The sequence below is a fragment of the Mytilus californianus genome, unplaced genomic scaffold (assembly GCF_021869535.1).
Source record: "Mytilus californianus isolate M0D057914Y unplaced genomic scaffold, xbMytCali1.0.p SCAF_9, whole genome shotgun sequence".
Taxonomy (NCBI): domain Eukaryota; kingdom Metazoa; phylum Mollusca; class Bivalvia; order Mytilida; family Mytilidae; genus Mytilus; species Mytilus californianus.
In genome coordinates this window covers 4,422,637-4,710,994 of record NW_026262745.1, presented here as the reverse complement: position 1 = coordinate 4,710,994, position 288,358 = coordinate 4,422,637, and the positions used below count along the sequence as shown (strand labels likewise).

General features: G+C 34.1%; 3 protein-coding genes and 1 long non-coding RNA gene across 6 annotated transcripts; 2 read left to right on the top strand and 2 right to left on the bottom strand.

Moving 5' to 3' along the window:
* Positions 1 to 15,282: 15,282 nt before the first annotated feature.
* Positions 15,283 to 23,143, bottom strand: LOC127714454 (uncharacterized). Its single transcript, XR_007987738.1, has 3 exons — positions 23,105 to 23,143; positions 17,003 to 17,089; positions 15,283 to 15,830 (listed from the first exon to the last, which is right to left on the bottom strand). It is a non-coding gene; the product is annotated as an uncharacterized LOC127714454 (long non-coding RNA).
* Positions 23,144 to 66,136: 42,993 nt separating this feature from the next.
* Positions 66,137 to 283,084, bottom strand: LOC127714726 (uncharacterized). Of its 2 annotated transcripts, XM_052220780.1 has the most exons (6): positions 80,304 to 80,419; positions 76,215 to 76,297; positions 75,225 to 75,330; positions 72,653 to 72,705; positions 68,510 to 68,554; positions 66,137 to 68,260 (listed from the first exon to the last, which is right to left on the bottom strand). In XM_052220780.1, the coding sequence occupies exons 1-6, from the start codon at positions 80,387 to 80,389 to the stop codon at positions 67,965 to 67,967; spliced, it is 669 nt and encodes a 222-aa protein (XP_052076740.1). In that variant the 5' UTR covers positions 80,390 to 80,419; the 3' UTR covers positions 66,137 to 67,964. The 2 variants fall into 2 exon arrangements, 1 of the variants encoding a protein (XP_052076740.1); XR_007987907.1 differs by lacking the exons at positions 76,215 to 76,297; positions 80,304 to 80,419 and adding an exon at positions 283,057 to 283,084.
* LOC127714719 (uncharacterized) lies at positions 159,620 to 211,748 on the top strand. Of its 2 annotated transcripts, none has more exons than XM_052220772.1 (10): positions 159,620 to 159,812; positions 162,328 to 162,388; positions 171,256 to 171,433; positions 177,898 to 178,200; positions 180,587 to 180,653; positions 200,545 to 200,606; positions 201,081 to 201,152; positions 203,467 to 203,508; positions 205,604 to 205,699; positions 208,811 to 211,748. In XM_052220772.1, exons 2-10 carry the CDS (start codon positions 162,338 to 162,340, stop codon positions 211,687 to 211,689), a joined length of 3,750 nt encoding a protein of 1,249 aa, XP_052076732.1. In that variant the 5' UTR covers positions 159,620 to 159,812; positions 162,328 to 162,337; the 3' UTR covers positions 211,690 to 211,748. The 2 variants fall into 2 exon arrangements, with proteins under 2 accessions (XP_052076732.1, XP_052076731.1); XM_052220771.1 differs by having other exon boundaries at positions 159,620 to 159,894.
* LOC127714721 (ankyrin-1-like) lies at positions 242,297 to 247,474 on the top strand. Its single transcript, XM_052220774.1, has 2 exons — positions 242,297 to 242,390; positions 243,537 to 247,474. Exons 1-2 carry the CDS (start codon positions 242,330 to 242,332, stop codon positions 246,434 to 246,436), a joined length of 2,961 nt encoding a protein of 986 aa, XP_052076734.1. The 5' UTR covers positions 242,297 to 242,329; the 3' UTR covers positions 246,437 to 247,474.
* Positions 283,085 to 288,358: the final 5,274 nt, after the last annotated feature.

The following is a 288,358-nucleotide window of genomic DNA, read 5'->3' as shown; positions in this document are numbered from 1 at the left end:
AAAGTAAACTTGTAAGATTTCCGCAGTTATTTTTGTTGAATAGGTGCAAATTGGGTACTCGGTGCAATTTGGGAACTGTGACGTTATAGCCATAAGTGTTTATTGCTTTAATAGGTTGAAATGTGTACCTGATAAAAATATTCAGTAGAGGGAAAATGTTTTGATCAGGTTTACACTGACGCATGAAATATACAGGTGACTGCGGGAGGCAATTATTTGTATTGCATCCAAATAATGTGTCGGCAGCTTGAATTTCAAAGTATGTAGCCCACATACTTCCCTATACCTATCAAAAGTCATGGTATTATCATGGGTTAATATCATAACTCCATCTTCCCATAAAATCCTATTTTGGATAATATGGGTGCATACAATATATATGTACCTATAAATGTATCACTCAGACTCAAGTCTTCTTTTACAGCTGTTTTATGATTAAACTTAGAGAGTGAAAAAAAACCAGTCTCCATCTCCTGGGACTGTTTAAGGTAGATATGTGTCATAATTAATGACAAGATTTGTTGAGAGTTTGTCAAAGGAAATACAGGATATTTTTTTTTGTTGAAAACTTTTGTTAAGTTTTGAATTTCACCTGCATTTGTCCGTGAGCTACATGAATAACCGTGATCACATTCAACAGTAACTGTATAACCAACTTCATTATCACTGTAACTTGATATGGAAATTCTGTAGCAGATGAATAATAGTAGTCGTGGTCAACCAGAGGCAGTGCCAGAGCACCGGTCTTTACTACCTCCCGAAATGTATTGCTTGCAGAGGGGTTTTCTGTATTCCGATGGCTGGACGGAACTTTTACACTACAAATGTTATCATCAATTATGATATTGTAACTTTTAAATGAAGTACCTGTGGTTATTTAGGAAATTTGTCACTGATAATGGGAAGATGAAGCAGACGATGAAACATGCATGGCGTAAGATGTTGTTTTTCCAAACTTCAGTTATTTCCGTGGTACAATAAAATTTAAATAAACTACACAAGTTACTAAAATTTCTAAATTCTTGTTTTTGTAAACAAATAAAAATTCATGTCGTATTTAAATTGAATTTATTCCGTTTTGTCCCGTTTTTTTCAAGATCGCGATTAAACGAGAATCTGGCAGCCATTAAAAATATAAGGGTTAAACTAATGTCCTGACAATGTCCTGACGGATATTCCAATGCTAATTTAGTTTTCATTATTTGAAGAATTGACTTTATACTTGGAGCCAAGCAAGAATACAATATTTATTTAATAAATATAAGGAAAAAAAAGAAAAAAAAAATTTTTTAAGAGTTAGATAACTTGACTTGATCAACTTCGAAATTTTTTTTTTAAAAATCGTACGAGATTTAACGAGAGTGACGAAACTTTTTAGATTGGTCATGTAGAGAGAGTTATCGTTCTTTATTCCAATTCGATGCTTCTACCATAAGTGCCAGCTAAAGCTGGCATAAAAATGAACCAAAACATATAATACAAGACTAAAAAAGACCAGAATTTCCCGACTTTGGACAGGGTGAGGCGCAAACAATATTTCAGCGAGCTTAAACATGTTTTGTCAGATGTTAACCCTCCACTATACCTCTACCCAATGTGGAATAAGCAAACAAACAGCAATACCCACACTAAAATGAGTGATGCTCATTATACAATGTACTTGTGATAAATGTTATGACACATTATTTACAGACCACTTAGGGTCCAGGAGTTGTTTTCACATTAAACTTAGAACTAAGATCGATAGTACAATGTAAGTCCTAAACAATTCATACATGAAAACGATCAATGTTAGTTGTGAGTTTTTTTTTAAATCGACTCCTGGGGCCTGTTTATCGAAACTGTCCTAAGATCGGTCCTAAGAATTTCTTAGAACTTACACCCCAGTTCTATTGTTATACTTCATAGTTTCTATTTCTGAAACAAGTGTAAATTGAATAGATCTATTGTTACGAATAAAAATGGACTTTGACCACAGGGTGTGACGAGCGGGGTTTCTGGAAACCCCTGCTTCTACATCCCGCAAACAAAGTCCATTGTTATTCGTAACAATAGAAATTGATTATTCTTTAAATAGCATGAACATAAGAAATTTCTAAAATTGTTCACTACAAATTGTTTCATGATATTAAAAAAACACATTTTAGGAAATTCCAATAAGCATCTATATGGAATAACAAAATAATCCTTTAAATACTCCTTTGCTTGAAGGTAATTTTTTTTTATCCCAGTCATATTTCTCTTATCTCCCGACCCCCCAAAGAGAGGTTACTAGTGGGGTTTCATGTGAGAAAAAAATATTCTTATAAATCATGGTTTGAAATTGTCAATAAATATGCTATCGTTTTTTTTTTCATTTAATAATCAATGTTAACAAATATAGGGTTTAGAATGGGGTGTAAGTTAGTTATACACCTCGGGATACGGCGTGTCTGGATAAGAAACCCCTCCGGCATCCGGCCGTCGGGGTTTCTTATCCAGACACACTTATCCCTCGGTGTATAACTATTACAGAAATTAGGATAAAGTTAGGACCGACTTACGACATGTCTCAGCATGCACATCGAAGCTATCTTAGGATTATCTTAGCTAGGATGTCCTAACCGCTGTCATAAGTATTGGCGTTAAAGAAAATAACAAATTAAAAATGAAAAAATGAAAATTTTGTATCAAATTTAACCAATAACTATAATTTAAAAAAAAGATTAATAATTAGAAAATAATTATTAGTTTTAAATTAAAGGTGATAAATACTTTTTATATCAGAATTGTACATTTAAACTCATAAAACAAAACATAAGACAAAATCTATAACTACGTTTTATATAAGAATTGAAACAAACGAATTGTAAATAGTTAAAATAAAATATATAATCGGTAAAATCATTATATCACCAGAGTGAGCTGAATTCGAAGTGTCACGGTTTCATACTTAAAAGTTCAAAGACAAATCTCGTGCATCTTTCATATAAATACTGAGTACTTCAACTATTTTATTACTGCAAATAACATGCGATGATACGTGTGAATATAAGAGACGAAATTCGAATTCTACTGATGCAAAACTACAGACTCTCCTGGACGACGTGGACAAGAGTAACACTTTTCTTTTTGGTAAATTGTCAAATGTTGCCACAAATGGTGCTGAAAAGAGGGATAGGATTTAATATGCATTAAGGGAACTACCATTTGATTTTTAGGGGGCGGCGCTAGGTTTACATTTGAAAAAAAGGCAGGACAGGAGTTTGGAGTAAAAAAAAAAGCTGGGATGAGCAACTTTGCAAAAAAAAGCAAGATGACAATGTATGTAAAAAAAAGTCAGGATAAAAAAAAAAAAAAAAAAGGCAGGACAGGATTTGAAAGTAAAAAAAAATGCAGGATGAGGAACTTTGCCAAAAAAAAAAAGTCAGGATGACAATTTACATGTATGTAAAAAAAAGTCAGGATAAACTAATAAAAAAGGCAGGACCGAATAGAGTGAAAAATAAAAAGGAAGGACAGAGATTACAACAACAAAAAAGCAGAACAACATTTTTCATCCTAGGTACCCCCTACCCCCCACCCCCTCATAAAAATCAAATGGTAGTTCCCTAAAGTAAATGCAACCAATACAGGCCATATTTGTTTATAAAGCAACAATCCTAAATATTTATAAAGTTAGGACCATCCTAAGACCATCTTAAGAGACCTAAATTGGTATCCTAAAGTAAGGACAATTCCTAGGATTTTCCAAAGTTACGAAAGGTTTGATAAACCCACTTAGGATTAAGATATGTCCTAAGTTGGTCTTAGGACATGTCCTAATCCTAAGACTGCTTCGATAAACAGGCCCCTGGTGTGTTGACTAAATCACCATTTATTTGCGGCTTGGCAGTTGTGTTATCTATAAAAAAGAAGATGTTGTATGAATCCCAATGAGACAACTCTCCACAAGAGACCAAATGACACAGAAATTAACAACTATAGGTCACTGTACGACCTTCAACAATGAGCAAAGCCCATACCACATAGTCAGCTATAAAAGGCCCCGAAATGAAAAATGTAAAACAATTCAAACGAGAAAACTAACTGCCTAACTTATGTACCAAAAATGAACTAAAAACAAATATGTGACACATCAACAAACGACAACCACTGAATTACAGGCTCCTGACTTGGGACAGGGACATACATACAGAATGTTGTCTACATCAGACACTATAAGTAAATTAATACTAATGACCATTTGATTTTTCGATAAAAGGCAGGAGTTTTTCTCTTTTGCAAACAGAATTTTCATTTACTCTGTTGTTAGTTTAGATTATTAGTCCCCTACCGACGAAGTCGAAGGGCACTTTAGGTTTGCACTCCGTCCGTCTGTCTGTCCATCCGTCAGTTCGGCAAATCAGTTTTCCACACTTTTTTCTTCATGCTTAAAGATATTGATTTGATATTTGGTGTATTGTTTTATCATGACAAGTTACTGATCAAGTTTGAATTATGTTCCGGTCTGGTGTTTTTATGCAAGAGTTATGGTCCTTTGACTTCGAAAATTTCGCTCAAATAATCAGTTTTCTGCACTTTTTTGTCATGCTTGAAGATATTGATTTGAAAATTGGAACATAGTTTTATCATGACAAGTAACATATCAAGTTTGAATTTTGTTCTGGTCTGATGATTTTGTGCAAAGTTATGGTCCTTTGACTTAGAAAATTCACTTAAATAATCAGTTTTCAACACTTTTTTTTCGTCATGCTTGGATTTCCTGATTGTACTGTGCATGCTTCTACTAAGTTATCTGGCTTGAATTTTTAAAGAAATTGATAAAAAATACAAAACAAATATGAACTCTTTAAACATTTTATGTACATTTTTTGGTTGTGCACTGTTTCACGGGGAAAACTTTGGTTTCCAATCCCCCAAAAAACTAACAGTTTTTTCTCAGCTGTATATATGTTGAATATTTAAATATTGGGGAGCAACCTCACCACCCTCTTTTTCAAAAATTCTGGGTCCATTCCTGTAGATTGTTCATGTAAAACTTGGCACATATCAAACTGTGTTGATTATTTAATTATAACATGGATAAGGTGAGGTGCATATTAAACTATTATATATTTTAAACAATTTACTGTTGTATTAAAATTTTGTTCTCTTTACAAAATTTCATGTCAAATGTCTTAATTAATAAAGTTATATCAGTATGTGTTTTGCTAGAACAGTACACTTTTCATGGACAGAATTAAAAAGTTAGATTAATTCAAATCCGGCTATGCTTATAAACTAGTTGGAATTGAAAAAGGGGGGTACATGTAATAGTTCTTATAATTACTATCACAGTGATAAAATGTAAAAGGTTATTCGTGTTATTTCATTGATTCGATACTTTTATAATTTCTTTATTACATACAAATGAATGTATTTTTTTGTACATTTTAAAATATGGGAAGTGAACCTCCATATTTTGAGTTATAGCTGGTAGATATTCTATGATTTTAATATATATTTTTGCCTAAAAGTAGAACATTATATATAAAAAAATTAAGATGTGGTATGATATCCAATAAAGAACAAATGACACAGAAATTAACAACAATAAGTCACTGTACCACAACGTGCTCAACAATGAGCAAAGCCCATACCACATAGTCAGCTATAAAAGGCCTGTAAAAATCTTATTGAGAAAGTGCAAGTCTAGTGTGTTTTTTTATATTTTCATTTACTGGGTATTGTCTAAAAGAAATGCAGTTAACAAAATGCTTTACAAATGTGTATCCATGATTTTCGAAAAAAGGGGCAAAAGGCTTCCCAAACAAGGCAACATTTAAAGTGGGACATGTGAAAAGGCTATGAATTAACCATATATGTACCTCCCCTAAATCCACCTTTGTGAAATAATGAAATAATTTTATTTTCAAACTGAATAGACATTTTTTAAAGACTATGCATGACCTTAGACCTTAGATTAGGGAATTATAAAAGAGTTGATATAAATTAATACTGCAAAAATGTGCTTTTTAAATGCCCTAATATATTATGTAGCATGTATTAAAGGCAATTGAAGAATCATTCAATGTATCAAGGATTCAAGATTTATTACAATTATTCAAAATTTAAATTAATATGTGCCTGAAAAATAAAAGATTATCAAAAGAAGGTGGCTTTACATGCATGACATAAAAATGTATTTTTTCTACCAATTTAAAATTTTTAAGGTTTTTTAATTCTTCCACATGAGTATAAAATGTTCTTGGCCATGTATAATTGAATTAAAGAAAAAGTTATTTGGTCAATTTAGGCAATAACGCATATTTACACATAAAAATTAATACAGAAGCTATAGGAAATAAATTCTTTTTGCATATGTTAAGAAGTACAATGTATGCTGATGCAATATATTTTTCAATTTTTACTTTTTAGTGGAAAACTTGCATGTAATTTTAGTCCCAATTGGGGGATGGGGGAGGGGGGTGGGGTGGGTTGGTGACAGGTATTTGCATAACCTGATTATACAGAACAGGATTTAAAAAAATTGGCACACTGAGAAAAGAAAGTCATACGGTTATATGAATAGAATAAACCTGTAAAGTTGGCATGCTACTAATCAAACCATGCTTTTCTACACTTTTAAACTAGTTAATTTTTTTTTGGAATTTATTGAATCTGAATAAGTAATTTTTTGGAACTGAAATATGATCATAAATGAGTACTTTTGTCACAATACTGCATGTTGTTATTTATATTTATTCAAAAAGTTGCCAAGATTGGATTTTATTATGCCCTGACACAAATGTGGATGGATTATATAGATATACATGAACTAATATACCCTTGTCAGTCCATAAGTATGTACATGTACATCCCTTTCCAGTTAAGTTTTGCATTTAGCTCCATTTCTCAGAAACTAATGGTAATATATCAATGATATTTCTTCTCCACAAAAATCTTGTATACTAGTAGTACAATACATTACTTGAGTCACTATGACCTACATTTATTGCTTTTGTGTCTTTGGTTAAGTCTTGTGTTTAGGTTCATTTCACAGAAACCTATTGTGATATATCACCACTACAGTATTCTTTTATGGTACCACTCAGGTCATCAACAATTTGATTACTGTGACCTACATTTAATGGCAGGACATCCTGTGTCTTCTGGACACATTTTCTACTTTATACAAATCTAATAACTCACTATCTAACCTGAAATTTTTTATGTTATGTAATTTCAAAAGCATAAAACGGATAAATTGACAGATATAAAAAAGGATTAGATGGCGGGTGTATCAGGTTCAACTATATCATTTATTAATTTTTATACATAAACAAGTACTAGGAAATGAAAGAAGAATTTGTCTATGTCAAACTTAGATATAAATGGATCCTCTAATAATTCCATTATACAACAAACATAGAAGTTTTCCTGTGTGTTATATTTGTCAGCATTGTGTATAAAATTTCAAATGTATATAAAAAGATGGGATATACGGGGAATGATTGCCACTGAGAAAACTTGCCACCAGAGACCAATAGAGATAGAAGTTAAGAACTATATGTCCCATATGGCCTTCAACTATGAGCCAACTCCATACCGTTTAGCAAGCTATAAAACCAAATGACAAATGTAAGGCAATTCAAACATGTCAAAAAATACCTTCTTGCAAAGTTTCATCAAAATTGGAATACTAATGGTGGAGATCCCTGGGGTGGGATATTTATTGCAGATGAGGGATTGTCTTGTAAACTGAAAAATCAGTGTAAGTCTGGTGTCTGAGTGAGTCTAGGTTTCATAAAAAAGGCAGAGTCTCCAAGTTTTATTACAATCAAGCAAGAGATACTTAAATTATCAAATGAAACCAGTGGTATTAAGCAAGAGAACGGACAGACAAACTAAGAACTATTTGCCCCAGGGATTCCACAGTTCATATAAATATGCAGGTTTTAAAAACAAACACACCCTATTATAATAGATACTGCCTGCTCATTTTTTAAATTGTATGGTCTTGAATTTGAACTGAAAATTTTAAAAAATCCCAAAAATGAGTGATTTCCCATTTTGACTGCTGGTTGCCATGGCAACCAATATGCAAATCAACTGCACTTGTTTGGAAATGATATATATATTATATATGGTCTTACATGTATAGAAGTTATAACAAGTTTTTAAAACCAGGTCTGTTTATATATCACGGATCCCAAAATTAGAAAAGTGTGTCAAAGACAGAGTTATCTCCCTTTTTGAAAAAAATCCCATTATCTTTAATGATGTAAATTTTTTGTCTTAACTAGACGGTGACTTGTTGATTTTATTTTTGATTAATTAAAAAGACTTTTGAAGCAACAACAAACAAAAACACAAATATAGAAAAATCTAAATATATTAGGTTTCATGAGAGATTCTTCAATAAAACTAGCTTTGCATTCATTTCCCTATCATTTCTATAGTAATCTTGAACGAAAACCAATAAACTTTAACCCTTCAAAAATTCTTAACAAGACGGTTAACCCATTTTTTTATTTTACTTTTCCACTAAGCACATGATAAGGTTCATTTATAAAAAAATTTAGCAAAATCCTATATTACATATTTATACCACCCAGCCACCTTAAAGTTGATTTTAAAACGATCCATAAATAATTAAATAATTTCCTTGTCTTTTTACGCGTTAACCTTCTTTTATCGCGTTAAACCCTCTTTTAACGCGTTAAACCTCCATTTAACGCGTTAATTGTTATTTTAACGCGATAAGTAATTAATGACAATAATATATAAATGTGCAGAAAATCTTTAAACTACGTTAATTGACAAAGATATGATACATGCGGCCATTTCATTTAGTAAGTTTCGAGTAAAATCTGACGCCTTTTAAAAAACGTTGTTAAGGCGAAAGTAGAAAGTTTTTTTCGGTCATTTTTTGTAGTTGAGTGCTTAACGCGTTAAATAATTAAATAACGTTAAATTATTTTAACGCGTTAAAACTGTATTTCTCTAATTCTTCGTCAATTTATCCCTTTCTGCACCCATTGTATAAAAAAAATTAATCAACGTGTGTTTCGTTTGATCTCAGTTCTTCATTGGTAAAAATCCGATTATGACGTCGAATTTTCTTGCTTTCCTCTGAATTTCCTATTGTGACGGCATGAAAAAAGGCGACCATGCCTGATGACGTCACATAGAAAGAACACATCTTTTTGCAGATCATTCGAAAAGAAGGAATAAATTTGCCTGCGTATTGTTTGAAAATCATAAGAGAAACAGATTCCACCACCAAATCTCGTGTAATACGATATTTATCTACTCTCGACAGTTAAATTTTAAATATTTAAAACGCTCGGCGAGCCTCGCGTTTTAAATTTGAAAATTTAACTGTCTCGAGTGGATAAATATCGTATCACACTCGATGCAGTGGTAGAATCTATATTTATCGCGTTAAATGTTAATGCGTTACTTTATCGGGTTTTAAGTACGGCTTTCAACACGGAGCCTTGTCATTTATTTCTAATGTGTTGTTCAGGCTATAACCGGATGAATATGTAAGAACTAAGGCCCGGAAACACATTAACGTGTCCAAGAAAATAAATCAGCTCAACGTGTTTGTCTAGTAAGAAGCAGGGCAAATTCATTTAAAAAAGGAGACGTAGTATGATTGCCAATGAGACAACAATCCACCAAAGTTCAAATGAAGTGGATGTAAGTAATTATAGACAACCGTACGGTCTTCAACAATGAGAAAAACCCATACCGTATAGTTGGCTTTAAAAGGTTTGAAAAATTTGAAACAATTCAATTGAGAAAACTAACGGCATAATTTATAACAAAACTATTAACGAAAAACAAATATGACAGAAATGAACCATCGACAACCACTGAACTACATGCTCTTTACTTTGGAAAGGCACATAAAGAATGTGGCGGTGTTAAATATGTTTGAAGGCGTCAACCTTCTCCTAACTTGGGACAGTGGTGTAAAGGCATTACACAAGAGGTGTAATACCACCAAATCATAGTACGTCACATCCGGTTGCATACGAAAAAGGGTCGAAAAAAATATTCCCTTGAATTTGACAGTTTTCTACATTTCATTGCAGTAAAACATATCTGAGTCATGAACATTTTTTATTTGGTGTTTCTATAAAATATTTTGGAAACTTGAGGTTAAATGATTACTAAAGCTTGTACAAAAAAAAAAAGGATTGAAAATTTGATTGGTTAACATTCTAGTGATGGTTATTTTTTTATTTGCAATAAAATGTTATGTGAAATTTTATTATAGTACTGGAGTAGTTCTGTATTTGAATCAAAGATAAATTCTGCACAACTTTTTGAAAAGTGCAAATTTGACAAAGACTAATAGGGGAAAATCAATGGTGGTATTACACCAAGAGCAAACTACAAAACAATAACCGACAACCACTCATTACAGGCTCCCGATTTTGGACAAACATGTTTGATGTGTCATTAGTTTTGGATCTGTTTGAATATCCCTTTAAGAGCGTTCGAAAGTATTCAACCATACCAAAAACCATTACAACACTTATAAAAATCTTTGAAAAGTCCACTTTACTTTTAAAATTTAGCATATGTTGATATGATAAACTATGTACATTATTATGTTTATTGTTTTTTTTTTACCGGTACCGGAGAAGGGGGTGTACTATCTATACCAATGGAAAGATATTTTAGAGATGATTCAAATTATTAAGTGGAAAAAATGTATATAAAAAAGATCGAATATCTAATTGTATATCAAATTAATGCTAACTTCCACATGTTATTGTTACTTTGTCGACATTACTTAATGTGAACCTATAGTCAGAGAGTAATGTATTTTAAGAAAAGGACTTTTGTATCGTTTCTGCATGTACTGAATTTCTAGAAAAGTACAGAAAGTATAGCATTATTAGGAAGTCAAAAATGTACTCAGAACATTTTTATCCTAACCAGTATTAATAGTATAAAAAATTAAAGCAAAGTCAACCATTATGTGATTAGGCTTTGTTTTGTATCTTGTATATAATGTTTCTATGTCTTGTTAGAATAACATACGATTGTTTAGTTTCATTCATTAATTTTTCTTTAATGTTTTTGATATTTGATTGGCTTCTTGGTTTTGTTTTTTACCCCAAACCGCACTTCCTCGAAAAAAATTTCAACAAAGTATATCAAAAACAGAATATTATCCTTCCTATAGTTCTCTTTTTGTTTGCATTCCATGCTGGTGGTGATTCGTTGATAGATTTGTTTACTGATGTTAAGGTAGATCATAGCACTTCAAACCACTTGTCAGAGTTTGTCTGTTTGTGTTGCTGTCATATTGAAACCATGCCCTATGCCAATTAAAATTGAATAAAAATCATGTTTTCATTGAGAAGCAGTTAGTGTGTTAAAATATACAAAAATATCCAAACCGGAAGAAGTTATTTTGTTTGAATTTTCAGGTCAATCTTGCAGTTACTCCTACATACTTGGTTCCTTCACCTGGACAGAAGGACGTGATCAATGTATAAATGATGGGATGGATATAGCTGTTATAAAAGATCAAGAAACACAGACCGAAGTGAATTTTTACATAAACACAAATGGATGGTAACAAGTCATAAAGCAAATTCTTTGTTCTAAAAAGTTTAAACTGAAACGCTCATTCACTTTAATACCACTAAATGCTATCGGGAAACATAATAATTCCGTTGTTGTAGTAAAAAGGTCGAAAATTAGTTTTTACAACTTTTCAGCTCAACGAAGTTACAAATGACACCAGTCAAACTGAAATTAACACCCTTCTCCTAACAGTAAACCAAAATAAATATTAATTATTATTTTTTGTTTAAAAGAACACACACACACACATATATATATATTATACAAATATATATCAGTTAATGTCAAACTCATCAAAATAAGTAGTTTATGGTTCATGATAGAAAATATTAATTTAGAATTTAATAAAAACAGAGGTTTCCGTCATGGCGTGCTAGAGTTATCACCCACAAAAACAACAAATCCCAATTTTTCAGATAAGGGTCATAACTCTTGAATATTAAATGCCAAAACCGTCATAATCGAACTTGATCTGTATTTTAAGGATCAGGGCAATCTGTTCAAATCTTTAAAAAGACATGGCAAGTGGTACTTAAGTTATTATCCGGACACAAAAAACAAATCTCAATTTCAAAATAATATAGAAAGGCCCTCTATAGAGGTAAAGACTTTTATGTTGAATAAACTGAATGTGATTTTTTTCCTTTGTAATACTGGTTATTTCAAGCATTACTGTCAAGTTTTGTCATAATCAGTTCAATAGTTTGAGAAAAATCTAGTATAATGTAAGACAACATCTTCAGCGATTTAAGCAAAATTCTTGGAAAAATCCAAATCAAGCCGCATCATGATAGAGTATAGTTTGGACCAATAAATGATCAAATATTTATCTCATCTGCATAAAAACAGTAGAATATGATAGAAAAGATGACTCTAGGATGATAAATACCACTAATGGACCTCTTTGTCTTCATAATAAGGTCCCTTTTGGTCCATTTATACCTCTCATTTCCTCAAAATTTCAACTTTTTAGGCCAATAAATAAAAATTTTGGGGTAAGTTTCTCTCATTTATGAAAGAAATATGATGATAAATGAGTAATTGAAGTATTCAAGCTGAATGAACTATCAATATAAAAGTTTACTGACTCAATGGAAGTTTCAATAAATCCTTACGTAAAACTTAAATTCACGCCATGTTCCAGAGAGGGACATAAAAAGCTTCCTTTTTAGTGAATAATTTGTTGTTACAGCTTTAAAAAATTATTTCATTTACTAATAGCTATATATTTATTAAAGTAATACTAAGGAAAAAGTTTTCCATTATAGCAAAATATAAGAAATAAGGAGAAAAAGTTCGAAAAAGCTCCCCAGATCACTTCAGTATGGCTTGCTCTTTCTACTAATATTCATGCTAGAGTCCTATTTCGGGGCAATTTTCTCATAAAATGTGTTTTTGAGACTCAATCCACTCAAAATATTTTAGTTTTGTAGTATTTCACTTAAATAGCATGAAATTTTAACAAATGAGAGTACACACAAGGTCAAAGGTGCATGTGCAACTTCCCATATAAGGTGTAATACTACCATTGATTTTCCCCTATTAGTCTTTGTTAAATTTGCACTTTTCAAAACATTGTGCAGAATTTATATTTGTTTCAAATAAAGAAATACTTGCAATGAGTAAAGTTTTATCCTATCCAGTACTACAGACAAAATTTCACATAACATGTCATTGCATACGATAAAATAACCATCACTGGAAGTTAACAAATACAATTGTCACCTCTTTTTTCCTGTGTACAAGCTTTAGTAACCAGTTAACCTCAAGTTTCCAAAATATTCTATAGAAACACCAAATAAAAAAGTAATTGTGCTTTGACATGTTTGAAACACCCAATATATATGTTTATAACTTACAATTTTTTTACTGCAATGAAATGTAGGATTATTTCCTTAAAACTGTGAAATTCAAGGGAATATTTTTTCTACCCTTTTTCGTATGCAACCGGATGTGACGTACAATGATTTGGTGGTATTACACCTTGAACGGTAAATGACATTGGCGTTTAAATTCAACTTGACTTGTAATTTATGGCTCATGACATTAGATTAACACCTAAAACAAGTTTTGAAGCACACTTTAATTATCATAATTGTCATATGGAAACAAAAACAAATCCCAGATTTAAACATAACTAATGGTCATTACTCTTGAACAGATAATGCCAAAACCGTGAAAATCTAACTACATTTCAATTGAACTTAAGTGCATAGTTGTCTCATTAGCAATCATGCCACATCTCCTTATTTTTATATTGCATTTCATGGTCCATAACATTCTATTCTAATTTTAACATCCGGGAACTAACATTTTGACTAATTGACGGACGAACAAGTGCATCACTATATACCCTCCCCGGCCTTCTTTATGGTGGGGGTATAAACAAATGTCATGGTATAATTTGAAATGATATGTTGATAACACCATAGCAGAAGAAGAAAAATAACGTAAAAAAGTTACATACATACATTTGTAACTGAAGCAACGCACTCCTACCAAAACCCGGGTGTACACTCAGAAGTTCCGGAACAGTGAAGTAAATCCTGCTCCTTACAAGGAAATAAATTGAATGTTTCAATTGTTATATTTGAATCAGAAATGTCGTACCCACCATGAAAACTAATACCCACGTCCAGATGTATGAAAAAAATTCTACAGCAAACAGAAAACTAAACATGAGATATTGCTAGAAAAATAAAACATAGCAAGACTAAATGCCATTAAAAGCAAGAGAATAATAAATAATACAATAATTATAAATCAGTAACGCTAGACTTATATTGTATACAGAATCGCTCTGTACATACATGTACAGTATATATTACATGAAACAGTAAATCTATTAACTATTTAAACCAATAACTACATTACTGTTAATTTTTCACATGCACTATTTAATAATTTTTAACTTTTAATTTGCAAAACACTCATTTGCAAATCCGCCGCCGCCTCTCCTTAGACCTACAGTGTCATGTAAATAACCAAAATGTGCGGAATTACATGGGATTCAATAATTTCATTGCTTTTCTGCTGTTTTTATTATACATATTTTGTAATTTGATTTAGAAAAACATGGGATTTTCAATATCCCATGGGATAAGGCAAATCCCATGGGATTGACCATTATCCCATGGGATTTTGGTTAAATCCCATGGGATTTTTTTGGGTCCCATGGGATATTTGTTGTCCCATGGGACAAAAAAAATCCCATGGGACTATAATTATCCCATGGGATTTTTAATATCCCATGGGACAAAATAAAATCCTATGGAATTCAAATTATAAATATACAGTAATGTGTATGTTACAATGAATTCTGTTTGGTAGTAAAAAGTTTATAATATATATATGAGTGTATTTTGTTTTTTTTCATTTTGTCACAAACATGTTTTTAATTTGTTTATATGACAATAAAGATTATTATTATTTTGGAAATATAATAATATTTAAAGTCAAAAAAATAGAATCCTTTAACTGAAATAAAATGATGACATCTTAATAAAAGAAAAAAATATTGATGTGAAATCTTTGTCTTCTTTGTTTTATTATGAAAAATAGAACTGAAAAAAATATTTCATATTCTGACTGAATAAATTGACAAAGCACAGTTAATAGTTTACTCTTTTCATGAGGTAAAGTTTTCTTTGTTATAGTTCCATTGCAATACATGAATATGCAAACGATTTGAATCTTATTCCTTTGACGTGTTCATAATATGACATTTATATTTGTAAATTTATAAAATAAACACTTTTCCTGTTAAGTTTTAGTTTTCTTGTTTCAGCTTGCTATGAACAATTATTCAGTCCACTATATAAGAGTCAAGTAAATAAATTATTTCATTCATTAGAATATTCCTACAATTCTTAGACAAAACATTTTTGCAATCTGTTCTTCAAAAATCTTCCTCAGTACATCTTTATTGGAAGGAGCGATTTAAATGAGTGGACAAAGCAAGTTCATTTGGACAACAAAATACTAATATATTTTTTCATTCCTCCCTTCTTTCAATTGATAATTACGTTCTTGCATTTACATGATTAAGTTCTTGAGCATCTATGATCATGATGATATGACTCCTTTTTGTTTATAGTCATTATGTTGAAATTTCCTCTTTCTTATGTAGGAAAAAAAACACATTCCATTTCAAATTAATAAAAAAGTCACACTATGTAGAAAAATATCAACTTTAAGTTTGCTGTTCAGTATTGACCTGTTGAATGATGATCATGAAAACCAAGATGTCTGACCTACAAATACACAAAACTCAAAAATTATAAATGAAGAGAAATACAGCAATAAAATAACTATTTTATCATGTTTATGTACATTTTGATAAAAATTTCATTTGAATATTTAAAATTCTTACAACTCTTATTTCAGTGCTTTGTGTCTATGGTTTTCATATTAGTTGTTTTTTGTGCCTTGTTGCAGTCTTTTGAGTTAAGCCAATTGCAACAAATGTTTACAGTTTGTTCAAATGTTGTGCTGTTATTAAAACCACTGTCCCAGGTTAGGGGTGGGTTGGGTGCTCACTAAATGTTTATTTTATTAGTTGATATTTGCTTTGAATTAGCTGTCAGTAACTGTGAGTACTAATAGATCTGTATGTTGAGTCTTTTTTGTTAAAGGGAAAGAATAAATTTCCAGCCACATCCGGTCTGTGTTTTTGGTAGCTGTTTTTCTGCTTTGTTGCATTCTAATGAGTTAATAAAATTGAGAATGAAAACGGGAATGTATCAAAATAACCTGACCCAAGAGCAGAAAAAAACCCTTTTCAACTGATTTTATAGTTTTTATATTGAACTGACACTGACACCACTGTCCTTAATTAGAGGAGGATTTGGCGCCAGCAAACATGTTAAACCATGCCACATTTTGTAAGTGTCTGTCCTAAGTCAGGTGCCTATTATTCAGTGGTTGTCAATTGTTGCTATATATCATATTTGTTTTTTGTTTATTGTTTTGTGCAAAAATCAGGCACTTAGCTTTCACCTTTGTGGTGTTTCCCCAAGCATGTTTAGCATGGATAGACACCATGCCCTTTTTAAATGACGCCATGCCCTTATTGAATTGTTCTACATTTGTTATTTCATGGCCTTTTATGGATTACTATGCAGTATAGGGTTTGCTCATTGTCGAAGGCTGTACAGTGAACTAATTTAGTTAAATTTAATGTCATTTGATCTCTATTGGAGAAAAGTCTCATTGGCAATCGTACCGCTTCTTATTTTTATATCAACCCTGCCATATTTTGCCTGTCATTATTTACAGGTCATCATTGGCCTCTAATAAGTAATTGCATTGCTTACATCCACTTAATTGAACTCTGGTGGATATAGTTTTCTCATTTATCATACCACATCTTATTTTCAAAATAATCATTATTCAAGGGCAATAACTTTTATAGAAGTGGACTTACCATTTAGGCTTTGTTGACGTCTGTAAATCTATTTTTGTTGAAAATTTCTTTTGTTTATAGTTTCCCTTTATCTTTAATGTTCTTGCCCTACACATAAAAGAGTAAACATTATCATTTAATGACAATAACTACTATTACATAATGAGTAGGCAACTGACAATTTTGGATCATTTGTATCTTGTCTTGCTCATCATTTTTGCTTGATATTATCAATATTCTATGAAAATGAGGTCACAGTTATATTAAAATTGGCAGACAGACATCTTCTTATTTTTATATGACACCTTGCAGTCATTCCATACACCAACAAGTAGACATATGCTTATAATATCTGATAAAATGAATAAAATGCTCCGCTGGGCTCAGCTTGATACGACCGCAGAGGTCGAACCCTGAACAGTTGGGGCAAGTATGGACACAACATTCAAGCTTGATACAGCACTGAATTTGGATTGTGATTAAATATTTGACACAGCATAGGTTTCTGACACAGAATGAATGTGGTCTAAGAACTAAAAAATTTTTAATTTACCTATTCAAACCATATCATTATTATTTGCTTTTATATATGTAACACTCAGAAACGTGTCCTTCCCCCCAAACGTGTCCGATTCCCCCAAACGTGTCTACATCGACGTCACTGAACTGCAAAACATGTCTAGTTGAAAAACAGCGCCAAAGCTTGTCATTTGTATAAACGCCCAAACGTGTCCATTTAAAAAAAAACACCCAAACGTGTCCAATCCCCCAAATATTTCCATATTTTTTTACTGGAATTATCATTCATGTCAATATCATAAATACGTAGAGATAATAAATCAGACACCTCGTGAAGGGAGAATGTCCCATTGTCTGCGCGTTTCTTACTGAAGTCATAAAAAATCGTTTTTACTCGCTCTTGAATTTTTTAAATTAAAATCCCAACTAGTATTAATCCCGAATAACCGTTAGAATTTAGGTCTTATTTTAAATTTCCGGTATGATAAAAGAACCTTACCGCATATTCAGCTATAAAAGGCCCCGAAATGACAAATGTATTTTATTGCTAACATGATATCTTTCAAATAATGCATTAAATATTTGGCACTGGACGTTATGTCTCTTGTTCGTGTGTCTTTAGTGATGTTCGAAACCTAAAATTTATTGAAAAACCTGATTCCCAGTTTATGATTTTAAGAGCTTTTAAAATATCAGAACTGTTGAAAGAAAGGAAGTCAATTCTGCTGAAAAAAAGTGCAATATTTGGAGTAATATAAAATGCATCAACGGAGTTTACTAGTACAAAATAATTTACATATTAAACGATTAATTCAACAGTACAAGAATTATATGTATGTTCGCTCTAAATGAGCATGAAATACTTGCAACTGGACAATAATCAATTTCAGTCAAAAGTCAATTCATATGTTACAAATTGAATTTGCAATATTTTTTTTATGCTAATCATTAACAACTGGCATTGAACAAACTAATGCTAATAAATGCCCTCTTCATCAACTTTGTCCCCCATCATAGAAGTGCCGTAAACGTTATTGATTTGGGACATGCATGTATTAGCGGTAAAAGACGTAAGACGTTCTGGCGTGTAATAATGGACACGTTTTGGCGAATAACAATTATCGGACACGTTTGGGGGTGATGAAATCGGACACGTTTGGGGAATATTGAATATTACGGACACGTTTGGGGAGAATAGACACGTTTGGGGGAATCGGACACGTTTGGGGGGAAGGACACGTTTGGGAGTGTTACATATATAAATCAGAAAAAAACGATTTAAAATGGAAAATTTTAAAGAAAAAAAAAGGAAAAAAAGGGGGAAAAAAATCCCCCCCCCAAATTTTTTGAACCCTCTTATGATTCATCACCCCAAACTCAATCCCAGCCTTCCCTTTGTGGTATGGTACCTTGCAGTACAATTTCAGAGAGATCCATACACTTATACACAAGTTATTGTCTGGAAACTAGAAAATGCTTGTTTTTTTGCCTCTTTTTGGCCCCAAATTCCTAAACGTTTAGTGCAATTACCCCCAAACTCAAACCCAGCTTTCCCTTTGTGATATGGAACCTTGTAGTACAATTTCATAAAGATCCATACACTTACACACAAGTTATTGTCCTGAAACTAGAAAAATGCTTTTTTTTGCCTTTTGCACCCTTATTCCTAAGATTTTGAGGCAATTACCCCCAAAATCAATCCCAGCCTTCCCTTTGTGGTATGGTACCTTGAAGTACAATTTCAGAGAGATCCATACACTTGAACACAAGTTATTGTCTGGAAACTAGAAAAATGCTTATTTTTGGCTCCTTTTTTACCCCTTTTTCCTAAACTTTTTGGGCAATTACCCCCAAACTCAATTCCAGCTTTCCCTTTGTGATATGGAACCTTGTAGTACAATTTCATAAAGATCCATACACTTACACACAAGTTATTGTCATGAAACTAGAAAAATGCTTGTTTTTTGCCCCTTTTTTGCCCCTAATTCCTAAAATTTGGAGGAAATTACCCCCAAAATCAATCCCAGCCTTCCCTTAGTGGTATGGTACCTTGCAGTACAATTTCAGAGAGATCCTTACACTTGAACACAAGTTATTGTCTGGAAACTACAAAAATGCTTATTTTTGGCCCCTTTTTGGCCCCTTATTCCTAAACGTTTTGGGCAATTACCCCCAAACTCAATTCCAGCTTTCCCTTTGTGATATGAAACTTGTAGTACAATTTCAGAAAGATCCATACACTAATTCACAAGTTATTGTCATGAAACTAGAAAAATGCTTGTTTTTTGCCCCTTTTTTGGCCCCTAATTCCTAATATTTTGAGGCAATTACCCCCAAAATCAATCCCAGCATTCCCTGTGTGATATGGAACCTTGTGGTACAATGTCAGAGAGATCCATACACTAACACACAAGTGATGTCTGGAAGTTACAAAAATGCTTATTTTTGGCCCCTAATTCCTTAACTGTTGGTACCATAACCCCCAAAATCAATCCTTATGGTAAAATTTCATAGAGATCCATTCACTTAAACAAAAGTTAGAGTGCGAAAACCAATGCGTCTTCGGACGACGACAAAGCCAACGTCATACCAATATATGACCGCAAATTTTTGCGGTCGTATAAAAAACCAAGAAAACTTAGCATTGACCAAAGAACCATAAAATATGATCATGGTTATATGAATCTGCCAGACAGACATGCACATCTTACAATCGTTACATCCGCCAAATATAATTTACCTGTTGCTTAAAGCATATGATAAACTGCCAAAACAATGCAAACTTTTCATTGACCAATGAACCATGAAAATGACGTCAAGGTCATATAAAACATGCCAGACAGACATGTGCATCTCACAATCATTCCATTCACCAAATATAGGGGCCTTATTCATGTTATTGCTTACAGTATCCGAAAAAAACCACAAAAACTAAACATTTTCCAATGTACTATGAAAATAAAGTCAAGGTAAGATGAAACTTCTCAGTCAGACATATGCACCTTACAATCATTCCATTCACCAAATATAGTTGAGCTAATTTGAAAATAAGAAAATAGAAAAACTGACCAAAAAACAAAATAATAACATTGAGCAATGAACCATAAAAATGAGGTCAAGGTCGAATAAAACATGCCAGACTTACATGTACATCCTTAAAAATTTTCATACACCAAATATACTTGACATGTTGCATACAGTATTAGAAAAACTGGACATTTTTACCTAGGAATAGTGATGTCATGGACTAGGAAAATTAGTCTGGGGACATAAATTACTGACATCGGACTAAATATACTAGTAAATTCTGTATCCATGGACTTTTTATACTAGTTATATTTGTCTGACCAGACAATTTATCTCTTACACTAGTTCTCAGAGAGACATGTCACCTTACCTTGACACATTATTCTGACTCTGAACAAACCAGTATTTGCTCTTACTCCTTAATAATACTGCGTGCTTAGGGGAGAAGCAGCAAATACCAACTTTAAAGTCTTTGGTTTTACCCGATTGGGTTCAAAATAAACAACCTTCTCAGGCTTCTGCACGTTAGGTGAACACGCTACCACGAGACCAGGCAGTATAATATAAGGAGTTTACCCAAGATTTAAAGTTTCCAAGTTTTTGCAAAAACTGGATCAAAATCATCATTGAAAAGCAATAACTTTTTAATAAGATTTAAGTTTCTCTTTAATTATTACAGTTTTCGAGATAAAAAGGCAAATTCAAGAAATATGAAGAAAAAAAAATGGTTAAAATCTGTATTTAAGGCAACAACTCCTATGAGTCAGCTGCCAGTTTTGATGCAAATGGACAGTAGATTTTTTTTTCAACATTCTGAACATTTCTACCCTTGTCAGATATTGTCTATCTATTTTAGCCTTTTGTAGCTTATTACGCAGTTTGGCTTTTTAACCCATTGTTGAAATCTGTACAGTGACCTATATAGTTGTTAACTTCTACGTTTTTAGTTTCTGTTGAAGAGCCGTCACATTGGCAATGATACCATATTTGTATATGTTTTTGTCATGAAGGTGTAAGGAGACAACCTTTTGATTTTCTGGTGGGATAAAAAGGGGAGACAGATTTTTTATCACCTGGCCTGGTAAGTTTTTCAGGGTTCGTAAGGATAGAAAACCCGGCAAATTGTAACAAACCCCTGTGGTACGACCATATTTGCCAAAAGATTAGTCCAAATAATTATGACGTCTTGCAAGGCTATTTTAACTTTTTTCTGGGCACGTAATAGTCAAAGTTGTGACTGAGTGCGGAAATATGAAGATAGATAGATAGAAAAATTATAAAGGGACATAACTGAAGAACGGTAAAAGTGACGCTACCCAAATTTGAACTTGATCTGAGTTTTGTGGTAATAAGCATAATGTGTGTAAGTCTCATAACATTTGGTTGAGGCTAACTTAAGTAAAGAACAGAAACTATTTGTAAACACGCATAACTCTAGAATGGTTGTGTATAAGTTTTATAACATTTGGTTGAGACAAACTAAAGTTAGAGAACGGAAACGAAAAATTCAGCAATTTTTATGTTTATAAAGGGACATTACTCAAAAATGGTAAAAGTGTCGCCACCAAATTTCGTACTTAATCTGTATTATGTAGTAATCAGCATTGTGTATAAGTTTTATAACATTTGGTTGAGGCAAACTAAAGTTAGAAAACGGAAACAAAAAATTTGTACTTGATCTTAGTTTTGTGGTAATGAATATTGGGTATAGGTTTCATAATGTTTGGTTGGGGCAAACTTAAGTTACATAATGGAAACTAAAAATTTGCAATCTTTCAATTTATAAAGGGGCATAACTCAATAATGGTTAAAGTGACACTACCCAAATTCAACTTGATCTGTGTTTTATCAGTGGAAGTCAAAATTAAACATTGCATTGTATAAAGCATTGATTGTAGTTGATTCAACTATAATAATGGACAAAGGAAGATAATTCCAATTTTAAAAATTACTTGATATTTAGAAGAAAATAAAAATTTTGTAATTTTTCCATTTATAAAAGGAGATAACTCTAGAACGGTTAAAGTGACGCCACCAAAATTCACACCTGATTTGTGTTTTTTGGGAATAAGCATTGTGTATAAGTTTTATAACATTTGGTTGAGGCAAACTTAAGTTAGAGAACTGAAACTAAAAATTTTGCAATTTTTCCATTTATAAAGGGGCATAACTCTAGAACGGTTAAAGTGACGCCACCAAAATTCAAACTTGATCTGTGTTTTGTGGTAATAAGCATTGTGTATAAGTTTTTACTATAACATTTGGTTAAGGCAAACTCAAGTTAGAGAACGGAAACCAATTTTGGGATTTACGGACGTATGTACGTACAGACGGACAAGGGTAAAACTTAATGCCCCCACCGCTACGGCGGGGGCATAAAAAAAATAAAATAGCCTTGCTAGACGTCATAATTATTTTGACTACCAAAAGATGTAACCTATATTCTTACTTGTTTGGGGAAGAGGGGATTAACCGAACCACTATTCAATCTAAATCAGTGAACTGAATTATTGTCTTTTGCAGTAGTCCGAGTTGACATCTGTAACTAATCATGCAAATTGATAGTCAACAGTATACCTTTTTCAGAATGTCAGTTCACAAAGAATCACTGGTGATAGGGGAATGTAACCGATAAATTGATCCTGAATCAGATAAGATTTTCCAAGGACGTATAACTAACACAATACGTCCTTGGATTTTCCCAGTAACGGAGAACCCCTTTCTTTGAGTGAATATAAATAGTGACGGGGGTCTCACAAATAAATTTAAATCTGAATTACAGGAACATCGATTAGCAAAGTAAACTTACATATTAATCTCGAAGTTATTTACGGTAAAGACAGACTGTGCTCCTGAATTAAGGTATTATACATTTGTGTATTTTACTCGGGGGGTGGGGGGCACTTCCTATATACAAGGTGATAGGACGTGCCGCTGGAATAGGTCACTTTTTCCAGCTTGAAAATATGGGAATAGGTGGGGAAAACTATCAGAAATATATGATAAGGTCGATAAAGTTCCAACTACTTGTATATGAAAAGCCCTGTCATTTTTTCCCAGCCGAAAGTCTCGCCGTAAGTAAACATTACACATACAGAATCTTAGCCTTAAATATTCCACTTTTCCAACACACCCCACGAAAACCAACCAATATGGGAAAAGGTTACAATTTTACCCACGCAATATATGAAAAGGTATACATTTTAAAGATCTAAATTATATGAATAGGGTGGGGTATCAGAACCCCAGCGACACCCCCTATCAATTAAGTATTGAAGTGCCCCCCCCCCCCCCCCCCCCCCCCCCCCCCGGAGGTATTTTACTGCTACAAGATATTTGATTTGCTAATCACGCACCCGTTGATGAGCAGAGAACCATACTTTCAAGCCAGGGGCAGTCTATACTAACAGTTAGTATAGAAACTCCCTGTAAAAAGGCAGCTGGCAAATCCTAACAGTACTGTAACTTAATGATACATGTATATCAAGTTACAGCACCTCACCCAGCACAGTTAGCACACTGCATGGTGTGTGTCAGTCTTATAATATAAAACTGCGTAGGTTCATATCGTTTGATTCAACGTTTCTTCGGATATTTTTTAGGACCGTTGTCAACTTGACATTGTCAAATCCGACCTGCCACTTTGCAACCTGACCTGCAAAAACATAATTCGACTAAAAACAATGCCAGTCAAAATTGCTTTTTGAGACTGGGCGACTGAAAAAGTTTTAAAATGTGACCTTGTGACCCTACTTGGAATTCTTCATTCATCGGCGTGTGTCGGTTTGGCTAAAAAGGGGGCATTGGTTTTTTTTCTTGGGACAAAAAATTGTTTCTATCTTTATTAAAAAAAAAATTAAGACCAATCATAAATTTTTTTTTTAAAACTCAGTGTCGTATTTTATTGTTTTCCCAACAATTTTTAATAAAAGCTTAAAATGTTTGTTTCACTTCCCTCTGACTTCCCTCCTGATTTTTTTTCTCAAGAAATTATAGAATCAGTAAATGGATATATATATATGTCTGTGGTCACCGTCATGCAGTTAGATAAGAAATTCAAGCATGCATCATCAAATAATTCATGTGTATTTGTGACATCAACATAACTGAAACATTATATTATTTCCCAGTAATTATATAAATCATTTTGATATACAATTATATATGTCTGGGACTTATGCATGTATATATCTCACAGGTACTTGTCTCAGAAAAAAAAATCCTATATACTTTAATAAAAGTATAAAGGAAAAAAATTCTGAGACAAGTGCCTGTGATATATCTGTCAGTCCCAGAATAATAAATGTAATTGTATCTTAATCTTTGGAAAAATCCGATTATTAAATTGTTAAATTCTTTTACGCCAAATTACGTCATAATTATATCAAAGTATACTTTTTAAAGTTTTAAATTTTAAAGTTAAAATGATTATTCCGTTTTGATCTGAGGAAAAACTTTTTAAACTGTAATGACATGGTCAGTCAACTGATTTGTTGCATGGCTGATTACAGGTAATTAAAGCATGCAGTAATTTTCCATTACGACAGTGCGTGTACCCTGGGGTGTGTATAACGTATTAGAAATATCATAGTTTTCTAGAGAACATCCTGTCTATGTGTAATACAGATTGATGACATTACACAAATTTTTTTTCGTTAAATGTAGTTAAGTATCTGTGTCCATTCCCTATTGCAACACTACAATTCTTTCGAAGAAAAAAATGTTAAAATTTAAAAAAAAAATCATTTATATAAAATAAAGAAGAAAAAAGTAGCAAATAAACTTATGTAACTACGCATTGAGTAAACACTATTTCACTTTACATGTACAAACCCTTGAGAAAACGTATATATAGATGTGTTTAAAAAGGCCAATTCCCAGTGGATTTATTTCACACTAGGACCACAGGCACTTGTCTCAGAATTTTGTTTCCTATATACCTTAATACAGGGACTTTCTATACTAACTTAATATAGAAAGTCCCTGCTTAATATTACATTAAAAGTATATAGGAAATTTTTTTTCTGAGACAAGTGCCTGTGACTAGGAACTAAGATAACTAGAACTAAGTTCATTGGAAAGTCTTTTTGTCTGATACATGTATACCTATAGATAATGTACATAATTAAGAACAGCTTCAAATATATGCCTATAAATTAACGGTACGTCTAAAAACCGCTCAGGACCTCCTGAGTGCAGACAGGACATAAAAAGTCACTCAGGACATGTATATATGTTTTAGTGAGCGTTGAGGGTATACATTCGATAGATAATTTAATATTTGATCTTATAATATTGGTTTTGATAAAATCAAACCAACATTAAAGAAGTTATTTGGGATACGTCATGCATGACCGATGATCATATTCAATACCAATCATCATTTTGATTACGACGTTTGATCTTTAATAATTAGGACTGATTGGTGATGGTTATAAACACATACAAGTAAACTTTGCAAACAAACAAAAAAAAAAACCGTTTCCTTGGAAAAATTATAAAAATACATGAATATTGTTTTTACAAAAAAAGTTAAATAAATTTTTCGTTTTGTATGTAATAATTGAAGCCATTTAGAAATATAAGAAATCTTCACATAGTCGGGAAATTTTCAATTCAAGTTATTTCATTTGAAAACGTTAACAAATATAGATCTTATTCGATGTAAAATGTGGCGTCCTTGGAGATCAAAACCCCGTTTACATAGGGTTTGTCTACTTTCGTCTATTGCCGAACATTCTATAATCAAGGATTTTTACAAATCCTTGCTATAATATAATGAACGCGTCGCCAATATCACCACAATTACATAAAGTACAAATACAATCTTCTCCTAAATATTTGGCATCTAACAATTACAATAGGAAATTTTGAGTCGAAACTGAAGTACAAAATCTACAAAAAGAAACACTATTTTTTGTAGTAGTAGGCTTTGAAAACTAAACTGTTTATAATCTTTTTTTTTTCCTAAATTAATTGAAAATCCTGAAATAATTTAACATTATCTATAGACAGCTTACATATGCAAATCTTTTTAGAAGTATGTGAGTGTATAGTAATAATTTGTTCATTAACCCCCCTTTTTCCTTCTATAAAATTACATTGTAATCGATTTTATTTCCAAATTTGTGTTTGCTAGGATAGACACTTAGAACGTACAGCAAAAAGTAACAAGTAAAAAGTCACGATTCAGTTTTGGGATATTTTTTTCTTTGAATAAACTTAATTTTAAAAACGTTTCAGTATTTTTCTGAAACATTTTTAAAAGGAAACGGACTTGTAAACAAAATTTATTTTTGAATATTAATATGAACAATGATTGTTAAGAAAACAATCTGCCAAAGTGGTTTGGTAATTAACTGAAGTCATGCTGTCAAAAATGTCTCCTTTTTATAAGTTATTGATAAAAAAAACTATTTGAAGGCGAATTAATCATTTCCTAAACTAAATACATTTATCTATAAATAAAGTCAATTCGTCAAGAACTTTCTCTCATATATTTAAACAATTGTAAAATAATTAATTTAAACCTTTGTCCTGCGACTTTCTGTCCGTTTACCAATACTTATTCCTTGTTAAGTTTTTTCATATCCATTTACGAATACTTATAACGTGATAATTAATTTTTCCGGATGCTTTTTATCCTATTTTCATATCAAACAACCATGTTACCCGTAGAACGGAGTTAAGTACAAATTTAGGAATTTAGTACTTAAAATTTTCAACAACAAAATTTTACACTTTCGTTTACCTGGATTTTTTTCTACGCTTCAAAGCCGCCACCCTGTATCAAACTTATCCAACACCTCGCATGGCGTATTCACGATGTGGAGGGATTGACAATATACAATCAAAGTTAGCAATATACAGCAAGTAAGTAATTGGGTGTTGAATGCCAGTAGATCTGAATTTGTAAATTTTTAGATTGAATTTAACCTGTTAAGAACGTGTATTGTTGAATTGTTCAATAAAATTACACACATAATCTGGGCTGATATGCATAAAACCACTTTAAGTTCAAGGTATCAATAAAACTGGGTCTGCATGAAAAAATGACTTATCACATAATACCAGAACCTATGTTTAGCCTACTGTTACACGATAAGAAAATATAGCTGTAGGCCTAGTTGAAAATCTTTACAAATTAGTTATTCTTTTAATTTCTGTTTGACTGTCTGGGTGCTTCTTATGTGTTTTAAATGCTATAGTCAAGTTTTATAGACTGTTGTACGTCATTTGGTCGTTTTTTATACGACCGCAAAAAAATTTTGAGGTCGTATATTGGTATGACGTTGGCGTCGTCGTCGTCGTCGGCGTCGTCGTCCGGCGTCGTCGTCCGAATACACAATGGTTTTCGCACTCTAACTTTAGTTTAAGTGAATGGATCTCTATGAAATTTTACCATAAGGTTCAATACCACAATAGGAAGGTGGGGATTGATTTTGGGGGTTATGGTACCAACAGTTAAGGAATTAGGGGCCAAAAAGGGGCCGAAAATAAGCATTTTTGTAACTTCCAGACATAACTTGTGTGTTAGCATATGGATCTCTTTGACATTGTACCACAAGATTCCATATCACAAAGGGTCAATGCTGGGATTGATTTTGGGGTTAATTGCCTCAAAATTTTAGGAATAAGGGGCCAAAAGGGGGCAAAATCAAGCATTTTTCTAGTTTCATGACAATAACTTGTGTGTAAGTGTATGGATCTTTCTGAAATTTTACTACAAGGTTCCATTTCACAAAGGGAAAGCTGGAATTGAGTGTTGTGGTAATTGCCCAAAACGTTTAGTAATAAGGGGCCTAAAAAGGGGTTTAAAATAAGCATTTTTTAGTTTCTAGACAATAACTTGTGTTCAAGTGTATGGATCTCTCTAAAATTGTATTACAAGGTACCATACCACAAAGGCAAGGCTGTTATTGAGCTTGGTTTGGGGGGAAAGGGGGGTGGGGGTGATGAATCATAAGGGGGGCGGGGGTAAAAAAAGGGGTAATATTTTTTTTTCCTTTTTTTTTTGTTTAAAATTTACATTTTAAGTTAGTTATTTTTTATCACGAAGAGAAAGTAGGAATTGAGTTTGGGGGTTAATTGCTCAAACATTTATGAATAAGGGGCCAAATATTGGTCAAAAATAAGGATTTTTTTAGTTTGCAACAAAAACTTGTGTTCAAGTGTATGGATCTCTGTGAAATTGTATTGCAATGTACCATACCACAAATTGAAGGTTGTGATTGAGGTGGGGGATGATGAATCAAAAGGGGGTTGAAAAAATGTGTGGGAGGTAGGATTTTTTTTTTTCTTTTTTTTTCTTTAAAATTTTCCATTTAAAGATTTATATATGAAAGAAAATAATAATGATACGGTTATATATCATGAGGAATTGAAATTTAAAATTATGTATATTGGAAATTTAGGTTACATTGGAAAGTAATAATTGGCTTTGGGGGGGGGGGGGGGGGGGGGGGGGGGGGGGGGGGGGGGTGGTGGTGGTTATGGCTCTAATGTTTAAGGAATAAGGGGAAAAAAGGTTAAAAAACAAGGGTTTCCATTTTAATAGACAAATAATTGAGTAAAGAACATTATTTAAAAGCAGTGTAAGGTTGGTAATTCAAACTCATTTAAATATCTCATCTACACTGCTTTTAAATTATGTAAATTGGAAATTTGCCAATAACTTTATTGTTAATAAATGCATTGGAAATTTGCCAATATAAAATTTTGCTGACGAAGGTTTTTTGTTTACCTTTAGCCTTGACTATGAAGTCATTTTCTATTTTTATAGCCTTATGATGTAGTTGAATTATTTAATACTTTTATGATGTGTTTAAATGGGGTTTTATCATGTTTATGGTTGCAAATTTATTGTTTTAGTATAATAAACTCCATTTAAAATTTGCCAATAAAAAAATTTTTGTTTATTTTTAGCTATGATTATGATGTCATTTTCTATTTTACTTTTATGGTTGCAAAGAAATTTTTATTTTTAGATATTACTGTTAAATGATGGTGATTAAGGTTTTTGCTATGTTTAGCCATGACTATGATGTCATTTTCTATTTTAATATCTGTTATGATGTATTAAAATGGGCTTTTATGGCTACAAAGGAATTTTATTTTTAGATATTACTATAAAATGTTGCTGATGCTGATTAAGGATTTTGTTTATTTTTAGCCATGACTATGATGTCATTTTCTATTTTAATACCTTTATGATGTAATTTCCATTTTTAGATATTACTGTTAAATGATGCTGATTAAGGGTTTTTTGCTATGTTTAGCCATGACTATGATGTCATTTTCTATTTTAATATCTTTATGATGTATTTAAATGGGCTTTTATGGTTACAAAGGAATTTTATTTTTAGATATTACTTTAAATGTTGCTGATTAAGGATTTTTGTTTATTTTTAGCCATGACTATGATGTCACTTTCTATTTTAATACCTTTATGATGTATTTAAATGGGCTCCCATGTATTTAGATTTTTGATTATTTATACATGTTACCAAATTGGTCCACATTGAACAAAAACGGTCCAAATTTCAACTTTATTACATTACATCAAACATTGAATTCTACATATTCTTTGATATATTGAAATTAACAAACAATTTAGTTTATGGATATTCCACCATAATAGGTAAATTAAATTTTTTCCAGTTCTTACACCACATTCATCCTGTGTCAGAAACCTATGCTGTGTCAAATATTTAATGACAATCCAAAGTCATAGCTGTATCAAGCTTGAATTTTGTGTCCATACTTGCCCCAACGTTCAGGGTTCGACCTCTGCGGTCGTATCAAGCTGCGCCCCAGCGAAGCATTTTATTAAGTTTTTGCCATGGCGTTTGTCAGTATGTCTTCGACTTATAAGTTTTATCAAGGATTTGTATAGTGAGATTGGTTTTATATAATCTGCATCTCTTGTGCTGTATTTTAAAATGTATTACAATTGCTGCATCTTTACACATTCACCAATACACCAAAAAATATGAATAAACCTTTCGTATATATATAAATAAGGAGATGTGGTACGATTGGTAATGAAACAACTATCCGCCAGTTCAATTCAAAAACCTGATATAAGCAAATGTGACTTACTTACTTACTTCCGTCAGAGAGATCTTGAATCTGAATTCAAGGATACGAAGTGGGAAGGGTTTAGAGGGGGATTAAGGTGAGGGCATGGGGGCCCGCCCCTTTTTTGGAAAAAAATTGGTTGATTGTTTAGAGAATCACTGAAGCGGGCCCCCTCTTTATGCATGACAGTTAGTGCCTCCTTATGACATTTTTTGGATCCGCAACTGGTGAGGACTTCATAAATAAATATCATGGGGAGTTTAGTAATTTTTTGTTTTGTGATAAATAATGTATTTAGACAGAAATAGGATAAAATAAACTACCGAAAGCTTAAGTCCACATAACAGGGTATGGATGGGGGTTAACAGAATAGAGAATAACGGGCAAACAATAAAGATTAAAGAATAATGAAATGCTAAAATATGAGGAAAGAGAGTAATGAGCAAAAAGTGTAAGTTTGTAGAAATATAGCAAAAAAAAAATAAAGAACACAGAAAAAGAAGACCCCCCCCCCAAGATCCTGACTTCAACTTTAACGCTGCCGGGATATTTTTTAGACAAAGTGCACGTATTAATTTAGTAGTCAGCCGAAACCACTAAGCGTTTTGCATCCATACGTTTCTTTTCCGGGATACTGACTGCATAGTAAACTATCAATGTACTAGTTAATGTTTTCGAGGGATGACCCTATTACAGAGACATATATACACATATGTGTAAATATGTCTCTGCCCTATTACGTGTCAGTAACCTCCTCGACACGGTTCATTTTTACGGGGGCTCAGTTTTGTCTTAAGAATAAACATAATTGATAAGTTTCTTTCCCCTGCATTTCTCGATCGCACTTGTAAATAGCACATAATTTAGCCTGGGGTCCTGGCTAATCTGCGCAGCTAGTTCGGGCCGGGATGCCAGGCTTCACATAATTGGTCTCAAGACATTGGTTACAACACTTGCCGTCAGTACTCAAAATTGGAAAAATAATAAAATAAGAAGGTATAGAAAATTAAATTAATGCACACACACTATTATCAACCACAGACATGATGTTTTTCTCAATTTGCCTAAATCGTTATTCCGCAATACAACGAGGGTGAAAACCCGACACTTTGAACACAGTCACAGGCACCGGCATGCTGTGAACTTGTCACAGTAAGTTTCCCAAATGAGTAACTATCCATTACTTTTCTAGTGTAAAGTATTATTTAATACACACTTGATTTGAAATGGCATATCAGATATATCATAGGCTGATCCGGGTGGGTGGGTGGGGGGGGGGGGCTTTCTTGGGAAAAATTTTGTTGATTATATAAGGATCGCTGAAGCATGATTGGAGCCGGTCCTCCCTTATGGAAAGTTCTGGATCTGCCACTGTATATTCATAAAATAAACCAACAAATTATCCAAAAGATGAATAATACTTAATACTCACGACTAAGATTGATTATAAGTATACTTGAGTCAGTTTTACAAAAAAAAAACTTACAATTTATCGTAAGTATACTGTATTGTACATGACTTAATTACTATCAATATTATTTGTAAGTTTTTTTGTGAAACTGACTGCTGAATTGTTTTTCCATGCTTATGGTACATCTAAGTCGTATGCTTTTTTTAAAACCACCTCCAGGGTATGATGTCTGCTCGCCCATAAAATCTGTTTGTAGATATAGGAAGATGTGGTATGAGTGCCAATGAGACAACTCTTCATCCAAGTCACACAATTTATAAAAGTAAACCATTATAGGTCAAGGTATGGTCTTCGGCTGTTGTCTGCTCTATGGTCGGGTTGTTGTCTCTTTGACACATTCCCCATTTCCATTCTCAATTTTATTCAACACAGAGCCTAGTTTAATATCAAAAATGAAATATATTGATATTAATAGTATACAGGTTAAATAATTTATTCATACATTTTTAATTGACTGACTAGAATTATCATGATTATTGAGGAATTTAAACCATTCCTATTTTTAAAAAGGGACAAAAATAAAATTTATATATAATAACAGGGTGATACATAATGAGAAAAACTCAAGAAATTGTTTTCAATTAAGATAAATACATGGTTTTCAGTTGTTTTTTTTAAAGCAGAGGCAGATTTAGTTTAAAGTTGGAAAAAATTGTTTGTACCAACAAAAATAAATACACAAAGGTAATCCAGAATTATGTGTTTATCATTTTTTTTTATGTTTAGGTTGCCAGCAAGATGAAAAGAACAATGCAGTTCAAAAGTCAAAATGTGGATAAGCTGCGGTACAAGGTCCTACTTTTGCAGATTTTCATATTTTGCATGAATGAATTTGAAGTTTATATCATGGAGGGCAGGGAAAGAAAAGAAACACTTCAGTTTTCCTGCTTCTGAAGGATAAATGTAAAACATATTGTTTGGTAAGTTTTATGCTCTGTAATGATAGTGTTTGTGCATCCATCTGTCTTTCTCTAAATTGTATTCACTTAAAGTTTTTGGTTACAGTTCACCATGAACTTCAGTTAGTAACTTGTGGTTTTACATGTATATACTCAAAATTTAGTACTTTAAAATGTTCATGTTTTTTTGTCGAGCCTGCAACTTTTGTCGCAGAAAGCTCGACATACGGACAGTGATCCGGTGGCGGCTACGGCGGTGGCATTAGCACGGGGGGTCTCTTCCTATATTAAGGTATATACATATGTGCCGCTGGAATGGGTCCCTTTTTTGATGCATCAAATATATCAATGGGGTGCAATTTTACCGAGGAAATATATCAATGGGTCATCATTTTTCAGTTTGTTGTGCAACGATATTCACTTAATGGGTTATGATTTCGCTGTGAAATATATGTATAGGTATAAGGTAGGGATTTCACAATTATTCAATATATGAATGGGGGTGTTTTTTTAAAATCCAGCTGCACAACTGTACCCAAAATCCCATGTTCAGACCCCCCCTGTGGGCGTTAGCTAACTTCCTAAAAGCTTTATATTTTAGAAGGTGGAAGACCTGGATGCTTCATACTTTGTATATAGATGCCTCATGATACGAATTCTGTCTGAAACATGTCCATTGTCCTTCACCTCATTTTCATGGTTCAGTGACTACTTGAAAAAGAAGTTCAGATTTTTTGTAATGTTAATTTCTCTCATATTATGAGTAATAGGATAACTATATTTGGTATGTGCGTACCTTGCAAGGTCCTCATGCTCGTCAGAGAGTTTTCACTTGACCTAGACCTCATTTCATGGATCAGTGAACAAGAACTAATCTTAGATGCATGATTTTTTTTATTAGTTGTTAGTGGCTTTGTACTAGCTGTCAGTAACTGCGAGTACTCTCGGATCTGTACTTAGTGTCTTTTTGTTGTTTGGATGTACAAGTACCCAGCTACGTCCACTTGTATTTGTATTTTTATCCATCTGATGAGTTAAGCCTCTTTCAACTGATTTTTATACGACCGCAAAAATATTTTTTTGCGGTCGTATATTGGTATGACGTTGGCGTCGTCGTCCGAAGACACATTGATTTTAGCACTCTAACTTTAGTTTAAGTGAATGGATCTCTATGAAATTTTACCATAAGGTTCAATACCACAAAAGAAAGGTTGGGATTGATTTTGGGGGTTATGGTACCAACAGTTAAGGAATTAGGGGCCAAAAAGGGGCCAAAAATAAGCATTTTTGTAACTTCCAGACATAACTTGTGTGTTAGTGTATGGATCTCTCTGACATTGTACCACAAGGTTCCATATCACAAAGAGAAAGCTGGAATTGAGTTTGGGGGTAATTGCCCAAAACGTTTAGGAAAAAGGGGCCAAAAATAAGCATTTTTCTAGTTTCCAGACAATAACTTGTGTTCAAGTGTATGGATCTCTCTGAAATTGTACTGCAAGGTACCATATCACTAAGGAAAGGCTGGGATTGATTTTGGGGGTAATTGCCTCAAAGTTTTAGGATTGAGGGGCCAAAAAGGGGCAAAAAAACAAGCATTTTTCTAGTTTCAGGACAATTACTTGTGTGTAAGTGTATGGATCTTTATGAAATTGTACTACAAGGTTCCATATCACAAAGGGAAAGCTGGGTTTGAGTTTGGGGGTAATTGCCGTAAATGTTTAGGAATTTGGGGCCAAAAAGGGACCAAAAAACAAGCATTTTTCTAGTTTCCAGACAATAACTTGTGTTCAAGTGTATGAATCTCTCTGAAATTGTACTGCAAGGTACCATACCACAAAGGGAAGGCTGTTATTGAGTTTTGGGGTGATGAATCATAAGGGGGTTCAAAAAATTTGGGGGGGGGGAATTTTTTTTTCCTTTTTTTTTCTTTAAAATTTTCCATTTTAAATTGGTTATTTCTGATTTATATATAAAAGCAAATAATAATGATATGGTTTGAATAGGTAAATTAAAATTTTTTAAGTTCTTAGACCACATTCATTCTTTGTCAGAAACCTATGCTGTGTCAAATATTTAATCACAATCCAAATTCAGAGCTGTATCAAGCTTGAATGTTGTATCCATACTTGCCCCAACTGTTCAGGGTTCGACCTCTGCGGTCGTATCAAGCTGCGCCCCAGCAGAGCATTTTATTATTGTTCGTTCTTATGTTGTACTGTTACACCACTGTCCCAGGTTAGGGGGAGGGTTTGGATCCCGCTAACATGTTTAACCCCGCCACATTCTGTATGTATGTGCCTGTCCCAAGTCAGGAGCCTGTAATTCAGTGGTTGTCGTTTGTTTATGTGTTACATATTTGTTTTTCGTTCATTTTTTGTACATAAATTAGGCCGTTAGTTTTTCGTTTGAATTGTTTTATATTGTCATTTCGGGGCCTTTTATAGCTGACTGTACGGTATGGGCTTTGCTCATTGTTGAAGGCAGTATGGTGACCTATAGTTGTTAATTTCTGTGTCATTTGGTCTCTTGTGGAGAGTTGTTGTCTCATTGGCAATCATACCACATCTTCTTTTTTATATTTAAGGTTAAGTTTTGGTGGTCAAGTCCATATCTCAGATACTATAAGCAATAGGTCTAGTATATTCGGTGTATGGAAGGACTGTAAGGTGTACATGACCAACTGGCAGGTGTCATCTGACCTTGACCTCATTTTCACGGTTCAGTGATTATAGTTAAGTTTTTGTGTTTTGGTCTGTTTTTCTTATACTGTATGCAATAGGTCTACTATATTTGGTGTATGGAATGATTGTAAGGTGTACATGTCTAGCTGGCAGGTGTCATCTGACCATGACCTCATTTTCATGGTTCAGTAGTCAAAGTTAAATTTTTGAGTTTTGGTCTTTTTTTCTAATACTAAATGCAATAGGTCAACTATATTTGGTGTATGGAAACATTTTATGATGCACATGTGAGTCCCGCAGGTTTAATTTGACCTTGACCTTATTTTCACGATTCATGGTTCAGTGATTATAGTTAAGTTTTTGTGTTTTGGTCTGTTTTTATTAATCTATAAGCAATAGGTCAACTATATGTGTTGTATGGAAGGATTGTAAGCTGTACATGTCTGCCTGGCATGGTTCATATGATCTTCACCTCATTTCCATGGTTCATTGGTCAATGTTTAGTTTTCTTGGTTAAGTCTGCTTCTTAGAAACTATAAGCAATACCGGTAGGTCAACTGTATTTAGTAATTTGAATGATTGTAAGGTGTACATATATTTCTTGTCAGGTTTATATGACCTTGAATTCATTTTCTTGGATCATGTTGAGTTTATGTGATAGTTGTAGTAAAGCTTTATATTTAGGACTATCAACATGATATCAATGATTAGTAAAGAAGGCGCAACATTTCAGCGTGTGCACTCTTGTGTATATATTAAACACCACATTTACTGTTTTTACCCTTATTTTATGGATCACTGAACATAGAAATGTCATAATGTGAAATTATAGTACATTCTTAGGTTAAAGTTTTAGGTTAAGGTACATAGCTTACCATGAAGTTGAATTTCATACACATGTTCATTATGTGGTGAATTTTTAAATTCAGTGCCAAACTAAGATTTTGAGCCTGATTACATGATCGACTAGACATTGACACATGCTAGTGTTTGCCAGGCATTGTGTCCTGTACTAGGAATTTGTCCTGTACTAAGAACTTTAATAGTACTCGCTGAGTATGGAGTTTTTGTGAAAGTTTAATATTAGTGAGATTTTTGCATGACATCCTGTCAACTGCTTGTTGATCATGTTTATACATGTCTTAAAATTAATATCTGACACATTGGTGTTTTGTGAACTTGGAAATAAGTTATTTGATAGAATAATAATGTTTTGAGATTATCAAAATAAAAAATATCCCATTTTTACTACATTGTGTATTCATGATTAAGTATATACAAAAGAAGATTTAGGATATATGTATAACCATATATAAAAATGAGACAGCAACCGAACAACACAAAAAAAAAACAATATAATTTTTTGTATCAATGTTATAATTTCCAACATGTCCAAAGAGTTCAATGTATTTTCTAATTGAAATAAAACACAAGTGGAACTCTTTCAGAACTTCTGAAGCTTAAAGAATTGCTGTTTCTATTGTTGGCTTTCTGTATAATATATTGCAAATTCTTGTGAAAAATGGAATTTTATTGTAATTGCCTAAAGTTTTAACATTGATCTATATATATATAACTGGGGAAAATACCCAAATGTTATAAAGAAGAATACATAAATTGATTGTTATATAATATTAGAATAGGAAGATGTGGTATATTGCTAATTTGACAACTCTCCATCAGAGACCAAAGGATGTAGGAGGTTAGCAACTGATGACACTGGACAACCTTCAACAATCAGTAAAATCCATACTGCATAGCTATTTTTATTGAAAATCGTATGTTCTTGCTACATGTTTGCAAACAATTTTTTATTATCCATAACTTCGGATTTTATTGGTTCTTTTTCAGAAGGATTGAAATTCATCACTGAGAATAAAAGGAGAAAACACAGAAACAAGACCAAAATAAATTCAAAGACAAAAGTCAGATCAGTTATTATTTTCATCACTCAGCCAATGAATTGAAGTTCTATTAAATATCTAAAGATATTAAAACCACAATAATGACAATGTTCTGTGCTGAATGGCAAAAAAGTGGACTATACATTGCGATCACACAATGCTGGATGATAAGAAACTATTAATTTTTTGGGTGGAGGGATATCCTGAAAAAAAAATAGATTTATGTAAAAAGCTACTAGTATGTTAAGCCTATTAATAGAGTTTTCATTGATTTCAAATGGGAAAAAATTGTGTTTCAAAAAAGTATTCTAGAATTCACAAATAAACATATATTGATACTTACATTATCTGCTTTGTTGTTTAAAAGTTTAGTTTTGAACAGTTATAGAACAATATAATTGCATTAACATTTCCAAGGAAAAAAAAGATATTCAACTAAAAAGATTCATCTTAAAACAATTTACTACCAAACAGAATTCGTTGTAACATACACATTTATTTACTGTATATTTATAATTTGAATCATAGGATTTTATTTTGTCCCATGGGATATTAAAAATCCCATGGGATAATTATAGTCCCATGGGATTTTTTTTGTCCCATGGGACAACAAATATCCCATGGGACTACAATTATCCCATGGGACCCAAAAAAATCCTATGGGATTTAACCAAAATCCCATGGGATAATGGTCAATCCCATGGGATTTGCCGTATCCCATGGGATATTGAAAATCCCATGTTTTTCTAAATCAAATTACAAAATAGATATAATAATAACAGCAGAAAAGCAATGAATTTATTGAATCCCATGTAATTCCGCACATTTTGGTTATAAACACGACACTGTAGCTCTAAGGAGAGGCGGCGGCGGATTTGCAAATGAGTGTTTTGCAAATTAAAAGTGTCCAGTGTTTATTCATAATTTACAAATAAAGTCTATACAAAAAAGTAAAATAACAAAAATACCGAACTCCGAGGAAAATTTTAAACGGAAATCCCTAAGCAAATGGTAAAATCAAAAGCTCAAACACATCAAACGAATGGATAACAACTGTCATATTCCTGACTTGGTAAAGACATTTTCTTATGTAGAAAATGGTGGATTACAACATATACATTAATTGAAGGGCAAACATTTTCATAGATACACACATTATCAAGTTAAATAATAACAGTTTGACGATTCCGGATAAACTCTGTTGTAGGAGAATTCCCCCATAAATAATTTAAAGGACAAACCATAAAGAAGACACAAACAAAAGCAAGAAATAATGTGTACAAGCAAACAAGTACATATAACAATAAATAAGGCTTTAAACAAAAGCTACTCCCTCGAAATAAAAAGATTAACATCATATCATGGTAAAAACAAGTTGATTTCTTTAAAAAAAGAAAAGCAACACGTGAACCCAAAACTGCTGACTGGTCACCAAGAATTTTTGGCTTTTGATTTGAAATTATTAACTGCGAAATAGATGATGATGAGCTTAGTTAGAACACCATTATTGAAAATATGTATTTGTGTGTTGATTCTTGCACAAGTGAATAAAAAGTATTGTTGAAATTTACTTATTAATAAAAAAGTATAAACTCTTTGAATTTACCTTATAAAGCTGGACTACTTTGTTCATTACTTTGGATTGTAGATCATTTTTACTTTGTGTTTAATATACAAATTCATAATCCTGTTGCAATTCCCAGTTTCTGCAAAATCTAAAGCTTCTAAGGCAAATTGCATTAACACTGCAACATAAATTTCAGTCCTCAATTTGCTTTTATTATCTGGCTGCATTTATTTTAACTCTCAAAATTCATATCTACATAGTTTGTTTACTTGATGCTTTAAATTATTCCCCACTCATTTTAGAAGCTGTCTGTGACAACCATACATACTTTATTTGTCAATGTAAGCAATGAGGACATACATGTATAAGATAAATGGACAGTGTTAGTGTTAAAGTCTGCACAAGTTGGACATTTAAATGTGGTTTTGACATTACTTATCTAAAAACAACACCAGTAAGACATTTATACATGACTTTGAAGCACGGTTTTCAAAATAGGAGTGCGTTGCTTCAGTTACAAATGTATATATCAAACTCTAGTGTTTTATCTTTTTGTTGTTGTGTTAATTTTTTATTCACTTATAATTTGGTTATTTAGGGAACAGAATCTGGTATTCATGATAATTGCTAGTATATAAGATGTCTGTTGTGATATACCATCAAGAATAAAAGAAACCAAATAAATATATGCTTGCAAATAAATAAAGATAACTCTATACAAATATTATTATGTTGCCAATGAGACAAATATCCACCAAAGATCAAAGGAATGTCCGCTTGCAAAAAAATAAAGACCACTCTGTTTACAAATAAGATTAAAAGGTTGCCAACAAGACGACTATCCACTAGAAAACAAATGTATGTTAACAATTGAGAATGGAAATGGAGAATGTGTCAAAGAGACAACAACCCGACCAAAGAGCAGAAAACAGCCGAAGGCCACCAATGGGTCTTCAATACAGCGAGAATATCCCGCACCCGGAGGCGTGCTTCAGCTGGCCCCTAAACAAAAATATGTACTAGTTCAGTTATAATTGACGTCATACTGAACTCCGAGATATATAAAAGAAACTAAAATTAAAAACCATACAAGACTAACAAAGGCCAGAGGCTCCTGACTTGGGACAGGCGCAAAAATGCGGCGGGGTTAAACATGTATTTTGAGATCTCAACCCTCCCCCTATACCTCTAGCCAATGTAGAAAAAACAAACAAACAGCAATACGTACAGTAAAACTCAGTTGAAAAAGAAGCCCGAGTCCGATGTATGAATAGATAACAAAAGAAACTAAAAAAAATGATAATAATACATAAATTAACAAAGGACCACTAGCAGTTACTGACATGCCAGCTCCAGACCTCAATTAAACTGATTGAAAGATTATGTCTACACCATATGAATTTCAAGCACAATCCCTCCCGTTAGGGATTTAGTATCATACCATCATAAAATATATGAGAAGAACATAACCCGTATCATGCCAACAACTGGTTTTAGAATAAATGTGTTTATTTCCGATGTAAAGACCCTATACGTGAATCAATATTAAAGCCAAAATATGCCATCTTTAATGACCTGACAACAGTATCGTAACTATATCCCTTTTTAATAAATCTGTTTAAAGGTTTTGTTAGCTTTAGAGGTGAATGCCGACATTTTTGTGCTTTGTAAAGAATATTACCATAAAAGATTGGATATGAAATACCCGAACGTATAAGATGTCTGCATGTTGATTTATATTTACGAATGATGTCCCTGTACCGATGATAAAATTTAGTAAATGTTTTGACTAGTTAATGATATCGAAAACCCTGGTGTAATAATTTTTCAGTAATACATAGATTTCTTTCGCTAAAATCTAATACGTTGTTACATACACGAGCGAATCGAACAAGTTGAGATATATAAACACCATAATATGGTGAGAAGGGAACGTCACCATCTAAAAATGGATAATTCACAATAGGAAATGAAAAATCATCTCTTTTATCATAAATTTTGGTATTAAGCTTCTCGTTAATGATATAGATATCAAGATCCAGGTAAGGGCAGTGTTCATTGTTAGTATTAGCTTTATTTAAAGTTAGTTCAACTGTACTGAAGTCGTCATTATTGAGAGCCAATATATCATCCGTATGCTTGCAAAGAAATAAACATGTACGGGATGCTATCTTGTTGATTTGTAAATCCAAGGATTTGTATACACTATACAAATCCTTGAATCTACCTCTTGTCAAATACTTGCATTGCTTGTGCTTCCTGGGAACATTTTCATACTCCATAACCAGCTGGATCAGTTCCAATGTATATTACAAAAACAAAATATAGATGAATGGAAAATGGTTTTATTTTTATTAATGCATACTTATGATACATAAAAAACATATAGTATGAAATTCAATTCTAAAATACTCCAAAAAGCAAAATCATATTTCAATTTAATAATGTTGCACATATTTTTTATCATTCTTTCAAAAAACCTGTAAAACTTTTAACTAAACAATGTCATTTATACTATACTCTGAAAACAAAGATTAATATAAAAAAAAAAAAAAAATATTTATGTTTGTATTAATTTTCATTTCATCCAAATACAGAAAATCTGATTTTGAAAAATTCTTAAACATGAGCCTCATTTATTTATTCTACTCTTACAAAGAAATATCTAATCAAAATACATTTTATTACTTGTAAATTATCATGACAACTGAGAAAAAGTTTAGTTAATAATAAAATATATACATATATACAATACATAACTCTACTAAGACTATATAAAACAGAAAGGACCTTTATACAGGGAGTTATATCTCGAATCACTGAAGTACATCAATGATGAAATACATCTATGACTAATCAATTAATTATTTTTAAATTTATTTGAAATTTTTGATGTTTCAGAAAAATCTATAGAACTCAATTTTTAGATGGAAACACGAGATTCATTTCATCACTTACCATGATATTTAATATTAAGAAAGTATCTATGAACTAAAAAACTAAAATAGTTTATTAGATCACGTGGTTAAACATTCAGATATAATCAGTTTATTGTGACAATGCACAATGGCACGTGGTATTAAAAAAATGAACTAGTACTATACACACAAAGCGTACAGGGGTCATCCCAAAACAAATATAATTGCGTTGTCATTATACTTCTTAAGAAACTTTAACATCAAAGCGCTTATTTCTGTCAAAAAACAAATACTACTGGAAAATAATAACATTATCATGATTATTGCGTCTCTAACTTTTTACTTTCCGATCTACAAATGAACATTGACAGAAGAAAAATACTATGTCACTTGGTTATCTTCTAGTAGATAGACCGTATCAAAGACACAGGTAACTACTTGTATAAATGATCGAAAATTTTCGAGACGTTCCGAGAATGTTGATTCCGAGGATATCGAATGGCCCATAGATATTTCCGAAACTCACCAATATATAGGCTTGAACCCCTCAGGGGGTTCTATAAATCATATTTGATTAGTACAAACAAGTAAAAGAGCATGAAATAGTCAGTTTGACGGTTAGCTTATCGATCATTTTGTAGTAGCAATTTAAAATCTGAGGATAACTATCATAATGCTTTTGAAGTGTTTTGATTGATAAATCTTCATCGAAATAATTCGTGATTATAGTTATTCAAAAGCCACAGGTAAGACTACTGAATTGAACTGGGTGTTTTAAAAAGGATTAACCTATGGATACCACTACTGTATTGAGAATATAATGTACTAATTGCGGTAAAACGTGTCACATTAAGAAACTGAAATTTAATTCACTGTTATAATTACTTGCATGCGAAGCTGATACTGTTTGTATGCATGGAAAAAAGATATATTAATAAAACTTTGCAATTGTTACAGGACAAATGATATTTGGATGGGGTTGTTATGGCATAAGATATATTATTCATTTGAATGGATTGATAATGAACAACTAGGACCATGGACAAACTGGGACCCCAGTGAACCTGACTGTATGGAATCAACAGAGGCGGAACCATTATTATGTCGTTCTTCATATAACCAAAACTGTGTTCGCATTCAAAGATTAACCGCGTCCTGGGTATGGAAGACACATGCTTGTCACAACTTCCATTCTGTGCTTTGCCAAAGCTGTACAGGTAGTTATTTAAATAAAACACTGACATTTCACTACGAATCCACTTAGAAATGCGATCAGTTTTTTTTTCCTTATTAGAAACAGAAAAAAAATGTTGACTTATGAGTTTGGATATCCCTTTGGTATTAATTGCCTCTCTTTTGAAAGATATGTTATTCTCACCATGCTTGAAAAACTATTACCAATATATTGTTAATCATATATAATATTATAAAGATTATCTGGTTCGTCATGAAGGTATTGTTTTACATTTGTCTGAGTCATTAAAGATTTACAATGCGGTACCTGCGTAGCATTGTCGCATAGATACCTAAGATGGTACTTTTATGCCTACTTTAAAAGTCATTTAGTGTAAATAAGAGGAATTAGAAACCAAGGGGACAATAAGTCGATGTATAACAGACAACACCATTGCCAAAAGAAACATTACGAAAAGACTAAGCAACACAAACCCGACAAAAAAACCGGGCATGCTATCAAGTGCACTGAATGGCATTAATGGACATTCGGTGGTACAACGCATTTGGTGCTGTTATAATCGAGGAAATAGATACGGGAACGTCAATTAAAACATATTACTAATCATAATTGACAACTAATTTATTATGAGGCAGCAGAAACTTTTTAAATATGCTACTAAAGTTTACATTTTTCTGTTTCAATTATACGTTGTTTTTCGAGCAATTACCAGTTATATTGGAAAACAATATTGTTAACAGTCAATTTGAATGAAACGTATTTTAAGTGAATAGTGGAGTTGTTCTTAGTCTGTCGGCTTTTAATATTATTGAATTACTCCTTAAACAACAACGGATACAGAGAAACAATAACAATCTATTAATAAACAAGCAAATCGAGATCTAAAAAAATCCTTACATTGATCAATCCGCCATATACTTGTGGTTTGAAATAGAATGTAGGGAAACTTGAGTTTTTTATGAAATATTTAAGAAATAAGTACTAATTATATTCATCAAACAAGCAGTACTCTAGAAAAGGAATTTTGATCTCAACATTATCTGGAATATCTGAACAATATTTATTCAGGCATGTTCAGTCTTTTAGTCAATTTATGGACTTAGATACTGCGCTATCCCAGTACTGTTCAGACAACTTGCTTTCAGTCAACTCAGTATTTTGTTGTGTACAAGTATAAATAACAACTACTGCATGACAAGTCTCAACATCAACTGAACAGATTTTAATAAACTACAAGCATATTGTCTGAACTTATTCACCTTGTATCCTTAATGTATTCCAGTTAGTTCAGTTGGTGGCCATTTCATCATCTCACCACTTAAAAAAAAATACATTCATAAAATAATAATAATTTGAACAAAGTCCAAGAGAGTGTATTTCTGCTAACTATATACATTTTTTTTTGCATTTTTCAGATACAACAATTGCCTCTTCTATATCCTCAAAAACGGTTGAATCAGCGACAGCTCTTATCCCTTACTCCCTAAATACGCCATCAAACAAACTGTCTACTGATGGTCACACGGCAACAACAGCGGAAACATTAATTGAACATGATAATCTTACTACTGAAGGATATACAGATAATTCAAAGAACGAACTAACAGATTATAATAAAAAATCACAAACCGGACATCATGTAAGTTCATTCGAAACAACAACACCTACTCTGAATACTTCAACTATGGGTAAAGATAATTGTAAAAGTAAGTCTAATAGCTGTCACTGTCAAAGAAAAATGTCTAATACAACAGAAAGCGTAAAAATATCAGATTACATTTGGCTGAGGAAATGCGAAGTACAACCATTGATTGAATCTGGAGTATTAAAGGTAATTGATTGTCCGTTTACCTGTAGCTGTTCTCCCCGAGATACAGCTGAAACAAATTCAGCGACACATGAAATGTTTGCATGTATTAAAAGATGTTAAAATAGAATAAGAAACTAATGTCAAAACTTTCAACAACGAAAATCGGTTCATTTTTCGCAGCAACAATTTACGTTAAAACCTAAGCAACAGTTTTGGGCCCGGTCAGAATCAATATACAAGAATATGTTTGAGTGGATTTGGTATCAAATAAATCTTATAGAACCCATGTTGAAAGTTTATCTTCAACATTATACAAATTAAAATAGAAGGACATATTTTTTTTTCTGTTTCGATGATCAGAAGTTCCAGTTTTTTTGGAACCGATGCACTTATTTAAGATTTGTTGAATTTTTCAACACAAATCATTATAATGTATAGTTTTGACATGAATGACTTCTATATTTGAGCTTAAACCAAAATAGATATGCATGCTTGAAATTGCAGATTTTACAGAGAAAGTAATAGGACAATGAATAAGAAGTTGGATCCTATAACTGAAAAAGAAATAATGTTCAAATTTTATAAATTATGCCCTTTCAAATGAAAGTTGGTCACGTACATTGTAGGTTATCATGTTAAATCAACAGTTTTTAAAAATGACCAATTCTTTTTGTGTTAAATCTTATTCAGCTTTCAGTAAAGACTACATCTGAAATTACTTTTTCTGTAATATTGTGATTTTCAATCAATAAAGTATGTAATGATTTAATTGTAGTACAAACTTTAAGATAGTTTTAGGTCGAATTATTTTGTGATTTCACATGATAATTTTATGGTTTTCATATTGTTTCATTTGATGATTTACAATTTACAGGACCAGTTCTTACTTCTCTGAAATTCTTCCTGGAACTTTCAGTGGAAAGGAAACTGTTTTAGAACAATCTGTAAAAAAGTTATCCTGAAACCATAGAACGGTTTTTGACAGAAACGGTTCTACCCTAGAACAGTTTTGGATAATTCTAACCCTAAAATTTTTGGACAGTTAATTTTGAATAATGAAAACAATACATTAAATTAAAAAAAGAAGGTCCTATTTTGTCTGTTTCTCGATTCAAAAGTACCTCTAACATGAATGTTTCAATACTTGTAAGGATAAGGTTTAGTTTTGACATGAAATGACTGTTACTTTATATTAACTTAAGACTAATTAGCAATGAATGCTTTAAATCACTGGATTTAACATAGAAAGCAATGGAACAATAAACTATTTATTTTTTCTTTAACAGTATATACTGCAAGTTGTATTGACTTTCCTCAGTTTACAATTTTACAAGTGCATGAATTACATATGCTATTCTAAATATCAGTTGTAATTCATCGCAAAATAACAAAAATCTAAGAATAATTTAGAAAGATTGTCGATTAAACCAAACATTCGATATCAAAACCAACTATAAAAAAATATCAAATTATTAAAACTCTAATTAATTCTTGTGTTTCATTTTTGAATTTCAGAGATTAAATGTGGAACGTTCTTGATATACTGAATATAAACAGACATAAAATGTTTAATAAGAGGCTTCGTGAAACCTAAACCATTCTTCTTACAACAACCCAAATACTAATGTCGAATTATCTTAATGCATTTTTGAACTTTAAAGGTTTCCATCAAACTTGTCCTGTTCACCAAATGTTACTTCTGATAAAGGAATATATAACTTAGAAAACTATATCGGATACTCGAAATGTTGTAACTATCCTTTTCAAACTTCAATTAGACTTTCATCAGGATAAATTTTCCAAATTATAATAACCCACGTAAAAGTTGTATATTAATTATTACCAAATTTTTATACAAGCCCACACGAATATGACTAGTGATGTATTTCACATAAACCAAAGACGTGAAGCGGACGGACACAAATTGGATGTATTTGGCATGCCATAAACACATTGCCTGCACCAACTTAAACCTCTATTATCCAACACTGATACACCTTCTTCTAATAAAAATGTATTATTTCGAAAGGTCTCTTAATACTGATCGTATACATGTATTGCTATCTAATATCTTATAAATGTTTATTTTGTTTCATTCCTTAGTTATTTAGTCAAAATCCATGTCAATGACGGGGGTCTGTTCGGCTGCGTGAAATGTTTAAATACGCAGAGATGTTAAAGAGATGCTTGTTTAGGTTTGTTCCATATGAACTTACGTCCGTAAAATTAAGAATACGTTTCAATATTAATTCATGTTCAAGTCCAATTATGCATTGTTTTGTTAGTAATCCACATTTAATTTACAAAATCTTGAAAACGGGAGTTTTATGGCTTTAGAACTAAGCATTCTGAGGGGCTGCAACATACAAAATGACCAATTTGCGTCCTTTTCATATCTTAGTTACTCGAAAACTTTTTCATTTTGCTTGTATGCATATTTATTTTTATTTCAAAGACTTGTTAGTACTAGAATATAACTAAAAGGTACAATGAGAGGTAATGTCTCCTTCCAGTTGACAACATTCCGATGAATTAATGGCCCTTGGACTTATTGAATGTGTACGTTCCAACTGTATTTAGAATTAAAAAAGATGTGGGTGAAAAGCTCTTCGAAGATATCAGGCGTATTATAGTGTTTCGTCCACATTAGACTCATCAGTGACAGTGACGCTTGAGAGCAGTTGAAGTTTGTCGGAACTAAAACACAAAATATCTCAAAGGACCTTTATAAAAGTCCCTGGTCTACATTCCCCTAGAGTGACCTAAAGCTGCAGTGACTTATTTACCAGAAATTGTTAAAGGTCATAACGATCCAAATGTTCAAAATGAGTGTTTCCATTGGTAATAATTTTTTTTTAATTTAAAGCAGACATTTTTATCACATTTTGTATAACTTGCAGATATATTGTGTTGTATATTGAATAATTTGTTTCTACTACATCTAAATATTGATTATACGCAGAAAACTATATAGTAAAATCCGTTTCATAGTCCGATTGTCAATAAATAAAAAAAATGAAAAATGGCTTTGAAATTTAGTTTTAATACCAATTTTTTTAAAACCAACATGGCCAAGGTTTTCAGTAAATGTAATTGAATTGAGTTAGTTGTGTTATCTATATCACACTATATATCTCTCTTACATGTCTTAAGAAACATAAAATTTTAGCTTGATAGTTCATGATGAAGGTAAATCAAGCTAACTGATTCTGAAGTACCACTATTTATTTAGTTTACCTCAATGTTCATGCCATGTCACTCCAGTTATTCGGCCTTTTTCAAATGGTATATACAGTGGTCAAGATTCGAGCATATATACATAATTTGTATTTTACTACAGTGATACTCGCTGGAGAACAGTTATCTTTAATTCAAAAATCATAATTTTTCATAATTCAAAAAAACTTTATTGTAACATAGGTCGGATTAACATGGTATCACACCGTCCAAGAAACAATTAAAACAATCTGTTTCTTCTCAAGATGTAGTTGATACTTCACATCTCTCATTCTCTTGATTGTTTGTGATTTTTATCTTTTCTTTTTCGACAAACCTATGCTTGTAAATGTATTTGTGTAATTATTGTATTGATACTTTGTTGTAATTGATAGTAGATAACGAACACCTTATCGGTAAGACTTTCGGTGTTGTTTCAATAAAGATATGTTTCTTCATCTACATGTGTATTTGTTTTTTCACCATACAAAATTTTCTATTTTTCGTTATGATTTCTCAAACCATAAACGAATGGACCCAAGTATATACGGACCTCCCTTGTTTTAAAGTAAAAGCCTTTTCGTCAAACGTTGAAACGAACACCATCACAATTTAGTTGACGGTTTTAGTATATGTGTTTCATGGTTGACCATGGATATGTTCCAATTGTTGTAGCCACAAATACGTCTTTTATCCTGGATTTTGACATCACGTACTGCCACTGATCACAGTTTCTTTACTGGCAATGACAAAACATGACCAGTGTTACTTATGAAGTAAAAAAACGAATTAACCTTCCCGATCGACCAGAGCACCTGAGTTTTTTTCCCAGTAACGTGCAGGTCAAACATGTATGATGTATGATGTTTCAGATTGACCAATTTTGTTGATTAAATCATGTACACTTATTATAAAAAATATGGATGCAGTCATTTTTAGCTTAGTTTTCAAACATAATTATTACAATTTTAAATTATCAAAAAGTAAAATATCAAAAATACCGAACTCCAAGGAAAATTCAAATTTGAAAATCCCTTATCAAATGGAAAAATCAAAAGCTCAAAGACATCAAACGAATGAAAAACATACTCCTGACTTGGTACAGGCATTTCCTTATGTAGAAAATATTGGATTAAACCTGGTTTTATAGCTAGCTAAATCTATCACTTGTATGACAGTCGCATAAAATTCCAGTTTGTATTAAGTATGGCTCCATGTTAAGATTAGTACAATGAATGATACATGGGGGTCAACTGAATACGATCAAAGTTTTAATGTTAACATGCATAAAAAAGTATCATCTTAAATGTTATGTATGGAAGATTAAATGGAAAAGAGTTACTAGTATACTGATATATTTATTTTATCACACATCCAATCTTAACGAAATAAAATACATGTGTATATGAAGTAAAGTTCCAAATTATAAATGTCAACTCCATCGTATAAAAAAAAATCAACAGTTATATCTAACTCATGGAGTATTAATGATAAAATAAATTACAGAACACCAAACAAAAACCATGATACACATATAAAAAATATAAATATCCTTAAAAACACAGATATAGAATATAAATATTGTTAAAAAACAGATATAATAAAATCTGTTTGTGCAAACTCAAAACATTTTCATAACAAGGGAGAGAGTGTTAATCATCAGTTTCTGGAAATAATTAAATAATAAGCTCAACATCGTATTTGATTTAGTCTTTAAACTGTTCTAATTCTAGCGCCACTGACTGAATATTAATTGGATAACAATTGCATTGTGATATAAAAGCAGATTTTGTTCCTTGTGTTTAATTAACGTGGTAAATAGATAAAATATAGAGGGAAGGCATTTAAGCCTTTTTTTAAACCTAAATTTGAAGCTGATGCGAAGACAAACCATAAGTTATCGCACCTCGGACTTTTGGGCCAATAGACCCGAAACATTTAACTATCATTTGCACCTAGAAAAGTATTGTCGTAGGGAATTTTTGACAGACTTTAAAAAATACAGGGGTAGGCATCTATACTCTTTAGACTTAAGTTTGGACCTATGGTGAAGACAAACCATAAGTTGTCCCACCTGGACCTTTTGGACCGATGGACCTGAGACCTTTACCTATCATTTGCACCTAGTGTGTAAAAAAAATGCCTTAGGGCTGTTTTAATAGACATTGAAAAATAGGCGGTAGGCATTTAATGCTTTTTTATTTTAAACCCAACTTTGAACCTATGGTGAAGACAAACCATCAGTTGTCCTATATGGATCTTTTGCCCCATTGGACCTTATACCTTTACCTATCATTTGAATCTAACGTGTAATGAAGTATTGCCGTAGGGAATTTTTGACAGACTATAAAAGATAGAGGGTAGGCTTTTTAGACTTTTTTATACCCAACTTTGGACTTATGGTGAAGACAAACCATGAGTTATCCCACCTGGGCTTTTTGGTCCAATGGACCTTATAATTTTACCTATCATTTCATCTAAGTGTGTAAAAAAGTTTTTCTGTATGGACTTTTTGACAGACTTAAAAAAAATACGGGGTAGGCATCTAAGACTCTTAAGACCTAAGATTGGACCTATGCCTTTTGGGCCAACAGACTTAAATCATTTACCTATTATATGCATCTAGTGTGTAAAAAATTATCATTTGCACCAAATTTGTAAAATAGTATTGCCATAGGGAATTATTGATAGTATTGTAAAAAGGCCGATTATAAATCCCTATGAATTTTATAGTAGAAAAACAGCATCTCACTTGAAAAATGAAACATGAATGGTAAACGGAAAAGTTACTACGTAAAATACAGGGTTAAGTTTTTTAAACCTAACTTTGGACCTATGGTGAAGACAAACCGTGAGTTGTCCCACTTTGACGTTTTGGCAAAATGGATCTTAGATCTTAACCTATCATTTGCACCTAATGTGTAAAAAATTCATCCGTATGAAATTTGAACTTTAAAAGATAAGGGTTCGGCATTTAAGACTTTTTGTTTTCAACCTAACTTTGGACCTATGGTGACGAAAAACTTTGATTTGTCCTACCTCGGCCTTTTGGTCCAATGAATCTTAGACCTTTAACTATCATTTGCACCTAATGTGTAAAAAAGTCTTGCCGTAGGGTATTTTTGACAGACTTTGAAAGATAGGGGTAGGCTTTTAAGACTTTTTGTTTTCAACCTAAGTTTGGACCTATAGTAAAGACAAACCATGAGTTGTCACACCTGGGCCCTTTGACACATAAAATCTTAGACCTTTACCTATCATTTGCACCTAAATTTAAAAAAAGTCTTGCCGTAGGGTATTTTTGACAGACTTTGAAAGATAGGGGTAGGCATTTGAGACTTTTTGTTTTCAACCTAACTTTGGACCTAGGGTGAAGAAAAACCTTGAGTTGTCCTACCTCGGCCTTTTGGTCCAATGAATCTTAGACCTTTACCTATCATTTGCATCTAGTGCGTAATTTTGACAGACTTTAAAAAATAGGGGTAAGGTATCTTAGAATCTTTAGACCGAAGTTTGGACCTATGATGAAAACAAACCATGAGTTGTCCCATCTGGGCCTTTTAACCCAATATACCTTAATCCTTTACCTGTCAATTGCTCAATGAACCTTACATCTTTACCTATCATCTGCACCTAATGTGTAAAAACGTCTTGCCGTAGTGTTTTTTGACAGACTTTGAAAGATAGGGGTAGGCATTTAAGTCTTTTTTGTTTTCAACCTAAGTTTGGACCTATAGTGAAGACAAACCATGAGTTGTCCAACCTGGGCCTTTTTGCGCAATGAATCTTAGACCTTTACCTATCATTTGCACCTAATGTGTAAAAAACGTCATTTTTAACAGACTTTGAAAAAAAGGCGGTAGGCATTTAATGTTTTTTTTTTTTTTAATTTTAATTTTGGCCCTTTGGCGGAGAGAAACCATTAGTTGTCCGACCTGGGCCTTTTAGCCCAATGGACCTTTGACCTTTAACTATCATTTGCACCTAGTGTGTAAAAAAGTATGACCGTATGGAATTTTTGACAGACTTTAAAAAATTCGGGGGTATGCATCTAAGACTGTTAAGACATAAGAATGGACATATGGGGAAGACAAACAATGGGTTGTCCTATATAGATCTCTTACCCCAATGGACCTTAGACCTTTACCTATCATTTGCACCTAGTGTGCAAAAAAGTTTTGCCGTAGGGGATTTTTGACAGACTTTTAAAAATATAGGGGTAGGCATCTATACTCTTTAGACCTAAGTTTGGACCTATGGTGAAGACAAACCATTAGTTGTCCGACCTAGACCTTTTGGACCGATGGATCTGAGACCTTTACCTATCATTTGCACCTAGTGTGTAAAAAAAATGCCTTAAGGCTGTTTTAATAGACATTGAAAAATAGGCGGTAGGCATTTAATGCTTTTTTATTTTAAACCCAACTTTGAACCTATGGTGAAGACAAACCATCAGTTGTCCTATATGGATCTTTTGCCTCATTGGACCTTATACCTTTACCTATCATTTGAATCTAACGTGTAATGAAGTATTGCCGTAGGGAATTTTTGACAGACTATAAAAGATAGAGGGTAGGCTTTTTAGACTTTTTTATACCCAACTTTGGACTTATGGTGAAGACAAACCATGAGTTATCCCACCTGGGCTTTTTGGTCCAATGGACCTTATAACTTTACCTATCATTTCATCTAAGTGTGTAAAAAAGTTTTTCTGTATGGACTTTTTGACAGACTTAAAAAAAATACGGGGTAGGCATCTAAGACTCTTAAGACCTAAGATTGGACCTATGCCTTTTGGGCCAACAGACTTAAATCATTTACCTATCATATGCATCTAGTGTGTAAAAAATTATCATTTGCACCAAATTTGTAAAATAGTATTGCCATAGGGAATTATTGATAGTATTGTAAAAAGGCCGATTATAAATCCCTATGAATTTTATAGTAGAAAAACAGCATCTCACTTGAAAAATGAAACATGAATGGTAAACGGAAAAGTTACTACGTAAAATACAGGGTTAAGTTTTTTAAACCTAACTTTGGACCTATGGTGAAGACAAACCGTGAGTTGTCCCACTTTGACGTTTTGGCAAAATGGATCTTAGATCTTAACCTATCATTTGCACCTAATGTGTAAAAAAATCATCCGTATGAAATTTTTGACAGACTTTAAAAGATAAGGGTTCGGCATTTAAGACTTTTTGTTTTCAACCTAACTTTGGACCTATGGTGATGAAAAACCTTGATTTGTCCTACCTCGGCCTTTTGGTCCAATGAATTTTAGACCTTTAACTATCATTTGCACCTAAAGTTTAAAAAAGTCTTGCCGTAGGGTATTTTTGACAGACTTTGAAAGATAGGGGTAGGCATTTGAGACTTTTTGTTTTCAACCTAACTTTGGACCTAGGGTGAAGAAAAACCTTGAGTTGTCCTACCTCGGCCTTTTGGTCCAATGAATCTTAGACCTTTACCTATCATTTGCATCTAGTGCGTAATTTTGTCAGACTTTAAAAAATAGGGGTAAGGTATCTTAGAATCTTTAGACCGAAGTTTGGACCTATGATGAAAACAAACCATGAGTTGTCCCATCTGGGCCTTTTAACCCAATATACCTTAATCCTTTACCTGTCAATTGCTCAATGAACCTTACATCTTTACCTATCATCTGCACCTAATGTGTAAAAACGTCTTGCCGTAGTGTTTTTTTGACAGACTTTGAAAGATAGGGGTAGGCATTTAAGTCTTTTTTGTTTTCAACCTAAGTTTGGACCTATAGTGAAGACAAACCATGAGTTGTCCAACCTGGGCCTTTTTGCGCAATGAATCTTAGACCTTTACCTATCATTTGCACCTAATGTGTAAAAAAAGTCATTTTTAACAGACTTTGAAAAAAAGGCGGTAGGCATTTAATGTTTTGTTTTTTTTTTTTTTAATTTTAATTTTGGCCCTTTGGTGGAGAGAAACCATTAGTTGTCCGACCTGGGCCTTTTAGCCCAATGGACCTTTGACCTTTAACTATCATTTGCACCTAGTGTGTAAAAAAGTATGACCGTATGGAATTTTTGCCAGACTTTAAAAAATTCGGGGGTATGCATCTAAGACTGTTAAGACATAAGAATGGACATATGGGGAAGACAAACAATGGGTTGTCCTATATAGATCTTTTACCCCAATGGACCTTAGACCTTTACCTATCATTTGCACCTAGTGTGCAAAAAAGTTTTGCCGTAGGGGATTTTTGACAGACTTTTAAAAATATAGGGGTAGGCATCTATACTCTTTAGACCTAAGTTTGGACCTATGGTGAAGACAAACCATTAGTTGTCCGACCTAGACCTTTTGGACCGATGGACCTGAGACCTTTACCTATCATTTGCACCTAGTGTGTAAAAAAAATGCCTTAAGGCTGTTTTAATAGACATTGAAAAATAGGCGGTAGGCATTTAATGCTTTTTTTATTTTAAACCCAACTTTGAACCTATGGTGAAGACAAACCATCAGTTGTCCTATATGGATCTTTTGCCTCATTGGACCTTATACCTTTACCTATCATTTGAATCTAACGTGTAATGAAGTATTGCCGTAGGGAATTTTTGACAGACTATAAAAGATAGAGGGTAGGCTTTTTAGACTTTTTTATACCCAACTTTGGACTTATGTTGAAGACAAACCATGAGTTATCCCACCTGGGCTTTTTGGTCCAATGGACCTTATAACTTTACCTCTCATTTCATCTAAGTGTGTAAAAAAGTTTTTCTGTAGGGACTTTTTGACAGACTTAAAAAAAATACGGGGTAGGCATCTAAGACTCTTAAGACCTAAGATTGGACCTATGCCTTTTGGGCCAACAGACTTAAATCATTTACCTATCATATGCATCTAGTGTGTAAAAAATTATCATTTGCACCAAATTTGTAAAATAGTATTGCCATAGGGAATTATTGATAGTATTGTAAAAAGGCCGATTATAAATCCCTATGAATTTTATAGTAGAAAAACAGCATCTCACTTGAAAAATGAAACATGAATGGTAAACGGAAAAGTTACTACGTAAAATACAGGGTTAAGTTTTTTAAACCTAACTTTGGACCTATGGTGAAGACAAACCGTGAGTTGTCCCACTTTGACGTTTTGGCAAAATGGATCTTAGATCTTAACCTATCATTTGCACCTAATGTGTAAAAAAATCATCCGTATGAAATTTTTGACAGACTTTAAAAGATAAGGGTTCGGCATTTAAGACTTTTTGTTTTCAACCTAACTTTGGACCTATGGTGACGAAAAACCTTGATTTGTCCTACCTCGGCCTTTTGGTCCAATGAATCTTAGACCTTTAACTATCATTTGCACCTAAAGTTTAAAAAAGTCTTGCCGTAGGGTATTTTTGACAGACTTTGAAAGATAGGGGTAGGCATTTGAGACTTTTTGTTTTCAACCTAACTTTGGACCTAGGGTGAAGAAAAACCTTGAGTTGTCCTACCTCGGCCTTTTGGTCCAATGAATCTTAGACCTTTACCTATCATTTGCATCTAGTGCGTAATTTTGACAGACTTTAAAAAATAGGGGTAAGGTATCTTAGAATCTTTAGACCGAAGTTTGGACCTATGATGAAAACAAACCATGAGTTGTCCCATCTGGGCCTTTTAACCCAATATACCTTAATCCTTTACCTGTCAATTGCTCAATGAACCTTACATCTTTACCTATCATCTGCACCTAATGTGTAAAAACGTCTTGCCGTAGTGTTTTTTTGACAGACTTTGAAAGATAGGGGTAGGCATTTAAGTCTTTTTTGTTTTCAACCTAAGTTTGGACCTATAGTGAAGACAAACCATGAGTTGTCCAACCTGGGCCTTTTTGCGCAATGAATCTTAGACCTTTACCTATCATTTGCACCTAATGTGTAAAAAAAGTCATTTTTAACAGACTTTGAAAAAAAGGCGGTAGGCATTTAATGTTTTGTTTTTTTTTTTTAATTTTAATTTTGGCCCTTTGGTGGAGAGAAACCATTAGTTGTCCGACCTGGGCCTTTTAGCCCAATGGACCTTTGACCTTTAACTATCATTTGCACCTAGTGTGTAAAAAAGTATGACCGTATGGAATTTTTGCCAGACTTTAAAAAATTCGGGGGTATGCATCTAAGACTGTTAAGACATAAGAATGGACATATGGGGAAGACAAACAATGGGTTGTCCTATATAGATCTTTTACCCCAATGGACCTTAGACCTTTACCTATCATTTGCACCTAGTGTGCAAAAAAGTTTTGCCGTAGGGGATTTTTGACAGACTTTTAAAAATATAGGGGTAGGCATCTATACTCTTTAGACCTAAGTTTGGACCTATGGTGAAGACAAACCATTAGTTGTCCGACCTGGACCTTTTGGACCGATGGACCTGAGACCTTTACCTATCATTTGCACCTAGTGTGTAAAAAAAATGCCTTAAGGCTGTTTTAATAGACATTGAAAAATAGGCGGTAGGCATTTAATGCTTTTTTTATTTTAAACCCAACTTTGAACCTATGGTGAAGACAAACCATCAGTTGTCCTATATGGATCTTTTGCCTCATTGGACCTTATACTTTTACCTATCATTTGAATCTAACGTGTAATGAAGTATTGCCGTAGGGAATTTTTGACAGACTATAAAAGATAGAGGGTAGGCTTTTTAGACTTTTTTATACCCAACTTTGGACTTATGTTGAAGACAAACCATGAGTTATCCCACCTGGGCTTTTTGGTCCAATGGACCTTATAACTTTACCTCTCATTTCATCTAAGTGTGTAAAAAAGTTTTTCTGTAGGGACTTTTTGACAGACTTAAAAAAAATACGGGGTAGGCATCTAAGACTCTTAAGACCTAAGATTGGACCTATGCCTTTTGGGCCAACAGACTTAAATCATTTACCTATCATATGCATCTAGTGTGTAAAAAATTATCATTTGCACCAAATTTGTAAAATAGTATTGCCATAGGGAATTATTGATAGTATTGTAAAAAGGCCGATTATAAATCCCTATTAATTTTATAGTAGAAAAACAGCATCTCACTTGAAAAATGAAACATGAATGGTAAACGGAAAAGTTACTACGTAAAATACAGGGTTAAGTTTTTTAAACCTAACTTTGGACCTATGGTGAAGACAAACCGTGAGTTGTCCCACTTTGACGTTTTGGCAAAATGGATCTTAGATCTTAACCTATCATTTGCACCTAATGTGTAAAAAATTCATCCGTATGAAATTTTTGACAGACTTTAAAAGATAAGGGTTCGGCATTTAAGACTTTTTGTTTTCAACCTAACTTTGGACCTATGGTGACGAAAAACCTTGATTTGTCCTACCTCGGCCTTTTGGTCCAATGAATCTTAGACCTTTAACTATCATTTGCACCTAATGTGTAAAAAAGTCTTGCCGTAGGGTATTTTTGACAGACTTTGAAAGATAGGGGTAGGCTTTTAAGACTTTTTGTTTTCAACCTAAGTTTGGACCTATAGTAAAGACAAACCATGAGTTGTCACACCTGGGCCCTTTGACACATAAAATCTTAGACCTTTACCTATCATTTGCACCTAAAGTTTAAAAAAGTCTTGCCGTAGGGTATTTTTGACAGACTTTGAAAGATAGGGATAGGCATTTGAGACTTTTTGTTTTCAACCTAACTTTGGACCTAGGGTGAAGAAAAACCTTGAGTTGTCCTACCTCGGCCTTTTGGTCCAATGAATCTTAGACCTTTACCTATCATTTGCATCTAGTGCGTAATTTTGACAGACTTTAAAAATTAGGGGTAAGGTATCTTAGAATCTTTAGACCGAAGTTTGGACCAATGATGAAAACAAAAATTGAGTTGTCCCATCTGGGCCTTTTAACCCAATATACCTTAATCCTTTACCTGTCAATTGCTCAATGAACCTTACATCTTTACCTATCATCTGCACCTAATGTGTAAAAACGTCTTGCCGTAGTGTTTTTTTGACAGACTTTGAAAGATAGGGGTAGGCATTTAAGTCTTTTTTGTTTTCAACCTAAGTAGTGAAGACAAACCATGAGTTGTCCAACCTGGGCCTTTTTGCGCAATGAATCTTAGACCTTTACCTATCATTTGCACCTAATGTGTAAAAAAAGTCATTTTTAACAGACTTTGAAAAAAAGGCGGTAGGCATATAATGTTTTGTTTTTTTTTTTTATTTTAATTTTGGCCCTTTGGTGGAGAGAAACCATTAGTTGTCCGACCTGGGCCTTTTAGCCCAATGGACCTTTGACCTTTAACTATCATTTGCACCTAGTGTGTAAAAAAGTATGACCGTATGGAATTTTTGACAGACTTTAAAAAATTCGGGGGTATGCATCTAAGACTGTTAAGACATAAGAATGGACATATGGGGAAGACAAAGAATGGGTTGTCCTATATAGATCTTTTACCCCAATGGACCTTAGACCTTTACCTATCATTTGCACCTAGTGTGCAAAAAAGTTTTGCCGTAGGGGATTTTTGACAGACTTTTAAAAATATAGGGGTAGGCATCTATACTCTTTAGACCTAAGTTTGGACCTATGGTGAAGACAAACCATTAGTTGTCCGACCTGGGCCTTTTGGCCCGATGGACCTGAGACATTTACGTTTTATTTGCACCTAGTGTGTAAAACGTTTTACCGTAGGAATGTTTAAATAGACTTTGAAAAATAGGCGGTAGGCATTTAATGCTTTTTTTTTATTTTAAACCTAACTTTGGACCTATGGTGAAGACAAATCATGAATTGTCCTATATGGATCTTTTATCCTATTAGACCTTAGACCTTTACCTATCATTTGAACCTAGTGTGTAAAAAAGTATTGCCGTAGGGAATTTTTTTACAGACTATAAAGTGTAGAGGGTAGGCATTTAAGTCTTTTTATACCTAACTTTTGACCTATGGTGAAGACAAACCATGAGTTATCCCACCTGGGCCTTTTGGTCCAATGGACCCTATGACTTTACCTATCATTTCATTTAGTGTGTAAAAAAGTTTTTCTGTCGGAATTTTTGACACTCTTTAACAAAGTACAGGGGTAGGCATCTAAGACTCTTTAGACCTAAGTTTGTAAATATGCTGAAGACAAACCATGAGTTGTCCTATATGGATCTTTCAGCCCTTTGGACCTTATACCTTTACTTATCATCAGCACCTAGTGTGTGAAAGAGATTTGCCGTAGAAAATTTTTGACAGACTTTTGAAAATACGCGGATAGGCATCTAAGACTCTTAACGCATAAGTTCGGATCTATGGTGAAGACAAACCATGGACTGTCCTATGTAGATATTTAACCCCAATGGAACTTAGACCATTACCTATCATTTGCAGCTAGTGTGTAAAAAAGTATTTTTTATGAAAAAGTATTGCCGTACAATAGTGTAAAAAGGCTGATTGTAATTAATCCCTTTGAATTTTATAGTAGAAAAAACAGCATCTCACTTGAAAAATGGAACATGAATGGTAAACGGAAAAGTTACAACGTAAAATATGGTTTAGGTTTTTTAAAACTTAACTTTGGACCTATGGTGAAGACAAACCAGGAGTAGTCCTACATAGATCTTTTCGTCTAATGGACCTTAGACCTTTACCTATCATTTGCACCTAGTGTGTACAAAAGTATTGCTGTAGGGAATTTTTGACAGACTTTTAAAGATAAGGGGCTAGGCATTTAATGTTTTTTTTAAACCCAACTTTGAACCTATGGTGACGAAAAAACATTAGTTATCCCACCTAGGCCGTTTAGCCCAATGGACCTTAGACCTTTACCTATCATTTGCACCTAGTGTGTAAAAAAGTACAGCCGTATGAAATTTTTGACATACTTTGAAAGATAAGGGTTAGGCATTTAAGACTTTTTGTTTTCAACCTAACTTTGGACCTATGGTTAAGAAAAGAAATTAGATGTCCCACCTGGGCCTTTTGGTCCAATGGAGCTTCGACTTTTACCTATCATTTGCATCTAGTGTGTTAAATTGTTTTGCCGTAGGTAATTTTTGACAGACTTTGAAAGATAGGGGGTAGGCATTTAAGACTTTTTTTTTTAAAACCTAACTTTGGACCTATGGTGAAGACAAACCATGAGTTGTCCCACCAATGCCTTTTTACACCTAGTGTATTTAAAAGTATCATTTGCACTAATTTGTAAAATAGTATTGCCGTAAGGAATTATTTACAAAAGTGTAAAAGGGCTGATTGCAAATTCCTTTTATAGTAGAAAAACAGCATCTCACTTGAAAAATGGAACATGAATGGTGAATGGAAAAGTTACAAGTTAAAATATGGTTTAGTTTTTTTTAAACTTAATTTTGGACCTATGGTGAAGACAAACCATGGGTTTTCCTACATGGATCTTATAGCCTAATGGACAGTAGACCTTTACCTATCATTTGCAGCTAGTGTGTAAAAAAGTATTGCCGTAGGGAATTTTGGACAGACTATAAAAGATAGGGGTAGGCATTTAAGACTTTTTTTAAACCTAACTTTGGACCTATGGTGAAGACAAAACATAAGTTATCCCATCTGGGCAGTTTGGCCAATAGACCTGAAACATTTACCTATCATTTGCACCTAGTGTGTAAAAAAGAATTGCCATAGGTAATTTTTGACAGATTTTTAAAAAATACGGGGGGAAGGCATCTATACTCTTTAGGCCTAAGTTTGGACCTAAGTTGTCAACACAGTTAAATAGTAACTTATTTAGTGAAGTACATTGTTAACAGCAGAAAGTGCAATTAGTTGTTGTTGAATAAAAAAAAAAAAAAAAAAAAAAAACTTATTTACAGGGATACCCGACTGAATGCTGTGAGGCGTGAAAGTTATAAAAACAGTAGAGAAATGTGCAATAAAAGATTTATTTTAATAAAAAAAAAAGTAGTCAACACCTGGGCCTTTTGGCCCAATAAACCTTAATCCTTAACCTGCCAATTGCTTCTAGTGGGGGGGAAAAGTACTTCCGTTGGGAATTTTAAACAAATTTTGAAAGATAGGAAGAAGGCATTTAAGACTTTTTGTTTTAAACCTAACTTGGGACATTAGTGAAGACAAACCATTAGTTGTACCACCTGGGTCTTATGGCTTAATGGACCTTAGACCTTTACCTATCATTTGCACCCAGTGGGTAAAAAAATATTGCCGTAGGGAATTTTAGACAGACTTTGAAAGATAAGGGGCTAGGCATTTAATGCTTTTTGTTTTCAACCTATCTTTGGACCTATGGTGAAGGAAACAATGAGTTGTTCCACCTGGGCCTTTTGGTCCAATGGAGCTTAGACATTTACCTATCATTTGCATTTAGTGTATAAAAATGTTTTGCCGTAGGGAATTTTTGACAGGCTTTGAAAGATTGGGGATAGGCATTTAAGACTTTTTTTAAACCTAACTTAGGACCTATGGTGAAGACAAATCATGAGTTGTCCCGCCTGAGCATTTTGGCCAGATGAACCTTAGACCTTTACCTATTATTTGAACCTGATGTGTAAAAAAGTACTGCCGTAGGGAATTTTTGACAGACTTTTAAAAAATACGGGGGTAGGCATCTTAACTCTTTAGACCTAAGTTTGGACCTATGCTGAAGACAAACCATGAGTTGTCCAACATGGGTTTTTTGGATCAATGGACCTTAGACCTGTACTTACCTTTTGCACCTAGTGTGTAAAAAAGTATTGCCGTAATCCCAACTTTGGATCTTTTGTAAAGACAAGCCATGAGTTGTCTAACCTGGGCTTTTTGGTACAATTGATCTTAAACCTTTACCTATCATTTACACCTAATTTATAAGATAGTATTGCCGTAAGAAATTATTGACAGTAGTGTAAAAAGGCCGATTGTAAATCCCGTTGAATTTTATAGTAGAAAAACAGTATGACTTGAAAAATGGAACATGAATGGTACAAGGAAAAGTTACTACGTAAAATAGGGGTTAGGGGTTAGTAATTTACAAAATAGGAGTAAGAGATGAAATATGTGAATGTTTAATGTTGGATATTGTTTTAATAAAACCGCTTTCAAAAATTGAAATGAAAATCAAGTGGTGTCATAAGTAAATAAAGGCAACAGTAGCATAAGTAAAATACATAATTATGGGAAGAATTCAACATGCATATTTAGAACATAGTGATAATAATGAGTTTACTTTTGGAATACGTAACAGTCCTCCTAGTTTTCCTTAAAGTTTAATTATTTAGACGAAGAGTCTATTTATGACAGCAACACTTAAAAAGAAAGTGATGGTAAAAGAAATAATAATAATGCTTTCTTACAAGATGATTTTATAAATGACAACGTATTTGACGAAAAGGTACAGTAGCAAAATCAAGAAAACTTAAATTGGAAAAAACACCCCACCGGAGTAATTTACCAAATTTTAGAGGTGATAGAAGTAGATGGTAAGTTTGGTAAAAGTAAATTACTTTCTTTGAAAATAAGGAAGGGAAAATGATTAGGATATTAGCTTGTAGTGAGAAGTACAGGTTTTGAAATGGGTAAAAAGACCAAATAGTAGTATTTCTCATACGATCTTGTTAGAAAGTAAAAACAAAAGGATTAATTTCTAATCTGGTGTTTTGCTGGATTAGAAATTATTTTGATAGTGGTGTTTTGTATAAATGTTTCATCATTTTACGAAGCATAATCACCTCAGTGTACTGTGATTAGCACCGATGTGGATTTTGGTGAGGTGTTTGTAGAGTTGTTATTTTCTTTGTAACACGTCGTTGATGTTTTCGATAGAGTAGGAACAGTATTCAGTGCAATATTAAACCAGGTACTACCATTATCATTAAAATTACGAAAAGTGTTGTTTCCTGCATGAATATTTGGGAAAGAGTAGTAAGTCTCCAGGTTTACCAGAGCCATGTCATAACTCTTTCCATTTTTTAAGTGAATGGGTGGATTGAACCGGGTATCGATTTTACTGTTATTAGCAGATACAATAAAAGAGAACGCATGCTTAGGTGCTGTATTTTCAACAATTTGTTTTAATAATTTATTTTCCATTTTGTTCATATACTTTAAAACAATACGTTCATCGTTTTCCATCAGACTTGGATTGTAGGACTCTATATCTGAGATCAGCAATTCAAAGGCTACGGTGTTCGCTGGAACATTGTACCCGAATTTTGCTCTGATTTTAATGTCAACCACAGACTCTTTCAACTTCTCAGACTGGCGACTCACATCGATGACGAACAAAGGGTATAGGTCTTTAAAGTAAGAAGGGTTGATATTACTATTGATTACGAGATGGTCCATGTTGAAAAACTTTTTACGAAAGTCGGTGGCTTCTTTGTTCACCATAGATACTTAACACTAGGTGAAGAGGGCGTTGAAGTCTAAGGCTGGATAACGTTGAACATTCAGGCTGATATGAATATTTTGTAATCGACAGTGATAAAACACGGCTGCGTTATGAGTTTGATCGTCACTTTTATCGGTTTGGAAGTTAACGATGATGTATCTAGGCTTCTCCCGTCCACTCCTGGCAGATAATCGCCAAGTGAATTCTCTACTTTAGGGGACAGATATGGAATCGCACTGCCTCATGGGTAAACCACAGTTGAGTTTAGTTTTGCTTTGGATTGTTTTGTATAGTTTGATCTTATTTACATCGGAGGGGACCACATGAGGAACGAACCAGTATAGTTTATTAATACTTTCTTTGATTGATTTGCTGCTGCTGCTCTTAACACTGCGTTTGCATCAGAGTCTCGTAAGAGTGTGAGTTCGTGTTTGAATCCATACACGATCTTGTCATAATCCTCTGCGAAACCAAAGATGTGTTTTAAAGGTATGGCGAATGAAAACATTCCTTTGGTTGTAGGCTTTGTGGTAATGTAACCATGTCTAGCTGCAAAACCAGTGTTATCAGCCTCGACGCCAGTCGTAGAATCTTTATACCACAATTGGTTGAGACCTCGCGATTTGCTGAAGTCGTCGGGATACATCAACAATCCCAAGATATTAGTCGCTATACCTGGATCATTGAGGTATTCAATCTGCTGACCGGACAGTTTATAACCGATGCTTTTGAAGAGATACATGATACCATTGTTGACAAGGGATACCAGATATGCATCGGCATACGCTGTGTCGTCGTTTTTCAGAAGTCGTCCTTGCACCAAAAGATAACTCTCAGCCGGAAGAACAAACAGATCTTGGGTTTCGATGTTGATTTTTAATTCAGCACCTGAACTATTTAAGGATGTTCCAGTTTGGGGTTCGTATTCATGGACTTGATGAGCTGACCAGAACACCTGCGTAAATTTGTCTCCATTTGAAATTTCTCTAGATTAAAGCCAACATTCGTTCTAAAATGGATCTTAATTATTAATTTGATACCAAACAGAAAACAATAAACTTGCGGAAAAGATGGTACTAGTATACCGCAAACATGAGGTGCAAAAATTGGTACACTATAACCGGATTCCTAACATCACTGAAGGGACATTAATTGTCGAAATCCGGATATGGTGTACCAATTTTTGCACCTCATGTTTGCGGTATACCATCTTTTCCGCAAGATTATTGTTTTCTGTGGCAGTCAGCAGGGTTTAAGAACATCCGTTGTTCGAACTGCTAGTCAAATGCGTTTTGTTAAAATATACTTTTTTCCTTTTTTGGTCTTTTGGAAAATGTTGTTTGTGCTGTATTTAGACCCCTCTACCAAGAAATTTGTTTTGCATGCACACGTATAAAAATAGCGGTTTTTATCCAACGCAATCATAGGTTTGAACGTTGTTTTCAATTGAGACTTGTTTATATTTTTTCGTTTGGGCTTGTATTATATTTGCCTTCGGGTTTATATAATCCGTTCATCCTATTTCGACTCTTCAAAATTAAAGAGTTTATCCTAAATTGAGGTAAATTATATGGCCTTCCAAATACCGTTTCGATTCCTTACATCACTGAAGATACATTAATTGTCGAAATCCGGATATGGTGAACCAATTTTTGCACCTCATGTTTGCGGTATACCATCTTTTCCGCAAGTTTATTGTTTTTTGTTTGGTATTAAATTGATAATTAAGATTCATTTTGTTACATCTGGTGATCCGTTTATTTGACAATCGCCATGGCAGTCAGAAGGATTTAAGAACATCCGTTGTTCGACCAGCTAGTCGAATGCGTTTTGTTAAAATATACTTTTTCACTTTTTTGGTCTTTTAGATGTTGTTTGTGCTGTATTTAGACCCCTCAACCAAGAAATTTGTTTTGCATGCACACATATAAAAATTGCGGTTTTTATCAAACGCAATCATAGGTTTGAACGTTGTTTTCAATTTAGACTTATATATATATATATATATATATATATATATATATATATACTGTATTATACTGTATTATAAGTATATAGTAGGTACTTTTTTTTTCTGTGGTAAACAAATTGCATATGATGGTATTTATCACCAATATCGCCGGGCATCTTCGCATAAAGGGCAGGTCTGATTCTCTCTTGGGGTATTAGACCACCTCCCACAATCCATTGGAGGTTTATGATTAACCATTCTCAACTTATAGAATATAATCATATCTTTGTCGCTTAGTACATCGAAATACTTTTCAGTTGTAAATAATTATTTAAAAAATCGGTAATTCAAATTTTTTGCAGAGGTTTCTACACTTGAGACCCAAGTTTGAGTAAATTGGTCTTCTAAAATAGTTTTAACAGCACACTTAAGCGTAATAACATGATAAAAAGTTTGATGTCCATATTAAGGAACGTCCACATTCGCTGAGGATGTTTTTTTTTTTAGCCAAGTTAATCGGAAGTTTATTTCAAGTGCAATTTGAGTCATTGATTAATAAATAATTGAACACAATTTGGTCTCTTTCCGGTTTGACAATTTCTTCCAATAAAATACCATTCTTATTTTAATATCAATATGTAATGGATATTACAAGGGGATAACAATATAATACAACACTCTTTAAAGATATATATCGAAAAGCATATACATTTGTAAGACAAAACCAGTAATATGCATTTCATTGGTGTACAAAAAGAACAGCGATAATGAACCTAGCACTTCGATCATATATACAATCATATAATTATCTTTATATATCTATCTATATGTATACCAAGGATACTTCAGTTATGTACACATGTCAGGTTTAATAAGGAACCGGTTGGGGCATTCTTATTCTCAGTTAATCTTACATATTAGAACGGATAAAATGTCTGATTTGATTTAATTTTGATTAGAAAAAAATGGTTTCTCTTTGAGCAAATTAAGATATATAAATACCTACTTGAATGGTTCAAAACAATACTTATATATTTTTAAAGATAAATATCTAAAGTTTGCTCTAACTTTTATATTAAACATTATTTTTCAAACTTTATTCCTTCCTTTTTTCTATTGCATTTCATCGTACAAAACAATGCTCCAGGGGGGCTAGGATGAAAAATGTTGTCCTGCATTTTTTTTTAGTTGTAATCTCTGTCCTGCCTTTTTATTTTTCACTCTATTCGGTCCTGCCTTTTTTTTTTAAAGTTTATCCTGACTTTTTTTTACCTAAATTGTCATCCTGAATTTTTTTTTTTTTTGCAAGTGTCTCATCCTGCCCTTTTTTTTTACTCAAAACTCCTGTCCTGCCTATTTTTTTTAAATTTCATCCTAGCCCCCCCCCCCCATAAAAATCAAATGGTAGCTCCCTAATACACTGTCAAAATTTCATGTTTGATTAAATTTCTTCAAAATACCGGTCTGGTCATCTGTTTTGTATATCGCCCTTTCATACTATTTTTAAACTGCTAGGTTTTCTTACGTATATTTCGATGTGCCCGTGCTGTCTATCATTTGTTTTTTAGTTTAATATGTATTGTCTATCATTTGTTGTTTTGAAATTATTGGTCTTTTGTTAGGCAATGTATGACAAATATATGTTGAAAAAACCTCGCCCGTAATTATAAGTTATGTAATTCATTGACCGCTCCCGACATGTGTAACTTCATGGCATATTTTAGCGGCGATCGATGTCAAAATTACTGCACTTTTCTTGTATCCCTGGTGCTTTTGACTGGAGAACCGTCGTACACAAGTATCGCACAAATTGGCACTCCGAGGCGGGTTGGGAGCAAGAAGGTGAACTGTGGTTTATTTTTATCAATAGTACCGCTTAAGTCGATGCTAGGGGCCGTTTTGACCTTGTTGTAGGGTATGAATGATACGTTCATTGATGAAGACCCTACATCAACTGTCAAGATGAAGAACAGGAATAAAAGCCCTGTTCATTGATAATTTTCTATTTTTTCTATGTATTGTGTGCGATTTTGTCCCTTGTACATTTACTCCATATCCTTTCATTTTCTAAAAATAGATATTCACACAGAAGATCGATATATAAGTCGAACTTTGAACAGGTGAAAATGAAAATTCTGTCCGAAAAATTAAACCTCCTGCTTTAGCCCCCGAAATTCAAAGGCGCATTACATTTGCGCGCATTTGGGAATTAAAATTTTGACCCCTTATTGTGTAGAAAAATATTAATTAATAAATCTTTAATTTGAAAAATCCTTTGATCTTGATTTGTTTTACATTCATTTAGAATTAAATTTATACTGTTGAACATGTCTTATTTAAACATGTTAAATATTGTCTTTAAATTAAAGGAATTTTAGTTAATGCGAAAAAAAAGGAATAATAAAAAGTACAAGTCCTTCTTCATCAAATTGAATTCATTTTACATAGATGATTTCATGTTGAATAAAATCAAGTTTTTCAAAATCCTTGAGCATGTATCTTTCATTGATGTCGTCATATACGTTTTCGCTTTTCCTGAAAAATGCCACTTCTTTCAGTTTTTCTTCAGCACTAGACTTTTCTTGTAACCTTGGAAATCGCAGAGTCCGACCGTTTAATCTCTTCTTTATCCAGTCCTTCTGTCTCCACAGTGCTATTGCAATGATTACAGTTGAGCCAATAGTGGCAATAGAAGACATGTATAGCACTACGTAATTGCTTGACGACGTACCTTAAGTAGAAAATAATCGTGTTAGTATTATGTATATATCATTAAACTGTTTTCAGTCAAACTGTTGAAATACTACTTGCATTACGTGAAGATATTGCACTTAGCTCTATGGTAACAGTTAGGCACAGTGATACCCTACAAGTATCAACCCTATCCGTTTCTTAGCCTTAGTTATTCCAAAGTCAAATTGAAGAAAATGGTGGATCTTGTCAGGAAATCTTTAATTCGAATGACAAATTGTTAACTTACTTTTTGAGGAATCTCTCTCTTTTATTGGTGCAATGGTTGGCTTTGCTGTAAAATATGAACTAATAAAAGCAAACCTTTCTACCAACATATATTTGTATAACATGTGTGTTTAAATCATACAAATTAAAACGAATTCAATGATTTTCTAGAAAAGAAATATCCATTTTCCCGGTTTGAGTAGACAAACAAAGTGTTCAAACATTCAAATTATAGTCATGTTAACGGAAAATAAACTGTCGTTTCATATAAAGTTTTTAAGAATCAAAAAGGGTAACATCGTCTATATCGTCTTTATTATATATATATATGAGCAAAGATCTATCATAAAAGATATGTTGTAGAATGATGTCTTATAAGATTATGTTTATATGGGTAAAAGATATTTTTGTTTTGTTTAAGCAACGACTCGTGTATTGCTAGAAACTATCTGCAAAATTATAATTTAATATAAATTTTGTCCGTTTTAACGTGTTTTCACAGTGATACTTCATCTTATATGTCTGAACTAAAGTGACCATAATATGTTTTTGCAAAGATTAGATATTTTTTGATCAATTTCGAGGCCTGTAAATGTCTCTTATCGATCCTCTTGATTACCAAACCATCATTGATGACACATACATGTATATCTAAAGTGTTACTAGAGAAAGAATCAGACATGTTTAACTGATGACACATATATCTAAAGTGTTACTAGAGAAAGAATCAGACATGTTTAACTGATGACACATATATCTAAAGTGTTACTAGAGAAAGAATCAAACATGTTTAACTGATGACACATATATCTAAAGTGTTACTAGAGAAAGAATCAAACATGTTTAACTGATGACACATATATCTAAAGTGTTACTAGAGAAAGAATCAAACATGTTTAACTGATGACACATATATCTAAAGTGTTACTAGAGAAAGAATCAAACATCTTTCAATCAGTTTAATTGAGGTCTGGAGCTGGCATGTCAGTAACTGCTAGTAGTCTGTTGTTATTTATGTATTATTGTCATTTTGTTTATTTTCTTTTGTTTCCTATTCTGACATCGGACTCGGACTTCTCTTGAACTGAGTTTTACTGTGCGTACTGTTGTACTTTTGTTTTTTCTACATTGGCTAGAGGTATAGGGGAGGGTTGAGATCTCAAAAAACATGTTTAACCCCGCCGCATTTTTGCGCCTGTCCCAAGCAGGAGCCTCTGGCCTTTGTTAGTCTTGTATCATTTTTAATTTTAGTTTCTTGTGTATAATTTGGAGTTTAGTATGACGTCCATTATCACTGAACTAGTATACATATTTGTTTAGGGGCCAGCTGAGTACCACCTCCGGGTGCGGGAGTTTCTCGCTGCGTTGAAGACCCATTGGTGGCCTTCGGCTGTTGTCTGCTCTATAGTCGGGTTGTTGTCTCTTTGACACATTCCCCATTTCCATTCTCAATTTTATGTTTAACTATATTCAAACGGTACATATATATATATTAAATATAATCTTCTGGAAACGTTTTGATTTTCCCGATATTTATAGAGAAAGTGTGTTCAAAACGTTTGCTATAACTTCTCAATGTTTGTGAAAAAATACAGAAAAATTGAACAAAGTAACATATACAAAAAAGAAGCACCAAAAAAAAAAACAACAACAAAGAAACACACGAAACAAATAAAAAAAGAAATATGGAAACTTTAATAACACTATCATATAACCTTTAATCTTTAACCCCGACCAAATGGAGAACGAGACAATGCACTTGTAATCACTTCCCAGTCCTCGACATACACTTGTTTCCAAAGTAGTTTGAAGAGGATGTCACGTTAATATTTGTCTCGTTATTTTCATAAACCGGAACAAACAATAGGGTTTTCAGACATTTAGTAAAATTTAAATGCATCCTATCTGTCGTAATTGTGTCAGTGGACTAAGCGAAATACATATGCAATATAAATCTATAAATATGCATATGTGTAATAAGACCGGTGTTTCTAATGGAATAGGGACCACTTAGCATTCCAGATTACTTAATCAGTTTAACAAACATTTTGAAGCGGGAACTAAAGTTTGTTTGGTTTTTTTTTGGAAAGGGGGGGGGGGGGGGAGTATCTACAGTTGATAAAAATTAGGAATTATGGTGAAAAATTAGGTTTAAACTCAATTTTGCAAAGTTGGCCTTAGGTATATTTTGCTATTTTCTTTATTTTCCTTTAGGTATTTCAGCTCATTAAGTATTCAACTATCTAAACAGCCACGGCTTTCAGATTCCTAATGGAAAAAAAAAACAGAAAAGCGATTCAAATGTGCCAAAGGAGTACGTTCGATAATGCACTAATATGGCCCTTATCAGTTCAGTTTAGTACTTCTAGTAAACAAAATCCATGTATTTACCACCAGTTTTCGTTAGAATGTGTATTATATATATATATCTGTCTTTATACGGCTGTTTGTTATGATTGAACTCGTCACAGTAGATTTTCTATTTTTTAAAACAAAGTACAATGTAAATTGGTTGATTGCAAAACTGTCAATATTCAAACATGTTTATAATAGTTTCAAAATAACTCAATCAGTAATAAATTATGCATTTGATATGGAATTGAAAAATACTTTTAAAAATTAAGGTCGACGTGGTGGAAAGTTGTGCTTTTATATGATTAAAGAGATTCGACAATGCATGTAGGATATATAGTAACAATTAAATTTTTAATGGAAACAGTGTTTTTGATATATGAAGATGATGATGGAAGGCTGCTTAACGTCCAGCGGCAAATTAATATGCATATTCAGAACGAGAACATAATTATGTATCATGAATATTAACCATGTTTTGTACTAAACCGACACGCTGAGCCCGATGTTTACCGTGCTAGTTCACAAGGTAACAGTTTGCAGAAAGACATGTCACCTTACCCGGACACATTATTTTGACTCCGGGTCGACCAGTCTTTGCTCTTACTTATTAATGTCGCGTGCTTAGCGGAGAAGCAGCAAATACCAATTTTAAAGTCTTTGGTTGGACCCGGCCGGGGTTCGAACCCAATAACTCCCGCACTCTAGGCGAACACGCTACCACGACATCACCGAGGCGGGTTTTTGATATATGTGTTTTGTTTTAATTGTAATGATGTACACATTATAATTGATAGAGTAACGAAGTTTTGTACAAGATATCAGTATTCTATGAACCTCTTAAACAAGCACACCGTCTTTAGTCTGCTTAACACTGTCATAATTCCATGACTACATGCACAGTACTTATGCAAAGTTTACATAAAAACACTACAAGATATTTTGAGTGAGTGAAAAAAAGAAGTAGAATCTAAACTAATCAGGTATCCTCATTTGCAGTTTTATGACAAGTAGTGCAGTGTTAAATGTAACTTAAAGGATAAAGGTTATATATAACTTTGAGAGCAAAATCTCAACATGCAAAATTATAGCTGTAGATAATAGAAAAGAAAGGATATGGGATATCCATCCATGACACAAAATCAGTACATGCAGAAAACCCCACAAAAAACAAACGAACAGCGTTTTAATTATCTAACGTCATATCAAAGTCATAGTGCGGCCTTCAAAACGGAGCCAAAAATCTCTAAACTCACTGGAAGTTTAAGACCGTACCTAGAACCGGTTTGAGTGGGATACTTTGCAAACTGACGATCACACCATAACTGTGAATTGAAAGCTATCTCAACTGGTGAAAGAAGGTGTGTGTTCGAATACTGCTAACTTGCACAAAACCCCTGTACACATTATTATGATTCCGTAATTTTGATTATTCGAGACATAATTCCAAAATTTGAATTTCATTTACGTATAAATAAAGTGCGACATATACGACTGCACGTACGATCTGTGACAACATTAAACTGGTGCTTAGAAGAAGAAAAATAAGCGAAAGGCATGATTAAATTTGTATTTATATGATTGTAGTATAAAAATGTAATTTTACGCATTGTATGTTTCTCTTTGTAATTGTAAAGGAGTGTAAACGCGTTGAACGTGCACATTTTTAGAATGAAGCGCGGAAATCCAATTCTTAAATATAAAAAAACAAATCACTAGGTCTTCAAGTTCATTTCACATCTTTGTCAAAATAAGTTTTTTAATGTAGTAGTTCTTTTATTTATAAACAAGCTGTCCAACAAGAAGTACTTACAAGACTGTTGAGTACTGGTTGTGGAATTAATACAGCCATATACATGGTCACAGCTACATAAGAAAAGAATATAACATTTAAACTTTTTTAATGTTGGGCAATAGATTGTATGTGTTGGCAGATGTGTGTATTGTGTCTGTATTAATATTTCTGCTTTTGTAATCTTACTACTTTGATAAATATTTATGGATTAGTTAAAGTGCAAGAATTAAATCTGTTACATTTGTGTAAATAAGCAATAACATAAGATGGTTACTGGTACTGATGTTTTATGACCAATAATGTTTTATCTTCGGGTTGATGGATGTCACTTGGGGAACAGTCTGAAAAGCTGAGTTCGCTGTGTCCCATTTATAGACGAATAACCGGAGATGTAACCAATTGAACATCAACACAAAAACAAAAATAAATTAAAGACTTCTAGTCGTAGGCAATATAAATCATTCAAAATTATACAAGTCAAAAGTCTTGAATAATAGACAGGTCAAGAGTTTATCAAATTTTCTCGAGTCATTCTCATAGAAACATCAAACATCTACAATTAAACCTAAGTGTTCCAATTATGTTCAAAGCACTTTTCCTGCTTATTAGAAATCGTGCTTTGGACAATGTCATAAAAATTACAAGAAGATATGGTCTTTTGCAATGCTCAAAACAAGCTATGCAACAACAAAAAACAAACAAAAGAACCATTTAAGTATTGCTCAAAACTATAAATTAGCTAAACTTATTCAAAAACAAAATTATGATAACGCCGATTTGGCGAGTTAATTGTACACTTATAACGTTTATCAATGAGTCTACCGAGACAAGGAGACAGATATGAAGGCCAACTGTTAAATGTGTTAGTTCCATAACCGTTAAAAGCTGGATGTAATATACCGTTTGTTATTGAACTTTTGAAATAGGAATCATACTTCCCTAAATCTTAAAAGTTTTCATCCAATTCTGATATTTATATATATACTGCCATTGTTGTTTAGTAGTTTAGATAATACTTTCATTACAGACACGGGTATACAGAACCAACTGAAAACATATACATCCCATAAGAAGAAGCCAACAGAATATCATCATCAAGGGAAGGAAACTAAACAATCGGCAGGGAAAAATCGCCCGGTTATCATAAATAGTGGTATATCCATATGAAATTATAAAACCAAGGTTTAGAAAAAATACCTGTTTACCTTCAACTGATATATGCCAATTCACGTAACTATGTGGAAATATGCAAAGAAGGGACCTGCTTCATATTTGGCACCGGTCGTGTTGCTCATGTTAGTACAAACCCGGTAATAAGTCTAATTCGATAGGTCATATTCGAGAAAAGGGGACGGGATTGTAGTTACGACATAAGGAACATATCCGCTATCATCTGAATACTAGTTATGTACACTTTTGGCATTTTACCGGACAGTAACTAAAAATCATCAATACGCTTTTGCTTGTTAACGCGTTTAGAATACCGATAATTTGCAGACAATAGAAATTTGATTGGTGGATAGATGGATGGCTGTTTAACGTCCAGAGGCTAATCAAATGCATATTCAGGACAAGAAGATGACAATGTGGTATGAGTTTAAACTCTACTTTGTACTTGACCTACACGCTGAGTCGGATTTTTAACTTGCTAGTTCAAAAGGTAACAGTCCACAGGAAGACATGTCACACCACCTAGACACACTATTCTGAGTCCGAGCCAGCCAGTTTTTTTTTCTCTTACCCCTTAAGGGAAAGCGGTAGTACTCATTCTTCCATAGGCGACAATACTAACATTTTCTAAATTTACCACTTTTTATGATAAAAATCTGGACAAAACAGTTATGTGTGATATAAGTACTTTATTATTCTATTTTTAGAAATTAAAGTCAAATGGTATCATGACCATCTTCGAACGGAGCTTGTTTATGGTATCCATGCCAAACGTCATTTTACATCAAATTTATGAAAATTTGGAAGCCTTTTCGAATAATTCTCAAGAAAACATTTCAATGTGTTTCAAAATTTATATTGTAAATATACATCCTGCAGTTGTTCATAAAAAAATAAAAAAATATATTGTACTCTTACGTAAATCCAATCACAGCGCTCCTAGGTTGACTTCCTTCACATGCCTTGGGTACACAAATTGCCAACCTAAAGCCTGGAAAATGGAATATTACTTTTTTCCCTTAATGCCGCGTGCTTATCGGAGAAGAAGCAAATACCAATTTTCAAGTCTTGGGTTCGAAGCCACGACCTCTCGCACTCGAAGCTACCACGCTACGACCAGACCACCAAGGCGGTGTAATATGATTGACGTACACTCTACGGTCCAGTCAGATTATTAGCCTCACTGAAATAATATCATCCAGTAAGTATAATAGAAAAGAAAGGATATGGGGTATCCATTCATGGCAAAATCAGTATGTGCACAGCAACAAACACAAAAAGCAAAGGAACAGCACTTTTATTGCGGTTCTTCATCTCATACTCATGAAAAATATATCGAAACGTTACAATGGTCATTTTTATATGTATTAGAGATGAGCAAAGGTGACTCATAAGATTATCTTAGACATATTAACCTTACCTTTCGTTTGCCTCACAGAAACAGTCAAATGCACACCTTTCTCCATAAAAATCTTCTTTACACTGTTGGCAATGATTGTTCTCACTAGCGTAACCTATTGGACATGCTATAATCAAGAATATACAATTTCATTCATCAGTTTACATTTTGGTGCATGCATTGGGTTTGAGCTGCAGAGCCTTTTTTCATGTCGTTGAACAACGGAAACAACTTATTTTTTAACCATTTATTAGGTACAGGAGGCTAGCTATATTTTTTCTTTGAACATTGACGGACATTGTAATAATAAAAATATCTCTTTTTGTCCATAGAATAATTATGACATTTTAAAAGAATCATGAAATGAAGTCCTCGGCTATTGAATGAACAGCAACGATACGATATTATGTGAACCCTTTTCGACTTTGATTCTTAACCCCAAATGAGATTATCATTCGAGGACCAAAATATTATAACATATAGGGTTTTGTATTTCATTATATTGTAGAAAGACTAATTATTTTCATTCAAATTGTTCGTAATTTAGTCCATAGTAAAATATAAATTCTGAAATAGAAACAAACCCTTGTGCACATTCTCAATAAAGGAATTATAACACAATATAAAAAGCAAAATAAAATAGAAGAAAATAACCAAACGCCAAATCTGTATAAAAGACTAATGGGCGCCACTCCTCGAGTGACCCTATTAGCGTAGACTGCACTACCGGATGGGTTCGTCAAGGTGACGTATTTCATACCCAGTCAATCTTTGCGCCTATTATTAACGCAAATCATAATTAACTTACGATGTAAATTCTTAACAAAATTTTCAGAAATGTATTGCAAATATTTTGTTACATGTAGGAGGCTTTGTATTCCTATAACGTACATGACCTCGGGGTAATATTTTCTATTTCTGTTTCCGGTTTTCAATTATTTGCTATTTATTTGCTGTTTTTACTTCAATATTCTGTTGGAGCAATCCAAGGTATTATAATAGTATACATACTTTCACATCTTCCATTCTTTTCAATGGCATTAGCGCAACAATAGTATTTGATTGAATAAGCTGTTGTTCTTCCAGACACAAAACTACAAATATTGAAAATACATAAAAAGATGACGTGTTTAAAAAGAGTTTTTCTAGGGATTTGGCTCTGTTCCACTTGGCCTCTTAAACACACATCTGACTTTGCAAATCTTAAAGTAAAAAGCTACTGTCATAATATGATTATGTTTAAATCTCATTACACTATTAGTAAGTTTTATAAATATTCGTAATTTCATGAAATATGTATATTTCATTTTCTCATTATAGAATTAGTATGATTGATATGATAAAGTCTTACAAAATCTGAATTAAGTTACATATGGGATTCGGTAGGCCAGCATCTTACTCTTTTAATTTATACTAACTACATGTATGTTATTGATGTTATATGATTATTTATTGAAATAAATACATACTGGACAATAATATAAGTCATTCTTTTACGCTGGATTCGTTTAAATATGATTATGCTGGAGTCAACTAACTGCACTTAATACAAGACTATCTAGAGGAACACTATCGAAAATCAACACTGAAATAAAAGTACACACTCGCCCGCCTGTGACAATACAATACTAAATTAGACCTGTTTAAATGGGAAAAACGATGACGCGAGAACAATAGAAAAGTGACTCTTCTTATGAAAGAGGCGACAAAGCTAATAGATTGTTGAACCATACCGGTTAAAAGTTATTTTTAAACCATATTCGTACATTTTAAAGAAATTATCTGTTTAAGTTTGTTATTTGAAATATACATTAAAATGAGTAATGTCATATTTTCATTATATATCGAGATAATAGCATTACAAGCTTCCTACACTGATTTTTTTTTTTAAAATTTAATCTTTGATGCATATGATTATAAAAAAAATGTAGCAGATCATGTATTTACAAAAGGTAATAAAAGTGTTTTCCAGTCATGAATTTTTGAAGTGTTTCACATAGTGCTTAGATGATAAAATTTCCCTAAGATAGCTTTTCCACAACTAAGTCTTCGAGCAAAATTTTACAGTTTTGAAAATAGGTTGTCTCAAATATTTTACATGTATGTGCAGTTTTCTCGATTTATCACATTAAATGTCTACATCGGAATAAGGTCTGTTTGAATTTGCCTAGTAACTTAATTTCAAAAGTGTTAATCTCTGCTGCATATCAACCGATTTTATTGGTATTTTTTTTGTGGAATTTTTCTCATCTATCTGTATACATAGTCTCTGGTAATTGGTATGTTCCTGTGACACGCCTGGTAAACCATCATATCTCAACCAAATTGTTAAGCTAGAAAAAAGTTTACTGTCACTTCCTGAAGAGCTTTTCTGGTACAAAATATCAAAAATACAGATAGGGTAAGTCGACTTTTCATCGATTTATTGTCAATTTGTAAATATTTTGTTAAATAGGAGAATGTCATGCCATAGATAACTAAATGAGAGCTTGTCTTGTTCATTACTCGGACCAATGTAATTTAAAATGACATCGGAATGACTTTTCTCCCGCAGGTAAGTACGGCAAGCTCAGTGAGTTTTTGACAAAATGACAATGAGTTCATCAATACGTATCGTATATATCAGTATTATAAGCGTTCTTTTTCGTCATAATAAACGTATAATATTATAATAGATTTTGTTTCTATCTCTGTACGAATATAATTTTATTAAGCTGAATATGTTATAAAGTATATCAGGTTGAGATTGTCTGGTATCGGTTGTGATATTCTGAAACAAAGTTGAGATCTTCTGTCAAAGAAAACTTCCAACTAGCTAATTGTCCAAATTCGTGAACCCTCTGTATAGTAGTTGTAATTGTAACTTGTTTCTTGTTTTGACATAAGTTTTGTATGATCGAGTTCTGTAGGTCTATTAATACAGATAATAAAGAGTAGTGTGTTTTAAAGCCTTGAAAATGAGATGTAAAGTCTAGCGCTGAAGAGCTGAAGATGTTACGTAAACGCTGGAGAAGTAAAGTCTAGCGCTCAAGATGTAAGGTCTAGCGCTGTAGATGTAAAGTCGAGCGCTGTAGGTATTATGTAGCAATACACAGCTAGGAGTTTGGTTTTGCAATTCAGCCCTGGTGAATTTGTCAAAGAAGAAAATTGGTGTGCACTAACATTTATTCTTATAGATGAAGAATAATATAACTGTCAAAAGGGGTTAATATGAACTTCAAGATTGTTTTTCGCATGTTTTTAGTGAATTTTCTGTTAGACAGTCCTTGTATCACATCCGTATCGACATTAGGTCCAGCAATTATTGAAACATGTTTTTTTTTTACATTTTTTATCCGCTTAAACTTCAATTTTATCGAAAAATTATGTTAAATGCATATGATTTTTATTTGACATCTAGATAGATAAATGCCAATAGTTTCAGAAAAGATGTCACTCAAATGGATTGAATTTCTACTTCAGACCATATTTTGGGGACATTTGTGACATTCTTATCCCCCTTTTTGCAATATTTTGTTTCAAACAAATGCAAATTGTTTCCTTTGTAACACCTAAAAGAAATAATATGTTATCTATTGTAAATCAAATCTATGGAAGATGCTGTTTCCATACATATGCACATACATGACAGAACAGTAAGCCTAATTTCTTAGGAAGAAAGGCAGGACTTTTCGTCTACAGCTCTGAAAATTAAGATCTACAGCGCTGGACTTTGCATCTACTGCGCCGAACTTTATACGTACAACGCTTTACTTTAAATCTGCAGCGCTAGACTTTCTATCTCGTTAGCTAGACTTTAAAAACACAACTCTTTAGTATCCGTATTAGACCAACAGGACTCCATATAAAATAATGTCAAAACAAGAAACAAGTTAAAATGACAACCACTATACAGAAAGTTCATGAATTTTGACGGTTATATCCGATTGATACGTAGCTATAGATGAAAATTTTATTCGACAGTAGATCTCAACATTGTTCCAGAATATCACAACCAATACCAGACAATCTCAACCTGACATACTTTATAACATATTCAGATTAATAAAATCAAGTTCGTAAGAAACAGAAAAAAAACAAACTGTTTATTTATACGTTTATATTGATTAAGAATAACACTTATATACTGATATATACGTTACGTATTGAAGAACTCACTGAGCTTACCGCACTTAACTGCGGGAGAAAAGTCATTCCGAGTAATGAGTGAGACAAGCTCTCATTTAGTTATCCACGGCATGGCAATCTCCTATTTAACAAAATATTTACAGATTGACAATAAATTGATGAAAAGTCGACTTACCCTATCTATATTTTTGATATTTTGTACCAGAAAAGCTCAACAGGAAGTGCCAGTAAACTTGTTTCTCGCTGATCCATTTGGTTAAGATATGATGGTTTACCAGGCGTGTGTGAGGTATACTGTCAATAGAAAACTAAATTGATGTCGGACCGGGTACTCGAGGAATTTATTCGCATAGCAACATTTTAATCCAATTTTACACAAAACTCAAATAGCCTGCTTATCTCATCGTTTGCTATATTATTGGGAAAATAAAACATTGTATGGTAATTTTGTTTTTATTTCAATTTATTTTTATTCGTACTTATAGTCTACTAGAACGCCAGTTTTCTTGAGAATTTATGATCAATATCGTCCTTGCGAAAACCGGACAAACTTTGAAAAGATAAAAAAAAATTCAGGGTTTGCAGGGGAAGTGCGAGATTCACCACTGCTTTTGGGTCACATCAACAGCTTAACGATAAGATTAATCAATATGAATATGTGTCCCGATGCTAGCATGCACCGTGTAGTTTGTAATCGTCACTTTTCGTTACTAGTTTGAATTATCCGGAACTAAAAGTTTGGAAAAGAAATTGATTTTTGAATGATTTATGCCAATACTCCCAATTCCAATGAAATCCCAATTTCCGTTTCCAAAGTAAATCGCGTTGTCCGGAAATTTATAATAAATATTCCAGAAACATTTTTTTTTTTTGCACATTGGAATGATCAAAGTTTTTGATTTACCCCTATTACAATACGTAAATATTTTAAAAACAACATCAAATGATGTGTGAAAAATTTGAAAGACATACCTTTCAATTTTGCTGCAAGTCTGTGAATGAATGTTATTGGTGAGTAGAAATTGCACAGAGACAAACATAATCCATTGCGAAGCCATTGTACTTAAAACAATAAGGAAATATTAACATGACATATATATTGAAAACGTATATCAAGGAAGTCATATTTAAATAAACTGAGGCTGTTAATATATATATAATTAATCAATGTTCATGTTTTTATTGTCGATGCTATGTAAAAAATAGTAAAATTAGGAGCTCAAATTTTATCTATATCCGTGAGTGATTTTGCCCAAATATAAATCTAAGGCCGCATAAGTTGTACGGTTAATAGTAGATTTTCTGAAATGATTGAAATGTTTCTCGAAAAAAAAAGAACTGCACATATATATTGTATTGACTAAAAACAAAATGATGAAAAATGAAGGCCGCTATTTTATATAAACAAAATTAAAAGTGAAATAAATATTATCGACATTCTTAATTTAAGAGTTTAAATCTATTCCGTTTCTAATTATCTAAAATGAAATATTTGCTTAAATAACCAAGATTTTTACAATTAAAAACCAATTTGTTCCTATGCCCAGAACTGACTTTGAATGAAATGTAAGTAAACAGCTCCTTTAATCATTCTTTTCATGATTTGAATATAACTGCTTTACTTGACTAACATTTTCGAAAACAGGCGATTGTATTCCCTATAATTGTTAATTTCTCTTCGGTATCGTGCGAGGTATTTCTCGCGGTGTATATATTTCAAAACTCGTTCAATATACAAGTTCCTGTAGTGATGTTTTATATTTCTATCAGCCCATTTATGTTTAACTGGTCAATCGTAAAGGCTATTATGATATTTTTGTGCGTTTGGCTTGTTAATTTGAAATTTTTGGAAGAGGGAGAGTCGGATATTGGGAAATGTCTATACATAACAACAATAGCTATCACATTAGATTTGTAGTTACTGTAAGAGAAATTTAATTACCGAAGACCACACAACATCTTGAAGTGACTTGTTACTTCTGGTTTGATTTACTCTTGTACCCGAATAAAAACAATGCATAATTATCTTAACATGACAAAAGTATTTTTAAGGATCATGGAATGAGTTGAAATGTGTTTCGTTTTATGTGTATCAAATGTTTAACTATATTTAATTGAAAAATAGTAAATAACACGCTCACTATAAATTAGAATTATGAAAATGTTTTTTTTTGCCAAAGAGACAACTATTCACCAGACGAAAATAACTACAGATTATAGTACGACCTTCATCAAAGATCAAAATTCTCCTTTTTCGATCTGCTCTAGCCTTTAACATCTGATGTGATGCTACGTATACCTTGGTTCAATATGATATATTTCCGGAAAATTTTTTGTAGATTTAAAGAAAATTTATTGATAACGGAAAGAGAGCTTGCTAACTTTCCTTGATTTTTATATATAGATTATAACATGGCATTTTTCATATCAGACCCCTTATCAGCCCTAGGTCATAATATCAGCCCGAGAGCTGACAGGCTCGAGGGATGATTTTGACCATGGGCTGATAAGGGGTCTGATATGAAAAATGACATGTTATGTTCTTTTTATCATATACTTCAGCAGAAGACATACAGACAAATACTATTTTTAAAACTTTGAAAAAGTGTATTTGTTGTAATATTTGTTTTGCATTTTTTAATATTTTTTTTTTCTTGATTCCTAATATTTTTTCATCCAACTTTGTTATGTTTTACACAAAATACGTAGGCCTACCATTGAGGTGTATTTTTCGGAATTTGCCGAATGAAGTCGAATTGTTATGCGATAACGTTACAGAAAAGCATGCGCTAATAACCGGAAGCAGTTGATATAAAACGGAAGCAGTTCATACACAAGAATTGCGGACAGCTCAGCTGGATGGCTTTATCAGCTACCACACAGAGAACCGTAATCATTGAATTTTTTTTAACGTTATTGTCTATGGGGAATTATGACCACTAGCTAAATAAACGAATACTATGTCTATTTTATAAATCTCATATAAAATTAATAAATTATACAGATCTCACCATTTTTTTAGCTTTGAAATGGTGTAATAAAATCCACTTTATCTTGATATTTACTGGTGTCCCTATCATGTTGAACGTCGGGTTCTCTTTTGGTTGAGATATGTTAAATTACGAGGTATACATATTTTATAAAAATTCATATTAAATTCATCTTTTATTGTAAATCAAATTAACAAATTATACAGCATTGGAAAATAATTTTCCTATCAAATGGTATAAGAATCGTCATTTTAAAATAATGTTTACTGTTGTCCCTAAGCATTTGAAAGTGAAACTTCATTATTTATGAATACGATGTATATTCGTTGATTGACTAAGATTGACCGTATTCAAAGACTAATTGGTCTTGTTATTTAGTCGAATTCTCATTTTTATGATGTGAACTTCTTTTCTAATTACATCCATCATTTTAAATATCTAGTTAGGTTTTAAACAATATATTAATTTCTATTATACCAAAGAGTTCTTTAAACATCAAAATTTTAAAAGTAGTGTGGTTTTGTTGACATCTTGAAGAAAAATATGCAAAAAGTGTTGGTTTTTTTTTCGATTTTTTTAAAGGCTCTGTCTAATTAATCTTATTTTGATTTGAGTAATTATATTATTATTATCAAATATTTGAATACACAATTGCATGATTGTATTATTGAAAAAAAATGTCTACGAAATCTGAAAAACTAAATTGAAATAGAAAAGATGACAACGTGTAATTTTTAATGTTATTCAAAACATACACAAAATTTTATACAAGTTTTGTATAATGAAAAGGTATAGGGAATATTATTCTTATCATTATAAGAAATGATCAGAGAAGTAAATGCAAGTATTTTGAATGTATACAGTAAGATATCATAGCATCAAAATCATTGTTAGGATATGCTATCTTTATGTTCTCCTTCATACATTAATCTTATTGTTTAGTACAAGGATTTGTATAGTACTATATAAATCCTTGTTTAGTATATTCATAAAATGTCGTTTAATAATACAAATGACGAAAAACATCGAGGTCCTTTTTAAGAAAAGCTCCATAATTATCGATCTCAGCTAACATATAAACACGAATGTGTCAATATTTACATAGTATATTGTTTAAGCGTCCCATGGTGCCACGGCAAATCCTTTCCGGTGCGGTATCACTATTCAATACCATATGTTACTATTTTATCTTATCATTGAAGTATTATATTGAAAATATAGTAGTCCATGCAAAAGAAATTGTTGGGAGACCCCCTTTTTTATTTTTTGCAGTTAATTTATAATTTGAAAATAGTCTTTTCACATCAACTTTTTTACCTTGTCTTAAGTGTTCAAACTCTTATCAATGCGATTTAACATTAATAATTTATGTATGTTGCCCTCTTTTTTTATGTTTAAATGTTTAAGAGTATTCTACACATAAGAATATAGGGTAACACATATAAAATAATTTTATAAAGTAAAAAAAAAATTGAGATACGGCTGAAACAGAGACATACATACACAATGTGTATATATGTCTCTGGCTGAAATATGAACGAATATTTTCAAATAAGATTAATTACAACAAAAAATAATTATAAAATTAACTAGACAAAGTGATGCCCCGCACTTCACTCTGAAGTAACTGTATCATAACAAAGATAATGTAGAACTTTATCTGAGATTTAAATGTGTCTGGGAGAAACAAATGATGCCCCCGCAGATGCAAAGTGTTATTTTAAAATAACTTCAACTATCTCCCAAAAGAGCAAATATTAAACCCTGACCACATGCACACCTTCAATATATGTATAAACCACTAAACTTTAAGGAGAAAGTCTGCGGTTTTATTTACTGATATCTATGTCTAATTAAGGGTAGTGAATTATGTAAGTTTTATGTTCCTAGAGGACAGGAAAATATTACAATTTAATCAACTGTTGTTAATGAGTTTACGTGTTACATAGATCAAATATAATTCAGCATGGAGTATACACCTGGCTTATACAATGTCAATGTCGAATACATGTGACCTACCCATATCAAATAAAATCTAAAATTGACAGTAAAAAAATGTACATCTTGTCATATTTATGATATTGCCTTCTGTAGCTTTTATTTATATGTTTATGAGATTTCAACCCTCCCTCTATACCTCTAGCCTATGTAGAATAAACAAAACAAGGCAATACGCACAGTAAAACTCAGTTTCAAAGAAGTCCAAGTCCGATGTCAGAATAGATAACAAAAGTCTTTTAAGACACTAAGCAAAATGGCAATGATACATGATAAATTAACTAAAGGACTACTACAGCAATAACTGACATGCCAGGTCCACACTTCAATTAAACTGATTGAAAGATTATGTATTCGTCATATTCATAAATTGTCTATCCTTTTCCAGAATCACGTTGAAGAGTTAAATGCTATTTTTTTTATATCAAACATAATCTAGATAATACTCAAGCCTGCTTGATGTTGAAAGGATTTGTATATTGGATTTTCATCTAACCCAATTAAAAAGAAATTTACAAGGATAGATCAGTTTGCCTGCGGCTTTTATTGAACTTGTTAAAATCAGAAACACCGATGATAAATTATTTGGACTATCTTAAAGCTTCCGAAAAGGTCGTGTGTAGTATAAACAGGGTTACAAATTTCATACAATAAAAAAAAAAGTATTGATCAAGAGATATACATATATTATAAATATAGGAAATATAATAACATGTAAACGTATCTCTTTTGAACCATCGTTAACAGAAAATATTCTTTCTACATCATAGGGCATGCAAAACTTTTCTTTTTTTAATTATTTATTTCCTATCGGCAATTTCTTCATCATTCATCTGTGTATAGTGTACGCGGGGTTTCTTTCTTAAATCCAACTGCGTTCGGAATTATCGTATAACAGCTAATTTCATAAATTACCCTATAGACATAACGTCAAAGTGACATCTATTGGCGGGGTGTTCGTTTAGGGGAGTTATCTATTCTTATCTTCTGGTAACCAGACGATGAGAACAAGATGGGAACCAGAATAGAAAAGTAACACGAGTTATCTCGCCTTGAAATGTCCGTAATTCTTGTACATGGATATAAACCGGAAGCAGTTGATAACAAAAGTCATATCACACGGCTAAAGCAATTCTTCAAATTTAATGAATAAATATATGTACAAATTAGTTTTATCATGGGGTACAATTATACCATTATTTTCTAATATGGGGCAGGTGTAACCTGTGAATGGGGACGTAGCTATAGTCAGGAAACCAGTTGGCAGTTACGTACACCTGTATGGCTATAGAATACCTTATAAATATCCGTCTCAACACATTTATATATATAACATATATTGAATATTGTAATGTAACTTACAGTTGTAAATGATCCAAACTGTCACCAAGTTCTATAATTCAGGTATAATCAGATAATTTCAGCATTCCAACGACTCTGTGTAACTTGGTTCCCTGTTGATACACACAAAATGGGAAAGTTATTTTTTGAAATTGAAATATGTATGTATGTATGTATGAACTGGTAAATGCCTCCGTTTTCCGAAGAACCCCTCGAAAGCTGCGAGGGTACAGTGGCATCCATGTACACTCCCTATCGGGATTATGTTTAAAAAGGAATGTCTCCTAATAATAATAGTAATTGTAAATACAGTCAAACAGGTCAGTGACTTAAGAATACCTATGACACATTTATTTAACTGAAAATTAATAATATATAACCCTGTTAATTTTATTGATAATGTTTAACAGTTGCGAAATAATCATGGTAAACAGTTAAAGAACAAACAATTTTAACTGTTAAATTAGGCAAAAAATAAATTCTGTTTGGAAAATATGAAAAACTTAAGTTATACATGTATATGTTTTGGCATTCTAAGTATTTAACTTTCTGTTACCTGCTCAGGATGAGACATATGTACTGTTGTACATGCACATGCAGAAAAGAATAGAACTTCAAAGAAGAACAATTGTAAAGATTTCAGAACAAACATACATTTCTCAATACAACAATCAACGGTCAACAAATTGTGTCTTACTCGGAGTTGACTGTAATTTCTTCGTTATACATGTACATGAACTTGATCTGACATGGTTCATGATATTGTCACTGGTTGTACTGTCAATATCTTTTGGAAACCCTTGGGCCTTATTTAACAAGGGGATTTACTTGATATATTTTATAGTTTACAAAATAAACACAAATTGTTGGCATACTTAAAAAAAACTTTAAAGAGGTGCAGTTACACATGCTACATTGTTGTATATTTATATATATATATAGATATGTCTGGAAATCAATCTGCATACATATATATATAGGCAGCATTATGATTAATGATTATCGCATGAAAGTAAAAAAAAAAGGAAATCATATAAATTTAACTTTATATATGATACTTTGGTAAAGTTGGGTTGGTTATGTTAAGTTTGATTGTTAACAGTGGATAGTTGTTTAATTGGCAATCATACCACATCTCCTTATTTTTATAATGATAAGGCCACTTCTTTTTAATCTTCCAATGGTACAGAGTAATCCTACTATAAAATAAAAATGTATCATTGAAGTCAATAATTGATTTAAATTTAATGTGTTTAGTATTGATGAAACAAGTCATGTGAAAAGTACTAATTAACTTATAAAAATTACAGCTTTCCATTTCTAATGCAAGTCATAAATAATTTTACTGTATGTATTTATTTGAGAAAAAGTAATTTAAGGGGTAAGTTTCATTGTATACTTGTAAATTAACATTAATAAATATGACATATGAAATAGATGTGTCCCTTTGTTCACTGAATAAAGTTCATGGTATGTTCACTCAATGATACAGATCTGTTTTACAGTAAGATTTTGCAACCAGCTAGAGACTAGTATGTCCCCTGCAGGGTTACAATAGATATTTAAAGAGAACAGCCAATAACTGTATAAATTATACAATAAAGGTACCAGCTAGAGATTGGTTTATCCCCTGCATGGCGACTGGGAGTGATCGATACTGAAAATAATATGAATAAAAAAATAAAGTAAAACTTTAAGCAATAAATATGTATTTCCTCCTAGTTGTAATTAATTTATTATGATACAAATTTTACTTTTGTTTAACTTTTTACTTGAAAGAAACATTAAATTGGGTTTATAGGCATTAATTTTTTTGTAAATAAATATCGTATTAATTTTGTATAACAAACATCACGCTATTTTTATGCACATGATTCATGTAGGGAAAAAAACATTTAAATTTAGTTATACATACATTGTTTTAACATGCAGACCTTTCATGTTTTTGTCATTCTCAATCCATACAGCATGAACTTATACAAAATAAGGTAATTTCAAGCAGTCAAATATAAATAATCATGTAAATGTTTGATATTTTATAAAATAAGCCTTATGAAAATATAATACGTTACAGACTTAAAGGTTCATATTAGGAATAAGCAGTTTTCATCATGCATACATGTGATTTGTATATATTTAGAAATTGCATCAGTGATTTTCCTAGTGTTTATATAATTAGAGGAAGGGGCCCAGGGCCCATGCAATTGGGAATAAAAGTTCGTGAAATGTTGGATTTGGGGAAAATATATTAGTTCATTTATACCGATGGCTCACAGCATCAGTTGTGTGCAACTTTGAAGTGGGGTTTGGGGAAAATTTTGAAAAAATAGGTGCAAAACCCTGCATTCTGAGAAAAAAATAAGTTATAATTGCATGAATTGCCAACAAGATTCAAACAAAATACCACATGACGACACCAACAAAATTTTACAACAATGTCTATATACAATTGGGAATTTTAGAGCTGAAAATTGGGAAAAAGAGCATATTTCTCTTTGGGACAGGGGCCCAAATTTGGACCCAAATATGAGGGTTGGAAAATCCCTGTGCATTGACAACCACCATTATCCGTTTAAAAATCTTTTGAGGAGAAGAAGTTTTTATCTGTTCACACAAAAATGTCATATGCTGTTATTAATACAGATATTTATTAGAAATGCTAATTAAGATTAGGTATATTGTAATTTAAACTGGGCAAATACAATTACATGTATATATATATTATATGTCTATTAAATGTATTGTAGACAATAAAGTAATTAGTTTTAAGAACAGTCAGCTTACAGTTCAATTTTTCACCAATGTATTTTTTTACAATTGCACATCTACTACATTGAACTATCATAACTATTTACAACAATAAGCATAAAAAAAGTTTTAAAGTAGATCTGGTGTCTTTCTAAGCACCCTTCTGGCATGTCTGGGCATGTTGCATAAATACCCTTTTTTGTTTATTTTTTTTACCATTTATCATTTAATATACATGATATACCACAGAAACCGCTTTAACTTAAAATTTTAAGATAATACTATCATAATTTAATTGTATTTTAAAATTTCAGAAAGAATCCTTTAAAAATCAAGGGCAGATAATTATATAGAATTTGATCATGTTGATAGGACAATTTGTGTTGTTTTGGATTTTAGACAGGTGACGCCCTATTTTAATTTGGTAATTCAAAAGTATTTATTAAAAGTCATTTTCTCATTGATCCCCAGTTTTTATATTAGATTTAAAAGAACATTTACCTAGAACATGCTGAAGTTTTTAACAGAAGTTTAAGAAAAATCTATTTCTGAAAATTTAGACACCCAAGCTACCTTAAATTCCAATGAAAAATTATTGTTTTAAAATATCATGCTGTATGGAGGTACACATATTTGTGTACCACTCTTCACATAAATCCTCTGTAGGATGTACTCCATCATACAGATTTTGGTAGTTAAAACGGTAATATTTCTTGTTTCTTCTAATTTTCATATTTAAAATTGTTTTGTCCCATCTGATGTTTGAAACCCCCCCCCCCCCCCATCTTTATTTAAATCCATGATTTCCTGGTTGATGTAATCAATGTCAAATTCCAGCTCTCTTTGCATTTGGTCAATTTCAACATCTGAAAATATGCTGTGCCTCAGCCTATACTGCTGTTTTTTGAATTGATATCTATTTAGGTTGAAATCCCTGAATTTTTTTATACAGGCTGGGACAATTGACACAAATTGAACAGGTATATTATTCTCTGATAAATCTGATTGAATATTTTTTAACTCAGAGACAATATTAACAACATTGCTGTTGTCTCTTAAATACCTCAACTCTATACCATTTTCATGACTGACCTTTTCTGTAAGGTTGCAAAGTCCAGCTGCTAATACAACCCTAATATTATTATGCTTAATGGATAAAATTTCATCTTTTATGTCTTCATAAATTTGGCCTATTTTCCCCCCTGGTCTCACAAGTACATGGGTATTAAAATGTGCCCCAAAGCACATGTTGTGATCTATATAATCACATAAACGGCCCCCCCTAGACGTACAACCAAAAACTATGTGTCCAAGTTCAGACATGATATGAAACCTGTAAGAAATTATAATAAATCATAACTCATACTGAAATTAAATAATGGTTACAATATATAAACATTACTGTGTGATCATAAGCCATCTCAAGCTACTAAGCTGAGGTGATTTATCTTAGTTGAGTAGATTCAGAACATTGGTGTGAGCCAAGGCTACATGTTGAAGGCTACATACTTTGACCTATAATGGTTAACTTTTAACAAATTGTGACTTGGATGAAGAGTTGTGTCATGGGCACTCATACCACATCTTATATTTATAAAGGATGATGCCTAGTGACAAACAAATATGAGAATGGTATGTCCCCTACCACAGGCATGTTGGATGATCAAAAATGTAGTTTTTGGTAAGAGACTATTATGTCCATTACCACTGGTATATTGGATGAGCAAATATATTGTTTTTTGTAAGAGACTGGTATGTCCCCAACCACTGGAATATTGGATGAGCAAATATATTGTTTTCGGTTAGAGACTGGTATGTCCCCTACCACTGGCATATTGGATTAGAAAATATGTTGTTATTGGATAGAAACTGGTATGTCTCCTACCACAGGCATGTTAGATGAGCAAAAATGTTGAATTTGGTTAGAGACTGGTATGTCCCCTACCATTGGCATGTTGGATGAGCAAAAATATTGTTATTAGTTAGAGACGGGTATGTCGTCTACCACTGGTATGTTGGATGAGCAAATATATTGTTATTGGTTAGAGACTGGTATGTCCCCTACCACTGGCATGTTGGATGAGCAAAAATGTTGTTATTGGTTGGAGACTGGTATGTCCCCTACCACTGGCATGTTGGATGAGCAAAAATGTTGTTATTGGTTGGAGACTGGTATGTCCCCTACCACTGGCATGTTGGATGAGCATTAATGTTGTTATTGGTTAGAGACTGGTATGTCACCTACCACAGGCATGTTGGATGAGCAAAAATGTTGTTATTGGTTAGAGACTGGTATGTCCCCTACCACTGGCATGTTGGATAAGCAAAAATGTTGTTATTGGTTAGAGACTATTATGTCCCCTACCACCGGCATGTTGAATGAGCAAATATATTGATTTTGGTTAGAGACTGGTATGTCCCCTACCATTGTCATGTTGGATGAGCAAAAATGTTGATTTTGGTTAGAGACTGGTATGTCCCCTACCACTAGGATGTTGGATGAGCAAATATATTGATTTTGGTTAGAGACTGGTATGTCCCCTACCATTGGTATGTTGGATGAGCAAGATGGGTGTTATTGGTTAGAGACTGGTATGTCCCCTACCACTGGTATGTTGGATGAGCAAAAAAAGTGTTATTGGTTAGAGACTTGTATGTCCCCTACCACTGGTATGTTGGATGAGCACATATATTGATTTTGGTAAGAGACTTGTATGTCCCCTACCACAGGCATGTTGGATGAGCAAAAATGTTGTTATTGGTTAGAGACTGGTATGTCCCCTACCACTGGTATGTTGGATGAGCCAAAAAAGTGTTATTGGTTAGAGACTGGTATGTCCCCTAGATGAGCAAATATATTGATTTTGGTTAGAGACTGGTATGTGCCCTACCACAGGCATGTTGGATGAGCAAAACTGTTGTTATTGGTTTGAGACTGGTATGTCCCCTACCACTGGCACGTTGGATGAGCAAAACTGTTGTTATTGGTTAGAGACTGGTATTTCCCCTACCACTAGCATGTTTGAAGAGTTAAAATGTTGTTATTGGTTAGAGACTGGTATGTTGTGTGAGCAAATATGTTGTTATTGGTTAGAGACTGGTATGTCCCCTACCACAGGCATGTTGGATGATGGAATATATTGATTTTTGTTAGAGACTGGTATGTCCCCTACCACTGGGATGTTGGATGAGCAAATATATTGATTTTGGTTAGAGACTGGTATGTCCCCTACCACTGGTATATTGGATGAGCAAATATATTGATTTTGGTTAGAGACTGGTATGTCCCCTACCACAGGTATGTTGGATGAGCAAAAATGCTGTTATTGGTTAGAGACTTGTATGTCCCCTACCACTGGTATGTTGGATGAGCAAAAAAAATGTTATTGGTTAGAGACTGGTATGTCCCCTACCACTGGTATGTTGGATGAGCAAATATATTGATTCTGGTTAGAGACTGGTATGTCCCCTACCACTGGCATGTTGGATGAGCAAAAATGTTGTTATTGGTTTGAGACTGGTATGTCCCCTACCACTGGCATGTTGGATGAGCAAAACTGTTGTTATTGGTTAGAGACTGGTATGTCCCCTACCACTAGCATGTTTGAAGAGTAAAAATGTTGTTATTGGTTAGAGACTGGTATGTTAGATGAGCAAAAATGTTGTTATTGGTTAGAGACTGGTATGTCCCCTACCACAGGCATGTTGGATGATGGAATATATTGTTTTTTGTTAGAGACTGGTATGTCCCCTACCACTGGGATGTTGAATGAGCAAATATATTGATTTTGGCTAGAGACTTTATGTCCCCTACCACTGGTATGTTGGATGAGCAAATATATTGATTTTGGTTAGAGACTGGTATGTCCCCTACCACAGGCATGTTGGATGAGCAAAAATGGTGTTATTGGTTAGAGACTAGTATGTCCCCTACCACTGGTATGTTGGATGAGCAAATATATTGATTTTGGTTAGAGACTTGTATGTCCCCTACCACAGGCATGTTGAATGAGCAAAAATTTTGTTATTGGTTAGAGACTGGTATGTCCCCTACCACTTGCATGATGGATGAGCAAAAATATTGTTATTGGTTAGAGACTGGTATGTCCCCTACCACAGGCATGTTAGATGAGCAAATATATTGATTTTTGTTAGAGACTTTATGTCCCCTACCACTGGTATGTTGGATGAGCAAATATATTGATTTTGGTTAGAGACTGGTATGTCCCCTACCACAGGCATGTTGGATGAGCAAAAATGGTGTTATTGGTTAGAGACTAGTATGTCCCCTACCACTGGTATGTTGGATGAGCAAATATATTGATTTTGGTTAGAGACTTGTATGTCCCCTACCACAGGCATGTTGAATGAGCAATAATATTGTTATTGGTTAGACACTGGTATGTCCCCTACCACTGGCATGTTGGATGAGCAAATATATTGATTTTGGTTAGAGACTGGTATGTCCCCTACCACAGGCATGTTGGATGAGCAAAATGTTGTTATTGGTTAGAGACTGGTATGTCCCCTAGGCCTACCACTGATATGTTGGATGAGCAAAAATGGTGTTATTGGTTAGAGACTGGTATGTCCCCTACCACTGGTATGTTGGATTAGCAAAAATGGTGTTATTGGTTAGAGACTGGTGTGTCCCCTACCACTGGTAAGTTGGATGAGAAAATATATTGATTTTGGTTAGAGACTGGTATGTCCCCTACCACTGGTATGTTGGATGAAGGAAAATATTGTTATTGGTTAGAGACTGGTATGTCTCTTACCATTGGTATGTTGGATGAGGGAAAATGTTGTTATTGGAAAGAGACTGGTATGTCACCTACCATTGGCATGTTTGATGAGCAAAAATGTTGTTATTGGTTAAAGACTGGTATGTCCCCTACCATTGGCATGTTGGAAGAGAGAAAATGTTGATTTTGATTAGACTGGTATGTCCCCTACCACTGGCATGTTGGATGAGCAAAAATGTTGTTATTGGTTAGAGACTGGTATGTCCCCTAGCATTGGCATGATAGATGAGCAAATATATTGATTTTGGTTAGAGACTGGTATGTCCCCTATCATTGGCATGTTGGATGAGCAAAAATGTTGATTTTGGTTAGAGACTGGTATGTCCCTACCACTAGGATGTTGGATGAGCAAATATATTGATTTTGGTTAGAGACTGGTATGTCCCCTACCACTGGTATGTTGGATGAGCAAAAATTGTGTTATTGGTTAGAGACTGGTATGTGAACTACCACTGGTATGTTGGATGAGCAAAAAAAGTGTTATTGGTTAGAGACTGGTATGTCCCCTACCACTGGTATGTTGGATGAGCAAAAATGTTGTTATTGGTTAGAGACTGGTATGTCCCCTACCACTGGCATGTTGGATGAGCAAACATATTGATTTTGGTTAGAGACTGGTATGTCCCCTACCACAGGCATGTTGGATGAGCAAAATGTTGTTATTGGTTAGAGACTGGTATGTCCCCTAGGCCTACCACTGGTATGTTGGATGAGCAAAAATGGTGTTATTGGTTAGAGACTGGTATGTCCCCTACCACTGGTATGTTGGATTAGCAAAAATGGTGTTATTGGTTAGAGACTGGTATGTCCCCTACCACTGGTAAGTTGGATGAGAAAATATATTGATTTTGGTTAGAGACTGGTATGTCCCCTACCACTGGTATGTTGGATGAGGGAAAATGTTGTTATTGGCTAGAGACTGGTATGTCCCCTACCACTGGTATGTTGGATGAGGGAAAATGTTGTTATTGGATAGAGACTGGTATGTCCCCTACCATTGGCATGTTGGATGAGTAAAAATGTTTTTATTGGTTAAAGACTGGTATGTCCCCTACCATTGGCATGTTGGATGAGCGTAAATGTTGATTTTGATTAGACTGGTATGTCCCCTACCACTGGCATGTTGGATGAGCAAAAATGTTGTTATTGGTTAGAGACTGGTATGTCCCCTAGCATTGGCATGATAGATGAGCAAATATATTGATTTTGGTTAGAGACTGGTATGTCCCCTACCATTGGCATGTTGGATGAGCAAAAATGTTGATTTTGGTTAGAGACTGGTATGTCCCTACCACTAGGATGTTGGATGAGCAAATATATTGATTTTGGTTAGAGACTGGTATGTCCCCTACCACTGGGATGTTGGATGAGCAAAAATTGTGTTATTGGTTAGAGACTGGTATGTCCCCTACCACTGGTATGTTGGATGAGCAAAAATGTTGTTTTTGGTTAGAGACTGGTATGTACCCTACCACTGGCATGTTGGATGAGCAAACATATTGATTTTGGTTAGAGACTGGTATGTCCCCTACCACAGGCATGTTGGATGAGCAAAATGTTGTTATTGGTTAGAGACTGGTATGTCCCCTACCACTGGCATGTTGAATGAGCAAATATATTGATTTTGGTTAGAGACTGGTATGTCCCCTACCACAGGCATGTTGGATGAGCAAAATGTTGTTATCTGTTAGAGACTGGTGTGTCCCCTACCACTGGGATGTTGAATGAGCAAATATATTGATTTTGGTTAGAGACTGGTATGTCCCCTACCACAGGTATGTTGGATGAGCAAAAATGGTGTTATTGGTTAGAGACTAGTATGTCCCCTACCACTGGTATGTTGGATGAGCAAATATATTAATTTTGGTTAGAGACTTGTATGTCCCTTACCACAGGCATGTTGAATGAGCAAAAATGTTGTTATTGGTTAGAGACTGGTATGTCCCCTACCACTTGCATGATGGATGAGCAAAAATATTGCTATTGGTTAGAGACTGGTATGTCCCCTACCACTGGCATGTTGGATGAGCAAATATATTGATCTTTGTTAGAGACTGCTATGTCCCCTACCATTGGCATGTTGGATGAGCAAAATGTTGATTTTGGTTAGAGACTGGTATGTCCCCTACCACTGGTATGTTGGATGAGCAAAAATGTTGTTATTGGTTAGAGACTGGTATGTCCCCTACCACTGGCATGTTGGATGAGCAAATATATTGATTTTGGTTAGAGACTGGTATGTCCCCTACCACTGGGATGTTGGATGAGCAAAAATTGTGTTATTGGTTAGAGACTGGTATGTCCCCTACCACTGGTATGTTGGATGAGCAAAAAACGTGTTATTGGTTAGAGACTGGTATGTCCCCTACCACTGGTATGTTGGATGAGCAAAAATGTTGTTATTGGTTAGAGACTGGTATGTCCCCTACCACTGGCATGTTGAATGAGAAAATATATTGATTTTGGTTAGAGACTGGTATGTCCCCTACCACAGGCATGTTGGATGAGCAAAATGTTGTTATTGGTTAGAGACTGGTATGTCCCTTACCACTGGCATGGGATGTTGAATGAGCAAATATATTGCTTTTGGTTAGAGACTGGTATGTCCCCTACCACTGGTATGTTGGATGAGCAAAATGTTGTTATCTGTTAGAGACTGGTATGTCTCCTACCACTGGGATGTTGAATGAGCAAATATATTGATTTTGGTTAGAGACTGGTATGTCCCCTACCACAGGCATGTTGGATGAGCAAACATGGTGTTATTGGTTAGAGACTAGTATGTCCCCTACCACTGGTATGTTGGATGAGCAAATATATATATTGATTTTGGTTAGAGACTTGTATATCCCCTACCACAGGCATGTTGAATGAGCAAAAATGTTGTTATTGGTTAGAGACTGGTATATCCCCTACCACTTGCATGATGGATGAGCAAAAATATTGTTATTGGTTAGAGACTAGTATGTCCCCTACCACTGGCATGTTGAATGAGCAAATATATTGATTTTGGTTAGAGACTGGTATGTCCCCTACCACTGGTATGTTGGATGAGGGAAAATGTTGTTATTGGTTAGAGACTGGTATGTCCCCTACCACTGGTATATTGGATGATGGAAAATGTTGTTATTGGATAGAGACTGGTATGTCCCCTACCATTGGCATGTTGGATGAGCAAAAATGTTGTTATTGGTTAAAGACTGGTATGTCCCCTACCATTGGCATGTTGGATGAGAGAAAATGTTGATTTTGATTAGACTGGTATGTCCCCTACCACTGGTATGTTGGATGAGCAAAAATGTTGTTATTGGTTAGAGACTGGTATGTCCCCTAGCATTGTCATGATAGATGAGCAAATATATTGATTTTGGTTAGAGACTGGTATGTCCCCTACCACTGGTATGTTGGATGAGGGAAAATGTTGTTATTGGCTAGAGACTGGTATGTCCCCTACCACTGGTATGTTGGATGAGGGAAAATGTTGTTATTGGATAGAGACTGGTATGTCCCCTACCATTGGCATGTTGGATGAGTAAAAATGTTTTTATTGGTTAAAGACTGGTATGTCCCCTACCATTGGCATGTTGGATGAGCGTAAATGTTGATTTTGATTAGACTGGTATGTCCCCATACCACTGGCATGTTGGATGAGCAAAAATGTTGTTATTGGTTAGAGACTGGTATGTCCCATAGCATTGGCATGATAGATGAGCAAATATATTAATTTTGGTTAGAGACTGGTATGTACCCTACCATTGGCATGTTGGATGAGCAAAAATGTTGATTTTGGTTAGAGACTGGTATGTCCCTACCACTAGGATGTTGGATGAGCAAATATATTGATTTTGGTTAGAGACTGGTATGTCCCCTACCACTGGGATGTTGGATGAGCAAAAATTGTGTTATTGGTTAGAGACTGGTATGTCCCCTACCACTGGTATGTTGGATGAGCAAAAAAAGTGTTATTGGTTAGAGACTGGTATGTCCCCTACCACTGGTATGTTGGATGAGCAAAAATGTTGTTATTGGTTAGAGACTGGTATGTACCCTACCACTGGCATGTTGGATGAGCAAACATATTGATTTTGGTTAGAGACTGGTATGTCCCCTACCACAGGCATGTTGGATGAGCAAAATGTTGTTATTGGTTAGAGACTGGTATGTCCCCTACCACTGGCATGGGATGTTGAATGAGCAAATATATTGCTTTTGGTTAGAGACTGGTATGTCCCCTACCACTGGTATGTTGGATGAGCAAAATGTTGTTATCTATTAGAGACTGGTATGTCTCCTACCACTGGGAAGTTGAATGAGCAAAAATGTTGTTATTGGTTAGAGACTGGTATGTACCCTACCACTGGCATGTTGGATGAGCAAACATATTGATTTTGGTTAGAGACTGGTATGTCCCCTACCACAGGCATGTTGGATGAGCAAAATGTTGTTATTGGTTAGAGACTGGTATGTCCCCTACCACTGGCATGTTGAATGAGCAAATATATTGATTTTGGTTAGAGACTGGTATGTCGCCTACCACAGGCATGTTGGATGAGCAAAATGTTGTTATCTGTTAGAGACTGGTATGTCCCCTACCACTGGGATGTTGAATGAGCAAATATATTGATTTTGGTTAGAGACTGGTATGTCCCCTACCACAGGCATGTTGGATGAGCAAAAATGGTGTTATTGGTTAGAGACTAGTATGTCCCCTACCACTGGTATGTTGGATGAGCAAATATATTAATTTTGGTTAGAGAATTGTATGTCCCCTACCACAGGCATGTTGAATGAGCAAAAATGTTGTTATTGGTTAGAGACTGGTATGTCCCCTACCACTTGCATGATGGATGAGCAAAATATTGTTATTGGTTAGAGACTGGTATGTCCCCTACCACAGGCATGTTGGATGAGCAAATATATTGATCTTTGTTAGAGACTGGTATGTCCCCTACCATTGGCATGTTGGATGAGCAAAATGTTGATTTTGGTTAGAGACTGGTATGTCCCCTACCACTGGTATGTTGGATGAGCAAAAATGTTGATATTGGTTAGAGACTGGTATGTCCCCTACAACTGGCATGTTGGATGAGCAAATATATTGATTTTGGTTAGAGACTGGTATGTCCCCTACCACTGGGATGTTGGATGAGCAAAAATGTTGTTATTGGTTAGAGACTGGTATGTCCCATAGCATTGGCATGATAGATGAGCAAATATATTGATTTTGGTTAGAGACTGGTATGTACCCTACCATTGGCATGTTGGATGAGCAAAAATGTTGATTTTGGTTAGAGACTGGTATGTCCCTACCACTAGGATGTTGGATGAGCAAATATATTGATTTTGGTTAGAGACTGGTATGTCCCCTACCACTGGGATGTTGGATGAGCAAAAATTGTGTTATTGGTTAGAGACTGGTATGTCCCCTACCACTGGTATGTTGGATGAGCAAAAAAAGTGTTATTGGTTAGAGACTGGTATGTCCCCTACCACTGGTATGTTGGATGAGCAAAAATGTTGTTATTGGTTAGAGACTGGTATGTACCCTACCACTGGCATGTTGGATGAGCAAACATATTGATTTTGGTTAGAGACTGGTATGTCCCCTACCACAGGCATGTTGGATGAGCAAAATGTTGTTATTGGTTAGAGACTGGTATGTCCCCTACCACTGGCATGTTGAATGAGCAAATATATTGATTTTGGTTAGAGACTGGTATGTCGCCTACCACAGGCATGTTGGATGAGCAAAATGTTGTTATCTGTTAGAGACTGGTATGTCCCCTACCACTGGGATGTTGAATGAGCAAATATATTGATTTTGGTTAGAGACTTGTATGTCCCCTACCACAGGCATGTTGAATGAGCAAAAATGTTGTTATTGGTTAGAGACTGGTATGTCCCCTACCACTTGCATGATGGATGAGCAAAAATATTGTTATTGGTTAGAGACTGGTATGTCCCCTACCACAGGCATGTTAGATGAGCAAATATATTGATCTTTGTTAGAGACTGGTATGTCCCCTACCATTGGCATGTTGGATGAGCAAAATGTTGATTTTGGTTAGACTGGTATGTCCCCTACCACTGGTATGTTGGATGAGCAAAAATGTTGTTATTGGTTAGAGACTGGTATGTCCCCTACAACTGGCATGTTGGATGAGCAAATATATTGATTTTGGTTAGAGACTGGTATGTCCCCTACCACTGGGATGTTGGATGAGCAAAAATTGTGTTATTGGTTAGAGACTGGTATGTCCCCTACCACTGGTATGTTGGATGAGCAAAAAAAGTGTTATTGGTTAGAGACTGGTATGTCCCCTACCACTGGTATGTTGGATGAGCAAAAATGTTGTTATTGGTTAGAGACTGGTATGTCCCCTACCACTGGCATGTTGAATGAGAAAATATATTGATTTTGGTTAGAGACTGGTATGTCCCCTACCACAGGCATGTTGGATGAGCAAAATGTTGTTATTGGTTAGAGACTGGTATGTCCCCTACCACTGGCATGGGATGTTGAATGAGCAAATATATTGCTTTTGGTTAGAGACTGGTATGTCCCCTACCACTGGTATGTTGGATGAGCAAAATGTTGTTATCTGTTAGAGACTGGTATGTCTCCTACCACTGGGATGTTGAATGAGCAAAAATGTTGTTATTGGTTAGAGACTGGTATGTACCCTACCACTGGCATGTTGGATGAGCAAACATATTGATTTTGGTTAGAGACTGGTATGTCCCCTACCACAGGCATGTTGGATGAGCAAAATGTTGTTATTGGTTAGAGACTGGTATGTCCCCTACCACTGGCATGTTGAATGAGCAAATATATTGATTTTGGTTAGAGATTGGTATGTCGCCTACCACAGGCATGTTGGATGAGCAAAATGTTGTTATTGGTTAGAGACTGGTATGTCCCCTACCACTGGGATGTTGAATGAGCAAATATATTGATTTTGGTTAGAGACTGGTATGTCCCCTACCACTGGGATGTTGGATGAGCAAAAATTGTGTTATTGGTTAGAGACTGGTATGTCCCCTACCACTGGTATGTTGGATGAGCAAAAAAAGTGTTATTGGTTAGAGACTGGTATGTCCCCTACCACTGGTATGTTGGATGAGCAAAAATGTTTTTATTGGTTAGAGACTAGTATGTCCCCTACCACTGGCATGTTGAATGAGAAAATATATTGATTTTGGTTAGAGACTGGAATGTCCCCTACCACAGGCATGTTGGATGAGCAAAATGTTGTTATTGGTTAGAGACTGGTATGTCCCCTACCACTGGCATGGGATGTTGAATGAGCAAATATATTGATTTTGGTTAGAGACTGGTATGTCCCCTACCACTGGTATGTTGGATGAGCAAAATGTTGTTATCTGTTAGAGACTGGTATGTCTCCTAAAACTGGGATGTTGAATGAGCAAATATATTGATTTTGGTTAGAGACTGGTATGTCCCCTACCACAGGCATGTTGGATGAGCAAAAATGGTGTTATTGGTTAGAGACTAGTATGTCCCCTACCACTGGTATGTTGGATGAGCAAATATATTGATTTTGGTTAGAGACTTGTATGTCCCCTACCACAGGCATGTTGAATGAGCAAAAATGTTGTTATTGGTTAGAGACTGGTATATCCCCTACCACTTGCATGATGGATGAGCAAAAATATTGTTATTGGTTAGAGACTGGTATGTCCCCTACCACTGGCATGTTGAATGAGCAAATATATTGATTTTGGTTAGAGACTGGTATGTCCCCTACCACTGGTATGTTGGATGAGCAAAAATGTTGTTATTGGTTAGAGACTGGTATGTCCACTAGCATTGTCATGATAGATGAGCAAATATATTGATTTTGGATAGAGACTGGTATGTCCCCTACCACTGGTATGTTGGATGAGGGAAAATGTTGTTATTGGCTAGAGACTGGTATGTCCCCTACCACTGGTATGTTGGATGAGGGAAAATGTTGTTATTGGATAGAGACTGGTATGTCCCCTACCATTGGCATGTTGGATGAGTAAAAATGTTTTTATTGGTTAAAGACTGGTATGTCCCCTACCATTGGCATGTTGGATGAGCGTAAATGTTGATTTTGATTAGACTGGTATGTCCCCATACCACTGGCATGTTGGATGAGCAAAAATGTTGTTATTGGTTAGAGACTGGTATGTCCCATAGCATTGGCATGATAGATGAGCAAATATATTAATTTTGGTTAGAGACTGGTATGTACCCTACCATTGGCATGTTGGATGAGCAAAAATGTTGATTTTGGTTAGAGACTGGTATGTCCCTACCACTAGGATGTTGGATGAGCAAATATATTGATTTTGGTTAGAGACTGGTATGTCCCCTACCACTGGGATGTTGGATGAGCAAAAATTGTGTTATTGGTTAGAGACTGGTATGTCCCCTACCACTGGTATGTTGGATGAGCAAAAAAAGTGTTATTGGTTAGAGACTGGTATGTCCCCTACCACTGGTATGTTGGATGAGCAAAAATGTTGTTATTGGTTAGAGACTGGTATGTACCCTACCACTGGCATGTTGGATGAGCAAACATATTGATTTTGGTTAGAGACTGGTATGTCCCCTACCACAGGCATGTTGGATGAGCAAAATGTTGCTATTGGTTAGAGACTGGTATGTCCCCTACCACTGGCATGTTGAATGAGCAAATATATTGATTTTGGTTAGAGACTGGTATGTCGCCTACCACAGGCATGTTGGATGAGCAAAATGTTGTTATCTGTTAGAGACTGGTATGTCCCCTACCACTGGGATGTTGAATGAGCAAATATATTGATTTTGGTTAGAGACTGGTATGTCCCCTACCACAGGCATGTTGGATGAGCAAAAATGGCGTTATTGGTTAGAGACTAGTATGTCCCCTACCACTGTTATGTTGGATGAGCAAATATATTAATTTTGGTTAGAGACTTGTATGTCCCCTACCACAGGCATGTTGAATGAGCAAAAATGTTGTTATTGGTTAGAGACTGGTATGTCCCCTACCACTTGCATGATGGATGAGCAAAAATATTGTTATTGGTTAGAGACTGGTATGTCCCCTATCACAGGCATGTTAGATGAGCAAATATATTGATCTTTGTTAGAGACTGGTATGTCCCCTACCATTGGCGTGTTGGATGAGCAAAATGTTGATTTTGGTTAGAGACTGGTATGTCCCCTACCACTGGTATGTTGGATGAGCAAAAATGTTGTTATTGGTTAGAGACTGGTATGTCCCCTACAACTGGCATGTTGGATGAGCAAATATATTGATTTTGGTTAGAGACTGGTATGTCCCCTACCACTGGGATGTTGGATGAGCAAAAATTGTGTTATTGGTTAGAGACTGGTATGTCCCCTACCACTGGTATGTTGGATGAGCAAAAAAAGTGTTATTGGTTAGAGACTGGTATGTCCCCTACCACTGGTATGTTGGATGAGCAAAAATGTTGTTATTGGTTAGAGACTGGTATGTCCCCTACCACTGGCATGTTGAATGAGAAAATATATTGATTTTGATTAGAGACTGGTATGTCCCCTACCACAGGCATGTTGGATGAGCAAAATGTTGTTATTGGTTAGAGACTGGTATGTCCCCTACCACTGGCATGGGATGTTGAATGAGCAAATATATTGCTTTTGGTTAGAGACTGGTATGTCCCCTACCACTGGTATGTTGGATGAGCAAAATGTTGTTATCTGTTAGAGACTGGTATGTCTCCTACCACTGGGAAGTTGAATGAGCAAAAATGTTGTTATTGGTTAGAGACTGGTATGTACCCTACCACTGGCATGTTGGATGAGCAAACATATTGATTTTGGTTAGAGACTGGTATGTCCCCTACCACAGGCATGTTGGATGAGCAAAATGTTGTTATTGGTTAGAGACTGGTATGTCCCCTACCACTGGCATGTTGAATGAGCAAATATATTGATTTTGGTTAGAGACTGGTATGTCGCCTACCACAGGCATGTTGGATGAGCAAAATGTTGTTATCTGTTAGAGACTGGTATGTCCCCTACCACTGGGATGTTGAATGAGCAAATATATTGATTTTGGTTAGAGACTGGTATGTCCCCTACCACAGGCATGTTGGATGAGCAAAAATGGTGTTATTGGTTAGAGACTAGTATGTCCCCTACCACTGGTATGTTGGATGAGCAAATATATTAATTTTGGTTAGAGAATTGTATGTCCCCTACCACAGGCATGTTGAATGAGCAAAAATGTTGTTATTGGTTAGAGACTGGTATGTCCCCTACCACTTGCATGATGGATGAGCAAAATATTGTTATTGGTTAGAGACTGGTATGTCCCCTACCACAGGCATGTTGGATGAGCAAATATATTGATCTTTGTTAGAGACTGGTATGTCCCCTACCATTGGCATGTTGGATGAGCAAAATGTTGATTTTGGTTAGAGACTGGTATGTCCCCTACCACTGGTATGTTGGATGAGCAAAAATGTTGTTATTGGTTAGAGACTGGTATGTCCCCTACAACTGGCATGTTGGATGAGCAAATATATTGATTTTGGTTAGAGACTGGTATGTCCCCTACCACTGGGATGTTGGATGAGCAAAAATGTTGTTATTGGTTAGAGACTGGTATGTCCCATAGCATTGGCATGATAGATGAGCAAATATATTGATTTTGGTTAGAGACTGGTATGTACCCTACCATTGGCATGTTGGATGAGCAAAAATGTTGATTTTGGTTAGAGACTGGTATGTCCCTACCACTAGGATGTTGGATGAGCAAATATATTGATTTTGGTTAGAGACTGGTATGTCCCCTACCACTGGGATGTTGGATGAGCAAAAATTGTGTTATTGGTTAGAGACTGGTATGTCCCCTACCACTGGTATGTTGGATGAGCAAAAAAAGTGTTATTGGTTAGAGACTGGTATGTCCCCTACCACTGGTATGTTGGATGAGCAAAAATGTTGTTATTGGTTAGAGACTGGTATGTACCCTACCACTGGCATGTTGGATGAGCAAACATATTGATTTTGGTTAGAGACTGGTATGTCCCCTACCACAGGCATGTTGGATGAGCAAAATGTTGTTATTGGTTAGAGACTGGTATGTCCCCTACCACTGGCATGTTGAATGAGCAAATATATTGATTTTGGTTAGAGACTGGTATGTCGCCTACCACAGGCATGTTGGATGAGCAAAATGTTGTTATCTGTTAGAGACTGGTATGTCCCCTACCACTGGGATGTTGAATGAGCAAATATATTGATTTTGATTAGAGACTTGTATGTCCCCTACCACAGGCATGTTGAATGAGCAAAAATGTTGTTATTGGTTAGAGACTGGTATGTCCCCTACCACTTGCATGATGGATGAGCAAAAATATTGTTATTGGTTAGAGACTGGTATGTCCCCTACCACAGGCATGTTAGATGAGCAAATATATTGATCTTTATTAGAGATTGGTATGTCCCCTACCATTGCAATGTTGGATGAGCAAAATGTTGATTTTGGTTAGACTGGTATGTCCCCTACCACTTGTATGTTGGATGAGCAAAAATGTTGTTATTGGTTAGAGACTGGTATGTCCCCTACAACTGGCATGTTGGATGAGCAAATATATTGATTTTGGTTAGAGACTGGTATGTCCCCTACCACTGGGATGTTGGATGAGCAAAAATTGTGTTATTGGTTAGAGACTGGTATGTCCCCTACCACTGGTATGTTGGATGAGCAAAAAAAGTGTTATTGGTTAGAGACTGGTATGTCCCCTACCACTGGTATGTTGGATGAGCAAAAATGTTGTTATTGGTTAGAGACTGGTATGTCCCCTACCACTGGCATGTTGAATGAGAAAATATATTGATTTTGGTTAGAGACTGGTATGTCCCCTACCACAGGCATGTTGGATGAGCAAAATGTTGTTATTGGTTAGAGACTGGTATGTCCCCTACCACTGGCATGGGATGTTGAATGAGCAAATATATTGCTTTTGGTTAGAGACTGGTATGTCCCCTACCACTGGTATGTTGGATGAGCAAAATGTTGTTATCTGTTAGAGACTGGTATGTCTCCTACCACTGGGATGTTGAATGAGCAAAAATGTTGTTATTGGTTAGAGACTGGTATGTACCCTACCACTGGCATGTTGGATGAGCAAACATATTGATTTTGGTTAGAGACTGGTATGTCCCCTACCACAGGCATGTTGGATGAGCAAAATGTTGTTATTGGTTAGAGACTGGTATGTCCCCTACCACTGGCATGTTGAATGAGCAAATATATTGATTTTGGTTAGAGATTGGTATGTCGCCTACCACAGGCATGTTGGATGAGCAAAATGTTGTTATCTGTTAGAGACTGGTATGTCCCCTACCACTGGGATGTTGAATGAGCAAATATATTGATTTTGGTTAGAGACTGGTATGTCCCCTACCACTGGTATGTTGGATGAGCAAAATGTTGTTATCTGTTAGAGACTGGTATGTCTCCTACCACTGGGATGTTGAATGAGCAAATATATTGATTTTGGTTAGAGACTGGTATGTCCCCTACCACAGGCATGTTGGATGAGCAAAAATGGTGTTATTGGTTAGAGACTAGTATGTCCCCTACCACTGGTATGTTGGATGAGCAAATATATTGATTTTGGTTAGAGACTTGTATGTCCCCTACCACAGGCATGTTGAATGAGCAAAAATGTTGTTATTGGTTAGAGACTGGTATATCCCCTACCACTTGCATGATGGATGAGCAAAAATATTGTTATTGGTTAGAGACTGGTATGTCCCCTACCACTGGCATGTTGAATGAGCAAATATATTGATTTTGGTTAGAGACTGGTATGTCCCCTACCACTGGTATGTTGGATGAGGGAAAATGTTGTTATTGGTTAGAGACTGGTATGTCCCCTACCACTGGTATATTGGATGATGGAAAATGTTGTTATTGGTTAGAGACTGGTATGTCCCCTACAACTGGCATGTTGGATGAGCAAATATATTGATTTTGGTTAGAGACTGGTATGTCCCCTACCACTGGGATGTTGGATGAGCAAAAATTGTGTTATTGGTTAGAGACTGGTATGTCCCCTACCACTGGTATGTTGGATGAGCAAAAAAAGTGTTATTGGTTAGAGACTTCAATGTCCCCTACCACTGGTATGTTGGATGAGCAAAAATGTTGTTATTGGTTAGAGACTGGTATGTCCCCTAACACTGGCATGTTGAATGAGAAAATATATTGATTTTGGTTAGAGACTGGTATGTCCCCTACCACAGGCATGTTGGATGAGCAAAATGTTGTTATTGGTTAGAGACTGGTATGTCCCCTACCACTGGCATGGGATGTTGAATGAGCAAATATATTGATTTTGGTTAGAGACTGGTATGTCCCCTACCACTGGTATGTTGGATGAGCAAAATGTTGTTATCTGTTAGAGACTGGTATGTCTCCTACCACTGGGATGTTGAATGAGCAAATATATTGATTTTGGTTAGAGACTGGTATGTCCCCTACCACAGGCATGTTGGATGAGCAAAAATGGTGTTATTGGTTAGAGACTAGTATGTCCCCTACCACTGGTATGTTGGATGACCAAATATATTGATTTTGGTTAGAGACTTGTATGTCCCCTACCACAGGCATGTTGAATGAGCAAAAATGTTGTTATTGGTTAGAGACTGGTATATCCCCTACCACTTGCATGATGGATGAGCAAAAATATTGTTATTGGTTAGAGACTGGTATGTCCCCTACCACTGGCATGTTGAATGAGCAAATATATTGATTTTGGTTAGAGACTGGTATGTCCCCTACCACTGGTATGTTGGATGAGGGAAAATGTTGTTATTGGTTAGAGACTGGTATGTCCCCTACCACTGGTATATTGGATGATGGAAAATGTTGTTATTGGATAGAGACTGGTATGTCCCCTACCATTGGCATGTTGGATGAGCAAAAATGTTGTTATTGGTTAAAGACTGGTATGTCCCCTACCATTGGCATGTTGGATGAGAGAAAATGTTGATTTTGATTAGACTGGTATGTCCCCTACCACTGGCATGTTGGATTAGCAAAAATGTTGTTATTGGTTAGAGACTGGTATGTCCCCTAGCATTGTCATGATAGATGAGCAAATATATTGATTTTGGTTAGAGACTGGTATGTCCCCTACCATTGGCATGTTGGATGAGCAAAAATGTTGATTTTGGTTAGAGACTGGTATGTCCCTACCACTAGGATGTTGGATGAGCAAATATATTGATTTTGGTTAGAGACTGGTATGTCCCCTACCACAGGTATGTTGGATGAGCAAAAATTGTGTTATTGGTTAGAGACTGGTATGTCCCCTACCACTGGTATGTTGGATGAGCAAAAAAAGTGTTATTTGTTAGAGACTGGTATGTCCCCTACCACTGGTATGTTGGATGAGCAAAAATGTTGTTATTGGTTAGAGACTGGTATGTCCCCTACCACTGGCATGTTGGATGAGCAAATATATTGATTTTGGTTAGAGACTGGTATGTCCCCTACCACAGGCATGTTGGATGAGCAAAATGTTGTTATTGGTTAGAGACTGGTATGTCCCCTAGGCCTACCACTGGTATGTTGGATGAGCAAAAATGTTGTTATTGGTTAGAGACTGGTATGTCCCCTACAACTGGCATGTTGGATGAGCAAATATATTGATTTTGGTTAGAGACTGGTATGTCCCCTACCACTGGGATGTTGGATGAGCAAAAATTGTGTTATTGGTTAGAGACTGGTATGTCCCCTACCACTGGTATGTTGGATGAGCAAAAAAAGTGTTATTGGTTAGAGACTGGTATGTCCCCTACCACTGGTATGTTGGATAAGCAAAAATGTTTTTATTGGTTAGAGACTGGTATGTCCCCTACCACTGGCATGTTGAATGAGAAAATATATTGATTTTGGTTAGAGACTGGTATGTCCCCTACCACAGGCATGTTGGATGAGCAAAATGTTGTTATTGGTTAGAGACTGGTATGTCCCCTACCACTGGCATGGGATGTTGAATGAGCAAATATATTGATTTTGGTTAGAGACTGGTATGTCCCCTACCACTGGTATGTTGGATGAGCAAAATGTTGTTATCTGTTAGAGACTGGTATGTCTCCTACCACTGGGATGTTGAATGAGCAAATATATTGATTTTGGTTAGAGACTGGTATGTCCCCTACCACAGGCATGTTGGATGAGCAAAAATGGTGTTATTGGTTAGAGACTAGTATGTCCCCTACCACTGGTATGTTGGATGAGCAAATATATTGATTTTGGTTAGAGACTTGTATGTCCCCTACCACAGGCATGTTGAATGAGCAAAAATGTTGTTATTGGTTAGAGACTGGTATATCCCCTACCACTTGCATGATGGATGAGCAAAAATATTGTTATTGGTTAGAGACTGGTATGTCCCCTACCACTGGCATGTTGAATGAGCAAATATATTGATTTTGGTAAGAGACTGGTATGTCCCCTACCACTGGTATGTTTGATGAGGGAAAATGTTGTTATTGGTTAGAGACTGGTATGTCCCCTACCACTGGTATATTGGATGATGGAAAATGTTGTTATTGGTTAGAGACTGGTATGTCCCGTACAACTGGCATGTTGGATGAGCAAATATATTGATTTTGGTTAGAGACTGGTATGTCCCCTACCACTGGGATGTTGGATGAGCAAAAATTGTGTTATTGGTTAGAGACTGGTATGTCCCCTACCACTGGTATGTTGGATGAGCAAAAAAAGTGTTATTGGTTAGAGACTTCAATGTCCCCTACCACTGGTATGTTGGATGAGCAAAAATGTTGTTATTGGTTAGAGACTGGTATGTCCCCTACCACTGGCATGTTGAATGAGAAAATATATTGATTTTGGTTAGAGACTGGTATGTCCCCTACCACAGGCATGTTGGATGAGCAAAATGTTGTTATTGGTTAGAGACTGGTATGTCCCCTACCACTGGCATGGGATGTTGAATGAGCAAATATATTGATTTTGGTTAGAGACTGGTATGTCCCCTACCACTGGTATGTTGGATGAGCAAAATGTTGTTATCTGTTAGAGACTGGTATGTCTCCTACCACTGGGATGTTGAATGAGCAAATATATTGATTTTGGTTAGAGACTGGTATGTCCCCTACCACAGGCATGTTGGATGAGCAAAAATGGTGTTATTGGTTAGAGACTAGTATGTCCCCTACCACTGGTATGTTGGATGACCAAATATATTGATTTTGGTTAGAGACTTGTATGTCCCCTACCACAGGCATGTTGAATGAGCAAAAATGTTGTTATTGGTTAGAGACTGGTATATCCCCTACCACTTGCATGATGGATGAGCAAAAATATTGTTATTGGTTAGAGACTGGTATGTCCCCTACCACTGGCATGTTGAATGAGCAAATATATTGATTTTGGTAAGAGACTGGTATGTCCCCTACCACTGGTATGTTGGATGAGGGAAAATGTTGTTATTGGTTAGAGACTGGTATGTCCCCTACCACTGGTATATTGGATGATGGAAAATGTTGTTATTGGATAGAGACTGGTATGTCCCCTACCATTGGCATGTTGGATGAGCAAAAATGTTGTTATTGGTTAAAGACTGGTATGTCCCCTACCATTGGCATGTTGGATGAGAGAAAATGTTGATTTTGACTAGACTGGTATGTCCCCTACCACTGGCATGTTGGATTAGCAAAAATGTTGTTATTGGTTAGAGACTGGTATGTCCCCTAGCATTGTCATGATAAATGAGCAAATATATTGATTTTGGTTAGAGACTGGTATGTCCCCTACCATTGGCATGTTGGATGAGCAAAAATGTTGATTTTGGTTAGAGACTGGTATGTCCCTACCACTAGGATGTTGGATGAGCAAATATATTGATTTTGGTTAGAGACTGGTATGTCCCCTACCACAGGTATGTTGGATGAGCAAAAATTGTGTTATTGGTTAGAGACTGGTATGTCCCCTACCACTGGTATGTTGGATGAGCAAAAAAAGTGTTATTTGTTAGAGACTGGTATGTCCCTTACCACTGGTATGTTGGATGAGCAAAAATGTTGTTATTGGTTAGAGACTGGTATGTCCCCTACCACTGGCATGTTGGATGAGCAAACATATTGATTTTGGTTAGAGACTGGTATGTCCCCTACCACAGGCATGTTGGATGAGCAAAATGTTGTTATTGGTTAGAGACTGGTATGTCCCCTAGGCCTACCACTGGTATGTTGGATGAGCAAAAATGGTGTTATTGGTTAGAGACTGGTATGTCCCCTACCACTGGTATGTTGGATAAGCAAAAATGGTGTTATTGGTTAGAGACTGGTATGTCCCCTACCACTGGTAAGTTGGATGAGAAAATATATTGATTTTGGTTAGAGACTGGTATGTCCCCTACCACTGGTATGTTGGATGAGGGAAAATGTTGTTATTGGTTAGAGACTGGTATGTCCCCTACCACTGGTATGTTGGATGAGGAAAAATGTTGTTATTGGATAGAGACTGGTATGTCCCCTACCATTGGCATGTTGGATGAGTAAAAATTATTTTTATTGGTTAAAGACTGGTATGTCCCCTACCATTGGCATGTTGGATGAGAGAAAATGTTGATTTTGATTAGACTGGTATGTCCCCTACCACTGGCATGTTGGATGAGCAAAATTGTTGTTATTGGTTAGAGACTGGTATGTCCCCTAGCATTGGCATGATAGATGAGCAAATATATTGATTTTGGTTAGAGACTGGTATGTCCCCTACCATTGGCATGTTGGATGAGCAAAAATGTTGATTTTGGTTAGAGACTGGTATTCCCCCACCACTAGGATGTTGGATGAGCAAATATATTGATTTTGGTTAGAGACTGGTATGTCCCCTACCACTGGTATGTTGGATGAGCAAAAATTGTGTTATTGGTTAGAGACTGGTATGTCCCCTACCACTGGTATGTTGGATGAGCAAAAATGTTGTTATTGGTTAGAGACTGGTATGTCCCCTACCACTGGCATGTTGGATGATCAAACATATTGATTTTGGTTAGAGACTGGTATGTCCCCTACCACAGGCATGTTGGATGAGCAAAATGTTGTTATTGGTTAGAGACTGGTATGTCGGCTAGGCCTACCACTGGTATGTTGGATGAGCAAAAATGGTGTTATTGGTTAGAGACTGGTATGTCCCCTACCACTGGTATGTTGTATTAGCAAAAATGGTGTTATTGGTTAGAGACTGGTATGTCCCCTACCACTGGTCAGTTGGATGAGAAAATATATTGATTTTGGTTAGAGACTGGTATGTCCCCTACCACTGGTATGTTGGATGAGGGAAAATGTTGTTATTGGTTAGAGACTGGTATGTCCCCTACCACTGGTATGTTGGATAAGGGAAAATGTTGTTATTGGATAGAGACTGGTATATCCCCTACCACTGGCATGTTGGATGAGCAAAAATGTTGTTATTGGTTAGAGACTGGTATGTCCCCTAGCATTGGCATGATAGATGAGCAAATATATTGATTTTGGTTAGAGACTGGTATGTGTCCTACCATTGGCATGTTGGATGAGCAAAAATGTTGATTTTGGTTAGAGACTGGTATGTCCCTATCACTAGGATGTTGGATGAGCAAATATATTGATTTTGGTTAGAGACTGGTATGTCCCTTACCACTGGTATGTTGGATGAGCAAAAATTGTGTTATTGGTTAGAGACTGGTATGTCGCCTACCACTGGTATGTTGGATGAGCAAAAAAAGTGTTATTGGTTAGAGACTGGTATGTCCCCTACCTCTGGTATGCTGGATGAACAAAAATGTTGTTATTGGTTAGAGACTGGTATGTCCCCTACCACTGGCATGTTGGATGAGCAAACATATTGATTTTGGTTAGAGACTGGTATGTCCCCTACCACAGGCATGTTGGATGAGCAAAATGTTGTTATTGGTTAGAGACTGGTATGTCCCCTACCACTGGGATGTTGAATGAGCAAATATATTGATTTTGGTTAGAGACTGGTATGTCCCCTACCACAGGCATGTTGGATGAGCAAAATGTTGATATTGGTTAGAGACTGGTATGTCCCCTACCACTGGGATGTTGAATGAGCAAATATATTGATTTTGGTTAGAGACTGGTATGTCCCCTACCACTGGTATGTTGGATGAACAAAAATGGTGTTCTTGGTAAGAGACTGGTATGTCCCATTGCACTGGTATGTTGGATGAGCAAAAAAAGTGTTATTGGTTAGAGACTGGTATGTCCCCTACCACTGGTATGTTGGATGAGCAAATATATTGATTTTGGTTAGAGACTGGTATGTCCCCTACCACAGGCATGTTGGATGAGCAAAAATGTTGTTATTGGTTAAAGACTAGGATGTCCCCTACCACTGGTATGTTGGATGAGCAAAAATGTTGTTATTGGTTAGAGATTGGTATGTCCCCTACCACTCGCATGTTGGATGAGCAAATATATTGATTTTGGTTAGAGACTGGTATGTACCCTACCACAGGCATGTTGGATGAGCAAAAACGTTGTTATTGGTTAGAGACTGGTATGTCCCCTACCACTGGTATGTTGGATGAGCAAAACTGTTGTTATTGGTTAGAGACTGGTATATCCCCTACCACTGGCATGTTGGATGAGCAATTATATTGATTCTGGTTAGAGACTGGTATGTCCCCTACCACAGGCATGTTGGATGAGCAAAAACGTTGTTATTGGTTAGAGACTGGTATGTCCCCTACCACTTGTATGTTGGATGAGCAAAATGGTGTTATTGGTTAGAGACTGGTATGTCCCCTACCACTGGTATGTTGGATTAGCAAAAATGGTGTTATTGGTTAGAGACTGGTATGTCCCCTACCACTGGTATGTTGGATGAGCAAAAATGTTGTTATTGGTTAGAGACTGGTATGTCCCCTACCACTGGTATGTTGGATGAGCAAATATATTGATTTTGGTTAGAGACTGGTATGTCCCCCACCACTGGTATGTTGGATTAGGGAAAATGTTGTTATTGGTTAGATATTGGTATTTCCCCTACCATTGGCATGTTGGATGAGCAAAAATGTTGTTATTGGTTAGATATTGGTATGTCCCCTAGCATTGTCATGATAGATGAGCAAATATATTGATTTTGGTTAGAGACTGGTATGTCCCCTACCACTGGTATGTTGGATGAGGGAAAATGTTGTTATTGGCTAGAGACTGGTATGTCCCCTACCACTGGTATGTTGGATGAGGGAAAATGTTGTTATTGGATAGAGACTGGTATGTCCCCTACCATTGGCATGTTGGATGAGTAAAAATGTTTTTATTGGTTAAAGACTGGTATGTCCCCTACCATTGGCATGTTGGATGAGCGTAAATGTTGATTTTGATTAGACTGGTATGTCCCCATACCACTGGCATGTTGGATGAGCAAAAATGTTGTTATTGGTTAGAGACTGGTATGTCCCATAGCATTGGCATGATAGATGAGCAAATATATTAATTTTGGTTAGAGACTGGTATGTACCCTACCATTGGCATGTTGGATGAGCAAAAATGTTGATTTTGGTTAGAGACTGGTATGTCCCTACCACTAGGATGTTGGATGAGCAAATATATTGATTTTGGTTAGAGACTGGCATGTCCCCTACCACTGGGATGTTGGATGAGCAAAAATTGTGTTATTGGTTAGAGACTGGTATGTCCCCTACCACTGGTATGTTGGATGAGCAAAAAAAGTGTTATTGGTTAGAGACTGGTATGTCCCCTACCACTGGTATGTTGGATGAGCAAAAATGTTGTTATTGGTTAGAGACTGGTATGTACCCTACCACTGGCATGTTGGATGAGCAAACATATTGATTTTGGTTAGAGACTGGTATGTCCCCTACCACAGGCATGTTGGATGAGCAAAATGTTGTTATTGGTTAGAGACTGGTATGTCCCCTACCACTGGCATGTTGAATGAGCAAATATATTGATTTTGGTTAGAGACTGGTATGTCGCCTACCACAGGCATGTTGGATGAGCAAAATGTTGTTATCTGTTAGAGACTGGTATGTCCCCTACCACTGGGATGTTGAATGAGCAAATATATTGATTTTGGTTAGAGACTGGTATGTCCCCTACCACAGGCATGTTGGATGAGCAAAAATGGCGTTATTGGTTAGAGACTAGTATGTCCCCTACCACTGGTATGTTGGATGAGCAAATATATTAATTTTGGTTAGAGACTTGTATGTCCCCTACCACAGGCATGTTGAATGAGCAAAAATGTTGTTATTGGTTAGAGACTGGTATGTCCCCTACCACTTGCATGATGGATGAGCAAAAATATTGTTATTGGTTAGAGACTGGTATGTCCCCTATCACAGGCATGTTAGATGAGCAAATATATTGATCTTTGTTAGAGACTGGTATGTCCCCTACCATTGGCGTGTTGGATGAGCAAAATGTTGATTTTGGTTAGAGACTGGTATGTCCCCTACCACTGGTATGTTGGATGAGCAAAAATGTTGTTATTGGTTAGAGACTGGTATGTCCCCTACAACTGGCATGTTGGATGAGCAAATATATTGATTTTGGTTAGAGACTGGTATGTCCCCTACCACTGGGATGTTGGATGAGCAAAAATTGTGTTATTGGTTAGAGACTGGTATGTCCCCTACCACTGGTATGTTGGATGAGCAAAAAAAGTGTTATTGGTTAGAGACTGGTATGTCCCCTACCACTGGTATGTTGGATGAGCAAAAATGTTGTTATTGGTTAGAGACTGGTATGTCCCCTACCACTGGCATGTTGAATGAGAAAATATATTGATTTTGATTAGAGACTGGTATGTCCCCTACCACAGGCATGTTGGATGAGCAAAATGTTGTTATTGGTTAGAGACTGGTATGTCCCCTACCACTGGCATGGGATGTTGAATGAGCAAATATATTGCTTTTGGTTAGAGACTGGTATGTCCCCTACCACTGGTATGTTGGATGAGCAAAATGTTGTTATCTGTTAGAGACTGGTATGTCTCCTACCACTGGGAAGTTGAATGAGCAAAAATGTTGTTATTGGTTAGAGACTGGTATGTACCCTACCACTGGCATGTTGGATGAGCAAACATATTGATTTTGGTTAGAGACTGGTATGTCCCCTACCACAGGCATGTTGGATGAGCAAAATGTTGTTATTGGTTAGAGACTGGTATGTCCCCTACCACTGGCATGTTGAATGAGCAAATATATTGATTTTGGTTAGAGACTGGTATGTCGCCTACCACAGGCATGTTGGATGAGCAAAATGTTGTTATCTGTTAGAGACTGGTATGTCCCCTACCACTGGGATGTTGAATGAGCAAATATATTGATTTTGGTTAGAGACTGGTATGTCCCCTACCACAGGCATGTTGGATGAGCAAAAATGGTGTTATTGGTTAGAGACTAGTATGTCCCCTACCACTGGTATGTTGGATGAGCAAATATATTAATTTTGGTTAGAGAATTGTATGTCCCCTACCACAGGCATGTTGAATGAGCAAAAATGTTGTTATTGGTTAGAGACTGGTATGTCCCCTACCACTTGCATGATGGATGAGCAAAATATTGTTATTGGTTGGAGACTGGTATGTCCCCTACCACAGGCATGTTGGATGAGCAAATATATTGATCTTTGTTAGAGACTGGTATGTCCCCTACCATTGGCATGTTGGATGAGCAAAATGTTGATTTTGGTTAGAGACTGGTATGTCCCCTACCACTGGTATGTTGGATGAGCAAAAATGTTGTTATTGGTTAGAGACTGGTATGTCCCCTACAACTGGCATGTTGGATGAGCAAATATATTGATTTTGGTTAGAGACTGGTATGTCCCCTACCACTGGGATGTTGGATGAGCAAAAATGTTGTTATTGGTTAGAGACTGGTATGTCCCATAGCATTGGCATGATAGATGAGCAAATATATTGATTTTGGTTAGAGACTGGTATGTACCCTACCATTGGCATGTTGGATGAGCAAAAATGGCGTTATTGGTTAGAGACTAGTATGTCCCCTACCACTGGTATGTTGGATGAGCAAATATATTAATTTTGGTTAGAGACTTGTATGTCCCCTACCACAGGCATGTTGAATGAGCAAAAATGTTGTTATTGGTTAGAGACTGGTATGTCCCCTACCACTTGCATGATGGATGAGCAAAAATATTGTTATTGGTTAGAGACTGGTATGTCCCCTATCACAGGCATGTTAGATGAGCAAATATATTGATCTTTGTTAGAGACTGGTATGTCCCCTACCATTGGCGTGTTGGATGAGCAAAATGTTGATTTTGGTTAGAGACTGGTATGTCCCCTACCACTGGTATGTTGGATGAGCAAAAATGTTGTTATTGGTTAGAGACTGGTATGTCCCCTACAACTGGCATGTTGGATGAGCAAATATATTGATTTTGGTTAGAGACTGGTATGTCCCCTACCACTGGGATGTTGGATGAGCAAAAATTGTGTTATTGGTTAGAGACTGGTATGTCCCCTACCACTGGTATGTTGGATGAGCAAAAAAAGTGTTATTGGTTAGAGACTGGTATGTCCCCTACCACTGGTATGTTGGATGAGCAAAAATGTTGTTATTGGTTAGAGACTGGTATGTCCCCTACCACTGGCATGTTGAATGAGAAAATATATTGATTTTGATTAGAGACTGGTATGTCCCCTACCACAGGCATGTTGGATGAGCAAAATGTTGTTATTGGTTAGAGACTGGTATGTCCCCTACCACTGGCATGGGATGTTGAATGAGCAAATATATTGCTTTTGGTTAGAGACTGGTATGTCCCCTACCACTGGTATGTTGGATGAGCAAAATGTTGTTATCTGTTAGAGACTGGTATGTCTCCTACCACTGGGAAGTTGAATGAGCAAAAATGTTGTTATTGGTTAGAGACTGGTATGTACCCTACCACTGGCATGTTGGATGAGCAAACATATTGATTTTGGTTAGAGACTGGTATGTCCCCTACCACAGGCATGTTGGATGAGCAAAATGTTGTTATTGGTTAGAGACTGGTATGTCCCCTACCACTGGCATGTTGAATGAGCAAATATATTGATTTTGGTTAGAGACTGGTATGTCGCCTACCACAGGCATGTTGGATGAGCAAAATGTTGTTATCTGTTAGAGACTGGTATGTCCCCTACCACTGGGATGTTGAATGAGCAAATATATTGATTTTGGTTAGAGACTGGTATGTCCCCTACCACAGGCATGTTGGATGAGCAAAAATGGTGTTATTGGTTAGAGACTAGTATGTCCCCTACCACTGGTATGTTGGATGAGCAAATATATTAATTTTGGTTAGAGAATTGTATGTCCCCTACCACAGGCATGTTGAATGAGCAAAAATGTTGTTATTGGTTAGAGACTGGTATGTCCCCTACCACTTGCATGATGGATGAGCAAAATATTGTTATTGGTTGGAGACTGGTATGTCCCCTACCACAGGCATGTTGGATGAGCAAATATATTGATCTTTGTTAGAGACTGGTATGTCCCCTACCATTGGCATGTTGGATGAGCAAAATGTTGATTTTGGTTAGAGACTGGTATGTCCCCTACCACTGGTATGTTGGATGAGCAAAAATGTTGTTATTGGTTAGAGACTGGTATGTCCCCTACAACTGGCATGTTGGATGAGCAAATATATTGATTTTGGTTAGAGACTGGTATGTCCCCTACCACTGGGATGTTGGATGAGCAAAAATGTTGTTATTGGTTAGAGACTGGTATGTCCCATAGCATTGGCATGATAGATGAGCAAATATATTGATTTTGGTTAGAGACTGGTATGTACCCTACCATTGGCATGTTGGATGAGCAAAAATGTTGATTTTGGTTAGAGACTGGTATGTCCCTACCACTAGGATGTTGGATGAGCAAATATATTGATTTTGGTTAGAGACTGGTATGTCCCCTACCACTGGGATGTTGGATGAGCAAAAATTGTGTTATTGGTTAGAGACTGGTATGTCCCCTACCACTGGTATGTTGGATGAGCAAAAAAAGTGTTATTGGTTAGAGACTGGTATGTCCCCTACCACTGGTATGTTGGATGAGCAAAAATGTTGTTATTGGTTAGAGACTGGTATGTACCCTACCACTGGCATGTTGAATGAGCAAAAATGTTGTTATTGGTTAGAGACTGGTATGTCCCCTACTACTTGCATGATGGATGAGCAAAAATATTGTTATTGGTTAGAGACTGGTATGTCCCCTACCACAGGCATGTTAGATGAGCAAATATATTGATCTTTATTAGAGATTGGTATGTCCCCTACCATTGCAATGTTGGATGAGCAAAATGTTGATTTTGGTTAGACTGGTATGTCCCCTACCACTGGTATGTTGGATGAGCAAAAATGTTGTTATTGGTTAGAGACTGGTATGTCCCCTACAACTGGCATGTTGGATGAGCAAATATATTGATTTTGGTTAGAGACTGGTATGTCCCCTACCACTGGGATGTTGGATGAGCAAAAATTGTGTTATTGGTTAGAGACTGGTATGTCCCCTACCACTGGTATGTTGGATGAGCAAAAAAAGTGTTATTGGTTAGAGACTGGTATGTCCCTTACCACTGGTATGTTGGATGAGCAAAAATGTTGTTATTGGTTAGAGACTGGTATGTCCCCTACCACTGGCATGTTGAATGAGAAAATATATTGATTTTGGTTAGAGACTGGTATGTCCCCTACCACAGGCATGTTGGATGAGCAAAATGTTGTTATTGGTTAGAGACTGGTATGTCCCCTACCACTGGCATGGGATGTTGAATGAGCAAATATATTGCTTTTGGTTAGAGACTGGTATGTCCCCTACCACTGGTATGTTGGATGAGCAAAATGTTGATCTGTTAGAGACTGGTATGTCTCCTACCACTGGGATGTTGAATGAGCAAAAATGTTGTTATTGGTTAGAGACTGGTATGTACCCTACCACTGGCATGTTGGATGAGCAAACATATTGATTTTGGTTAGAGACTGGTATGTCCCCTACCACAGGCATGTTGGATGAGCAAAATGTTGTTATTGGTTAGAGACTGGTATGTCCCCTACCACTGGCATGTTGAATGAGCAAATATATTGATTTTGGTTAGAGATTGGTATGTCGCCTACCACAGGCATGTTGGATGAGCAAAATGTTGTTATCTGTTAGAGACTGGTATGTCCCCTACCACTGGGATGTTGAATGAGCAAATATATTGATTTTGGTTAGAGACTGGTATGTCCCCTACCACTGGTATGTTGGATGAGCAAAATGTTGTTATCTGTTAGAGACTGGTATGTCTCCTACCACTGGGATGTTGAATGAGCAAATATATTGATTTTGGTTAGAGACTGGTATGTCCCCTACCACTGGCATGTTGGATTAGCAAAAATGTTGTTATTGGTTAGAGACTGGTATGTCCCCTAGCATTGTCATGATAGATGAGCAAATATATTGATTTTGGTTAGAGACTGGTATGTCCCCTACCATTGGCATGTTGGATGAGCAAAAATGTTGATTTTGGTTAGAGACTGGTATGTCCCTACCACTAGGATGTTGGATGAGCAAATATATTGATTTTGGTTAGAGACTGGTATGTCCCCTACCACAGGTATGTTGGATGAGCAAAAATTGTGTTATTGGTTAGAGACTGGTATGTCCCCTACCACTGGTATGTTGGATGAGCAAAAAAAGTGTTATTTGTTAGAGACTGGTATGTCCCCTACCACTGGTATGTTGGATGAGCAAAAATGTTGTTATTGGTTAGAGACTGGTATGTCCCCTACCACTGGCATGTTGGATGAGCAAACATATTGATTTTGGTTAGAGACTGGTATGTCCCCTACCACAGGCATGTTGGATGAGCAAAATGTTGTTATTGGTTAGAGACTGGTATGTCCCCTAGGCCTACCACTGGTATGTTGGATGAGCAAAAATGTTGTTATTGGTTAGAGACTGGTATGTCCCCTACAACTGGCATGTTGGATGAGCAAATATATTGATTTTGGTTAGAGACTGGTATGTCCCCTACCACTGGGATGTTGGATGAGCAAAAATTGTGTTATTGGTTAGAGACTGGTATGTCCCCTACCACTGGTATGTTGGATGAGCAAAAAAAGTGTTATTGGTTAGAGACTGGTATGTCCCCTACCACTGGTATGTTGGATAAGCAAAAATGTTTTTATTGGTTAGAGACTGGTATGTCCCCTACCACTGGCATGTTGAATGAGAAAATATATTGATTTTGGTTAGAGACTGGTATGTCCCCTACCACAGGCATGTTGGATGAGCAAAATGTTGTTATTGGTTAGAGACTGGTATGTCCCCTACCACTGGCATGGGATGTTGAATGAGCAAATATATTGATTTTGGTTAGAGACTGGTATGTCCCCTACCACTGGTATGTTGGATGAGCAAAATGTTGTTATCTGTTAGAGACTGGTATGTCTCCTACCACTGGGATGTTGAATGAGCAAATATATTGATTTTGGTTAGAGACTGGTATGTCCCCTACCACAGGCATGTTGGATGAGCAAAAATGGTGTTATTGGTTAGAGACTAGTATGTCCCCTACCACTGGTATGTTGGATGAGCAAATATATTGATTTTGGTTAGAGACTTGTATGTCCCCTACCACAGGCATGTTGAATGAGCAAAAATGTTGTTATTGGTTAGAGACTGGTATATCCCCTACCACTTGCATGATGGATGAGCAAAAATATTGTTATTGGTTAGAGACTGGTATGTCCCCTACCACTGGCATGTTGAATGAGCAAATATATTGATTTTGGTTAGAGACTGGTATGTCCCCTACCACTGGTATGTTGGATGAGGGAAAATGTTGTTATTGGTTAGAGACTGGTATGTCCCCTACCACTGGTATATTGGATGATGGAAAATGTTGTTATTGGTTAGAGACTGGTATGTCCCGTACAACTGGCATGTTGGATGAGCAAATATATTGATTTTGGTTAGAGACTGGTATGTCCCCTACCACTGGGATGTTGGATGAGCAAAAATTGTGTTATTGGTTAGAGACTGGTATGTCCCCTACCACTGGTATGTTGGATGAGCAAAAAAAGTGTTATTGGTTAGAGACTTCAATGTCCCCTACCACTGGTATGTTGGATGAGCAAAAATGTTGTTATTGGTTAGAGACTGGTATGTCCCCTACCACTGGCATGTTGAATGAGAAAATATATTGATTTTGGTTAGAGACTGGTATGTCCCCTACCACAGGCATGTTGGATGAGCAAAATGTTGTTATTGGTTAGAGACTGGTATGTCCCCTACCACTGGCATGGGATGTTGAATGAGCAAATATATTGATTTTGGTTAGAGACTGGTATGTCCCCTACCACTGGTATGTTGGATGAGCAAAATGTTGTTATCTGTTAGAGACTGGTATGTCTCCTACCACTGGGATGTTGAATGAGCAAATATATTGATTTTGGTTAGAGACTGGTATGTCCCCTACCACAGGCATGTTGGATGAGCAAAAATGGTGTTATTGGTTAGAGACTAGTATGTCCCGTACCACTGGTATGTTGGATGACCAAATATATTGATTTTGGTTAGAGACTTGTATGTCCCCTACCACAGGCATGTTGAATGAGCAAAAATGTTGTTATTGGTTAGAGACTGGTATATCCCCTACCACTTGCATGATGGATGAGCAAAAATATTGTTATTGGTTAGAGACTGGTATGTCCCCTACCACTGGCATGTTGAATGAGCAAATATATTGATTTTGGTTAGAGACTGGTATGTCCCCTACCACTGGTATGTTGGATGAGGGAAAATGTTGTTATTGGTTAGAGACTGGTATGTCCCCTACCACTGGTATATTGGATGATGGAAAATGTTGTTATTGGATAGAGACTGGTATGTCCCCTACCATTGGCATGTTGGATGAGCAAAAATGTTGTTATTGGTTAAAGACTGGTATGTCCCCTACCATTGGCATGTTGGATGAGAGAAAATGTTGATTTTGATTAGACTGGTATGTCCCCTACCACTGGCATGTTGGATTAGCAAAAATGTTGTTATTGGTTAGAGACTGGTATGTCCCCTACCACTGGCATGTTGAATGAGAAAATATATTGATTTTGATTAGAGACTGGTATGTCCCCTACCACAGGCATGTTGGATGAGCAAAATGTTGTTATTGGTTAGAGACTGGTATGTCCCCTACCACTGGCATGGGATGTTGAATGAGCAAATATATTGCTTTTGGTTAGAGACTGGTATGTCCCCTACCACTGGTATGTTGGATGAGCAAAATGTTGTTATCTGTTAGAGACTGGTATGTCTCCTACCACTGGGAAGTTGAATGAGCAAAAATGTTGTTATTGGTTAGAGACTGGTATGTACCCTACCACTGGCATGTTGGATGAGCAAACATATTGATTTTGGTTAGAGACTGGTATGTCCCCTACCACAGGCATGTTGGATGAGCAAAATGTTGTTATTGGTTAGAGACTGGTATGTCCCCTACCACTGGCATGTTGAATGAGCAAATATATTGATTTTGGTTAGAGACTGGTATGTCGCCTACCACAGGCATGTTGGATGAGCAAAATGTTGTTATCTGTTAGAGACTGGTATGTCCCCTACCACTGGGATGTTGAATGAGCAAATATATTGATTTTGGTTAGAGACTGGTATGTCCCCTACCACAGGCATGTTGGATGAGCAAAAATGGTGTTATTGGTTAGAGACTAGTATGTCCCCTACCACTGGTATGTTGGATGAGCAAATATATTAATTTTGGTTAGAGAATTGTATGTCCCCTACCACAGGCATGTTGAATGAGCAAAAATGTTGTTATTGGTTAGAGACTGGTATGTCCCCTACCACTTGCATGATGGATGAGCAAAATATTGTTATTGGTTGGAGACTGGTATGTCCCCTACCACAGGCATGTTGGATGAGCAAATATATTGATCTTTGTTAGAGACTGGTATGTCCCCTACCATTGGCATGTTGGATGAGCAAAATGTTGATTTTGGTTAGAGACTGGTATGTCCCCTACCACTGGTATGTTGGATGAGCAAAAATGTTGTTATTGGTTAGAGACTGGTATGTCCCCTACAACTGGCATGTTGGATGAGCAAATATATTGATTTTGGTTAGAGACTGGTATGTCCCCTACCACTGGGATGTTGGATGAGCAAAAATGTTGTTATTGGTTAGAGACTGGTATGTCCCATAGCATTGGCATGATAGATGAGCAAATATATTGATTTTGGTTAGAGACTGGTATGTACCCTACCATTGGCATGTTGGATGAGCAAAAATGTTGATTTTGGTTAGAGACTGGTATGTCCCTACCACTAGGATGTTGGATGAGCAAATATATTGATTTTGGTTAGAGACTGGTATGTCCCCTACCACTGGGATGTTGGATGAGCAAAAATTGTGTTATTGGTTAGAGACTGGTATGTCCCCTACCACTGGTATGTTGGATGAGCAAAAAAAGTGTTATTGGTTAGAGACTGGTATGTCCCCTACCACTGGTATGTTGGATGAGCAAAAATGTTGTTATTGGTTAGAGACTGGTATGTACCCTACCACTGGCATGTTGAATGAGCAAAAATGTTGTTATTGGTTAGAGACTGGTATGTCCCCTACTACTTGCATGATGGATGAGCAAAAATATTGTTATTGGTTAGAGACTGGTATGTCCCCTACCACAGGCATGTTAGATGAGCAAATATATTGATCTTTATTAGAGATTGGTATGTCCCCTACCATTGCAATGTTGGATGAGCAAAATGTTGATTTTGGTTAGACTGGTATGTCCCCTACCACTGGTATGTTGGATGAGCAAAAATGTTGTTATTGGTTAGAGACTGGTATGTCCCCTACAACTGGCATGTTGGATGAGCAAATATATTGATTTTGGTTAGAGACTGGTATGTCCCCTACCACTGGGATGTTGGATGAGCAAAAATTGTGTTATTGGTTAGAGACTGGTATGTCCCCTACCACTGGTATGTTGGATGAGCAAAAAAAGTGTTATTGGTTAGAGACTGGTATGTCCCTTACCACTGGTATGTTGGATGAGCAAAAATGTTGTTATTGGTTAGAGACTGGTATGTCCCCTACCACTGGCATGTTGAATGAGAAAATATATTGATTTTGGTTAGAGACTGGTATGTCCCCTACCACAGGCATGTTGGATGAGCAAAATGTTGTTATTGGTTAGAGACTGGTATGTCCCCTACCACTGGCATGGGATGTTGAATGAGCAAATATATTGCTTTTGGTTAGAGACTGGTATGTCCCCTACCACTGGTATGTTGGATGAGCAAAATGTTGATCTGTTAGAGACTGGTATGTCTCCTACCACTGGGATGTTGAATGAGCAAAAATGTTGTTATTGGTTAGAGACTGGTATGTACCCTACCACTGGCATGTTGGATGAGCAAACATATTGATTTTGGTTAGAGACTGGTATGTCCCCTACCACAGGCATGTTGGATGAGCAAAATGTTGTTATTGGTTAGAGACTGGTATGTCCCCTACCACTGGCATGTTGAATGAGCAAATATATTGATTTTGGTTAGAGATTGGTATGTCGCCTACCACAGGCATGTTGGATGAGCAAAATGTTGTTATCTGTTAGAGACTGGTATGTCCCCTACCACTGGGATGTTGAATGAGCAAATATATTGATTTTGGTTAGAGACTGGTATGTCCCCTACCACTGGTATGTTGGATGAGCAAAATGTTGTTATCTGTTAGAGACTGGTATGTCTCCTACCACTGGGATGTTGAATGAGCAAATATATTGATTTTGGTTAGAGACTGGTATGTCCCCTACCACTGGCATGTTGGATTAGCAAAAATGTTGTTATTGGTTAGAGACTGGTATGTCCCCTAGCATTGTCATGATAGATGAGCAAATATATTGATTTTGGTTAGAGACTGGTATGTCCCCTACCATTGGCATGTTGGATGAGCAAAAATGTTGATTTTGGTTAGAGACTGGTATGTCCCTACCACTAGGATGTTGGATGAGCAAATATATTGATTTTGGTTAGAGACTGGTATGTCCCCTACCACAGGTATGTTGGATGAGCAAAAATTGTGTTATTGGTTAGAGACTGGTATGTCCCCTACCACTGGTATGTTGGATGAGCAAAAAAAGTGTTATTTGTTAGAGACTGGTATGTCCCCTACCACTGGTATGTTGGATGAGCAAAAATGTTGTTATTGGTTAGAGACTGGTATGTCCCCTACCACTGGCATGTTGGATGAGCAAACATATTGATTTTGGTTAGAGACTGGTATGTCCCCTACCACAGGCATGTTGGATGAGCAAAATGTTGTTATTGGTTAGAGACTGGTATGTCCCCTAGGCCTACCACTGGTATGTTGGATGAGCAAAAATGTTGTTATTGGTTAGAGACTGGTATGTCCCCTACAACTGGCATGTTGGATGAGCAAATATATTGATTTTGGTTAGAGACTGGTATGTCCCCTACCACTGGGATGTTGGATGAGCAAAAATTGTGTTATTGGTTAGAGACTGGTATGTCCCCTACCACTGGTATGTTGGATGAGCAAAAAAAGTGTTATTGGTTAGAGACTGGTATGTCCCCTACCACTGGTATGTTGGATAAGCAAAAATGTTTTTATTGGTTAGAGACTGGTATGTCCCCTACCACTGGCATGTTGAATGAGAAAATATATTGATTTTGGTTAGAGACTGGTATGTCCCCTACCACAGGCATGTTGGATGAGCAAAATGTTGTTATTGGTTAGAGACTGGTATGTCCCCTACCACTGGCATGGGATGTTGAATGAGCAAATATATTGATTTTGGTTAGAGACTGGTATGTCCCCTACCACTGGTATGTTGGATGAGCAAAATGTTGTTATCTGTTAGAGACTGGTATGTCTCCTACCACTGGGATGTTGAATGAGCAAATATATTGATTTTGGTTAGAGACTGGTATGTCCCCTACCACAGGCATGTTGGATGAGCAAAAATGGTGTTATTGGTTAGAGACTAGTATGTCCCCTACCACTGGTATGTTGGATGAGCAAATATATTGATTTTGGTTAGAGACTTGTATGTCCCCTACCACAGGCATGTTGAATGAGCAAAAATGTTGTTATTGGTTAGAGACTGGTATATCCCCTACCACTTGCATGATGGATGAGCAAAAATATTGTTATTGGTTAGAGACTGGTATGTCCCCTACCACTGGCATGTTGAATGAGCAAATATATTGATTTTGGTTAGAGACTGGTATGTCCCCTACCACTGGTATGTTGGATGAGGGAAAATGTTGTTATTGGTTAGAGACTGGTATGTCCCCTACCACTGGTATATTGGATGATGGAAAATGTTGTTATTGGTTAGAGACTGGTATGTCCCGTACAACTGGCATGTTGGATGAGCAAATATATTGATTTTGGTTAGAGACTGGTATGTCCCCTACCACTGGGATGTTGGATGAGCAAAAATTGTGTTATTGGTTAGAGACTGGTATGTCCCCTACCACTGGTATGTTGGATGAGCAAAAAAAGTGTTATTGGTTAGAGACTTCAATGTCCCCTACCACTGGTATGTTGGATGAGCAAAAATGTTGTTATTGGTTAGAGACTGGTATGTCCCCTACCACTGGCATGTTGAATGAGAAAATATATTGATTTTGGTTAGAGACTGGTATGTCCCCTACCACAGGCATGTTGGATGAGCAAAATGTTGTTATTGGTTAGAGACTGGTATGTCCCCTACCACTGGCATGGGATGTTGAATGAGCAAATATATTGATTTTGGTTAGAGACTGGTATGTCCCCTACCACTGGTATGTTGGATGAGCAAAATGTTGTTATCTGTTAGAGACTGGTATGTCTCCTACCACTGGGATGTTGAATGAGCAAATATATTGATTTTGGTTAGAGACTGGTATGTCCCCTACCACAGGCATGTTGGATGAGCAAAAATGGTGTTATTGGTTAGAGACTAGTATGTCCCGTACCACTGGTATGTTGGATGACCAAATATATTGATTTTGGTTAGAGACTTGTATGTCCCCTACCACAGGCATGTTGAATGAGCAAAAATGTTGTTATTGGTTAGAGACTGGTATATCCCCTACCACTTGCATGATGGATGAGCAAAAATATTGTTATTGGTTAGAGACTGGTATGTCCCCTACCACTGGCATGTTGAATGAGCAAATATATTGATTTTGGTTAGAGACTGGTATGTCCCCTACCACTGGTATGTTGGATGAGGGAAAATGTTGTTATTGGTTAGAGACTGGTATGTCCCCTACCACTGGTATATTGGATGATGGAAAATGTTGTTATTGGATAGAGACTGGTATGTCCCCTACCATTGGCATGTTGGATGAGCAAAAATGTTGTTATTGGTTAAAGACTGGTATGTCCCCTACCATTGGCATGTTGGATGAGAGAAAATGTTGATTTTGATTAGACTGGTATGTCCCCTACCACTGGCATGTTGGATTAGCAAAAATGTTGTTATTGGTTAGAGACTGGTATGTCCCCTAGCATTGTCATGATAGATGAGCAAATATATTGATTTTGGTTAGAGACTGGTATGTCCCCTACCATTGGCATGTTGGATGAGCAAAAATGTTGATTTTGGTTAGAGACTGGTATGTCCCTACCACTAGGATGTTGGATGAGCAAATATATTGATTTTGGTTAGAGACTGGTATGTCCCCTACCACAGGTATGTTGGATGAGCAAAAATTGTGTTATTGGTTAGAGACTGGTATGTCCCCTACCACTGGTATGTTGGATGAGCAAAAAAAGTGTTATTTGTTAGAGACTGGTATGTCCCTTACCACTGGTATGTTGGATGAGCAAAAATGTTGTTATTGGTTAGAGACTGGTATGTCCCCTACCACTGGCATGTTGGATGAGCAAACATATTGATTTTGGTTAGAGACTGGTATGTCCCCTACCACAGGCATGTTGGATGAGCAAAATGTTGTTATTGGTTAGAGACTGGTATGTCCCCTAGGCCTACCACTGGTATGTTGGATGAGCAAAAATGGTGTTATTGGTTAGAGACTGGTATGTCCCCTACCACTGGTATGTTGGATAAGCAAAAATGGTGTTATTGGTTAGAGACTGGTATGTCCCCTACCACTGGTAAGTTGGATGAGAAAATATATTGATTTTGGTTAGAGACTGGTATGTCCCCTACCACTGGTATGTTGGATGAGGGAAAATGTTGTTATTGGTTAGAGACTGGTATGTCCCCTACCACTGGTATGTTGGATGAGGAAAAATGTTGTTATTGGATAGAGACTGGTATGTCCCCTACCATTGGCATGTTGGATGAGTAAAAATTATTTTTATTGGTTAAAGACTGGTATGTCCCCTACCATTGGCATGTTGGATGAGAGAAAATGTTGATTTTGATTAGACTGGTATGTCCCCTACCACTGGCATGTTGGATGAGCAAAATTGTTGTTATTGGTTAGAGACTGGTATGTCCCCTAGCATTGGCATGATAGATGAGCAAATATATTGATTTTGGTTAGAGACTGGTATGTCCCCTACCATTGGCATGTTGGATGAGCAAAAATGTTGATTTTGGTTAGAGACTGGTATTCCCCCACCACTAGGATGTTGGATGAGCAAATATATTGATTTTGGTTAGAGACTGGTATGTCCCCTACCACTGGTATGTTGGATGAGCAAAAATTGTGTTATTGGTTAGAGACTGGTATGTCCCCTACCACTGGTATGTTGGATGAGCAAAAATGTTGTTATTGGTTAGAGACTGGTATGTCCCCTACCACTGGCATGTTGGATGATCAAACATATTGATTTTGGTTAGAGACTGGTATGTCCCCTACCACAGGCATGTTGGATGAGCAAAATGTTGTTATTGGTTAGAGACTGGTATGTCGGCTAGGCCTACCACTGGTATGTTGGATGAGCAAAAATGGTGTTATTGGTTAGAGACTGGTATGTCCCCTACCACTGGTATGTTGTATTAGCAAAAATGGTGTTATTGGTTAGAGACTGGTATGTCCCCTACCACTGGTAAGTTGGATGAGAAAATATATTGATTTTGGTTAGAGACTGGTATGTCCCCTACCACTGGTATGTTGGATGAGGGAAAATGTTGTTATTGGTTAGAGACTGGTATGTCCCCTACCACTGGTATGTTGGATGAGGGAAAATGTTGTTATTGGATAGAGACTGGTATATCCCCTACCACTGGCATGTTGGATGAGCAAAAATGTTGTTATTGGTTAGAGACTGGTATGTCCCCTAGCATTGGCATGATAGATGAGCAAATATATTGATTTTGGTTAGAGACTGGTATGTGTCCTACCATTGGCATGTTGGATGAGCAAAAATGTTGATTTTGGTTAGAGACTGGTATGTCCCTATCACTAGGATGTTGGATGAGCAAATATATTGATTTTGGTTAGAGACTGGTATGTCCCTTACCACTGGTATGTTGGATGAGCAAAAATTGTGTTATTGGTTAGAGACTGGTATGTCGCCTACCACTGGTATGTTGGATGAGCAAAAAAAGTGTTATTGGTTAGAGACTGGTATGTCCCCTACCTCTGGTATGCTGGATGAACAAAAATGTTGTTATTGGTTAGAGACTGGTATGTCCCCTACCACTGGCATGTTGGATGAGCAAACATATTGATTTTGGTTAGAGACTGGTATGTCCCCTACCACAGGCATGTTGGATGAGCAAAATGTTGTTATTGGTTAGAGACTGGTATGTCCCCTACCACAGGCATGTTGGATGAGCAAAATGTTGATATTGGTTAGAGACTGGTATGTCCCCTACCACTGGGATGTTGAATGAGCAAATATATTGATTTTGGTTAGAGACTGGTATGTCCCCTACCACTGGTATGTTGGATGAGCAAAAATGGTGTTCTTGGTAAGAGACTGGTATGTCCCATTGCACTGGTATGTTGGATGAGCAAAAAAAGTGTTATTGGTTAGAGACTGGTATGTCCCCTACCACTGGTATGTTGGATGAGCAAATATATTGATTTTGGTTAGAGACTGGTATGTCCCCTACCACAGGCATGTTGGATGAGCAAAAATGTTGTTATTGGTTAAAGACTAGGATGTCCCCTACCACTGGTATGTTGGATGAGCAAAAATGTTGTTATTGGTTAGAGATTGGTATGTCCCCTACCACTCGCATGTTGGATGAGCAAATATATTGATTTTGGTTAGAGACTGGTATGTACCCTACCACAGGCATGTTGGATGAGCAAAAACGTTGTTATTGGTTAGAGACTGGTATGTCCCCTACCACTGGTATGTTGGATGAGCAAAACTGTTGTTATTGGTTAGAGACTGGTATATCCCCTACCACTGGCATGTTGGATGAGCAATTATATTGATTCTGGTTAGAGACTGGTATGTCCCCTACCACAGGCATGTTGGATGAGCAAAAACGTTGTTATTGGTTAGAGACTGGTATGTCCCCTACCACTTGTATGTTGGATGAGCAAAATGGTGTTATTGGTTAGAGACTGGTATGTCCCCTACCACTGGTATGTTGGATTAGCAAAAATGGTGTTATTGGTTAGAGACTGGTATGTCCCCTACCACTGGTATGTTGGATGAGCAAAAATGTTGTTATTGGTTAGAGACTGGTATGTCCCCTACCACTGGTATGTTGGATGAGCAAATATATTGATTTTGGTTAGAGACTGGTATGTCCCCCACCACTGGTATGTTGGATTAGGGAAAATGTTGTTATTGGTTAGATATTGGTATTTCCCCTACCATTGGCATGTTGGATGAGCAAAAATGTTGTTATTGGTTAAAGACTGGTATGTCCCCTACCATTGGCATGTTGGATGAGAGAAAATGTTGATTTTGATTAGACTGGTATGTCCCCTACCACTGGCATGTTGGATGAGCAAAAATGTTGTTATTGGTTAGAGAATGGTATGTCCCCTAGCATTGGCATGATAGATGAGCAAATACATTGATTTTGGTTAGAGACTGGTATGTCCCCTACCATTGGCATGTTGGATGAGCAAAAATGTTGATTTTGAAATGTTTATTTTGAAATGTTGATTTTGGTTAGAGACTGGTATGTCCCTACCACTAGGATGTTGGATGAGCAAATATATTGATTTTGGTTAGAGACTGGTATGTCCCCTACCGCTGGTATGTTGGATGAGCAAAAATTGTGTTATTGGTTAGAGACTGGTATGTCCCCTACCACTGGTTTGTTGGATGAGCAAAAATTGTGTTATTGGTTAGAGACTGGTATGTCCCCTACCACTGGTATGTTGGATGAGCAAAAAAAGTGTTATTGGTAAGAGACTGGTATGTCCCCTACCACTGGTATGTTGGATGAGCAAATATATTGATTTGGTAAGAGACTGGTATGTTCCCTACCACAGGCATGTTGGATGAGCAAAAATGTTGTTATTGGTTAGAGACTGGTATGTCCCCTACCACTGGTATGTTGGATGAGCAAAAATGTTGTTATTGGTTAGAGACTGGTATGTCCCCTCCCACTGGTATGTTGGATGAGCAAACATATTGATTTTGGTTAGAGACTGGTATGTCCCCTACCACAGGCATGTTATATGAGGAAAAATGTTGTTATTGGTTAGAGACTGGTATGTCCCCTACCAATCGTGTGTTGGATGAGCAAAAATGGTGATATTGGTTAGAGACTGGTGTGTCCCCTACCACTGGTATGTTGGATTAGCAAAAATGGTGTTATTGGTTAGATACTGGTATGTCCCCTACCACTGGTATGTTGGATGAGAAAATATATTGATTTTGGTTAGAGACTGGTATGTCCCCTACCACTGGTATGTTGGATGAGGGAAAATGTTGTTATTTGTTAGAGACTGGTATGTCCCCTACCATTGGCATGATGGATGAGCAAATATATTGATTTTGGTAAGAGACTGGTATGTTCCTTACTATTGGCATGTTGGATGAGCAAAAATGTTGATTTTGGTTAGAGACTGGTATGTCCCCTACCACTGGTATGTTGGATGAGCAAAAATGGTGTTATTGGTTAGAGACTGGTATGTCCCCTACCACTGGTATGTTGGATGAGCAAAAAAAGTGTTATTGGTTAGAGACTGGTATGTCCCCTACCACTGGTATGTTGGATGAGCAAATATATTGATTTTGGTTAGAGACTGGTATGTCCCCTACCACAGGCATGTTGGATGAGCAAAAATGTTGTTATTGGTTAGAGACTGGTATGTCCCCTACCACTGGTATGTTGGATGAACAAAAATGTTGTTATTGGTTAGAGACTGCTATGTCCCCTACCACTGGCATGTTGGATGAGCAAATATATTGATTTTGGTTAGTGACTGGTATGTCCCCTACCACAGGCATGTTGGATGAGCAAAAATGTTGTTATTGGTTAGAGACTGGTATGTCTCCTACCACTGGTATGTTGGATGAGCAAAAATTTTGTTATTGGTTAGAGACTGGTATGTCCCCTACCACTGGCATGTTGGATGAGCAATTATATTGATTTTGGTTAGAGACTGGTGTGTCCCCTACCACAGGCATGTTGGATGAGCAAAAACGTTGTTATTGGTAAGAGACTGGTATGTCCCCTACCACTGGTATGTTGGATGAGCAAAAATGTTGTTATTGGTTAGAGACTGGTATGTCCCCTACCACTGGCATGTTGGATGAGCAAATATATTGATTTTGGTTAGAGACTGGTATGTCCCCTACCACAGGCATGTTGGATGAGCAAAAATGTTGTTATTGGTTAGAGACTGGTATGTCCCCTACCACTGGTATGTTCGATGAGCAAAAATGTTGTTATTGGTTAGAGACTGGTATGTCCCCTACCACTGGCATGTTCGATGAGCAATTATATTGATTTTGGTTAGAGACTGGTATGTCTCCTACCACAGGCATGTTGGATGAGCAAAAACGTTGTTATTGGTTAGAGACTGGTATGTCCCCTACCACTGGTATGTTGGATTAGCAAAAATGGTGTTATTGGTTAGAGACTGGTATGTCCCCTACCACTGGTATGTTGGATGAGCAAAAATGTTGTTATTGGTTAGAGACTGGTATGTCCCCTACCACTGGTATGTTGGATGAGGAAATATATTGATTTTGGTTAGAGACTGGTATGTCCCCTACCACTGGTATGTTGGATGAGGGAAAATGTTGTTATTGGTTAGAGATTGGTATTTCCCCTACCATTGGCATGTTGGATGAGCAAAAATGTTGTTATTGGTTAAAAACTGGTATGTCCCCTACCATTGGCATGTTGGATGAGAGAAAATGTTGATTTTGATTAGACTGGTATGTCCCCTACCACTTGCATGTTGGATGAGCAAAAATGTTGTTATTGGTTAGAGAATGGTATGTCCCCTAGCATTGGCATGATAGATGAGCAAATATATTGATTTTGGTTAGAGACTGGTATGTCCCCTACCATTGGCATGTTGGATGAGCAAAAATGTTGATTTTGGTTAGAGACTGGTATGTCCCTACCACTAGGATGTTGGATGAGCAAATATATTGATTTTGGTTAGAGACTGGTATGTCCCCTACCACTGGTATGTTGGATGAGCAAAAATTGTGTTATTGGTTAGAGACTGGTATGTCCCCTACCACTGGTATGTTGGATTAGCAAAAATGGTGTTATTGGTTAGAGACTGGTATGTCCCCTACCACTGGTATGTTGGATGAGCAAAAATGTTGTAATTGGTTACAGACTGGTATGTCCCCTACCACTGGTATGTTGGATGAGGAAATATATTGATTTTGGTTAGAGACTGGTATGTCCCCTACCACTGGTATATTGGATGAGGGAAAATGTTGTTATTGGTTAGAGATTGGTATGTCCCCTACCACTGGTATATTGGATGAGGGAAAATGTTGTTATTGGTTAGAGATTGGTATGTCCCCTACCACTGGTATGTTGGATGAGGAAAAATGTTGGATAAGCAATAAATAAAAAAGTTTCATACTGTATTTATTCTTCATGTTGAAGATCAGTTGTTTCCCTGAATTATAGTAAAATTTTGCTGTTACTTATATATGAGTATTTTGAAAAAGTTTCACTGGATAAATTTTGAATCTTTTAATTTCCATGTTTCTAGCTCTGGTTGTAGGAGTGTCAACTTTGTGACATAATCTGTCTTGATTGACTAAGACTGCAGGGTGCCATGCAAAGTCTAGTGGTGTTCTATCATCACCTGCAGTCTTAGCGCGCGACAGTGCTACAAATAAAGCTCCAGGGGTAAGTGATTCAAACTTTCTTGTGCCCGGATTAATAACAATATATCTGCTTGATTCTCCCTCTCCAATAGTCATACCTTGGCATATGTGTATTGTAGTGCCCCAGCCAAGCCTGAGAGGTATTTGGGTTATAGAACATGAAGAGCAAAAACAATCAACTTTTCGTTTAATAGGTGTAATAGGTACAATTTTTACATCATGGTTTACAAAAGGTGGTCCAGTATATTTTTGAAATTTTACCATGACACAAACCGGTTGACAATCTTTTGGAGTTTTGCCTTCTGGGTAAATAATTTCGACAACCGTCCCAGTTGAACCATTGAACAGGCCAAATTTCACATTTAAGTTTGTTGTCAACATAACTTTACAACCTATGCATATATAAACAGTCGGAAGTAAGCCTTTAGCATTTTCACTGGATACACCCTTTGCATGTAAACCATGAGAAATGGCATCTACTTTTGCTATTGGATTTCTTTCATTTGCTTTTAAAATTTTTGTTTTATTATGAAGCCATTCTTCGTTATGGGTAGGAAAAACAAAAAGGCTATTTTCATCCATGTCATCTATAAATGATTGACCATGTGACTTAAGAAGGTCTCCCCATTGAAATTTTTGGAGCCAGGTTGCATGGTCTTGAGTTAGTTTATATTCTCTCAAAGCACCAAGGACATTTTTGAAATAAGTTTGATCCTCTGCTTGACGGACTACAGTTTTTAATAAAACTGCATCTTTCAAGTTAGCACTGTTTCCAGTAGGACAGAGAACTTGTACACATTTATTTGATTTAAAAAAACATTTCACTGCTTTTACCAAGCACTTAATTAAATATGCTTTGCCACATCCTGCACTGCCACCTACAATCAGTCTTAATGGAGTAAAATTAACTAGGTTATTTTGAAAATCAAATAAAGTTTTTATAACTAAATTGAAGGCAAACATTTGGTCTTCATTTAAAGATGAAATATTTATATCTGTATTAAATGACAGTTTATCAACAGAATTGCTTTCCTCAATTTTCAAGTTCTCTATAAATTTAACTCCCAAGTCTGCAGGGTATTTGTACTTTGTGACAGACCAGTTATAATCTGGTCCCCCATCATCAAACTTAAATTCTGAATTGTCTGTGAATTCTGCATTTGGTTTAACAACTTGGATCCAATCTGGCTGAGACATGTTTTCAAATTCAGAATTATCATCGTCTGACTCGTCTTCCATGGGTCTATTATGTGCTGCATTATTTGCTCGTTCAACGTCTGCCTTAACAAAGTTGGGACAATAGTCAGTTAATAAAAAATACATGAATAAGTCATTCCAACTTACATTATCATCTTTAATGTCTGAAAATTTTCTCCAGTCATGCCAATGAAGAATAAGGGTATTTTTACAATAGTCTTCTGTCAGGGGACATGTTGCTCTGAGACTTCCACCTGATATAACAGGGACTTTGACACTTTTGCAAATAAAATTGTACCACGAACAGTGATCAGTTTCTGGACGGGATAAATATTTATCTAATGGTGTCTGTTTTGTAGCAGTGGATCCATTTTTTTCTAGTATCCGTGCACCAGTTAAACTTATATTTTGAAATGCATGACTTGATCTATAGAGAGGTAAAGCCGAAAGTTCAAAAGAGGTTTCAACAGCTGAAATATCTCTTTTAACAGTTCCCATTAACAATTTTGTACATAGAGATTTGGTAGTAGAACCTGTTGTTTCATCAGCACTATTTACCATATCATTAAATAAATCTGCTACAGCCCCTGTAGGTTCATTGCCTTTACATGCATAACCACTGACATATTTTTCGACTGCAATAATTTCATTAACAGAGGGATTATCAGGTCCACTCTTTGAAAGAATCAGAGATATATCCCCATTTGCTCTCCATGCCTGTGTATGTATTTGAGAATGTTGGACCAGATTAGGGTGGTCCCTTTCCATCTCTAAACGTAAGGATCCATTTCTGTCTTTTACAATTGCTGGACAATCTCTAAGGGGTTTACCTGGGTTTAATGATGTGCCGAACTCCATACGACACTGTTTTACAGGATTAGATGGGTTATTTCTAGGGGCACGAAGACAATAATCAGAGCACCTATGTAGATTTATTCTGTTACATAGAAGTAAATGATCTTCCAAGATATTTTCTTTTGATTCACTTACATCCATGCACAATTTTATTAGTGGATTTTTTTCATCAGGAGGGGCTGGGGCAGTGCCTTCTGGTGGAGGCCAAAGATTTTTTTTTGGCTTTCTATTTTCAGCTACCCCTGCAGGATGGTTTGCAGTCATTTTATATTCTAGTTAAGCCCAGTCAGAGAGAAGTTTCGCACATTCGTCATCTGTTTTTCCATCAATAAAAGCCTGGTGCATAAGGTTGTGAGGTTCTTTGTCAAATCGCCAACATAAACCATGCCAGTGTATCATACCCCTTGACTTTGAAAATTCTTGCCTATACCAATAACTATCAACCCCAAATATAGGTCCCATAATCTCTTTAAAATAGCTTTGAGTTCTTTTATCAAAATAATCACCAACAATGTGTGTATTATCTTGTACAGCTTTAAACATGTTGTTGTGGTCATTTAAATCAATTTCATTGCCAGTTGTGTCTTTTATATAAAGGGAAAGTATTCGTTTTAGCGGTTTAAAGTAAAATTCTGCACAACTTCCAGTGGTAAAAAAAGATGGTAATCCCTGACCTTCATTAATTTTATACTGAATAAGGGCTCTTAATTCTTTTGATCTTTGATTCCAATACTGCGAAGTGCCTCTAAGGTTTGCACTGAAATAAAGAATTTTTTCAGCTACAGATCTATCTCCATTTTGCAATTTAGCTTTCAGATCTGAAAGTGTTAACATATTTTCACCTACTTTTTGTTGAACTATAAATGTACTATTATCTAGCACACGTTTTCTGTTTATTATATTGTGAACGATGAATTTAAAAAATTTATGCTTTGCAAAGCGGCCATCCTGATACCAGTTTAATGGTTTGCCCAGTCTGACATTGAAGAACATGTTAATGGGCGATTCATATGAAAGTCTGCACAAGCATGTGGAAATAAGCATGGAAAGGCTAGCGTGAAAAAATGTCTTGTAGTGAACTCAGAAAGTGGTATCTTACCACGAGTTGGCCAAGGAATTGATATCTGACCTTTTTTATTAATGGAAATATCAGTATTTTCTTCTTTAGCAATTTCCCCAACAGCATCTTGTATTTTTTGTTTAATATCAACACATGGTTCTGGAAGCAAAACACTTGAGATAGTTTCTCCTTCAACATTACCTGGATCAATTTGCTTTGGTGCTGGAAATTGATCATTTAAATGTCCGACATCAGAGTTATACTCTAATGTACTGATGTTTTGTATTTGCCCTAACACTGGTAATAAATTTAAGCGCTCTTCGCTAATTTCAATGTCAAAATAAGCACGATTATTTTTTTTTAACCATACAAGGGCTATTTGTACTTTTTGCCGCCTGACATTGAATTCTTTTGATGTATCATTTTTCCCTATTTTCCTAACTCTGATTATATTAACTTCTGAAGGAAGTTTAGGTAAAATTTTGCCAGGTTCATTTACCTCCTGCGGAAATACCACACAGTGGCCATTTGCAGCAATACCCCCATGTTTTAACATGTGAATATTTATGCAAGGTGAAATTCGGGAAATTAATTGCTCTTCAACAACAGATAAATTTGCTAGTTCAAGGGGTACTTCTCCAGGATTCATATTATTTTCAGCTGAAAACATTTTGATTATACCTTTATCTTTAAAACACCTTTCACATACACCCTTTTTTTGTTTTAAATTTATTTTTCTTTCAAAACAAACTAAACAAACATCAATTGTATATGATATTTCTTGTAATTCGAAAGAACGAATGCAGTTAACTGCCTTGTTAAAATGCTCATCATCAGCAAATGGAGGTGGATCTGGTATTGTCTCAAAATTTATATTGAGTTTGTTTAGTTTGTATTTAATTTTATTGTAATTTTTCAAGCATCTTTTTTTATACTGATCTGGAGTTTCATTTTCAACCGGTGGGTCATATGTTAAACCCAGTTTTCTGCATTTAGTGTGCAGATCTTTATCTTTTTCTGTTTGAATCTCATTCAAATTTGTTTTATTACAGGTTTCAATTGCTTGATTATCAGAAATTTTATGAGTTAACAAAGAGTTTTGGCTATTTTGAGAAACTCCAGTGCTTAAATGCTCATTGTTATCAGGTGTATAAGGTTTTTGAATAATTTTTTTATTTAGCGTGTATCCGATCCTATTTTGAATTTTCTTGTATCTTTTTTTATATTCTTCTGCAGTCTCATTTACAATTTGTGGCTCATATAAATTGATACCTAGCTCCATACTTATAACTTGCAGTTGTTGATCTCGATTAATATTTTCTAGCGACTTATCATTCAACTTTGTAATTGGAATTTCTTTGAATTGTTCAAAAATTGAATTTTCTAAACAAATATTTGGTAGGAAATCAATTTTTTGTTTTTTTTTCAGGGAAAGTTAACTGCTTAAAATCAACTTTCCTCTTACTGGCTTATTATCTATATTTGATATTGCAGATTTATTTTGGTTAAATTGTGGAATTCCTCTCAGTAGTTGAAAATGGTTATGGCTAAGTAAAAGGTCTATTGTTCTACTCTGAGGAGAGTGGATATATTGCTCTTTTGTAAAAACTGTTTCATTTGCCAGGTTTGTCCCTTGTATCCAAATATTAATATTACTTTGAGTAATGTTTGATGCCATTGATATCTCGCAAGAAGTTGCCCAGCCTTTTCCATTGACCATTGTCTGTAAATAAATATCCCTAGTGATATTGTTATAATGTGATAGTCTTAACGTATCCTCATATATATAAAAATTGTTGTAAATTTCTGAGCATGATAATGAACGATAAATCTGTTTTTGGGAGAAATCCCCATTTATTGCTAAACTGAGGGATGAGAAAAAACAGTTCCCATCTCCAGGAACATCATATATTAAAAAATTATGATTTTCAGTAGCTATCACTCCATTGTGGGGCACATTTAAAAAAGATTGTTTCTGCAAAGGTTCTAATTGCACTAAATGTTGTGTGTCTTTTTTGTTATGGAATTCTGTAAAACACTCTTCAGCTTCAGATTTTAAACCAGTAACTAATTTAGAACAAATGTCTTCAGTTTTTGTGTTTTTGGACGTGACAACATCTGCATATGTTTGCTTACTATTTTGTGGAGACATTGAAGCATAAACCTGTGTAGAAGTTGGAGTTAGATTTAAGACAGATATAATTTCATTCTTTTCTGTGGTTTTCTTGGGGACAGATTTAACAACATCAGCAAAAGATAAATGAGGAACTAAATATGAAACATCATCATTTTTGCAATAATGATGATCTGAATGCATTATATTAAAAGAATGGCCATTGGCCAGTGCATCATTCATATTAGCATATGAATGGTCACTGGATCTGGTAATTTTCTGCCTTTTATCTAAAGAATGACCATTGACCGATTCATCACTCATACAAGCATATGAATGGTCACTGGATCTGGTTATTTTCTGCATTTTATCAACAGAATGACCATTGACCGATTCATCGCTCATACAAGCATATGAATGGTCACTGGAACTTGTAATTTTCTGCATTTAAGATTTGTTTTCTTTCTTAAAATAGTAGATAATTATTATTTCAACTATCAGTTCAATTCACACTTACAAGTAGTTCTTTGTAAATAAAATATACGGGTTTTGTGGGTCTTGAAATTTCAAGTGGTGTCAGCGAGCCGATAGTCGTCTGCTAACGAACGTGCAGACGGTTTTTTTGTGACAATGAGAAAGGATTTATGGCAATCCTCTAAGTTTAATGGCAGTTACTAAGCGGTCATGTACTTGTAGAAACTGTATTAAAAAAAAAATGTACATTTAAATGGTAAAAAAAGACAGAAAACTCTGTTATTTAATGTAAACAAGAAGACGTGTTGCTATGAAGCCATCGGCCATCTTTCGAGTAGTTAAGGAGCGGATCTGGATCATAACCGACAAGTGTAAAAATGATCATTAATCATGGCGATGACCAATTGACAATTGTTATATGACTTGATACAACTTTAAATCATCGTGTCATTTTGTTGAATGTTAAAGAAAAACAAAATAACATTAAACAAAGTCTACTATGAATTGAAAAAATGGCATGAATAGGATACAAATTTAATTGTTATTGTGTTGTTGTTCATATTCTTTTTGGTGATGGAGATGACTCACATGGCATCGTCCGTCAACAGAACCGGAATAGGTGACTCGCATAGCATAGTCCGTCATCAGAACCGGAGCAGTGCAAATACAACTGTTGGAAATAAAAACTTTTACGATTATGATTTTCTTAGTATATTGATTTTTAGTAGTTTTATTGATTTGCTTACTGTTATAAGGTACGTCCCCATAAAATGTTCCTCAAATCCAGAGCCTAAACGATACCGGAAAAGATTTCTGCGCAGATGCGGGGAAATAAAAAAAGTCTGAAAAAAAAAGTTAACGATTTTGAGTTCATTAGTACAATGAAAATTTCGGGAAATTTTCCGGGATTTTTTTTTTTTTTTTATTGATTTTTCTACCGTAATTGGGAACTTCGTCCCCATATAAGTATATGATAAATATACTTATCGCAACTCGGGTAAATAATGACGTTATGATTAGTTTAACGCCGTCACGTGGTGTTCCCTATCGATCCGTAGGGGTTCAGTAGATTTCGTATGGAGTTCATGACGTCACGTTTACTATTAATGGTGACGTCATCGATTATTTTTTTTGTATTTCATTGCATATTTTTATATATAACTTAGCAGGAAAAGTCCCGTGTGCGATAAATTCGTGATACGGTTCACATCTGACCCCCTACGGATCCATAGAGGGTTAGTGAAATCTATAGGAGATTCGGCCTTCGGCCTCACCCCCTATGAATTTTAATAACTCTCTATGGATCCGTACGGGGTCAGTAGCAAACCATATAACTTGTAATATATATATACATGATATCTATAGGTTTAAACGTTGTTTTCAATTTGGACTCTTCAGGTTTATATGATCCGTTCATCCTATTTTGACTCCTCAAAATTCAAGAGTCTATCCCAAATTGAGGTAAATTGTATGGCTTTCCAAATACCGTTTCGATTCCTAACATCACTGAAGAGACATTAATTGTCGAAATCCGGATATGGTGTACAAAAAACTTTGCACCTTTATTTTGCGGTATACCATCTTTTCCGCAAGTTTATTGTTTTCTGTTTAGTATTAAATTTATAATTAAGATCCATTTATTACATCGGTGATCCGTTTATTTGGCAATCGCCAATGGCAATCAGCAGGGTTTAAGAACATTTGTTGTTCGACCTGTTAGTCAAATGCGTTTTGTTAAAATATACTTTTTCACTTTTTTGGTCTTTTGGAAAATGTTGTTTGTGCTGTATTTAGACCCCTCCAACAAGAAATTTGTTTTGCATACACACGTATAAAAATTGCGGTTTTTATCCAACGCAATCATAGGTTTGAACGTTGTTTTCAATTTAGACTTGTTTAGATATATGTTTAAATATACTTTTTCACTTTTTTTGGTCTTTTGGAAAATGTTGTTTGTGCTATATTTAGACCCCTCTACCAAGAAATTTATTTTGCATGCACACGTATTATAAAAATTGCAGTTTTTATCCAACGCAATCATAGGTTTGAACGTTGTTTTCAATTTAGACTCGTTTATATTTTTTCGTTTGGGCTTGTATTATATTTTCCTTCGGGTTTATACGATCCGTTCATCCTATTTCGACTCTTTCAAATTCAAAAGTCTATCCTAAATTGAGGTAAATTATATGGCCTTCCAAATACCGTTTCGATCCCTAACATCACTTTAAGAGACATTAATTGTCGAAATCCGGATATGGTGTACAAATTTTTGCACCTCATGTTTGCGGTATACCATCTTCTCCGCAAGTTTATTGTTTTCTGTTTGGTATTAAATTAAATATAAGATCCATGTTACATCTGGTGATCAATTTATTTTGCAATCGTCAATGGCAGACAGCAGGGTTTAAGAACATCAGTTGTTCGACCTGTTAGTCAAATGCGTTTTGTTAAAATATACTTTTCACTTTTTAGGTCTTTTGGAAAATGTTGTTTGTGCTGTATTTAGACCCCTCTACCAAGAAATGTGTTTTACAAGCACACGTATAAAAATTGCGGTTTTTGTCCAAAGCAATCATAGGTTTGAACGTTGTTTTCAATTTAGACTCGTTGATATTTTTTCGTTTTGGCTTGTATTATATTTCCCCTCGGGTTTATATGATCTGTTCATCCTATTTCGACTCTTTAAAATTCAAGAGTCTATCTTAAATTGAGGTAAATTATATGGCCTTCCAAATACCGTTTCGATTCCTAACATCACTGAAGAGACATTAATTGTCGAAATCCGGATATGGTGTACAAATTTTTGCACCTCATGTTTGCGGTATACCATCTTCTCCGCAAGTTTATTGTTTTCTGCTTGGTATTAAACTAAATATAAGACCCATGTTACATCTGGTGATCAATTTATTTGGCAATCGTCAATGGCAGACAGCAGGGTTTAAGAACATCAGTTGTTCGACCTGTTAGTCAAATGCGTTTTGTTAAAATATACTTTTCACTTTTTAGGTCTTTTGGAAAATGTTGTTTGTGCTGTATTTAGACCCCTCTACCAAGAAATTTGTTTTACAAGCACACGTATAAAAATTGCGGTTTTATTCCAAAGCAATCATAGGTTTGAACGTTGTTTTCAATTTAGACTCGTTGATATTTTTTCGTTTTGGCTTGTATTATATTTCCCCTCGGGTTTATATGATCTGTTCATCCTATTTCGACTCTTTAAAATTCAAGAGTCTATCTTAAATTGAGGTAAATTATATGGCCTTCCAAATACCGTTTCGATTCCTAACATCACTGAAGAGACATTAATTGTCGAAATCCGGATATGGTGTACAAATTTTTGCACCTCATGTTTGCGGTATACCATCTTCTCCGCAAGTTTATTGTTTTCTGCTTGGTATTAAACTAAATATAAGACCCATGTTACATCTGGTGATCAATTTATTTGGCAATCGTCAATGGCAGACAGCAGGGTTTAAGAACATCAGTTGTTCGACCTGTTAGTCAAATGCGTTTTGTTAAAATATACTTTTCACTTTTTAGGTCTTTTGGAAAATGTTGTTTGTGCTGTATTTAGACCCCTCTACCAAGAAATTTGTTTTACAAGCACACGTATAAAAATTGCGGTTTTTATCCAAAGCAATCATAGGTTTGAACGTTGTTTTCAATTTAGACACGTTGATATTTTTTCGTTTTGGCTTGTATTATATTTCCCCTCGGGTTTATATGATCCGTTCATCCTATTTCGACTCTTTAAAATTCAAGAGTCTATCTTAACTTGAGGTAAATTATATGGCCTTCCAAATACCGTTTTGATCCCTAACATCACTGAAGAGACATTAAATTGATTAATTGTCGAAATCCGGATATGGTGTACAAATTATTGCACCTCATGTTTGCGGTATACCATCTTCTCCGCAAGTTTATTGTTTTCTGTTTGGTATTAAATTAGATATAAGACTCATGTTACATCTGGTGATCAATTTATGTGGCAATCGTCAATGGCAGTCAGCAGGGTTTAAGAACATCAGTTGTTCGACCTGTTAGTCAAATGCGGTTTGTTAAAATATACTTTTCACTTTTTTGGTCTTTTGGAAAATGTTGTTTGTGCTGTATTTAGACCCCTCTACCAAGAAATTTGTTTTACAAGCACACGTATAAAAATTGCGGTTTTTATCCAACGCAATCATAGGTTTGAACGTTGTTTTCAATTTAGACTCGTTTACATGATATATATATATATATATGTTTAAATATACTTTTTCACTTTTTTTGGTCTTTTGGAAAATGGTGTTTGTGCTGTATTTAGACCCCTCCAATAAGAAATTTGTTTTGCATGCACACGTATAAAGATTGCGGTTTTTATCCAACGCAATCATAGGTTTGAACGTTGTTTTTGATTTAGACTTGTTTATATTTTTTCGTTTAGACTTGTATTATATTTGCCTTCGGATTTATATGATCCGTTCATCCTATTTTGACTCCTCAAAATTCAAGAGTCTATCCCAAATTGGGGTAAATTGTATGGCTTTCCAAATACCGTTATGATTCCTAATATCACTAAAGGGACATTAATTGTCGAAATCCGGATATGGTGTACAAAAACCTTTGCACCTTTATTTTGCGATATACCATCTTTTCCGCAAGTTTATTGTTTTCTGTTTAGTATAAAATTGATAATTAAGATCCATTTATTACATCGGTGATCCGTTTATTTTGCAATCGCCAATGGCAGTCAGCAGGGTTTAAGAACATTTGTTGTTCGACCTGTTAGTCAAATGCGTTTTGTTAAAATATACTTTTTCACTTTTTTGGTCTTTTGGAAAATGTTGTTTGTGCTTTATTTAGACCACTCCAACAAGAAATTTGTTTTGCATGCACACGTATAAAAATTGCGGTTTTTATACAACGCAATCATAGGTTTGAACGTTGTTTTCAATTTAGACTTGTTTATATATATGTTTAAATATACTTTTTCACTTTTTTTTGTCTTTTGGAAAATGTTGTTTGTGCTGTATTTAGACCCCTCTACCAAGAAATTTGTTTTGCATGCACACGTATTATAAAAATTGCGGTTTTTATCCAACGCAATCATAGGTTTGAATGTTGTTTTCAATTTAGACTCGTTTATATTTTTTCGTTTGGTCTTGTATTATATTTTCCTTCGGGTTTGTATGATCCGTTCATCCTATTTAGACTCTTAAAAATTCAAAAGTCTATCCTAAATTGAGGTAAATTATATGGCCTTCAAAATACCGTTTCGATCCATAACATCACTGAAGAGACACTAATTGTCGAAATCCGGATATGGTGTACAAATTTTTGAACCTCATGTTTGCGGTATACCATTTTCTCCGCAAGTTTATTAATTTCTATTTGGTATTAAATTTAATATAAGATCCATGTTTCATCTGGTGATCAACTTATTTGGCAATCGTCAATGGCAGTCAGCAGGGTTTAAGAACATCAGTTGTTCGACATGTTAGTCAAATGTGATTTGCTAAAATATACTTTTCACTTTTTTGGTCTTTTGGAAAATGTTGTTTGTGCTGTATTTAGACACCTCTACCAAGAAATTTGTTTTGAATTGCACACGTTTTATAAAAATTGCAGTTTTTATCCAACGCAATCATAGGTTTGAATGTTGTTTTCAATTTAGACTCGTTTACATGATTTATATATATATATATATATATATATATTATTGTTAAAATAATTGACACCGAAGAAGGCTATTTGTTAAGCCGAAATATTTGTCAACACGATTTATTAACAACATCTTCGTATAATACCATCTTATATTAGTATCGTTGTGCAAATCTCTAGACTTATATATTTTTTTTCCTTATCTGCACAGTATCGTCTATTCTAGACGATCCGGTACATAGTAAATTTGCTGGTTGGTCCTTTTTATAGACTTCTATATATATATATATATATATATACTTTTTCACTTTTTATGGTCTTTTGGAAAATGTTGTTTGTGCTGTATTTAGACCCCTCTACCAAGAAATTTGTTTTGCATGCACACGTATTATAAAAATTGCGGTTTTTATCCAACAGAATCATAGGTTTGAACGTTGTTTTCAATTTAGACTTGTTTATATTTTTTCGTTTGGGCTTGTATTATATTTGCCTTCAGGTTAATATGATCCAATCATCCTATTTTGACTCCTCAAAATTCAAGAGTCTATCCCAAATTGAGGTAAATTGTATGGCTTTCCAAATACCGTTTCGATTCCTAACATCACTGAAGAGACATTAATTGTCGAAATCCGGATATGGTGTACAAAAAACTTTGCACCTTTATTTTGCGGTATACCATCTTTTCCGCAAGTTTATTGTTTTCTGTTTAGTATTAAATTTATAATTAAGATCCATTTATTACATCGGTGATCCGTTTATTTGGCAATCGCCAATGGCAATCAGCAGGGTTTAAGAACATTTGTTGTTCGACCTGTTAGTCAAATGCGTTTTGTTAAAATATACTTTTTCACTTTTTTGGTCTTTTGGAAAATGTTGTTTGTGCTGTATTTAGACCCCTCCAACAAGAAATTTGTTTTGCATGCACACGTATAAAAATTGCGGTTTTTATCCAACGCAATCATAGGTTTGAACGTTGTTTTCAATTTAGACTTGTTTAGATATATGTTTAAATATACTTTTTCACTTTTTTTGGTCTTTTGGAAAATGTTGTTTGTGCTATATTTAGACCCCTCTACCAAGAAATTTATTTTGCATGCACACGTATTATAAAAATTGCAGTTTTTATCCAACGCAATCATAGGTTTGAACGTTGTTTTCAATTTAGACTCGTTTATATTTTTTCGTTTGGGCTTGTATTATATTTTCCTTCGGATTCATATGATCCGTTCATCCTATTTAGACTCTTTAAAATTCAAAAGTCTATCCTAAATTGAGGTAAATTATATGGCCTTCAAAATACCGTTTTGATCCCTAACATCACTGAAGAGACACTAATTGTCGAAATCCTGATATGGTGTACAATTTTTTGCACCTCATGTTTGCGGTATACCATTTTCTCCGCAAGTTTATTGTTTTCTGTTTAGTATTAAATTAAATATAAGATCCATGTTTCATCTGGTGATCAATTTATTTGGCAATCGTCAATGGCAGTCAGCAGGGTTTTAGAACATCAGTTGTTCGACCTGTTAGTCAAATGCGATTTGTTCAAATATACTTTTCACTTTTTTGGTCTTTTGGAAAATGTTGTTTTTGCTGTATTTAGACCCCTCTACCAAGAAATTTGTTTTGCATGCACACGTATTATAAAAATTGCGGTTTTTATCCATCGCAATCATAGGTTTGAACGTTGTTTTCAATTTAGACTCGTTTACATGATATATATATATATATATATATATATATATATAGGGGGGAAAAGTAAGGCTGAAAATGCACCAAATATTTATATTCAATATGAATATTCACATTTTGTCTATTACAACAACAAATTGTTCAAAAATGTTCTCCATAGTATCCTACAGGTTTCACTGTTTAACAGATCTTCAAGGATATGGTTGCTGGCGACGTCGTCAGGGGTAACGTCCATCAGCGACATTATTATTTAGTCCTGAACGTTAAAATATAGCACAACGTAGGTACTTAAAACGAAAGTGAAAGTACATAATTATAAAGAAATGCCTTCCAGATTCTCATTTCATCTATTTAATTTAGGACGGTATTTCTTAATAAAATAATTTTCTTTATTAATTCTCATTGGTCCCGTTGTATTATCTGAACACTGATAAAATGGAAAAATGAAGAAATTTGGATGATTTGATCCAGCGCATCTATCAATATGTTCGCTAAGTGGGATTTTTCTAGTGCTAGGGACTCGAATTTGCTGTCTATGTACTGTCATTCGTTTTCTAATGGTATTGCCGGTTTGTCCAATATAATTTTCTTGACAACCACTGCAAGTGATGATGTATAGAAGATTTTCCGATGCACATGTAAAACTGTTCTTGATTTTGAAAATGTTTCCGGATTTAAAAACGAATTCTGTTCCTTCGGATAAGAATAAACAAGATTCACAGTTTGGTCGTCCACATTTTTGTACCTTTGGTTGACTATTTTCAGTTTGGAATGTTGCGCGGGTCAATAATTTTTTTAATGATTTCGGTTGCCGTTTGCTTTTAATTACTTTGTGTGAATTAAATAATTTCAACATCCTCTGGTCGCTCTGTAAAAATGGTAAATTGTTATATATAGTGTTGAAAGCTTCATTATTTCTGGGGTTGTGAGTAGAAATGTATGGTAAAACGTTTTCTTTTGAATGTAATTTAGTTTTCCGTAATTCCTGTAAGCTAAAAGATTTGGCTCTAGTTATTCCGTCATCAATTATTCTCTTCGGATATTTTCGGTCCAAGAGCATGTATCTTAATTCATTCAATCTTGTACCCCTTAATTCTGGATTTGAAATGATAGTACATATGCGTTTAGCTAGGTTATATGGTATATTGACTCTAGTATGTTTTGGATGACATGATGTAAAAAGTAGATATTGTTTTTAATCAGTCGGTTTATAAAAAATATCGGTTTCTATGTTGGTTCCGTTCTTTAAGATAAGAATGTCTAAAAAAGGTAATTGGTTACTATTGTATTCCATAGTAAATTGAATGTTCTCGCTTATTTCATTCAGTAAGTCTTTGAATTCCATTAACATATCTATGCTGTTATTCCATAAAATAAAACAGTCATCTAAGTATCTTTTCCAATTTTCCATCAAAAATTTATAAAATAAATGTCTTATCTTATCAGCCGGAAGATTCTATATGTTGCCTAAAATACATAAAACGGGCATTCCAGGTCGACCAATTGTTTCAGCAAATAGTCATCCAACTGAAAAGATATCAGAATTTGTAGACCATCATCTAAGACCTCATGTGAAAGAACTACCCTCTTACATTCAAGATACATCTGATTATCTAAAGAAAATGGAAAGCCTCAATCATCTACCAAGCAATACTATACTTGCATCTATGGACGTGTCTTCTTTATATACCAACATTCCACAAGACGAAGGAATAGCAGTGTATGAAGAGGTATGGAACACTCGTAGTGAAAAAAAATCCTCCAACTGAGTGCCTTGTTACACTTCTGAAACTAGTGCTAGAGAACAACAACTTCTCTTTCAATGAAAAACATTATCTCCAGATAGACGGTACTAGTATGGGCACAAAAATGGACCCGTCATATGCCAACATATTTATGGGCCAACCTGAAAAACGCCTCTTGGCTAGTGTTCCATACCAGCCCTTATCATGGTTCCGATTCATTGACGATATTGATTTCAAATGGACAGATTCACAAGAAAATCTTAATGAATTTCTAGGACACTGTAACTCTTTCCACCATTCAATAAAATTTACATATGAATCATCTATGGAGAAAATAAACTTCCTCGACACTACGAGTTACATCAAGAACAGAACCATTATAACGGACCTTCATACCAAACAAACGTACAAACACCAATTCCTTTCTCCTAAAAGTTGCCATCCTAAACACTGCTCCCGTGGCATCCCATTCAGCCAGGCATTGCGAATCAAGAGAATATGCTCTACTGAAAATACGCAAAATGCTAGACTTGGACAACTACGTAAACATCTAGTTGTTCGAGGATACAATAACAACATCATTGATAGCGCTTTCGAAAGAGCAAACAAAACTAGTCGCCAAGAACTTCTAGAGTACATAGATAAGAATAAAGCAGCTAACAGAACACCCCTTGTACTCATTTACCATCCTGATTTTAAAAAAGTGTCTTCCATTGTTCAGAAGCATTGGAAAATTATGGAAAATGATTCAAATCTTAAAAAAGTATTTTCCTCACCACCAGTCATGGCCTTCAGAAGACCTAAAAACATCCGTGACAAATTAGTGACATCTGTATTAGCAAAGCAGCCTACTCCATCTCCCGGTTGCTACAAACAATGTGGTCGAAGGAACTGTTTGTGTTGTAAAGCTGCCAATACAAGCAGTTCTTTCATCAGCTCCGTTACTAAACAAAATTATACCATCTACTCAAATTCCAACTGTAAAACGGAGAACTCAATTTATATATTAACATGTGAAACTTGTGGCATTCAGTATGTGGGAGAAACAATGGACAAATTTAATATTCGGCTCAATAACCATCGTTCATGGTACAAAACCAACAAAAACTGTCCTCTCACAAGACATCTTCGTTCAACGAAACATTCTTTTGATAATGTTTCTTTCCAAATCATAGAAGTCCACACCGAGTGGGACACCACGGCGAGAAGGAGAAGAGAAAAATTTTGGATCCACCAACTCCACACTTTAGAACCTGATGGTCTTAACGAAAAAGATGAGAAAAGATACAGGAAAGATAAAGAATAATTTAGTACACAGCATCGTCCTTTTTATCCTGTAATATTGGCCAATGGACGTTGCTAACTTCAACTACCAATTTTGTAAAAATCTTGAACTTCATCCAAATTATGTATTATTTTCAAGGCAGCTAAATTCAAGTGCAACATATACATTGAGCTGCAAAAGTTTCTTATCATCTACATCCGATTTCACCTGGATAGATGCACGCTTGATAAAGCTAGTTAGTCTAGCGAAATATTGCGTTTATTTTCATCATTTTGTAAATATTTTAAACATTCTTATATTTACATACTAAATAGTGTGTTAAAATTACATTGTTAGACAATCTATAATTTTATTTGTGTAATTGAATTAATCTCTGTACTGATTAATCCACACTCCCATAGATTTGTATGTCATGTGCTGCTATTTATAGGCACTTCTATATATATATATATATATATATATATTGGCGATTGCCAAATAAACGGATCACAAGATGTTACAAAATGGATCTTTTAAAATTTATAAATTTAATACCAAACAACAGAAAACAATAAACTTGCGGAAAAGATAGTATACCGCAAACAAAAGGTGCAAACATTAGTACACCATATCCGGATTTCGACAATTAATGTCTCTTCAGTGATGTTTGGGATCGAAACGGTATTTGGAAGGCCATATAATTTACCTCAATTTAGGATAGACTCTTGAATTTTGAAACAGTCAAAATAGGATGAACGGATCATATAAACCCGAAGGCAAATATAATACAAGCCCAAACGAAAAAATATAAACAAGTCTAAATTGAAAACAACGTTCAAACCTATGATTGCGTTGGATAAAAACCGCAATTTTTATACGTGTGCATGCAAAACAAATTTCTTGGTAGAGGGGTCTAAATACAGCACAAACAACATTTTCCAAAAGACCAAAATGAGTGAAAAAGTATATTTTAACAAAACGCATTTGACTAGCAGGTCGAACAACTGATATTCTTAAACCCTGCTGACTGCCATTGGCGATTGCCAAATAAACGGATCACAAGATGTAACAAAACAGATCTTATAAAATTATTACCAAACAGAAAACAATAAACTTGCGGAAAAGATGGTATACCGCAAACATGAGGTGCAAAAATTTGTACACCATATCCGGATTTCGACAATTAATGTCTCTTCAGTTATGTTAGGAATCGAAACGGTATTTGGAAGGCAATATAATTTACCTCAATTTAGGATAGACTCTTGAATTTTGAAAGAGTCAAAATAGGATGAACGGATCATATAAACCCGAAGGCAAATATAATACAAGCCCAAACGAAAAAATATAAACAAGTCTAAATTGAAAACAACGTTCAAACCTATGATTGCGTTGGATAAAAACCGCAATTTTTATACGTGTGCATGCAAAACAAATTTCTTGGTAGAGGGGTCTAAATACAGCACAAACAACATTTTCCAAAAGACCAAAATGAGTGAAAAAGTATATTTTAACAAAACGCATTTGACTAGCAGGTCGAACAACTGATATATATATATATATATGTCTGCCTATGTTAGGTTGATTTTCTAGGCACTTTATATATATATATATATTCCTTCGGGTTTATGTGATCCGTTCATCCTATTTGGACTCTTTAAAATTCAAGAGTCTTTCCTAAATTGAGGTGAATTATATGGCCTTCCAAATACCGTTCCGATCCCTAACATCACTGAAGAGACATTAATTGTCGAAATCCGGATATGGTGTACAAATTTTTGCACCTCATGTTTGTGGTATACCATCTTTTCCACGCGTTTATTGTTTTCTGTTTGGTATTAAATAAATATTAAGATCCATTTTGTTAGATCTGGTGATCAATTTAATTGGCAATCGCCAATGGCAGTCAGCAGGGTTTAAGAACATCAGTTGTTCGACCTGTTAGTCAAATGCGTTTTGTTAAAATAGACTTTTTCACTTTTTTTGGTCTTTTGGAAATTGTTGTTTGTGCTGTATTTAGACCCCTCTACCAAGCAATTTGTTTTACATGCACACGTATAAAAATTGCGGTTTTTATCCAACGCAATCATAGGTTTGAACGTTGTTTTCAATTTAGACTTTTATATATTTTTTCGTTTGGGCTTGTATTATATTTTCCTTCGGGTTTATATGATCCGTTCATCCTATTTGGACTCTTTAAAATTCAAGAGTCTTTCCTAAATTGAGGTGAATTATATGGCCTTCCAAATACCGTTTCGATCCCTAACATCACTGAAGAGACATTAATTGTTGAAATCCGGATATGGTGTACAAATTTTTGCACCTCATGTTTGTGGTATACCATCTTTTCCACGCGTTTATTGTTTTCTGTTTGGTATTAAATTAATATTAAGATCCATTTTGTTAGATCTGGTGATCAATTTATTTGGCAATCGCCAATGGCAGTCAGCAGGGTTTAAGAACATCAGTTGTTCGACCTGTTAGTCAAATGCGTTTTGTTAAAATAGACTTTTTCACTTTTTTTGGTCTTTTGGAAATAGTTGTTTGTGCTGTTTTTAGACCCCTCTACCAAGCAATTTGTTTTACATGCACACGTATAAAAATTGCGGTTTTTATCCAACGCAATCATAGGTTTGAACGTTGTTTTCAATTTAGACTTTTATATATTTTTTCGTTTGTGCTTGTATTATATTTTCCTTCGGGTTTATATAATCCGTTCATCCTATTTGGACTCTTTAAAATTCAAGAGTCTTTCCTAAATTGAGGTGAATTATATGGCCTTCCAAATACCGTTTCGATCCCTAACATCACTGAAGAGACATTAATTGTTGAAATCCGGATATGGTGTACAAATTTTTGCACCTCATGTTTGTGGTATACCATCTTTTCCACGCGTTTATTGTTTTCTGTTTGGTATTAAATTAATATTAAGATCCATTTTGTTAGATCTGGTGATCAATTTATTTGGCAATCGCCAATGGCAGTCAGCAGGGTTTAAGAACATCAGTTGTTCGACCTGTTAGTCAAATGCGTTTTGTTAAAATAGACTTTATCACTTTTTTTGGTCTTTTGGAAATTGTTGTTTGTGCTGTATTTAGACCCCTCTACCAAGCAATTTGTTTTACATGCACACGTATAAAAATTGCGGTTTTTATCCAACGCAATCATAGGTTTGAACGTTTTTTTCAATTTAGACTTTTATATATTTTTTCGTTTGGGCTTGTATTATATTTTCCTTCGGGTTTATATGATCCGTTCATCCTATTTGGACTCTTTAAAATTCAAGAGTCTTTCCTAAATTGAGGTGAATTATATGGCCTTCCAAATACCGTTTCGATCCCTAACATCACTGAAGAGACATTAATTGTCGAAATCCGGATATGGTGTACAAATTTTTGCACCTCATGTTTGTGGTATACCATCTTTTCCACGCGTTTATTGTTTTCTGTTTGGTATTAAATTAATATTAAGATCCATTTTGTTAGATCTGGTGATCAATTTATTTGGCAATCGCCAATGGCAGTCAGCAGGGTTTAAGAACATCAGTTGTTCGACCTGTTAGTCAAATGCGTTTTGTTAAAATAGACTTTTTCACTTTTTTTGGTCTTTTGGAAATAGTTGTTTGTGCTGTTTTTAGACCCCTCTACCAAGCAATTTGTTTTACATGCACACGTATAAAAATTGCGGTTTTTATCCAACGCAATCATAGGTTTGAACGTTGTTTTCAATTTAGACTTTTATATATTTTTTCGTTTGTGCTTGTATTATATTTTCCTTCGGGTTTATATAATCCGTTCATCCTATTTGGACTCTTTAAAATTCAAGAGTCTTTCCTAAATTGAGGTGAATTATATGGCCTTCCAAATACCGTTTCGATCCCTAACATCACTGAAGAGACATTAATTGTTGAAATCCGGATATGGTGTACAAATTTTTGCACCTCATGTTTGTGGTATACCATCTTTTCCACGCGTTTATTGTTTTCTGTTTGGTATTAAATTAATATTAAGATCCATTTTGTTAGATCTGGTGATCAATTTATTTGGCAATCGCCAATGGCAGTCAGCAGGGTTTAAGAACATCAGTTGTTCGACCTGTTAGTCAAATGCGTTTTGTTAAAATAGACTTTATCACTTTTTTTGGTCTTTTGGAAATTGTTGTTTGTGCTGTATTTAGACCCCTCTACCAAGCAATTTGTTTTACATGCACACGTATAAAAATTGCGGTTTTTATCCAACGCAATCATAGGTTTGAACGTTTTTTTCAATTTAGACTTTTATATATTTTTTCGTTTGGGCTTGTATTATATTTTCCTTCGGGTTTATATGATCCGTTCATCCTATTTGGACTCTTTAAAATTCAAGAGTCTTTCCTAAATTGAGGTGAATTATATGGCCTTCCAAATACCGTTTCGATCCCTAACATCACTGAAGAGACATTAATTGTCGAAATCCGGATATGGTGTACAAATTTTTGCACCTCATGTTTGTGGTATACCATCTTTTCCACGCGTTTATTGTTTTCTGTTTGGTATTAAATTAATATTAAGATCCATTTTGTTAGATCTGGTGATCAATTTATTTGGCAATCGCCAATGGCAGTCAGCAGGGTTTAAGAACATCAGTTGTTCGACCTGTTAGTCAAATGCGTTTTGTTAAAATAGACTTTTTCACTTTTTTTGGTCTTTTGGAAATTGTTGTTTGTGCTGTATTTAGACCCCTCTACCAAGCAATTTGTTTTACATGCACACGTATAAAAATTGCGGTTTTTATCCAACGCAATCATAGGTTTGAACGTTGTTTCCAATTTAGACTTTTATATATTTTTTCGTTTGGGCTTGTATTATATTTTCCTTCGGGTTTATATGATCCGTTCATCCTATTTGGACTCTTTAAAATTCAAGAGTCTTTCCTAAATTGAGGTGAATTATATGGCCTTCCAAATACCGTTTCGATCCCTAACATCACTGAAGAGACATTAATTGTCGAAATCCGGATATGGTGTACAAATTTTTGCACCTCATGTTTGTGGTATACCATCTTTTCCACGCGTTTATTGTTTTCTGTTTGGTATTAAATTAATATTAAGATCCATTTTGTTAGATCTGGTGATCAATTTATTTGGCAATCGCCAATGGCAGTCAGCAGGGTTTAAGAACATCAGTTGTTCGACCTGTTAGTCAAATGCGTTTTGTTAAAATAGACTTTTTCACTTTTTTTGGTCTTTTGGAAATTGTTGTTTGTGCTGTATTTAGACCCCTCTACCAAGCAATTTGTTTTACATGCACACGTATATGAATTGCGGTTTTTATCCAATGCAATCATAGGTTTGAACGTTGTTTTCAATTTAGACTTTTATATATTTTTTCGTTTGGGCTTGTATTATATTTTCCTTCGGGTTTATATGATCCGTTCATCCTATTTGGACTCTTTAAAATTCAAGAGTCTTTCCTAAATTGAGGTGAATTATATGGCCTTCCAAATACCGTTTCGATCCCTAACATCACTGAAGAGACATTAATTGTCGAAATCCGGATATGGTGTACAAATTTTTGCACCTCATGTTTGTGGTATACCATCTTTTCCACGCGTTTATTGTTTTCTGTTTGGTATTAAATTAATATTAAGATCCATTTTGTTAGATCTGGTGATCAATTTATTTGGCAATCGCCAATGGCAGTCAGCAGGGTTTAAGAACATCAGTTGTTCGACCTGTTAGTCAAATGCGTTTTGTTAAAATAGACTTTTTCACTTTTTTTGGTCTTTTGGAAATTGTTGTTTGTGCTGTATTTAGACCCTTCTACCAAGCAATTTGTTTTACATGCACACGTATAAAAATTGCGGTTTTTATCCAACGCAATCATAGGTTTGAACGTTGTTTTCAATTTAGACTTTTATATATTTTTTCGTTTGGGCTTGTATTATATTTTCCTTTGGGTTTATATGATCCGTTCATCCTATTTGGACTCTTTAAAATTCAAGAGTCTTTCCTAAATTGAGGTGAATTATATGGCCTTCCAAATACCGTTTCGATCCCTAACATCACTGAAGAGACATTAATTGTCGAAATCCGGATATGGTGTACAAATTTTTGCACCTCATGTTTGTGGTATACCATCTTTTCCACGCGTTTATTGTTTTCTGTTTGGTATTAAATTAATATTAAGATCCATTTTGTTAGATCTGGTGATCAATTTATTTGGCAATCGCCAATGGCAGTCAGCAGGGTTTAAGAACATCAGTTGTTCGACCTGTTAGTCAAATGCGTTTTGTTAAAATAGACTTTTTCACTTTTTTTGGTCTTTTGGAAATTGTTGTTTGTGCTGTATTTAGACCCCTCTACCAAGCAATTTGTTTTACATGCACACGTATAAAAATTGCGGTTTTTATCCAACGCAATCATAGGTTTGAACGTTGTTTTCAATTTAGACTTTTATATATTTTTTCGTTTGGGCTTGTATTATATTTTCCTTCGGGTTTATATGATCCGTTCATCCTATTTGGACTCTTTAAAATTCAAGAGTCTTTCCTAAATTGAGGTGAATTATATGGCCTTCCAAATACCGTTTCGATCCCTAACATCACTGAAGAGACATTAATTGTCGAAATCCGGATATGGTGTACAAATTTTTGCACCTCATGTTTGTGGTATACCATCTTTTCCACGCGTTTATTGTTTTCTGTTTGGTATTAAATTAATATTAAGATCCATTTTGTTAGATCTGGTGTCTGATCAATTTATTTGGCAATCGCCAATGGCAGTCAGCAGGGTTTAAGAACATCAGTTGTTCGACCTGTTAGTCAAATGCGTTTTGTTAAAATAGACTTTTTCACTTTTTTTGGTCTTTTGGAAATTGTTGTTTGTGCTGTATTTAGACCCCTCTACCAAGCAATTTGTTTTACATGCACACGTATAAAAATTGCGGTTTTTATCCAACGCAATTATAGGTTTGAACGTTGTTTTCAATTTAGACTTTTATATATTTTTTCGTTTGGGCTTGTATTATATTTTCCTTCGGGTTTATATGATCCGTTCATCCTATTTGGACTCTTTAAAATTCAAGAGTCTTTCCTAAATTGAGGTGAATTATATGGCCTTCCAAATACCGTTTCGATCCCTAACATCACTGAAGAGACATTAATTGTCGAAATCCGGATATGGTGTACAAATTTTTGCACCTCATGTTTGTGGTATACCATCTTTTCCACGCGTTTATTGTTTTCTGTTTGGTATTAAATTAATATTAAGATCCATTTTGTTAGATCTGGTGATCAATTTATTTGGCAATCGCCAATGGCAGTCAGCAGGGTTTAAGAACATCAGTTGTTCGACCTGTTAGTCAAATGCGTTTTGTTAAAATAGACTTTTTCACTTTTTTTGGTCTTTTGGAAATTGTTGTTTGTGCTGTATTTAGACCCCTCTACCAAGCAATTTGTTTTACATGCACACGTATAAAAATTGCGGTTTTTATCCAACGCAATCATAGGTTTGAACGTTGTTTTCAATTTAGACTTTTATATATTTTTTCGTTTGGGCTTGTATTATATTTTCCTTCGGGTTTATATGATTCGTTCATCCTATTTGGACTCTTTAAAATTCAAGAGTCTTTCCTAAATTGAGGTGAATTATATGGCCTTCCAAATACCGTTTCGATCCCTAACATCACTGAAGAGACATTAATTGTCGAAATCCGGATATGGTGTACAAATTTTTGCACCTCATGTTTGTGGTATACCATCTTTTCCACGCGTTTATTGTTTTCTGTTTGGTATTAAATTAATATTAAGATCCATTTTGTTAGATCTGGTGATCAATTTATTTGGCAATCGCCAATGGCAGTCAGCAGGGTTTAAGAACATCAGTTGTTCGACCTGTTAGTCAAATGCGTTTTGTTAAAATAGACTTTATCACTTTTTTTGGTCTTTTGGAAATTGTTGTTTGTGCTGTATTTAGACCCCTCTCCAAAGAAATTTGTTTTACATGCACACGTATAAAAATTGCAGTTTTTATCCAACGCAATCATAGGTTTGAACGTTGTTTTCAATTTAGACTTTTATATATTTTTTCGTTTGGGCTTGTATTATATTTTCCTTCGGGTTTATATGATCCGTTCATCCTATTTGGACTCTTTAAAATTCAAGAGTCTTTCCTAAATTGAGGTGAATTATATGGCCTTCCAAATACCGTTTCGATCCCTAACATCACTGAAGAGACATTAATTGTCGAAATCCGGATATGGTGTACAAATTTTTGCACCTCATGTTCGTGGTATACCATCTTTTCCACGCGTTTATTGTTTTCTGTTTGGTATTAAATTAATATTAAGATCCATTTTGTTAGATCTGGTGATCAATTTATTTGGCAATCGCCAATGGCAGTCAGCAGGGTTTAAGAACATCAGTTGTTCGACCTGTTAGTCAAATGCGTTTTGTTAAAATAGACTTTTTCACTTTTTTGGGTCTTTTGGAAATTGTTGTTTGTGCTGTATTTAGACCCCTATACCAAGCAATTTGTTTTACATGCCAAGTATAAAAATTGCGGTTTTTATCCAACGCAATCATAGGTTTGAACGTTGTTTTCAATTTAGACTTTTATATATATATATATATATATGTGTGTGTTTGTGTGTGTGTGTGTGAGCTGAACTACAAATTTCAAATAGAGGGAAAGAAAAACTATGAGATGTGTGATATAGGGGTAAAACAAGTGGGTTCCGGGATATACTATGGGAGAAAAAAAGTGGGGATGTTGGAAATAGAGGATACAAAATGTGTCAGCCCCTCTCAAATAGTAACCTACATTTTTTAAACAGTTGTTGCGATCATTTTCTTTTTATTTTATCGGAAATTATTTACATAAAAGAGTCAATAAGTTCTAATCGTTCTGTAACATTCTTCTGTTCATAAAACGATCGTGTGTACAATTGACTTGTTAATATCAATTTTCTAGAAATGCAGTAAAATGCAAGTACATATTATTCATTTCTAAAAATAGTTTGATGTACACCTCTCACGTTATTTACTTATAATGTTCTCTTTTAGATTTAATGAAGCGTTGTTTTTACTAACTTTCTAACGTTATTAATTGTCAACGCTGTCACAAACAAAAACAAATTTCATGCATCCGAAGCGCTTTTCTGGTTTATCTGCACCAGGAACGCTAAAAGTCGAATAATTTGAAGTCACCCAGTTATTACGGAAAAATCCTGTTTTAAAATTAGAAACAGATATGGTACGACTTGACAAACCGGCAGTGTGCACGGCGATAATATTCATACGTTTAGTTAGTATTATAGTATGACTTTTAATATTTGGATATTTAAAAACATTTGATGCTCCATAAACGGTATAACATCTTAAAATTGGTAAGTATGATTTAATTATTATAATTTTGACGTGATAAATATGGTACATCAAATTCAAGATCACCCCATCAGTAGGCACGCGGCAAATGAGTGCGTAGTTAAAACGTAATACTATAATTGGGTTGGAAATGGGCGCGATACGGAGCTACGAAAACCAATATCCCTAGTGATAAGTAATATGAAGAGAATGTATAGGTTATTACCTTAACACTTTACAGACAAATAAATAGCACTGATTATTATATATATCTATTATATATTATCATAAATGACTAGTTGTTTACATTCTACAAGGCTTGTGTAACATGTGTAAAGGTTGTTTAAATGTTCACAGGTGTGTAGTTAAAAGTGTTACGAAAAGATATATAATTATCATGATAATATTAATAAATAATGAATTCAAATAACAAATAAGCTTAATAATATTTAGAGTCGGCATATTATACAAACAAGTACATAACACATGCTCTATTGAGCTTTTAACCGTTATATATATAAACGTCGACGTGTCAACGTTTAGTTTTTCCATTATAACACATGTCATCGTTGAAACATTATCATAAACAATATTGTAAATATTCCTTATGGAAAGAATATTCCATGAGATTTATTTCGTGAGGATGAATATTATAAATTCCATAATATGTGTCGGCCGCTTGGAACACTGAAAGGAGGCAAGATGATTCCAGAAAAGAAATGGATCCTCAAGAAAGGATAGAAGGGGAGCCGAGAGAAAGGAGTCGGGGATGGGAGAAACAAAATCCCTGTCCACCTTTGTAAATTTAAACTACAATAAATACTTGGTATTTGTAATTTTTGCGTTTTCCAAATCAATTTCGTCGGACCTTTAATTTAAGAGGGGTGAACTCGAGGTCAAAACTGTTTGACGGGTTGTACTCAATGCAAAACTGTATATAAGATGATGAAAGTCGAGCTTGCGGGTGGGCCGATCGATGGACATTCAGGCGAGCGTGAAAATAGGGTACCCATTTTGTGCAAGGAACTCCTCCCACAGTTTTTAACCTTAGAGCTTTCAAACTTTGGACAATGCATTCACTATATTCATAGAACATGTGCCCCTCCTTTATTTGATTCATTTAGGATATACTCTACATATTTTAAAGAGGTTAAAACTTTTTCGGCAAAAATGGACATGTGACCAATATGACAATTATAAGGCCCAGCTAGTCCTTATTAGACATTGCAAATGATCTATATAGTATAATAACCTGTTGTATACCTACTATATATCTGCAATGTATGTTTCCATTAACTACATAATGTTATGGTAGACAAGAAAGAATTGATTATTACTAGGACTGGTTTAATGACCTTCTATCCATATTTATTTTCCAGTTTAAACTTGAAATATGCTGCATTGTAGTTCTATTTCCCGTTTTACGGGATCTCAATATGGTGCATTGTAGATTCAGAATATCTGAGAATTTCTGTTCCAGTTTTTCCTGGGTCCGTGTTTCTCATATGTCTCATATGCATAGGTATACAGATCCTGTGTGTCCAAGATTTGTTTGAGTTAATATAGCAGGGCAAAAAAACTACTGGTTATAGAGATACGTCAATGAGACAGCAACCCAGTAATACATAATAATAACCATTCATATGTTATGGCTTCTTACTGAAAATATTACCTTACTAGCAGACACGTTATAAAATCAATGTATTTACTGTTTATATAATGAAACAATAATCATGGTTGTACACGTTTATAGTAATTTTTTGTGTGAATGCTTTGGTACACATTTTCTTATTGTAATGATGGTCTACTTACACCAACAAAAATGTATGACAGACAAATACAATATAATACGTTTCCTTGAGTGTTCATCAGAAATGTTCTCAAGTCTTGTCTGTATACACATGATACACTCAACACTGTAATATAATAATTTACACCTAAATACAATATGCCCGCTTTATCACACTATATAACGTTGACTTTAGGCGTTGTTGTGGTTCAGACAGTGTGACCTAATAGTTAAGCGATTCATAATGTCATACAAAAGCAGCAATAATGTATTAATTTCATTCCAAATTCATAACTATTAAATATCTTCGAAAAGTATACTGCATCTGGTACATTTGAGATATTCCTGTTTAATTAAATCTAGTTGCCCTTTTTAGAATAAGAGTCGTAGGAGAAAAGGCAAAAATAATTATTTATTACGGTTTCATAAATAAGATATTGTCGTCTCATAACTTACACCTATATATCTGATCATATATCTGATATTGTCGTCTCATAACTTACACATATATCTAATCATACAAGACCTCATGAGATTTGATTGTTATATTTTATCATAGGTTATAAATTGATGTTTTATATTGTAGTTTAGTTGAAATATTATCTATGTTCCATGACACGATGTAAAATTATAATTTATGGAATCAGAATTTAATTTTGTCTTTCAGTTTTACAATTATGGGTGAAAAATACAACATGTATAGCTTAAAATGGTTTCGTCTACTCTTTGTAAGTATGTTAACGTCTGCTTTGGAGATATTAGACGACCTTTGACATGTACAAGATATACACCACTGTGTATCATCACCACTGGATATAGGTATCCTTGGCCTGGTTCTCTGTTCAATATCTAAGAAAAACTACATTACTGTACATATACCAACATATAGGTATCCAGGTAGTTATCAGAATTGTATTCTGGATCTTAAGGGACTCCGACAGTTATCAGTATTGGGTTTCTGGGTTGTATGGTCTGTTGTTTGTCTGTTATGGTTGGACTTAACCAACAGCACACCTTGCGGACTTAGGGGGATGAGCAAGGGCCTGAAAACAGTTATAACAAACACAGTGAAGTAGGTTTTAGAACTTGTATCTTTAAAAGCGCATGAGAAAGTCATATAATTAATAACAATATAATAGTATATAATGCAAATAATAGAAACATATAATTCATATGATTTTACAATATAATTGATCAATTAATATCTTTGGTATACAAACTTTACGCTAATGCATGAGCATATGCATTTTAACTGACGAACACGGATGCTTATAATATTTCTTATAAATAAAAGCTTATTTATCATTCAAATATATGAGCAAGATGCGGACTAAATCTTAAATGTATGAGCATAATGCGAGACCTAATATTTGTACCTAACGGAGCTTAAAGCATGTGCTGAACAGCATAAAGTATTGAATGCATAATATCTTAACAATGGACATGAATAAACATGTTGAATTCTTTTATCTTTCGAATTATAATCATGGTAGAGCATATATTGCGCTAGTAAAAACTTAAACTATATAAAAACCTATTAACCCAAAAATAATCAATTCCGACGATGAGCATTGGTTGAGAAATATTCGAAATCGAGACAAACTTAGCATTACGAAAATAATCGTGAATATTCAAATAATATAAATATTAAACAATATAATATGAAATGGGGAAACTAGCTTTAAAAATATATATGCTTGCTTTGTATCAAAAATTCATGACTCGTAATAATATAGGGCTAAACAACAAGAATAGTTTACGATAAATAATTTCTTATTAAATTAGCCTACACATGTGGAAATTACGCATAAAGCGTTTATTAAAATAATTGAAATCTTACCCTTGCAGAACTGACCTTAATTCTTATTAAGTATAAACAAGCGATAAGTTAAAATTATCATTTCCAACATGCGAGCGTAAAACTAAATTCTATAATGCGTTTAAAAATACCCTTGAGTACAGAAAGTTTGTGAAGAATAAACCAACCTTTTTTTGAACATATATACATCTATTTACACTGATCGAGAAACAACAATTTGATCTTAACTTCTTTACTTGCAGAACTCATAGATATTTAACTTCAACTTTACTAAATGAAATGGAAACGAAACTTTACAAAGTTTCATGATTCAATTGAATAAAATAATGAAAGAAACATATTAACTTTGAATAATTAAAATACTTGACTCACCTGAAAACAGTTATAACAAACACAGTGATATAGGTTTTAGAACTTGTATCTTCAAAAGCGCATGAGAAAGTGCCACTTTTGAGACCGAAATTCACTTGTTCGATTTTGCGTTACTGTTTCAGGTTCGACCAATCAGATTCGTTAAACACCCGAGCCACTTAGTTACCCTGATAATTTGGGGTAAAAAGGGGCGTGGAAAGGTCTTTGCTGGACAGAACAAAGAACCCTAATTGACCAGGTTACCTAGACATATGTTGTTTACACAACAACTTGTTTGTGTTTAAAGGACAAAAGACTTAGTAAAAAACATGTCTAATTGTGTCCACTTAGCTTGTCGCTAAACATCTTAAATTGATAAAAAATAATGCCTAACAAAGAGAAAATCTAAAGTGACAAATGCCAAAGTAAATATCTATTAAATTAGAACTTTTTATCTTAAATATATCGAGAATATAAAAATGATTTCCTTCAACAATAATGAACGAATATAAAACAAAAATACTTTTAATCAATACTGCAGCTTCGAAATGGACTTTAAATAAATAAAATATCTTAAACTTATTCTTTTTTGCTGAAAACTAAATTTTCACAAAAATATAAAATGAGGTCTAAAATGACTCTATGACAACTCCCCTCTACTTCAGCTGATTTCGTCCCGAAATCTTGAACGAAATTTTTTTTCTGGAAAAATAGTAATAATACATTTTAGAAATCAATAAACATATTTAAATAAACACAATAAAAAAAAAACAAATCACACAATATATACTGTAGACAGTGAACACTTGCACGGTAAATGAATAACACAGAACTTGCAACCAGGTAAAGTGGTTTGTTTACCTGGGCAATTAAGTGCAAGTGAATCACTTTGATACACCAATACTGACGTGGAAGTCAATTCAATGATATCATGGGTCAAATGGTTTTTCAAAAAACGGAAATCACAGAATTGTGAAACCTGGTTGATGTCGTTATTGAACAATCCAATAGTGCATTGTGGAACATGCGTTGGTATGTGTGCCTTGTTAAAATTGCACGTGATTATTGATTCATGCTTGCAGTTACTTAGTTCGTTAGCTGAGATATGTAAATAATAGTCATGCTGGTGGGTTATAGCAAAGAAATCAGGTAGATCTAGTAACTTAGTTGCATGCTTGAGAGAATTATTTACAGGAACAGGAAGTGACAATATCTTGTAAAGACGAAGAGGGTGAGTGAGTGAAGATATAGGAAAACGAAGGGTAATGAAAAGTTTAGAGTGGTTACGCATAAACATGAAATTTGAATTAGTATAGTAATAGGATGGGTGAGGTTGTGTTAAGTAGAATCCTGAGTATGAATTTGTTAAGATAGTTTGGATTTTGTGCAGAGCTTGTGTTAAAGTATGTTTTGGCAATAAGAATGGTGAGATCCGCCCTTCGACCAAACTTTGGACTGCTGCCTGAAACTGGTCCACTTTGCTTCTGAGCATGTTGCCTGTGTTAGTGAGATCTGTTAGTAATGTGGTCCCATACAACCCAGAAACCCAATACTGATAACTGCCCGGGTCCTCCACCAGTTATCAGAATTGTATTCTGGATCTTAAGGGACTCCGACAGTTATCAGTATTGGGTTTCTGTGTTGTATGGTCTGTTGTTTGTCTGTTATGGTTGGACTTAACCAACAGCACACCTTGCGGACTTAGGGGGATGAGCAAGGGCCTGAAAACAGTTATAACAAACACAGTGAAGTAGGTTTTAGAACTTGTATCTTCAAAAGCGCATGAGAAAGTCATATAATTAATAACAATATAATAGTATATAATGCAAATAATAGAAACATATAATTCATATGATTTTACAATATAATTGATCAATTAATATCTTTGGTATACAAACTTTACGCTAATGCATGAGCATATACATTTTAACTGACGAACACGGATGCTTATAATATTTCTTATAAATAAAAGCTTATTTAGCATTCAAATATATGAGCAAGATGCGGACTAAATCTTAAATGTATGAGCATAATGCGAGACCTAATATTTGAACCTAACGGAGCTTAAAGCATGTGCTGAACAGCATAAAGTATTGAATGCATAATATCTTAACAATGGACATGAATAAACATGTTGAATTCTTTTATCTTTCGAATTATAATCATGGTAGAGCATATATTGCGCTAGTAAAAACTTAAACTATATAAAAACCTATTAACCCAAAAATAATCAATTCCGACGATGAGCATTGGTTGAGAAATATTCGAAATCGAGACAAACTTAGCATTACGAAAATAATCGTGAATATTCAAATAATATAAATATTAAACAATATAATATGAAATGGGGAAACTAGCTTTAAAAATATATATGCTTGCTTTGTATCAAAAATTCATGACTCGTAATAATATAGGGCTAAACAACAAGAATAGTTTACGATAAATAATTTCTTATTAAATTAGCCTACACATGTGGAAATTACGCATAAAGCGTTTATTAAAATAATTGAAATCTTACCCTTGCAGAACTGACCTTAATTCTTATTAAGTATAAACAAGCGATAAGTTAAAATTATCATTTCCAACATGCGAGCGTAAAACTAAATTCTATAATGCGTTTAAAAATACCCTTGAGTACAGAAAGTTTGTGAAGAATAAACCAACCTTTTTTTGAACATATATACATCTATTTACACTGATCGAGAAACAACAATTTGATCTTAACTTCTTTACTTGCAGAACTCATAGATATTTAACTTCAACTTTACTAAATGAAATGGAAACGAAACTTTACAAAGTTTCATGATTCAATTGAATAAAATAATGAAAGAAACATATTAACTTTGAATAATTAAAATACTTGACTCACCTGAAAACAGTTATAACAAACACAGTGATATAGGTTTTAGAACTTGTATCTTCAAAAGCGCATGAGAAAGTGCCACTTTTGAGACCGAAATTCACTTGTTCGATTTTGCGTTACTGTTTCAGGTTCGACCAATCAGATTCGTTAAACACCCGAGCCACTTAGTTACCCTGATAATTTGGGGTAAAAAGGGGCGTGGAAAGGTCTTTGCTGGACAGAACAAAGAACCCTAATTGACCAGGTTACCTAGACATATGTTGTTTACACAACAACTTGTTTGTGTTTAAAGGACAAAAGACTTAGTAAAAAACATGTCTAATTGTGTCCACTTAGCTTGTCGCTAAACATCTTAAATTGATAAAAAATAATGCCTAACAAAGAGAAAATCTAAAGTGACAAATGCCAAAGTAAATATCTATTAAATTAGAACTTTTTATCTTAAATATATCGAGAATATAAAAATGATTTCCTTCAACAATAATGAACGAATATAAAACAAAAATACTTTTAATCAATACTGCAGCTTCGAAATGGACTTTAAATAAATAAAATATCTTAAACTTATTCTTTTTTGCTGAAAACTAAATTTTCACAAAAATATAAAATGAGGTCTAAAATGACTCTATGACAACTCCCCTCTACTTCAGCTGATTTCGTCCCGAAATCTTGAACGAAATTTTTTTTCTGGAAAAATAGTAATAATACATTTTAGAAATCAATAAACATATTTAAATAAACACAATAAAAAAAAAACAAATCACACAATATATACTGTAGACAGTGAACACTTGCACGGTAAATGAATAACACAGAACTTGCAACCAGGTAAAGTGGTTTGTTTACCTGGGCAATTAAGTGCAAGTGAATCACTTTGATACACCAATACTGACGTGGAAGTCAATTCAATGATATCATGGGTCAAATGGTTTTTCAAAAAAACGGAAATCACAGAATTGTGAAACCTGGTTGATGTCGTTATTGAACAATCCAATAGTGCATTGTGGAACATGCGTTGGTATGTGTGCCTTGTTAAAATTGCACGTGATTATTGATTCATGCTTGCAGTTACTTAGTTCGTTAGCTGAGATATGTAAATAATAGTCATGCTGGTGGGTTATAGCAAAGAAATCAGGTAGATCTAGTAACTTAGTTGCATGCTTGAGAGAATTATTTACAGGAACAGGAAGTGACAATATCTTGTAAAGACGAAGAGGGTGAGTGAGTGAAGATATAGGAAAACGAAGGGTAATGAAAAGTTTAGAGTGGTTACGCATAAACATGAAATTTGAATTAGTATAGTAATAGGATGGGTGAGGTTGTGTTAAGTAGAATCCTGAGTATGAATTTGTTAAGATAGTTTGGATTTTGTGCAGAGCTTGTGTTAAAGTATGTTTTGGCAATAAGAATGGTGAGATCCGCCCTTCGACCAAACTTTGGACTGCTGCCTGAAACTGGTCCACTTTGCTTCTGAGCATGTTGCCTATGTTAGTGAGATCTGTTAGTAATGTGGTCCCATACAACCCAGAAACCCAATACTGATAACTGCCCGGGTCCTCCACCAGTTATCAGAATTGTATTCTGGATCTTAAGGGACTCCGACAGTTATCAGTATTGGGTTTCTGGGTTGTATGGTCTGTTGTTTGTCTGTTATGGTTGGACTTAACCAACAGCACACCTTGCGGACTTAGGGGGATGAGCAAGGGCCTGAAAACAGTTATAACAAACACAGTGAAGTAGGTTTTAGAACTTGTATCTTCAAAAGCGCATGAGAAAGTCATATAATTAATAACAATATAATAGTATATAATGCAAATAATAGAAACATATAATTCATATGATTTTACAATATAATTGATCAATTAATATCTTTGGTATACAAACTTTACGCTAATGCATGAGCATATACATTTTAACTGACGAACACGGATGCTTATAATATTTCTTATAAATAAAAGCTTATTTAGCATTCAAATATATGAGCAAGATGCGGACTAAATCTTAAATGTATGAGCATAATGCGAGACCTAATATTTGAACCTAACGGAGCTTAAAGCATGTGCTGAACAGCATAAAGTATTGAATGCATAATATCTTAACAATGGACATGAATAAACATGTTGAATTCTTTTATCTTTCGAATTATAATCATGGTAGAGCATATATTGCGCTAGTAAAAACTTAAACTATATAAAAACCTATTAACCCAAAAATAATCAATTCCGACGATGAGCATTGGTTGAGAAATATTCGAAATCGAGACAAACTTAGCATTACGAAAATAATCGTGAATATTCAAATAATATAAATATTAAACAATATAATATGAAATGGGGAAACTAGCTTTAAAAATATATATGCTTGCTTTGTATCAAAAATTCATGACTCGTAATAATATAGGGCTAAACAACAAGAATAGTTTACGATAAATAATTTCTTATTAAATTAGCCTACACATGTGGAAATTACGCATAAAGCGTTTATTAAAATAATTGAAATCTTACCCTTGCAGAACTGACCTTAATTCTTATTAAGTATAAACAAGCGATAAGTTAAAATTATCATTTCCAACATGCGAGCGTAAAACTAAATTCTATAATGCGTTTAAAAATACCCTTGAGTACAGAAAGTTTGTGAAGAATAAACCAACCTTTTTTTGAACATATATACATCTATTTACACTGATCGAGAAACAACAATTTGATCTTAACTTCTTTACTTGCAGAACTCATAGATATTTAACTTCAACTTTACTAAATGAAATGGAAACGAAACTTTACAAAGTTTCATGATTCAATTGAATAAAATAATGAAAGAAACATATTAACTTTGAATAATTAAAATACTTGACTCACCTGAAAACAGTTATAACAAACACAGTGATATAGGTTTTAGAACTTGTATCTTCAAAAGCGAATGAGAAAGTGCCACTTTTGAGACCGAAATTCACTTGTTCGATTTTGCGTTACTGTTTCAGGTTCGACCAATCAGGTTCGTTAAACACCCGAGCCACTTAGTTACCCTGATAATTTGGGGTAAAAAGGGGCGTGGAAAGGTCTTTGCTGCACAGAACAAAGAACCCTAATTGACCAGGTTACCTAGACATATGTTGTTTACACAACAACTTGTTTGTGTTTAAAGGACAAAAGACTTAGTAAAAAACATGTCTAATTGTGTCCACTTAGCTTGTCGCTAAACATCTTAAATTGATAAAAAATAATGCCTAACAAAGAGAAAATCTAAAGTGACAAATGCCAAAGTAAATATCTATTAAATTAGAACTTTTTATCTTAAATATATCGAGAATATAAAAATGATTTCCTTCAACAATAATGAACGAATATAAAACAAAAATACTTTTAATCAATACTGCAGATTCGAAATGGACTTTAAATAAATAAAATATCTTAAACTTATTCTTTTTTGCTGAAAACTAAATTTTCACAAAAATATAAAATGAGGTCTAAAATGACTCTATGACATAGTTATACGCTGGTATGTGTACAGTAATGTTGTTTTTCTTAGACAATGAACTGAGAACCAGGCCACGGGTACCTATATCCGGTGGTGGTGATACACAGTGTACACACTTCTAGTGTATAATTGTCCACTACATTTAACTCTTGCAATTTCTCAAATTGATTCGCATTTTTACTTTGAATCACTCTCAGGAACTACAAATAATAGTTTACTAAAATTTCATTTCAGGCTTCATTTCAGCATGCTATACCTTGTGGTGCAGTTTCAGATTTATCGCTCATCAAACTTCCTGTTAACCATAAATTATATACTTATATATTCTAAGCATAATGACCATGTATGACATTTTCGTCGCAATTTTGTAGGGATTCTAGGGAAATTTGTGAACATGCTAAAGCTTGACATGCTAAAGCGTGTTGTTTGTTTTCATATTCAGTTTCTATAACTCCCTGTTTACCATATACTTATTGCGGAGTATCAAGCTCTTCCTGTTTTACATTTGTCATTTCGGGGCCTTTTATAGCTTGATATGCAGTATGGGTTTTGCTCATAGTTGAAGACCGTACGGTGACCTATTATTGTTAATTTCTATACTTCATTTAGTTTCTGGTGGAGAGTTGTCTCATTGGAAATGATACCACATCTTCTTAGTTTATAAAGGAAGTTTGCACATCACAAACATAGTTGCAAATATTTCAAAAAATGTGAATTTTAGGAATCATGTTTATTTTAAACTGTGAATAAATGATAAAATTATCCTCTAGGATTCATGTTTGATCTCAATCGACAACAGAAAATGCTCTGCTAGTTTTTTAAGATAGAAATTCGATAACTTTTGAAACGACCGTCTGCGACATAACTTTTAAGATCAAACTTGGCTGCAACTTTAACATTTAATTTGAAATGAAAATGTTAAATCCTGCATATCTGCGACTCATCACGTTTTAGATGAACATTGATGTACATTTAGATAATCATACCGCGTCTCCATATTTTCATATTGAATTTATTTAACTTTTATTTATTTTTAATCAATGCAGTTTGGAGTATTTGTAATTTTATTTCAGTTTTTCTATTTGTAGATATTTGTAACAACACCAGTTTTAAGCTACCGTAAGCTTGAATGTCCAGCCCGTACTGAATGGAAATTCAGAGCTGTCAGTAATTGTAACATTTCTGAGGGTTATCACTGTTTATTTAATGAAAATACTGACGAGTTTGAAGAATTTTGCGACACGAGATCGTATAATGATCCAGCAGGTTTGTTACCTACAACTATGGCATGGTATTGGTTGCAAAAATTTGATATTTTTCATTTAAATGCAATATTTCTTATTTAATTGGTATATTTCTTCATTTAAATGCAATACTTTTTTATTTGAATGGTATATTTTTTCATTTAAATACAATATTTTTTATTCAAATGGTATAATTTTTCATTCAAATGGTATAATTTTTCATTCAAATGGTATAATTTTCATTCAAATGCAATAGTTTTTATTCAATTGGTATAAAATATCATTTGAATGCAATATTTTTTATTCAATTGGTATAGTAGTTTTTTTATTTATATGCAATAATTGCATTATGGGCAATTCTTTGACGTCATAAGGTCAAATTTGCAACAACGTTTGTGATTGGTCGGAAATTGTTTGGATTTCTCCCCTTTCTTTCTAAATATGGGTGACCAAGAATTAAAAAACGCGTCAGAATATCGCCCCTCTAACTAAATCTAACGTTCGTGCGAGTCCTGCACTGGCTGTTAAAATCTTGTGGTCATAACTAGTATTTCTATTTCAAAATTTCGATGGTCAAAACGTTCGGTCCACTTTTCAAAAACCGTTTCATTGTATATGGATTTATATGCAAGTATATCGTTTTTTTTTAAATAGATTAGACACCGTTGGTTTTCCCGTTTGAATGGTTTTATACTACAAATTTTTGGGGCCCCTTTATAGCTTGCTGTTCGGTTTGAGCCAAGGCTCCGTGTTGAAGACCGTACGTTGACCTTTAATGGTTTACATTTACAAATTATGACTTGGATGGAGAGGTGTCTCATCGGCACTCATACCACATCTTCTTATATCTATATACAACGTAAACCAGACGTTTCTCAGACTGTTTTCTTTTTTTTATAAATCCTTTGCCGCGCGTTGTGTACTGATTGATAACTCAGTCTGGGAGAACAAGATTTATTTCAGTACCAGTTGTAATTAGGTTTGAGCAAACTTCCAGTAATTGCAAATACTCTTATGTCGGTGCTTTGTGTCTATTGTCTTAATGTTAGTTTTTTTGTGTGTCTCGTACCGATCTTTTGAGTTAATTTGCTGATTTGTGCAGGTTGATATTTTATTGTACTGTTACACCACTGTCCCAGGTTCGGGATGGGTTGCTCACAAACATTTTGTTGTACTGTTACACCGCTGTCCCAGATTAGGGGGAGGATTGGGATCCCGCTTACATGTTTAACCCCGCCACATTCTGTATGTATGTGCTTGTCCCAAGTCAGGAGCCTGTAATTCAGTGATTGCCGTTTGTTGCTTTGTTATACATATTTGTGTTTCGTTCATTTTTTTGTACATTAATTCGGCCGTCAGTTTTCTCGATTGAATTGTTTTACATTTTTGATTTCGGGGCCTTTTATAGCTGACTATGCGGTGTAGGCTTTGCTTATTGTAGAAGGCCGTACGGTGACTTATAGCTGTTGATTTCTGTGTCATTTGATCTCTTGTGGAGAGCTGTCTCATTTGCAATCATACCACATCTTCGTTTTTATATCCACCCTGCCATATTCTTTATTTGCCTGTCCCAGGGATGGAGCCTGTAGTTAAGTGGTTGTCGTTGGTTCCTGTCTCGACTCATATTTGATATTTTGTAAATTGTTTTGTTATGTATAATTAGGCTCTTAGTTTTTTCGTTTGAATTCTTCACACTTTTAATGTCGGGCCTTTTATAGACGACTTTACAGTATCAGGTTTTTGTCATTGTTGAAGGCCTTACGATTGTCTACAAAAAGCATGACGGCAAAAAGCTCTACAGAGCTTATGTTTGTAGTATTTCATGTAACCCGACTTAAAATAAAAAAAAAATTTTCTTATCTTATCTTATCTTATCTATAATTGCTTACATCCACTTCATATTTGAACTCCAGAGGATAGTTGCCTTATTAGCAATCATATTCCATCTCTTCATTTTTATATTATATACGTGACTTCTAAACTCGTGTTTTCCTGAACAAGCATGAAATAATTTTCACTGGGCGTTAAAATTAGCAACAAACAATCAATCAATTTAAACTTGTGTTAAATAAGAGGAAAACCATTTGATATTTATTTATTTGTTGGGGTGGGGGACAGAAGGATTTCATATATGAATATGGTTGCCTGGTAAGAGCTGAAAAATAGGCATGATTAGCGACAGATTGAAATGAATAATAATGCCCTCTCTTCCCTTCCCCATCCTTCATCTATAAATTTAAACTGACCACCACGGAATAGCCCAATAGTGTTGAAAGTAGCGTTAAACACCAATCAATCAAAATCCCTTCCCTAGAATATTTAATAATCGTCCCTTAACTGTTATTGTCCGTGTAGTTCTTATATTTATCCAGCTTATCGTCCTACAGGGATGTCCTACTAAGGCTGTCATACCATAAAAACGTTTATAAAACAGCTCACATTCTAATATATCTACATTCATAAATTTATTAATTTCATTTAGACGCCATGTTTGTTATGTGCCTCTGCCGTCAACCTATCAAAAAAGAAGAGGTGGAAGAGAGCCAGAAAATCTTCCCAATGCAAAAAAAAAAAAAAAAACAGAATTGCATTAATAAATATATAAACATATATATAATCATCAAAATTAAAATGCTATTGTATTTTTATAAGACCTACTTTATTACATGACCTGGGACTAATGACATCTATCTATAAGTCCTAGCATACATTAATTATTATAATATGAATATGTTTCTTGTTTTAATAACCACATATGATGCTATACATGAGTCACCATTTATCAGGACATGAATTGGGTTTACATAGAGAGGATAAGGGACGACATCAGAAAATCAATGAAGGATAACAAACTGAATTCAAATAGTTTTTTTTTTTTGGGGGGGGGGGGGGGGTCAAAATTGCTGCAAGTTTTGTTTAATTAACATCGATTTTATATATATCCTTATTGGTCAATCAATTTTTTCCAAATTAAGTTAAGAGGGGGGGGGGGGGGGGGGGGGGGGGGGGGGTCAGTGAAAAAAACTATATGAATTAAGTTTTTTTTATCCTACATTGAACTTTTGATGTCGTCCCTAATGTGCAAAAAAATAGATAAGGGGCGGGACCAAACCTATAGATAACATAATAAAGAAATGATGAAATATACAGAATACGTTGATTGACTTTTGGTTGCCTTATGTCCAGTGGCAAATATGTCACGCATGTTTAGGACAAATATAATAGAGATCAGAGGATAAATAATAGAGTGAAATGGTAAAAACTAAAAGATATAGAATTATAGAAACGATCTTTGATCTGAAACCCCTACCCTCACACACACACCATAACCATTACTGCCAATACTCGCATATGTACATCTCTATACAAATATCTAAATTTGAACCTATTCCCCCCCCCTCCCTCTAGACACCGAGGTTTTGGATCCGCCCCGGTTAAATGTGTCTAATTATATACATTTTGTACGGGTCTAGATAATAGCTAAACGTACAATCATATAATTTGTTGGATACCTAATTATATTATATAATGTGTCACAAAATAAACTTGTATACCCCCTTCCCAATGCAGTATTGAAAAGTAAATCATTTAAAAGTCCTGAAGATAAAATATGTTTTGAAATATGCCCTGCATACTTATTTATGCAAAGACAAATAGTAATTATTGAACAACTGTGGGGCTTGAAAAAAATCTATTTAATGGATTCGGAGACGAGAACAGTAAAAAAAAGCTCAGCAACGAATCCTAAATGTAAAATGATTTGCAGCATAAGACATGAGAGCACATATTGTAGATAGTATTAAATATGAAGTTCACGCCTCATATAGTGAAGTCCTATGTCATAGGACTATTGTTGTAACATGGGTTAGTAACTGGTTCCAATTTATCCTGAATTGTCTTTATTAAAGAATTAGTTCCGGAGTATAACAGCTTATGTCTCTACTTGTGGGTTTCTGGTTCTGCTGTCGTAATTAGGTGATTTTTTTCTACATGTAGTAAAAAAGAGGGGCCTTAGTCCAAATAATTGTAACGTCCTGGATGCTTTTTATTCTTTTTTCATGTGTGCCTTCCTGCAACGTCTCTGAGGATCAAGAAAAGTAAAAAATGATATAGCACTAAAGAACGTTATGATTACATGTATCTGGACTTAGAAGGGGGAGTGGGGCTAGCTATGTATTTTTTTTTTATTTCAATGTGTAGACTGTAGGAGAGTTTCTTCAGAAAAGGTTTTCATTGGAGGTGTTTTTGCCATGCACGCAGGCATCTGTTTCTATCCATGAACAAGTTGTGTGTCAAATTAATTATTATTACTTGTCACTCGCATTTTTTGCTCGTCCTGGCCATTATTGGCATTAACAGCCAGTGCACGAACTCGCACGAACGCCAAATTTAGTTAGAGGGGCGATATTCTGACGCGTTTTTAAATCTTGGTCACTCAAGTTTAGAAAGAAAGGGGAGAAATCCAAACAATTACCGACCAATCACAAACGTTGTTGCAAATTTGACCTTATGACGTCAAAGAATTTCCCATAATGCAATTATTGCATATAAATAATAAAAACTACTATACCAATTGCATTCAAATGACATTTTATACCAATTGAATAAAAAATATTGCATTTGAACGAAAATTATACCATTTGAATGAAAAATTATACCATTTGAATGAAAAATTATACCATCTGAATGAAAAATTATACCATTTGAATGAAAAATTATACCATCTGAATAAAAAATATTTCATTTGAACGAAAATTATACCATCTGAATGAAAAATTATACCATTTGAATGAAAAATTATACCATCTGAATGAAAAATTATACCATCTGAATGAAAAATTATACCATTTGAATGAAAAATTATACCATCTGAATAAAAAATATTGCATTTGAACGAAAATTATACCATTTGAATGAAAAATTATACCATTTGAATGAAAAATTATACCATCTGAATAAAAAATATTGCATTTAAATGAAAAAATATACCATTCAAATAAAAAAATATTGCATTTAAATGAAGATATATACCAATTAAATAAGAAATATTGCATTTAAATGAAAAATATCAAATTTTTGCAACCAATACCATGCCATATACAACTATGAGTTTTGATTACAAAAACTGAAATATTATCAGTCACACTTTATATATGTTAATTTATTGTATATAAATTAGATACTTTACGATGTTCGCAACGTATTAATACACTACTATACTAACAAAAACAATACATCAAAACGATATAACCAGTGTATGTTTTCTTGAAAGGAAACTAGTGCAATTTCGTCCATCATTTTTTTTATTCGAATATACCTATTGCGAATACGTAATTTAAGTTTATGTAGCTTTTATTTGTTTTTAAACATGTCTATATGCGAATTATGCATCGAACGAACAATGCAGGGGGTGTTTTTTTGTTCCATAATATTCCATGTCGTACACAAAAAGATAAATTGCACACACAATATCTTTATAAAATACACCTTGAAGCAACATATCTTTTATGTAAAACCTTGACGTAGATGTAAATATTAATTGGTAGCGTCTTTGCCTCGAGTGAGGGAGTTCGCACCCCGGTCGTGTCAACCAAAGACTGCTTCTCTGCTAAGCACACGGCAATAAGGATTTAAAACAAGGACTGTTCAGCTCGGAATAATGTGTACATATAGGATGACATGTCTTCCTGTGAACTGTTAACTTGTGAACTAGCACGTGAAAAATCCAGCTCAGTTGGTCGGTCTAGTACAAAGAAGGGTTAATATTCATATTACATAAACATGTTCTAGTCCTGAATATGGGTTTGATTTGCATATATCTCAAATTGAGGCTATTTTACATTTTTTTTTTTATTTTCAATTTGTAATTATGTAAAACATGATTCAAAAACGTAAACACTGATGTCCGTCAGACTAAAGTCTTATGCACATGCAGAAGTAGGATATTTGTAATTTTGATCAACATAATGTATGTTTATCTTAGGATTCAAGGCACCAAAAAAGTTACTTGACGAACCTTCTTCTCTTTGGTTTATAAATCATTAAGCTATACTCGATCTCTAAAGAGTTTTAATATAAGGTTTTTCGAATGTCTAATATAGCAAACACGTTTTTACGTTTTGAAAGCAGGAGGTGTTATGATAGCTCTTATATGGCCACTAAAACTGCGAAATTATTCAAGCCTTCCAAAAGAATGTTAATTCTACTGATGAACCAGTTTATATAATCTGGAAACTTAGTGTAGAAAGGTAATGTGTGATTCCACTATGATGTATAATTTCTTTATTGTTCATAAAATCAAGCCACTTTAAGATTAGGGTTCCTTCATCTTATAACAAAAAAGTTAACGTTCGAAACGTCAACTGCGAAGTGCCCCAATGACACAAACCTCATATAAACGGGGGAAAATATAAATAAATTTAGAAAATAGACCATGAAAAATGTTACAAGTATTAGATTAAATTTATTTTTGTTTCTTTATGATAGGACACAAACTAGTTTTGGTTGGCGATCTTGATCGAAGGGATTGTGAAGGTACCAGATATCAACCATTTTCCTTTTCTACGAATGGAATGTCATCTTGTATCTTTGAAAAGACATATTGTAGAGAAGAGGGACAAGTTATCCATACTGATGGAACAGCTGATTCTGACAGACAGTGTCGCTGTGACTATACAAGGAGTTATGCCTTTATAATAATGCCAAAACAAAGTTGTTACTGTGTACCTTCAAAGGAAGACTGTTCGTGTTACAAAAAACCATGTCCTCTTGATTTTATCATGACGCCTGGTAATTATGATCGGTCATTTGTGTCTTTTAGATAAAGATTGCATTCATGCAATTAGAACCCTGATTGAGCTGGTTAGATAGTTATTAATGTTCCAGACTTGATCATTACTTTTTGGATAAACAAAAGTGCATTGAACCGAATATTCAATACCTCCTATCCATGAACATTTCGAGAAATTTATCAATGAAATATAATTTTTATGGTGATTGTTGAGATAAAAATATAATGTGTATGCTTACAACTATTACCTTTTAATGAAACTACATATATTGTGCATGGTACTAGTATATGAAACTAATATCTATTTTAAAAATATCATTTGTTAATAGATATAAGAAGATGTGGTATGAGTGCCAATGAGACAACTCTCCATCCAAGTCAAAATTTATAAAAGTAAACCATTATAGGTCAATGTACGGTCTTCAACACGGAGCCTTCAAGTTGGCTCACACCGAACAGCAAACTATAAAGGGCCCCAAAAATTACTAGTGTAAAACCATTCAAACGGGAAAACCAACGGTCTTATCTATATAAAAAACGAGAAACGAGAAACACTTATGAACCACATCAACAAACGACAACTACTGAACATCAGATTTCTGACTTAGGACAGGTGCAAACAATTGCAGCGGGTTTAAACGTTTTAATGGTACCAAACCTTCACCCTTATCTGAAACAATAGTGTAATATCACAACATAGAAAGACACTCTATAAAATATCAATTGAAATGGCTTAACTCAATCAAAAGACATATTAACACCAGTGATCATACACTGAACAAATAAATTTGATCTATGATACAATGTAAATACAAAATAAATAAACTAAGGGAACTTCAAGAATAATTTAAGTAACATGTTATACCGCTGTGAAATGTTAGGGACGACATCAAAAGATCAATGTAGGAACAAAAACTTAAATCAAATAGTTTGGGGGTGGGGGGTTAGAATTGGTGCAAGTTTTGTTCATCCAAAATCGATTTTACATAGGGGTCCGTGAAAAAAATATGTGAATTAAGTTTTTTTATCCTACATTGAACTTTTGATGTCGTCCCTTAAACAATGTAAGAAAAACAATATGCTTGAACAAAAACATCAGCCATTTGCAATTACTTTAAACACTGGTAAATGGAAATAATTTTGTTGTTAGGTATACGTGAACAGTCGTATTTAAAATTTGAGTTATCTTCCTTTGTCAATAATTCTAGTTGCACAACTAAATTATTGACAAAGGACATATCTCCATTTTCTCGTATTGCCTTTCAATGCTTAATATCATGCAATATTTAGTTCTCACTGCAAAATGAATGCAATTTTTACCCTTCGGTCTTCTGTTATGTTTTGCTTTTAAGATGAGCTTAGTAAATGTGATTTAAAATTTGGTAATATGTATTTTGTTCAGGAAATTTATCGTTTTCAGTTTTTCACATGCTCAAACTTTTATTAATTATGTAAGCTTGTTTTCAAGTCAGTAAATGTCTTGTGAATCTTTTATGAATACTGCAGATGTTATGTACATGCATGTTGATTATATTGGAAAAGTAAAATATAAATGAAGATGTACATGAAATAATAAGGCGTTCGTCATAAAATCACAATCTGTTGATAATTGATACACTATTACATAATTATGTCCCGCCGCTAGGCGAAGGGGGCATTAAGTGTTACCGTTTTCCGTCCCGTCCGTTCGTCGCGTATGTGCCCAAAATTGGTTTCCGTTCTCTAACTTAAATTTGCCTCAAATAAATGTTATAAAACTTATACACAATGCTTATTACCACAAAACACAAATCAAGTTCGAAATTGGGTGGCGTCACTTTTACCGTTCATGAGTGATGCCCCTTTATAAACATAAAAATTGCTGAATTTTCGTTTCCGTTTTCTAACTGTAGTTTGCCTCAATCAAATGTTATAAAACTTATACACAATGCTTATTACAAAAAAAAACACAGATCAAGATCGAAGTTGGGTGGCTTCACTTTTACCGTTCAAGAATTATGCCCCTTTATAAGCATAACAGTTGCTGAATTTTTCGTTTTCGTTTTCTAACTTAAGTTTGCCATAACCTAATGTTATGAAACTTATATACTATGCTTATTACCACAAAACACAAATCAAGTTTGAAATTGGTTTGTGTCACTTTTACCGTACTTGTTATGCCCCTTTATAAAGGGAAACATTGCTTAATATGTCGTTTCCGTTCGCTTATTTTAGTTTGCCTCAACCAAATGTTATAAAATTTATACACAATGTTAAAGACCACAAAACACAAATCAAGCTCGAAATTGGGAGGCGTCACTTTAGTACATTGACTCATGCATATTTACAAGCGGGGGCATCTGTGGCCCATAGACAAATTCTCCATTTATTCTATATATATTTCAGATTACGAATGTGTAAATAAAACCGTGTGGACAGGAAAGTTTACTTGTGCTTTGATACATTATAACAAGTGAGTAACGGCTAGTCATAATGCATATCGCTATACGGTTTGCACATTTATGTTTACTTAATTAACATTATGTTAAGGAAGTATGGGAGTCTCTGCCATCTTGGATTGTAAAATAGAACACAAAAGGTCTAGATTTTATAATTATAGCTCTCTTCTCTTATTTTATTTTATTATTTAGTTTATCGTCTATTCAAATAATGATGCTTTTTCTTTGTATAATCCATACAAAATGTTTCATTTTTTACAACCCGTAGCATGTGTCACCAATACGAAAAGACCCCTGTATTCGACACAACATGTACTAGAAAATGAACCAAAGACTAAGCTTGTAATATATAACAGGCATATTTTACTTTGAACAGTGGAATATCGAAAATGGTATGGATGAAAACAAACTATTTATTTAACAAACAAATCTAAACTTATATATTATATTCTTTATTCCGATAGCTATACAGCTGATAGGTATCAAGTACAATAAATATAATGTTATATTAGATATAACCAAGATTAAAGTAGACTTTCATATACATGTATGTATTTGTAAAACTGACATTTAGGAGAATCCTCAATAAATGCCATTGCTTCAGCTACAAATCTACCAGTAACACGCTATAATACATCTTTATTAAAAACATCTTGTGTCGACAATACATTACTTAAGCCATAATTACATAAGAAATCTCTTTAGTCTTACTTTTTACATAGGTAGTCTCCAGTATTTCTGCTTAACAGTTTAATGAAGTTTTAATGTCAATTACCTTATGATATCCCTTCACTTTACTATGCTTGAAACATATGTATCAAATAAAGACAGTAGTGTCTTTGTATTAAAGTAGTCGTCTTGAATTTTACTAAATAAACCGAAAACAGTCAGTTTTGTTTATCTTTATTTGATAGCATTTTTGGAGTATTAGTATAAGTTCCATTATAATTTAACAACATACAAAAATATACACATTCACCACATAATTCAATATACATGTACTATCCATTAATAAAACAGTTTTCTTCTCGTTTGATAACACCTCTGTTTCTAAATATAACATTCTTAGTGTTCAACATATTTATATGCAAATTATTCCCTTATATGAACAACGTCTATCATTAATATTTTCGCTGAAAATAACAGTATCGTCAGAATACACTAATAAATAAAGATTGCGCATTCTCATGTATTGTGATTGACAACCCTGTTTTATTAATTTCATTTCAATGTTATTGACCATCATAGTATATAAAAAAGGAGTTTTTAAGGATTCTTTGCATTATACCAATGTCACATATAATCAACACATAATTTCAACTTAGAAACATTGATTTTATTAGATTAATCAATTTCCCATTTATAGCACATTTAGCATTTACATTGCTTAGCCCTGTCAAAAACCTTTTCATAATGAAAATTAACATTACAACCTCTTTTTTGTTTCGCAAAGAGTTTGATATGATGATATGAAGAGCAAAAATTGCATCATGGGTTTCGTAGCCAGATCTTAATCCGAACTGTGCGTCTGAGATAAAAGTTTTTCTCGCTCCAGTTCAACAGTCTAGTGTTGAGGGAAGCCGTATTATTTTTCTATATGGGCACTAATGATAGACCTCGATAATTTCCATGGTCATTTACGGAACCCTTTTTTCAATAACGGCACCATTATACTTTTTAACGAGAGCCCCGAAAAGAATCCTGTACATAATATTACATTTTGAAAAAGATTAAACATAAGATAGTAATACTGGCTTGCTTTCAATAATATATTCGTTAATGTTATTGTCCACTCCTGGAGATTTATTCTTGATTCCTTTTCTTAGACTGTCTGCAAGTTCCTTTTCGGAAAAAAAGGTCTGTCTAAAGAAATAAAGACAACACTTCATAAATGTTATGCGTCCGAAGCGTTTTTATGCCCCCGCAACTGAAAGTTGGGGGCATATTGTTTTATTCCTGTCCGTCCGTCCGTCCGTCCGTCTGTCCTTCCATCCGTCCGTCCCATTATGGGTATATAGATATTCCAGATAACTCCTCCTACAGTTTGAATGCTTGGAAGTTTTCACTTTGCTATTTGTTCATATATTGAAGGTGTGCATGTGGTCTGGATTTTGATTTTTATTAATATTTGGTCTTTTTGGAGATAGTTGAAATTTGTCATTTTTTGGAGTATTTACTTGCATAAGAGGTGCATAGCGTTTCCGGATAACTACTCCTACAGTTTGAATACTAAGAAGTTTTCACTTTGCTGGCTGTTTGTATATATATTGAAGGTGTGCATGTGGTCAGGGTTTTGATTTTTATAGATAGTTGCTCTTTTGGGAGATAGTTGAACTTTGTAATTTTTGGAGTATATACTTGCATAAGAGGTGCATAGCGTTTCTGGATAACTCCTCCTACAGTGAACCATAGATAGACCTATGTGATCTCATGCTCAACTTTGTGTATTTTTAAATAACATTTTGTATCTGCGGGGGCATAATTTATGTGAGTCTCCCAGACACAATAATATCTCAAAGAAAGTCCTACATTGACTTTGTTATAATACAGTTACTTCAGAGTGGAGTACGAGGACATTACTTTGTCTAGTTTCTTTTTTTTTTACCTTCGTAACGAACGCTAAAAGTCTAATAATTGAAAGCCGAGGATGTATAAGAAACGAAATATATGAAGAGCTATTTGTCCAAAAAAGACGTAAAATGAATATCCAATCATCTTTGCATGAGAGAGCTGAAAGCTAAATAATCAATTTAAGAAAGGTATATTATTAATCATGTTAGTACCGAATTACTGACTACTGAGCTGATAATACCTCGGGGACTGATAGTCCACCAGCAAGTATATACACGTGTTATCGCCTTGCCCTTAGACATCAGATTTTTTAAATGATCTGTGACGGGATTGCTTCCCTTCATTAGTAGATACTTAGTCAGCCGTAAGCGGTTGATCTAAGGAAGTACTTCTTTAGCTCAGTTGGTATACGCGCTGCCTTGTAACACAGAGGTCCAGGGTTCGAGTCCCGGTGGGGACAATGTGATTTTCTCATTAGAATCATGCTCTCCGGTTACAGATCGAAACACAACGTATAATTGTTTTATCGACCTATTAATGAAAAAAGATTGTTTTGCGGTTATTTATTTTTCGGTTAATTTGTTTCCATCGGTTTCCATTCCGATTCCATACCAGTATTAACTTGGCAAGAATTAATAGATTTTGTCTTGAACTTTGCATTTCTCATGACACCGGCAAGTCTATCTTTCACGTCATTATTTACCGATTTTGTTTCAATTGTTTTCGATAGCTTGTGAACATATATTTGTTTCGCATAATACTTGTTCCCCCTGGAACAAAACTATGGATAATAAAAGTTCTTGGGAACAAACATTACATAATACTTTTTCCACCTTCATGAGATATTTTCCTGGAACTAAAACGTCATATGGTTTCATAATATTTGTTCCTTTAAAAAAAGAGTGTCATTTGATTTTTTACACCTGATTACATCTTACATATAATTAATGTTCACCTCACATGACATTTACCTGTACATGTAGTACATACAAAGAATGGAGTCTGAGGAATACAACAAACATTGTACATATTTAAACGATGGCTCTTATTCTAAACAAGGTATTATGCGGAACAAATATATGTTCACAAGCTTACCAAGTTAACTGTTTAATGCCTTGTGCTCGTTTAAGAAAAAACTATGCACTTTGTTCTATGACCACAATTCAATCTTTACTATATGCAACTTCTACAACAACAGTTTTTAAGCAATTAAGCTGCTTTATGCGAGCACCCTAGATTTGTGTTCTACCCAATAAATGCTGAAATATGTGCCATTGTTATTATCTGGCTGGCTATTATGTTATTTATAACTAATTGAACACTTTTTTCATACTTTTTATTCTGGAATACAAAAAATATGACCAGAAAAACCTTAAATGATCGTCGAACCACCCAAAAGTTTTGAAGTTGCACATAGAAAGTAGTGCTCGCTTGAAATCCTTATGTAGATTATTATCCCCTGTGCTTTTGGCTAAGATGTCAAAGAACAATTGTATGAAATATTTAATCGCCGAAAATCTCTAATTACAAGTCGTTTACATTTGCCAAATGGCAAAAAGCGCAGGAATATTGTATAACGGCTGTGGCTTATATGACACGGTGTTAAGTCTCAGTTGGCGGTAATTTTAACTTCATCGACAAAACGTAAATCAAGGACGTTCTAAATTTGGTGGATTCAGATAATATGAAGGTAATTAATATTAATCATTTTATTCGTTTTTGTCTGAGATGATTGTGATTATTTAAATCATCTTAATTAAATGTATGCTCATTTGTTTTCTTGTTAACACTATTCCGTTTATCTCGTAAATGAGCTTCATGTTTGTCAAATCAAGTTGTTGTTATTGTTATTGAATGAAATAAAACTAGAGATCTGATTGGTCGATGTCAAGGTCATTTCAAGATGGCTTCCTTTGTGTTTTTAGTTCAGGCTTTGGTGTTATAGACTGCTACACGTGCTTTGATTTAGCACAATGTGCTTCAAATAATATTGAGATTAAAACTTTCACAATTATTTTCTAAAGGAACTTCCAAAGTCGCATATTTATGTAAAATATTAAGTCCGAATTTGTGACGCGTCTCACACCGTAATTGTTTTTGATTTACAAGGACTTTTCGATTTCCTGTATTGAAAAATACAACTTTTTCGATGTTTCTTATTATGAATTTTTCATATTTAAACACTCATGAAGTGTTCTAGAATCACTTCTATGCGACTTTTCCATGAAAATACTGCAAAAAGAAATAGCATGATAAGAACAGAAGGTAACGTTAACGTTGTCAACAAGTTGAAGTTACAAACAGTTTTTTTTCTTAATTCCTATTACAGTTATTTAAATGTAAAGTAAATGTTTTTTTTTATAATGATATTAATAATGGAAGACAGTGAAACCGTAATCAAGATATTTTAATTCACTTATAATTTTAAATAAAATTTAGAATGGAAATAGGGAATGTGTCAAAGAGACAACAACCCGATCACAGAGCAGACAACAGCCGAAGGTTACCAATGGATCTTCAATGCAGCGAGAAACTCCCACACCCGGAGGCTTGCTTCAGTTGGCCCCTTAACAAACATGTATACTAGTTCAGTGATAATGGACTTCATATTAAAATCAGAAATATACACAAGAAATTAAAATTAAAAATCATACAACACTAACAAAGGCCAGGGGCTCCTGACTTGGGACCCCAGAGAATATAAACATTAATTATCACAGCATCAATGAAAATGGACGAAGCTAATACGTAAAGATTTTAAACATGAATTTTTTTGCTACATTGTATTTGTCAAAATAAGCAATATTATACCTATTTGTATTTGTTTCTGTTTCTGTTTCAGCTTGATTCCAACCTTTGGCAATGGCTAATACTAGAAGAGGCAAGGCATACATGTACATGTACAATACATGATTCTCTGTAGCACCTGGATTATCTACAATATATAATTCCATAACAGCAATGAAACTCTAGACTACTATGATGTTATGTACATGTATATCTACATATATGATCAATGTTGAAGACAGTTTATGCCAGGTCTCATCATGTCGACTAGTCCGACAAGTTTTGGTTCAGCTTTCTGACAGGAATAATTATAAACTTGCCAGCAGTAACAACACATGAATATTAGTTATTATACCCCACGCAACGAGTTGCGGAGGTTATAATGTTTTTGACCCGTCCGTCCGTCCGTCCGTCAGTCCGTCAGTCCTGTTTCTTGTCATCGCAACTCCTCTCAAACCACAAAACAGAAATTCACGAAACCGTTTTAGATAATAAGGACATACTACTAGTATGTAGTTGTGCATATCGACAGGAAATTACGATTCAATTATTTTTCTAGGAGTTACGCCCCTTTGAACTTATTTACTTTAATGTACTACTGCAACAGTTTATCATCGCAACTCCTCTCAAACCACACAACAGAATTTCACGAAACCTTTTCAGATAATAAGGACATACTACGTAGATGTGCATATCGACAGGAAATTACGATTCAATTTTTTTTCCAGGAGTTACGCCCCTTTGAACTTATTTGCCCTATATACTACTGCAACCTTTTGTCATCGCAACTCCTCTCAAACCACACAACAGAATTTCATGAAACCTTTTCAGATAATAAGGACATACTACGTAGATGTGCATATCGACAGGAAATTACGATTCATTTTTTTTCCCAGGAGTTACGCCCCCTTGAACTTATTTACTTTAATGTACTACTGCAACCTTTTGTCATCGCAACTCCTCTCAAACCACACAACATAATTTCATGAAACCTTTTCAGATAATAAGGACATACTACGTAGATGTGCATATCGACAGGAAATACGATTCAATTTTTTTTCCAGGAGTTACGCCCCTTTGAACTTATTTGCCCAATATACTACTGCAACCTTTTGTCATCGCAACTCCTCTCAAACCACACAACAGAATTTCATGAAACTGTGTAGATAATAAGGACATACTATGTAGTTGTGCATATTGACAGGAAATTATGATTCAATTTTTTTTTCTGATACAATTTTTTTTCTTACACTTATTTTATTTCTCCAATGACAATGTGGGAACGTGGGGTATGTGAGCGCGCTCACTAAGGTTCTTTCATTATTAAGTGCGCCTATCGGTCTAGCAATTTTTATTATTGTGCACTAAGAAGTATGCCTAGTAATCCAAAACTTTTTGCATGAAGTTATATAAAGATAGTTGGAATTCATGATATTGATGCATTGTGCAGAAACATGAAATATTTTAGTTTGTATTCTTAACAATCCAAGAGTAGGGTTAAATTGTACCAAGGAGAATTACTTATTACAATAATTACGCAGCAGTATTTTGATTGTGGATTCTTTTCAATTTTATTATTTACTGAATGCATATTTGTCACTTGTTTAATGCCTTGTTAAACGTAAGTTTAATTTGAATTGAATGCAAACCAAGTTCACACAATATTCTTTTTTTCATTTTGAATTAAATTCAAATCTAATGCGAATCGAATTCGCTAGTCGCGTTCACACACTCTTCTTTTTTTAATTCGAATCTAATTCAAATTGGCTAATTTGCATTATCCAAATCTCATTAGAAGTACCTTTTTTGGGTTAATTCGATCAAACTTTGGTGTGAACACTTTCTAAAATGTAATTCAAATTAAACTATAATAGATATTTTATAAATCACATGTGGAGCAGGATCTGCGTACCCTTCCGGAGCACCTGAGATCACCCCCAGTTTTTGGTGGGGTTCGTGTTGCTTAGTCTTTGGTTTTCTATGTTGTGTCATCTGTACTATTTTTTGTCTGTTTGTCTTTTTATTTTTGGCCATGGCGTTGTCGGTTTGTTTTCGATCTATGAGTTTGACTGTCCCTCTGGTATCTTTCGTCCCTCTCTTGAATTAAAAGTTAACGTCATTTGGACAGTAAAGCGATTTTGACGCGTATTGCAATTTGAAGTAGAATTTACATTTGGACATTAACTCTCTTGAATTAAAAGTTAACGTCATTTGGACAGTAAAGCGATTTTGACGCGTATTGCAATTTGAAGTAGAATTTACATTTGGACATTAAACATGTTAAACTTTTCGAATGGGTATTAAACTATAAATTCAAATCAGTTAATGCGAATCGAATTGGAATTATGTGTGAACACAGCATTAATATATCTAAGAAATGAGGAATATAAAATTATTAAAAAAAAGATGGCCAAATATTTGTATTAATTTTGTTGCAATTTTTGTCTTGCCTTGACAGAGTCGATAAGAGAGACATCTATATATATATAGGCATGCTGTTTTGGCGGCATGAACAATGTATTAGTTTGTGATTTTGTGATAAGGTCTAGGTTATGGTAGGTCAATGATATTTGGTAAGCAGTTGTGTAAGCATAGGCACATTTCATTACCATGGAGAATATTTGGCCCCACACCCTTAGTCATGGTCTATTGACTTTGAAACTTTGCATAGTTTACATATGTATAAGTTTGTGATTAGGTCATTTTAGGGGGAACCAATAGTATTAGGTCAATGCTATTTGGTGTGCATTTGTATAAACTTTGTCATTTCTAATTTCCATTGAGATTATTTGGCCCGCCCCTTCAATCATGCTCTTTTTACTTGGAACCTTATGTTACTTTGAAAATTCATTTATTAGCTTTTGATTAGGTTAGTATTAGGGAAACCAATAGTGGTAGGTCAATGATAATTCGCATGCAGGTGTAGAAGCATTAGTATGTCTCATTTCCATAGCGGATATTTGGTCCTTACCCCTCAGTCATATGCATGATCTATTGATTTTGAAACTTTTATTTAGTTTACATGAATTAGTTTGTGATTAGGTATTATGATGATGTCAGTTTAATATTACCAGTAATCTTAAGTCAAAGCTATTTGGTATGCAAACGTATTGGTATTTAAAAGGTTTATTTCCATGGATATTATTTAACCCCACCTCCTCATTATGGTTCATTGACTTAGAAATTGAATTTGTGTTAAGGTTTGTTTAAAGGGAACGCCTTCTAAAACATATGTTGCATCATTGCTAGGCCATTTTAACAACATAAGCATGTATTGTAATATAATATACAAGAAAATTACACCACTTCAGATAGTTTCAGGTATGATTTGATAATTGTGCATAGTACTAGTGGCACCAGCTGATCCAACTAAAACCGCTAATATGGCATATTCAAACTCTAGTACATAGTGGAATTAAACCATATATACACCACTGTTGGACACCATTATCGAAATTATTATTCAGATAAGAATATTCCTCCATGCAGCCTGCAACAATTAGCAAAACCTATACTGCATAGTAAGCTATAAACGACCATGAATTGACAAATGTAAAACAATAAAACTGAAGCATCCTGATTTATGTACAAAACAATTATAAAAAATAAATATGATATACAGCAACAATCACCAAATTAGTGGGTCCTCACTATGGACAGGTACATGCAGAATGTGGCGGCTTAAACATTTTAGCTGGCACAAAATTCTCCCCTAACATGGGACAGTGTATGTGCATAATCTCAGACTGAATCTTTAAAAAAATAAATTGGAAATAACTTTTGAAAGTGGTAGAATTGGATAGGGTACACATTTCTGTACAAACATTATTTGATACTTCAGAAATAGCTGAGAATAATGCCTGAGATAAATATTTCTACTAATTCTTCCACTATATTCATCTGAACTTCTGCCAAGTTTGCCTTTGGTTTTTTAATTAACTGCCTATAGCGCCCTTGGTGCTTTGATTATTTTTTTTATTAAACGTGCTTTATAGTTTTTCGTTCTCTCTCTCTCTCTCTCTCTCTCTCTCTCTCTCTCTCTCTCTCTCTCCATTTTCGAATTGTAGCAGCATTCCAGTAGCAGGTGCATATAGAACATATTTTATAGCTTTTATAGCTTGCATATTAACGTTTCTGATTTGGATTTCCTTGATAGATGAAATGAGATCAGTCAAACAAATATTTTTTATACGACCGCAAATTTGTTTTGCGTCGTATCCTCCTATGGTGTCGTCGTCGTCGGCGTCGGCGGCGTTGGCGTCGTGCGAAGACACATTTGGTTTCCGGACAATAACTGTGAATGGATCTCTTAGAAATTTTACCAGAAGGTTCAATACCATAAAAGGAATGTTAGGATTGATTTTTGGGGTTATGGTAACAACAGTTAAGGAATTAGGGGCCAAAAAGGGGCAAAAACAAGCATTTTTGTAGTTTCCGGACAATAACTTGTGTGTTAATGTATAGTTCTCTCAGAAATTGTACCACAAGGTTCCATATCACAAAGGGAAGGCTGGAATTGAGTTTGGGTGTAATTGCCCCAACGGTTAAGGAATTAGGGGCAAAAAAGGGGCCAAAAACAAGCATTTTTCTAGTTTCCAGACAGTAACTTGTGTTTAAGTGTATGGATCTCTCTAAAATTGTACTACAAGGTTCCATACCACAAAGGGAAGGCTGGAATAATTTGGGGGTAATTACTCTAAGGGGAGGGGATTCAAAAAGTTTGGGGGGATTTTTTTTCCAATTTTTTTTAGGGGGTTCATATTTTTTTTCTTCAAAATTTTTGAAATTTCAAATGATTGCACAGTATTGCGCAATAGCAAGAAATCCTCAATTTCACAGTATTGCGCAATAGCACAGTATTGGGCAATAGCAAGAAATCTTCAATTGCACAGTAATGCGCAATAGTAAGAAATCTTCAATAGCACAGTATTGCACAATAGCACAGTATTGAGCAATAGCACAGTATTGCGCAATAGCAAGAAATCTTCAATTGCACTGTATTGGGCAATAGCAAGAAATCTTCAATTGCACAGTATTGCGCAATAGCAAGAAAACTTCAATTGCACAGTATTGCGAAATAGCAAAAAATCTCCAACTGCACAGTATTGCGCAATAGCAAGAAATCTTCAATTATACAGTATTGCACAATAGCAAGAAATCTTCAATTGCACAGTATTGCGCAACAACAAAGTATTGCGCAATAGCAAGAAATCTTCAATTGCACAGTATTGCGCAATAGCACAGTATTGCACAATAGCACAGTATTGCGCAATAGCAAGAAATCTTCAATTGCACAGTATTGCGCAATAGCAAGAAATCTTCAATTATACAGTATTGCACAATAGCAAGATATCATCAATTATACAGTATTGCACAATAGCAAGAAATCTTCAATTGCACAGTATTGCGCAATAGCAAGAAATCTTCAATAGCACAGTATTGCGCAATAGCACAGTATTGCACAATTGCAAGAAATTTTTAAATTGCAAATTATTGCGCAATATCAATAAATATTCAATTGAAAATGAATACAAATCTTTAAACCAATTTCAATGGGATTAATCTAAAGTCTTTAATTTTTGGGGGTTCTAATCTTGTATAATTTTTTTGGATATTGGGCCCCATTTTTAAATTGGTCTACATTGAGGTCAAAAGTGTCCAAAATTAAACTTTGTTTGCTTTCATCAAAAACTGAATTATTGCGGGTGTATGATATGCTGAATCTTATTGTGCCTTTAGATATTTTATTTTGGGCCCTGTTTTCAAATTGGTCCATATTAAGGTTTGAAGGCTCCATACCACAAAGGGAAGGCTGGGATTAATTTGGGGGTTATTACTCCAAGGGGGAGGGGGTTCAAAAAGTTTGGGGGGATTTTTTTTTCAATTTTTTTGGGGGGTTTATATTTTTTTTCTTCAAAATTTTTGAAATTTCAAATGATTGCACAGTATTGTGCAATAGCAAGAAATCCTCAATTGCACAGTATTGTTCAATACCACAGTATTGGGCAATAGCAAGAAATCTTCAATTGCACAGTAATGCGCATTAGTAAGAAATCTTCAATTGCACAGTAATGCGCAATAGCACAGTATTGCACAATAGCACGGTATTGAGCAATTGCACAGTATTGCGCAATAGCTAGAAATATTCAATTGCACTGTATTGGGCAATAGCAAGAAATCTCCAATTGCACAGTATTGCGCAATAGCAAGAAATCTCCAATTGCACAGTATTGCGCAATAACAAGAAATCTCCAATTGCACAGTATTGCGCAATAGCAAGAAATCTTCAATTGCACAGTATTGCGCAATAGAGCAGTATTGAGCATAACAAGAAATCTTCAATTGCACAGTATTGCGCAATAGCACAGTATTGCACAATTGCAAGAAACTTTAAATTGCACATTATTGCGCAATAGCAATAAATATTAAATTGATAATGAATACAAGTCTTTTAACCAATTTCAATGGGATTAATTTTAAAGTCTTTAATTTTTTGGGGTTCTAACTTTGTTTTACTTTTTTATACGACCGCAAAAAAAATTTTGTGGTCGTATATTGGTATGATGTTGGCGTCGTCGTCGTCGTCGTCGTCGTTGTCGTCGTCGTCCGGCGTAGTCCGAAGACACATTAGTTTTCGCACTCTAACTTTAGTTTAAGTGAATGGATCTCTATGAAATTTTACCAAAAAGTTCAATACCACAAAATGAAGGTTGGGATTGATTTTGGGGGTTATGGTACCAACAGTAAAGGAATTAAGGGCCAAAAAGGGGCCAAAAATAAGCATTTTTGTAACTTCCAGACATAACTTGTGTGTTAGTGTATGGATCTCTCTGACATTGTACCACAAGGTTCCATATCACAAAAGGAATGCTGGGATTGATTTTGGGGGTAATTGCCTTAAAATTTTAGGAATTAGGGGCCAAAAAAGGGGCAAAAAACAAGCATTTTTCTAGTTTCATGACAATAACTTGTGTGTAAGTGTATGGATCTTTCTGAAATTGTACTACAAGGTTCCATATCACAAAGGGAAAGCTGGAATTGAGTTTGGGGGTAATTGCCGAAACGTTTAGGAATTGGGGGCCAAAAAGGGGGCCAAAAATAAGCATTTTTCTAGTTTCCAGACAATAACTTGTGTTCAAGTGTATGGATCTCTCTGAAATTGTACTGCAAGGTACCATACCACAAAGGGAAGGAGGCTGGGATTGATGATGGGGGTAATTGCCTCAATATTTTAGGAATTAGGGGCCAAAAAGGGGCAAAAAATAAGCATTTTTCTAGTTTCCAGACAATAACTTGTGTTCAAGTGTATGGATCTTTCTAAAATTGTACTACAAGGTTCCATATCACAAAGGGAAAGCTGGAATTGAGTTTGGGGGTAATTGCCGAAACGTTTAGAAATTGGGGGTCTAAAAGGGGCCAAAAATAAGCATTTTTCTAGTTTCCAGACAATAACTTGTGTTCAAGTGTATGGATCTCTCTGAAATTGTACTGCAAGGTACCATACCACAAAGGGAAGGAGGCTGGGATTGATGATGGGGGTAATTGCCTCAATATTTTAGGAATTAGGTGCCAAAAAGGGACAAAAAACAAGCATTTTTCTAGTTTCAGGACAATAACTTGTGTGTAAGTGTATGGATCTTTCTGTAATTGTACTACAAGGTTCCATATCACAAAGGGAAAGCTGGATTGAGTTTGGGGGTAATTGCCCTAAACGTTTAGGAATTTGGGGCCAAAAAGGGGCCAAAAACACATTTTTCTAGTTTCCAGACAATAACTTGTGTTCAAGTGTATGGATCTCTCTGAAATTGTACTGCAAGGTACCATACCACAAAGGGAAGGCTGGGATTGAGTTTGGGGGTGATGAATCATAAGGGGGTTCAAAAAATTTGGGGGGGGGATTTTTTTTTTTTCCTTTTTTTTTTCTTTTAAAATTTTCCATTTTAAGTTGGTTATTTCTGATTTATATTTAAAAGCAAATAATAATGATAAGTTGGAGATACACACCAAACAGGATGTGTAAATTATTATATAATAAGTATTGTGCAATAGCAAGAAATTTTCAATTGCACAGTATTGCACAATAGCAAGAAATCGTCAATTGCACAGTATTGCGCAATAGCAAGAAATCTTCAATTGCACAGTATTGCGCAATAGCAAGAAATATCCAATAGCACAATATTGCGCAATAGCAAGAAATTGTCAATTGTACAGTATTGCGCAATAGCAAGAAATATTTAATTGCACAGTATTGTGCAAAAGAAGATACTTCGTATAAATTGCTTATTTCTTGACCAATTTCAATGGGGTTTTATTCTTGAATTCTTGGGGTTCTTTAATATGCTGAATCTAACCGTGTATTTAGTTTTTGGATTTTGGGCCCCGTTTTTAAATTGGTCTACATTAAGGTCCAAAGGGTCCAAAATTAAACTTTGTTTGATTTCAACAAAAATTGAATATATGGGGTTCTTTGATATGCTGAATCTAACCATGTATTTAGATTTTTGATTTTTGGGCCCCGTTATCAACTTTGTCCACATTTAGGTCAAAAGGGTCCAAAATTAAACTTTGTTTGATTTCATCAAAAAATTGAATTCTTGGGGTTCTTTGATATGCTGAATCTAACCATGTATTTAGATTTTGGATATTGGACCATAATAGGTGATTGTCCAATTTATAATTTTTAAGTTCTTAGACCACATTCATTCTGTGTCAGAAACCTATGCTGTGTCAAATATTTAATCACAATCCAAATGCAAAGCTGTATCAAGCTTGAATGTTGTGTCCATACTTGCCCCAACTGTTCAGGGTTCGACCTCTGCGGTCGTATCAAGCTGCGCCCTGCGGAGCATTTTATTGGATATTGGGCCCCATTTTTAAATTGGTCCACATTGAGGTCAAAAGTGTCCAAAATTAAACTTTGTTTGCTTTCATCAAAAACTGAATTATTGCGGGTGTATGATATGCTGAATCTTATTGTGCCTTTAAATTTTTAGGCAGTTAAGCTGCCTTATGCGAGCACCCTAGATATATGTTCTACCTAATAAAAGCTGAAATACGTGCCATTGTTATTATCTAGCTGGCTATTATGTTATTTATAACTAATTGTAGTTTATTATCCCCTGTGCTTTTGGCTACGATGTCAAAGAACAATTGTATGAAATATTTCATCGCCGAAAATCGATATTTACAAGTCGTTTATATTTCCCAAATGGCAAAATGCGCAGGAATATTGTTCATGTACAACAAATCTCTATGATAGAGGAAACAAAGTTATATAAGTGGGCGGTAATTTTTAACTTATCTTGCCAAACAAGGTTGTTGTTATTTTATGAATGAAACGAGGTCATGAAACAGAAGCGGAAATCGACGTTGATGGGATGTTTTAAGTAATGTGGACAACTCGTCCCCGAGACAAGTCGGACCGAATCCACTGAAACCGTCTAAGAAGACAACTTTGACCGTTTGTCAGATTTACTTAGGGTTTCATAAAATATTAGACTAACATGTCTAGCGAAGCCATTAATCTTTTGTTTGTGCATTGGGGTCTTTTTATGGGTATTTGGAGGGGCCTGAAGAAGGGAGGGGTTTACTGTAGAACCCTATGGGATTTTATTTTTTTAAATTTTCAAATGACTATTTCTCGAAAACAGTAAGTGATAGACACATGCAGTCTTCAGTAATGAGAACAAGACAATAAAAAAAAATCAACCAAAATATAGGGTGGGTCCCTTGGGGTCATCTCAACCCCCTTCAATTTGAAAATGTACTTTTATCTTGTAAACCGTCGCGATCCCCACCCCTTATCAATATATATACTTGTATGGGACAATAAAAGAAATCAAATGAAAATGATTTGGGGGAGTCCCCGGTGTCGTCCCACCCCTCCTGTTTGAGAAGTTGGAAATGGTCGAGATCCCCACCCCTAAACCATATATATTCATGTATGGGGCAATATAACAAATCAAATGAAATATATGGGGAGTCCCTGGGGTCACCCAATTCCCTCCTGTTTGAGAACTTGGAAATTGTTGAGATCCCCACCCCTAAACCATATATATTCATGTATGGGACAATAAAACAAATCAAATGAAATATAGGGGGAGTCAATGGGGACACCCACCCCTTATTGTTGAGAACTTGTAAACAGTCAAGATCCCCACCCCTAAACCATATATATTCATGTATGGGACAATATAACAAATCAAATGAAATATTTGGGGAGTCCCTGGGGTCACCCCACCCCCTCCTGTTTGAGAACTTGGAAATGGTTGAGATCACCACCCCTAAACCATATGTATTCATGTATGGGACAATATAACAAATAAAATGAAATATAGGGGAGTCCCTGGGGTCACCCCACCCTCTCCTGTTTGAGAACTTGTAAACGGTCGAGATACCCACACCTAAACCATATTTATTCCTGTTTATCATTTCAAAAAGATTTGAATGACATACAGGGTCAATCTTCTAGGTGTTACATATGCATATCACTTTACTAGACCAAGCCAATATGAACTGGACTTTGCCCAATGTCAGGAGACCATGGGAATGACGAATTATGGGGGCTTTGTTTGGGAGACTTCGTAACAGCATCCTGTTACAATTATTTCTTGTTTATTATAAAATTTTATTGATGCAAAAAATGAGTCTAGGTTAATTGAATTTACTTTAATTATTTATTAAATTAATTCTGGGCCTATAATAATTTTCATTTATGGCTCATTTTAAAGAAAACATAAATCTTTCCAGCAGTGTAAAGCCCGAGAATGTTTCACCAACTGTTTTATAATCACCTGTCATTTTATTCCAAACTTGGTATGGAGTAACATCATGCACTTGGGGATGAAGATGGGGGTCATTTACATTGATATATGAGTTGCTTTTGAAAACCTTGATGAAATATTAATTTGTTTGCCTTAATAATAAAAAGTTTGCTGGTATTTTTTTTTTCCAATTTTTTTGGGGGGTTCATATTTTTTTTCTTCAAAATTTTTGAAATTTCAAATGATTGCACAGTATTGCGCAATAGCAAGAAATCCTCAATTGCACAATATTGAGCAATACCACAGTATTGGGCAATAGCAAGAAATCTTCAATTGCACAGTATTGCGCAATAGCAAGAAATCTTCAATTGCACAGTATTGCGCAATAGCAAGAAATCTTCAATTGCACAGTATTACACAATAGCACAGTATTGCGCAATAGTAAGAAATCTTCAATTGCACAGTAATGCGCAATAGCACAGTATTGCACAATAGCACAGTATTGCGCAATAGTAAGAAATCTTCAATTGCACAGTAATGCGCAATAGCACAGTATTGCACAATAGCACAGTAATAATAATAATAATATCGTTATTTAGAGAGAGTAACTCATTTGGATTACACCAATTTTCAATAAGGCTCTCTTAATACAATAATAATTACATTAAAAATAAACAATACATATTCAATAATAATGATAAATAAAGATGTAATACAATTCAAATACAATAAACAATTATTATATATGGCATTACAGTACAAATATCATGGTAATGTTAAAAGTACATAGATTTGTAGTTATGTTTAAATTCTAATACTGTGTTTGATTTTTTAATTGAATCAGGAACAGCATTCCATACTTTTGGTCCATTGTACGAGAAACTAGACTTATACAACTCTGTATTTGGTTTTGGAATTATAAAATTTTCTGAGGACGAAAATCTCGTATTGTATTTTTGGTTTGCAGAAGCTGATAAAATAAGACGGGACATATATTCTGGAGCTAAGCCATGTTTTGCTTTATACATTAGTAATGATTTATGATAATGTATTCTTTGTGTAATCGGCACAATGTTACATTCGTGAAATAATTCGCTTGAAGGTTTGGTCTAATCATGTTCGTCTAAAATTATTCTTGCTGCTCTTCTGAAAATTATTCTTGCTGCTCTTCTGCAGTTTAAGTAAACTATCTAATAGAAAGTTATTACAGTTTCCCCATATTGAACAACAATACTTTAAGTGAGGTAAAACGTAAGCGTTATAGAACATTTGTCTAGCTTTGTGATTTAAATATTTCTTTGTCCTTTTTAGTAAAGCTAAAGAAGAGTTAACCCTTTTTATGATATAATCAATATGAGAAGACTAAGATAGAGATGCATCAACAAAAATACCTAGAACTTTTTCACATGTACTTTCTTTAATTTGTTGTCCATTCATAGCAATATTAATGTTTTCATTTGATGTAACTGAAAGCTTCTGTTTAGAGCCAATACATATAGCTTTCGTTTTAGATACATTTACAGCTATTTTATTGTCATCACACCAGCGAAAAATATCTTGTAAAACCGTATTAAGTTTATGACTGATACAACTTTTGTTTTGTCCAATTACTGATATGGTGCTATCATCAGCAAATAAATCGGTGTTATGATTAGGATTAGATAAAGGAAGATCATTTATAAAAATTAAAAACAACACAGGTCCTAAAACGGATCCTTGAGGTACACCCGTTTTTTGTTTTTGTAAGTCTGAAAATGTATTTGAAATAGATACCATCTGATATCTGTCAGCCAAATATGATGTAAACCATTGTAGCCAAGTATAAGCAAATTTGTATTTGTTTAATTTTTGAATAAGCAGTTCATGATTGAGAAGATCAAAGGCTTTTGCTAGGTCTAGAAACACTGCCCCAACAAGATCGCCATCATCAACGGCTTTAAGCCATTTATCCAATAAAGCTGTTAACGCAGTTTGACAAGAATGGTTTGCGCGAAAGCCTGACTGCATTCTATACAATAAGTTGTATTTATTAAGATACTTTACTAAGGATTTTAGAAATGAGTGGTAAAATTACAATTGGTCTGTAATTAAAAACATCCTGTTTTGAACCTTTGTTCTTATAAACTGGTATGACTTTTGCCAGTTTAAATGAAGATGGAAAAATACATTTTTTAATACTTAAGTTAAAAATGTGACAAAGTGGTAGTGAAATAGCCTGAGAAGACATCTTTAAAAACTTTGCACTTATGTTATTAAGACCTGTTGCTTTTGATTCATCTAGTGCTTTTAGTTGTAAACACACAAAATTAGTACTCATAAAGTGGTATAGAAAAATACACGTTATCTGGTAAATGACCCGATATGAAATTATCAAGTTTGTTAAAAGAACTATTGTTGCTGTTTTGATTTATATTAAGATTATCTGTGATATTTGTGAAATAAGCATTAAATACATCAGCAACGCTTTTCGGTTCTAAAATTTCCTTTTTGTTACAATCACTTATGATTTTAATACTGGGATGATTGTCGGTTCCGCTGACAGTATGTAGGTGCTTCCATAATTTACTACTGTTGCCCTTTTTATGTTCTATGATATTGGTATAATAATTTTGTTTAGAATTTTCGATGAGATATTTGACTTTGTTTCGACTCATTTTGATACAAACGTTTTACTTTTTTTAATGAGTGGAGCATGATGATTTAATACTTCAGTAAAAATATTTAAAAATGACAACAATGCTTATTCGGGGTCATCAATTTCTAATACACTATCAAATGTACACTGTGATATGTGATTGATAAAATAATTTTTATTAAAATGTTTAGTAGATTTAAACAGTATTGCGCAATAGCAAGAAATCTTCAATTATACAGTATTGCGCAATAGCAAGAAATCTTCAATTACACAGTATTGCGCAGTAGCACAGTATTGCGAAATAGCAAGAAATCTTCAATTGCACAGTATTGCACAATAGCACAGTATTGCACAATTGCAAGAAATTTTAAATTGCACATTATTGCGCAATAGTAAGAAATCTTCAATTGAAAATGAATACAAATCTTTTAACCAATTTCAATGGGATTAATTTAAAGTCTTTAATTTTTGGGGGTTCTAACCTTGTATTACTTTTTTGGATATTGGGCCCCATTTTTAAATTGGTCAAAAGGGTCAAAGTTAAACTTTGTTTGCTTCCTCAAAAACTGAATTATTGCGGCTGTATGATATGCTGAATCTTATTGTGCATTTAGATTTTTCATTTTGGGCCCTGTTTTCAAATTGGTCCATATTAAGGTTTGAAGGGTCTAAAATTAAACTTTGTTTTATTTCAACTAAAATTAAATTTTTGGTGTTTTTTATATGCTGAATCCAACCATGTTGTTAGATTTTGGATATCAGACCATTCTAGGTACATTACATTACATGTCCTATTTCAAATTTTTAAGATCTTTGACCACATTTATTTTGTGTCAGAAACCTATATTATGTCAAAAATTTGATCTCAATCTAAATTCAGACAGTATCAAGCTTGAATATTGTGTCCAAACTTTCCCCAATTGTTCAGGGTTAGACCTTTGTGGTCGTATCTGGCTGCGCCCAGCGAAGCATTTTAGTCTTGTTTATGTACAAAAATACGTGTTGTTGTCAAATAAACAACGGTTCTGATAATCATATATATGAACATGCATGGCATGTTATTTTATTCATGTTTCTCATGACACCAAGAAACATCTGCCAATTTTGCAACTGCTGTTAATATGAAAGTTTTATATAATATTTTGACAGTGACAAAGAAAGTAAGCCGACTACAGCATTCATTCCAAATAGCAAAGAGACAGATAATACAGGTATTTATATTGATCATAATTTCTATATCAACATATCCAATTGAGTAGCATATCCAATTAAGGCACAGAAAAGTTTAAATTCGATTTGATTTTTGATTTTTAGTGTTTTAACGCCACTTTTAAGCACCGCTTTTGGGCTATTTCTTGGCGGCCAGTTTTTATTGGTGGAGGAAGCCGGAGTGCCCGGAGAAAACCACCAATCTTCGGTTTAAATTCGAAAGCAAAACTACCTACATTAAGGATGGCGTATTTTAAAGTTAAAATATAAATTATCGGAAGTCAGATCATCTCTGAAAAAGAGTAAAACTAATAGTACCAGTTCATATTCTAAACAAACTCCTGGAAGACAATATATCACGTTATACTTAATATAATCAAAGGAATAAATGATTTCAAATGAGTAATACTTAACAAGGTATTATGGTCTAAGGCTTTAAGTGAATTATAATATTATCCACATTTCTTTTTTTACAGCATACAACTCGTCAAATGAATATAAAACTGTCTTTACGGTATTAGTTGCCGCTGCAATTTTGTCCGTACTAGGTAAATATATCATATTAGCATTTATGTTTATTCCGATATAATATTTGTCGACAAGAGAACTACTCGGTGTCACTTGCCGCCTGAAGATACATGTCCATGCAATGCATTCAAATTTATACGAAATATAAATACACTACAGATCTATATATCCGTACACTGTATGTGCATAAAACATCGGAATCACAACCCTAACAAATTTCTATGTTTTATATGTTTATCTCCTAAGATAACAGTAGTTTTAGATCGTTCCAACAAAATGATCAAAATTGTAATTCGTCAGTAGCATATCGCACAAATTGACAAAATTGCTGTCATTTACTTTTTTTCTAGCTTGTTATTTGCACATATATAGTCAATGTCTAGTTCGTCGGATTCTCGTGTGCTGTAAAATGTCTGCAGGGGATAAAACATTTTCTTAAAACCCATGTTCAGCACAGAACCACCCGTGTTCAGATCAGAATTCAGATGGCAAAATGATCATCGGTTGCATGTTTCAAAATACTAGTAATAGTATTTAGAGGTGAAATTCGACACTAAAATCAATCTAGACTTTCTAACATGATGTTTTAGTCATGCATGCTTCGAATACTTCTTGCGACAGTAGTCACTAATCAAACTTTCTTGCCGAGCGTCCCTATTGGATGTCATTCAGACACGTTGTTTGTTCACTGTGCCCATATGACGACCCCAAAACAGCGACTGTTTTAAAAAAAAAATATATATTTATTTCTGCTAGTATCGTTCTTTATAATGTAGGAGGTAAAGAAGTAATATCCTGTGATTAGTAACATTCAGTGATGTCAAGCACAATGAGATATCGGAATTGTGTCTACGACAAGTGGAAAATATCAGACACAGGTGACACAGAAATTCCAGTAAGGCCAACCACTCATGCCTGCGTCCGTATAATTTATCAAACTTGTACCATTAAGAACCTTGTTCTCAAAAAAGTTATATCGGAGTCCCTCCATTTAGTATTGACGTATTCGTTCCAGAGTTGTATTGTGTTTTTTTTTTGTGTTTATAACAGAGAAGATCTATATGTATGTTAAATTTGATTAATGCATATATGCATGTAAGTAAAGGTCTCTTTTGGATGCTTGACAATTTGTTTTATAAATCTTTAATTTGACAGGGAGAAAGACGATGTCTGTTTTTTTAAGTCTTAACAAATTATCAAAAAGAGCGAAAGAAAATTTCAGGAACCTGTTGACAGGAAAAGATTTTCACGGTAGCAAGACAGCTGAACTGTGGTCTTCCTCGATTAAGAGGAGCCAGGCTTCATATTGAAATTGTTACAAATGACAATTAAAAAAAATCCTGGTTATTCTATAATTAAATTAATAAAATAAAGAATACATCACATAATAAAATAAAGAATACATCATATAAAAAAAGAAGGTGCTGTATGGTTGCCAACAACTCTCCACGAGAGACCAAATAACATAGATGTTACATATAGGTCATCGTACGGCCTTCAACAATGAGCATAACCCATACTGCATAATCGGCTATAAAGGAATTCAAATGGCAAATGTAAAACAATTCAAACTAAAAAATAACGGCCTGACTTATGCTCAAAACAATTAACGAAAACCACATATGATATTCAGCAACAAACGACAACCACTGAATTACAGGTTCCTGACTTGGGACAGGCACATACAGAATGTTAAACATGTTTGGGGGCGCTCTACCCTCCCCTAACCTGGAAAAGTGGTAGAACAGCACACCATATGAACAAACTATAAAAATCAGATGTAAAGGGCTTAACTCGATATAAAGCATAAAAACAAGTAACAAAAACACAGTGGCAGGGTATTTATTCATCCCCACATAATTATGTATAAAATAACAAAATTATTTTGGTTTTAATTTACTGTTAACACGATCCATATTAATACCAATAAAATTAATATGCACTATTCAAAGATCTAATTACAGTGTTGAATTGGTAACCTTTTAGAATAAGTTTATTTAAAGGATCGATAGGTTTCCCCGGATCGTATCTTAATTTCAGGGCTATTCCTTACAATGAAATGGAAGTATGAAATAATTTCGTTCACGGCACGCTTGGTTTTGTTCGGTTGAAAGTTCCTCCATGATTCAATTTCCATCCACGGAGATCCACGAAAAATAGTCCTTACACTATATCAATTAATAATCCGAATTTTGAAAGGATAGCAAAATACTTCAATTTACATTGCAGTGATTTTTCGGATGTCGTTTATTAAGAAAGACATTAAGATGTAAGAAACGCAACTCTGATAACAAGATTTACATGTACTAACTTTTTAATGTGTCTTACTTGTAGCCTTTATGATGATTGCATTTTTCCTGGACAGGGCTCCGATTGGTAAGTTAGTATACACGAAAAGGGAATAAAGTCTTTACTAAAATTCAGAGTATCTAAACAAATTAAGACACTAGTCAGTTGAAGAGAAACAAACCTCTTCAAGCAAGTGTTATTGGATGAATCGTGGAAAACGTCTGTTAAAAGTTTTTATGTACATTTGTTTAATTTATTGAAGTCAGTTGTTGCCTTTATTCATTAGATATTATCATTATTAGATGTAATTGTTAGATGGTTTCGTAAATGTAGAGTTTTAGGCATCATAATCCAAAAAGAAGGGAAAAGAGCATACTCGTCAAATGTAGTGTTCAGCTGGCATTATTGTCGTTAATTACTAGACCGATAATTCATTTGTAATTAATTGATAAAATCTGTAAAAAAACATTTGACTGGTAACTTGAAGTTTTATTTCTTATATATCGTTTTTCTATTATTGTCATTTTTGTCGAGCCTGCGACTTTTGTCGAAAAAGCGAGACATAGCGATCCTACATTCCGTCGGCGGCGTCATCGTCGTTGTCGGCGGCGTCCACAAATATTCACTCTGTGGTTAAAGTTTTTGAAATTTTAATAACTTTCTTAAACTATCCTGCATTTCAACCAAACTTGGACAGAAGCTTGTGTATGATCATAAGATTATCCAGAAGTAAGTTTTGTAAAAAAAAATCCTGTTTATCCGTATTTTACTCATAAATGGACTTAGTTTTTCTGCCAGTTAGCATTATATTCACTCTGTGGTTAAAGTTTTTCAAATTTTAATAACTTTCTTAAACTATACAAGATTTGTACCAAACCTGGACAGAAGCTTGTTTATAATCATAAAATAGTATCCAGAAGAAAATTTTGTAAAAAAAAAAATCCTGTTTATCCGTATTTTACTCATATATGGACTTAGTTTTTCTGCCAGTTAAATTAACATTCACTCTGTGGTTAAAGTTTTTTAAATTTTAATAACTTTCTTAAACTATCCTGGATTTGTACCACACTTGGACAGAAGCTTGTTTGTGATCATAAGATAGTATTCAAAAGGAAATTTTGTTGAAAAAAAAATCCTGTTTATCCGTGTTTTACTCATATATGGACTTAGTATTTCTTCCAGTTAACATAACATTCACTCTGTGGTTAAAGCTTTCAAAATTTTGATAACTTTCTTAAACTATCCTGGATTTGTACCAAACTTGGACAGAAGCTTGTTTATGATCAAAAGCTAGTATCTAGAAGGAAATTTTGTAAAAATTTATTTCCCGTACACTAAAGTCTGCAGTTAAAGTTTTTAAAACATTTATTAAATTCATAAACCTTCTTGGATTTTTACCAAACTTGAACAGAACTTCTTACAATCAAAAGATAGTATCTAGAGGAAAACTTTTGATAATGTTTTCCCCATTTCTGAGCATGCGACTAACAGCAAAAGTAGGCGAGACACTGGGTTCCGCGGAACCCTTACGAATTTTTCGTTCCATAATTGTATGCATTTGAATGTTAGTGAGTATACATACGATTTACATGAATGTGTCAGATTAGTTAAGTTATTCACTCGTCTCCGACAGCATTAAGAACGTTGACACGTACAAGGAAACTTTATAAAACACTTCAATTTTTAAGCGTCTTAAAATTCTTTAATATCTGATAAAAAAAATGTCAATTTTCGTAATTTTAGATAATTTAAAAAAAAAATTGTAGTTACTATATATTTTTTTTAAACCAATAGCTTTTATAAGATAGAGCATGACCTTGCTATAGATTAACAGAAAATGTTACTTTGACATAACACTAAATAGTGTTTTAGTACATTGTCGTATTCTAGATCATGACGCTTCAATGCAGATGGTCATGAATAGTCTCATCAGAAAATTGCTTTTATTTTTCTTGAAACTGATGGACATTTATATGTAAAGACGTGTTTTGTTTTCATGTTATGACAATTAATACATCTATGTGTGTTGATTGCAGAGAAAACCCTTAACAGACATATCACTAACATCGATTCTGAATACTTAAACATACTTTTTGCCTGGTTACGAAAAGAGTAATGTATCACTCACTTTAAAAAAAAGGATGTATTTATTTGGAGATTCGCATTACCTTTCCAATTTCAGGCAGCGTAAATGGACATATACAAATGGAAGAAGTTATGCGAGAAAATTTAGAATTAAAGAATAGGCTTGATAATCCAATTCCACAAAACATCAAAGGTAAAGTATAAAATACGAAACATTATGGATTTTGCTTATCTTACATTGTGCGAGTTTGTTTTAATAATTAATATACTGTCATCACCTGGCATCCGTCGTCGTATTTTATCGTCCGTTGTCGAATAACCCTAGCAAAAAACCTTTGTGATGCGGCTACTCGAAGTAAAACATCCCTTAATTCACACAAAAGGTTCTCTTGAAATTTTGCACTTTTTAAAAATCTAATAACTCAGTAGTTTTTACATTTTTATGCTATGGTCCTTTACTCGTCCAATCAGTACAAAACAAATGGTAAAGCTCAGTCACTTGTCAAAAATTGTAGCATGTCCAATTTCACTGCACATAGCTTTTTGTCTACAAATTATATTTAGTACCTCACTTTGACATTTTTATCTATTACGTGTGTTTGTTTTGCTCACAAATGATGTCAATATAATGGAATTTTATGCGACTGTCATACAAGTTGGGGGTTTAGCTAGCTGAAGAATCAGGTTTAATGCACCATTTTGTACATTAGGAAATGCCTGTACGAAGTCGGAATATGGCAGTTGTTTTCCATTCGTTTGATGTGTTTGAGCTTTTGATTTTGCCATTTGATAAGGGACGTTCCATTTTAAATTTTACTTGGAGCTCTGTATTCTTGTTATTTTACTTAATGTGGCGCATTGGTGATATTGACCCATATTGAAAACCATAGTTCTGATTTTATCAAATATTCTCGTGTGGTCTTCTTCAGTATGACTTTCAGTATAAATATGTGTATTTTTGTCCATTTCTGTAAGAAAATAAGTTAGTTTTAAGCACTCATATGCATTGACTCTCATACCGCTAGGAGTCATCAATTCTGAATACAATGTGTAAGCATTGCATATTTCTGCCAGTATACCTTTACAAGTCGCCATATAAATAAAGAATATATGGGAATTTTCAATTGCAGACTCTATTAAAGCATTCGGTATAGTGATCTGTTGTCTTAAAGTGCATTTGAGCCAACAAAAAAATGTAAAATGATTGATGTTTTTGAAAATCTTAAAAGTACGAAATATTGGAATAGCACAATGAAGTATCCAATTTAAAAACTTGTACTTACACAAAAGTTTACTTAGAAATGACAGATTTTTAATACAGTAGGAATTGCAGTGTTAAAACTATATTTTACATATCAGTGAGAAATGCACAATCGGTTTTTAGTAAAAATTAGAACACATCACATGTATTAAAAGTTTAATTCAAAATGCCGTGTCGCAAAGATCAGTTACTGAGCCCTGTTGTAATATTATATCAATTCATTACCAACAGTTTTTTCCTACAGGCCTATGTTCACTTCATAACTGCTACATTAACTACATAATTACAATAAATGTACAGTTAAGATTTTGCTTCGTTTCGTTAAATGCTTATCATTTCATAAGTCGAAAATAAACTGACAACGTCATGGCAAAAAGGGGACGGGAAAGACCAAAAGAAAAACAACAGTATTTTCAAAACACAACACAAAAAAACTAAAGATTTAGCAACAGGAATCCCACCAGAAACCGGGGGTGATATTATGAGCTCCTAAAGGGTATGCCGATCCTGTTCCACATGTGGCACCGTCGTGTTGTTCATGTAAGTTCAAAACATGAAAGTATTACACCAATAAAAAGGAGAGATGCTTCCACCTTATGCCTTAAAAACATTTATTCGAACCTTCTTTGTGATGAGCAGTTAGTATTAGTTACATATAAAAAGTTGAAACACTATGTTTGTAAATGGTTTGCATACATTTCCCTTGCATTACCAGCTAATCCTGTAAATTGGAAATATTGATGTGTTCTGGTCTGTTTTGTCAGTTGCCATAGGCAAAAGGTCATCTATATTTGGTGTATGGAATAATTTTAATGTGTACATGTCTGTCTGGTGAGTATCATCTGACCTTGACCTCATTTTCATGGTTAATGATCAATGTTACATTTATGTGTTTTGGTCTGTTTTTTCAATTACCATAAGCAAAAGGTCAATTATATTTCGTTCATGGAATAATTGTAAGATAAACATGTCTATCTGACAGGATTTATCTGACCTTGTCCTCATTGTCATAGATCTTTAAAAGTGTTAGGTTTATGTGATACTTGTAGTTAAACTTCTAACTTCAGGACTTTCAACATAAAATCAATGGTCAGTAAAGCAGACGAGACATTTCAGCGTGTGCACTCTTTTTACATATGTGGTTTAATGTTCGAGGTGGGAAGTAATATTCATTTTCCGCAATTGTGCATACCCTTATAAGCCCTTTGTGATGGAGCTTCTCGAGTTAAAGCATCGATATTTCTACAGAGAACGTTCTCTGAAACTTCAGTACTTGGACATTTAATAACTCCATAGTTTTACCCCTGTATTACTTCTTTGACCCTCTGCTCTTCGAATGAGGACAAAGCATTAAGCTCAGTCACTAGTTGAAAATGTAGCATGTCCAAAATCACTGCAAAGAGATTTTTGGTTGACAGATTGTATTCGAGCACATCACTTTGAGGCACATTAGGGACATTGACCCATTTGAACTATACTTTGTATTAAAGTTACTTAGTTTATATAATTATTAGAAATATACCCGATATTTTGATTCGCCAACAAAAATGCCCGCTTTCGCTTACATAGAAGATAGGGGTAAAACGGAATAGTTTGCATACATATCAAACATTTTGAGCAGAAAGAGCAAGCTGGCATGGAGTATTGCAGTTTTTCCATCTCTCTTGATTATACTTTTCAATATAATAGCCAGACCTTCGATTAAAACGGATGCTTCAGGGGCAATAATAATGTTTGTCCGATCTACTGCTTCAGGCTGACTATCAATTACTGAGGTTCTATACATTTGTACTGGTGTCATTTTTTGCGCATAAAATGAACGTGTTCCGCAGAATCATTTGCAGTTTACCAGTTGATTAAAACTTTGGTCAGTTCAATGGTTATTTTTCTCCGTGTAGTTTATTCACTGGGACCTTTTGATGTATTCTAAGATAAATCCATTACTTTTTTTATTGTAAAAACTTTCAAAAGAAAGCATAATTCATAAAAGCTAAGATGTGTTTGGAAATAACTACTAAAATTGATATCGATATTGTGTTTTAGAACTGCAGAATTATGAAAAGAAGCAGTGGAAAGAACGTCTGCATCGATTTGTTGAAACTAAGGCATTCACAACGGTATTGGAAAGCATGACAAAAAGCCAGTGTATTCTGGTGTCAGGACCACAGGGATGTGGAAAGTCTTCACTTGCATTTTACATAGCATTAACTATGGAGGAAACCGAAGAATTTGAACTATTGATTGTTACAATTCCAGATGACATAGTCAGATATGCTTCTAAAGATAAGAAGCAGATATTTATCATTGACGATATATTTGGAAAGTATAATGTTCATGATTATGACTGTACGTGGTGGAGTAAGCAAGGTAATTTGGTTCGTACGCTAATGGATAGAAATAAGAATTCTAAAATACTAGCAACTTGTAGGTCTTATATATATAATTCAGTTGATATTGTCACTGTGAAAAATGCTTTTGTTCACCACAGCCTTATCGAAGAAGACATGGAGCTAACCGAAAGCGATCGGCGGACAATAGGTAAATCATATTTAAGTGACGCGACAATAGACCAATTAGGCAAAGACGTCATTATGAAGTATAGCTTTTTTCCTGCACTTTGCGCTGATTATTTATCCGATACAAAAGAAACTGTCGTAGAATATTTTTCAACGCCATATAATTATGTGGCTGCAGAGATTGAAAAGTGTAATAAGTCTAAAGATTTGAATTACTTTTCCTTAGCACTAGTGGTGATGTTGAACAATAATGTTAGGAAAGAAATGCTTATACAGGATACGAGTATTTATAATGAGCTAATTCAATCTTTGGCAAAGGAAATTGGTTATACACAAACGCCATCAAAACAGTCATTACGTGTTTGCCTTAGTACCTTAATAGGATCTTACGTAATCGAAACTGAATCTGAGTATTTCTTTATGAACGAAATGTTATTCTATATTATCGCACATGTCTTAAGTAAACATATCCTACGTACCTTACTCAAATATGGTAGGACATCGTTTCTAAAAGATAGAGTCAAATTTCTGTCTCTTGATGGACATTTTCCAAAACTGACAATTATGATTCCAGACACATTAGAATCAGCATACTTTGACCGAATCTTATGCAATATAAAAATGGGGTTATTTTGGGATGTTTTAACGGATACGCAGAATTATTTTGCTAAATTCAGAGAAGCTTTTATTTTGTACATGAGACCTAAGTTGAAATGTAGTGACTTAAAGGACTCGGATAATGGCTCGACAGTTTTACATGCTGTATCTTTGCATGGTTATGAGGACTACCTTAAATATTTCATTGAATTGGACAAATCATTGGTAAATAAAGGGAATTCCTCTGGTCAAATTCCTTTGCATTTGGCTTGTCTAAAAGGACATTCTCATACAGCACAATTATTGATTGAGAAACGAACTTTTATTGACAAAACAGATGATAATGAAAATACACCTTTAGATGTAGCATGTGCGCATGGCCATAAAGATACAGTAGATGTGCTTTTGTTTCATAAAGCTACAATAAAACAAAAACCAAAAGAGCTTAAAACAGCACTGCATGTAGTTTGTAGAAATGGAAATAGAATTATAGCGGAAATGTTGTTGAAAAGAAATGCAAAGGTTGATATAAGGGATAAAGCTGGACAGACTCCTTTACATTTAGCTACATTGAAAGGACATGGTGAAATCGTTGAATTGCTTATTCAACATAATTCTGATGTCAATCTTGCTGACTATAAAGGAAGAACTGCGATATATTTAGCTTGTGAGAAGAAACATACAAAGATTGTAGAGTTGCTGTTGAAATGTAATGCTAACACATTGATAGACAATGCAGACGGAAAGCGTCCAATACATTGCTGCTGTGAAGTAGGATGTAGTGATATTACTCAGCTGTTACTTTCTCATCATGTTGATATAAATCTACGTGATTCTGGGGACTCTACTCCGCTTCACTGGGCTTGCAAAAAGAATCATGAGCGTATTGTTAAAATGTTATTGGAGAAAAATGCAGACGTTTCTCTCTTTACTAAATATGGAAATACACCACTTCATATTGCTTGTATTAATGGTCATATTAATATCATCAAGATGTTGTTAGACTACAAGGCAAATGTTAACTGCACAGACATATATGATAAGACACCACTACATCTGACATGTGAACACGGTCTACAGGACGCAGTTTCCCTCCTTCTGGTACACCGAGCAGATGATAGTGCCAAAGACAAAGAATCAAAAACTCCTCTCCATCTCGCATGCTTCGATGGGAATGAAAATATTGTTGAAGAATTATGTAAGCATGGTGTTTCAGTTGATGCAACAGAAAAATATGGTAGGACACCTCTCCATATTTGTTGTGAACAAGGTCATTCTAGCTTGATAAAAATACTTAAACGATATGGAACAGACATAAATAAAAAGGAGAAAGAGGGTTTAACTCCTCTGTATATTGCTTGTCGCGAGGACAATGTAGATACCATTAAACTGCTATTGACACTCGGTGCACATATAAATGAAACGGATAAAGATGGATGGACACCACTGTATTTAGCATGCAAAGAGAGTAACATAGAAATGGCTAAAATTTTAATACCAAAAGGTGCAAACATAAATCAAGCTGATAAAGATGGTATAACACCTCTTCATTTGACTGCTCAGGCTGGAAATGCTAGTCTTACGAAATTGCTGCTTGAAAGTAAGGCTTCTGTAAATATGGTGGAGAACTTAGGTCAGACACCTATTTTCAAGTCTTTATCAGCTGTTCAAAAAGATGTTACTGAACTCTTGCTTCAAAATGGTGCATCTGTAAATGTGAGTGACAAGTTTGGGATGACTCCTATTAGAATTGCTTTACAGAAAAGAGACAGCGATGTGATAAACTTGTTAAAACATTACAATGAATAGTAAATATGAAGATAATATAGTAAGATTCAATGTCGATTTTTTTTATACTTATGGTTCATACTCAAAATTTCGTTCATGTTGACTTATTTACAGATATTATATAGATGTGATTGTTTTTGTCGAGCCTGCGACTTTTGTCGCAGAAAGCTCGACATAGGGATAGTGATCCGGCGGCGGCGGCGGCGGCGGCGGCGGCGTTAGCTAACTTCTTAAAAGCTTTATATTTTAGAAGCTAGAAGACCTGGATGCTTCATACTTTGTATATGGATGCCTCATGTTACGAAGTTTCCGTCAGTCACATGTTCAAAGTCCTTGACCTCATTTTCATGGTTCAGTGGTTATAGTTAAGTTTTTGTGTTTTGGTCTGTTTTTCTTATACTGTATGCACTAGGTCTACTATATTTGGTGTATGGAATGATTGTAAGGTGTACATGTCTAGCTGGCAGGTGTCATCTGACCTTGACCTCATTTTCATGGTTCAGTGGTCAAAGTTAAGTTTTTGAGTTTTGGTTTTTTTTTTCTAATACTATATGCAATAGTTCAACTTTATTTGGGGTATGGAATGATTGTAAGGTGTACATGTCTAGCTGGCAGGTGTCATCTGACCTTGACCTCATTTTCATGGTTCAGTGGTCAAAGTTAAGTTTTTGAGTTATGGTTTTTTTTTCTAATACTATATGCAATAGTTCAACTTTATTTGGTGTATGGAAATATTTTATGATCTATATGTCAGTCACGCAGGTTTTATTTGACCTTGACCTCATTTTCAAGGTTCATTGCTCAGTGTTAATTTTTTGTGTTTTGGTCTGTTTTTCTTAAACTATAAGCAATAGGTCAACTATATTTGTTGTATGGAAGAATTGTTAGCTTTACATGCCTGCCTAGCATGGTTCATCTGACCTTGACCTCATTTTCATGGTTCATTGGTCAATGTTTAGTTTACTTGGTTAATGTTAAGTTTATGTGACAGTTGTAATAAAGCTTTATATTTAGGACTATCAACATAATATCAATGATTAATAAAGAAGGCGAGACATTTCAGCGTGTCCGATCTTGATACTGAATTTCAAATGAAATATTTAGAAAAGAAATGTATGATTTTGTTGGGCAGTCAAGCTGCCCTATGTTAGCACACCAAATTTGCTTTTGTTCCTCCGGAATACTGAAATAGGTGCCATTGCCTTTATCTAGAGTGCTAGTAGGTTATTTATAACTTATTGGACATTTTTTTTCTTTTAATTCTGGAAAACAAATTCATTTGTCGGTAATTACCTTAATTGATCGTCGAAGAACGTCGGGTCCGACAAGGTGGAAAGTATGTCAGACACTTTGCCCAACAGACTTCAAACGATTTCATTTGCTCTGCAAATGGTCACAGTTCAACGTTTTTGTCTCCGGTTGCAACGAAAGTCTCAGAATGCGAGACATAGGGATTACAATCCGTTGGCGGCGTGAACTATTTGTATTTAGCTTTATATTTCAGAGGGTAGTCAACCTCGAGGCTTCATACCTTGGAAAGAGATGCCTTAATATAATATGAAGTTTTCTTATGTCATATGTCCGTCCGTTGTCCTTGACGTCATTTTCATGATTCGGCGACTATTTGATTTTTTTAGTGTTTTTGTTATATGAATTTCTCAATTATTATGAGTAATAGGATAACTATATTTGGTATGTGTTCTTTGTAAGGTCTACATGTTCGTCAGACAGGACGCATCTGACCTCGTCCTTATTTCATGGATCATTTATCAAGGTTAAAGTTACATGATTAGATCGGTTTCTCAGATACTGTATGCGTTATGCCAAATATGTTTGGTGTATGGAATGACTGTAAAGTGTACATGTCAGTCTGCCAGGTTTCAAATGACCTTGGTCTCATTTTCACGGTTCATTGCTCAATGATAAGTTCTTGTTTTTTCTGTGTCTATTTTTATAATACTATAAGCAATTAGTCATCTTTTTTTGTGTGTGTATGGAATGATTGTAAGGTGTACAAATCTGTCTAGTATCATCTGTCCTTGACCTCATTTTTATGGTTCATTAGTCAATGTTAAGTTTCAGTAGTCAGCACCTTTTTAAGATACTATACGCAATTGGTCAACTATATTTGGTGTATGAAATGGTTGTAAGGTATACATGTTTGTCTGGCAGGGTCCATCTCACCTCATTTTCATGGTTCATTGGTCAATATGAAGTTTCATGGTTTTTTTTATTTTTTTGTATACTTCCAGTAATTTGTCAACTATATTTGAAGTACAAATGTATGTTATGATTGTAAGATATACATGTCTGTCGGGTTTGGTTAATCTGACAACATTTTCACGGATTATTGATAATGTCAAGTTTATGTGATAATTGTAGTAAAACTTCATCTTTATGATTGATTATCAACATAAAATAAATCTTGAATGAAAAGCAGGCGAGACAATTAAAGCAAGGTTCATAATCATGAACAAAACAACGTTCATATCCATATTAGCATTCTTTATAATATTTTGTGAGAAAAAAAATATCGTAAGATTGAACCTTCCCATTAAACTCACTTAACCAACTTTTCATGAATTCCCTTGATAGATGCATTTGCTTTTTTTTCAATTAATTCAGTGGATACGTACATACGTATATATACATCTTTTCAGACAATGCATCTTTAAAAAAGTATACATATTTTAAAGTAATAAAAAATCTGCTAATCACCTCTGAAAAACAAATGGTATACTGATCATGATTTAGGAAAGTGGAGTACAGAAAAATGTTGATACTTGAGATACACTGAACTGCAGTCAAGTTTAGCGTTTGATAATTCATTGTTAACATTTTGGCGTATCACAAACAAACAACTTGTAACGTCTCATTTCATTGGCAGAAAGATTTAAATACAACAAAATTTGTAGTGTGCACGTGAATTGACACAGGTGACCAACAATGGAATGTACTATGTTACTACGAACGTAAAAAAATAGATACATGTTTTTGTAATGCTGTGTCATTGCCTGATTTTCAAATACAAGGGTCGAAATATTATACTATCAAATAGATATTATGATGGGTTGCACTTTTTTAAACTGATTGTTTTTCATTACCAAACAGCGAGTTAATTGACAAAATATTTGGTCTATGCTGAGACTACTATAATACAAATGAAAGGCAAAGAAAGAGATACAGTATGATTGTTAAGACACAACTATCCATAGACCAAAAAACTAGATGTCGCACGGATTTCAACAATTACATTGTAGCAAAGTCCTTATCGTAGTTTGTTTGGCAGTATATTAGTTTTCATCCTATCTTGGGCAAGGTTATTTTTTCAATTTTTACCAGGCAAAACCAGGCAAAACAAAATCGTTTATAATGCCCCTTAGGCCTATTGAATTTTGAATGGTCGGCCCCGTAGTATACAAATAAGGAGATGAAATATGATTGTCAATGTGCCATCTATCCATCGACTAAAAACAAATATGTGAACAAATCCATGTCACACATTTCTTCAACAATTAGCAAAACCCAGGAATTGGTGTACAGTTTGTTGAGCGAAAATTACTATCAGGGCCTATCTTGGACAATATTGTGAATTTTATTCAATTCTTAACCTGGGCATAATATTCATTTTCAATGTCCTTCATACTCCTCTCCCTCCCACACTCTTGGAATTTGGAATGGTCATGATTGTCAATGAGAAAACTATCCATAGACAAAACAAGATGTGAACAAATGCAGATAGCACGGTTTTCAACAGTTAGCAAAACCCTTAGCATAATATGCCACGGTGTGATAACGTGCGAAACAGTTGAAAAAAAACAGCAATGACCAGATATAGTGTTCTGTCCATACAGAACAAAGCAATACACACAAATAATACATTTATGCATCAAACAAGGACCAAACAATTACTTCGCAAGTGACACTAGCTATAATTGCCATGATAATTAGCATTCGCCACATATTTACAGCAATAAACAATTGATAAATGCGCTTGGTATTTGGTACATATATGTACATAGTTTTATATGTCCTGAGTATTTTACACAATATTTTTTTTTTAGTTTGGTTTTGTATTTTTTCTCCAAGGTTTCATATCTGTTTTGGGTATGACATTGAAGTTTAGCATTTAGCATACCTGATGAAATTCAACACAAAAACCCGAAGTGTAATGTACTAGACCGACACACATAGCGCACAACTTGGTTCAAAGTCACCTTAGCTGGACACATCTTTCCAACAGTCTAAAGACGACCATCTTAGTTCTCTAAATTCTGAAACGGAGATGTTCCATAGAGGACTAGGTCTATTACCGTTTCAAACTGAATTTATACTGTATTCATAATTTGTTGTTTAATTGTGTATTTTTGTTATCTATTCTTCTCGTTGTTTTGAAGTTGAGTGTATTTCTGTTTGTTTTGCTAATATGCAGGTTGAGATTAAATACCAGGATTGAAATTTTGAAAAAGTCCATATATCCCGGTCTCATTTCATTTCCGTATGCCTGTCCCAAGTCCGATACCTCGTCATTTGTCCATGGTTTTGTCAGTTTATAAGAACTTCCCCTTTTTGAATGTACCTTGGAGTTTTTTCGTTTATACTTTTTTTTTTATTTTTGTCGTTGATTATGGTATCATTGACGTTTACCCATCATCTCCTTTTTTAAACAATTAAACAGAAATAACACGGATCCAGTTGGGGGGGGGGGGGGGGGTCCAGGGGTTGGAACCCCCCTTTTTTGGACGATCAATGCTTTTGAATGGGAACACATGGTTGGAACTCCCCTTTATCCTTTATCCCCCCCCCCTCCCCCGACTTTAAAAAACGGCCGGATCCGCCCCTGCATGTGCACGGGATCTAATTCACTTTATTTCGCCCTGACGCAGTAAAAAGAAAATTAAGAACCTTTACATATCAAACGTAAAACGAAAGACTTGAATAATATTTATACAATTAACACATCATAACTAGAACTGTCAGGGAAAAAACAACCACATGTGTAAACAAGTACACAATCTACCCATTTATGATTGATTCACAACAACTAGTGCTAAGTTTTTCGTGTGAGTTGTTAGCATGTGTGTCTGGGCGGGGCTTGAAAGCATATTGAAGATCGAATCAGGTTTGAATTGACCAATGACAGCGATCGTTTCTTTATGTGTTGATCCAATAAAGTTTTGTTGACTGATTATGTCGTTGGACCTTTCGCTAAACTTGACTGCAGTTGAGTGTATACCAATCTGTGATAAATGATTAAACGACCTTTTTCGTAAATTCCATCTTTACTTTTGCCTTGGTTTCAATTAACTGCCCACAGCGCTCACAGTGCTTTTATTTAAGTACAGGCAAGTTTGTGGAGGATGAAAATGACTCTTTGGTAGACCATTAGTTATAGATTTCGTTGACTTCGTTGATTTCAATGGTGGTAACATTGTTTCTCTAATTCTTAACCGATTTACCCTTTTTCCGACCAGTTGGTATTTTTTTATTTAATCAACCAGTTGGAAAGCAAGTTCTTGGAAACTTCGACCGCCGTTATCGTCGAGATCTATAAGCAACAAAAGCAGGGGGTATAATTAGGTGGCGCTACAATCATCGGCGACGACAAGCTTAAAAAGTCTCCGAAATCAATCGGCTAAAAAATCGACGTTTTAAGTATTTTTTTTTTTAACTCCTGCTTTTATTCTTATTGATTTTTAAAGTTTGTAGGTTTTGTTAATATTATTATTGTTAAATAATCAAGAATGCTCTAAATATACTGCCGGAAATTTCTCAAAGGAACTCACTTTAAATAAATCAAATATAAACGATAATAACTGTCCTTTCCTAGATTCAGATATTTCAGTTTTACACGGGAAACTCTAACTACAATTTACGACAAAAGGGACGATTTTTTGTTCCCTATTGTTTATTTTTCTTTTGTTTTGGACGGTGATGTTCCTTTGGCACCATCCTACGGTGTTTATATATCATAGCCCGTTCGCTATGCGCGTGATTGTTGTGACGTTTTGGATTTCAATGAACGTAATCTTATGTATTACTGGTAAATTATTAAGCCAGGGATTTCGTTACAACAAATTACTTAAAACCTACATATGATCATTCATGGCTCTACAATCTGTCGATACCTGTCTTGGCATTGTACAATGTCATGTTTTTCTCTGACTGTTTATGACGTCTTTACACTAAATCCATTAGATGTTGTATGTGTACTGATTGAAAATTAAGTCTTAGATACATGTTTTAGTCCCCTACCGACAAAGTCAGAGGGGACTTTAGGTTTGCACTCTGTCTGTCTGTCGTCTGTCTGTCCATCCGTCAGTCAGGCAAATCAGTTTTCCACACTTTTTTTCTACGTGCTTGAAGATATTGATTTGCTATTTGGTGTATTGTTTTTTCATGACAAGTTACAGATCAATTTCGAATTTTATTCTGGTCTGATGATTTTGTGCAGAGTTATGGTCCTTAGACTTAGAAAATTCACTCAAATAATCAGTTTTCCGCACTTTTTTTCGTCATGCTTGAAGATATTGATTTGATAATAGGTATATAGTTTTATCATGACATGTTACAGATCAAGTTCGAATTTTGTTCCGGTCTGATGATTTTGTGCAGAGTTTTGGTCCTTGGACTTTCACTTAAATACTAGTAATCAGTTTTTCTCAATGCTTGAAGACATTGAATGGATAATTGGTATATAGTTTTATTCACTGTTTGCAAAAGTATGAATTATTCGAAATACTAAGGATTTTCTTATCCCAGGCATAGATTACCTTAGCCGTATTTGGCACAACGTTTTGAAATTTTGGATCCTCAATGCTCTTCAACTTTGTACTTGTTTGGCTTTCTAACTATTTTGAATTGAGCGTCACTGGTGAGTCTTATGTAGACGAAACGCGCGTCTGACGTATTAAATTATTAGCCTGGTACCTTTGATAACTATTATCATGGCAAGTAACAGATCAAGGTCGAATTTTGTTCCGGTCTGATGATTTTGTGCAGATTTATGGTCCTTGGTCCTTGAAAATTCACTTAATAATCAGTTTTCCGCATTTTGTTTCGTCATGCTTGAAGATATTGATTTGATATTTGTTATAAAGTTTACACCATGACAAGTTATAGATCAAGTTTAAGCATTTTGTTCCAGTACAATGAATTTTTAACCGGTAGGGGACTATGTATTGCCATGCAATACTCTCAGAATGCTTGTTTGTATTAGATGTTATTGGCTTTGAACTAGCTGTCAGTAACTGCGAGTACTTCAGATCTGTACTTAATGTCTTTTTGTTGGGGGGGGGGGGGGGGGGGGGATGTATAAGTACCAGTCCACGTCCACTCTGTGTTTCTATTAGATTTATTTCTATTTGTATCCATCTGATGAGTTAAGCCTTTTTCAACTGATTTTTATAGTTTGTTCTTATGTTGTACTGTTACACCACTGCCCCAGGTTAGGGGAGGGTTTGCGCCTTCAAACTAGTTTAACCCTGTCACATTCTGAATGTGCCTGTCCCATGTCAGGAGCCTGTAATTCAGTGGTTGTCGTTTGTTTCTGTGTTACATATTTGTTTTTCGTTCATTATTTTGTACATAAATTAGGCCGCTAGTTTTCTCGTTTGAATTGTTTTACATTTGTCATTTAGGGGCCTTTTAAGCTAACTATGAGGTATGGGCTTTGCTCATTGTTGATGGCCTACGGTGATCTATAGTTGTTAATTTCTGAACTTCTGTGTGATTTTGTCTCTTGTGGAGAGTTGTCTCATTGGTAGTCATACCACATCTTCTTTTTATAATTATCCTTTTTTTGTGTCACTGTATATGTATTACTATGGTAAGCATGATTTTGTATTTATTACATGTAAAGATACAGGGTTTTGTGTTCAGATAAATAAAACTGGAATTATTCCTCTTCATACAACTGGTTCTCTCTTCCTCTTATTGGTTTTGTATTTGATGTGGGTTTTATTTTAAAATAATTTAAAATCATAACTTATCACTAAGAATGTTTCAGGCTTGTATTTTTTATTTTATTTTATTATTATCATTTGGTCTTCTTTGTGATTCATATTACTAAGTAATTAAAATGCCCTGTATGGGCTGTGCATTATCCAGACTATAGACAGTGAGAACAAAGAAATTTTGTCTATATCAAAGGGCCATTACAGGGTTGATTGATTGTTGGTTGCTTAACGTCCAGTATTTGCCACTGGACGTTAAGCAACCAACAATCAATCAACCCTGTATGGGCCCTTTGATATAGACAAAATTTCTTTGTTCTCACTGGCTATAGTCGGATAATGCACAGCTAATGTGTGTATCAACTACCTCAGATATACTGCACATGTCAAATGTACTCTTATCTTTAGGGGCGGATCCAGGATTGTTCAAAGTCATAGGGGCGTAATTCCATAAAAAAAGTTTGACAATTATAGGATTAAACATATATTTTCCAATCAAAATGGGCGTACAAATTGCTCAATCCTTAGAACACTTTATAATATTATATATGCACAATTTAAATCTTAAATCAGTGTTTCAAAGTCAAACAAGATAATATTGTTTTTGTAATTTCTTTAAATAAAAGAATAGTTTAAACCTTATTTGGATTAGTTTTGTTCCCAATGGAATTTATTACGACTTTTTGATTGTTCCCAATGGAATTTTTACGACTTTTTGAATATCAATTCCTTTTAAGTGACCATTTTGGGATCGATTTAAATGAGGTTTATATTCCAGTACAGTATACCTATTCTAGTAACCTGGAGATCAATCTGAATTCGTTTAAATGGGACATGTTTTCAGAATGAGTAAAGATAAAAAAATATAAGGGAAAGGAAAATCGGGGGGGGGGGGGGGGGGGGGGGGGGGGGCTTTAAAGATTGAAAAGTGAAACTTTTTTATATTTTTACATTGCACTATCACTATAGAATTTTGTCGATTAATCTTCCACTGATATAAAAAAAGAATATGTGGTATGATTGCCAATGAGACACCTCTTCACAAGAGACCAAATGACACAGAAATTAACAACTATAGCTCACCGTACGGCCTTCAACAATGAGCTAAGCCCATATTCTCTAGAAAAAGAAAAGTAATAAATCTATACTCAATAACATTTGTATTTATGATTTGTCATACACCGATTTAGAATTACATTAAACGGAACTAAAATTGTAGGTGATGTGGGTTATACGCCAATAAAAAGAAAACGTTTTTGGTTTGATTTGATCGTCACTAATTTATATTAAGAATATGAATACGTGTAACATAAACAATCAAAGATCTGCTAATAAAATACTATTCTCCAAATAATGTAACAATTTAGGAGAAAGCCTGAATATCAAAAAATTATAACTTTAAAGTTACCAAGCTTATGCGTATCTTCACCTTTCTTTATCCTACAAAACAACTTTCTAGGAGCCGTTGATTGAAAATCATCCGAATATTTCAAAAACGATCATTGATCAGTGTTGATGGAAATACATTCAATTTCTATCAATATACCATTGCCATGATATACTACAATAAGGTTTGTGACATAAAAAACCAAAATATAGGTAATGAAATAAAACTGAATAAAACTAACATGTACACATCCAGTTGAACACAATCATATATATGTAAAGCTTTTGGTTAATGTTAACAATCCATTTCTCTAATTTTTATGCTATATGCGTATTTCTTGATCAGTGTGAAAAAATATTTCTCGTCTAGATCTAGAGAAAACTTTGGCAAATGATAAGTCGAAATTCGATTATGACATATCCAGAAATCAAAGCCACTTTGCTTATTTGAATAGTATACTAAAGAAATCGGATACGGGTCACGGAAATTATATTGAAATGATAGGGAATTTAGAAAAAATGTCTGCTTTAACTTTGATTTAAGTGATAGACAGGTTGCCGGGGCAGAAAATAAATATACACAACAATATACACCATTTAAACGAAATATAATGACTGGCGTTGCAAAAATCAAGGTTCCTGATCAGCTATTTTAAAAATCGAAGCGAGAGGCTTTTAACATTGCAGTATAAAATACAGGCCAAAATGGCTGAAACGTCAAATTTGCAAACTTCGTGTTGAAAATTGGCTAACAAGGTCATTAGAAATACAGGTTGCCGGGGTGAAACTTGAAACTTGAATGTCCAAAGAATAAGTAAGTCCAAACCTTGTATGTGTAGTCGTTGAACTCTAGGTTCCCACGTAAAGTTAAAATGCCTCTATTTCAAGAAGAATTAACTCACGAAAACACGAAAAATTCACTAAATTCGTGTTCATTGTTTTGATTTTGACCGCCTGACAACTTTACGGAAATATCAGAGTGATTATAAACAAGGACTTTGTGACGGGCAACTTATAATATCCGTGTTTTAAAGATTTTAATGATATCAAGCCAGTCCAGTTCAAACTATTATCACGTGGTACAATTCTCATTTACATATTATGAATATTAATTAGTAAAAGTACTACTAATTTCTGGCTATGACGTCAAATTTGCTTGATTTCTTCTGAATTTCATATTGTGACGTCATTAAAAAAAGGCGGCCATGCCTGATGACGTCAAATATAAAGAACACAACCTTTCTGCAAATCTTTGAAAAGGAAGGGTGAACTTTGTTTAGAAATCATTAAAGAAACAGATTTCATCTCTATATCTTGAGTATAAGAATATTTCTCGGCAAGCCTCGCGTTTTAAATTTTTAAGTTCACAGTCTCGAGTGGAGAAATATCGTAACACACTTGATGCAGTGGTCGAATCTATATTTCTTAGAAAAACATTTAGTAAAAATAAAAATATTTAAAAACTTGAAAACAAATCTCTTTGTATTTGGTTAATGGGAAATGAAGATAAAAAAAAATTTTGACAATGATTTGTCAATTATTTGAGGGCTTAAATAAAATAAAAAGAGAAATACTATATCAAATTAGATTACTTCATATAGAGTTATAGAAATAAATGATCATAATTATATGCATTTACGTTAGTCTTTATTTACATTTGAATGATAATGATAATACTATGACGTGTGACGAGGAAGGACGAAGCTGAAAAAGGAGTGTTGATGGAAATAAATTCAATTCAATTTATATCAATATTTCATTGCCTTGATGTACTACAATACGATTTGTGACAAAAAAAATGTAGTTGACAAAATAAAATTGAATAAAACTAACATGTACACATCTACTTAAACACATATATGTACAGCTTTGGTTAATTTTAGAAATCCATTTCTTAGCAAAATATTTAGTATAATTAATTATTAGAAATTTTAAATAAAAACAGAAATACACTCAGTATTAAATTAGATTTCCTTATATAGAGTTATAGATATAAATGATCACGTTAGTCGTTATTTACATTTGATTAATAACAATAATAGTCTACTTATCAAATAATTATTTCTGTGACTGCATCTTACGATCTTTTACGATATATAGATAATTTGGCTAATCTGCAATCAATTCCATCTTCATGTCTAATATATCATGTACTGTGTTACAACTTCAGATTCTACTGACGAGCAAAGGTAACATTAGGCCACCGAAAGCTGAATTTTTTAGGTCAGTCTAGGTGGCCGAGTGGTCTAGAGCGCTGGACACTGTACAGGCGGTGTTGTTTCGATATCACAATAGCATGATTTTAAATCCCGGCGAGGGAAGAACAAAAATTTGCTTCAACAAATTTGCAGATTTAACATTGTTGTGCTGATATTTCGTGTAATTATGAATATAAAAGTATTTTCAGCCGTGTATCACCTTCACCGGTGATCAAATGAATGGATCTGTCGTAGAGTTGTCTCTTGTTTAGACGTACTTATATATATTGTGTACATGTATCGTTACTCGTACATGTAACGATCCAGCGCCCTCGTGGGAAAAATCGTTGACTATTATTCAGACGTTATATATATATATTTCTCTAACTCTTCGTCAATTTATCCCTTTCTGCACCCATTGTATAAAAAAATTTAATCAACGTGTGGTTCATTTGATCTCAGTTATTCATTGGTTAAAATCCGATTATGACGTCGAATTTTCTTGCTTTCCTCTGAATTTCCTATTGTGACGGCATGAAAAAAGGCGACCATGCCTGATGACGTCACATAAAAAGAACACATCTTTTTGCAGATCATTCGAAAAGACGGAATAAATTTGCCTGCGTATTGTTTGAAAATCATTAGAGAAACAGATTCCACCACCAAATCTCGTGTAATACGATATTTATCCACTCTCGACAGTTAAATTTTAAATATTTAAAACGCTCGGCGAGCCTCGCGTTTTAAATTTGAAAATTTAACTGTCTCGAGTGGATAAATATCGTATCACACTCGATGAAGTGATAGAATCTATATATATATATACAGCACAAACAACATTTTCCAAAAGACTAAAAATTTGAAAAAGTATATTTTAACAAAACGCATTTGACTAACAGGTCGAACAACAAATGTTCTTAAACCCTGCTGACTGCCATTGGCGATTGCCAAATAAACGGATCATCGATGTAATAAATGGATCTTATTTGGCAATCGCCAATGGCAGTCAGCAGGGTTTAAGAACATTTGTTGTTCGACCTGTTAGTCAAATGCGTTTTGTTAAAATATACTTTTTCACATTTTTAGTCTATTGGAAAATGTTGTTTGTGCTGTACTTAGACCCCTCTAACAAGAATTTTTTTGTTGCATGCACACGTATAAAAATTGCGGTTTTTATCCAACGCAATCATAGGTTTGAACGTTGTTTTCAATATATATATATACAAGTTTGGGGAGGCACCATCTATTCTGTGTGTGACATTTTATATATATATATATATATATATATATATATATATATATATATATATATATATAAGTCTATAAAAAGGACTAACCAGCAAATCTAGTATGTACCGAATCGTCTATAATAGACGATACTGCGCAGATAAGGAAAACATTATATAAGTCTAAAGATTTGCACAACGGTACTAATATAAGATGGTAATGTACGAAGATGATGTTATAAAATCGTGTTGAAAAATAGCCTTCGTCAGTGTCAATATTTTTAACAGCATTGTTAAATATATAAAAATATTATGTATATAAAAGTATGTTTAGTTTTGATAGATCTGAATGCAAGCTTAAGATATTCACCATTTAAATGATCAGGTTACACTATCCGTATTTCCGTAACATGCGTAAGTAGAAATAGATTAAAAATATGTACATCTGATAATGAATATACACCTTCTATCATTTAATGTTGAGATTTGTAAAAGCAAATTTTATATTCTCCAACAATGACAGCATATTCAGTCTCCGTTTGGTCGCCGTTTTGTTCTTTTTTACACGTGGAATAGCCATCATTTGGATTTTTTTGTCCTTGCAGGCGCTCATACAAGTTTGGGGAGGCACCATCTATTCTGTGTGTTTCACTTATTGGAAAGTTTTCATACTCATTGTTCTCGTTATTTCCTCCAACAGCGATAGCGACAAATGAAGTGTTAGGATTCGGAAAATCAATTGTGTATTGAGAAGTTTCATCACGATTACCACCAGAAGCGGGATCATGATTGATGGGATTGTTATCGTTTTGCAAGATGAATGATTCATCGATTTCCTCATAGTGATGTAGATCTTCATTCATTATTGTGGCAACATTTTTGTTTCCACTTCTAAGAACTTTAAATATCAAACAAATGACTATTAATATCATTGTACTTCCAGTTATGATAATTGATTTTGGAACAATAGCATCTAACACATTCTGACCTACTGAAACAATATATAATTTAACAAATAAAAATGTGTTTCTTTTCAACGCACACTTATTGTATTTACAGTGACCATTGTGACCTTCGAAAAACAGGTATTCTAAATAATATGAATACGATTTTTAGTTTGAAATGATGTAAACTGGTGAAATGGGTGAAAGAAACAAACTTTTTCCTATAATAACACTGAGCAAAGAACTTGTGTATAGACGGCCTTCTGTCTGTTTTTATTCAAGCGCCTCTCATTAGTCGTTTGTAGAACTATTTGTCTTTCGTGCCATTTTATATGTTTATTTAGATGACCTTTTTTTAAACCACTTCCGGTGGATGTTTTGTAATTCAGGGTACCAATAGCCTAGTAGTTAACACTCAAGAGCTAACATTGTATATCAGCGATGCTGTCATTTTCTGTAAATATACTGTGAATAATGTTAAAATCAGAACCAAATGTTGTGACCACGATCATAACTGTAGAGACATTGGTTGTCGAATTGGTTATCTGTTGCAGAATAATTGGTACCTTTTAATGTTATTACTACTGTTAGGTTGTTGGTCTCTGACTGAATCACCAGTACAAAAGCGCAGGACTTATGTACTGGCAGGATAATATGGATATTGTTTCTATTGAAATTTGCTATTCCAAATTTAAGAAAGTTTTTTTTTAAATTAAAGAATGTATCTTCCTCTTGCAAAGGTCTTTTTTCTTGTCCGTGTCTGGCTTTACAGTATACCCTGTTGGTAATTACTAACCCTGCAATATCTGTTAAAAGTTTAGGATACACACCATTGTGGCTTCGAGCATCACCGAAGAGAAAGTAATTGGTGAAAACGAGCATCTGGTTCTGTAAAATGGGTATTGTTTCATATGTATATATTTCATAGTGCATTACATATATCAATTTTATTATTACATGTGAATGCTTAATATCATAAAGTTGTTCGATTTTTCTAGACACAGAAAGTCAGGTATGTTCAACCTTAAAATGTGCATTTACATAGTTACCTATTTCGTCTGTATTATCTGTTGTAGTGGAATAGAAATCTGAAAATATATATGCATTCGTTGTACTTACATGTATCATATATTTTAGGCTGATGACATTAAGAATCTCTATAATGCAAATACTGCACCTACTCATTATCGTTGCTCAATTTGATGACACATGTTGATGAAAAAATTCTTCCACTATTTATCGTTCAATCATAATAATATTCATAGTATTGACTTATATATCTTATGTTTAAAAATACTGACTTCATGTTTATCCTCACCACAAACTTCAAACAGAAATTAAATGAAATTTAACGATAAGTTCAATTTAACTCATTATTCAAATCACACTTTCATCTCGAGAATTAAAACCTATACCAGAGTGAACGTCAAAATAAAAATCTCACATCTTTTTGTCTCAACACATCAAGTATTGAAAGGTTTTACCAAGTTCATTATTATAAATACATTATAAATCCAAGTCTTAACAAAAAACCCCAACAAATTGAAATAAATCCTTAAGTTATTAAATCATTTCTTATGTGGGAAGACCTGATGTGTCGACAAGGTAATCATCTCTGGCCATGCATGCATTACCCTTCACCACGATCCCACATTCATATGCAGTGTCAAAACAAAAAAATATACAAAACAGTATAATTATCAGATCGACTGCATCGATTTCAATATAAGTCAGGCACCTTATGAGTGCAGCATCACTTGTCCCCAGTTTCATAATATGTATAATATGTTCAATGTGTTTTCTTGAAGCCATTCTTTTGTGCTTATTTGCTAAGTTCCAGCATTCTGTTACAAATCCATTTTACAGATGTTTTTTGTTTTAATTTTCTTATTTTACGAGACGCTTGTTAAATATCTGCCTTTAAATAAACTACATCTTGATATTGTTATTGACAATGACACAATGTCTTCTAGTAATCGTCTTTTGTGCTTCTATTTTAATGACAAGCTCGATTCATATTCATAAAAGGAGATGAGGGGTAAACCTCAATGATACAGCAACTAAACGACTCAAATGATATGAGAATTTGTTTCCCTCTTGAGTGCGAGTAGAAACTAAATCAAGAACATCTTCTCTTGCCCATTATCTGTACATTGAATATTTTTGTGGATTTTGACCTGATCTCATACATTCATAGACAGATGCTTCGATTTTATCTATGTAGTTGGAAATGAGTTTTTTCTTCTCTTTGTCCGTTTTTGTAAAGGTGCAGGTGACATGTACCGTGTTCCCGAAAATATGCAAATGTAATTATTACTTTATAAAAATAATAATAATAATAATTAAAAACCAATTGTTCAGAGAACAATTGAAGGTCTTTCGACATCAATTTTTAAAGTTATTGAAAAGAATCTAGTTCCGGTTTACTCTATGTTAAATTGACATCCAATCATAAGTTTCTTTATACTGATAGGATAAATAAATGGTTTCTATATACCTTTGAGAGAAATAAGGGAGATGATTTACTACTTCCGGTGAAGTAAATGTCACTTCCGGTCTCATATGATAGCTTCTTTCACACTGATTCCAAAAATATATAGTTTCTATATACTTTTGCATGTAGAACAGGAGATAATTGGCTACTTCCGGTTTATCGAAAGTCATTTCTAGTTTTGAGTGATAAGTCTATGTATCTATATTACAAAATATATGGATTCTGAGTACTTTTATCTGAAAAAAGTGCAAAAACAGCTACTTCCGGTTTTCTCAAGGTCACTTTCGGTTGTCATTTTTCAAGGTCATATGTCACCCAACCTTTTGGAAAAGGTCATATGGCTTTATAATGAACCAAGCTGAAGTTATAATCAAATAACCTTATGTTAAGACATTTCAGGGGCACTAACTTTTATAAGATTCCATTTAATTGTATCAGACTAAATGTAACATATCTTCATTACAATAAAGCAAACTTGTTCTTTTATATGTTTCTTTCAAAGTGTCGGAGAAAATGCAAAAACAAACAAAAGTCACAATTGAGAACTTGACCTTGACCTTTGACCTTGACTCCATTTTCTAAGTTAGGACCTAGGGGCCTCAAATAAAAAAATTCCAGGGTTATACGGTTAACGGTTTATGAGTTAAAAAAACATACCGACAAATTTATTTGGTAAAGGTAGATAACTCCTATAAAATTTCATCGAATCGTTTCGATCCAAATAAGTCAAAAATTTCTGAGGATGTAACTAACAATTTAGGAAAAGAATTTTGTCAATATCTTTTTTCGTTACGAAGGAGATGCACACACTTGATAAACAGTGAATAGGGAGATAACTCTTCCAAAGAAAATTATTCGGCTTAGCAGGTTGAAATTTAAAAGTGCATACACTGTACGATACAATATAAGAAATATCTAAGCGACATACTACGAAACAAATATTTATCGCAAGAAAAAAATTTTGCGGAAAAAAAAAAAAAAAATAATAATTAAAAACCAATTGTTCAGAGAACAATTGAGGGTCTTTCCACAGCAATTTTAAAATTTATTGAAAAGAAGCTAGTTCGTGTTTACTAAAAGTTAAAATTGGCATCTTATCGTCAGTTTCTTCATCCTGATGCGATAAATAAGTGGTTTCTATATACTTCTGAGTGAAATAAGATTGATAATTAGCTACTTCCGGTGAGGTCAATGTCACTTCCGGTCTCAAATAATAGTTTCTTTCACACTGATTCCAAAAATATATAGTTTCTATATACTTTTGCTTGTAAACCAGGAGATAATTGGCCACTTCCGGTATATCGAAAGTCATTTCTAGTCAGTGATAAGTTAATGTATTAAAATTACAAAATATATGGATTCCGAGTACTTTTCCATGAAAAAAGTGCAAAAATGGCTACTTCCGGTTTTCTCGAGGTCACTTCCGATTGTCATTCTTCAAGGTCATATGTCATCCAACCTTTTGTAAAAGGTCATATGGCTTTATAATGAACCAAGTTGAAGTAATAATCAATTAACCTTATAATTGGACATTTCAGGGGCACTTACTCCTATAAGATGCCATAAGTTTGTTTCAGACCAAATGTAACATATCTGCATTACAATAAAGCAAACATTTTGCACTTGTTGTTTCATATATATCTTTTAAAGTGTTTGAGAAAATGCAAAAACAAATAAAAGTCAAAATTGAGAACTTGACCTTGACTCCATCTTCTAAGTTAGGACCTAGGGACCTCAAATAAAAAGATTCCATGGTTATACGGTTAACGGTTTATGAGTTAAAAAACATACCGACAAATTTATTTGGTAAAGGTAGATAACTCCTTTAAAATTTCATCGAATCGCTTCGATCCAAACTAGCCAAAAATTCCTGAGGGTGTAACGAACAATTTAGTCGATATCTTTTTTTGTTACGAAGGAGATGCACACACTTGATAAACAGTGAATAGGGAGATAACTCTTACAAAGAAAATTGTTCGGCTTAGAATGAGTGAAAATAAAAAGCGCATAAACTGTATAATACTATATAAGAAATATCTTAGCGACATATCGCGAAACAAAAATTTTACGCGATAACAAAATTTGGCGGAAGAAAAAAATTATAATCAGAACAAATACAATAGGTCTTTCCACAGAAAAGTGGAAAAACCTAATAATAATAATCAGAACAAAAACAATAGGTCTTTCCACAGGAAAGTGGAAAGACCTAATAATAATAATGTAGGTTTTATAATTTTTATACAATATCGTTGTTATTTAGCAAAGCATTCCATTTGTTTCTAAGCAATCGCTCATATGTACATGTACTCACGAGTTAATTTTATCAAATGGTATCTTTTTTATGACCCAACGCTTATCCATTGTGTCTTTTATTTAAACTATTGTTAAGACGTCTTTCCAAAATTACAGTTCTTTCTTTAATTAGACCCTGTTTGCTCTTTCAGTATACTCTACTGAAATTTCCATTTGAGTTCATAAGCTCTTTATCGTACACCTTGTGACATATTTACCTTGTTAAAAAATATAATTTATATGAAAAGTGTTCATTAAAAATATATTCATGAAAAAGCTAACTATGTCCCAAAATGCTGAAATCAAATAAAGTGTCTACGAAGTTACTGACTCACTGCAAGTGTAACTGCAACCATAACAATGTTTCCGTGTACTAACCTCTCGTGGATTTGCTTAGCAGTAAAGCTGAAATCTTTCAAATCGTCAAAATCGAACTATACGGAGGATTTCCCCATTTCTCTTCATGTTCAAGGAGTTTGTGTTTAAGTTGAATTATGATAGCGCAAAATCAGTCTCAATGTCAAATAAACTACCACCAATTTTAGACATTTGGATGGAAAAACAATTATTTTTCAGTACATGTTTTTTCCCATAAGATAAAATGATAGCTGTTTTATATTTGTAGGACTCTAAAAATTGCGATGGGGACGCTAAAACGCGATGGTCACGCTAGAGTGCGATGGTCTACGCTAAAGTGCGATGGTTTGATACGCTAAAGTACGATGGTCTGTGTTATTAAATGGAACATGGTAAAGTCCGATGGCTATTTACGCTAAAGTGCGTTTTCCCGACAACAATGGAAATCAACAAAAATGAAAAAGCGGATTACCTTAATAGTGACGATGTGTATGAAACACTTTGAAAACCATATTTTTCAGTAGTTCGGTAAAATTAATTGATAAAGCAATATAAACTTATTGTTGCTTGTTGAACGTACAGTGGCAAATAGCACATGCATATACAGGACGATCATACGCATGATCATTTGATCATTTATTCTGAAATAATTTTAGTATTTCTACTATAAATGTTAAGGTTACAACAAATAATTTAACTTAAGAGGAAAAGGAGATTCTTGAGATGGCTTACTTGGATGTTGAGGAATTAAATTCGTCCAATTTTAATTTAACAGCTTCTTCTATGTTTGTAATCAGATGTTATGAACTTACGTGAAATAATTTTTTTTTTTTTACTTTCTAATGGGATCATTCTATAAAACATTTTTTTACAATATGGTTCGTTATTTCTGTTAAAGATATGGATATACGTCAACTAGACAGTAACCTAACGACTAGATAGACCAAATGTCATTAATGTAAGCAACTATATGTTACCGCATGGCCTTTAACGCGGAGCATTGGCTATCACCGCATTGTATTCTAAATTGAACGTATATACTAGCAACTGCATTGTACCCATTACACCTTTTTGACAACTATCGTACTTTGAATAAAAAAATGAGACACATATATACCCATGACCTAATGTCGTTGATATATGCGAATAACTACGGCCTTTAACGTGGAGCCTTAGCCTACGCCGCATAGCAATCTACAGTACTCCGCCATAAGTATTCGTAAAAACAACAATGGCGGCCACGTCACGGAAGGGTAAACAAGTGTAGCTAATGTAAACAAAATGGGTCGCAAGGGAAAAGAACTGACATCTGATCAGAAAAGTCGTCTCGCTGCATTAAATGATGCAGGTTACAGAAAAAGTGATATTGTCAAATTGACAGGCATCAACAGAGTACCGGTTTTTTGAAGAGGTATGAACATCGGGGTGATATAGAAAACATTCGGAAATCAGGCAGACCAAAATCCTTTCATGACCGGGACATGAGAAAACTTTCCCGTTGTGTGAAAAAAACATCGCCGTAAATCTCAAATTACTAATATCAAGGATTTGTATAGTGAGAAGGATTGGAATCTCGCGGTATATCGACACTTCTCGCGTATCGTGAGATGTTGCGTACTCGCCACTGTAAATTTATACGCGCCTGTTAGTAAATATCCGGTTGAACAGCGTGTATTGCAAGATAATCTTTTCTGACTTGTTTGCTGTTAGGTTTAGTTTGTTTTAGCATCTTTGATCAATATATTGTTTTAATTCGCAAAGATATCACGATTCCTTCTGAGTATGTCATATTGAGGACCTCTCTCAAGCTGGAAAATAAACTTTGATAGTCGTTTACATTTGGCAGTTGCCGAAAATTATCGTAATTATGTTGTTGTTTTCTTGTGATCGTAATTTGAGTAGCCCAACACATCTTTATGATACTAGTAGTAGCTGTTTAAGATAACACCAAAGAGAAGGTCAAAACAATTATTTATTTTTGCAGCTTGTCTTTGTCCTTTCTTCTAGTATATGAAACTGACCCAACTACCACAAGAGCATTGATAGTTAGAGGAAATCAAACAGTCTTCAAGAATAGTCAGTCTCCATACAATAACTGTATGCTGATTTTTTTATCATAGTTAAGTTATGAATAAATTTAACAGAATCAATATACATGTAAGGTCCGCAACAAATAAAAATTAAATGAATTCATTGATTTTCAATAAATCTCGTCTGTTCAAACTGCAAATACATGAGTGTAAACTGGAACTATAGAGGTTTGAGGCAGGAAGTTAAAAATAAGTTCATGATTATAAACAACAGTAAAATAGAAACTCAAAAGATATGGAGTAAATGTACATGTACATGGGACATAATCGCACACAATACATAGAAAACATAGAAAATTATTAATGAACATGGCTTTTATTCCTGTTCTTCATCTTGACAATTGATGTAGGGTCTTCAACAATGAATGTATCATTCATACCCTAAAATCAATGGTTGTACCCATGGCAAGTACAAGTAAATTTCCCTTGTGAAAAATATTAGTAACACAAGCAACTAACAGCATTTTACGAATAACTTTGATGGGTTATCTGCTTATTGTGTCATACACCCTACTCATAATTTGTTTCACATTTTTCACATTGTGGCCTTTTAGAGCCAACTATACAATATGGGTTTTTCTCATTGTTGAAGGCTGTACAGTTGCCTATAATTGCTTACATCCACTTCATTTGAATTTGATGGATAGTTGTCTCATTGGCATTCATACATCTCCTTATTTTTATATTGGTAAAGATTTGACATTTTTTATTAGCATTAAGAGCAGATATAAGTGGACAATCATTTCATTTTTAGGGGGTAAGGCAGGAGGATTTCTCTTGGACAGATTATTCCCAAATAGTCAATATTATTTCATTTTTATCTGTTGCTCAGATTGTTTATGTCACATAGCTTCATTTTCACTTTTTTACATAATTTTTCATGCTTAATGTGAGGCAGAAATGCAGCAGCTTATTCATTTTCATTTTGAACGGGCAACATTATTTCTTCTACTAATTATCACCAAGCTAAAATATTCATTCCTACATCACCCCACCTTCATCCCATTGACCCAATAAATCCATTGGTTATCCACTTTCAAAAAGTACCTACATTGTACCTAGAAAATCTATCTTAGTGAACACTGATCTGTCTTCGTTTACATCCTTGTCCTTTGATCTCCTGATAGTTGTCTTAATAGCAATCGTACCACATCTCCTTATTTTTATACCCACATGAAATATTTTTTTACATTCCTTATGAACCAAGCATGAAAGACCAAAAAATGGAACATTGTTACAAACTAAACTATCTGGGAACACCCAACCACAGAAATGCTGGTACCTGCTATGACATGTATGAAGACATCATGTATTCTGGATGTCTTGTAATAAAAGAAGTTTGTTCTTGCTGACAAATTTTATTCACACATACAAAGCAATATTAAAACATGTTAATTTTCAAAGTCCTTTTTTAATTCCATTCATGACACTATTTGAATAAATATATAGTCACTGGTTGGATTTTACATATTGATAATGGTGATTTCATACTCTGATTAACTTCCGTCTTAAGTTTGTCACAGGAGCTGACACAATTTGTATTTGATTTTTTGGAACATAAAGTATCCTCTGCGACGTGTACATCATAGAAAAATACATAATTATGTATGTCTTCTAGAGGCTTGGTTTGATGCCTTTTCCTGAATTGCATGCAGTATGAGTGATCATTTTGTAAGTCAGAATATGGTGTTATTTCTTGCACTTTCACCACAAAGAAACATATCTCCTTTCTTTAACTTTGGTATCCTGAAAATTACAAACATTTTTTTTTGTAAGACTAAAACACATAAAACATAATTAGGGTTTCCCTGACATTTTCCATATTGTAAAGTGTAAGAAAAACAGACCAAAACACAAAAACTTAAAATAAGCAATGAACCATAAAAATGAGGTCAAGGTCAAATAAAACCTGCCAGACTGACATAGTCATCATTAAATATTTCCATACACCAAATATAGTTGACCTACTGCATACAGTATAAGGAAAACAGACCAAAACACAAAAACTTAACATTTAGCAATGAACCTTGAAAATGAGGTCAAGGTCAAATAAAACATGCCAGACTGACATGTACATCATAAAATATTTCCATACACCAAATATAGTTGACCTACTGCATACAGTATTAGAAAAACAGACCAAAACACAAAAACTAAACTATGACCATTGAACCATGAAAATGAGGTCAAGGTCAGATGACACCTGCCAGTTGGACATGTACACCTTACTATCATTGCATACACCAAATATAGTAGACCTATTGCTTATAGTATCTCAGATATGGACTTGACCACGAAAACTTTACCTTGTTCACTGATCCATGAAATGAGGTCGAGGTCAAGTGAAAACTATCTGACCGGCATGAGGACATTGCAAGGTACGCACATACCAAATATAGTTATCCTATTACTTATAATAAGATTTAACATTCCAAAAAATCTGAACTTTTTTTTCAAGTAGTCACTGAACCATGAAAATGAGGTCAAGGACATTGGACATGTGACTGACGGAAACTTCGTAACATGAGGCATCTATATACAAAGTATGAAGCATCCAGGTCTTCCACCTTCTAAAATATTTAGCTTTTAAGAAGTTAGCTAACGCCGCCGCCGCCGCCGGATCACTATCCCTATGTCGAGCTTTCTGCGACAAAAGTCGCAGGCTCGACAAAAACGAATAATTGGGCACTCGTCACTGCTGGGCTATGTATAATCTGTTCCTGTTTAAACCATGTAAACAGATTTAATTTACATGTTCACTATAATAATGCTGGGATATGTATTTTATTGAAATTAATGCAGTTATCGTGGGTTTTATGGTATACATATATATATGAACATTAATAAAAATAACACAGTTCATAATACATCACAAAAATAATAAAATACAAGACATGAATTTATGTAGAATATGGAGTCTGGTCAGAAAAAGTTTAGAATTTTAAAGTCTGCATTGGCACATAATGCATCCTATACAAGTACATAACCGGTTGATTGTATTGGGGTAACAAGGATTAATTATGTACTTTAGTAGACATGTAGCCATCCCAAGAATATCAAATGTTTGACCATGACAACATAAAATTTTTGACTATTTTGGTATTTCTTTATATTTCAAATGATGAACCCAGACGCCCAAGAGTCCTGACAATACATGTATGAAGAGTTTTTAGTAGTGAGCTGAGAGTTTATAACTGCTCCTTGATAAAGTGCCTAATTTTACTTTCAAATTCTCCATACATGTACATGTGAATGGACCGTTCTTTTCTTTTTGGTTTTTGTTTATGAGTGTTAAGCGATTTTGTGTATTGTGGAACACTTTTTGACAACAAAGCCTGAAAAATAGTCTTTCATAAAATTTCTTTTTATTCATTTGGGCAGTTAAGCCTCAGAAAAATTATACTGGTCTGGGACGAGCGCTTGTGATTTATCCCGAAGACGGCAATATATATTTTTTATTTCATTAACTGAATTAGTCGGACTGAAACGTACCCTTATCCCCACACTTTTAAGCACATATATACACATATACAAATGTAACTATCTCCTGTTATCTTTGGTACAGGCCTGAGGTATACCAAAAAATTGGAGAGATAGACAGTCTTAATATATGATAGTAAGAACACGCCTTTAACTTGTAAATTAATAGTGTCCCTATATTTTCAATTTATACTACTGCCAAAATATGCTAGCTATGACCTATGACAGTAGCCTATGTGCAGTATTACTGTATGATATACTCAGTTGATGTGGTGAACGTAAGCAGGGTTCTGTAAATCCTTGAAGGCATAAAGTAATTTCCCAGTACATTTTCATATCAATTCTAAAGGAAAAAGCAATACCTTTTGTTGTAAATGTCCATGAAACGACAGATGCAAACTATGTATTCTACTGTAAACATTTTTCATCACGTTCGAGGGACTACAGGAAGTTTATTTATGTTAATTTGGTCCCGCCCATAATAACGACTTTTGGATGCATCTAGTAACCGTAGCGGTATTTTGAAAATATGATAATATCACACGTTATCATTTTGCAAGCCAAATGTTTTAGAAAGTACAACAAATAAACTATGATAAATTGATATAATTACGTTTTAGTGTTGAAATCGACCGATTGTGGCACTTTATCGATATTTTATCAGTCCACCCTTTTTTGCACTGACGCGGTACGATTTTTGACGGTTGGTCTGAACAGAGACATATAATACAATTGAATTATATGTCTCTGGTCTGAAATAACCACTAAAATAACAACAACGAAAGCTCCTTACACTATATAGTTTATAATATGCACGCACCACACACATTAATTTCATATAATTCAAGTTTCTGAACACAATTCCGTATTATGAAGGAGGAGATTGAGATTAAAGTTGTGGTTTGGACCGCCTATTTGGGCGGGATTATTACGATGACCAACAGATAAAATGCATAGTATATTTAGATGCAGACAATGTGTTTTGTAAAGATATAAACTGTTTTTTGAATCAGAACTGTCATAAACTTACACTTAAAAGTATCACATCATGTAATTTTGTTATATTATACTTACAAAACGCCGAGATTATCTCCAAATGACATAAATTCAACTTGTAATGGTGGACGAAAAACGACTAACGAGATGCATCACGGTAAATCTCGCAAAATCTCATCATACGCAGCTTATTTCAATACAGGCAATGCAAATAGTCCACGAGATTCAAATCCTTCTCACTATACAAATCCTTGAGTTGGTGAAGAATTAAATCGTATTACTCATAGAAAATAAAATCATGTGATAAGTGGCATTCAGTAATCTCAAAAACAAGGGAAATTCGGGATTGTGTCTGAGACAAATGGAAAATATAAGAGGTGACATAGAAATTCCAGTAAGGTCAACCACTCATGATTGCGTCCATAAAACGTTTTGAACTTGTACCACTAAGAACCCTTTCCTGATATATGTTTATCAGTCCTTTTAGTATTAGCGAAGAAGATTTTTTTGAGTTTTAAATTTTATTTCTACATATATGCATGTAAGTAAAGCTTGAAAATTCAGAATTCGTTCCTTCACTTTGAATTTCTTTCACTTTGAATATCATTTATCATTTTGTATTCCAATGTTTAACACAAAAACATAGACTGAACAAGTTTTTACTCATCACATATCTTAATTGCTGACTGTTCAATAGTGTTGCACCTAATCATATATTAAAAGTTTTCATGCTCAACAGTATCATATTTGATTGACATCTCTACATATACTAACAGAATATTTTTACTGTTTATTTATGTAGAATATACGATCTGTCCGGATAACACTACACGCAGTTTCAAGCTAGAAGTTATATGATGCTGAGTGGTTTTCTTCTGTCAAAAAGTTTTAATATCGCCTTTACCGTTTTTGAATCATAGTGAACCTACAATTGGGTTACTCTCAAAATCTTCGCTTGATGCCTTATACATGCAGCAGTTTTTGCCCTAAATGATACCTTTACCAAGTTTTGCATTTTTGGCCAAAAATGAAGTAAATAAAAGAAAACTGCAAACAGCAAAAATGGTTATAAGGACAATATCTACAAATGTGTCAAAATAGCCGAAATTATTGCTTGACTCCTTGTAGGAGTTATCCCCTTTTATGAGTTTTACCCATTTTGAACGTTTGAAAACTGTAATAGATAAAGAAAAAAAACGTAGACAAGACGAGATCTACAAGTAAGTCTGGATGACCAATATTGTCATATGACTTATAGGAGTAATTGCCCTTAAATAAAGATTTTTACCAATTTTGCCGTTTTGGCAAAAAGATAAGTAGATAAAGAGAAACCAAAAACAGAAAATATGGTCAGCTGTACAAGAATATCAAAATATGATATGTGTAATGAATTATGTTCTAGTCTTTAATATTGAAGATTTGCCATCGTTGAACATGTACCTAGATCCCGGTGAGCAACACAGGCTATTTAGAACCTCTATTTCTAAAAGCCTTTCTTTAATGCTTACGAATTATGATTTAAATCATTACTGGTATGATATAATGTTTTATTTTTGGTGCATTCACAGAGCCAAATTAGCCCCCAAATGTAGCTTGTCACTCATTACTAAGTTAATAGGCGGTAAATGACACCAGCTAAACGTTCTAAAGTGATTGAACACTTCCAAACGAATTGCGTTCAAAGTGTTTTGATATAGTTTGTTAAACTACTTTCAATTTGTATATGTCTAAAAATTATCCGAAAGATTGATATAACAAAATAAGTTTTTGCTTACTCTTTTGACAACCGTTCGAGTTAATTGCTTCTTTTTGTCAAAAACCTAGCAACAAGTGTAAGGTGTTTGCCTAACTAACAATATCCACCATAGGTCTTTTGTATTTAAATATATATGGTTTACTTATTATATATTGGAGCTTATCAAACATTGCTAATAATCGTAGTAATATCAATCAGATAAACATCAGTGGTGGAGTTCAAACTGAGTATGCATTAATTAAAGTTTTTACGGTGGTTTGAATATTTTCCTTGGAAATATCATTCGACCTTCTATCTGGAACTTATGTCTTCTTCAACTGTGTGTAATGTCATTAGAACTATTTGTATAATTTTTGGAATAGTCTGGATTTACTCCTAATTACCCAACTCGTGTATTATCGGATACGAAAAATAGTACATATGCTATATCAATTATCAATGCGAATTTTGGAAGGATAGCAAAATTCTTCAATTAACATGACAGCGATTTTACAGACGTCGTCTATTAAGATACATTTGAAAGACGCTGAACTTTGATTACATGATTTACTTGTACTAGTTTTTTAATATGTCTTATTTGCAGCTTTTATGATGAGTGCGCTTTGCATGGACAGGTCTCCGATTGGTAAGTTAAAAATTCTATGCAAATTAAAATACAAGTCAATTGTAGAGAAACAAACTTCTTCAAGCAAGTATTATTGGTTAAATCGTGGAAAATATGTTTTAAGTTTTTATACGACCGCAAAAAAATTTTTGTGGTCGTATATTGGTATGACGTTGGCGTCGTCGTCGTTGTCGTCGTCGTCGTCGTCGTCGTCGTCGTCGTCCGCCATCGTCGTCGTTGTCCGCCATCGTCGTGGTCGTCCGAAGACACATTAGTTTTCGCACTCTAACTTTAGTTTAAGTGAATGGATCTAAATGAAATTTTACCATAAGGTTCAATACCACAAAAGGAAGGTGAGGATTGATTTTGGGGGTTGTGGTACCAACAGTTAAGGAATCAGGGGCCAAAAAAGGGGCCAAAAATAAGCATTTTTGTAACTTCCAGACATAACTTGTGTGTAAGTGTATGGATCTCTCTGACATTGTACCACAAGGTTCCATATCACAAAGGGAATGCTGGGATTGATTTTTGGGGTAATTGCCTCCAAATTTTAGGAATTAGGGGCCAAAAAGGGGCAAAAAACAAGCATTTTCTAGTTTCATGACAATAACTTGTGTGTTAGTGTATGGATCTCTCTGAAATTGTATCACAAGGTTCCATATCACAAAGGGAAGGCTGGGATTGATTTTGGGGGTAATTGCCTCCAAATTTTAGGAATTAGGGGCCAAAAAGGGACAAAAAACAAGCATTTTTCTAGTTTCATGACAATAACTTGTGTGTAAGAGTATGGATCTTTATGAAATTGTACTACAAGGTTCCATATCACAAAGGGAAAGCTGGAAATGAGTTTGGGGGTAATTGACCAAAAAGCTTAGGAAGAAGGGGCCAAAAATAAGCATTTTTCTAGTTTCCAGACAATAACTTGTGTTCAAGTGTATGGATCTCTCTGAAATTGTACTGCAAGGTACCATACCACAAAGGGAAGGCTGGGATTGATTTTGGGGGTAATTCCCTCAAATTTGTAGGAATTAGGGGCCATAATAGGGCAAAAAAAACAAGCATTTTTCTAGTTTCAGGACAATAACTTGTGTGTAAGTATATGGATCTTTATGAAATTGTACTACAAGGTTCCATATCACAAAGGGAAAGCTGGGTTTGAGTTTGGGGGTAATTGCTCTAAACGTTTAGGAATTTGGGGCCAAAAAGGGGCCAAAAAACAAGCATTTTTCTAGTTTCATGACAATAACTTGTGTGTAAGAGTATGGATCTTTATGAAATTGTACTACAAGGTTCCATATCACAAAGGGAAAGCTGGAAATGAGTTTGGGGGTAATTGACCAAAAAGCTTAGGAAGAAGGGGCCAAAAATAAGCATTTTTCTAGTTTCCAGACAATAACTTGTGTTCAAGTGTATGGATCTCTCTGAAATTGTACTGCAAGGTACCATACCACAAAGGGAAGGCTGGGATTGATTTTGGGGGTAATTCCCTCAAATTTGTAGGAATTAGGGGCCATAATAGGGCAAAAAAAACAAGCATTTTTCTAGTTTCAGGACAATAACTTGTGTGTAAGTATATGGATCTTTATGAAATTGTACTACAAGGTTCCATATCACAAAGGGAAAGCTGGGTTTGAGTTTGGGGGTAATTGCTCTAAACGTTTAGGAATTTGGGGCCAAAAAGGGGCCAAAAAAACAAGCATTTTTCTAGTTTCCAGACAATAACTTGTGTTCAAATGTATGGATCTCTCTGAAATTTTACTGCAAGGTACCATACCACAAAGGGAAGGCTGGGATTGAGTTTGGGGGTGATGAATTATAAGGGGGTTCAAAAAATTTGGGGGGGGGGGGGGATTTTTTTTTCCTTTTTTTTCTTTAGAATTTTCCATTTTAAATTGGTTATTTCTGATTTATATATAAAAGCAAATAATCATGATATGGTTTGAATAGGTAAATTAAAATTTTTTAAGTTCTTAGACCACTTTCATTCTGTGTCAGAAACCTATGCTGTGTCAAATATTTAATTACAATCCAAATTCAGTGCTGTATCAAGCTTGAATGTTGTGTCCATACTTGCCCCAACTGTTCAGGGTTCGACCTCTGCGGTCGTATCAAGCTACGCCCCAGCGGAGCATTTAATTATAATATGTTTAAAACATGTCCAGTGTCGCAAGCTTTTGGAGAATATTCTTTATAGGTCATTATTATGGTTTTAACGAATATATCTCTGACAACGATTAGTTTTTATAAGAAAAATGTGTGTAAATCAACACTTTCAATTTTTACCGTCTTGAAGGACTTTAATATTTCATTAAAAAAATTCAGTTTACGTAATTTAATTGTAAAAAAATTAGTAGTCTCTGTATTTGATTAATTTTATTAAACCAATAGCTTTAATAAGATAGAGCATGAACTTTTCTTTGAATTACAAGATAATAAGATTGAGAATGCAAATGGGGAATGTGTCAAAGAGACAACTACCCGACCAAAGAGCATAAAACAGCCCAAGGCCAATGTTACTTTGGTAAAAAACTAAATAGTGTCTTAATTCTTTGCCGTGTACTAGATCATTACTCTTCAATTCAGATGGTCATAAACAGTCTCCCGAGAAAATAGCTTTAATTTTTCTAGAAATTAATGGAAATTTATATGTACAGAAGTTTTCTGTTTTCATGTCATGGCAAATGATAAATCAACGTGTGAAGTTTGTTAAGAAATACTTACACAGAGATGACCACTGACATCTATTCTGAATATTAAAAATGTACTTTGTAGTGGTTATATAGACTATCACTCACTTTATAAATAGGATGTATTCATTTGAAGATTCACATTACCTTTCTAATTTTAGGCAGCGTAAATGGATATATAAAAATAGAAGATATTATGCGAGAAAACTTAGAATTAAAGAATAGACTTGATAATCCAATTCCTGAAAACATCAAAGGTAAAGCATAATATACGAAACATTATAGATTTTGCTTATCTCACATTGTACGAGTTTGTCTGAATAAATATACTTCAATCACTTTGGCATCTGTCGTCGTCTGTTATCGTCTGTTCTCGCATAACATTAAAAACTCTTTGTAATCAATACAAAACAAATATGTATGCTCAGTCAGTTACTAAAAATAGCAACTTGTACAATATTGCTGCATGTAGCTTCTTGTTAACAAATAATATTCGAGTACCTCACTTTGAGGCGCATAAGTGATAGTGACCCATATTGAAAACCATAGTTTTGATTTTACAAAATATTCTTGTGTGATCTTTTTATGTATGACTTTCAGTATGAATTGTGTATTTTTGTCCATCTCTATAAGAAAATCAGGTAGTTTAAGCATTTTAAGGCAATGGCCCTCATACCGCTATAAGTCATCGATTCTGAATACAATGTGTAAGCATTACATATTTCTACCAGTATACCTTTATAGGTCATCATATAGATAAAGAATCTTATGAGAACTTTCAATTACAATGTTGAGACCTATTAAGCATTCAGAAAAGTTTTCTGTTGATTTGTAGCGCATTTTAGTTAAAAAGTAATTTTAAGTGATTGGTGTTTTTGAAAACCATTTAAATACGAAATATTGTACCCATTGGAACTGTTTTGAACATCATTCTTATCACAAGTAAAAATCACAATAAAGTGTCAAATTTTTAAAAATTGTACTTTTACAAAATAATTTTGCACTACCAACTTGGTAACAGACTGATTCCTACACCAACACGAAGTCATTAACCCTATAATATTTTTTACATCATTATAACATAAAATTTATTAACAAATCATTTTTTAAGAAAAATGTATGGATTATGAACGTTTTTAACCAATTTAATGTGCTTTTTTTTTTAAATGTTAAATTTCTTTAAGTAATATTTAAAAAAAAAAAAAATGAAAGAGTATATGCAACATTTTTCGATTTTATTTGTTATAGTTTAACGAGCTCACGTTACATGCAACCTTTACCAAAATCTGTGACATAGTTAATTAACTGTACCTTGACGTGAAAAACGTTTTGTGTCACAAGTAAGTATAAAACTCTAAAACATACTGTATAATTGCTTAAAAGAATACCATTATGTGTTTTAGAACTACAGAATTATGAAAAGAAGCAGTGGAAAGAACGTTTGGATCGATTTGTTGAAACCAAGGCATCCAAAATGATATTGAAGAGCATGAAGATAGATCAGTGTATCCTGGTGTCAGGACCACAAGGATGTGGAAAGTCGTTTCTGGCATTTCACATAGCGTTAACTCTGGAGGAAACCGAAGAATTCGAACTATTGATTGTTACAAACCCAGATGACATTGTCAGATATGCATCTAAAGATAAGACACAGATATTTATCATTGAAGATATATTCGGAAAGTATAATGTATATGATTATGATACTATGTGGTGGAGTAAGCAAGGTAATTTGGTTCTTACGCTTCTGAATAGAAATAAGAATTTTAAGATACTAGCAACTTGTAGGTCTTATATATATAATACAGTTGATATTGGAACAGTGAAAACAGTTTTTGTTCACCACAGCCTTATCGAAGAAGACTTGAAGCTAACCGAAGACAATCGGCGGACAATAGGAAAATCATATTTAAGTGCAGAGATGATAGACCAATTAAGCAATGGAGTCATTATGAAGTTTAGCTTCTTTCCTACACTGTGCGCGAATTATTCACCCGATACAAAAGAAAATGCGGTAGAATATTTTTCAACACCATATAGTTATGTGGCTGCAGAGATCGAAAAGTGCAATAAAACAAAAGATTTGCATTACTTTTCATTAGCACTAATGGTGATTTTGAACAATAATGTAAAAAAAGAAAAACTTATCCATGATAACAATAATCGGAATCAAGATAGAAATTTTAATGAACTTATTCATTGTTTGGCAAATGAAATTGGTTATACCCAAATACCATCAAAACAGTCATTACTCTTTTGTCTAAATGCCTTAGTTGGATCTTATTGCATCGAAACGGAATATGGGTATTCCTTTATGAACGAAACGTTATTGGACATTATTGCACATGTCTTGAGTCAACATATCCTACGAAGTTTACTGAAATATGGTAAGACATCGTTTCTAAAGGATAGAGTTCAGTTTCTGTCTCTGAGTGGACATCCTCCAAAACTGACCATTATGATTCCCGACATATTAGAAAGAGCATACTTTGACCGAATCTTAATTGAAATTAAACAAGGGTTGTTCTTGGATGTAATAACGGATACGCAAAATGCTTTTCCTCAATTCAGAAAAGCATTCACTTCGTATATGAAAAACATGTTAAAACGGAATGACTTAAAGAACTCTGATGATGGTTCAACAGTTGTGCATGCTGTATCCTTAGAAGGTTATGACGACTACCTTACATATTTCTTAGATTTTGACAAATCATTGGTTAACAAAGACAATAAATCTGGTCAAATTCCGTTGCATTTGGCTTGTCTCAAGGGACATAGTCAAACAGTTCAGTTATTACTAGGGAAAAGAGCATTTATTGACAAAACGGATAAAAATGAAAATACACCATTAGATTTAGCCTGTGCTGGTGGTCATACAGATACAGTCGCTGTGCTTTTGTCGAAGAGAGCTACAATAAAACAACGAAAAAGTGATCTGAAAACAGCACTACATGTAGTTTGTAGGAATGGACATAGGAGCATAGCTGAAATGTTGTTGAATAGAAATGCAAAGGTCAATATATTGGATAGCGCTAGACACACTCCTTTACATTTAGCTTCAATGAAAGGATGTACTGAAATTGTTGAATTGTTGATTCAAAATAAGGCTGATGTCAATCTTGTTGACAATAAAGGTCGAACTCCGATATTTTTAGCTTGCGAGAAGAAACAAAAAAAGATTGTTGAGTTACTTTTGAAATGTAATGCTAACACATTAATAGATAATGAAGAAGGAAAGTGTCCAATACATTGTTGCTGTGCAGTAGGAAGTAGTGAAATAACCGAGCTGTTACATTCTCATGGGGTTGACATAAATCAACGTGATTCACATGAATCTACTCCACTTTACTGGGCTTGTAAAAAAAGCCATGAGCTTATTGTTAAAATGTTGTTAGATAAAAATGCAGACGTTTTTCTCCATAACAAAAATAAAGATACGCCGCTTCATATTGCGTGTAAAAAGGGTAATGTCAACATCATCAAGATGTTGTTAGACTACAAGGCAAAAGTTAACTGCACAAACATATATGGAAAGACACCACTACATCTGGCATGTACACATGGTCTACAGGATGCAGTTTCCCTCCTTCTGCTACATGGAGCAGATGCTAGTGCCAAAGACAAAGAATCAGCTACTCCTCTCCATCTAGCTTGCTTCAGTGGAAATGAAAATATTGTTGGAGAATTATTTAAGCATGGTGTTTCAATTGATGAAACAGAAAAATATGGTAGGACACCTCTCCATATTTGTTGTGAACGAGGGCATTTAAACTCCATACCAATACTGTTTCAACATGGAGCAGATATAGATAAAATGGAGAAAGAGAATTTAACTCCTCTGTATATTGCCTGTCGCGATAACAAAATAGATCTCATTAAACTTCTATTATCATTTAGTTCGAAGGTAAACGAAACAGATAAAGATGGATGGACACCCTTGTATCTAGCGTGCAAAGAGAGTAACCTAGAAATGGCTAGAATTTTGATAACAAAAGATGCAAACGTAAATCAAGCTGATAAAGATGGTATAACACATCTGCATTTGACTGCTCAGGCTGGAAACACTGATCTTACGAAATTGTTGCTTGAAAGTAAGGCATCTGTAAATATGGTAGAAAAATTAGGACAGACGCCTCTTTTCAAGTCTTTATCAGCTGTTCAAAAAGATATTACTGAACTCTTTCTCAAAAATGGTGCATCTGTAAATGTGAGTGACAGGTTTGGGATGACTCCTATTAGAATTGCTTTACAGAAAAGAGACAGTGATGTGATAAACTTGTTAAAACATTACAATGTAGAGTAAATATGGATATTATATAGTAAGGTTCAATGTCGATTTTGTTTATACTTATGGTTCATACTCGGCTATTATCCCTTGTATCTCATGGGAGACTACTTCTTCGATTTTTGTGTTTGTTGTGATATGAAGAGATATTACCTTTTATCATATAATTAGAGTAAATAATTTATAATTTTTACAGTATGATAATAGCATTAAATTTACGTGAATTCCATATTTTCCGAAATGGTGTTTAGCGGCTGATATGAAATTTTTTTCACATGCTTCGACAATTATCACATGCCTTTCCGTAATGTTATCACATGGCATTCCGGCGTTACTCGGTAAATTCCGGAAAATGCACCTCAATGGTATACGTTTTCAGTGAAAAAAAAACATTACAAAGTAGGGTACAAAACAAGTATTGGAAAACAGATAAATATAGTATATAAAATGCCCCCCCCCCCACACAAAAAAAAAATAAATAAAATAAAATGATACAATAGTTGCATTTTTCAAAGGATCCGGCACAATTTAGAAAGTTACTTTACAAATGTTGACTTTTCGAAACAGTGTTCATTATGTTTTGTAGATTTTTTTTTATCGTCAATATAAAAAGATATCATACTGTTGTTTTTTTTTTCTTTGTTAAGGCATATGATTAGAAAGATTTCATATCGGATGTACTACATTTGGCGTCAGACGTTCGTACACTTTTCACTTTCAGAAATTCTCCTTGAGAACCATTTAAAAGGATCAATGTATTAAACTGTGACTTTTCTCCATTGTTGAAGCATATGATAAAAAGATCATAACATGTCATTGTTCATAGAAACTGGCTACGGTTACATTGAAATGTACCAATGATGAAAAAGTTATTGTAACATTGGAGACTAATTGCCGGAATGCAGGGTTGGGTAGGGAACCGATTAATTATGAATGTAACAATAATATTTGTGTCTATGGTTACTTTGTGTTATTTTACGTTAATGCACTTCAGTTTACATGTATGCTGGGAATAGTAATCTGTATTTTAAAATAAATCTTATTTGAATTTTACAATATTGCATATAATTTTTTAAATTTTTATTTACAATGCAGTTTCTACACATCAAGTATGTTGTTTAGAGAGCATGTGTCAGTCTGACGCATTTTTGGTGAAACCACTCTAGGCAGCCATCACAAACGAGTGATGCAGCAATGTGCACGTCGGTTTTACAGACTTTACAATTCCACTCTGCAGTATCCCTTTTTGAAGTTATAGAAACTTTCAATGTCTGCCATGCTTCAGGTGAAATGTATTTTTTTACTCTTGCGATGTTTATATTTTCGTCCAAAGGTTGTTGCATGTTGTCTTTTAATATAATTGCTTAAAAATTAAAAAAAAAATAAAAATAACTTTAAACTATAATTTAAAAGCACTATTTGTTGAAAAATAATAAAAATAATAATAATAAAATTGTTTTTTATTTCTATTATCAAGTACATATTGAAGAATTAATCAACAAAACTGTAGAAGGTTAAAGTTTAATAATTCTAACGTAATTGTGGATTAAAACAGTATAACACAATGTAACCAGAGATTGCGTATAAATATATCTCTGATGTAACCATAGCTACGAATATTATTGTTACATTCATAATTAATCAGTTCCTTACCTAACCCTGCTTTCCAGCAATTAGTCTTCAATGTAACAATAACTTTTTTTATTATTGTTACATTTCAATGTGACCGTAACCAGTGCCTTTTTCATATCAGATGTATTATCAGCCCAATAGCCGAACTTTCCACTTTCTGAACTTCTCCTTGAGAACCATTTAAAAGGATCAATTTATTAAACTGTGATTTTTCTCCATTGTTGAAGCATATGATGAAAAGATCATAACATGTCATTTTTCATATCAAATATATTATCAGCCCTCGGTCAATATCAGCTGATATTGAACCTTGGGCTGATAATACATCTGATATAAAAAATGCCATGTAATAATCTGATATTATCACATGTTCACTAAAGCATATCAAATAGTATTGTCCTTACCAATTATCTGGCCTTAAAAATAAAAAATCGTCAATGTAAATAAAAAGCACAACGATATCACAAAAAATATTAAATAGTACAACAGACCACGTTCACAACAAACATCCGACTTTTATTTAATCCGTGAAAAATACAGATAGCCCTACATGGTACAGGTACAGAATGAGGTGCCTTTCTATACAATATGCTGTACAACTAAAACATATAATAATACACATGCACAGAGTAGCTACCAACATGATGGTCACTTAATTCAAAATTAATAATAGAATAATAGATAGGACAGTTTGGAAACATTATATATCTTTTGGTAAATAAGTATTAAAAATAATTAAATGAATTGAACTATAGAAATAATGTAAACGGGTTTAGGTATCTATAAGTTGAATAAATCCATGCTATAAATATAAGTGTCTTTTTGTTGTTTTTTTCTTCTTTTATTTGCCCTAACTAACTTATTAAAAGGTTATATTCTAAATATTTCATAATATATAGAATTTAAAAGAAGTGCAAGATATACTAGTATTCAATGAGACACCAACTCTACGACACAAGGAAAGCGAAAGACATAGAGAGATCAGCATGAAATTATTAAATATAGTGAATATTTAATGAACTATGTCAATGTCTTAATTGCGCTCTTTTTCACACCACAATTTTTTTATTATGTTGATATTAAATTATTTTTTTAGGTTTAAAAGATATTTATGTTTTAAGGATATTCTACTTATGTACAATTACAGATACTTGTTTTCAAATGAAATATAATAATTTCACTTAGAAATGTAAGAATATTTTGTACTGGCTACATGTCATATGCAACTCGGAAATTATAAGTGTTTAGCAGACCATTAGTTCAAATGGTTGTAACATTACTTAACAGCATTATCTAAAATATGTTAAAAAAGTACTGTATTACAAATAGTAATGCCTTAACTATTCATACCTCAGCTGTAGGATATCTTCACAGAAGTACGATAGTAGATAATTTCTTAAGCCGGAGATAAATATATTCTGCTTAACTTACTGGAACTGCGCGCATACTTTGGTACACTGTTATATAGTACGTCACGTTTGCCCTCTCTTTCAAACTTTATTATGTATGTTGGTGTTATCTGTTTAAATGATTTAACAGAGTTAAACCCTTTCTCTAATTTGTTGTTAAATGTCACATTCTAATGATTCTGCAATGCGTTTTGTTTAAATATACTTTTTCACTTTTTTGGTCTTTTGGAAAATGTTGTTTGTGCTGTATTTAGACCCCTCTACCAAGAAATTTGTTTTGCATGCACAAGTATAAAAATTGTGGTTTTTATCCAACGCAATCATAGGTTTGAACGTTGTTTTCAATTTAGACTTATATATATTACCTGTCTTATTATTACCATGGTTATCGTAATATTATATTTGTCACATGTAGATTTACAGGGTTTTAAAAAAAAATGTTCAGATAAATAAAAATAACAAGAGTTATTCCTCTTCATACAACTGGTTCTCTCTTCCTCTTATATGTTGTGTTTTGATGTGGGTTTTTTTTTAAAGTAATTTAAAATCATAACTAATCAATAAGAATGTTTAGGTTATTTTTTATCTCATCTTTATTATTTGATCTTCTTTGTGATTCCTATTAATTAGAATACCCTGAACGAGCCCTATAACTTGAAATAAAAGTTATTTGTATTCTGTTTTGTATAATTATAATAATTGTGATGCTCTGAAGAAAGAAGCCAGTTAAACGATCGTTTTATCCCCTCAAATAATAATTTCACATGTCTACCATCGGATATTAATAATAATAACACATTCAAATCTGCCCGAACATATCTGTTTTACTTGTGTAAACTGCTTGCATTGAATGAAAACTCCTGCAAGCACTGCAATCTAACATTTCCAAATTAACATGTAAATAAAAGTGTCAGTCTTACCCAAAACATATTTTGTCATAGGTTTCCTTATATAATAAAAGATGATCATATGATCATATATAACAAATATCTTTTCGAGTATGGGTTATTCTGATTTTATACCAAAAACTATAAATAAAGGCGATATTGGATATATGTCAATTGAACAGAAGTCAGTTAAACGATCGTTTTACCCCCTCAAATAATGAGTATGGGTTATTCTGATTTTATACCAAAAACTATAAATAAAGGAGATATTGGGCATATGTCAATTAAACTGCATTCCAACAACATAAAAACCATAAGAAATTTAGAGGTCAACTTTTGGTCTTCAAGACATATGTCAATATGTCTCGAACCAAACCTCCCCGTTAATTAACTCGTGAAACGTGTGTTTGTTGATTTATCTGGACTATATTTTACTTTGTTTAAACCTGTTTATTTACGTTTGACTTTAATTATTTATCCCTTTAATTTTTTTATTAACTGTGTATTTGCATTCAGGTGTCACAGGTCAACTTTATTCATTCATTGTGTGTTAATTTACGTTTTTTGATTGAGTTAAGCCTTCCAATTGATATTTTATAGTGTGTTTTTCTATGTTGTGATGTTATACTATTGTTTCAGAAAAGGGAGAAGGTTTGGTACCATTAAAACGTTTAATCCCGCTGCAAATGTTTGCACCTGTCCTAAGTCAGGAATCTGATTACAGTAGTTGTCGTCTGTTTATGTAGTTCATACGTGTTTCTCGTTTCTCGTTTTTATATAGATTAGAGCGTTGGTTTTTCCGTTTGAATGGTTTTACACTAGTAGTTTTTTGGGGCCCTTTATAGCTTGCTGTTCGGTGTGAGCCAATGCTCCGTGTTGAAGGCCGTACCTTGACCTATAATGGTTTACTTTTATAAATTGTAACTTGGATGGAGAGTTGTCTCATTGGCACTCATACCACATCTTCCTATATCTATCATAGAAGTATTGCCTTCAACACCACATCTCTCAAAACTCAGATGTAACAAAGGAAAACCACTGTTAAAGTTCTCCACCCTCCATTTGCTTATAAAGAAAAAAATAGCACACGAATAGTACTTTCCTTTATAGTAATACATTGTTGTATAGTAACAAAAATTAAAAAAATACAAACAAAAATCAATGAGAGACAACATACAACAAAACAAATGACATTTCTCCAATAAAGAAACTAGATTAAATAATTTTGAAACTAATCTTGTAAATTTAATCTTGAATTTAAGGAGCCCCATAAAACTCGTGTATCATACCTCCTTCTTAGTGTAATTGCCAACAATATTGATAAAAAAAAGCCGCTACAAATCAAAACAAAATATCACAAACAAAAATTATTTCAAGGATATCTAAAGTGTGGAAAATCGTTTGAAATAATTTGGATCCATTAACTTTCAAATTTCACTTTATTGACCCATCTTTTTTTTTTAAATGTAACAGATAGTATCAAGAAAAGTGTCATACGTCTCTAGCAACAACGGGCAAACCAAAAATTCAAAAAAATAATAACTTTTCTTTAAAGTAAAAAAGAACACCTTGATATTGATAACTGAATCGAAATTAATATGCTGGTGGTTTAGAAATTACCCACATTTAAGTGTGTATACCTCGCCCCATAAAAGTTTTATATTTCAAGAATCCTATGTGCCTTTCTTTCTCCTGTATCTGTAACCCAAATGATGTCCATATAAAATTAACTTTTCTGAATGCATGTAATAAATGCCAATAAAAGCCCACTTTCTTCCAATTCAAGCAGCTATGACGGCAAGTCTTTAGGAAAAGCTAGTGATTATAAAGTAAGTATCACCAATGGTGTTAAACAACAATGGGAATTCAGATAATGTGCGCTACCTAGGATCTTACAACATATTTTTATATTTATGAACCTGGTGAACACAAACCAGTGGCGGATCCAAACATTTTCATAAGGGGGAGGCCCACTGATTACCTAAGAGGGGGCCCGCTCCAGTCATGTTTCAGTGACTCCCTTATAATCAACCAAATTTTTTCCACAAGGTGTAATACCACCAAATCATAGTACGTCACATCCGGTTGCATACGAAAATAGGTCGAAAAAAATATTCCCTTGAATTTGACAGTTGTAGGTAATTGATTCTACATTTCATTGCAGTAAAACATTTCTGGGTCATAAACATATACCTTGGGAAGTCAAAGCACCATTATTTTTTTATTTGGGGTTTCTATAGAATATTTTGGAAACTTGAGGTTACATGGTTACTAAAGCTTGTACACAGGTTAAAAAAGGGGGAAAATTTGATTGGTTAACTTCCAGTGATGGTTATTTTCTTATATGCAATGAAATGTTGTGTGAAATTTTTTCTATAGTACTGGACAGGATAAAACTTTACTCATGCCAAGTATTTCTTTATTTGAATCAATGGTGGTATTACACCACAAAAGGGGGAAGGGGGGGGGGGCAGGGCACCTTGCTCCTCCCTAAATCCGCCTCTGCAAACGAAACTGCGATTGTTAAGAGTTATTTCCCTTATCGTACTAGATTTACTTTTTTCAAAAATATGAACTGTGGAGGAATTGATACCGGTAGGTTATTTAAGTAATTTGAATAATTTGAATGATAAACACATGTAAACATGCATCAAATGTGAATCCGTTTTATCGTCAATGTCAGTCATGTGTCCAATATTGAAAGTGTTAAAATCGGTACTCGAACTTGAAGTACTATTGGAAAGTTGTTCCATTGATTATAACCGGATAACGATCCGACAACCAATCAATTTCAATTTGATCAGGAAAATGATAAATTGTCAATATAGTACTTCCATGATTTGACTAAGCAATACAAATTTGAAGTGATATTTTTGAAAAATAGGATTTTGGAATTACATGTGAATGATAGCGATAATGCAGCAAATATTTCCTTCTTTTACATCTCTTAAAAATATGTTTTTTCCTGATCAACCGAAATGTACATGTGTCATTAGATGAAAAAATACAATGCATGACAATTTCCTTACTTAATTGATTTTTAGCTGTTGATTTAATTGTTTCATAATGTTATCTATCACCACTTTCATAACCTTATTTCATCTAATTCAGAAACCTAGATCGTATATTTGTTTTTGTATCGATACATAATTTGCATTACATACAGAATAATAATCTGATAAATATACATGAAGAATAATATTCTCTTCGTTTTTGTTTCCTGTTTGTTCATGTGCGTTCTGTGATTGTTTGGTCATCTTAAAACGAGGCACGAGAAACCAAGGTGATTATCATACGTCGAAGAAAAGCAGAGCACTTATCAACAAAAAGAAAAAAAGACGAATTGACAAACAACATAATTATTCATACCTTACACAGAAACCAAAAGACCGAGGAACTTTATCCAAACCAAAAACTGAAAGTTATCTCAGATGCTCCGAAATGGCAAGCAGTTCCTGCTCCACCAGTGGCACCCGTCATGTTACCTATGGCAATTAAAAATTAAGAGACTCTGAACCACGATGGTATACAGAACCGCGGTGGTTAAGCTGGATTGTGATGGTTGATACTGAAGTGCGTTTTTATCACGCTGAAGTGTGAAGATGGCATTATGACGCTGTCTTCTTGATAGTTATACCGAGGTGCGTTTGTATAAACGCTGAAGTGCGATGGATTATATAACCTTATTCTCAATGTTTTTCATGCTTGCATGTCGATGAAGAGGTCATTTTGTCTATTAGAAGCAGCTTTTGATATTTATTAAATACTCATCAAGAGTATAACCTGATTAGTTTGTAATAGTTATGATAAATAGTCATGAAAATAGGTCGAAAAAAATATTCCCTTGAATTTGACAGTTGTAGGTAATTGATTCTACATTTCATTGCAGTAAAACATTTCTGGGTCATAAACATATACCTTGGGAAGTCAAAGCACCATTATTTTTTTATTTGGGGTTTCTATAGAATATTTTGGAAACTTGAGGTTACATGGTTACTAAAGCTTGTACACAGGTTAAAAAAGGGGGAAAATTTGATTGGTTAACTTCCAGTGATGGTTATTTTCTTATATGCAATGAAATGTTGTGTGAAATTTTTTCTATAGTACTGGACAGGATAAAACTTTACTCATGCCAAGTATTTCTTTATTTGAATCAATGGTGGTATTACACCACAAAAGGGGGAAGGGGGGGGGGGGGGCAGGGCACCTTGCTCCTCCCTAAACCCGCCTCTGCAAACGAAACTGCGATTGTTAAGAGTTATTTCCCTTATCGTACTAGATTTACTTTTTTCAAAAATATGAACTGTGGAGGAATTGATACCGGTAGGTTATTTAAGTTATTTGAATAATTTGAATGATAAACACATGTAAACATGCATCAAATGTGAATCCGTTTTATCGTCAATGTCAGTCATGTGTCCAATATTGAAAGTGTTAAAATCGGTACTCGAACTTGAAGTACTATTGGAAAGTTGTTCCATTGATTATAACCGGATAACGATCCGACAACCAATCAATTTCAATTTGATCAGGAAAATGATAAATTGTCAATATAGTACTTCCATGATTTGACTAAGCAATACAAATTTGAAGTGATATTTTTGAAAAATAGGATTTTGGAATTACATGTGAATGATAGCGATAATGCAGCAAATATTTCCTTCTTTTACATCTCTTAAAAATATGTTTTTTCCTGATCAACCGAAATGTACATGTGTCATTAGATGAAAAAATACAATGCATGACAATTTCCTTACTTAATTGATTTTTAGCTGTTGATTTAATTGTTTCATAATGTTATCTATCACCACTTTCATAACCTTATTTCATCTAATTCAGAAACCTAGATCGTATATTTGTTTTTGTATCGATACATAATTTGCATTACATACAGAATAATAATCTGATAAATATACATGAAGAATAATATTCTCTTCGTTTTTGTTTCCTGTTTGTTTATGTGCGTTCTGTGATTGTTTGGTCATCTTAAAACGAGGCACGAGAAACCAAGGTGATCATCATACGTCGAAGAAAAGCAGAGCACTTATCAACAAAAAGAAAAAAAGACGAATTGACAAACAACATAATTATTCATACCTTACACAGAAACCAAAAGACCGAGGAACTTTATCCAAACCAAAAACTGAAAGTTATCTCAGATGCTCCGAAATGGCAAGCAGTTCCTGCTCCACCAGTGGCACCCGTCATGTTACCTATGGCAATTAAAAATTAAGAGACTCTGAACCACGATGGTATACAGAACCGCGGTGGTTAAGCTGGATTGTGATGGTTGATACTGAAGTGCGTTTTTATCACGCTGAAGTGTGAAGATGGCATTATGACGCTGTCTTCTTGATAGTTATACCGAGGTGCGTTTGTATAAACGCTGAAGTGCGATGGATTATATAACCTTATTCTCAATGTTTTTCATGCTTGCATGTCGATGAAGAGGTCATTTTGTCTATTAGAAGCAGCTTTTGATATTTATTAAATACTCATCAAGAGTATAACCTGATTAGTTTGTAATAGTTATGATAAATAGTCATGAAAATAGGTCGAAAAAAATATTCCCTTGAATTTGACAGTTGTAGGTAATTGATTCTACATTTCATTGCAGTAAAACATTTCTGGGTCATAAACATATACCTTGGGAAGTCAAAGCACCATTATTTTTTTATTTGGGGTTTCTATAGAATATTTTGGAAACTTGAGGTTACATGGTTACTAAAGCTTGTACACAGGTTAAAAAAGGGGGAAAATTTGATTGGTTAACTTCCAGTGATGGTTATTTTCTTATATGCAATGAAATGTTGTGTGAAATTTTTTCTATAGTACTGGACAGGATAAAACTTTACTCATGCCAAGTATTTCTTTATTTGAATCAATGGTGGTATTACACCACAAAAGGGGGAAGGGGGGGGGGGCAGGGCACCTTGCTCCTCCCTAAATCCGCCTCTGCAAACGAAACTGCGATTGTTAAGAGTTATTTCCCTTATCGTACTAGATTTACTTTTTTCAAAAATATGAACTGTGGAGGAATTGATACCGGTAGGTTATTTAAGTAATTTGAATAATTTGAATGATAAACACATGTAAACATGCATCAAATGTGAATCCGTTTTATCGTCAATGTCAGTCATGTGTCCAATATTGAAAGTGTTAAAATCGGTACTCGAACTTGAAGTACTATTGGAAAGTTGTTCCATTGATTATAACCGGATAACGATCCGACAACCAATCAATTTCAATTTGATCAGGAAAATGATAAATTGTCAATATAGTACTTCCATGATTTGACTAAGCAATACAAATTTGAAGTGATATTTTTGAAAAATAGGATTTTGGAATTACATGTGAATGATAGCGATAATGCAGCAAATATTTCCTTCTTTTACATCTCTTAAAAATATGTTTTTTCCTGATCAACCGAAATGTACATGTGTCATTAGATGAAAAAATACAATGCATGACAATTTCCTTACTTAATTGATTTTTAGCTGTTGATTTAATTGTTTCATAATGTTATCTATCACCACTTTCATAACCTTATTTCATCTAATTCAGAAACCTAGATCGTATATTTGTTTTTGTATCGATACATAATTTGCATTACATACAGAATAATAATCTGATAAATATACATGAAGAATAATATTCTCTTCGTTTTTGTTTCCTGTTTGTTTATGTGCGTTCTGTGATTGTTTGGTCATCTTAAAACGAGGCACGAGAAACCAAGGTGATCATCATACGTCGAAGAAAAGCAGAGCACTTATCAACAAAAAGAAAAAAAGACGAATTGACAAACAACATAATTATTCATACCTTACACAGAAACCAAAAGACCGAGGAACTTTATCCAAACCAAAAACTGAAAGTTATCTCAGATGCTCCGAAATGGCAAGCAGTTCCTGCTCCACCAGTGGCACCCGTCATGTTACCTATGGCAATTAAAAATTAAGAGACTCTGAACCACGATGGTATACAGAACCGCGGTGGTTAAGCTGGATTGTGATGGTTGATACTGAAGTGCGTTTTTATCACGCTGAAGTGTGAAGATGGCATTATGACGCTGTCTTCTTGATAGTTATACCGAGGTGCGTTTGTATAAACGCTGAAGTGCGATGGATTATATAACCTTATTCTCAATGTTTTTCATGCTTGCATGTCGATGAAGAGGTCATTTTGTCTATTAGAAGCAGCTTTTGATATTTATTAAATACTCATCAAGAGTATAACCTGATTAGTTTGTAATAGTTATGATAAATAGTCATGAAAATAGGTCGAAAAAAATATTCCCTTGAATTTGACAGTTGTAGGTAATTGATTCTACATTTCATTGCAGTAAAACATTTCTGGGTCATAAACATATACCTTGGGAAGTCAAAGCACCATTATTTTTTTATTTGGGGTTTCTATAGAATATTTTGGAAACTTGAGGTTACATGGTTACTAAAGCTTGTACACAGGTTAAAAAAGGGGGAAAATTTGATTGGTTAACTTCCAGTGATGGTTATTTTCTTATATGCAATGAAATGTTGTGTGAAATTTTTTCTATAGTACTGGACAGGATAAAACTTTACTCATGCCAAGTATTTCTTTATTTGAATCAATGGTGGTATTACACCACAAAAGGGGGAAGGGGGGGGGGGGGGGGGGGGGGGGGGGGGCAGGGCACCTTGCTCCTCCCTAAATCCGCCTCTGCAAACGAAACTGCGATTGTTAAGAGTTATTTCCCTTATCGTACTAGATTTACTTTTTTCAAAAATATGAACTGTGGAGGAATTGATACCGGTAGGTTATTTAAGTAATTTGAATAATTTGAATGATAAACACATGTAAACATGCATCAAATGTGAATCCGTTTTATCGTCAATGTCAGTCATGTGTCCAATATTGAAAGTGTTAAAATCGGTACTCGAACTTGAAGTACTATTGGAAAGTTGTTCCATTGATTATAACCGGATAACGATCCGACAACCAATCAATTTCAATTTGATCAGGAAAATGATAAATTGTCAATATAGTACTTCCATGATTTGACTAAGCAATACAAATTTGAAGTGATATTTTTGAAAAATAGGATTTTGGAATTACATGTGAATGATAGCGATAATGCAGCAAATATTTCCTTCTTTTACATCTCTTAAAAATATGTTTTTTCCTGATCAACCGAAATGTACATGTGTCATTAGATGAAAAAATACAATGCATGACAATTTCCTTACTTAATTGATTTTTAGCTGTTGATTTAATTGTTTCATAATGTTATCTATCACCACTTTCATAACCTTATTTCATCTAATTCAGAAACCTAGATCGTATATTTGTTTTTGTATCGATACATAATTTGCATTACATACAGAATAATAATCTGATAAATATACATGAAGAATAATATTCTCTTCGTTTTTGTTTCCTGTTTGTTCATGTGCGTTCTGTGATTGTTTGGTCATCTTAAAACGATGCACGAGAAACCAAGGTGATCATCATACGTCGAAGAAAAGCAGAGCACTTATCAACAAAAAGAAAAAAAGACGAATTGACAAACAACATAATTATTCATACCTTACACAGAAACCAAAAGACCGAGGAACTTTATCCAAACCAAAAACTGAAAGTTATCTCAGATGCTCCGAAATGGCAAGCAGTTCCTGCTCCACCAGTGGCACCCGTCATGTTACCTATGGCAATTAAAAATTAAGAGACTCTGAACCACGATGGTATACAGAACCGCGGTGGTTAAGCTGGATTGTGATGGTTGATACTGAAGTGCGTTTTTATCACGCTGAAGTGTGAAGATGGCATTATGACGCTGTCTTCTTGATAGTTATACCGAGGTGCGTTTGTATAAACGCTGAAGTGCGATGGATTATATAACCTTATTCTCAATGTTTTTCATGCTTGCATGTCGATGAAGAGGTCATTTTGTCTATTAGAAGCAGCTTTTGATATTTATTAAATACTCATCAAGAGTATAACCTGATTAGTTTGTAATAGTTATGATAAATAGTCATGAAAATAGGTCGAAAAAAATATTCCCTTGAATTTGACAGTTGTAGGTAATTGATTCTACATTTCATTGCAGTAAAACATTTCTGGGTCATAAACATATACCTTGGGAAGTCAAAGCACCATTATTTTTTTATTTGGGGTTTCTATAGAATATTTTGGAAACTTGAGGTTACATGGTTACTAAAGCTTGTACACAGGTTAAAAAAGGGGGAAAATTTGATTGGTTAACTTCCAGTGATGGTTATTTTCTTATATGCAATGAAATGTTGTGTGAAATTTTTTCTATAGTACTGGACAGGATAAAACTTTACTCATGCCAAGTATTTCTTTATTTGAATCAATGGTGGTATTACACCACAAAAGGGGGAAGGGGGGGGGCAGGGCACCTTGCTCCTCCCTAAATCCGCCTCTGCAAACGAAACTGCGATTGTTAAGAGTTATTTCCCTTATCGTACTAGATTTACTTTTTTCAAAAATATGAACTGTGGAGGAATTGATACCGGTAGGTTATTTAAGTAATTTGAATAATTTGAATGATAAACACATGTAAACATGCATCAAATGTGAATCCGTTTTATCGTCAATGTCAGTCATGTGTCCAATATTGAAAGTGTTAAAATCGGTACTCGAACTTGAAGTACTATTGGAAAGTTGTTCCATTGATTATAACCGGATAACGATCCGACAACCAATCAATTTCAATTTGATCAGGAAAATGATAAATTGTCAATATAGTACTTCCATGATTTGACTAAGCAATACAAATTTGAAGTGATATTTTTGAAAAATAGGATTTTGGAATTACATGTGAATGATAGCGATAATGCAGCAAATATTTCCTTCTTTTACATCTCTTAAAAATATGTTTTTTCCTGATCAACCGAAATGTACATGTGTCATTAGATGAAAAAATACAATGCATGACAATTTCCTTACTTAATTGATTTTTAGCTGTTGATTTAATTGTTTCATAATGTTATCTATCACCACTTTCATAACCTTATTTCATCTAATTCAGAAACCTAGATCGTATATTTGTTTTTGTATCGATACATAATTTGCATTACATACAGAATAATAATCTGATAAATATACATGAAGAATAATATTCTCTTCGTTTTTGTTTCCTGTTTGTTCATGTGCGTTCTGTGATTGTTTGGTCATCTTAAAACGAGGCACGAGAAACCAAGGTGATTATCATACGTCGAAGAAAAGCAGAGCACTTATCAACAAAAAGAAAAAAAGACGAATTGACAAACAACATAATTATTCATACCTTACACAGAAACCAAAAGACCGAGGAACTTTATCCAAACCAAAAACTGAAAGTTATCTCAGATGCTCCGAAATGGCAAGCAGTTCCTGCTCCACCAGTGGCACCCGTCATGTTACCTATGGCAATTAAAAATTAAGAGACTCTGAACCACGATGGTATACAGAACCGCGGTGGTTAAGCTGGATTGTGATGGTTGATACTGAAGTGCGTTTTTATCACGCTGAAGTGTGAAGATGGCATTATGACGCTGTCTTCTTGATAGTTATACCGAGGTGCGTTTGTATAAACGCTGAAGTGCGATGGATTATATAACCTTATTCTCAATGTTTTTCATGCTTGCATGTCGATGAAGAGGTCATTTTGTCTATTAGAAGCAGCTTTTGATATTTATTAAATACTCATCAAGAGTATAACCTGATTAGTTTGTAATAGTTATGATAAATAGTCATGAAAATAGGTCGAAAAAAATATTCCCTTGAATTTGACAGTTGTAGGTAATTGATTCTACATTTCATTGCAGTAAAACATTTCTGGGTCATAAACATATACCTTGGGAAGTCAAAGCACCATTATTTTTTTATTTGGGGTTTCTATAGAATATTTTGGAAACTTGAGGTTACATGGTTACTAAAGCTTGTACACAGGTTAAAAAAGGGGGAAAATTTGATTGGTTAACTTCCAGTGATGGTTATTTTCTTATATGCAATGAAATGTTGTGTGAAATTTTTTCTATAGTACTGGACAGGATAAAACTTTACTCATGCCAAGTATTTCTTTATTTGAATCAATGGTGGTATTACACCACAAAAGGGGGAAGGGGGGGGGGGGGGGGGCAGGGCACCTTGCTCCTCCCTAAACCCGCCTCTGCAAACGAAACTGCGATTGTTAAGAGTTATTTCCCTTATCGTACTAGATTTACTTTTTTCAAAAATATGAACTGTGGAGGAATTGATACCGGTAGGTTATTTAAGTAATTTGAATAATTTGAATGATAAACACATGTAAACATGCATCAAATGTGAATCCGTTTTATCGTCAATGTCAGTCATGTGTCCAATATTGAAAGTGTTAAAATCGGTACTCGAACTTGAAGTACTATTGGAAAGTTGTTCCATTGATTATAACCGGATAACGATCCGACAACCAATCAATTTCAATTTGATCAGGAAAATGATAAATTGTCAATATAGTACTTCCATGATTTGACTAAGCAATACAAATTTGAAGTGATATTTTTGAAAAATAGGATTTTGGAATTACATGTGAATGATAGCGATAATGCAGCAAATATTTCCTTCTTTTACATCTCTTAAAAATATGTTTTTTCCTGATCAACCGAAATGTACATGTGTCATTAGATGAAAAAATACAATGCATGACAATTTCCTTACTTAATTGATTTTTAGCTGTTGATTTAATTGTTTCATAATGTTATCTATCACCACTTTCATAACCTTATTTCATCTAATTCAGAAACCTAGATCGTATATTTGTTTTTGTATCGATACATAATTTGCATTACATACAGAATAATAATCTGATAAATATACATGAAGAATAATATTCTCTTCGTTTTTGTTTCCTGTTTGTTCATGTGCGTTCTGTGATTGTTTGGTCATCTTAAAACGAGGCACGAGAAACCAAGGTGATCATCATACGTCGAAGAAAAGCAGAGCACTTATCAACAAAAAGAAAAAAAGACGAATTGACAAACAACATAATTATTCATACCTTACACAGAAACCAAAAGACCGAGGAACTTTATCCAAACCAAAAACTGAAAGTTATCTCAGATGCTCCGAAATGGCAAGCAGTTCCTGCTCCACCAGTGGCACCCGTCATGTTACCTATGGCAATTAAAAATTAAGAGACTCTGAACCACGATGGTATACAGAACCGCGGTGGTTAAGCTGGATTGTGATGGTTGATACTGAAGTGCGTTTTTATCACGCTGAAGTGTGAAGATGGCATTATGACGCTGTCTTCTTAATAGTTATACCGAGGTGCGTTTGTATAAACGCTGAAGTGCGATGGATTATATAACCTTATTCTCAATGTTTTTCATGCTTGCATGTCGATGAAGAGGTCATTTTGTCTATTAGAAGCAGCTTTTGATATTTATTAAATACTCATCAAGAGTATAACCTGATTAGTTTGTAATAGTTATGATAAATAGTCATGAAAATAGGTCGAAAAAAATATTCCCTTGAATTTGACAGTTGTAGGTAATTGATTCTACATTTCATTGCAGTAAAACATTTCTGGGTCATAAACATATACCTTGGGAAGTCAAAGCACCATTATTTTTTTATTTGGGGTTTCTATAGAATATTTTGGAAACTTGAGGTTACATGGTTACTAAAGCTTGTACACAGGTTAAAAAAGGGGGAAAATTTGATTGGTTAACTTCCAGTGATGGTTATTTTCTTATATGCAATGAAATGTTGTGTGAAATTTTTTCTATAGTACTGGACAGGATAAAACTTTACTCATGCCAAGTATTTCTTTATTTGAATCAATGGTGGTATTACACCACAAAAGGGGGAAGGGGGGGGGGGCAGGGCACCTTGCTCCTCCCTAAATCCGCCTCTGCAAACGAAACTGCGATTGTTAAGAGTTATTTCCCTTATCGTACTAGATTTACTTTTTTCAAAAATATGAACTGTGGAGGAATTGATACCGGTAGGTTATTTAAGTAATTTGAATAATTTGAATGATAAACACATGTAAACATGCATCAAATGTGAATCCGTTTTATCGTCAATGTCAGTCATGTGTCCAATATTGAAAGTGTTAAAATCGGTACTCGAACTTGAAGTACTATTGGAAAGTTGTTCCATTGATTATAACCGGATAACGATCCGACAACCAATCAATTTCAATTTGATCAGGAAAATGATAAATTGTCAATATAGTACTTCCATGATTTGACTAAGCAATACAAATTTGAAGTGATATTTTTGAAAAATAGGATTTTGGAATTACATGTGAATGATAGCGATAATGCAGCAAATATTTCCTTCTTTTACATCTCTTAAAAATATGTTTTTTCCTGATCAACCGAAATGTACATGTGTCATTAGATGAAAAAATACAATGCATGACAATTTCCTTACTTAATTGATTTTTAGCTGTTGATTTAATTGTTTCATAATGTTATCTATCACCACTTTCATAACCTTATTTCATCTAATTCAGAAACCTAGATCGTATATTTGTTTTTGTATCGATACATAATTTGCATTACATACAGAATAATAATCTGATAAATATACATGAAGAATAATATTCTCTTCGTTTTTGTTTCCTGTTTGTTCATGTGCGTTCTGTGATTGTTTGGTCATCTTAAAACGAGGCACGAGAAACCAAGGTGATCATCATACGTCGAAGAAAAGCAGAGCACTTATCAACAAAAAGAAAAAAAGACGAATTGACAAACAACATAATTATTCATACCTTACACAGAAACCAAAAGACCGAGGAACTTTATCCAAACCAAAAACTGAAAGTTATCTCAGATGCTCCGAAATGGCAAGCAGTTCCTGCTCCACCAGTGGCACCCGTCATGTTACCTATGGCAATTAAAAATTAAGAGACTCTGAACCACGATGGTATACAGAACCGCGGTGGTTAAGCTGGATTGTGATGGTTGATACTGAAGTGCGTTTTTATCACGCTGAAGTGTGAAGATGGCATTATGACGCTGTCTTCTTGATAGTTATACCGAGGTGCGTTTGTATAAACGCTGAAGTGCGATGGATTATATAACCTTATTCTCAATGTTTTTCATGCTTGCATGTCGATGAAGAGGTCATTTTGTCTATTAGAAGCAGCTTTTGATATTTATTAAATACTCATCAAGAGTATAACCTGATTAGTTTGTAATAGTTATGATAAATAGTCATTGCATTTCCAGTCATAACTGTAACGTTGTAGTTATCTTTATAAATTTAAAGGCTTGGAAAAAAAAGTTCATACAATAGTTCGGAAATCGAACATAATAGTGATCACAGTATGTATTTTCATTAAAACCAGTACCAATTTTAATGGCTTAAAATCGCGAAAAATGATTCAAAAAGACAAAATATATATTAAATCTGTTTCAGTCAACTCTCTAGCCCACTTGCTGTCAGATTCAAATGTTAAACTACGTTACGTGCGCCACAATTGTTTGACGTTCGGTTTTTGAGACGAAATACAGAATGCTTTGTCTAATAGCAAGGACGTCGACGTCAGTAAAGTAAATGCAAACAAAATTTAATAATAAAAAGCTAAAGACAAGACTGTTGTAACAAAATTGAAATATAACTTTAGTCTACAATAAAATTTATTGTTATCATTGTATACTGCAGAAATTGTTACTTCTGAAAATACGTTAAATGTTCGTAAAGTAAATACATATATAGATATAAGAAGATGTTCATTATCATCAAGCGTATTCTCCTTCGTCCAGTATCAAAATAAGATTTAAAAATTGCAAATTCTGAAAATGTTCTTATTTTGTTGCACACAATTTTTTTTTCTTCTATCTTCAAAATTAAGATGTATAATTATTATATCATTTTGATTGCTAATTAGTTCAACATTTGCGGTCACTCAATAGAAACAATGAAATGTTATTTTTATTTTATTTTATGGTTGCAGTTAATTAAAACAAGAAACAGATAGATGTAGTTGAAAAGTTTGTTAAATACATTGAAACCATCCATACTTTTAAGTCGAACTACGTAACACATTGAAAATGAGTATTAAAAAAAAAACTTTATTTATTTCAACATTTTTAGTCCTACTAAATCTTGAATTCTGGTAGAAGTATGTTAATTGGAGTTATATTTTGATAGTTTTTTACAAGGAGTTTAGACATTTTGTTTACATAAAGTAAATATACACGACTGAAAATGACACTGTTAATTCAAATTTTAATTCATACGACTGCAGACTTGCTTTCGATGATCTTTCGGTTCTCCTGGGACAAAGTCACATGTCAAATGATATAAAACTTCTAGGAATGATCATTTGCCTTTTTTAGTCCTAACAACCTATAGTTGTACTATGAATCACAGAAAATGTGGGAAATTCGTCAATGGGACAGTAACCCATCTAATATCATGTTATGCTTCTATGTTCTAAGCATTTCTATGCTAACGGCAAATGAAAACAAGACTAAAAGTATGTTTCATAAACTGCTATGGATACAGAAACTAATTACTTATGTTCAAGAATTGACCACAATGTAGTTCCTTTTATTTCATTACCTATATACACATATTATTTGAACGAATACGAGTAGGAAAAGGAATTCACAATTTAAGGAAATGTATTTTTAACTTTACCCAGCTGATCACAGTCAATAAACATAAGATGGTGAGTTGTTATTCAGTTAGCTTTCGAATGTTTATAAGTGCAGTGCTAAAAGCAAACTTTGTAACATGAATGGTATTTTTTCCTTTGATCTTCTAATGAATTAACTTCAGTTATTTTTAGAGGAGTGCGTTAACTGAATGATTTTTCAGTTATTGCACTCTCCAATCCCGCCGTTGATGGCTTCTCGTTTGAATAGCATAGAATGGTAGGAGTTTAAACCAGTGCATTATCTTGTTAATGCACAATCTGGCTCCGCATCCTTGGGGTAGTAATTAATGAAAGATTAATAACAAAATGAAATAGAAATGACAACAAATTTTCCTACAGTTATTTTGCTTGGATACCTGTTTTATCGTGTCGAAATTAATAATAGTCTAAAATATATTGCACTTGATGCTTAGTAATTTCTATATTTCATAAAGGTCTATTTCCGTGTATTGATCATGCTTCAAACATTTGTCCCTGGACCTTACATTCATTCAACACAACCGATCTTTTCCCAGTTCTTGGGAATGAAAGAAGATTATTAATTACCTTGAGTTCATAATTGGTATTAGGAAATGTTTCCTTTTTATCACAACGTCCTTTGAAACTACACGTCCTTTTTCAGATTTGAGGGCAAATAGACATCAAATAAAATTTTGCATTACCCAGCCACCCCCACCCCTTTTCTCTCCCAGCCACACACCCTTTTACAAGAATTTTCTGGAAGAAAAAATATTCAATAACACATAAATTATGACTATCGAGTATGAATCCCACGACAACAATTCTTTAAATTTTAAACGTACCTTTATCGGACATACAAATCCAACTGACATCTGTGCATATTTTAATTTTCTGGAAAACATACAATAGTATCACACCAATATTTGATTGACATATCGAAAAGTGCAGTTAAGTTTTATTGGTCAGGATTTAACCTTTGACATGTGTCATAGTCCATTAATGTTACAAACCATATATAGCCAGGCCTTACTCATTAACATATTTAATCCACTCAAAGCTACTCTTTTCGAGAGTTAAATAAGTTAATTCGTAAAAGGCATGCTATATATATAACATATAAGGTATCTGATAAGATAAAGATAGATCGATGTACAGGGTATATTGGGATCTACGCTGCAAATATAAAATGTACAGTTACGGGGATTTCAAAAGAAGCGACCCCCATAAAAAACGACACACGTAATATCTCATTTGTCTAGAAGGTCTACTTTTGGCACTTTATACCAGCATCGTCCAAATATTCTACTCTTTTTCCAAAACTATTCTACCGCGGCTAATGACATGTGTTCGAATAGACCTATACATACACGGCCATTTCAGACTAAATTGTCACTTGTACCCGGACACCCCAAGTTTAAGGACAATGTTATGACCATTTCATGACACATGTTAAGTTATTCTTACTTTAGATTTTATATTTAGATAATGATTTGAAAATTAAAAGCCGTCAGTACGTACTTTACGAATTGTGTCTATCAAACGTCTATATGCATTTTGATTAGGACCTGTTTCTTTCTATCAGTGTTCTGCCTTTCGTTCTATAAGTTATCAACGAGACTTTGGATTCAATAAATTGAAAATTATATATTATAATCGTATAATCCTTACTATGGAACGTTCGTGTTTGTTTGTACAGAATGTAGTCATGAATTATTTTGAAAGTTAATATGAATCATATTATCGTGCATAAATCTGTATGGTTTGATATATGATTACTTATGTTTTCATTTATAAACTTGTGCATCTTCAGTTTCAAGTGACTAAGTAGTTAATACTTATATTTTATGATTATTTCTACGATACGAAACGCACGACAACTTTACACGTATACAAGTATTGTTATTAAAAAAAAACCTTAAGTCTATATGTTTTTGAGAGAATAGTCATATGACTTAGCCTATACACGTTTATCAAATATTTACGACCATCAATTTATTTACGGCATCTATCGAGAAAGAAAATAGTTCTCCTTCAATGCCAACAATTTGTAGGAGAATATTAATCAAAAAAGAAAAAGAAAAGATTTTTTTCAAATCTTTATAAATCTTATTTCTCGGTGGGAGAAAGAGTTTTTCCGAAATTAAGACTTTCATCAGCAAATTGAATTTATTATCAATCTTTTGTCTGGTCCTGAATATACATGGAAATATTTGCAACTGGACTTTCACCTGTCATATCAATGAAATACTTAGTGACATAAAACAGGACACAGAAGTTGTCAAGCAAAACATTATTGCTTTAATTGAAGTTAGACTGTAGAAGTTCAGTGCAAGTCTAATACATTGTAACACTATAACCATGAAACACAGCTTGGCATATGGTATTTGATGATTTGCTTACATTTATATGAACAACTGTATTTGCACTTATATTAAGTTGTTCTTACAATGAAATGCAAACAGCTTGTTTGAACTTTCGTTTAAGGCAAACAAGTTAAACTTTAGATAAAACAGACTCTTATTTATTCAGTTCGATACCAATTCATCCTGACGAGCATGGTCTAATGCCAGTATTTATTTGTCCTTTAAAAATTTTGGAAGACCGCATGGTCCGTCAAAAAGTAATATCTTCACACAAATCTACATAAAGTTCTACAAAGCTTTATATTTGTTTTAACAATAGTCACATTGAGTCCAACTCTATGGAACTAAAGATGTACATGCATCAGTGGTCATGGTTTTTATGGGTTGCTAGAATTGCACTCCTACAAAAAAGGGATATCAATATTTAAAAATGATACGTTCGCTGACTTTTTTAGTCTTCATAATATTCCTGACAACAAACATTATTCATACAGTATTAGAATTCATTCATACATATTTTTATCATTCAAAATTATCAGTCAAATCGTGTTCTATAAGGATCACCAGTCATTCACCTTTCATTTGATACCTTAATAACTAAATAAATATATATTCTACAAAGTTTTATATTTACATCTAATATAGTATGCGTAATAACTATCTTATTTTAAAAATGTACAACTTTCCAGCATGTTCTTTTTTGACCAGGTTCGCTTTGGTGTTTATTCATCTCACAAGTCTATGATAATCATAGCTTGCATGGAATTTTGCTCCCGGTGCTAGGGACCGTCTTAACATGCAGTGATGTGAGAGTGTTTAGTTTTTTTTTTTTTGTTCGGTGTTGAAGGCCTCACTGTGACCTTGAGATGAAGAACAGCAATAGAAGTGTAGTTTCTTTTGCTTTCCTTTTTGTGTGTTTTTGCTGTGCATATAATGGCTTTTGTGTCATGGATGGATACACCTTTATCTTTGATTTTCTTTTGTATGTACAAATAATTTAATTTTGGATGTAACGCGTCTTCTGATTGGCTGACGTTGTTTTGTTTATCAGATCATAGACATAATTTTGTCATGTGACCGTGACGTCATCAACGTTTTTCATGGTTTACTCCGGTTTAAAATGAAATTTAGAATTAAATTATAAGAAATGATTGTAATATTTTTTCTGTCTATTCGAAATAACATAAAAAATGTGGTGCACACTTTAAAATAAACCGCTACACGGGTTATTCAGTGTGCACCACATTTTTGATGTTATTTCTTCATAGACAGAAAAAATATTACAGTCATTCCTTAAATGTATTTACAAGTTTTTTTATTTTGTTTTATATTGACTTTATGGAAAGAGTGGATACATAAAATTGTTTTCCTAATATAAACATTACTGTATAATGTTGCGATAGGCCTATAAGGAAGATACTTTTTTTATCGTATTGATTTTCAATCAATCGCTTTCATTCACGCTCATATATTTCATAATCTGATCTGTCTTATTAGCGTTATTCTCTGAATCCTCACTCACATCGGACAGTTTCACGACTTTCACGTGCTCTTTTGATCTTCTGATTAATTCATGCGTCATACTTGTAATGAGGTCAGAAGACTGATTACGTTATGGTATAACGGTCAAATAGAAATTAAATTTTCATTTGATCAATCAACAATAAAGAAATTCTGTTTAGAAATGATTTGGCAGGCTACCTGTACAGCACACACTATTTTCGTTTGACAGCAAGAAGGCTAGATAACACAATATACCATATTATAAAACATAGTATTTAAAAGAAAACATATATCCTCATTCGAAATATCCACACATCAACAAGGTCAACTCAGGTCTTTATTGTGCACCCATCTCTGTAACTATGATCTCCTCGCCATGCTGACTCCTGGTATACCGGTATCCATTTGTTTCTAATCCGGTATACTCATTTTTAATCTCTGAAATACTTGTTTTGAGTGATTGATATGGGTGGAGGTATCCCGAGTTCCTCTGATTTTCGTCAGAGGTGGTTGAACCGTTCTCTTCGTTCCTTACGGAGCTATATTGATGAACATCTACCTCCGTTGATATAATTGGTTGATACGGATTCAAATACCCGTCGTTAACATCTTTAGTCGATTGACTGCTGTCATCATCTTCGTCAGCTAGCACTTCCTTTTCTTCATTTGTTTTAATATCGCATAGGAAATTATCATCAATTTCGTCATACACATTTTCACCGATGGTATTTTTATCACTCGTCCAGTGAAACACGTGCTTTTCTTCAGAAGCAATCTCATTGCCATTCTTTGATTCAGTGTTTTCTAATGCTGTCTTTTTCCTTGTCTTTTTGTAGCAGATATATGTTAACAAAATTATTACAACAATTGCAAGAAGACCGGAACATCCGATATAAATAATACTTTCCTTATTTTGGAACTCTGAAAAAAATAAAGTTATATCAGTGAATATGAAAGCACTGATTGGGAATATTCCTGATGAATGAAAATCCAGAAGAGTTTTGGAGGCACCAATTTTAGAAAGTGTTATTTCTAGTTGCAATAGTAGATGCGAAAGCAACCAAACTACAAAAAAATCATACGAGACCTTACGGTCAAATTCAGCCATTTACAATATATCAAGCTCCTGATGTCAAGATCATCCTACTGTTTATCTGCAACAAAATTGTCAGGTGAATTCTTATCATTTTCGTTTTAATTCATTCTTTATATATTAAAGCAATGCTAGATTAATAGAAACTTGGAATAGCAAAAATGACCAGCAAGACAAGATATACAAATAATTCAAATGACCGAAATCGTCGGTTGACTCCTTATAATAGTTATTGCCCCTAAATGCCGATGTTTACCAAATTTGTCCGTGTTTGCTTATTATCTTGAAAAATATAATAGATAAAAAGAAACTTTAATATCAAAAATGGTTATAAAAAATTATCGAAATGTTCATTGAACAGAGCCGAAATCGTCAGTCCACTCCACTCTTAATTTATTGTCCATAAGTGACGATTTTTACCAAGTGTCTGCATTAGGCGGTTAAAGAAAAACTGTAAACAGCACAAATAGTCAGCAAGACGGGATCTACAAATAATCATACCAACATGGCCGAAAAAGTCAGTAGACTTCTTATAGGAGTTATTGCCTTTAGTGATGATTTTTACTCAAGTTTTGCATCATTTTTCGATATCGTTATTAGACTAAGAAAACTGTAAACACAAAAAAGATGAACAGGACAAGATATACAAATGCGATAACATTACAGAAATGTCAACTGACTCCATATAGGGATTATTGCCCTTAAATGGTGAATAATTTTACCCTTTTTATTTGTTGGGCAAAAACTATAGAAGATAAAGAGAAACTGTAGGCAGAAAAAAAAAATGATCAGCAAGACAATACCTTAAAAAAGACATTAAAGCGGAAATTATAAGTTAAGTTATGGTGGAGATTACCTTGAATGACAGCAATAGAAGATCACAAAACGAAGCTCTTAGACATGAATTAAACTCTTGTCTTCAATGTTGAAAATACACATACACCCAGGTGAGCGACACGCGATATTTAGAACCTCTAGTCTTACGATCGAATGACAGATTATTTGATCCATAAGAATTTCTATGACGAACATCCATTTCTAATTAGACGAACCTTTAGGAACAATATAAGGTTCTGTTTAAGATTTAAATACTAGCGTAACAAATAGTCAAAAAATGTCAGATTTGCGTGTTTTTGTATAATTGTACACCATATGATACCGACTGAATGAAATATCGTATCCAATACACCGGTCATCTCCCACACCTTTCATTTCAAGCGCCCCGTTAGTTACTTCCTAGTGCTTGAAATATTTATATTACTAGAAGATGCCTGCGAAATCACGGTACAATTGGGCAAGTGTTGAAACAAAGAGTTTTTAAATTTCGCGGACAGTACGTCGACTGAGCATGCGCGAAAGCGTATAAGACACGGATCGATAACTTCGGGTCTCCGAAATTGGATATTTTATCCAAAATTGGCGTTTTCTGTGGAAAAAAGATTGTTTCAAAGACAAATTTAGGAAGTACAAAACATTACATTTATACGTCATATCACAAATATTTCCGACTTTGTATGGTTTCAGAGTTGCAGCTCAATGAAATCGGTCTCTTCCTTTTGTAGTATAGATTTTCAAGAAGAGGGAAATTTGTAGTGTTATCTATTTCATCTTTATAATTATTACTTTATAAGTTGTTTGTTGCATTGACTTTTAGTCATAATTAAGATCGTGGACTCGTTAAACAAAATGAAGTTGCTGAAATGTAAATACGTATATCGTACAAAAAGACCGTGCAAACATTTGTATATTAATATACTAAGCTTCTGTGTACAAAAATATGTATACAGAGATTATTTGTAAAGAACGATAATAGTTTATAATGATATCGACAGCTCATAACATGAAAACCTTTCCCGAAATAAACTAAAAAACAAAAAACAGAAAATAATGCGACTAGTTATTTTCTGTATGAACACAAATGTGTACGAAAGGAACGATAACGTCAAATTTTATTACCTTCTTAAGGAATATGGACTATAACTTTAAAAAAAATGTCAGTATTGTAAAGATAAAATCTAAAAGAAGTGCATAAATTCAAACGAGAGCGATTTGTTTTGACTATACGGTTAAGGCCTCATGTAGTGTATGGATCGTGCAAGCAATATGAACGCACATTCCAGTTAAAATGTCACAATAGGGAATAGAATACCATCGGGTAATGTACAGATTAGAAGTCAATTCTGGTACCTTAAGATCTAAGACAGCAAAAACATGTCTCGTGTGTGTTGCGATACAGCCAAATTGTTCCGGTTAACAAATTTGTAATGGTAACTATTATAACACAAATGAAGTGTCGATTGCAGTCGTTCTTCTTCAACCCACTGCGGAAGCATTATTTCTACGGCAAAGTTCCGAACCAGACCTTGCTCATTCCAAAGGTATTGACCAAGGCTATTCGCCACTTAAATATTTTTCTGGGATCCGGGCCCGTCTGGCCACCACAGTTTTAGTTATATGTCAATTATTTGTAATGGCACATTTGATAAGGAAAATTTCAGTTTTAGATTGATAAATTAGTAATGTCGCATGCCGTACAAAATAGTCCACGTAGGATTTTTATAGAAAATACTTGTTCACATTCAAAAAAAAATTAACATTACGTGTATATCGAATTGTTTTCATTTTATATATACAGAAATTGATATTGAAAATTGTTTCAATTGAAATACTGGATATTTGAGGATGCCGAGTGTATGGAAAGCTTGTATGTGATTTTTCTCTCGTACATTGCATCTTTTTTATTCAGTTCATGAAATATATATATATCTCGATTTTCTCATATCTTACTTAAATCCATTATTAACAATATTAGTTGTTCTTTGATTTTTTTTATTTTCTATTCCTACATTGTTTCTGTAACTCTTAATCATAAGGAATAAAAAAAAAAACGATTTTAAATTGTACAATTTTTTATTAAACATACAGTGTCCTCCGAAAAAAAGTGGCTGCTATCATTATTGGTATTTTTAAAAAACGGACTGAAATCTTATGAGAATCACCACAAGCCGTAAAAATGTCGAATTCCGCTATTAAATTATAAATTTCTAAGGTTTTGAGATTTTTGGAACGTTTGAGTCTTATATAGTTTTTTTTGTTTTTAGACATATCATCAAAATTGGCTGCTGGAAAAAAGTGGCTGCTATCTTGATTGGCTGCTTAAAGTGGCTGCCAGCTTGAGCCTTGTTCAAAACTATTACTTTACTTTGATTATTTAATTATTTCAAATTCAATTCAATTTCCATCTTGACTTGGTAATTGTGTTACCTATTTAGTTAAGGCGAAACGGAACACATCTTTTAGCGTATCAAACAATAGGAATGACAAAGCTTATCTAAAAAAATAACTTAATTTAACTGACCAATTGTTAACTTACTTTTTTCTTGATATGTCTCTTTCATTGATGCAGTGGTTGAACTCGCTGTAACAAATAAATTCAAGATGACCTAACTACCCATTTAATTATTTATCATGTATATATTGGTAAGATTATACACAACAAATTCAATGATTTCCAGAAAGTACATCTTATTCAGTTTAAAGGAAATCATACGTGTGAAGACTTTTAAAAAATTTCATGATTTCCCCCTTAACTTTTAAAATAAGGAGAAAGTAACTGTCACACTTTTGAGCCCCCTGAAGTCGAATCCAATTAAACTCTTTTTGTGTTTTCAAAACTGTAGTGACTGTCGTTATCTTTATTTTTTAATTATTTTTAAGAATTTGCTTTAGCTTGTCGGTAAAATTTAGAAATAAGCAAAGACTTTTTTTTGCAGCAAAATGTCTTATATAATGACGTTAAAGTGAGTAAAAATATCTTTTTGGGAGGGCCTTTTCCTCAGATTATAGTTTTACATGGTCCTTGAACTGACAAGGTCATTGTGCCCGCTTGAAATTGTAAAAATGCATCGCTTTAGTCTTATATATATGCATTATTAGACTTTACCGACATTAATATATTAATGTTATCATTCCTCACAAATTACATTAGTTTCTGTATTAAAATGTCCACATTGAATAAGTTATCAATAAAACTAACATGTCTTTGTAAGATTGAAGAATATCCTGTTTTGCAATTCCAAGGGCCAATGCAAAATACAAACTTCGACTAGCAAAATGGGCCTAATATGCCAGTTTTAACTACTATTATGGATAGTCGCAATACAATCAAACAATATCATGTCAAAGGTTACTCTAGTTTAATTCATTACAATATGCTGAAATAGAATAATAAAAGTAAAGATAAAAACGTGCAATGAAAGAATAAGAACATACAATTTTGATTTCCGTGTATTATACGGAAACATTCTTATACAAAGAAAAACGGTTCGTTGAAGATGTTTCAAAAACTTTTTTTTCATGAATTCAAATATCTTATCCCTATATTTAGAGAGAAATTGTATTGTACACCATTAACCCAATGAATGATAAAACAAAGTAACAAAAGAAAAAAAAAAAGAAAGAAAAAAAAAAAAAGAAGCCTCTTCAAAAAAACAACAGATAAAGTGGAGAGAAAAAAACCACACACACAGTACGGAAACTTAAATAAAACTGTCACATATACATGTTACAATGTCACTTTTGAACTCAAGCAAAAGACTTGACGAGACAATGCGCGGTATTTTTATGTCCGAATCTGACCTTTTTTCCTCTCAATTTTACAAGTAGAGAATGTCGCTTTATTTGTCTATTTATTTAAATACTCGGAACAATCAATAGGTTTTTCATAAATATTCAAGGACATACAATAATATTTCAAATGCTTCTTGTGTTGACTGTCTGTCGTGGTATTGTGTTAGTAGACTCAATCGAATACATGTTTTAAATATTAAATGTGTATGTCAAGTATGTATCTAAAACAAATTAGCATATACACGTGTAAACTAAATAAAATATTTTGGACAGATTATGTGAAACGATATTGTTTACCTTGCAATTACAGTAACATGTACATGTATGACCTTTACATCAAATTCATAAGATATACAAGTGAAACATGAAGAAAAAATTGATTTTCTATAAAATTGTTATTTCCTGTAAAACATATACTTGTACCGTAAGAGAAGAAATCGTCAAATGTCATCTCATTTGATTTATAATGCAGGAATATGACCTAGTCCCTTCAAAACCAAGCTGTATAACCCATCGAACTTGAGATAAAGAATACAACAGATACAGTTAAATCTGCCTCATATCTTGACTTACATCTAGAAATTGACAATGAGGGTCGGTTGAAAACAAAACTTTATGACAAAAGAGATGATTTCAGCTTCCCTATTGTGAACTTTCCATTTTTATGTAGCAAAATTCCAGCAGCGCCTGTATACAGAGTATATATCTTCCATGCAGTTGATACGATACTCCATGGCTTGTATTTCCTATCATGATTTCCTTGATAGTGGGTTGCTGCTCACAAGGAAGCTTTTGAACCAAGAGTTCCAAGTGGTGAAGTTGAAATCACCCCTTCGTAAATTTTACGGACGCCATCACGAGTCGGTTGACCGTTAAGGAATATCCGTTTAACAGATGATAGCGGATATGTTCCTAATGTCGTAACTACAATCTCGTCTCCTTTTCCCGAATGTGACCTACCGAATTAGACTTATTACCGGGTTTGTACTTACATGAGCAACACGACGGGTGCCATATGTGGAGCAGGATCTGCTTACCCTTTCGGAGCACCTGAGATCACCCACAGTTTTTGGTAGGGTTCTTGTTGTTCAGTCTTTAGTTTTTTATGTTGTGTTTTGTGTACTATTGTTTGTCTGTTGGCCTTTTTCTTTTTTAGCCATGGCGTTGTCAGTTCATTTATGACTTATATATGAGTTTGAATGTCCCTTTGGTATCTTTCGCCTCTCTTTTATGAATATGGCAATGTACATGGATCTAAGTATTGACTAGAGAAAGTGACTAGAGATTAGCCCGATTAAAAATCAATTATTTAATATAGACCCACTAACTACCTTTAGGTTTCCATGTCTTTTACAAACCTAACATGACAGTAATATGGCGTCTTTTACATTGACCATAGTTCATGCAATTACAATTATTGATATATTGATATAAGAGGAGTTCAGACTGAGATGAAAAACATGTCAAAGATCAGTACTGCATGGGTACTCTAATACAGTGTGCCTCATAATATATAATAAAATCAACATGTATTAATTTTGCTTCATAAAATTGAAAATGGAAATGGGGAATGTGTCAAAGAGACAACAGCCCGACCAAAGAGCATAATGCTCATTTGTTAACATTTTAATTAATAAATTCCTTATTATTATGTTAAGTCTGAAATAAACTACTTAATATTGTTCTTATATTGTGCTGTTTCACCTCTGTCCCAGATTAGCAAGAGTGTTGAGCACTCACAAACATGTTTAACCATAGCTACCACCTTCTTAATGAGCCTGTAATTCAGTGGTTGTCGTTGGTTGCTGTCTGTCATATTTGTTTTCGTTAATTACTTTGTCTCAAAGCAGACCCTTTGTTTTTTTTTCGTTTGCATTGTTATTTGCTGACTATACAGTATGGTTTTGATTATTGTTAAAAGCGGTGACTTATAGTTGCTTATATCCACGCCATTTGGACTCTGCTTGATAATTGTCTCGTTGGCATTAGGACCACGTCTTCTTATTTTCATATACATATGCTAGCATATGGTAGTTTTGTATTTGTATTATCTTTCATTGACGCAGTTATATTGAAAGTCATTATGGTAATATGTTTTTGTTGTTACTTTCAATGTGGAAAATTACATTATAATGATCCCTTTGATGTACTTCGAGGGGAAATAATTTTAAAATTCAATATGTTGATAAAACTTCTAGTTTTTGGGTGGTGAATTGGTCAATAGGGATGACGTAAAGGCTTTTCAGCAATTTTATTAAACCAGATTGCGACCTAATTGTTTAACCAAAAATATAGCAGAACCAAACAATCACAGTTTAAAAAAAAATGTTTTTTTAGTACATACATAGTGACCCTTTCGTTGCGATATTGAATCCTAAGGGTGCTGGGGAATCGAAATACGGTCATTTTGGTCTTCTTCCGACTGGCAGTAAAACCGTTGCCGAAGTGGGACGTTCGTTTGGCAGTGCGGAATGTATAAGCACGCAGCCACGTCCTGTCTGAATGGCGACGTTAAATCTGATGCCTCGGGTATAGAGAGTGCAACTTTCGCTGCACGTTAAGAACCCTCAAAACAACTCTTTGAGGGGTCCGTAGGTGGTCTGTCGCAAGGGAAAATTTATGTCCCTCACCAATTTACCCTCATTTGCCACTGGGAGTCAAAATGTCCCCGGCCTTCATACTGCACGGCCTATATTACAGGACCTACCTATATTACTTATTGTGAATTTGTTCTCGTTCTGAACATTCATGAATATTTGTTACTGGACGTAAAACAAACATCAATCATCGTAACGCCATATCAAAGATATGGAAAGGGGAGGGAGGAGAAATAGTTCACTTGACAAACACATGAAAAAGAGGGACACGTAATAAAAAACATTGAATTTTGAGCATTAGGAGACACGAGTATTAAGCAAGGAAATATAAATTACGTTGTAAAATTTTATCTCTGCATCCCGTATTATTCTAGTAAGAATACCAATATAAATGGATACCTTAAATAACTTTATTTTCATCCTTTCATTTGCTTTTATGAATTCCACTTTTATTGGATTGTAATTCGGTAAAGATGTTGCATTTGGCATTATCTACCCAAAATATAACCTTTTCAGCAGTATTTATGTTTATACATACAATGATATACTAAGTTGTCATACTACATGTTTAGGGCATTGGTATTTCTGTGTCTAGCCATTGTATATCAAGTTTTATGTGAACTCTGAATCTAGATAGGAGTAAATTAACACAGAAACATGTGAGAAGCGTGTTACTGTTTTTTTAAATGTTTGTGTAACTATAAAGTTGTTATGGAAATCAATATAAAGATAATGTTGTAGCAAACCTTACGGACAAATTTAAAACCTTTGACAATTGAAAGGATATGCTTTTTTGCATGTCCAATAGCTTAAGGTCTTGTTTTTACAATATGAATGCAATAGTGCAATAGCTACCATGATTACATGGACCTAGACAAACGTGATATATATATAGTTCTTTATTAAACCTGGCTGGCAAAAACAAATATTATTTTTAAAAGAAGTGAATATTTTCGGTCAGAATATTGTAAAATCAAAAAGCCGGCGAGAAAAATTATATTTAAACATTTTTGTAAAAACAGAAGCCTTTTCCGAGACATCCTGATAAAAGAAAATTACAAACAGTAAGCGTTTTGGAGATTCACAAGTGTTTGATCTCAAATGACTAAGGAAGTAGATTGACCAATTTCCCAAGAATACAGGTAAAAATATGTTGGCATTCAAGGAATTAGTGTCTGAATAAAATTAAGTAGTGTAGTCAAAACATTGTTATATAGTAATTATAATTTGTTCAGGGAAGCTTAGTCTTTCAATTAAAATTCAAGGTAATATTAAAATTTTTCTGTTTGTTTGTAATGAATAAATATTTTTATATTTTTTTCTGTTCGTTCGAAAGAGTGATAAGCAAAAACTTTAAGCTCTTGTTGACAGCTCATTGAAAATATTATATCTAAAATAAGCAAGCTGCATTTATTCAAGTAACTGTTAAGATTGCCAATAATCATGTTAACAAGCACATACAATGTACTAGAAAATATAAAGATACAGAAATAAAAAGCACATACATATCAAAGAACATGAAGTAACAAGAAAAATGGTATAAAAAGAATTAGAATAATATAAAAGTAGTATAAAATTAAATTGAAATGATTAAATGAAATAAGCTGCATATACATGTAAAGATGTTTTTAAAATAAAAAAGGAAATATTCAAGGAAGACACCACCATGTAATGTGTCAGGATTTTTTTTACATCAGCCACTTCCTGTTCGTCGATAGTCTGAAATTTTACAACACTCATTGTACTAGAAAATAATCATGGGTTGGGAAATCATCTTCATCAGTTACAATGTTGGCCTCAGTATACATCAATCAATTGCATGCAGCGACGCAGGTCCAGACCGACCCGGTATTGGACTTGTTATACGGTATGATTTAAAGATACTAAGTACATGTATGTATATTTAAATATATAAAGGAGATTTGAATGACTGCCAAACGAGACAACTACATGTACTCTTATACGAATTAAGGGCACGTGCGTAAACTGAACGGCAATCAACAGTGTGCAAATCTTATGGTAAACTGTGAAGGATTCTAGAAAACACAATGTGAATCTATTCAAAATAACATTAAATGAAAAACAATTATGACAGACACAAACCAATGACAACAACGATATTTAAGGCTCCTGTCTTGGTTAATATTCCCCTGAACAGAGACAGTTATGTAATAGCACAACAATAGAACAAACTTCAATAATAATCGGTCGAAATTATCAGTACTAATCATAGGCGGATCCAGCGGGGCCTGGGGGGGGGGTGCCCCCCCCCCTTTGTAGGAAAAATTTGGTTGATTATATAGGGAATCACTGAGAAGCATGACTGTAGCGGGCCTCCTCTTATGGCAGTCAGTGCCCCCACCTCCTTATATAAGTTCTGAATCCGCCACTGCTAATATAACCACAAAAACAAATAACAAGATGTCAAAGTACACGAAATAGTCTTTGGAATAACTTCCTTATTGCGGTCTTCAATTTATGACATCAGCTTAGAAAAAAGTGAAATATTTTAAGAAAATAGAAAACCGTATTCCCATGTGCTTTTTGTTCCATTAAACAACATTATGTTAAATATAACGATTGTCGTATTCTAAATAAATGTCACTAATGTCTAATCCAACCAACATAACTTACAAGATTTGATTTCATCAGTAGTTTGAGTAGTAACATTGATACAACCATATACATTGTCACAGCTGAAACAAACAAAAAACTGATACTTTTAAGCTTATATTTAAATGTGTAGAATTATTTCATAGGTACAAAATGGATATAGACATCGAATTTGTCTATCATAGATTGTGTGTAGTACTTACTTTTAGATAGAAAATCCAATATTAAATATGTAGAATACATATATAACAGAATCAATAATGCTTAATATGTTAAGGGCGGCAGTAATTTTAAATAAGGTATTTTGCATTAAAGGTGCACCATAGCTAATGTATATACATCAAGAAATATTTAAACTTAAACAATCTTTACAATTCCCATTTCAGTGGTTCTACTCTGTTTACATGCAACATTTAAATATTTTTTTGTTTTTATTTTGTTAACTCCCACTTGAGCGCTCGTCTTCCCCGATTTATGAGAGAAAGGGTTTTCTGTATGGTATTTCTATTGTTTGTCTCCTGTTGTCTTCTTCTGTAGTTTTTTTTTCTTCGACATTTAGATTTATCTATTTTTTATTGTCGTTAACTTTATGAAATATCACTGACGATACACCTCAATATAGCGACCTAAGATACCCTGCATCAACGCTCCTATTGAAGAATGTTGTTCTAGTGAAAAAAGTATCCTTTCTTTCCTAGGAAAATAAATTTGTACATTATAAACGTTAATTCAAATCTGCCTAAACCAAGATTGGCTATTGGAATGTAGGAAAAAAAGTCACCGATAAAAAGTCACAGGAAAAAAAAGTTACAGGAAATAAAGTCCAATAATAATACTTTTATTTTGTTAGTAGATTTGGTATATATATTAAAATTTTGAGTAAACATACTTTTTAAATAGATTTTTTTGTAGGCAGAAACATGTATATGTATTATATGACTATAATGTATTGAAAAATTCACAGGGAAATTATTTGAAGTGGTATTTAGTTAATATCAACTGGATAGTGTTTCAGAATATTTCAACATCTTTTAATGTTAGAATACAGGGGTGTGGTATTCAAATGTTTGTGTTTATTGTAATTCAATAAATTTTCCAATATTATAAACAAAATATTGTGTAAAAGTATAAATATGAAGGAAGGAAATGCATAAAATAAGCATAATGCGTCTTTCTCTATAGTATAGTACATGATGAAACAGTTAAGACCAGGGTTATTCATAAGTTTATTTTAAGACACCCAAATATTACCTTTGATTTGCGTCGCAAATACATTCTTCTGCACATCTCTCGCCGTAATTCCCTTCTTCACATTGAAGGCATTTATTGTTATCAGTTGTATAACCCACTGGACATGCTACAGCCAAAATTCAAAATGATACAATTTCATTCAGCTACATGTATACAAATTTTGTTATATATTTTATCTGAGTTTTGGGGCATTCTTGCAAGCAAATTCTTGAATAGCTTTTTTTCTAACAATGATTTCATAATCTAGCTTTAAATATATCCTGTTCGTTGATTGACTTTGCAAGGAGAGTTTAAGTTCCTATTCCAGTATACTCTCGTTTCTCACTTGAAGTCGAAATTTCCGCCCTTTATAACGGTTAATCCACTCTCTAGAGCCTACAGTATAAGCTATTTTATAGTTTGTTTGTTACCTTATAGAATGTGATACCGTTAGTCACAGGAAGTAAAGCAAACAGCAATATATAAACCGACCATTAAATATAAGTGAATATTCTGTTACGAACCTAATCAAAATCTAATCATCGTGTTTTTTATAACTACAATGAAGATCATACCAGTAAAATAACATCTACGCATTTGTCTGGCCTTTCAGTGGTCTTGCCAAAGCAAATATGAAAAACGAAATATGCGAAGACGGTCACAAATTTGATAAAGATTTCATCATATATAGACGCGTGTATAAAATAGAAGACGCTAAAAATCAAAAAATAACAAAGCCCCAAACAATTCGAAAGCCTATAAAGTCGGGTAGTTCTGCAAAGTTTAGTTTATTTTAATGTTAACTTTTACGTCATTTGGTCAAGATAGGCAAATAGGAAGGTTTGTATGCATATAAAACTGGTTGAACTTCACCACATGTTGTGTATGTGTCAATTCAGGCTACATGAACCATGTTCTGTTTGTCGTTGCTTGTCTATGTGTGTATGTCTAATTGATGTTGTAAAGAAGTCAGTTGCTGGTAGTGTTGTGTTTTTTTGTAGTCTACTTTCAAATAATGTTTGTAATTCCTATTGTTTTTATTATGACATTAAATGTATTTTAATAGTAGTTTGATACATACTTTCACATCTTCCATTCTTTTCAATAGAATTAGAACAACAAAAATATTCTATCAAATAAGTTGTTGTTCCACCATACACGTAACTAGAAACAAAAACAAATTATAATAGAGTACATTAGAAACAATTATGAGGGTTAAAAAGGGATAAGGCCCTTTTCTGTTTAGTCTTCAAACGTGCATTTTGAACAGCTAACCTTGCCAATCTCAGGTCACGGTTATCAGGATGAAAATAAAATATCCAGTCACTGATATTCCCTAGTTTGAAAAATTGTACTTTGATTTGAAGATATAATAAAGTTTTATGGATTCGGATAAGGTTTATGCAATTTCGTCAATTTTGTCAATAACAGACAGTTACATAAACAAATGTACAATTAAAAAAAAAACTGGCTGATCTTTTTTTATACAGCAGGTTGTGCATTTTACAATTTACTTCATGTATATCTATATATTATATTTTAAACATGGTATACCCTAAGGGCGATTGGGGTATATACATATGACCACCTTGGTCTTCTTCCGACCGTCAGTAAAACCCTAAAGTGGGGCGTCAGTTCGGCTGTGCGGGATGTATACATAGGTGGCCTGTTGCATGTCAAAATGTCTGGCCCTATCTAACATTCATTTCTTTACCTTGCAGATCCTACCTATTGTATTTATTGTTTTACGTGTTCTCGTCCTCTACATTAACATTCTATTATTATTATTATTATTATTATTATTATTATTATTATTATTATTATTGCTGTGGAAAGGGCTTGGAATACATATTTAACTGCAGAGATTGTATAGCGATAAACTATTTTGAAAATTGAAATATAATTTTTAATGAACAGCATTGAAATTTAATTAATTCATGAAAACATATATAGCGCATACCTTTTACGTCTGCTACATTTTTTTAAATGAATGTTGTTTGTAAGTAGAAATAACACACCCAGAGATAAGATCCAATGCAAAGCCATCCTTCACAAAATGTTAAGGAAATAAATACAGGACGCATATGTATATAATCAGAAAAATCATACTGATGTACAAATCAACACACTTAGTCATTGTATATTTATATCCAGGAGGTCAAAATATATATAATTATTATAAAAATAAGAAGATGTGGTATGGTTACAAATGAGACAACTATCCACAAGAGCCCAAATGACGTAGAGTTTAGAAGTACGACATTAAACAACGAGCAATAAATACCACACCGTATAGTAAACTATAAAAGGCCACGACATGACAAAATGTAAAACAGTTCAGACGAAAAACTATCGGCCTGATTTATGGACAAAACAATAAACGAAAATCAAATATGATAGAAAGCGAACAACCACAACCACAGAACTGCAGGCTCCTGACTTGGCACAGGCACATTTGGAAATAAAGGGTATTCAAAAATGCATGCGCTCAATACTTCCCTTATCTGGGACAGTGGTGTTACATCACAACATACATGTAAGAACTACTAGTAACTGTAAAGATAAAAACGTTTCCAGAGTCTTTTCTTGCTAGCGTTTGTATTTACGTTTAACTTACTCCCGACCAAATTTTAAGAAGATTTAAAGATCAGGGAAGCCTATTCACTTCACTGTGACCTCTTCCCTGGAAGTTCATTAATTTTAATAGCAAAGTTACACTTTAAACACTCACTTCGAACATATCGAAAATAAAACCGTTTCCACAATCTCTTCTTCTTGGTTTCATATGTATCTACATCTATCTAACTCCCGGCTAATTTCAAGAAGATTGAAAGATTAGGAAAACCTTTTTGAAAATACAGTTGGTCCTTATCAATTGACTTTCGTTCATAACTTTAATACCAAAGTGACATTTAATATAAAAAAAAGAGATGAAAACATTCCAGGAATTCATTTTGAAAGGATCTAAAGTATACCTAGCCTAACTGTAAGCCTAATTGTATAGGCATTGCCAGATCAGAAGGTGTCACTGCCGTTTTAGTGGTCTCCGGAAGCCTTGCAGTATGTTTTAATATCGAGCTGTCATTTTGAGCCCTCCGTACATATTGAAAAAAGTTTCCACAAAGGGTTTTTCGCGTATAGATACAGTAAAATATCAGCCGTTCGACACATTTGGAAACTTTCTTGCTCCTTGGCTGCACTCCTTCGCCAAAAGGGTTCACAATGTGGCTCACGGCTGCTATGTTACGATAACAAAGTGCAGAAAACCCGATAGTCGATACTTAAAAAAAATGAAAACAACACATTATAAATTGCATGCGTATCGAAATACTGATAACTGAGATATATCGTCGGGGACTGGTAGTTCACCAGCAGGGGTATCGACCCAGTGCTCTCAAAAAAGAACAGAGTTCATTCACGCCCGAAACGTTGCAAAAACTTGCCGTATAATGCTATAGTTTAACTCTCATGAGCACCATAGGATTAATCCACCCGAAGGACGCTAGAAACAATAATAACGCAATATTTTGTGTCTGCGAAATTTAGTCCCGCACATGTCTTAAAATATATGTCAAACGAAGCTAGTATATTACTCTCCTATACACCAGAGTGATCCACGCGCATGCATGCAGTTGCTAACATATTCGATATAATTCTTTAGTATATGTTTGATTCTCATCTGAACCAGTACAATGATCTGTGCTCAGGAATGTATGTTTTTAAAACATATTTTATTGTACAAACAAGTGTGGACACAGATCAGTGTGGATAGTATGTTTGAATGTTTAGGAGACCCTATTTGACAAAAAAGATTTCTATGTTTTTTTCCATAGTGTTCTATGTTAAAGAGTGACAGCCATCCTGAATATCAGACGAGTACTAAACACTAAATATTTGCAGTGTCGGTTATTCAATATTTGATTTTTATGTTCAAGATTGTCATGGAGGAGACCCTATTTGTACATGTTATATGGATTTCCAAATGATTCTGTTAAAGTATATTCCACCACTTTGCTTTTGGATAAAAGCAAAAAGTCAAAATTAGCAGAGGAACACATTAGCTGCATTTCTGCATTATGTGACATTTATATGCAAGATGGATAATGAACCTGTATGTATGTTCTTGTATGGTTCAATTTATGTCAGTTGTGGTGGTCATTTCTTACTTAATTTGGAACTGTAAATTAGTTATGGATCATCCCAGTATCATAGGTGAAATATTTCGTTTAAATGTCCAAAATTGTTTCTTAGAAGATGTCTAATAGTTCAAAGTGATGATAATACCTGGCATGCACATGGGGCTACTGATGAGCAAGAAATAAAATTGAGAATGGAAATGGGGAATATGTCAAAGAGACAACAACCCGACCAAAGAGCAGACAACAGCTGAAGGCCACCAATGGGTCGTCAACGCAGCGAGAAAATCCCGCACCCGGAGGTGGTCCTCAGCTGGCCCCTAAATAAAATTGTGTACTAGTTCAGTGAAAATGGACGTCACACTAAAATTAAAAAACATACAAAACTAACAAAGGCCAGAGGCTCCTGACTTGGGACAGGCGCAAAAATGCGGCGGGGTTAAACATGTTTTGTGAGATCTCAACCCTCCTCCTATACCTCTAGTCAATGTAGAATAAAGAAACACATAGCAATACGCACAGTAAAACTCAGTTTAAAAGAAGTACACTCCTGTTGTATAACACATGTATTTGAATTCTTTCTTTGAAAATGTCTTTTTCTCAGATTCTCCAAGGCCTGGTTGAAGTTATATAAAAGAAAAATTTACCAGTATGAAATAATTTCAATAACATTGTGTATCCACTTTATTTGTTTATGACAATAAATTATGATAAACAGTGTAGACTAAAAGCAATATGAACTATGATTCTGTAGTATTTGAAATAAAAAAAAGGTATTGCAGAATTATTCTTGTTTCAAGGTTTTTATTATGTGAATATAAATGAAACCTGTAGGATGCAGTTTTGTTGTGGTATAAAAATAAACAGTGTTGTAATCTGGTAATTAACATTAACAAACATTAAGAAATTAACGAATGAATGATAATAGTTGAACAATGAAAGATAATTTTAGGATCTGACTAGGCCTTGTTAGTTTTGTCCATATGAGTAGTCATCCCTGTCTGTTCAGTCAGTGATCCTCCCATAGGCATAATGTTGAAGCCGCTATCTTGGACGGAGGAGGGAATTTTCGATAAAAGTCAAATAATCATTTGATTAATTAATATTTTAAGCAGCCTCTTTAAGATTATGATGAATATTTAAATCAAGGAGAGTTTTTAATTGGTCAAGCTGAAATGAAATTAAGCAAAGACTATTAATTACTTTAAAGGATTTTCACAATATTACGCAATTAATAACATTACCTGCCAGAGAGTAGAAGGTTTTGATAGGTGTAATAAACTATTGAACATGAAAATGTAACGAATAGATAAACAAAGCCTGCCAAAACATGCGAATAGATATTTAGGATATTTTAAATCAATAGATTATTAATGACAAACAATGGAAGAAAAAAAAAAAGGAAAAAATCCACTTTTATCGACTGATTTGTTTGTATACATATAAATGACATACTAACAATCTGAATATTCGCTGTGTTAATGGCTATAAATAGATTTATTTGTATTCGAAAAAAAGCATTCACAACGATTTGTATGTAAATGTTAATATTGCTTCGTGTAAAAGACGTTTTATATGCTGCAACGTTTATTTGCTTTTTGTATTAAATATGCATATTTAAGTGACGGTCATTTATTATTTGAAGATTTAATTTGATAACGATCGATCTATATCTAGAATGTTCCGGTTTTCTCCTGTTTATTTATAAACATACACGATATATATATAAAGAACAATACACTGTTTTATTTCATTTTTTTTTATTTGTAATACAATTATAAAAAGGAAATAATGAACAATTGTAAGCCATTCTATTGAATCAATAGTCTTCAATGTCACTGGCTTTAACCCAAGAATTAAACTTTTTGGAATGTGGCCTGGAAAGATATGTCGATAATCTTATTATTATATAATAAAGTTTCTTCGTTTTCTGTTTTTACTTCAATTGGCGACATTTCGATAGTGCTATGAATGGTATGGTTGTATCCATCTGCAAAACCTTGAAGTTTGTTTATATACAAATAAATATTTTATTGGCACAAACTCAATTAAAATAATTGGCAACGGCCCATACAACTAGTATACAAATGGTAATGATGCAGCAATTAAACAATACTACATAACATATTAAAAGGCACATTTCGAACAATGAAATTTGCAGTTATGTATATATCAAAATTGAGAATGGAAATGGGGAATATGTCAAAGTGACAACAAACCGACCAAAGAACAGACAACAGCCGAAGG

What these genes read in the sequence shown, in the direction of transcription:
- LOC127714726 (XM_052220780.1), bottom strand. Translation starts at nt 80,389, where the DNA reads ATGGCTTCGCAATGGATTATGTTTGTCTCTGTGCAATTTCTACTCACC. An exon ending in TTCTGTGAGGCAAACGAAAG is followed by an intron (nt 72,706 to 75,224) that starts GTAAGGTTAATA and finishes TTTCTTATGTAG; the next exon opens with CTGTGACCATGTATATGGCT. An exon ending in AACCAGTACTCAACAGTCTT is followed by an intron (nt 68,555 to 72,652) that starts GTAAGTACTTCT and finishes CATATTTTACAG; the next exon opens with CAAAGCCAACCATTGCACCA.
- LOC127714719 (XM_052220772.1), top strand. Translation starts at nt 162,338, where the DNA reads ATGGGTGAAAAATACAACATGTATAGCTTAAAATGGTTTCGTCTACTC. An exon ending in AATGGTTTCGTCTACTCTTT is followed by an intron (nt 162,389 to 171,255) that starts GTAAGTATGTTA and finishes TTCTATTTGTAG; the next exon opens with ATATTTGTAACAACACCAGT. An exon ending in TGATTTTATCATGACGCCTG is followed by an intron (nt 178,201 to 180,586) that starts GTAATTATGATC and finishes TATATATTTCAG; the next exon opens with ATTACGAATGTGTAAATAAA.
- LOC127714721 (XM_052220774.1), top strand. Translation starts at nt 242,330, where the DNA reads ATGCGAGAAAACTTAGAATTAAAGAATAGACTTGATAATCCAATTCCT. An exon ending in AATTCCTGAAAACATCAAAG is followed by an intron (nt 242,391 to 243,536) that starts GTAAAGCATAAT and finishes TATGTGTTTTAG; the next exon opens with AACTACAGAATTATGAAAAG.